Source organism: Diadema antillarum, unplaced genomic scaffold (genome assembly GCF_040938485.1).
Source record: "Diadema antillarum isolate AM-2024a unplaced genomic scaffold, OU_Dant_1.0 seq00000819_RagTag, whole genome shotgun sequence".
Classification (NCBI taxonomy): Eukaryota; Metazoa; Echinodermata; class Echinoidea; order Diadematoida; family Diadematidae; genus Diadema; species Diadema antillarum.
The window spans coordinates 883,677-1,141,990 of NW_027271696.1; the positions used below are offsets into that span (position 1 = coordinate 883,677).

General features: G+C 38.9%; 4 protein-coding genes across 4 annotated transcripts; 1 reads left to right on the forward strand and 3 right to left on the reverse strand.

Annotated features, from left to right (window-relative positions):
- Window positions 1–1,168: 1,168 nt before the first annotated feature.
- On the reverse strand, window positions 1,169–138,895 carry LOC139739779 (G protein-coupled receptor kinase 5-like). The gene is made up of 16 exons (XM_071650374.1): window positions 138,742–138,895; window positions 77,740–77,835; window positions 58,091–58,197; window positions 51,986–52,063; window positions 39,835–39,935; window positions 36,562–36,654; window positions 31,851–31,914; window positions 30,749–30,889; window positions 16,342–16,570; window positions 14,617–14,706; window positions 12,161–12,249; window positions 9,157–9,276; window positions 8,139–8,276; window positions 7,227–7,364; window positions 4,820–4,954; window positions 1,169–2,009 (listed from the first exon to the last, which is right to left on the reverse strand). The coding sequence occupies exons 1-16, from the start codon at window positions 138,791–138,793 to the stop codon at window positions 1,989–1,991; spliced, it is 1,692 nt and encodes a 563-aa protein (XP_071506475.1). The 5' UTR covers window positions 138,794–138,895; the 3' UTR covers window positions 1,169–1,988.
- An 11,654-nt stretch (window positions 138,896–150,549) lies between these two features.
- LOC139739792 (short/branched chain specific acyl-CoA dehydrogenase, mitochondrial-like) lies at window positions 150,550–178,029 on the reverse strand. Its single transcript, XM_071650385.1, has 9 exons — window positions 177,970–178,029; window positions 163,821–164,051; window positions 162,832–163,038; window positions 160,498–160,668; window positions 159,331–159,456; window positions 157,477–157,569; window positions 155,399–155,488; window positions 153,639–153,876; window positions 150,550–150,818 (listed from the first exon to the last, which is right to left on the reverse strand). The coding sequence occupies exons 1-9, from the start codon at window positions 178,000–178,002 to the stop codon at window positions 150,739–150,741; spliced, it is 1,269 nt and encodes a 422-aa protein (XP_071506486.1). The 5' UTR covers window positions 178,003–178,029; the 3' UTR covers window positions 150,550–150,738.
- A 1,465-nt stretch (window positions 178,030–179,494) lies between these two features.
- On the forward strand, window positions 179,495–188,233 carry LOC139739793 (large ribosomal subunit protein uL24-like). The gene is made up of 4 exons (XM_071650386.1): window positions 179,495–179,512; window positions 183,060–183,232; window positions 183,862–184,002; window positions 187,909–188,233. The coding sequence occupies exons 2-4, from the start codon at window positions 183,065–183,067 to the stop codon at window positions 188,041–188,043; spliced, it is 444 nt and encodes a 147-aa protein (XP_071506487.1). The 5' UTR covers window positions 179,495–179,512; window positions 183,060–183,064; the 3' UTR covers window positions 188,044–188,233.
- A 6,441-nt stretch (window positions 188,234–194,674) lies between these two features.
- LOC139739794 (pyridine nucleotide-disulfide oxidoreductase domain-containing protein 2-like) lies at window positions 194,675–214,273 on the reverse strand. Its single transcript, XM_071650388.1, has 15 exons — window positions 214,144–214,273; window positions 211,861–212,075; window positions 211,017–211,110; window positions 210,015–210,088; window positions 209,196–209,351; window positions 208,460–208,613; window positions 206,629–206,690; window positions 205,583–205,680; window positions 204,711–204,852; window positions 203,138–203,345; window positions 201,824–201,980; window positions 200,965–201,119; window positions 200,214–200,320; window positions 195,776–195,896; window positions 194,675–194,775 (listed from the first exon to the last, which is right to left on the reverse strand). Exons 2-15 carry the CDS (start codon window positions 212,041–212,043, stop codon window positions 194,711–194,713), a joined length of 1,776 nt encoding a protein of 591 aa, XP_071506489.1. The 5' UTR covers window positions 212,044–212,075; window positions 214,144–214,273; the 3' UTR covers window positions 194,675–194,710.
- Between the last annotated feature and the right edge of the window lie 44,041 nt (window positions 214,274–258,314).

Below are 258,314 nucleotides of genomic sequence, written 5' to 3' on the forward strand. Positions count from 1 at the left end.
ACGGGCCCCTAAAAATGTGACTGCCAAAGTTCTGCCAGGGCTGGATTTCCATCTCTTACTTTCCATCTCTCTCCCCCCATATTCTGTATCTCTCTTGACACGGGATTCTACTACCCAGTCTTGCTCCATCCAGCCTTATGCATGAACTTTTTAGTTGATATCTTGAATGTAAAGTGCACAGATTGTTCGATACTATAAAAACACATGAGCTTGAATACGGAAGAAGATTCAAACTATAACTTCTACGTGAAATTCTCTCTTAACGTTGCTCTGGAAAGTGTATCAGCATGTCGGTTCAAGGCCTTTCTTTACAAGCATACCGGTAGTTTGTCACATCAAGATTAGTGCTAAATATTCTCTTGTAATCTTCATGATAACTAAAAAACAGGGAATGAGCCCCTTTCACAGATAAATGTCTGCTGGTAATTCTCTGCGTTTCACGACTTAGAACATATGATAGAATGATGATGAGGAGGAATATTTCTCTATCACTGAACAATGGATACTGCACACATCTACTGGTTACAATTCTCCACTCTATTCAAATCAAGTCATTAGTCTGTGTATCATCATGTGTACTATTCTTCTTCTATCTCCAATATAAGCCTCTATCACTCTCCCTCTCCCTCTCCCCCCCCCCATTCAGTTTCTCATCCACCCCCCCCCCCCCCCAACCAATTTTTCTTTCCTCCAATATGAAGCATTCCTCTGTGGCACACTGAAATCAGGAAATGCAGGCACAAAACTCACATGAAACATGAGTGATGAGTGTTTAATAATTCACGAGACGGCCATCTGTTGTCGGTGTTTTGGGTTCGTGCCGCGCCTACGCCAAATATCCGGATCCCACCCACGTTTGCAGACGGCCAGGTGAGATTTTGCGCAGAGATTCTGCTTTTGTAACAGTTTTCTGCCTCATCACCTTTACACACACATGCAAAAAAAAAAAAAAAAAAAAAAAAAAAAAAAAAAAAAAAGCATTTTTGTGTCATCTCTGATGAGAGTATGCATACAAAATGAAGTGTTTGGTCCTGTGCAATGAAAAGGATTCAAAGAACGGCCAGCTACTGTAGTGAGCAACATGTAAATGTGAAGTGCATAATCTGTAAACATTCCTGAAAAATGACCACACAAGAACAAAGATGTGGGACTGATTGAACCCCCCCCCCCCCCCAAAAAAAAAAAAAAACGCTTCACAATGAATGCCTCAACTTCTGATTATATAACATACGCGATTTCTCCTGATTCCTCTCAGCAACAGTATATTAACAGGGGTGTTATAGCTGTCTATCCTCAAAATAGTATTTGATATCTACAGATGAAAAAAAAAAGACGAAGAATTTTGCACATATCTCATTCCGGTGCAACAGATTATTGTGGTGGATCAACTGCTGACAAGGCTAGGAAAAAAAAATTGTGCTCCTCATACTTTACTACCATACCAAAGCGTACGTGGAGAGCGGGTATATTGGGGTATATGTACTTATGTCATTTCATTCATATATATATATACACAAGCTTCGAAGGGGGAAAAAAGCGTCAAGAGAAAAATACCATCAGGAGAAACAGACGAACGGAATCTTTGACGACACAAAGACGATGCGTTGGATTACATCCCTGATAAATCTTCCACAATAGCAAACAGAGAGAGAGAGAGAGAGAGCGAGAGAAGAAAGAGAGAGAGAGAGAAAACGAAGGGAAATAAAAAGGATCTTAATATTCATCACATCTATTTCCTCTTTGTTTTTACACACACAGCTGATGCCCAACTGGTCCAAATATATATATGGCATCAGTAGCTGGTGGAGCGGGTAAGAGAGCCCACAGCAATGGATTTTAACGATCAACGTCTTCCATTCGTGTTTATGTTTGCAGCTGAAATTGCCCCCCCTTGCTCCCTCTTGCATCGCGTCGCGTCCGTCGTGACAGCATGTCGAGGTGAGCCGGTCCACGGGGGGTGAGATTTACGAGGGGTGCTTGGCAAGGTGTCATTGTCTGTCATCACTGCTCTGTAGAGAGACATAAAAGGGGGGCGGGAGATAGAAAAGGGGGGCGGGAGATAGAAGATGGGGGTGGAGGGGTGAGAGGGTCGGAAGAGAAAAACTGTTAGTTGTCAGAAGATGTCTCCCCCTTGACTAATTGCAGTCTCAAACTTGCTCACAGACGAAAATACATCGGCTAAATGACGAGTTTGATTGCAGAACGAGTTACTGTAAAACGAGGAATGTTCGCGTGCATTTTAATTTCGCAAATTTCGTAAGAGCCAAGATTCTCGAAATTAAAATGCACATGAAAGTTCTTGTCTACACTATACGCATTGAATGCTAGAGGCAACTCGCAAAAATTTTGTGCCGCGAAAAAGGCCGTCGGCTCCAATTCGCGAAACTTTCATGCCACGAAAATATTGTGTTTTACGGTAACGCCATTCTTGTTACTGTAAAACCGGAAATTTTTGCATGCACGAAACTTTTGCAAATTTTGAGAGTAGCCAAGATTCACGAATTGAAAAGTGAAATGTAGTAGACAGTTCTTGTCTACACAATGCGTTGCATGCCAGTGGCAATTCGTGAATGTTACTCGTGTTACAGCAATTTGAGATATTTGTGATTTGAAGCTGCTACAAACAGGAAAAAAGCAAAAAGAAAATACAGGATATTTTTCATTTTTCAACTTCAAGAATATTCCTTGTTATGTAACATGTGAGGTACCACTGGTCAAAGTTGTATTTTGCTCTATCAGATGATCGACTTATTTGAAAGTTTTTGGAAATGGCACTTCAAGTGTACATGGATATCAAATGGAAGGACAACTCCTTGGCCACAAGGAAAAATGAGAAGAAATTTTAAAAAGAATGAAACTCACATGGGGGAAAATTAGAGGCATTGCCAACCAATATTCATTCAACATCTATAAACATTGCATCTCAATAGATTGTATTGTGTTACATGATATATCTTCAGTTTTTGTTTCTTTCTTCTTTTTTTGAGGGGGAATGACTGGTATTACAATAAGCCCTATCAATCATAATTCTGAATTGCTTTAACTTCACAGGAAACCCCATTGGAAGACAAGGGTAACAATCCTAGAATGTTCTGTCATTCAAAATGAACAAGCTCGGCATCCTTGTCACAGTGGAGCCACACGAGACTTAAATTATTATGCTGGTAGTTTGGGCGATATCACCCTATCAACGACCGTAAGCTTATACTGTACAAGGTCTGGCCATGACCAACAAGGAAGATGCACAAAATGAAATGCAACTCGTATTGCCTCTCCAATTTCATAAAACAAAGAGAACAGATGTCTTGATACGGCTACAACTACACGAAATCATTATCCTGGCATAATCTTAAAGGAGCATCTCATTTTTTGGTAACGATGGAAATATGAATTTTAATAAGTTTTTGAGACAGGAAGCTTTCTTCAATTTATCAGTTATTCATTACAAAAACAAAGATGAAGAACAGAACACCAATAATAAATAAAGATATGTGTTCTATTTGGACTGGATGAACGTATTGTTATATCATGTATTTTCACGCAAAGGTCCTCTTTACACAAAGTTTATACTGCAGTGACAACTGGGGAAAGCCCGACTTGTACGTATTTTATGTCATGATCAAGGAAATAACAAGTTTGATATGGCAAAAGTCGGTACTAGCATGTACAATAAAATTCTACATTTCCATGCCTTGTAGATAGCGATGGTATTTTCAATGCACAGAAATAGTCAAATCTATCCTAGATGTACATCTTGTTTTTCATCATTTCTCAGTTGATAGCACAGATATAAATGGAATTCCTGTCAAACTAAGAATGAAGGTACACATTTGATACACTTCTAATGTGGGATAGACTCGCGCATACTTGTTGCTTGTTGCACAATTTTTTTTTTTGTCCTATATATGCCCAATGCCCAAACTGCAATTGTGCAAGTACATTATACAATGGCCTGATATGTATTGATGTTACAAACATTATAATTATGGGCTTTCACTCAATCAAAATCAAATTTGACTCTCGCAGACGATGAAGTTATCCACTCCTGAGGTTGTCTTGAATTTCACAATGCTTTATTTTTGTGGCCAATTTGAAAGTGGGTGGAGATGTTAAATTCAAAAGTTTCACTTCCGGGCAGTGTGCTTTTCATCTGTGTTAAGGTTTGAAGGATGACTGATTCAACCTTAGTTCTCGGATGATTAAATTGTGGGCGGGGCAATCAAAACCATGATGCTGCCCCTTCTCTACAGAAAGATCTGGTGAAGGTGCAGAGTTTCTATACCCACTCTCCCTGCATACATACAGTATGTCCCAAAAAGAAATTACAATCAGATTTCCACACTGATAAAATGATTGATTAATCTGAATGCTGCTTCAGGGAGTGAAATTATAGCTTCGTACCTACATCTTGCCCAAAACCCCATGCAATTTTGTTAAGTGGTCACAGAGAAATGTGGATCATTGTAAAGCATGTCATGGGTCCGTTTCTTCCAAGTTCAGCACTTGGATGCTCTTGGAACTGTAAACACAATGGACAGAACTTGGAGGGAAGGGATTCCCGACATGCTCTACAAAGATCCTCATTTCTCTTTGACCAATGAAGCAAATCGGATGGGGTTTTCTGAAAGATGTAGGTAATAAGTTACAGTTTCATACCTCGAAATTGCATTTGGATTGATTCATTATGTTTTAAAGTTATCTTTGCGGAAAATCCAATTGTAATTTTTTGGGGGGATATACGGTATATTTTACTTGACATGGGTGACAGATTGACTATAACATGAGGCCATTTCTGACATCCATCATTTAGATCGCTCACCTTAATCCTGAATATCCTCCTGAAGAAGCCTTGCTTCGGGGGAGGGGGCGGCAGTTCCGGTAGGAGGTCGGGCGTGGGGCTACCGTTGGGCCCGTACATCACGTTGAGCTCGGTAAATACACCCGTCTCTATCATCTGAAAGGACAAGGGGGAACCAAAACATCAGAAACAGGGGCAGAATGAACTACAACGACCTTCAAGGTCCCCTGACATCAATTTGGGGTCCTGTCTTCATGACTTCTGCTGAACTGAATAGGACTTCACATCACAAATTCAGGAATTGTTTTATTTCTAATATGCATCACATGTTTTTAGCCATTTATGTTTCATTTTTCTGCATCCACTAAGCTCCACCCCTAGAAAATCTTTCTAGCCTTCCGTGATGTCATCGACAGCGAAGTCGGCTGAAAATAAGCCTAATAATATCTAATGGAATGCACCTTATCATAACAAGATGCAGTATTTCACAACAACAAGACAGGTTTCATAAAACTATTCCACACCTCTTGCCGTGCTCTAAGTTTTCCTCAGAGCAATGACCATCTTAACTAAAAGGTTCAGAGATGTTATTCCAAGAGACTGGTCTCACTATTGAGAGTTTGTGCATTATTAAAGGTACATTGTAAGGTGCAAAACAGTAAGCATTGCAATGTTCATTTCACCTGACTGTACTGCTGATAACATCCCAAAAGGCAAGAGAGGTATCATTTTAGGAGTGGAGCTTCTTCAGAGCAGAAAAAAAAAAATAGACATAAAATGATTACAAATCAGTGATTCATATACTTTGATGTAAACTAATCTAGAATGTGTGATATGTAGACCTATTAAAAGATTAGTAACAGTCAACATGTAATGGATATTAGTGAAACTTATTTTGATTTAAACAAATCTAGAATGTGTGATTTGTAGACCTATTCGTATTATTAACACTCAACATGTAATGGATATTAGTGAACCATGATTCGGTAATATGAATTCCAGTTGAGCTGAACAGGCAGAGTTACACATAATGTTGCACACAAGCTCTCATATTACAGGAAAAAAGGATCCTGTGTCTCTTTTAGTGTTCAATATCCATTTCTCTTCTCTGTTTTTCCGCGAAGAGCGATGCATCCACACTTGAGTAGAAATAATCTGCATTGCTTTTCTGTGCTTTTCCATGGAAGGCTTTGCTTCATCCTCATGTAGCTTTCAGTGAAGGTGCCCTATTTAGGGTTTGTGGCTGAAAGTTGAGATGGTACTGACCTTTTGGTGTGTCATATTAAGAGAGAGTGTGGGGACACTGGGTATGATTGAAATGAAGTACATGGGACTGTGGGATCACAGATCACACGTTACCTAGATGTCTCTGTGATGGTTGCAATGCAGCCTACACAGGCAAACGATAGCTGTTGTCTGTGTAAAGCTCTTTAACTGTGAAGTGGTGCTCAAAGCATAGTGATAATTACATTTTACAGCGCATTATTAGCCAGGTCTTCTGGGGGATCGAACCTGCACCCGTAGTGAACCCACTTCTCTCCCAGGCAAAACTCCAGTGCAGACAGCCATTCTGCCACGCACACTTGCAAAATTCAAAATTCCTACCACTTAACCCCTCGCTCAGCTGGGCAGATTGTGACAGTTCTTTAACCCCTTGTGTGCCATTATTCTGAGACTGCAACATGTGTACACTTTTGGGGAAAACATTCCATTTCTCAAAGCCTTGTAATTTCTTTTTTTTTTTTGGTAGCAGCATTTAAGCTAGAAATGCAGTACAGCAAAGTTGTGGAGAAAATTGCCCGCTTTCCTGTCATGGAAGTGCTATAAAAGTAATGTGGCATGTTCCAATTTATCAGTTGGTTTGTGTGCTGTTGCCTGTTAGAGCAAAATATCCAAAGTCAGCAAAGCCATCGATTACATCGCGCCTGAGAACATGGCACACGCAGAGTTACACGGAATTGTATTCATGTAAATGTCATACGTATCACACTAACAATCAGTCACTTTCATACCGGAGGGAGGGTCTTCAATTTATTTATTTATTCAATCATTTATTTTTCCCACTCCATATCTGGATTATCATAAAAAATGCAAATCTCTTTTCTTGTTATGCGATTTCAGAAATGCTGTACTCCCAACTATGACAACTAAAGGAGGACAAAGAAAAAAAGGTAGTTTTGCACACACAAAAAATAGTTACAGCAGGACAGATATTGGCGATATCAACAGCGATGTAAACACAATCACATCAAGGGTGGAGAGCATTCAATGTCAATGGAATCGACATCATGAAGGAGACATAGGTAGTGATGGAAATACATGCAGCCAATAATTGGACATTGATGGCAGACTACATCAGAAATGGGGGGGGGGGGGGGGAAGCATCTCCTAGGTAATGTCACCGCGGTAACGAGTCTGCTCCCCGTACCTCATTCTGCCAGGGGATTGCCACGCTCCCAGAGTTGAATTTGGTGTAGAATTTGTCGTCGTTTTGGTCCAAGTTGACTCCCTTCACGGTGGAGAATTGCTCAATGTCCAGCACGTCTTTGGCGTACACAGCTCTCTTCTGCACGTGACAAAAACAAACAAACAAACAAACATCAGAGCACTATTACAAACAAACGATCAATCAAATACGACGTATCAATGTACATATCTGTCCACAAAAACTGAAGGTGATTAATAAATACCCCTGCCCAAAACTTCTGTACAAGTGCACTGCAAAGAAAAATAAAAAACTGAGGGAAATAGCTCAATCCACAATATTTTTTGTTTCATTATTAAAGTAAGTACTTTGGTCAGCAAAAATTTGCAACAGATCGACCAACCAACCACCTGAGCACATGCTGATTCCGATATACCTAATGCAAACTTCTTTTGGTGGGGATATAATAGTTAAAGCAGTGTGTGGATATGCAATACTTGCATGAGGTACACAGATATGCTGGTGTCTACACTACCAATCCATGCTTCTATTGTCAGAGCTGCACGTATCAAAACTCTGCTACCGAATTACTTTCGTTAAGCAAAAGCATTACCACCATTTTCATGGGAAATATACTCCCCATTCACTCTTTAATACCATTTCAGCAATGTTCATTGCTTTTATTGTTAGCATCAAATTTTATTGATTTACTCAATTTGTACTGGTAGAAGGGAAAGGGCACAAAAAGATCAAATTCTCCAGTGAGGACTCAAGGTCTTGTGGATATAGAAGATTATCAAGGCTGCTAAACTTTGCAGAGACTCCCTGCACTGTCATTTGTGAATGAGAAGGAGCTATAACAGTCCCTGATGCCACAGCAGAAAAACGAATCAAAGAAAAATACATTGTACGTACGTCGGGCTCGAAAGGCGGAGGCACCATCCCTGCTTCTAATCTACTGAAGCTGATGGACGTGAAGAAGGCGTGGTCTTTGACCGTCTGCGCCGAGCCGTTCTCGAAGCCCCACCGGAGGGAGACGTCCTTTTCGAGCAGCTGCGGGAAGACAACAGACATGAAATGTGCAGACAAAATCATACTCCAACAGGCCATTCCCCAAATTAGTGCATATTCTATTAATCACTGACAAGTAGGGAGTATATTTGAAGTTGCTCGAAAAGACACTGTTGCATTGCCAATGAATCACAAATGAGCCAAATTCAACAGGGCTGAAGTTGACAAATGACCATATTTATATTAAAGTCACCTATAATTTTCACTTTCTACATCTATATTTAGAAGATTCAAGCTACACATATCAATTACTGTTGGGTTGGGAAAGTTTTAGCCTAGTTTGGACTTCTCAAAACATTCTAAAATGATCGTATGCGACCATGCTCGATCTTGTGGCCTTCATTCCCTAGGTCACAACCTTTAGCCTGCTTTCAACAAATGTGCATTTCAGACTCTTTTCAATGTCAAGACATTCAGACTACTGTAAAAAGTGGATATTTTCGCACTTGGCCGGGTAAGATGAATTTCACACGTTTTTAATTCCATGGAATCAGGACATTAACTACTGGTTGCGTGAAATGCGCAAAAACTTTCCACACTGCGAAAATTTCCACTTTCACAGTACTCTCATAGACTAGTCTCAAGCTTTTTCTCAATGTCGTGACATTTCAGATGATTCTCAATCGCAAGACATTCACACTACTCTCAAAGACTATAAACCTGTTGAGGACGAGTCCCAAGTATACTCGGGCAGGTGTCTATGGGAAATGCGTGTTGCAGCAAAATCAGTCCGTCCTCAATAGGTTACAAACTTTTATTCAATGTCAAGACAATCAGATTATTCTCAATGTCAAGACCATTAGACTATTCTCATAGTTGTGACCTTCAGACTAATCTGATGACCCATGACCCGTAGACTGACCTTCCTGCAGATGTCCTTGGCATCCTCGCTGAACTTGTGGCTGTATTTCTCCTCGTCCTCCTTGACTCTCCGGTCCACTTCCTCTCGTTTGACCTTCTCCTTCCTTGCCCGGAAAGGCGCCTGCGAGCGAGCGGCAAAACAGCACAAGAAGCTCGTCGATCAGATAAACACATCATGAATACACTCAGTACGATCACCCAGTCATGACTCATAAGTACTTTTTAGACATACCTTACAACTGTCCTCACTTTTGAAGACAAAAAAAAAAAAAGACACAAAAACTAGTAACTGCTTCTGTAAAGATAATTGAGCACACCCTTCATTTATGGCATTTTTTTTTTTTTTTTTAACATTCATTTGCCTGATTTCAAAATCTTGTTCTACAGAACACTACAGCCAGCACTTTCCAAATGCTGAACAGTCACACGCAAATGGGGCTAGTAGAGACAAACAACGTTTATATGTGACCGTGCACCTCAAAACGAACATAAAGTCGCACACACTGATTTTGCGTGAGGACTGAAAATAAGTGAAATGGGTCAACCTAGCCGAATTTTACTTTTTCATATTTTCTGAAAGAGCGGGTCTTCTTTTACATTATGCTAAAATTTGGTATCATAAAACGGGCAGGAAAGTGTGTTTTTTTAGCAGTTTATCTCGAACATTTTTGGTAGAATAGTGTGGTTATGTGTGTCTTTAGAATCCCTTTTTCATTTCTAAAAAACCTTGTCCACACTCTTCACTTTCAACTCTAGTAACTTTTGAAACTATAGTGCTACTGCTTTGAAAGTTGACATTGATTATGGACAGAATGTGTTAATGAGGCATACTCAATTTCAGTTCAATCTGATAATCCCTTCATTGTTGTTACTCTGGTGGTTTACTTCCTGTTTTTGTCCCATTCATCGCACAGCCAGCACGGTTTAGTAAAGATTCAGTGCTTGAATAGACACTGTACTTCAGAGCCTCTTTTCTCAGTTCACACTTTTCCTGAGTTTGTGCTTTCTTTCCAATATTTAGATAGGTTAGGAGAGTCCATTTGATTTGAGTTATACATCATTCCATTAAAGCTTAAAGTCTGGACTTTCAGAATGTGGACTTAACTAAAAATTCATGTCTGGCGACTTTTTGTTTGTTTTGAGGTGCACTGTCACATATGTAAGATTTGGGTCTGATACGACTACTATGTAAATGGAGCAAACTCAACTCTGTATGACAGTGCGTCACACCACGCCGCCCCTCCAAACACTAAACATCCATCGTATTTTGAAAGTAAGCACTGAAGACATAGAAGTTAAACATCAAGATGAAAATCAGAGTTAAAAGCATTAACTGGACATAGAGGGGTTTTCCCTCAACTTTTTCTCACATTTTATGCCAAAGGGAGGAAAATAAAAAGTGTGCAATGATGCCACTCAATGGGATTGCTTCCTGCATTTTTTGACAACCCCCCAAGCTTTCAAGTGAGTGAGAAGTACATCAGTCAACTGTGATGTCTACTTCGATCTTCCGATATATGTGTCCTTGTAGAGATCATACTCGAGGCCTGCCAGCACAATGTATCAGTAGTTTCAATAATTTGCTTTAAAAAAACAAAACAAAAAAACAGCGAAACACTTCGCTGGTTCCCAGGACAGCTAGTAGGAGCAGGCGGATATTAGATTAATTGACTACGGGAGACCGCGGACATAATCAACGCGATCACTTTACTGACACTGAACACAGACAAAATATGACATTGGCCTTTCCCATTCAATACATTTTCTTGGGTTTTTTTTTTTCTTTCTCACTTTATCCATCTATCCATTCATCTATTCATCTTTGTTACATGTATCTATCTTTTTATCCACCTATCTATTCCTCTTATAAAACGTACTGTTTCTGTGGCTACATTATATTGCTTGAAAATTCCATCGCGGCGCCAATCTCATAAAAGCTCATCTGAATGCTCGCACAGGATTGGAATTTAATTACGCCTCATTCAAAGGGCGTGGCACCACTTCAGCTGGCATGTAGGCAGAGATCACCAAAGTTTGGCTCATGAATCAATTTGGGGCACAAGGACAATATTTCACCAACATCATCTAGTCATACCAGTGCGTTTTTCATGATGTCTAGAATGGTCAGGTGCTGTGGGTTTTTTTTTTTTTAAAGGATATGGACGAGCAAATTTCTAATATGACGACATACCATTTCAGCACACTGTGCACACTAAAAACTGACAAAACTTGAAAACACATTGTATAATACGCAACTACAGGAATCCTTATTCTACATTGTAGCTACACTCTTCCCTTTTCTAATATTACAAACTGTCTCATATCACTTGTTCAGTAGCGTCCTCCTGGAAACCTTGACTGCAAACATATTATATATGACATCTTCAAAATACTACTAGGCAATATATGAGAAACTGTGGTTTTTCAAATATTCACACATGGTTTCATTATCAGTGAACAACGCAGTGTGCTGTTTCCTGTCGGGTCTCAGTGATGAAGAAAATCATCATTCCAACTATATCTGTGATAACACGAAGGCCAACAAGAATGTGACCATAAGCAAGCATCCTGTGAACGATACCAGCAAAAGGTTTGTAATCACAGCGAATGAGACATATTTCCTTCTTTCACTGGATGAGAGAGTCCACCAAAATTGGTTGATTGGTTGATTGTTTGGTATGGTTTATTAAATAAAATGTTCTTGCAGCCAAATGGCTGAGTTGCAACATTTGCTCAAATAAAAATAATACCATACAAATTTGATTTAAAAAACAGAGTATTTACAAATTTCAAATTGTTTGTCAATGTTGAAAAATTATCAATTAATATCATCTACAATCATTACTATTAAGTCTTTTGAATTCACTACATCCAACACACTGTGACGCATTAACACAAACTTAATAAAAACTGCTCATATTTCATATGATCCCGACAAGCACTCATTTATTACCAGTGGTGGGTTGAAAGCTAAGGAAGGGGGGGGGGGGGGTGTCTGTGCTTACCCTGCCCTCAATCATCTCATAGATGAGGCATCCGAGCCCCCAGTAGTCCGGGCTGAAGGTGTACCTCTCATTCCGTACTACTTCTGGGGCTGTGGGGGACACACAGACACACACACACACACACACACACACACACACACACACAGACACACGGAGGGAAATGCAAAGGAGGAACATATTAAAAGGTCGTCAGATTAAAACAGAACAAAATCGAGTGAAAGTGCAAGATAGTCGGAGACAGAGTGAAACAAAGATTAGCAGGGGAGAGATCATCGCATCCATTATCAAAGCCAACGAAAACTTAGAGTGAAGTAAACGTCATAGGAGAGTATTGATTATGTACATAATAGAAATTATCATTATCAAATGCAAGTGCAATAGTGAGAATATATACCCCTCAAAATAAGTTCTGCGATTAAGGTTTGATATATCATATTTCTCTTATACTAACTTTAACTTTATTAAATATGACATCATGATAAAGCCTGATTAATTATCTTTGAAATGACATCTCACTTGTTATGACTGGGTGTTCCTGGAATGTGCAAAACAGCCGAGTATGGGGACGGATCAAAATTGAAAAGTAGCTGTTTATTATGTACTATTTTTGATGAAAAAAGGCCACTAGAATAAGCAATGCTGAAATGTGAGCACACTCAAAACTCCCATTTCCTAAACATTAGGTGATTGTGTGGTCAACCTTTTTGTTTACTTTTAATCTGCAGATACTACTGTAGTTAACTAATTCATGGATGAAGCCTGGAATCTAATGAGAATCTCACAATGCATTCTTTTCAAGCACATGCCTCCCCTGACAAGACAAAACAAATGGGGATTAACACTGTTTGCAATATCACGTGTGCTCCACTTTGCAGCATTTCCACTTTCCTAATACTCAATCGTACTGTGCATTCCAGGAATGCATAACGTACACAAGTGAGTTGTCACTGTAAAGATAATAGTAATCAGGTTTCTTATGATGTCACATGCAAATAAAATGACGCAGATTCAAAACGAGAGATATAATGTATCAAACTGGATTTTGCAGGACCTTTTTTGAGGGGTTTATATGAGGCCATGATATGCTCGTCACAGAGTATTAAACTTGATTTGAACTGTAGTGTTCATCAAATTCAAACCACTGTAATTATTTGCAAATAAGGGCCACCACTACCCTGTAGAGCATTAAAAAACAAAACATGAATTCAACCTTGATATCAAGTCAGCATGAAATTGTAATGTACGTCGCTACCAGCATAATGCCTTCTGACATAGGACTATCCTTGGGCCATGACAAGACTCTGTTGCTTTACATATCCTTAAAGAATTTATGGCATACACGCTCCACTCTGTCGAGGACGTACTTCCCAAACGATTCATTTTTTCCGTCTTTATACCTTCTTCGTCCTGTACAGGTACTACTGTATGCTATCATAAGATATTTGCTTCCCTGTACATGCTTCATAATATATATCTTACTTTCAGGACAAGGTAATAGAGGCAAGGATGTAGATTTTTTTTCCCTGAAAATTACAGAACAAAAATTACTTTGTCGTATTTGTTTCCCCAACCCTTCCTAATTAAAGGAGAACTCCAGTTGATCTTCATACTTTTATATTTGAACAATTATAAATTGGTCATACTGGGTACAGAGTTTTAGAATTTATAGTGATTGGGACATGGAATGAGAATGGTTTCAAAATTTATAACAAATCACAATGAACAAGGATGATGACATAGAAGCTTCACCATAAGAATGCATGAGTGTGGGGGCTCAAGGAAGCAGAACAAAAGAAGAAAGCATGCATAAATCCGTCACAGGTGACCTTGTTTAAGCAAGCAGTATTGTCATGGAATTGCACTGCTTCATTTCTGAAATATGTGAGCCTCCTACTCATGTATTCTCATGGTGAGCTCCCACTCAGGCATTCTTAAGGTGAAACTGCTACCTTGTTCAATGTCATTTGTTTTGTTGGGTGTTCATAAAATTGGTTTCTCTGCTCAAGGACCACAATAAATTCCACAAATCTATACAGGGAGCTGTCGATTTATGTACCACATGATGTGAAATTATGAAAATCACCTGGACTTTCCCTTTACCCAAGGAAAACACACCAAACCCAACCTGACATTTATCAAGTTTATTTGTTTTGTTTTGTTTTTTTCTTTTCTTTTGGGGTGGGGGTGAAATGTAGATCCAAATGGAGTACAAACTTTCAAAGGCAACATCACGCTAAAATTCCTGCTATCAATGCTCTGTGCTGCATTCTTTAGAGAATTTTAAATCAAAGCTATACTGCTGATGAAGCCTTTTCCCCAAGTTTCCTAAATGTCGCCCCCATCCTCCGTCATTCCTTCCCTTCCCACCCTTCATCACCTCTATCCCCCCCCCCCCCCCCCCCCCCCGACCACACCCCTCCCCTTGGTCCTGGTCCTGGTCCTGGCCCTCTACTCACCCATGTAACCAACGGTTCCCACTCGTCCACGGATCGTCTCACCCTCGGGGATCTCCACGGCTAGGCCCAGGTCTGAGATTCTGACGTGACCTTTAGATGTTTGTTGGTTTGTTTTTACAACAGAGATGGAAGCAATGGAGAGAAAAATATTACATTACATTTTCTGTCCCTTTCTAGAATAGAGGAGGCATGTTGAGAATAGAAAGATGACCCATTAAAGGAATTCGAATAAATTCTTGAGATGAATTCCAAGACAGAAAAAATAGTGCAAATAGTCCGAAGGGATGCCATTTACAGTGAAAGAGAGGACTTGAAATACATCTACTGGTACACGAAGCTACTTTGTACACAAAAGGGCCCGAACTTTCATACTATGAGGGCATGAATTCAGGCTTTTGCCTGAAAACTTCCATCCCTGATCAATAACGCTACTGAAGAATATTTCAGTGAAATCACACAGTTAAGTTACAAATCACATTATCATATTCTTAGCACTATCATTACTATTATTTAGTAACATGCTATCATAAACCTAGCATAGCTACTTTTGGTTATTTCTCCTATAATCAGCAATTGATCAATGGTACACTGCATTATCGTATTGAAACATACTCTTTGTAAAATTGAAGACTACTAATATGTCTTGGTGGAATGAGATGGAAAGAAAGTTGGTATCATATAATATTATACAACTTGTTATCTGGGCTCAGTGTGTATTGAAACATGATATCTTTGGCAGACATCTTCAGTCAGAACTTCATCTATCACATTAGGGTTTCTACTGAACTACACACACACACACAAAAAAAAAAAAAAAATAATGGTAATAATGATGATAAATGAATTTATGATATGTACAGTATATATCCTGTAGCATGCCCAAAACATTAACAGTGAAAACAGGGATAACAGCATATCATGATCAATTAGGCATGACCTTTCCGACACACACTTTCTGAAGATGTCTATAAAACAAATGAACCTTCTGTCTAAATGTATATAAACATGAAGTTAGTTTTGAAATACATTGTACATTGTTGTTGGGCATTTAGGGACTGACTGTGGAAGTATCTACACAGAAGAGGTTGAAGAAGACGGAGATTAAGTGTTATGGTTTTGAAGCAAGAGCTGCCTTGAACATGCCCGATAAGGACCTTTTTGTGGAGCAGTTTGTTGATGTTTTAATGCTCCCTATTGCACAGAACTGTAAAAACTCAACCGGGCAGGAGCACTATTTCATTTCCTTAACAATGTGTTGACAACACTGTGCAGGTGCAGAGTGCAAGCTCTATTTGATTGTACACAAAAAACATGGAGCCCCAACTCTCTCTCCAAGTTACCACAGTTTTGTTGATTTTCTCAGCAATGCTACATGTTGGGAAAAGAAATATCAAGCTATAAGCTCTAAAAATGCATTTCTATTGCAAAGTGACAATGTTTTAGTCATGATAAAAAAAGGAAAAATCAGACCTGATTGCTGCATATGTGCCCTGCCCGTGCCTACTGCACAGTAACTCCGCATTACCGGAAGTGCACACGAGAACACCGAAAATGTGACCACACTTAACCTCTATGAGTTGTAAATGGGTGCACAAGATCACCTCATTCAATTGTACGTAACAGGTCACTAGCAGTGTTATATGTTTAAATCTATATTCAATAGAGAGAATCGTTCACATTAAACATCTGTCAGCTGATGACAATGTGTACAAGACTTTTTTTTACCGTAGTCGTCGAGGAGGATGTTCTCCGGCTTCATGTCACGGTAGACGATCCGCAGTCGGTGGAGGTCCTCCAGGCCGCACAGGATCTCGGCACCGTAGAACCGCGCCCGCTCCTCCTCGAAGCCTGGGCTGCCCATGTTGTGGATGTGGAACTTGAGGTCGCCGCCGTTCATGATGGTCAGCACCAGACACAGGGCTTCCTTCATCTCAAAGGCATAGGCAAGACTAACCTGGAGGGATGGCGAGAGGGGTTATGGGGTGGGAGCATTAATAAAGAGATGATGAAGTGTCTTCTTAACCCTTAAAGGGATGGTATAGCTTTGGTTGAGATGGGGATTCTGGTTTTAACTTTTTTTGCGAGATGATTAGAAACCACTTAAATATGAAATATTACAGAGCATACAATTTTAAGAGGAATTCAAAGTTTATTTGATGAAAAAAGGTTTTGAAATGGCTGAGATATCCAAAAACAAAGAGGTTTTAATGGAAGGTGGGTCCCATCTTTAATAAGGACCACTTTGTTTTACTTTGTTTTTGATATCTCGGCTATTTCAAAACCGATTTTCATCAAATAAACTTTGAATTCCTCTAAAAATTGTACGCGCTTTGATATTCAAGTGGTTCCTAATCATCTACGCAAAAATTTAAAACTGGAATCTCCATCTCAACAAAAACTATACCATCCCTTAACACACTACACGTACCTTGATGCATCATGGGGTACAATGTTTAGAGATAACTGCATGCACTGAAATGAAACATTCATGTACAATGTACACTCAACATTGGCACACAACTGTTTTTGTGCATATATGGAACCGTGCATTTTACATTGTACGACAAGATCCAGATGAGCCCACTGTACACAAATGTCTGTCTCAATTTGGCCCCACATGATGAAATGAATTCATCAGGCTGGTGACCAGATGATTACCTAATCCTGTGTATACTCTGAAAACACGCTATATGGGGCACGAAAATATATGGATCTGCCAAGTGCCCATGATATCACAAGCAGCCATCTTATTTCAGTTTTTTTTTTTCCAACATAGAGCTCCATAACTTATGTGGCATGATATGGTGTTGGGGGGGGGGGGGATGGGTGGGAGGCTCACACATTGTTATAACCAAATGGGACTCTCTAGATCTGCAACAAACATAGAGCCACAACCCAACATATTCCTTGCCACAACGTAACATGTACAGAAGGTTGGTAAACTCTTCATGTACTTTTTTAAAAAAAAGACAAGATGAACGAACCAGCATACCCATGATACCTAGAAAAATTTTCTTTCCATTTCTCAATTCATACAAGGGAGGAGGCATTGTGCTCTATGCACTAACTCATTCCTTTTTCTTAAATGCTTCGTTTCCTTTGAGAGAACGGTGATATTTTGCTACAGACTACATGAGGGCTTGCTAATCCAAAACGGCAAAAAACACCTAAAAATTGGGATGTACGGTTACTACGAATCCCAGAAACACTGATCTCCTGATTCACTGATTCAGTTGTTGTTGTTTTTTCATTTTCCTTGTTTGCTATGGTAACCATCATCGTGACAACCAAAGCAATTCTACTTGTGTGTATCCTACTCAGTACGCTTAAACTACATTGTATGCATTGTCACCACTGATTAAAGTTTCCTGTTTCCACAGAACACTGCCATCTTTAGGAATTATTTGAAATAAACAAACACTTGCTGTGCTACATGCAATTGTTACAGTGCGATATTCTCTTTTCGATGCATCTATGTATCATTAGACAATAGAATCATTTGATTTTGATAATGCAGTTGAAAATGGAACAATCATTTCAAATTTAACAGAAAATTTACCATTATTATCATCATCATTATCATCATCATCATCACCATCACCACCACCACCATCATCATCATCACCATCACCATCACCATCATCATCACCATCACCACCACCACCACCATCATCATCATCATCATCACCATCACCATCATCATCATCATCATCATCATCATTATCATTATCATTACATTTATACTAGACAATATTCTCTATCTATTTCACTGAAAAGGATAATCACGGAAATTTGGCTAACTCTCAGATCAGGTCCTTGAATACATACAAATGCATACATGCAGAGCGTGCACATTTCAACGCGAGCATTACAACCACAACCCATACAGACAAAAACTGAAGAGAATAGCTGCTGGCTGCCATTATACAGTGATCACACGACAGACAGAAGGAGTGAGAAAAAAAATATGATAATGACATCTCAGAAGTGAATTTAATTTCTACACAAAGCTTCACAACGACAATGGAAAAGAGAAAGAGAGAGAGTGTGCCTCGCCGAGGAATTCTTATTCTTTTGTCTCAAGCTTGCGAGATTAAAGAGTGCGGTAGGCAAGCTCTCGGGCACGTACATGCGTGCAGGGGATGAGGGGAAGGGGGGAAAGAGGGGCACAATTAGAAGTCGTGGCTCCAAGAGAACAGTCAAAAAGGGAGAGAGAGGGGGTACGTGTAGATGAGAGTTTGTCACGCCTCCTTTGGAGCAGCAGGAGCCCTCGTTTTCGGCTGCATTTGTCGTAGCGGAGGGAGGGGGAGGGGGGGGGGAGCCTAGCTCAGAAATTGGCTCGTAATAGCTTCAAGCGACCGCTTATCAAGTCAACAGATCACAACACTTGTCGCCTTGGTTGTAATAGAATGCCTTCATAAAGAGACGGAGAGGGAGAGAGAGAGAGAGAGAATTAGATATTTTTATCACTCCGCTGACTGGTAGCTGCCTTGGGCGTTGAAGGGTTCTACCATAAAGGAGAGATTCAAGGTAAACTTTACTTTTCTTCGATCATCCGAAACAAGTCAAGCAGTTTTAGATCATAGATTTGAAAGTGCTTTTCTCATGCTAACTGGCATTGAGGAGGAGTGAGATCTGTGTCAAACTGAGAGACTTTGGGAATAGAAGGGAAGATATACCGGATGCCATGAATAGGGTCAGAAGAAATTTTAGATCAGTAAAATGAATACAATATCTCTCCCTCCCCCCCCCCCCTCCCCATCTCTTTCTTTAATAGGTATATTCTGTCTCTTTTTCTCTATGAAGGAGGCACTCCCATGGACAAAATGGAGTTATGAATATAAAGAGATTTGAACAATTTTTCAACATCACCCAACCTAATACACCTGGATCATCAAATTCCCCCCTTTCTGGGTCAGTGGGTCTCACAGCACACGCTGGTGTCACTCCAAGCACTCAAATCCCCCACCATTCCATCGCACCCATCATTTCTCTCTCAACCTTGACTTTTCCGCATCACGCAAAAAAGCATCGTGGATTGGACGCAATTCCGCATTCGGTCTTCTACTCTTCTTTCGAGCATCTCGTAACTTTCGGGTCAGACATGATCAGATGTTCTTCTCGAAACTGCACAATATGTTTTCGTCGCGGCCACTCAAGTAATGAGAATGTAGTCTCACAGTTTCTTAAGGGAGTGACTGCTGTTTCATGAATGAAATAATGCCTCCGGCACCACTTCGTGGCGGAGGCATAAAAACAAGGCACTTGTGCAGCGACCTTGAATTTTTTTTTTTCATTTCATCTTATTGGCTGCGGCATCCTCAGATACACATCGCCACTTGCCGCATCGGTCCAACCTTATCAGTATGGCAGAGAGAAAGGGCTGCTTTGCCCCGGTTCCATGACCCCCCTCAAGCCAGCACATTCATCTATTCTGTTTGGGGACCATCGAGTGCTTCTTCCACATGGCACTCTCACTCTCCACTCAGAACCCCATTTACCATAGTTATGTTCACACGACATTCGTAACCTTAGAGATTCGCTCGAAGTTTTAAACTGTGATGATTAGCATGCAGTTTTACATAGCCTGTGCAGACGCACTCAAAAGGTAGCAAACTTAAAGATTAGTCCATGATTAGAACCACAAGATTTCTTAAGGTTTATGCTCCATCCACGAGCTGCGGGGGGGTTCCCACTCATAGTTAAAGGCGCATAGTCCCGGTAGTGTAGATGGTGCTGTTGATGATACTGCCGATCACCGTTTGCATTGATACGAAGATTGCCGAAGTTGAGCTGTCATCAAGAGTAAAGTGCATAGGTGTTGCTAAGTAACATTGCCTTCGTTGTCTTCTCTGCGCATCAAGCAGTCTGAAGTAATGCCAGAGTGTGTGAATATGTGCTTCTTATTATGACATCACAAAAGAAGTTTGCTAAAGCTGTCATCCCCCTTAGCCGAATCATGAGCCGAACTGTGATCGGACCACTGACTACAGTGGATCGGACTTCCTCAGACTCGGGGAAATGGGTCACAGCGTAAGCGCTAAAGAGGAGTCGATAGCGTAGGTCTCTATAGGAAACTTGCCCCGTGCGCCCGCGTACGCATTTGACTAAACCACCGGGACCATGTGCCTTTAAGCAGGGCTCGACACTAACGGTGGCCCGGGGCCACCAAAAATGCAAGTTGGGCCACCAAAATTTCAGAAATGAAGAATTTGGTGGCCTTATCGGGCCACCAAAAAAGGTCGGATGTTTGCCTTTGGGCTACCAAAAAAAAAAGTTAGTGTGGAGCTCTGCTTTAAGCATCAACAAATTTGAAAGTAAGCATGACCTTTCTGTGAACTCCATTCTCTGTCAGCTTTTGAGTCAACCTCCAGTGCATGTTGTACGATAATGTATCAATACCAGTCAGTTTTTAGTTTATTACTATCACTGCATGTATCTATTCCTTCCAGTCCTGTTGTTTAACCATATAGTGGGGCTCTCCTCGAAAGTTTAATCACAAAGATAAGTTGCCGTGTGGATGCACGACATACTTTAAAACTACACACTAATCATCAAAGTTTCAAACTTCAAAGATTTCACAAACTGAGTGAGTATTGTCTAACTATAGTCAAATTATGCCAGAGATATATGTACCTCATGACAACACAGTTCAATAAATCTGACTTTTAGATCTATGTAGGACTACACCCACAGATCTTATGCTATTGTTTTGAGTAAACTTTACTGCTGAGCTTTGCGTCTTGAAGACTGGTATTTTCCTTGACAGCATCGTAACTGCAAGAATCACACTATTAGGAGAAGAAATGTATGTTTGTGTGATGCTTATGTGTTTGTCTCCCTGTCTTTCCAAGATGTAACAAGAATGACTTAAGAATCAACTGCATTTTTTTCTTTTCATCAGCTTACCAACATCAAGTCAGAGTAGTTTTTTTTTTTTGTAACATAAACCAAATCTAATCTCAATCTCTCATGTAATGGACTTAGACCTTAACTATCAGGTGAGATAGAAACATAATGATGGATACTGTATACATGTATATACCTCCTTTTCATGAGAAGTTCATATCATATCAAAACTTTAAAAAAAAAAATGGGCATTCTTTTCAGGAAGAACAAGATTTTGCACTGTAGAATTTCAACTGAAAAGACTGAAAAACAGTCTGCAACAACTCAGCCCACAGACTAATAACCTCTTTTTTGGAGGAAAAAAAAGGCAGGAACATTGAATCTGAAATCTATAAAAATGTTGTGAGAAAAAATTCCCCACAAAGATACCTCCACGATCAAGAGTCGTGGTAATTTGACCAATCTTACAACTTTGTATTGTAGAATTTCGACTGAAAAAACCAGAAAACCACCTGCAAAGAGACAGCAAAAGACTAACAAGCTCCTATTTGGGGGGGGGGGGGGGGGGGGAGGGGGAAGGAAACAGCCAGCAAACATTGAATCTGAAATTTATAAAAAACGTCGCAAGAGGAAATGCCCTACAAAGATACCTCCACGATCAAGAGTCGTGGTAATTTGACCAATCTTACAATTCTATATCGTAGAATTTCGACTGAAAAACCAGAAAACCACCTGCAAAGAGACAGCAAAAGACTAACAAGCTCCTATTTGGGGGGGGGGGGGGGGGAAGGAAACAACCAGCAAACATTGAATCTGAAATTTATAAAAAACGTCGCAAGAGGAAATGCCCTACAAAGATACCTCCACGATCAAGAGTCGTGGTAATTTGACCAATTTCCCTGCTATCCCTGCACCTGGTTGGGTAAGGAAATTATGAAGCTAAAATAGCCGAAGATTTAAATACTTGTCATCATACCAGGATTGACTATGAAAGAATGAAAAAAAAAAGACATTGCTAAATTTAGCACAAGACAGCTGACATTAAACCCGATGATTACCATCTGAGTTTAACCTCACAGAACAGCTTTCTGAACGTCGTTCTTCCACTGAATGGGCAGATACTGTATATATACAGGAAGACTATTACCATACAATTGGAGCTGTTTTGAGGAGAAAATTCAGTATGAGTTTGAAAAGGAAGTTCCCAGGAGCAACAAACATTTCATGTGGAAAGAGAGGGAAAACGAGACATGTAATGATCTCACATCATGACTATTATTTTGAAATTGATATGACACTTCATCTGAAATGCACTCCCTGCACTAGTCCTGTATGTCACAAAATGCGCAGTAACATTTCAGGAAGTATGTTTACGGGCCATTGCTTTTCCTCGTTGACCTATCATTCTCAGAAATGTATTTCTTTTTTTCCCTCTCTCTCTCTTTGTTAACAACCCTTTTCCCATATGTGGTCATGATAGCTCAATATATCTGCATATATGTATTTGTTCATACTTACGTAGTTTTCATGCATTTTACTACTTTGTTGCTTTTATTTATAGAGAATGGAAATAATGTGAATGAAATAAGAGTTGAAACAGCATCCTTAACATGTATGAATTCATAATGACACAATGCTGTCGCTTTAATTTGTGCCCCAGCAATTATGTTCTCAACAATATTCCCTTAGAGGTAGATTCTCCCGCAACCGTTATCATGGTAAGTTTGCTCACTCTAGCAGAGCAGGATATGGCACCGATATCCCCGTGTGATCTGTCGCCTACACTGCCAGATTCCTCGAAAATGTTTTTTTTTTTTCCTGTAATCAACACTCTTTCCTATCATTTTCAGGAGACAAAGTGTCATTCTATTGGGGAGGTCAGGATTAGGAAGTTCTAAAAACTGCCAAACTTGGAAAATTGACGGTCATCATCGATCAGGGCTTCTGTGGGCTGCAAACATTATGATGTTGATTACTAGGAATACCTTGGATGTCTGTAGCTTGTCTTCCTGCCACACAGTTTGTCTAGTTTTTCATGTCTGTCTGTCTGTCTGTCTGTCTGTCTGTCAGTGTCATTAACCCCCTCCACCCCATCCCTACCCTAAATTTCTTCCGGTGAGCAACAATTTCCTACAGCATAGTGAAAGCGTGTAAGGCCTGCTAGCCCCCTTTTGCCAACCACAGCAGTTGAGGATTTATTTTTCCTCCCCCTGTCGCGCGGTGGCACGGACACACAAGGTTCTTCCTTACCTGTTTTTGAGCAGCAAACCACTTGATCTGCTCTCCTCAACTTTACTCACTCCCCCCCCCCCCCTCCCATTTTTTTTTTCTCTCTCTCTCTCTCTTTTGATACCTACCTACTGGGGTAACTTGTACATATCATATGTGATCAAGTAACAACAAAAACTGCAGGACTTTGGCATGAGGATACAGTCATCTGGAATGACTACTGTGAACGTCAATATTTTGGCGGGATTAATTTTTCGAGCTGAGCAGCTCAAAAACATATTTGCGGGTTCTTGAATTTGCGCTGTGCAATTGTTAACCCATTAAAATGTGCAGAGAAAATTGTGAAGATATTTCCACGGGTTTTAGAATTCACGCTAGCCAGAAGTAGAGCAAATAAAGCGAAAATTAATGTACCTCAAAAATTTCTGCATTTGCGGTATACCCTCTAACCAGCGATATAAAATGACACAAGTGCAGCCTTTCATTTACTCATACATCACCTTCGTCTAATCTGCATACAAACATGCGACAGAAAGCGAGTATTTTAAAGAAAACACAAGAGACTTGAAAATATCACAGCTTTCTGTATTTTGCAGCCAATGTTGATAAAACTGTCTTTCACTGTTCTATCTTATACATCTGTAACTTTTCTCTTTTTATCTCCACTTTAACCCTTTGAGGACAAGCTGATCTTGCAATTTACTCACATTTTCCGTACATGCCTGCCCGAGTATACTCAGGAATAGTCTTCAACGGATTAACAAGATCAACTTGCGTCAAATTTGGCCTTTAACAGCCAGCAGTCACACGTAAAAAGCAAACAAACACCTCTTGAGATGCGATCTTTGCTCAACCATGATACCATCTTGAGACAGCAACTGGGTCTACAGCTTTCTCGGCACGTTACTGACTGATCATTAACAGGTATCTGATACTTGTCACCTAGTTGCTGTCTAAATGTCATCATATGATGCAGTCACATTTGCAGTGAAATACCACAGTATTTTGGGGCAGTAATTCATAATGCGAATGCAAATACACCACACGAAACACCACAGCATCATTTTAGGGTGGTATACTGCAATTCAAACTTCATACCAAATATGCACATGAGGTTCAAGTGTGAATCGTGTCCTGAAATACTGTACCAATGATCATGCAGCGGAGTATTTCTCAACCTAAAACACTGTCTTCTTCCCATAGGAGATACAATTTGTATTTTTTCACACAGGGTAGTTTTATGTAGCTGTACAGGTCTCGAAGAGGTGAACTTTTGGGCCAAAAAGTGGTATTTTGTGAGTGAGAACAGTACCAATTAAAAGCAAGTGAATCACTGTAGGATCTATTACTGTGGTATTTTGCCAATGGAAATGGTGCCAACAAATTACTGTGGTAATTAGTACAACAGTAATTCAAATGTGACAGTGCCTTTCAATTCCTCCTCTTTGATCTATCACAGTATTGCACTTGCAGAGCAATGCCTTGGCTTAGTGAACTACCCCCCCCCATCTTTTTTATTCATTTTTTTCCGAGTATCCTTCAGAAACTAGAAAAGCACCCGCGGAGTGCAGACCTCCGCCAAGCCAGCAACTCATTTCCATCCATACATATGCCTGCATCTGTATACGTCATCAGCTGCCAGCTGCGCGGCGCCTCATCTGAGCAGAGTACATGCTCTAGTGCATGTACAATCTGTATGTAAACCTCCAGTATGCGCAACTTGAACTCCCAAGTTCATTGACCTCGTATGCCAAAAGATTAAAAAATCCCACAAAAATCCATTAAAAAATTCCTGGATCACTACCAAAATTTAGCCATCTGTTCCTAGAATCATTGTCGACTTTTCCGTTAAGTTTCATCCAAATCCGTCCACGAGTTTTTGAGTTATTTTGCAAACAGACAAACCAATGCCAATAATCACTTAACCCCCTCCTTCCTTGGCAGAGGTAATACTGACACCTCATATGTGGAGCTAAGGAGTGGAAGGAATGGTATGTAATACTACATGTATTGACATCCACCATAATTAGACTAAACTGTAAAGGGATAAAAGAGTAATGATATAAAAACAATAGGCAGATGGCCACTGGATACAAGACTACTGATACAACATTTCTCTATCAGATGGTCAGCAGTGCCTGCAGAAAGCAAGTAGCCACTATAGAGAGGTTTGAATGTACAGATGTACCCCTATACTGTCACAACAGAACTAGAAAAAAAAGGATAGGATATAGACAGAGAGATATATTGATATATGAATTAATAGATAAATGGAGTAGGTGAGCGAATTAGTAATTGGCCGTGGGGGGGGGGGGGCATTTTAATGAATCATTTCGTCCAACAAATTTGTTGGACAAATTTGCTCTCAGTCAATCAGATGCAGGGATTTCAGTCAATCAGATGCAGGGATTTCAGTAGCTTATAAAAGTTTATCAGAAAAGTATGTGACAAAATGCTTCATGAAAATGCCCCCCCCCCCCCCCCCCCCCCCCCCGGAAATGAGAGACACATGTACACATACACACGCACGCACACATGCACAGAGAGGACATACACATGTATCACATACATTTATGAGTATGACAGCAGTATAATCTACCCTCGCTGCTACAGGTCTTTGAAAACACACATAATATCTGCATCCTTGGCGCTCCTTTCTCTCCCTTTTCCCCTCTTCCCTGCATCCCCCCTCCATCTCCCCCCCCCCCCCCCCTCTCTCTCTCTCTGTCTTTATCCAAGCCACTCTCCTAACAAGAGAGAACATTTGCAATGTGATGCACACGAAACTTGCCGAGCACAAGCAGTGAAATTTGTTTGTTGGGTTTGTTTCTTGTACTCGTCTGGCAAACACCACTTTTACGAGTACCGTAAATGTGTAGAAGTATTTCGGAAACTTCTTCCAAGATCTGAACCTGATACCCATAAGGTTAAGTGCCATAATGATCCGCCTGGGCCCCGCAGAGTGAAATATTTCCCATTATAGAGCCAAATATTTTCCACTTTAGTGCTACTTTATGGAGCAGCGTAGCTCTTAATGAATGCATTTATCCATTTAAAGTCGGCGTCTCACAAACAGGAGATTGCGCAAGAATACGAGGTACACGACTTGGATAATATCTGGCCTACACAATGATGGCTTTAATATAAATATAAATGTCATCCCGACATGAATTAGTTCATTCTATAACTTGGCTTGCGAGTGCTGTACCATACATTAGCGAGCTTACATTTGGTGATAGAGCAGTCATTTTCACACACACATTTGCCCAGGCCCTGCAGTAAGGTAATACGCGATACCTGACTTGAAGGAGTAAATTTGACCTGTGTGTGTGTGTAAGTTGTAAATGTGGATAAGGACAAAGGGACGGTGTTGATGGAAGAACAGCTACAACAAAGTAAAAACAACAACTACAACAAATAAACAAGGAAGGAGGGAGCTGGACTAGAAAAGCACAAGAAGGCGGGGACCTCACTTGATTTTAAAGCAGATCAATAACTGATGAATACTGCAGGAATTCTTCAAGTGCTTAGGTGTCAGTTTCATACATTTAGGTGGTTCATTGTCAATTTTTTATATGATGTATAAAGATCATACTCTCTCTCTGTCCTCTCCATCTCTCTCTCTCTCTCCATCTCTCTCTCTCTCTTTGTTCTCTGTCTCTATCAAACATACATACACACACACACATACACATCCAAGGTTACGTGACATTGGATCTATTCATAGGTAATACATTACTTGGTTCACATATGCCAAACAGGGCACTAATACATGTATACAGATGTTAATTTTTTACAGGTGTAATACAATACTTCACATACTGCAGGAGTTATATTTCCCCCAAGGGATTACACTTTCCCAAAGCATGCAATGCTGAGGTAAAATATTGTCTCAAGGAAAAAATGTAACTCTCAAGGAAGTGTCAAGTGCCATATTTGAACAACAGATAAGGCAATATTTGTTATATCATATGGTTTACATAAATACACATCATATCATTCTAGCCCGATCAGCACCCAGTCAAATTCTGGAATGATATAACATCACTGCAGGCAATACAACGATGTTGATTCTCAATGTATTAGTCACATGACTGCATTATGACCAATCACCGTCCAGTATTTATGTAGATCATTTAATATTACTCAATATTTTACAAGTGCAATATTTTTATATGTCTGCTCTTTAATCATATGACTATACCTCACTCTTACACTCTTTTCTCCCCCTCTTTCCCTATTCTCTCCTTCCTTTTCTTCTCTCTCTCCCTCCCTCCCTCCCTCCCTCACTTCCTATCCTGTCCCTCTCTTGCTCCATTGAGAATAACTTTATTTCACAGGACTACTGGCAGGCTATTCCATTTAGTGTAGGGTTAAGTGATGTCATATCACTGCCAGTTTAAGCAACAGTGGTTTTCCACATCAGTGACGCCTGTCCAAGTGTCTGTATTTGGTCTTCCTCTGAAATATTGTGACGGGGGGGGGGGGGGGGGGTGGGGGGATTGATTCTTGGCAAATATCTGTATTCCAGTAAGTGAAAGCCCCTGTATGTGGGTTGTTGTTTTGTTAAGAAGGGGTTCTACTTTTGGCAAAACAGCTAACAGGTTTATTAGGAAGGACACATCTATAATCAAAGTGCAGCGTTAACTAAGGGGAAAAAATACTTTGCAACTAGTGTGGCTATAAAACAAGAAAAAAAACCACAAAAACACAAAATAAAACTTCTCAGAAACACATACATTAATTTTGCCTGATATATCTGGGTAGCGTTTCCTTGTCTTTTCCTGCGAGATAATATCAGAGGAAACGTACACACTGGATAACCATGTGTGGTGTAACTGTCCTACGCACGTCATGAGGTTCAAGAATCTTCAGAAATTCCACGAAAAACTCATTCAAAGCTCCGTGCAACTGAACATACTACACATCCATCATTTGGTCCCATTAGTAAACCGCAGCCTCATACAGGCAGAGATTAATATGGACGAAAGGTTCATTGGTGCTGTCAAAAATGAGTTGTCTCCACTGTGCAACTTCAAACATCTATTTGATTTCCATCATGACAAACAGGGAGGAGGATAATATGTCTGTGTCTCAGAAAAAAACAACAACCCAAATATATCCTTTTTCCTAAATTCACATTACAATTTTAGTACTGTGCAAAGGATTTCACACAAACAACAGCTCCTGATGTTGTAAAAGCCCCTCCGCTTCTTGCTGAAATTGTAAGACGCAACTGGGAAGTAGCAACCTGTCATTGACGTCGCTCCGTCTCAAAATTGATGAAAGAGAGTCAGACAGCGTGGGCAGATCCTAGCTGCAAGTTCAGTGACCAATTTTCGCACTGATCGCATTTCTTCAAATCAGTTCTACCAGTTCTATTATCTTGTATAAAGCATCATGCGATACATTGTCGTGTAAATATCACCGTCCAACTGTGCAAATATCCACAAATGATATTGCCTTTCTTGTAACTGTTGGATATTGCTTCAGATTGCACTCACGCTGTGAAGGCAAAATACAGTATAAGTTCACTGGATCACGCAGATACAAGGTCACACAGGTAGGATAGACAAACTTATGGCTTTCACACACAAATACACAACCACACATACACAAACACACACATGCACACAAATTGCATTATTGCAAAGTTTGTGTAGGTGAGAATTAGAGGCGCTGGGAAATCAAAGGTAGCGGCCCTGGTACCTAACAAGCAATTCTTACTTAACCTATTTAGAATTCACAATAAGCATCCCGTAATAATTCACAAGAAATTTGATCAGCCTAAAGGGTCACAGCATCACATTAGAGTGTAACAAGCCAAAAAAATGCCCAACGAATTCGAAAATTTGACGATAAGCTTACAGCCACTGCTGATACTGGAATAGTTTGAGACATGCCTGACGTTCTTTGTGTTCATTAGCTATTGTAGGAATTTGTAGAGATATGCTGGAGCCGATTTTTCAAATTTGTTTGGCATTCGTTGGCTTGATACACTCTAATGTGATGGGGGCTACACTCCACCATAAAAACCTTATTTTCTCACAACCTTTTTTTTTTCCTTCAAATTTCGCAGGTCAATTGATACTCGCGAAAAGAACAACATCCCGAGACATCGCCCCTGGTATCATGAAATTGCGTCGTAGTAAATCATCTCTACGGAGGGGAAATCGGAGAATATGCTCGCTGTGAAACTAGAAATTTTCATGTGCATTTAAATTTTGCAAATTTCGTGAGAGCTAAGACTTGCGAAATTAGCATGCACGTGCAAGTTCTTGTCTACACTATTTGCATTAAATGCCAGTGGCAAATTTGCGAAAATATCATGCTACACAAGAGGCTGTCAGCTCCAAATTGTTAAAATTCTAGCTTATAGCGCTGAAAAGGGATAATGCTGTACATACAGGGCTCACCAAAAATTAGACTCACTAAATATATGGTGTATATAGTACACGGAGTATGTCCTGAAGTGCCAGAAATATTCCTCAAATAATCCCCAGTAGCCATGTTGAACACATGGTATTAAAGTACATCAATGTAGTGCTGGATTTCATAGTCTTTAGTTTGACCAGAAACGTAAGACGGGAATGAAAAACAGCACTTTGACAGTGAAAATTTGATGGTTTAAATGACTTGAAACTGAGATATCGTTGAGATGAAGCTGCTGCTTCAGGGCCCAGATTCATTAAAGATGAGCACAATTACTGCAAAGTTGCAATAACAGCCCTTACAGCATCCAACCACTCACAGAGTGTAAATATTCACAAGTGATCGGTTATCTTCATGGCCGTCGTCATGGTAACCGCAATTATTGCAGTTGACAGTAATTGCAAACCTCTTATCAAACAGGTTCCAGATGGTCAAAGTCCATGTGCTCAGGTAAGAGCATGATATCCATGCATGAAATTGCATGACTTTCCCATTTATGGACATCACACACAGTAATCCATGTGTGCAGAGTTCATGCATGTTTCTGCTACCAACATCAAATGCGAATGAGTGGGACTAAGGGGGAAAGGGTGGTTGAGTGTGAACGAGGAAAGGAACTTACTACAAATCTGCTGTTCACTTTCTGAAGGAGCATCTTCTCGTTCAGCGCCATCGTCTCTCCTTTCCTCTTCTTTATCCTCTTCTTCTCCAGCTTCTTGCAGGCGTACATCTTTCCCGTCGATCGCACTTGGCACGCACACACCTGAGGGAAGAGAAAAGCCTATTGGTCAGGCATGGGCCAGGCAAGCAATGTCCTTGAATATGTGTATTTTCTTTTTCTTCACAAACAGAAGAAAACTGACCAGAAATATAAATTATTAAGATGAAGATGATTATTAGATAATAACTAATTCTTTCTAATTATTAGATAACTAATTCTTTTTCTTCATTCTGGTTTGTAACCCTTCAGGGTTTAGTGATTCTGAGCCACATCCTCTCTGGCTGATTTCTTGAAATCGCAAGACTCCTATCGGATCTTTCATCATCTCTTACTATCTGCAAAGTCTTTCCCCCCTCAAACCCTCCTAATAAAGGTTGGGGCTGAACTTTTTTTAGGACCACTTTGGATTTGGATATCTCAGCCATTTCACAACCCAATTTTCATCAAATAAACTTTAAATTCCTCTAAGAATTGCATGCTCTTTCATATTTCATACGTGATTTCTCATAACCAAAAAAAAGGTAAAAACTGAAGCCCAGTTCCAACCAAAATTAAATCAGCCTTTTAGGAACTATTTTCCAGAAATTTTCACCATTCTTTTCATTCTATTTTACTCTATCAAATAAGCCAGAAACTGCTCTCTTTAAATTTTGTAAATGTTGATCCTAAAGTATGAAATCTCATGTTTTATTTTGTGGGTTTTTGTTGTTGTTGTTGTTGTTGTTATCATGTGCCATACGACAGATCCTTTGACTTGCAGTCTGTATAAAAATTTGCTATGTGAGTTTTTGTGTGCAGTGAATATGCACAACGAAGCGGTGATAACCCGGCATAGTTCACACTGATGGCAGGACAGTCTTTGATGCATTACGATATATTAATGGAATGCAGACCGGGGAAAGAATAGAATCTTGCGAGTTTAAATCTCGTGGTACTTGTAATTTGAGAGAGAGCGACTGGCTCCGCTACGCAACATTTCGTGACAAACAAAGTGAACACTTACCTCACCGAAACCCCCTTTGCCCAACACTCTGTATTGCCTGAATGTATTTTTGGTGACTGGTTGCCTGCAGAAAAGAAAAATGAGTTTTATGAAAAGAATTGAGAGTGATGTCAAAATTCCTATCTGTGTAAAAATACTTTTTTTTTCAAACTTGTGAAGGTATTCTCCTTGCTGGATCTTATTCTTTCATTCATATCAACTTGACAACACATTAGATTTTCATGGTTAAGTCAGCAAAGAATGTTACCCCCCAAAAAAGGGAAGTACTTCCAAAGTGAGTCTGAACAGAGACTACGCTGCAAATTATGAGAATAGAAAGTTGATGCAGTGGCAGCCAAGCGAGAGGGCCAAATGCATTATGCCGGATTGGTAGAGGGAGGCGCGAATCGGCAACCACTTCAGCACGCATCATTAGCTTGATGTCCCCCGAAACCAGTGCATGGCATTGGACTATCATTCTCCCCCCCCCCCCCACCCCTCCATAGCCCCAACACCCCATCAGCCTCCATCCCCAGTACAGCACTTTCTCCCGCCGCACACAACTCGTCTGACCACATTTTCCCCGGTTACTGCACGTCACTGCTCCCTTGAGATCTGTTCTCTGGTGTGAATGGTGGCACGCATGCACGCACAGGAGTAAAGGAAAGGACAGTCAAAGCAGCGGGTGGGGGGGGGGGGGGAGAAAAAAAAAATCATTTCAGTAGGATTGTAGAGAGGAAGACGCTGGTAAACATGGAAGCTACGAGGATTGGTTTTCACCCTCTGGTATCGGAGCCATCCCCAAGAGAATCTGGCACGAACTCTCACTTTCTCTCCACACCCCCCCTTTCCTCTCCCCCCCCCCCCCCAAGTCCACATTCCCTTTCCTGCCATGATGCTTATGCACAAATGTACTTTCGGGGCCATGCATCGTTTCTGCATCCATGAATGGTTTGTCAAAACGTATAAGGGCACCATCCCCTCCCACCTCCCCATTTCACCCCGGAAGGAATGACAAGGTGGTCCTCGTGGGATGGGGGAGCATCTCCATGACGATCACATCCTATTATGTGCATCACTTCAGGGGAGACAAAAAATTATCATCTCACTGTCCAACCATACCTAAGGCAGGAAATGTCAGTCAGCTGACGAACCACCTCCATGCATTTCCAATTATAACTCTCACATGTAGGAAAATACAACTACTTTCAGAAACAATTGAAAGTAGTTGGATGATTTTAGTGCCATTATCAAAGTCCCTCCCCAATTTTACGACCACTCTTCTATCACATCTCTAGTTTTATCAGGACAACTAACAACAACTTAAAAAATAATAAAATAGGCAGTCTTAGTTTTTTATACGAGGTACATGAGAGTTTGCACGAGAAGACACTACCCAATTAATTAAACAAAACTGATCAAATATTTATACAAGCTATATATCAAATGACATGTACCTATCTAATTTTACGATCAAGAACGTCTATCAATCACAGTGGTTCAGTCCGAACGGGATGTAAAAAAAAAAAAATTCAAATGTCTCCATGTAATTGACATAATAAATGAGTGTCCTGCTTATGAAGACACATTGGTTACGGGTGAAATGTTCATTCATGTTTTAATAGCCTGAATGGTACGTGCTGGGCATACAGATTAATCCTACTATTAACAACTGATCTGTTCTTGGGAAGTTCAGAGCTGATGGTGATAAAATATATCAAAGCAACAATAATCGAGGTAGGAGACAGGAAGATACATGTACCTGCAAAAAAAAAAAAAAAATCATAAATCATAGCCACCAGTATATGTGTGTAAATAGCCTACTAATTGATGTTTCTGCAGTCTCTTGACAACATCAAACTAATCATACTGGGTTGTTCTATATGACACTGGAAGTTACATAACAGAATAATAGTCGTCGAGAAAGTATGACACAGCAATTTTAAACAAGCCTCTTCTTTTTTTTTTCTTTTAAAAAATAAAACACTGCAAACAAACACATTGTAGAACAATACTGTGGAGATACTCGTGGAGGTCACCCGGACACGCCTGACACAATTTCCCTAGAATCAGAAGCGAAAATCGTGTCATTTGTATAATAGATGTCTACAACCTTGCGCAAGACACATTATGATATTTGCTGCAGTGTGCATACATAGATGATAATCAAGACTTTGACGTACTTCGTATGGAAACACAGCAAACATGGCTACAGATATCGCCACAGAGGAGGTAATTGTCGCCCCTCTAGTCTCTGATGACTGCTCTTAGCCCATGTTAACTATAATCAGCCCAAAGAAACAGAATAACTAAAATTATAATAATGATGATTATGATATAATCATAATAATCATAATCGCATTTATAATCACTACAATTTGCTGCCTTCTTGCAAGTCATATTGAAGCAAATGTCAACATTGTTTATCGAGAGCAGCATTATTACTTGTAACACTGCATTTTTGCATTTTGCAATATGACTGCTGATAAAGATATACATGGTGTATGGGAGGCAACCTACATGGCATCTGACATGGAAAGATTCTCCGTCAGAAGTGATTAATGACAAGACTTTGTCCTATTTCATATAAATAATCTTTTCCATCTTTCAAATATCTTATTATCTTTTATCTCACTTAGAACCTTCACAAGGCGGAATTCACACACACACACACAATCAAGAATAGCTACCACATGCCTTTTTTTGCTGTATTTTAGTCACAATATTCTTTGTACTTACAATGTAAGTATCTTACAGCACACTGAACGCAACCAATAAAAGAACTGCAATCATTTCCATGCTCTCCTTGTCTTTCAAAAAAAGAAATGTGTTTGTTTTGCCACTGGTTTCAGCACACATTTATAAATGCGAGACATCCTCCCTAGATGCTCAGGATTCCAGATGCGTAACAGTTTCATTTACATTAACCAAGTTGGTTGGTCAATCTTTTCTTTTTTCTTTTTTTTTTTCTTTTTAAACTTATATCATCTGCCTACTGACATCCCTAATTCTGGTTATGTACCATTTCTACAAAGATACGTACGAATGCAAGAAAACTAAGCTATGAAGACCCTCTGCCGAGATTTTCATATCCAGCATTTGCTAACAAAACCTGGTTACCATGGATGCCTGACCACACACACACACACACACACACACACACACACACACGGAACACACAAGCACACACACAGATACGAAAAACTCTGAAGCAGAATGAAGAAATACAATCTTCTTGCATATATTGGCATCTCTAATCCCTACGGCTATTCATCTCTCTCTCTCTCTACCTCTCTCTCTTTATTTTCTTTATCTCACTCCCTCACTGCTGATGCAGTCCCAATGGAGAATGAAGAGGAGAGGGGGAGAGAGGGAGAAAGCGATAGAGAGGAAGAGAGGGGTAAGGGGAAAAGAAGAAAAGTGGGGTAGGTTATCACTGTACCACTATCATCAAGGAATGCATACATCATCATAGAACCTGAGCGCGTTTGTCACATCTCCTTGTGAAGGACATTCATTCTCATACTGTGCCCGGGTTGTTGTTGTTTGGAGGGGGTGGGGTGGGGTTGGCATTCATTATGGCACAAATCATGTCTTCATCACAGGCTTTCTTCCTTCCCTCCCCACCCTCCCCCCCCCCCCTTGCTTTGACGGGAGGTGATGGCCCCCTTACAGTAGTGATCATCATCAATATGTGGCTCTTTACTCGGCGCAGTTAAAACGTAATCAGGCAGAACCTCACAAGATCAAACCTCTTGCCAGAGGATAGAGTGTTTGAGGAGGGGGGTGGGTGGGGGTGAGAACCATTCAAATGTTCTGAAGGCGTTGGCACACATCCATGGCTCTTTGCGTGGACCCGCATCAGGGCAATTACCCCCGAGGACATTGCCCCCCCCCCCCCCCCCCCACTGGCTAAATACTGGTTAGTGAGGTTAGTGATAAGGTTGGAGTAAAGATTAGGGTAAGGATTAGGTTTAGGGTTAGGCTTAGGGTGAGAGTTTGGGTTAGGATTAGGTTTAGGATGAGGATTAGGGCTAGGGTCAGGAGAAGGGTTTGGGGTAATTGCCCTGGACCTGCATAGACGATCTGTATGGTTCATTCATATTTTGTGAAGGAATTCCACTGTCACGATTTAAAGACAACCAAAGAAAAACGCAGTAATACATCACTGCTTTGAAAGCCAAATTATTGGATACTCATCCGTAGAAAAACCAGAAAACAAGCTCACCAGGGAGAGCCTGATATTTTGTATTCTTGTATTTTGCTCGTTTTGTTTGTATATCTGTTATCACTTGTATTGTCTTGCAAATGCTGAATAAATAATTATAATAAAATAATGATAAAAGAAAAAAAAAAGGCATGACAGCAGTGTACTCGGCACAGCAACAACACACTTGGCTGTTCCATTAAAAAAAAAAATGAGCTTGTTATTTGTGAAATACGAGAGAAGGTATCTTTCAGGTATAGGATTATCTACTCTTGATGTGAACTCACCTTTAGCACAATGAACAAAATCTGAAAATAAGTGCTCTTAATTTTTCCATGACTCGGAAGTGATGAAGTTCACGATTAATAGCATTTCAAGCACAAATGACATATATTTCCTCCTTTCTTTTCCTCTCGCTCTCTAGGTCTGAAAGAACTAAATTGTGCTGAAAACTGGATTAGCACAGCCTGCGACAAGATGGGTGTTTCCACGGCAACTACTTTCTGGAGGAGAGTGTCATCTTACCTTTCTAACCACTTCCACTGTAAGAATCTTGAAAAATATATGCTCTCCTGATATTCGGTGAAAGGTTTGCCCTTTAGGTATTCTCTTACAACTCTGCACGGGAAGAGAGAAGGAGAGAGAGAGAGATTGTGAGAAAATTTGAGACAAATTTACAAGAAACTGGAGAACAGCTCACAAACAAGAAATTAAAAACATTTATCAATTCTTTCTTGCATAGCATGGACGATATTGATTTGTATTAGCACACGTCGACACCTTCTTGATGTCAAATGATGCGTTAATGTGTTTGGCTGTCATTGCGGAGCTCCTGCGCAAATGTCAACGGCCATTACGCTTCGCACTTTTTGTCGCGGACGGGGGGGGAGAGAGAACGTTGCTACTTTGTTGGTCAAAGGGCAGTTGAAAGAGGAAACCTGAGAATTGCTGAGAAGGAATGATGTGAAGACAGTGTTTGTCTTTTCTATTTTTCTTCACACGAATATTTTGTTGCACTTTAAAAAAAAAAAAAAATCTGTAAATGACATCAGCTAGAGTATAAAAAGTGTGCCCAGTGCTAGACGAGTGTGTACCCTGTTTTAAGACATTGAATTCAGCTGCCTATCTAAGTATGCTAGAGGCTGCAGGTCCTATCAGTTCAATGTCCTATGTGGTCCTTCTGCTGGAAGGAGCTCTTTCCTGCATTTGAATCTACCAGATCTTGCCTCACACTACACTCATCCACCCCAATGTCCATGTCACAATGTGATCATTTTGAAACATTTCTCCTGATCATCAATTAATTTTCTCTCCCCCTTCTCACGTTGACCCGAAGTCTCAATATTTTTCGCACACTTTTGTCAGGAGACTACACTTAAAGAGCTGTTGTGTTACATTGCAATTTCCACAGAAGCCAGCTGATTTCGTGAAAGCAGAGTGGCTGTCTCTATGGCAGTTGCTATTACCGTACTACATTTCTTCTTCATCGCATCTTTGATGCAACAGGGATTCAGCTACGTGTATTTCTCATTTCTATTAACAGCCTGTCACAAGATAAGAAAGAACACATCTAACTGCAGCCCTTTGTTGTAGTTAGTGCTTCCAAGTTTTGATGCTGACAGTTACAATGCCAACTCATTTTAAAAAATCAAACAAAAAGCTACTAATAAGAGTAACCTGTCATCGCAAAACTGTAATTATCATCCCTTCTTCAATTCTGAGTGTCTCTTGAAATGAGGCACTTGAATATTTGTTTCAGTCATTGCTTTGTAAGCAAGGCTCTAATCATGTCACTTCAGCAGCCATTGTCAAAAAACAAAGGATTATTCGCCACAGGTTCTCAATACACAACTAATCTAGTGTTCGGGAAAGTGACAGCATTATTCCTGAAACTACTACTCCTTCTCGGTTCAAGCTTAATTTACAAATCACAAACCTATCCTTCACCATCAATGGGAAACACCATTTCACTATACAGAACTCAAAGAATAGTTTCTTGAATAACCAGCAACAGACAGGAGTATGATTAACCCGACCCATCTAAAAAACACAACTGGGTCCAGAAGAGAATTTTGGCATCAAAGCGTCATTGGTCGTAGCGCATCTAGATAAGACTGGTAATCATATGCCACTGACAACACACTATAAATTCAACTTGTAACGCATCTGAGGTCTGTCCTGCACAGACTAATTCATGCTCGTCGCTTTAATACACGGGCACGCTGTGTAACACTGCACGTTAATTTGCATGTCGGCGCTTGGATTTCAGTAACCAAGCGTCCATTACCACACTTACTGGTAGGAAAAGATCTTTTCTTCTTTCCTTCCTTCCCTTCTTTCTCCTTCTCCGATCTCTGTCCGTCATGTGACCCATGTCGCAACGTGAGCTCTCCACACAAAATGATATGCCCAGAGCTTATGCCACAAAACATGCCCTCATAGCGTATTGGGTTCTCCTCTGCCTTCATTTAACTTACTTCAGTTAAGTTCCGAAATTGAATATAAAGCATCTGGGCAAGACTACTGTAACCCAATCTTACAGCAAAAATAAGAAATACGACAGAAAGAAATTTTAAAAAGATAATGGGGTCCAAGGAACTATGTCTTTTATGCATGACATAGGCATAAAATATTGAAATTCATCAATTCAGCATGCCAACTTTAATATTAGGTGTTGTTTTTCTTTTTTTTTTTTTATTTTGGAGGAGGGAAGAGTCGTTCATAAACAGTACATGAAGATTTATGACAGGCCTGCTTGGTCCATTAGAAAAAAAAACAAACACTTTCCATCATCCATTAAAGTCTCGGGTTTCAGTCCCAAAATAGCCCAAACATTGTATGTTGTGTTTATCATAAGCTGCCTCACTTCCTGTCCCATCAATAATTGTGCACAGTACAACGCATGAGCAAATCAGTATGTACGCGTGCGCTGCCCATGAAAGTCTGCCTTGAAAGGCAGTGCCACCCCACGTTCCAACTGGTTTTGATGAATGGAGTAAAGTTGGACTGAGGGAAAGGAAGATCGGACCAAAAATTCAATCGCATGCTTTTCCGCTGACATTGCCTATCTACACAGTGTCTCCTAAAGCTGGATCCAGAGTTATATATCATAGAAACCTGGCATAAGTCAACACAGATGGGAATGGAGAAAGTCTGTCAATTTTATGGAAATGTCAACTCAACGTGAGTGAGAGTCAGCAACACAATAACAAAAGCAGACTCAAAAAAAAAAAAAAAAATCAGAACTTTTCAATTGTTGCCAATTTACATGATTTATTGACTTACAACCCCTGTACCACAGGGTTTACAGTACAGGCATATGTACATCTGTACACAACTCTGAAAATTGTGTGATGGTGATTTATCAACATTTAGTCAACAAACGCCGGTTGCAATATTTGTATCATTCGCCACTGATTGGTCGATCAGTCAGAAGGTCGACTGATTGATCGGTTGATTGATTGGTTGATTGATTGATTGATCAATGAAATGAGAGTAACTGTTCTCTTGCAAATGGCTCAGGAGTTTTGACGATATTCCTTTGAGCAAATGACAGTAAATGACTATTAAATTACAATCTCGCTCAGCTGTAGTCAGAATGAATGAAAGCTTTAGTCTCTATTGACTACTAGTGAAATTGCTTTTTTTTTTTTGACTAACTGACTAGCTGATCAAACTAATGCCCTGCCCCACAGACCCACGAACTGACTATATGACTAACACAGCTAACACTGGCTGTTACATGGTGAAGACTCGTTCTCTCATGCAAAAGATGAATGAAAGAAGCCCGATACTCACAGCCTAATTTCATCGAAGAGGTCCGTTCCGGGGGAGTCTTGTAATGCATCTTGACAATTCGTCACCGCCTCACCGTCGACCATTTGCAATCTTTGCAGCGACTGGGGAAGAAATCGGAAGAGAAAGAAATATATAAGAGACAGTTTCACTCGTATTGGTCATTTATTATTTTTACACAAGAATGCCTTGGTGTGACAGCATTCATTATGTAATCCTCAAAAGCAAAGCAGACATCAACTTCCATGTCTTATCTCAAATCTGAGATACAAAGTAGTGCACATTGACAAAAACAGTTGAGTATTTTTTATCTATATATTTATTTTTTTTTTTTTTTTTGGGGGGGGGGGGGTCTTTGTCCTGAATTCGTAAAGAATGCTATATAACTACATTGGAATCAGGCATGCAATGTATGTAAATCAATTAGTGGCCAGTGAATCATGTGATTTAATGACCCCCTCCCCCCCCCCCCCCCCCCCCAAAAAAAAAAAAAATGAAAACTCTTTAATTTCAATTCTTTCTTTGTCCATTAGGGTTGTCTAAGGCTTTCATTTTTTTTTTCATGAGTTCAATGTGTCATAGTATGTGTGTTATTTTTGCTCACTGGTACTTTGTCAAAGAAAGCATGAAGTCAGAATCTAAACAAACAAACAAACAAACAAACAAACAAACAAACAAACAAACAAATCTCATATATCAAGTGGTTGGCATGCACTTATTTGTATCCTTCATTGATATTGTTCCTGTAATAATACATAGCTGCATACATGTAGAGCATTTGGATTAGAGGCTAGAGTGGTGTTCATGATCCAGTGTGTACAGTTTGTATGCCAAAGTGTGTGGCATGAAATTGAACCTTTTTGGCCTGGTGAAGTGGGCATTTTTTTTTTTCTTCATCTTCTCCTTTTCTCTCTCTGTGCCCCTCCACCCCCCCCCCCCAAAAAAAAGGGGGAAAAATCAGATGTGATTGAGGAAATCTCTCTCCTAAGTTGAGTATGTATACCCTGGCTCACATTCCCTGGTTTGTCTTCATATACACTTCCTTCCCTGTAAAAAGACCTTGTGTAGCCTACGTTCAAGGCTTTGAGCCCCCCTCTACTCCTCCCCACCACACCACCTTCACGCCCTTCGTTCTTTTTTCTTTTCTTTTTCCTTTTTTTTTTTTTTGCATGTGCACGGGATTAGGCACGACCAAAGGGGAGGGAAAAAAATGACCCATGGCCAGCCTTGGAGTGAGACTAATCTGTGGTTTGGCATGTGCACAGGATTGGGCACCACCAAAATGGGAGGAAAAAAAAATGACCCATGACCAGCCTTGGAGTGAGACTAATCAGTGGGTGTCAGTGCCTTTTTTTTTCTCCCTGACAACATCTAACTACATTGTACATGGCATGTGCTGGCAGAACACTTGGCTAAACAGGAAACGTAGCATAAGGATTGTTTTCCTTGTACATCCATCCTGAATGTTTTATTTTTCTAATCCCTTTTTTTTTTTTTGCCAGGAAAAAAAAAAAAAAAGATAAATAAAAAAATGCCCTCTTCTACAATATAACGGCGTGGAAGTCTATGACGTGGAAGGATGGAGATACCATACATTGTATATAGCTACACTGTAAATATGACTATTCCAACGTAACCATTTTTCATAAGAATCAACCAATTCATACGAGGTGGCCACACTAGATTGCACTTTAGAATTATGTTATGCTGCACGAGAAATATAGTATAGTGCATGCTCTATCATGCACTAAACTGGATCATAGAATGAGAAATATACTAAATTTTTGCAAATTCCTTTTTGTCTCAGCAAGGCTGCAGGCTGAGGTTAAATAGAATTACATAAGGGAAAATTAATTATTTGGAGCTCTATGGTCCAGTACAGGTGCATTAATAGAAGATGCACTAATTGTTATACAGTGTAGTAAATAGACCCCTTGATCTGCATGCATTTTCTGTAGGTCTAGGCCCTACTAGATCTACTCCTGATTTCGTGCATGCACATGCACAGTAAAATGATAATCTTGTTTACGTGCAGCCGCACAGTGTTGAGCAGACTTGCGTATAAAACTGTGTACTGTCTGCATCCTGTGCTCTACGCATGTACACACCAAAAGAACCAAAGCAGGCTTTGCCCTATGCACAATGTATGACTCATACTGCGTATCGCTGCATATAGACACTCAAAGCGTAGGCGCGCTCTAAATGTTTCGGTATAGGGCACGCTCATGCACTTCACCAAAATTTTCACACAATCACGTGATGCAATCTGAGAAATCACAGCACACATTATACTTGACCTATTAACTACATTATAAAGGATCAACCCTAACTTTCTATTTTGGTGGCCCTCTTGGGCCACCGAAGGGGACCACTGAAATATATCTTTTCTTAATAAAAAATGGTGGCCTGACAGCTATTTCTGGTGGCCCCAGACCACCAGGCCACTGCTAATGTCGAGCCTCGATATAATACAATATATAAAATTGTCTGAAACCCTGAAGAAGACGTGTGACATGTTGAAAATTTGGTGCAACCATTAAAATTCGTTACACATCAATAATGCATTAAATTACTGATCTCTTCCCCGCACCAACAAACATGAGGTAACAACATTCTCCTGCTGTCCTCCAGAGGCTACCCAAAGTTCTGTGGTCTATTAAGACGGGGTACAAAAGTTTAACCAGTCATGTGGCAGAGATTGCTTTAGACAAAAATTGAAATGTGGAGAGAATGTGGTCATTCAAAGGGAAAAGGGACAGAGAGAGAGAGAGACAGAGACAGAGAGGGTGGGAAAAAGCAGGTAATGCTTGATATCAGTATACCTGTTGAATGATTCTACACAAAATTCTCGGTTAACAAGGAAATGCCTTCAACTAGATTGGGAAATTGATTTGTTCTCATTCGCAGGCCCACACGGAGAATCCATGCAAGTTCACACATCAATGTCTGCCATGAATCCCATCTTATAAAAGCCTAAAAAAAAACTACGTTTTTCAAAACAAAACAAAAAAGACAAAATGTATACATTCCCTTTAAGATAATTTACATGTGAATGGCCCACTTTTCTCATATTCATTTTAAGTAGCTGTTCATAGATATCTAAAATGGCAGGATATTGGTGTGATTGCTTAAAAGGTTATTGTAGAACTGCCTACATTTCATCCTGACTCATGTGTTTAACACTTACATAATTATATGTATTATTCCACAACGTTCATACGTTCTGAATTAAAGGATGGGTTTTATGTTTAACAATCTTTGCAGTGGCTTCACATAGATGCCCGGAACTCACTTTAGGTGTTTAAAGAAATAAGTGCAGTTTCTCCCTTTAAACTCAAGGCAGAACTTTTTTTTTCTCCTACTCTGCGGAGAGCTTGCTTTACATCTCGACTGCTGGCATTAGATTACCACGTGTTGGGCAACCAGCCTGCAATCAAATTGTGCCTCAAATAATCAATAACAGCGACTCGTATCAGGTTACCACTGATCACATCGTGCAGTCATTTGTCGGAGCACAAAGTATTTCCTCGTCGTCTTCGCGCATCGCCACTTGGGAGGCAGAAGGTAGTTAACTCCACAAAACTCGCTTCGGTGTGAACGACCCTCTGCTCCTAGCCCCGTGAAGAATTCTACCATTACTTCTACAGCACGATCTCCATGTCAGTGAACTTGGCACAGTCTCAACTCTTGGCTCATATAAACTGGTAATATTCTACATCTTCCACTTTAGGGGATCGCTATTTATGCACACAAAAACTGTTGATAGACCACTGCTTGAAACAACCCAACCTCACATTAAATTTGTGAAGATGCTTTCATGCATCAGGACAAGAGTTTAAAAAAAAAACATGAACAGATCTTCCATCTATCTACTGGTACTTCATATCTTTCCATCCAACTACTTCACATCTTTCCATCTATTTACATAATATCTTTTCATCTATCTACTTCATATCTTTCTATCTTTCTATCATATGTTTCCATCTCTCCTCCTCAGTTACTTCAGATAATTTCCAGCATCAAGCACCGCTGGAAGCTAAAAATACATGTAAGTCACATTTCCTTATAATTATTCGATCGTATGATTTTAATGTTATTTTCTGGGTTTCTTGATATTACAGTGTGAAAACGATTTTGTACATGCAAAACTTCACGCAGACTATCACAGATATACTGTATATCATGTGGCAAACCCAAAGTCTTTGGCATCAGCGTATTTCCTGACAGCCAACCCATGTGTGAGACATTGACCTTTATATAATGGTCATACCGTGCTGTCCATGAATAAATATGGATCTTACGGAAAAAATGCACACGAAGAAGAGGTATTTTTTTAACACAATCACTAAATTTTCTTGAACATTCTCCCCCCCCCCCTTTACTTGGAACTCACATGAGCAGATTTCCTCAGCACAGATGGGTAAAAAAGGAGTCCTCTATCTTTTTTGTTTGTTTGTTTCTGGTTGGGAGGGGGGTACCTGCACTGATACCTGTATCATCTGTCGCAATTTGAAATGTTATGATTGTCATATTTGTGTACATGAAATCATTCCAATCCTGTCAATGTATATTTCTTGTAAAATTGTGTATATGTACAACTGCATATCTGAGCAATTCAACTTTTGGTCACCATGCACATTTTAATGAGGACCTTTTCCATTCAAACTGATTTCACTTGGACTAAGAGGATGTAAGCTACAGTATATCAGACAATTTTAAGGGCAAAATTTCATTTCTACCTGCACAGAAGGGTGTGTATGGCATCCATGGAAATGTAATTGGAGAGTTACCATTTTATTCTGGGACATTAAATTTCAAATAGATAGAATTGAAAGAAGAGATACTGGAGTTTTCTGTTTGAAAAAAAAAAATAAAAAGAAGAAAGAAAAAAAAAATCTAGTCGTGTCTGCTCGACGGGATGTGATGACGGAAGAGGCTTTCCCTCTTAACCAAGGCCGCTGGTCGATGCCCTCACCACGACGTCCATGCCTTTCCCCTCTACCTTGGTATACACTGCCTACCTCGCCACTCCTCCGGCCTCTGCAGGGCCGACTCAAATCGGCCTGCATTCCTGCAATATTTGTTTTGATTCCTATTCAACCTGGCAAAGACAGCAGCTGGCGGTCCAATGGCATTTCCACATGCATCCATCTTCCCCTTTAACCCGTTAATCCCTCAAACTCGCTCCGCTTGGCGGCGACAGCAAAGTCGGACACTCCCCAGCCTCTTCACAAGCTATTATCACTGATCTGCATCAATTCTACCCCTCGCCCATCAAGCAACAACATATATTAAAATAAAAACTGTACTGAAATTAAAAAAGGCAATATAAGATGCACATAAAACATTTGGTTGCCATGAACCACGACTGGACTGTGCGGTAAAAATGTATTAAGGCTTTGAACTTCACGGCAAATGATACGAGACCATCAGCTGTCAACTTCACAAAGTATGAGCGGGACTATTACCTGAATCTGGTTGCTAGGTGATGGCCTACTTGGTATCACCTGCTGGCAATTTGTCTACCTGTACACACACACATCCAGCACTGATAGTGCTTTTACTACATCTACAACAAGAGATAAGAATGGGTTTACATGATGGAAGGGCAAACTTTACCCCTTTCATTCAAATATCTTATTCAGTTTCACCTAAAATGCTGATCACTGGATTCAAAGTTACCAAGGAGTATCACCTGGTCCTATCGCCGAAAGATGAACACATGGCAAGCTGGTGTGATGTTACAGGTATCTTCTTGAAGGGAAGTGTCGGGGCAATTTCTGTACATTCTCTTGCATTTTTGTCTTAAAGCAACCTGTGTTGACAAGCCTGCAGCTCAAGTTCACCTGCATACAGTGACTCCCTTGAAGACGAGGCTATATTGGCATTGATATCTCAATGCCAAATATCGAACAGTACATGAGTTCTTATTGTTGTTTTTTTCTACCTCCCTCCAACATCAAGCATTCCCCATATAATAAAGATCAGAACGAAGAAACATCTCAATCAGACCATGGTACCCGTGGGTCCCATAGCAACATGTAACTTAGGGCATAGGCCTACATGCTCAGGCGTGTAATGATACCTTCTTGATTTAGCGATCTAATATGTTGGAGGCTACTCTAAAAAGTCTAGTACATGACTACCACTTCACCTAGTAATCGATCTAGAAATGTAGAAGAAAGGACTGGTGTACACATGAGGGCCTCCTGATCCCCCCCCCCCCCCCCCCCCCACACACACACATACCCTCAAGCTAGCTCTCCCTAATATACATCAGTTGAAAATATTAAAGAGGATAATGTACATTCAATCATCCCTCTCACAGATTTTGGAGCAACTTTTAGTTATTTGTACATGAACAGATGGGAGACTGTCCCCCTAGTACGTATAGCAATACCGATTTGGCAAGAACCACTTCAGTGTCGACGATTGATGCATAAATGTGACCCTTCTGACATTCGCTTTCAGTCACGTGTGTCATAGGAAACTCCTGAAACCAACACACGTCATTCCTGTTCCGTGCATATTTATAATAAAGTACTTTCATACACACAAACACATTTTGAATCTTTACTCTAAATCCTTGCACGAGCACACTTCATCACTTCCAAGTGAATAATATTTATGAGACTGTCAACATTCAATTGTTTTCTTTTGTTTTGCTTTGCTTTGTTTTGTTTTTAGTCACATGTCTCGTTGGAAAGAGAGGATAGTCACCCCAAGTCAGAACCACAATGAAGGAAATAATACTGATAAGACGGTGATGGTGAGAAGCAGATAAAATTGCTAAATTACCATTTCCAAACAATGAAAAGTCTCTCGCAGAACTCTTCACACCACTGCGACATTTTTACGACAGTCCTTTATTATTCGGTACTCAGAAATTTGTCTTATATAGTCTCTGCATGATTTGAGGTGCAGCGATGCATTCACAGAAACGTCATTGCAAAAAAAAAAATATACAAAAAAAAATCGCAGTTTACGTCATTAGAAATGATCAATTTCAAGGAGAACCGGATGAGAAAAGTAAGCGGTCTAATCCCGCTGATGATGTTCTGCGCTCGGTGGTGAAGCTTTCGGGTAATTTGCAACACCCGGGAGCTCTATTTGCACCTTGCTCCCACCGGAGTGGTAAAGCAACATTACGTTGGGTAGAATACATCAGTAGGAAAGATGAATGGCTTCATAGTATGTGTTCAGTTGGCTGTCTGCATTACAGGTGGGAATTTTCGCCGCCAGAATCATTGCGAACCATTGGTTCAAAGGGGCGGATCATGATGGTATTAATAAGAGGGACATGACAACTCTGTATCGTACCATGAAGCACCATGCCAATGTCGACTACTGGCACAACTTTAATTCTTGGACAAAACACACCATCTTGTATTCCCTGCCCTTCTTATTCAAGCTTTCTATCACCCCAAAACATCACGAACGCAAATACCAACATGCAACAATGTATTAACCACATTCTATTTACTTATTTTCATTTTATTTTTCTTGGGAATATTATAGTTTGGTGCTGCGAATGACACAGTTACCATAAAGCTCGCGCCTGCAGGAAAAACAAACCAAAACATTCTATGTCTAATGGAAATCATCTCCATGGCATGTTTTGGTAGCAGAATTGCAAAAAAAAAAGTAATATTCTGAAGGATGTTTGGTGCACGATATTTTTAAATGTATGTAGAGTCTTAGAATGGCTTGTTGTTGTTGCTGGTTTTTTGGGATTACATTTTCTGATAAACTGCTGATCACTTTTATAGATGGTACACTCACTCTCAGCCACAATGAATGAAATAAGTACAACCTGTAGCACTTAACTGACATTGAACTGACTAAAATGAAACCCTCAGAAGTAAATGTAGATGTACAGTATTAACACATCGTTTATGCTTGTTGTGTTATTGCTATTGTTGTTGTTGTTTTTCCCCTCTCAATAATCTTGCCCAGAGTCCGGGATACAAAAAATATACCTGGGTATAGTTAATACACTTGCAATACAGTATTTATTCTGGATTTGCAACTGGCAGCGGAAGCTGGTACATGTGACATACTGACCTTTGCAATTTACTCACGTACCAGCATTTATGCTGTAAGATAATATCCAGAACTCTTTAACTACATGGCAAATTCTCTTCTTTTTTTTTGTTGGAAAGTTACACTATGTAAAATATATCCCTCCTTAAACGCAACAATGCATGTGAATGAGAAAATTTACTACTGAAGGACTTGTGGCACTTCCCCCCTCCCCTTTCTAGTGAAAGAATCTGAATACTTCCTGTACTGCGACAATATACCACCAGTTTCTACTTCAAAATCTTTGTCATAACTATGTTTATGCCTATATGAATGCTTCAGCTATGTGATGATGGATTTTATTGATGTATTCAAATTTTATGCACCCATTGCCATGAAGGCCATCCACTTCGAACCCCATGAGCTTAGCCAAGCTTAGCCGAGGTTTGCCTGAAGCCACTTTGACCGAGCAAGACATGATTGAAAGGGGGAGGGGGGAAGCCAACTACATTTGAGTCATGAAAATAGCATTCAAAGGAGAAAGTGGTAGAAGTGGGGAGCTCTTCAATGAGAATCAGAGCTAAGTTATCTGTAAGTTTGAATGAACAAGTGAACCCAACTACGGGCACAATAATGAACAGACCAGGACATATGATTGAGCAACAGAAATTAACTAGAAATGTCGCTATGGTGACTGGTATGCCTCCGCCATAATGCATGATTCTCCTAATAGGTCTAGATAGAACATGTGGACAATGTGTGATCACATTTTCACAAAATTGGCAAAATATTAAAATGACAAGTTTGTCACAAATGTGTTGAATGTTCACCTTCCTTGACCTAGCTTTAATTGGATGAATAGGAGAGCATATATTTGGGGATTTAAGGACTTTAACTTGACTTTGACCCATTCATACGTTTATGCATTGAGTAATTTTTCAAGGTATGGAGAAAAAGTGCAATTTCTGTATTGAATAGTAAATTGTTACCATCTTCATCTGGCCTTTGACCCTAAAATCCATAAGATAATCACTGTCAGGCAGAACATGCATAAATATGGAGTAAGTTTCAACTTGAAGATAACTTGAGCCACTTCCGAGATATGGAGGAAAAAGTTAGTTCAGCACTTTCACTTGATCTTTGACCTTTTGACCTTTGAGGCAAAGAAAAAGAAAGGAAAAAAAAGAACTTTCCAGAGAATCTCTATTAGGTTATACATGCATACACCAAGTGTAAACAAAAATAATTTTGCTGGCTTTGCATAAACATGAGGGAAATAGTAAAATTTTTAAGTGTTGCCCTTGACCTATGACCCCTGACCTTTGACCCCATGAACCCTAAATTGTCTAGATAATCACTGCCAGTCAGTACATGTATTTTTATACCTTGTTCCATGAAGATACCTTGAACAATTTCCAAGGTACGGAGAAAAAAGTGAAATTTTAATATATTTACTTGACCTTTTGACCTTTGACCTTTGACCTCATGACCCCAAACTTTCACCAGAGAATCTTAATTGGGTAATACATGTATACACTAAGTTTCAAGGAAATATCTTAGGGCATTGCACAGATAATGTGGAAATAGTGAAATTTTGTGTATTTGACCTTGACCTTTTGACCTTTGACCTTGAGCATGTGCACCCAAAAGTTGAGAGGCAAAACTTCACCCCCTAATACACATACATGCCAAGTTTCATTAGGATACCTCAAAATGTTTTTTAGTTATGCTGTCCACAAAATTCATTACGGACGGATGGAAGGACGGACGGAAGGACGGACGGAAGGACAACCCGAAAACATAATGCCTCCAGCACCACTTCGTGGCGGAGGCATAAAAATTAACCGAATCATAAAAATGTGAACGGAGTACAATTTGCACTTGCAAAACAATTATATCAATCTAGAGTGAAAGAGTCAAATGTTTTTGTTCTGACAAGAATCCTCTGTCCACCCATCAATCTATTCATCTGTCTATCCATCCATCTATTGATCTATCTACATGTATCATATACATTTTGTTATCTCTCTATCTATCTTTTTACTTATCTATCCACATACCCATATCTATCGATCTATCCATCCATCTATCTAACCATCTGTTTATCTATTCAGCCATCTATCCATCCATCTATTGATCTATCCATCTATCTATCTATCTATCTAACCATCTGTTTATCTATTCAGTTATCTATCCAACCATCTATCCATCTCTCTATCTATCAACAATGCAAAGTATGCACTTGAGCCATGTGCATTTTATACATCACTTGCTGGCAGATACGAAAGGTATAAATAGGAAAGCTTCTTTTAGCATAATTATGCTTTTGGGAAGATAACATGTCAAACCACAATTCAGACACACATATAATTCTGTGACACAGTGGAACCTTCCAATATTCCAGGCTGACACAGACCACTGATACCAACGGTGATTCTTTCTAGTAAAGGGCTTGATATACTGGTAGTTGAAAATGCCTTGGTTTTTTTTAATGAGAAATCACAGATTTCGCTTCAGCATCCGGGAATGCCTCCTTGCCCCGTTGCACCGAGATGTGCCAGCTACACACACTGCACTGTACCGCTAAGTTTACCACAGAGCGGCCGGACCCTGGGAATCGCGAGTGTCACGTTACACACTTTAAGAGAGGAACCGCAGCCTTTGAACAGGAACCGCAGTGGCAAGGCACTGATACCACAGATGTTTGGGGGGGGGGGGGGGGGGGAGGGAGAATGGCAGTGAGTTGCAAACATAAACATCTTACAAAAAAAACAATAGTTATTAGAAAAAAATAGCTAACCATGCCTGTCGAAAAGGGGGAAAATGGGCACAAACAAGCCGGTAATGAGAGGGGAGAGAAGGGTGGGAATGCAGCATCGATTCTCAAGTGAAATGCAAATTCAGCTGTGTTCCTTATAACTTAAACCAATTAAGTAAAATTACTCAAAGATAATGGTAAGAGTTTTATCAAAATCCGACATGAAATAATAAAGTTGGGCAAGATCAGTGCTTAGCATGTCTCCTGATAATTTGCAACTAAGTTTCACAAAAATGATTCTTGATTAAAATGGCATCAAAGAAGGTATCCATTGCATCAAATTTGTCAGTAAAGTTGTAATAACAGGACACAGAATTAATGACCAGTATGGGGGATAGGGCTGTATGTTGCTGAATTATCAACTTAAAGTATTACTTTTATCACTCTTTTTCAACTTGAGTGTTGGGAGGTAAAGACACTAATTAATGAAATGTCACAATATAGTTTGGGACCAATACGAGGGTTTCCTGTACAATATGCAATTTCCAAACTGTGCTCTTTGACATGTCATTCTCATAAAACTTCTTTCATTGTTTGTTTGATTTTAACCTCCTTTGTTTTTTTACAGTCAGCTAAACATGGAGTTGCCTTTGCACTTCCAATGCCAATTCTGTCAGTTCAGGAGCTTTTTCAGATATGCAAATGTGATTATTACTCATAAGCCAATAGAGATCTTGACAGATGCCCCACTCCTAGTCCAACAGAATGATTCAGTTTGTGACTTTGTCACGACCAGTGAATTTGCACGATTCACCCATCAAAAGTCAGCGTGAAATATTATTGGAATGTCTGCAAATGGAGCTGCGCTGATTGGTTGCGATATCTGCCATCGCACGTTGGTAGCAAAATTTGGTCATTCAAAGACTTAAGTCTAAGACTGTGGACTGGACTCCTAAAGCCCTCTCGCCGGGACTCGCCTCTCACTAGTGACTTAAAGATGCAGTAGTGTAAGGATTCATGAGTGGGCTGGTCGAATTGATCTTGATTCGCTGACCACTGGGGTACATGAAAAACCACAAATAGTGCCTTGAGTCAGCGAATATGTACATCGAAGCTTACGCTAATCGGTAACGGTGGACATCAGTTGAGATTCTTCAGCTGAGTGTGGACTTTAACATAGAGATTTGTGATAAAGCTGTACACAATATGTTACGGGGATGCTTAAATATATCCAAGCCTGGCCAGCCTTCCCCATTCCACGGTATCCCCAAGCTAACTCCCAACGCATGTGACAACCTTCTGCATACTCCTATTGTGATTACTGCATTGATGAGAGCCTGTAGCGGCCGGAGGCTACAAGTAGATTGGACTCACCTCATGTGATATATACTTGTGGTAGAGTTCATGACTAAGTCTGCTCCGCTCATCCTGAGACGCTACTTCGTATTTACTCTGGAAGAAAGCAGAAAAACAAAAATTTAAAGAGAACGACATCATCAAATCACGATTCACTTCAAACTGCGAAAGACGTTTACACAGCGGACATTTGAGGAGTTCAGTTTAAAGGCCCTACAATGCGATGCTCCATAATGTGTGTGGGTGACACGCACATTTAACGGTCATCCTGTCACACTATAAGCTTGTTTCACCCATCAAGACTTGGACATCACAGTAATGTGGTTAGGTCTTGTAATCTATTTTTATCATATTATTTTTCTTTATTACTATTCATTGTTAAAATGTTGAATTTGTTTATGTCTCATAAGGTAGAGTAAATTATCACCTGTCACTCAAATCCTTTGTTCTTCACATCATAATGTTAAATTTTAGTTGCAGAGTTTACAAAAGCCTCATACATGTACTTCCTAAATCTGACATTCTTTTGTCAACTGCGACACATTTTGGAATGTTAGTGATCCTATTTTCCTCTCAAACACTGGCATCTTATTTTCTTTCTTTTTTTGTGACTGCATAATAAATTTAACCAGATACATCTAATATCTCTCCAGAATAAGATACACAGGTCTGAAAAAAACCCCCAAAAAACTGTCAATTTAGGGACAATCTAAGGACAAGATGATTTATAAAATACACAGGTCTGAAAAAAAAACCTGTCAAATTAGGGACAATTTAAGGACAAGAAGATTTCTGCATGCAATTTTAACTTGATGAATTCAATCTTCATCAAAACAGGTGGGTTGACAGATGCTAGATGGAGAAAGTGGTATGACATATTGCAGGAAAATCACTGAAACAAAGAAATGAGAATTATAGGATCAAATCTGCGGTGAATTTATCAGGAACATTAATATCCACTCCTGGCAGACTACCATTAACACAAACATTTTGAATTGTGGAGCTGGAGGGATGACTGCATAGCACAATTTCAGATTGCATGAAATCACTGTAATTACTTCCTTACGAACCTTTAAGAAATTACACAAATTCATTGCGCAAACATGAATCAAAATTACAGATATTGATGCACATTCTCCTGCGCACATGAGCATGTACACTATGTAAACTCCGTGCTTTATTACCAGGATTTTGTATTTATCGTACATGTGGAATATTTTAGAGTACATATTTATAAAATATGAAATGAACAAATTTTTGGATACTACACAAGTTGTCCATTTGAATGTATACTATAATCTGTGCTGGCTGACAGTCAGTAGTACTAATTTCACGCAATAATATTCATCTTGCCAAGCTTATCATTAAAATTTGATAATCATACAAATTTCACATAATACAAAATAGAGTTAAGTTTCAATTTCATGATGAATATCATATCTACAAAATCAATAGCAGGGAAAAACGTCAAAAGATGACACATGTATTTGTTCTTTTAAAAAAAAAGCTACGATTCATGCTTTACTGAACATGGATATCATAGCTGACAGCTGGTTGCTTTTGCAAGAGGCTTAAGCCCCTTGGATCAAATAATACATAATGCAATCGCAAGAATTTTGTCAGAGCAAAAGTCGTATCCACCCACGCAGTCTGGCCAAATGAGACTACACATTTGACAGCCCTTCATATGTACCCCGCTTTTCACCAACGCAAACTGGAGCGTGAAATTCCTTGGTCTGAACTCACTCCCAGTCAGAGGGACTGGGGAACCCGTGCAACCAAAAAGAAAGAATAAAATAATGCATGGGAATATGAAATCATCTTTAATCACCGATGTCTCCACCGGCACGGCTGGATGAACTGGTAAATTCCCCGAAATGCCCTGGGGACAAACAAGCATCAACAACCCTCCTGCCTACGACATTATTTCACACCGTACTTCCTTACTTCATCGGGCCATATGTCTACTTCCCATTACCAGAAAACTTGAGCAGAAGAAAAAAAAAATCAATAATTAGAGGAAACATTGCAATCAATACTTGGTGGTGGCTGATATTGATATATATCTACATAGGATCAATAATTAAATGCCACATTTTCAATCAACATTAGATGGTGGCTGTCGATCCTCAATTTGGGCACAATTCAATTATCAAATCCAATGAAACATTTCAATCATTCTTTTTAATGGTAATTGCCACTGATGAATTCAAAATAGGTGTCTCATTTTCAAAGAGTCCAAATAATCCAACAGTGGCACGGCTGACGTTCATTTGCTCTGCCGACAGCCTCATGCAAGCAAACGACATTCAAGAGCGATGCCAGTATCTTCATGTTTCACTAGGATGTACTATCATTTCACACTACACTTTTTCAAACTGCTATTAAATCTATAATTTTCTAATACTTGAAATAATTCTTGTCAGCTACAATTCTTCCTGTGGCTACCAATGATGCATTATTTGAGTGTAATCAAGAGTGCTTATAATCCTTCATCCTCTTTTCTTTTCTTTTTTTCTTTTTTACAATCTTCTTTGCAAGATTGTTTACCACTATGAATGCCTGGATGCATGTGTAACGACAATGACGTTAGCTTGTAGAGAGTTAAAACGTCACTGAACAGGCATGGTATATATGTTTAGCATTTTGCATCAGTCATTGAACTTTCATTTTAAAAAATACATGCATTGTTTTGGGGTTTTTTCAGTCTTCATGTGAGTATATTCACATTTACGGAAATAATTCAAGTTCTGCAAATAATTACAATTAAAAACAAGATTTCGCTCATTAATGCTATTTGATCAAAGACAAATACACTACAACAAAAACAACTAAATAGAAAACCAAAGAGACAGATCATATTTCACATTATCATACCAATCTTATCAATTATGAGTTTACAGATTAAGACATTAACCTAAATGAAAAAAAAGGAAAAAGAAATGCCTTTTCTTTTGCAGTTTTATTCAAATGTTACGATTAAACCCACACAAATTGCCCACAGTGATTAATGTGCACATAAAATACAAATGTGACCGTCATACCATTTAATGCACCATATCCCCATCCCCCCCCCCCCCACCGTCATCAATTATGCTGTCAGTGAGTATTTGTTGTATTTCATCCAATTTTACTTATTACAATTATACAAAAGTAAATGAGCTTTTAAAAAAAAATTGAATGTACACATAACAGAAAACTACTTTAGTTGATTCATACACGCATGCATGCATGCATGCACACACACATGCAGGAGATGCATGTGCCGACACAAGCGAAAAATGCACACGAGGTGATTGTCTTAGCGAATTCTCAGTGAACTCTTTCTATGACTCTGTCTCCCATCTATGCTGGGTTTTTTTTTTTTTTTTTCTTTTACTAAAATTCAATGAGATAGAATTTGTCCACCTCTGTAACTCCTCAAACAGTGTATATGGCTTTTGCTCAAGGAATGATTACTTAAAGAACAAGTCCACCTTCATATATATAAGGATTTCAATGAGAGAATGCAGCAATATTAGTAGAACACATCAGTGAAAGTTTGAGGAAAATTGGACAATCCGTTCAAAAGTTACAAATATTTTAAGTATCTGCGCAGTCACTGCTGGATGAGAAGACTACTACAGTGTATGATGTCACATGCGTACAACTATATAAGGAAAATAAAAAGAGAATTTCACAAAACTTTACTTTTTGAATAAAGCGCACATTTCTTCAACTTGCTATTGACGTATGTTAAGGGTAATATTATTCCCCCTGCCTTCTGAAAGAGAGAAGTCGAGTGTTCTTTTGTTATGCGAGAAAAATGGAAATATGTTGAATTTTCTTTATTCTTTCTTTATATCGTTGTACTCATGTGACATCACAAGCTACAGTAGTCTTTTCATCCAGCCGTGACTGAGCAGAAACTTCAAAAATTCATAACTTTTTAACGGATTGTCTGATTTTGCTCAAGCTCTCACTGATGTGTTCTACTAGTACTAATATTGCTGCATTCACTCAACCCACATGTCTATGAAGGTGAACTTGTCCTTTAACATGATGTTAAAATCGAGCATCCGTATGTGACTGTGGTTCTCAAATGAAAATTATATCTGCTTTTATCTGCGTGCAGACCTGACGGGCCCCATTTGGAAGGCTGCGCTTTGAAGGATTGATGTGAACAAACAAAACGTAAAAAGCAGCAGAACAAAAGATGATGGATTAGGAATGATGACAGAGAAAGTGCCCTTTCAGACGGATAACATTTATCCTTTCACACATGAGTTTCGAAACATATTTAACACTGCTGTATCAAGCTGTAAGCCAGTTTGCAATTAGCTCCTATGCACACTTCCCAAATAATCTTTCTATTTCTCTCAGTAGCTGAAGCACTGCATTCACTTCTTGATTATTAATGCCTGTCTGTTGTAACGATACATGAAATTCATTTTTAAACAAACAATGAACATGCGTTCAATAGCAGAATGGCCTATGAATCAACTAATGGGGAAGCATCCATTTCATTGCTTTGCATTGAATGCATTAACAAACTTTCTTCTGTCATTGTTGCCAGATACTACTAACTAGGCTTTACTGAACCCTTTGTTCATGTCAGGTGGAAGGGCTTGCAGGCACCATTTATATAAGGATGACATGAACTAAGCATTACATCGGGGATGCTTATCTCAGTGAATTAAAAAACAAACATCTCTTGTTATCACATATGACCTTCTTCTGTTGTTATCACATATTACGGCCTTTTTCTGCTCATGTGCAAAGTGGAACAACGAACTCGCTTTACATTCTTGCCCATCTCAAAGCAAAACGAAGTCCTACTTCTTTAATCACGTTTCTCGTATCACTCATAACCAAACATGGTAGAAGAGATTTCAAATCTGCTTGTACTGCCATTGTCTAAACAGTTTCACTATTTTTTAAAAACATCTTTTGGGGGGAATGGGGTGCACTGGTGGTGGACCTCAGTTTGACCTCATATTCACCTATATCAATAAAGCTTACCCACGTAAAACAGGAAACGTGTTTACATAGTACATGCATGTAAGTACACACCCTTGTACATGCACATTTTAAAGGGATGGTACAGTATTGGTTTGAAGTGAGAATTGGGCTTATCTTTTTGTGAGATACCAAGAAACTACTTATGAAATAGTACAGAGCATACCATTCTATGAGGAATTCAAAGTTTATCTGATGAAAATCAGTTTTGGAATGGCTGAGACATCCAAAAACAAAGTAATACAAAGCCATCATAATAAGACATGGGTCCCACCTTTTATTCAGATCGCTTTGTTTTGGGCATCTCAGCCATTTCAGAACGAATTTTCATCAAATAAACTTTGAATTCCTCTTGGATTTACAGGTTCTTTCATATTTCATAAGAGGTTTCTCATTATCTCACCAAAACTGTCAGATTTCAACCAAAACTATACCATCCCTTAAGAGTTTTGTGTTTGTTTGACAGGACACAGAGTTTGGCACACACAGCTGTTAAATGGAATGCCGTTTGCGGATATGGATTCAGCAGGAGACCTATTTATAGTGTTTGGATGGCCCGTACTAAACTCTTTTGAATGTGATCACAATCACATTTTTAAAAATGTGATTAAAGGTGTGATACTTTATACGGCAAATATTTCGTGAGGTTTTTATTTTCGCGAATATGCGAGTCAGATGCTATTCGCGAAATTAAAGACTGTATGCAAAAATATTTGACTCTGATCCCGATGTGAATGTGACGTACACATGTACACTTCTCCGTTCAGTACAGGACTCCACTATCGCGAATGTAACCTTGCGAAATCGTTGAGAATTCCCGATTCCCGAAAATTTAGACTCGCGAAATATATGGCATATACAGTATTCTTTGCCATCTGAACGCAGACCACGCAAAACAAGATGATCAGAGAATATGACAATCTCCTCGTTACCACAGAGGAGAGAATGCATGAGACGGGAAAAATAAAACTTACGCATTCAACATTCTAGACAGACACAAAAATGCAAAGAAACACACAGACAAAAACAAACAGACAGACAGACAGACAGACAAGCAGGCAGGCAGACAGAGCTCATGCCGACTCCATCCAATTGTCTAACGCGAAGCCAACGACTGCGACTTACAACTTCGTCTAGGAAGGTGATGGCACGTTTGAGTTCTGGCCACGTGTCGCAGTAGAGTCGGAAAAGTTCCCTGCCGATGGGTTGTTCCTCACATATATTCTCAAATTCTGCAGAGAGAGAAGCAGAGTGAAAATTACAATTTAGTAAAAAGTATAGAGGACAGCATAACAGCACAATCATAACAATTTATATTATGGCATTATGTTTAGACTTGGCGGACTCTATGCAAACAGTCAGACATTTATCGAGGGAGTAACTGCACGTGATAACGGCCTTATCTCCAGAGCAGTGCCACACTGCTTAACATAACATCAATGAACTTCAGGGCAGCGCCACATCGCTGACAAAATACCAACGAACTTCAGGGCAGTGAACTGATCCCAGCACCCAAGTCAGTATTAACCCATCCCCGTCAGCTCCCACAAAAAACGTGGTTTTTATTATTTATGACCAAAAGAGGGCGTCCTAGGACCTCAGGCTTGGCCAGGAGCTGTAGAAAAATTTTAGCCAATCACAGAGATCCTTACTGGGACTCAGAAAAATAATTTATGCAAAGAAACATATTTTAGAATGTCTCTTATTGGCCAAAACACCTGCCAGGGGTTCGAGCCTGCTGAGAAACTAATCAATATTCATGTTTACAGCGCGCATGTATCTTTGTTGCCCCAGCAACTGCAGTGATTTCTTACGCGCGGTATCGTGATATCGATCTCCTCATAGAGTGCTTGACGATATCTCCTTGTGTGTGTACGTGTACTGCTATGCTGGGGCACGGGGGTGTATGTGTTGAATTCCATTTACGTTAGTGAGTGTGGGTAACTTCTCTAGGTTTCCCGTCCATTTCTCTCTCTCTTTTCTCTCTTTTGCTTTCGTATCATTCTATATCTTTCATTCTCGGAGTACAATCGTACTTCTGAGAGTGTTTTGTTCATTTTTTCTAAGTGATTATCTCGTTTGCAACAATTTAGAGGTGAGTTTTTGTCCTAGTGTTTGTTGAGTTTTTTGATTGAACACGATGTAGCTTATCTACGTATGTGCGAAAACATGTAGTTTGTGTGGCACCCACTCGTTACTTTTCCGTGTAAGCATTTTTGCCGTAGTGTCTTCATCGTTCGTCTTCCAAGCATCGTGTTTTCACCCTAGTTTTTCTCATCGTAGTTTTTTACCTCGATTTTTTTTTGGGTGCAAGATGTTCTGTGTATTTTTTTCTACGGTAATATGCCATCGTTGATGATCTTCGTGTATTCATTACTAGTTTTTCACCTCCGTTTCATTTTTGTGTACAACTAATGTCTAACGTGGCGTAGTTACAACTATGTTTAGAGGGACCCCGTTTAGAGCTAGTTAGCTAGGTCTGCGATGTCTGTATCGTTTGCTGATATGTCTTGTGAGCTGAGAGTGACTATGATGGGAGTGATATTCAGGGTTTTGCTGTGGTTGAGGTGATGGCAAGATGTAATTTATTTTGTGTAACCATGTATGACATTGATGATGGCGAGTAAAACTACGACACGAGTAGCCTAGCCTAGGCCAATGACGAGAGTGACACTGAAGAAACGGGGGCTGATGCTCGCTCGTCCAATCGTGCACGGGAGTGGTCTAGAGACCTGCATTACAGTTGTGTATTTATATTTTTTTCCCTTTTTCTTATTCACTCGGGTATTGTGCTACCAAAATTCGTGTCTCTGAAGAAACTCAACCAAAAGCTTGACAACAAGTTTGCATCAGGTCTATTCTGTAGTACTAGCACTAGGTTCTAGATCTAAATCATAATGGCGATGCTAGTTTAGTTTTCATTTAGAACTCGATGAAATCCATTTTCTTTGCTCATTTTTCAACTGATAAATTATTTAGAACTGTACTTAAATTCTGATGTACTGCATTCACCATTGTAATAAAAAAGAGCCTGCTGATCAGGTGTTTCATTGTATCCTTTTCATTTCCTCCCTATCCTTTTGGTTTCCTTCCTGTCACTTTCTTCTTTGACCCTGGATGGAAAAAAAAAATCCCATCTTGCCATGTAAAGACAGAATACATAACCATCATGAAATATCATGACATTGAAATAATACTAAGAAATATTCAAGTGACCAAAATACTTGTTTGTGAAAATAAATAACAAATGAAAGGTGATTTCTTTATGGAGCAGTTCTTTCAAATGTCAAACAGCTTCGATAATGAAGCAAGTGAAATCTGAAAACTATCCTGGCAACAAGTTGAAATTGATAGGGAATTCTGACAAAAAGTGTCACACCATTTGATGTTTGAATTTGTCTTTTTATTGGATGAGGTTATACAACTAAGTGCCGCCGATAAAATAACAATCCTCTCAATTTGAACAAGAGTACACTAGTACGACTCAGTAAACAGCTGATTATTTATGCATCGTATCCATGGGCAACTGCGGGGTAACTGCAAGAAGGCGCAGGAAATTAGACTTGAGTCAAGAACGACTATTTATTATTATTTTTTTATTCAAACTATTTTTTTTCTTGGACTGAAAAAAAAAACCCCCAAAATATTTCATATTACGCTTCTAAAATATAAAATGAATATATGAAGTCTTTTTATCGTGATTTTATGAAGAATTAGAATTATTGAAAAAAATATAGATACTAGACGGGCTGAAGAAGGAAGTCTAATTTCACCCCAAGAATTTGCAACACACCGCATCTCGGGTGCATTCCTAGCGTTCTTGCCGCACTCTCACGATCACCTAGCTAGGCCATGTGCACAAGCCAGTCACATGTTCACAGTACACACGTTGTTAGCCAGTTCACCGATCTCATTCCTGATCTCGTGCGTGTAGAAAATTCTCTCAAAACTAAGCCAGACATGATTTTGGAACATACATTACAATGTCAAGACCTTTTCAGTGGACTTTGAATTCGCTATTTGTCTGTTTTAGCTCTTGAATGTACGACTTCGAACGTCCGATTTGTTTTCTACTACACCACGTGGAGTTCGTATTTTTTCAGCCCCATGCTTCTCCACACACGTCACACTAGCACTGTGTACCTGTACACACACAAGCCATCGCGATCGAAGTTTGAGCGATAGCGATAACATGTGCGGAGCAGACATGCGGATTTCAGCACAGGGTAAATGAGTAGTTGAACGTATCACGATTGTAAAACAAATCTTTTTCTATGTCTCTGCAAATTTGAATTAGGCTATCTCAGCATAGATAGATTATGATACATTACAAAATAGATTAGCCATAGCAAGAACTTGCTTACATGAGAGTTATTAGATAACGTTGCAAAATAAAAACCCCGTCATTGAATGGAATGTTCCAGAGCTATCTCGGGGGGCTCGAGGACATTATGGACACGTCGATTCGCAAGTGGGTAAGATGTGATTACAGATGGCTTGAAATGAAGAGGATTTATCGATGAAATACACAGAAACAATATTTTTTCATAATTCCTGCACAATTTATTATTTCTTTTCATAAAATTCACATAAACTAGTGCTGTATTGAGTCAACTAAGTGCATATTAGCACGAGTGTACACGCATCATCCCTCCTGCCTAGTGGGAATGACACAGGCAGTTTTTTCGATGACGTATGAATGCTCTTCGCGTGTAGATCGCGCCGTAGGGAAGATCGCGCCCAAGTTCATGGCCAACTTACTAGGCAGGCACGATATTACAGATTACACAGAGGCCCGTACGTGGATGGGTTAAGAGTCTTACTCACCTTCACTCTCTACTAACTCCAATTTAAAGGACAAGATCACCTTCATAGACATGTGGGTTTAGTGAATGCAGCAGTATTAGTAGAACACATCAGTAAGAGTTTGAGGAAAATCGGACAATCCGTTAAAAAGTTTTGAATTTTTAAAATTTCTGCTTACTCAAGGCTGGATGAGACGACTACTTTAGCTTGTGATGTCACATGAGTACAACCATACAAAGAAAGATTAAAGAGAATTCAACATATTTTCACTTTTCTCGCACAACAAAAGAACACTTGACTTCTCTCTTTCAGAAGGCAGGGGGAATAATATTACCCTTAACATATGTCAGTAACAAGTCGAAGAAATGTGCACTCTTTTCAAAAAGTAAAGTTTTGTGAAATTCTCTTTTTATTTTCTTTATGTCGTTGTACGCATATGACATCATACACTGCAGTAGTCTTCTCATCCAGCAGTGACTGTGCAGATACTTAAAATATTTGTAACTTTTGAACGGATTGTCCGATCTGCCCCAAACTCTCACTGATGTGTTATACCAATATTGCTGCATTCACTCAACCCACATGTCTATGAAGGTGAACTTGTCCTTTAAGAGTATTGCACGTACTCTGCATGCATGCATACCTTGTCAGCAGGCCTACAGCATACAAAAATGCACCATTTTTCCATTATTTTTTTCTTTCAAATAAGGGGATCTTGTCTTGATGTGACATGGATTGTGACAATTACTGCCCGGCAGTTTAGTGGCAGAGCTACCGGCATTGTTGCCAGTTAGTAGTAATTCTAACAACTACTGCTGTAACTTGTCTGCAGCTATGGGAACTGGTGATTATTTGAAGGTACAGGCCAATTAGCTTACACAAATGACTTCAAATAAAGGTTTTCTCTATACATACGGACATGTAGTGTTTAAAGTTTACACGTAACAATATGGGACACTGAAAATACTAACAATGGCTACAGAATTGAACCTGTCAACAACAACCACCTGTATGTAATGACCATATATAATTTTGTGTATGTGTGTGTGTGTGTGTGTGCGCTTCCTTTGAGCAGTCAGTGTATAGACAGGATTGACTGTACTGTATAAAACCCTGTACCTCACCACTCAAGTCACTCAAAATAATTCCATGAGCTATCTACTCTGCTCAAATTTCTGACGTTGCTGTGTGATTATAAAGAGTGCTGCAGAATGTGTTTGGTAAATTCTTTTTCGCATTCACATTTCATCAAGGAAATTTAGGTGCCGGGCTTCATAGTGATGCATCCTTGGCCTAGTTTTTATGCTCCACAAAGTCTGGTCCACATAATGTATTAAATGTGATGTTTGTACCCCCCTCCACACAGACAGACAGACAGACACACAGACACACACACACACAGACACACACAGACACACACACACACACACACAGCCAACAGACTCTGAAAGTGGCATCACTTCACAGAGAATAGGGTGTGAAATCTCAAGAAGATATGAAACTTCTACCAGAACGAACATGGCTGATTTTAAATTGGCAACAGATCTAGAAATCTAACACCTTCCATTACAATATTCCGTGATGAAATGGTATCTTAACAATGCACATTTCATGACAAGAAAAAAGAAGATTGCTTACACATATAATATACCTCACATTATGTCTATGGATGTACAAAAGAGGCTTTGTATCGAAGTCACATTTTGTGCTGGAATCACTAAACTGCAAGATCACAGCATTATTCACATGTGCAGGCTACTGCTATCGCTTAATCAAAAGGTTTTACTTCTGTCCTGGGATTCAAACCAAATTTGATTGTCTGCAAAATTAGAGGCGAGTGCCGGGTGCCAGGGGAACGTCTGTCCCAAATTCATTCCTACAAATTATCTGACGCAGAGAGCGAGAAACTCTCCAACCACAACCTTGGTTTCATTAATTTGAGCAGTGTCCAAGTATGAGTGTATTGAATTCTACACATACTTGTAATTACATTGTACTTTATTGTTTGTTTGTTCTCAGATTTATACTTATCCTGACACATGTTCTCTTTAAAAACATTTGCTACACAGAAGAGAAGATTTCACGCTTCTGTCTAAACGGCTTCCTCGCAGAATAAACTCACAAGGGCCAAAATTCACAAAGACAGTTTAGATTGAATGAACATACAATGCATTATGCAATTTTCCCCTCTGCATAAATATGCATGTACTGCAATAGACATTCAATACTGCATACAGGCAAACATCTGTACATGCAAGGTATGCCGATCTTTTATGCGTACGCTTGTTTTTTGTCCATGGGTTAATTCAAACTACGGATCTGATTTATAACTCCTTTGTGAATTTGAGCTGAAAATTCTAGAAAACAAAATTATGCATTGATGCACACTTTTAATTACTGTCATGTGTTGTAAATCTGATATTTTGTTATATGATCCAACAATGCTCTCTCTCTCTCTCTCTCTGCATTTTCTGATGAGGATTTTTTGAACAAAATAGTGTAGGACTTTGGCACACACATTAAAAGTCATCTGAAGAACAGGGCAAGTTGGCCGAGTACCGAGTATCTGTAAACCAAAATCTGCCTTGGAATGTCATGCCAATGAATGTCATTGACCTGCTACGCTAGATCGGTCTTCATGTTGCCAATTTGGCGAGACATTTAGAGGAAGGAGATCCTGTATAACCATCTCAGGACCAGCATTCTCTAAATCCCATTGACATTGTGTGCAAATGTCTCGCTCCCTGTGGGCCTCAAAGAGTTAATAACATTGTGGATTAGTTAATTCCACTCGGTAGATCAAAGTGTACATCGAGGGGCTCAGAGTCCCCCCCCCCCCCATGAGTTGCACAAAGTTCTGCATGATGTGTGTTTTTTGTGTCCCCATTCCCAGCATGTCCCTGCACACGTGGCTGCGCAAGACGTTTTGCGCAAATGAGCACATGCGCCTGCCAGCCGTGACGGGGCAATTTTCTGCTGGCAAAAACTGTTGCCTTGAAACATGACACCCAAATTCATCAATCCCTTGAACCCTCTCTTTTTTTATTTATTCATTTTTTAAGTTTTGTGTCTTGAGAATGAATCTTTCTTACTTCCTTTGCCTCCATCCAAACTGTTTATCAACATGATTCATTCCCACCTATCAGCCTCAATATCTGTATGTATACATATGATCATGTGTAGCTATAAATTCACTCTAGTTGTTGTCTAGGCCATATTTGTTTTGTGACCGTACGCCACTCTGCAGATCTCGACTTGTGCGACAATTATTCATGGGTGGTTGCAATATATGCGATCTACAATCAAAGTCGAGGAACAAGAAATAAGTTTGTCTGCAAAAGTAGAAATTTTCGTGATGTAGAAATATTCACAGATTTCTTGCAACTAGAAACTAGCGTGAAAATAAAGCATGCCATACTGTTTGATGCTTTGATTTTGCGGAATTAAAAACACCTGAAATTCATCTTACTCAACCAAGCGTGAAAATTTCCACTTTTAGAGTATCTCTTTTTCCTATGAAAATTTGGCTACTTCCCACCTTGGGGAGGACACACACTGCGCTATTAGTTACAGGAGATGAGAAAGTATTTTGGTGAGGCCTGAATTTTGCAAATTTATGTTCGTCTACTCACATAATTCTGGACATGTTATTAAAACACTGCAAAAGATATGATGTACATACAATATTTACAAAGTTGTAATCTCTCTCTCTCTCTCTCACTGAATTACCCCTCTTTATCCATCACTTTATCCACTGTTACCGGTTTTTTTTTTTCTTTTCCTGTTTACGGGATAAATCAACTTGACCTGTCTCTGGTTGTCATGACAACCGTTCCTTCTGCATAAATTCACCTGCGGCTCCCCATCTATCTGCAGTTCTTCTTAGAAGGTTAATCACATTCAGGCTTCGCCACACATGACTGCACAAGAAACACCTTGACTCCGCCCCACCCCACCCCTTCTTTAAAGGGAGAATGAAACCCAAATATATGTTTGGATTGAGTGAATGCAGAAATATCAGTAGAACACATCAGCGAAAGTTTGACAGATATCAAACAATCAATTCATAGGTAATAAATTTTTTAATTCTGGTCATTCATCACTGGACAAGAAGATTACTACAGTTCAGGGCATCATTATGTACTACAACATACAGAAAATATAAACAAAGTTCAAAATTTTTTCTGATCATCACATCGGACAATTGGTTCAAAAGTAATGGATTTTTAAAGTTTCTGAACTGAAACTGGCAGATAAGAAGACTACAAAACTTTGTGATGTTACAGCAGGACAACAAAACCACAAAGAAAATTCCCAAAAATTTCACATTTTATGAAAAGTACACATTTGTTCCAATTGCTTATATACACGCTATGTTAAGGATGATATCATTTCTCTACCTCCTAAAAGAGGTAAGCTGTAAGTGCTCTTTTATGGTGCTAGAAAAATTAAGATATATTGATATTTCTTCATATTTTCTTTAAATTATTGTCCACCTGTGACATCACAAATTGTTGTAGTCTTCTTATCAAGTGATGGCTGTATCGAGGTTTGTCCAATTTCCAACAGATTGTCAAATTTTCCGCAAACTTACTGATGTGTTCCATTAATATTTCTACATTGACTCAATCCCCACTATATATTTGGGTTTCATTCCCCTTTAACTCATTCACCCCTTTCATTCTCATCCCCCCCCCCTCCTCCTCTATCTTTCTCCCTGTCTCTATTTCTTCTCTCTCTCGCTCTCTTCCTTCTGCTTCTCATCTTCTTCCTTCGAGCATTTTCGTCCAGCCATGGTTACCATGACATCACCACGGGGAAGAGTCGGGGAAGTAATTTTCATGTGCATGAACTACTTCTTTATCAAATTTTCACTTCTATGCCCGAGAATGACTTGCGTATTATCTATCTGTCTACACTCCCCTCATTCCTTCCACACGAATGCACAGATAGTCACGCCGTCGCACCAGCACCGAGACTGAATGGTTTCCTCCTCCCTATCCTCGATTTGTATGTCCACGCATTCGTCTGTATGAATCAAACAGGTTTGAACAACACCACACAAAAGAGCGAACAATGGCCTAACACTCCCTTATTGAACCAAACGGATGCTTACATTTGTAGCATCTGTCCAACAGACAGGCACTTTGCAAGAAATCAACTTCTATCTCTCCTTGCAAAATGGGATCTACAATATATGCCCTTTACAGTTTCAGCATCTCGCCTTAAATCCACTGAACTCTGAAATATCGTGAGCTGAGAAGTAGAAGGGTGCTATTGCATTCTAAGATTTTGAGCATGAATAAATAGGAAACAATCACTTTTACTGACATACAAAGTTAACTCAATCAAAAGTGGGTAGATTTATAAGTACTGTACAAAATATTGGATAGAATAGTGCTCTTATGGTTTTATTTCTAACATTTTAGTGTATATGAGAATAATTTGATATCTACACCATAATATAGAGGAGATTAAGCTCTACAACGTGATACCGACAACTCAATACCCCCTTAAAATTGTGACAAAATCCCTTCTGATTCTCATCCACCACAACATACTGATTTCTTGTAGAATGGAATTATATGGAGGCAGTTTTGAGGAGAAAGCAAGGAGAGCAGTGAATACAGAACTTATTGTGAATCAATTTTATACACTGCCCCTTGACCACGGCTGAAGGCAGGTCAAGTGCATGATGTTGCAAAAAAATGCTTAATGCATTGCCTAGATTTACGCAAAGTGCAAATGCTGTCCATAACTTTTTAAAGTTTTTCAGAACACCAGACACATGTAGGTGCTACTACTATGGGATCTGACATGCTTGTTCGTCTACTCATTTGTTTGTTTGTATCCAACGTATTTAATAGCTACACTGTACTACATGGTAATTACAATCTTTGAGAGTTACAAGTATCTGGTAATATTCTTTAATATTTAGTCTTTTGTATTGTACATATAATACAGCACAGAGACCTTTATGCTCAATTGTTACAACATGTACCAGTGTATTTTCTTTTAATATCCTTGTACCTCCTAATATGGCCCCACAGACCAATACATCGACAAAGTCACTGTGTAAATAGCATGTCTAAGTTGTCCAAAGCATCATCTTGCTTTTAACAAGTACCTGGACATCAAATATTGAAAAAATATATCATATATATATATATATATATATATATATATATACACATGTATATTCACAATCTGTCCACTTCAATTACACGATCTGATCAGTACTACTTTTGTGTTGATTAAGAAACATATTCCTACAAGTGTTGGCCCGAATTCTGCTTGTTTTCATTACGACCATTCATCAAGGTTCCGTTTATTCAGCAGCGAAGAGAGTCTTTTGGGGATCAGTACAAACATGTGAGTGTTAAGTGCTTTCCAAACAGGAAACGAATTGGGTGAACTTTGCTCCACACACAAGAGAGATTCTGTGGAAAACCAGATGGGGGAGACACATGAATGTAGCGACAATGTGTCCAAATGTTTCAGAACTGCCACTGATTTTGTACTTTACACTCAAATATGTACCTGTGGGTACAACATCGTGGTGAATAGGTTTTAATGCAATCAAAAGCTTCATATTCATACAGTTACAAGTCCATTTCCTTCCCCCTGTATGTACCTTCCGTGTTGCAATGTGATCACAACAGCTAAAGTAGGCCTTATCATTTTCAACGCTTCACGCATAATCGCACTTGGATGTGCTTGCTATTTACTGCCATTCAGTAAATTCCTCCATTATCACCCCCCCCCCCCCCCCCACACACACACAAACACACACACCTGCCCAGCACACTCGGCTACATAAAGGCAGATAAATCCACCCAACAAAAGTCTTGCACGAAGGCTATTGTGAAGCAAAAAGTTTAGGGGAATTATCACCCCTTTTCTCAATGAGTTTCAGGAAACCTACACAGGTGCTGATATCAAAGCAGATAAAGAGAAAAAGAGGGCAACAGACAAGAAGCTATGAATCTGTTAAAATTTAGTTGGTTTTTTTTTCAAAATCACACAACTGACAGACAAGGAAGTTTTACAAAGACAGCATTCCTCTTATTAAATCTTACAGGGGTTATCATCCCAAATATTGAACTGAATGGAATTGAATCAAATTGCATTTTTCGTCCAATGTGCAAATTCACTGTCATTGGTTGACATTTTCACGATATTACATGTGGAATGAATTAATACAGAATCAGTTGATAGAGACTATTAGAAGAACACAGAGTGAAGTTTGAGGAAAATTGATCATTCAGTTCTGAAGTTCTGAATTTTAATTAAAATTTTCATTAAATTCACAAGCTGTCATTAGATGAAAAGGAATGCTACAAAAGTTCATAACGTAATAGTGGTGGAACAACATAAAGAAATTTTTAAAGAGAATTCTATATATTGTAATCTTTTTTCTAGTATAACGTAAGCGCATTTAACTCACTTCCTGCATAAGGCAAGGAAAATATCATTACCCTCAACATATGTTGGTTACCAGTCAAGGGAATGTATACTTCATCTCAAGAGTGAAATTTTCAGGATATCTCTTCACATTTTCTATATACTGTATGTTTATCTTTCCACAAGTGTGACCTCACAAATGGTTGTAGCCTTCTTATCTAGTGATGATGGCATATTCATGTATTTAATTGGATTTTTTCTTTTAAATAAAAAAAGAATAATTGCCCAATTTTCTTCAAACCTCACTGATTTGTCTTCTGGTATTTCTGCATTCACTGAACCTAAACTACATTGTATGTTCAGGGTACATTCCCCTTCAAGTTTTTTGCATCTAGATACATCATTGCCTTCAACACAGATCCGACAGATTGTCTCAATCTTTTCAGTGGCGTGCCAGTATAGTCATCCAAAAATTATCAAGGAGAAACTGATTGCAAGGGCAGCTCTACATTACCCATTCACATCACTTACGGGGGCCCGGTCTAGACAATTACAGTGGGGAGTTTATCACTCCCTCATTATCGCGTGATCAATCAAAATGGTGAGAACAAACCAATACGTGATTGATCTATCAACCTGCAGTGTATTTGACATAACTATGCAAATGTCACATTACCTACACGTACAACTATCAGGTGGTAAATGATGAGGTACCAGAGACAGAATGTGATGTTAATCCTGACGACCCACAATACACACTAATTCAACTCATCAGGTGTACTGGAATTTCTTTGGTACTCATAAACAACAGAAATGACTTAATTACAATCATAACATTACATTTTCCTCATTGAAAAGCGCATACATTCGAATCCAACTGAGTATGTAATACAATCGTATATATGCCCATGATTTTTTATCATGGCTACCACTAAAACACTGAGTAATCTGTGCTTCTTTACGTCGATGAAGGACGACTTGGCAATGGGGTGCATTAAAAACAACTTTTGAATAACGCAAGAAATCATTATTTTGAGTAAGTGGACAAAATAGTTACACAGTGGCTTTATGAAGATTCACCACTAGTAACAACTGGGCTTTTACCCATTACATCAATAGATGTTCAATCGGGCAAAGTATATGTAGTATAGTTGGTTTGGGGGGGGGGGGGGGGGCATTACGCTACACCCAGTAACCAAGTGTATCAGGAAGACCTAATGTCGGGCAGTCAGATGGATGGATGAATGGATGGATGGATGGATGGATGAATGGATGAATGAATGGATGGATGTATGGACGGATGGATGAATGAATGAATGAATGGACGGATGGATGGATAGATAGATGGATGGATGGATGAATGAATGGATGGATGGATGGATGGATGGACGGATGGATGGATAGATGGATGGATGGATGGATGGATGGATGGATGGACGGGTGGATGGATGGATGGATGGACAGGCGAGAGTGTGGTACGGTCCTTGTCCTCATTAAAATGTTGCAGGAGGAAACTGCCTTGGATTCATTCACTGGTTGCCTAATGAGTGACCTACTTCATGCCTACACCAGGCTCCTGGGGAGAGAGCCAACGTTGACGGCTGCTAGTCTACGAAGAGAGACTCTCCTTCCCAATTACAGAGCGTGTGTAATCGGAAGGTCGCATGTGAAAGAATGTCTCCAATGTTAGAGATATTTGACTCTTAAAAAAAGAGAAATAAACAAACAAACAGAAAAGACATGGATCCAGGAACCTTGCACAATCCAGGTAAAAGGAAGAAATGTGGAATGCAATTCTGGATCTGAACTTGACCTCTGCCTACCAAATATAACAAAGTATATAAAAACATCAATACACAATTACTATTTTTTCAAGAGATGATGATAAGAATAGTAGTAGCAGTTGTAGTAGTAGTAATAGCAGTAGTAGTAGTAGTAGTAGTAGTAGTAATAGTAGTAGTAGTAGTAGTAGTAGTAGTAGTAGTAGTAGTAGTAGTAGTAATGATGATAATAATGATAATAATAATAATGATAATATTATGATTATGACACTAATAAAAATAAAAACATCAAGACTGAAAAAAAAACATATATTGAGAATACAAGATCATATAAGATCATATATCTAAATAAAAAAAGTTATTTCAAAAGCAATATTTTCTTTGATTTTTATAAAGAGAGAACATAAAACATACTCACAGGCAACACTGCATGTGAATACCACAAAATGTGCTTCCATTCCTATCTCATACTGTGTGTATCCATTTTATCCTCGGCATTTTTAAAATCTCTTTAAAATATCTCCCCTCCCCCCCCCCCCCTTACTGTACTACTATCAATACCATCAAGAGTGATATTGATAATCAAAACAGGGTCAAAGAGGTTCACGAATTGTTGCCAAATGCTGATAATGCCACGAATGCAAAACCATCCACACATTTTATTTGACATATATAGGCCCTGCTGCTATATCACATTCCCCATGACATCGGCCAACTGCTGTGCTTTGATAGACATAACACACTGATGGTGGTGATAACCAACAATAAATATTGTATTGTTAATCATCTCCCATGGAATGCCTGTCCGTCCCGCAGCAGGCATGGACATACACTACGTACAAAGTGATGCAGCAAATGTATCCTACATGTATCTCACTCTATGCTTTGGTTAGGTATATAAAGCCTCAGCGTAAACACTATTTCTATACCATGTATCAGGATTACAGCTCCATACTATTTTGTGTATTGTGTGTTCGTGAATTTGACTACATTTGCATACTGCCCTCTTCTCAGAACTAAAACTTTGTAATCAACAAGGAAAAGAAAATGATGACACTCTATTAAACTGGCTATGGCTCACCAGCCTCCTGACCGAAAAAGAATGTTTTATATATAATATTTCCGCTCTAGTACCATGCCAATTTACCAGGTATAGCAAACAAACCTGATTTTAAGAATCCACGATCCCTGCTAGAATTCATGCATTTTCCTTTCATACATCCTATGTCACTTAAAGATGGAGGGAGTTACAAGCAGGGTTAGCAAAAACTGCTCGAGACGACAGAATTTTGCACAAGTCTGTGAGTGCAGAATATTGGCGGAGAATTCGGGTTGGGGGACACCCCGCAGCAACTCGGTGTGACATCACAATGATGCTGTGGATGCGGGGAGGGGAGCAAAAAAATCAGAGCCACAGGCTAGCTCCGAGTCTGTTGCCGTGGGCAACCGCATCAGGTGTCATCACTTCTCACGTGGTGACTCCATGGACGCACACACACCTTGGCCACCCTCAGAGGCCCAATCCTCTATAGATTCATTCAGCTCACATCATCTTCTCTCTTCCCCCCCCCCCCCCCTTTCTCCTTCTTCTCCTCTCATTCTCTTCCCTCCATTCTATCTTTTCTTTCACCTTTCTTTTGCTTTCATTACATATCTCTCTCTTTCCTATTTTCTTTCAATTTCTCCCTTTTAGTTTCAATGTGAGTTTACATACATATTATACACATAATATTTCAAATTCATGAAATTCTTCCGTCGAGATGTTTTTATTGCAACTGACAAATTGCCCTACATCGACGTAAATAATTATAATACACAATATTGTAAAAGTTGCTTTCCCATACAGACATTTTCATGAAGAGGTCACAAACATTTTCGTGAGATTTAGTTTTTGTGATTCATTAAGATGGTCAATATCTCCTTCTTCACTGATCTCCCTCTATTTCTCATCTCCTAAGGTCTTATCAATCTGTATAGTGTATCTATGGCTGCTTTCTCATATTTGAAACATGTTCTAATACCCACTATCAAAGTGCATTTGCTAACGCCCTTCGGATCGTGTTTCTCAAGGTGTTGCATTTATTGATAACTTGTGTCGTGAGTCAATTGGGAGACCACGTCACTGCACAGCTCCATAGCGCAGTTTGATCCGAGAAGTGGAGATGTGTACTTGGCAGTGGTTGGCGCGGGCAGGTCAGAGCTATAAACACATTTCAAACCGACTTTCGTTCCATCAACTCTACAGAAACGCATTTCTGGCTCAAACACCTGCGTTTGCCATCGCACGTTTTTTCCGCTTTTCAGAAACGCATTTCCAACTCCATAATCAAAACAGCTTTGCATCTATCAACTGCCAAAACCTCCCTGCAAGTTGTCTGGAAACCTTAATTCTATTCAAGAAGTGAGTTGATAAACACACTCATTATCTCTCCCTGTCTCTCCATCTTCCTCTTTCAATGTCCATCGTCTCCTTCTAGGTCCCTTCTCCATCTGGTTACAGTTCGTTATTCCAAAGATTCGTTATTCCGAAGGTTCTTTAGTCCGAAGGTTCCTTATTCCGAAGGTTCGTTATTCCGAAGGTTCATTAATCCGAAAATGTGATAAGGTTTGTTATTCCGAAGGTTCATTAATCCGAAAACGAAATAAGGTTTGTTATTCCGAAGGTTCGTTAATCCGAATATGAAACAAAGCTCGTCATTCTGAAGGTTAGTTACGGAACCCATTTCATTTTCGGATCAATGAAGCTTCGGAATAACAAACCCAATTTCATTTTCGGATTAACGACCCTTCGGAATAACGAACCCTATTTCATTTTCGGATAAACGAGCCTTCGGAATAGCGAATCATATTTCATTTTCGGATTAACGAACCTTCGGAATAACAAACCTTCGGAATAACGCCAAAAATGTTCGGATTAACGAATCCTACGAACCCTTTTTCATTTTCGGATTAACGAACCTTCAGAATAAAGAACAGCACCCCTCCAACCCTCCAACCCCCCACCCCCCGCCTCATTCTTTCTCTCTTACCTCTTCTTGTGCCAACATTTCAAACCTAAATTCCTAATATTAACGATACAGTGCACTCTCGTTATAGCGAATACAGTTGTAACAAAATTCCGGTTACAATGAAGTGAAAATTAGGGCCGCAACGTTATCCACTCTAAGTATTTTTATTGTTTATTTGTTCGGTTATAACGAAATTTTGATATAACGAAAGAAAACTGCCGGTCCCGAGGACTTCTTCATAACGGGAGTCCACAGTACTCTCAAATTGTCCTGTCCTGACTCTGCATTCCCATTTCTATCTCAAATGACTTTGGGTGCATTTATCAATTCAACAAGATTATTGAAAGAAAAGTGTATATTTGTGTGTGTGTGTGTGTATGTGTGCGCGAATAAACACAAATACTGATCATATAGACATTCTATCTTTCTTTATTTGCCCTGCATGTCATGGGAATAGACACAATAGTGCTATCCTATATCAGAGATATGACACATGCAGAAGAATTAAACACACAAACTTTTCCTCGACTTCTCTTTTCCTCAAATCCCTATCTGTACCTCCACATCTCAATGTTTGCTTCTAGTGACCCTTTCTGTACATTCTGTCATATTGCATACGGTACATGTATTATGTAAATGACATGATCATTCCGCCGTCATCCCATACCGACTTTTCGAACGCCGATCCTCCCGCGACTGCCGCTTAAAAAAAGTTGCCATCCCGCCCTCTCCATCAGACCCCGTCCGAGCGCTGGGGCTCGCTACGGATGAATTGCATTCCGCCGGACTTGGAGATCAGCTCGCATCCATTACTACCTCCCGTCTCTGTGAGGAGATGAGGCTTGCCCAGTGAGCGCATCTCTCTCTCTCTTACTCGCCTCCTCTTTCTTTCTCTCTCTCTCTCACTTACAATCCATGCACTTAAAGTCAATGTGTGTATGTGTGTGCGCACATGGGGGGGGGGGTACATCTATATGCAGCTGTGTGCACCGTGTGTGTGTGTGTGTGTATGTGTGTGTATACACGCCATCCTACCGCTGTTTATCCACCACGTCTCGGGATGCACTCGGTGATTTACAACCAGGATGCACAGAGCAATAGTTTGGGTGCTTTTATCACACAGTGCCCGGCTGGCTACCTCGAGAGATGACTACAATCTCAAGACAGGGAGCGTGACAGGATGATTCACTTTAAGGCACGTATCTTCTGCCCAGAGTCATGCATTATTCATCCATTCATCCTCACCTTGTCGCGCACTCTAATTTTCTCATAATTTTCTTGTTCGTTTGTGTTTCCCCCCATCTCCCCCCCCCCCTCCCATCTCCCATCTTTTCTTTCTCCTCGGGGTGATTTACATTTCAGAAGTACTGTGAAATGCGTTCTGCCCCAACCCAATCTCTTTGGAGCCACCTGTGTGGTAGTATACTTCAGGTCATTTCAGCTGATGCTTCAGTATATTCTTGTGCGTGTCTTTGAAATGTAGCAGAATGCTTGTAAAATTTACAAATTAGACAAAATAAAAGTTCTAAACTTGTACCAATTTCATGGGGGAAAAAAACATAAAAATTTCCTTCAAATCAAAATCTGCTTGCTCACCTCTGAAGTATATAACTAACAAGTTTCCCTCCAAAAGTGTCAAAAAATGGATTGTTTCATTGTGTAATTATGATTGTGAAAACAAAAACAACATCTGATCATAAATCACTTTATTGGCCTTCCATTAGAAGTCTGCTACTTTTAATTCCTGGTATTGCACACACTATTCTAACATTATGTGGGGGGTATTGATGTGAACAGAGATGGACTTGACAGGAAACTGTTGAACTGAATTAATTCTTTATCACAAGACAGCATGGCAACTCATCTTACCAACAAATGAGACATTGGCCCTGTTTCATAAAGTTGTTCGTAAAGTTACGAACAACTTACGAGCGACTGGTGATCAGTTCTCGTGCTGAATTATTGAAATTCTGATAAGTATAGCACATCAGAACTGATCACCAGTCGCTAGTAAGTTGTTCGTAACTTTACGAACAGCTTTATGAAACAGGGCCAAGATAACTCCTATTCCTGACCAATGATATAGCATTTTGAGTGTCTTCCATCGACTTTTCCTTGTTCCAAATGTAATACACCAGATAAAATATACTTCCTACACACAGTGTTGTATTCCATTCAGTATCTGAAAAAAAAAAAAAAAAAAAAAAATACCGGTTGGGAAAACTGAGAATGTAAACTACATGTAAACATTGAATAACAGCAATAATGCCCTTTCAGCTCTCATTTTGAAGCTGAAATAAGAACTTCTGAAGAGCTTCAATCATAAGGTGTAAGGACGGCATGCATGCCTGTCGTCACGGCAACTGCATTTCATCATTCCTGAGGAGCCCCGCTCAATCTCTCTTCTTCTTTTTTTTTTTATGGCCACTTTGCCATGGAAACGCATACATCACTGGCAGTCTGCACAATTCATGCGTGAATATACAACGGCTTCTTGATTATCAAAGGCCGTTTGTGGAGAGAAGTGAAATTTCCCAACTTTGCCCCGGCATAATGTAGTAGGTCGGCGACAATTGCGCTCATCGAACATTACTAATCATTTCAGAGCACCCACCACCAGGGCTGTTATATTCAGACACCAGACTCATTGTCGTATCTACACACTTTGCGTTATAGAATGGCTCCTTGTTAAAAGTTGGCAAAACCTTTTTTTTTTTTGCTTTTGTGCTGAATTTGAACTTAACACAAAGCCAACACCATTTCAATTTCCTGTCACATTAAAGCTGATTTTGGCTCTCATTGACCTCTAGACATCAAAGTACTTAAATTTACAGGTGTTACCCATCCTTTCATATTTTGTTTGTCTGTCTAATAATAGTGGATTCTTACTAAATTGAATACTTTAAGATGCAAATTCATCACAAAAGTACAGATGACATAAAAAGTGTTGATCAGTATCTATTTAGTGGGCTATCCATTGGGGTACTTTAAGATGAAAATTTTCACAAACTTGATGATGACACCAACAGTGGTGATTAAATTCAAATTCTACGATATATTCTGAATGCCATGACTCATTTGCAGAATTTGATGACATTGTAATTTGCCATTAACCTAATGACTAATACTGATACTGAAAGAAACTTCAATCTCAATCTCTACTTCATTCAAATCAAGCAACATTCTTAAAGGGATGATACAGCTTTGTTTGAGATTAGACTTCAGGTTTCCAACTTTTTTTTGAAGATGATTTTTTTGTTGTTGAGATAGTGAGAAACCTGTTTATGAAATATGAAAGGGCATGTATTTCTACAAGGTTTTCAAAGTTTATTTGATGAAAAGCGGTTTTAAATTGGCTGAGATATCCCAAACAAAGTGATCCTAATAAAAGGTGGGGGACCCACCTTTTATTAGGATTGCTTTGTTTTCAGATATCTTAGCCACTTCAACACCAATCTTTATCAAATACATTTTGTAAAGCTTGAATTCCTCTTAGAATTGTATGTTCCTTAACATTTCATGCAGTGGTTTCCACATTTCTCGCAAAAAGTTAAAAGCTGAATCCTCACCTCAACCACTACTATACCATCCCTTTAAACATCACTAAGAAATGTAAACATACTCTCATACCTTTTCATTGCATAATGTTGCATGCACCTATGTTGTTGATTTTTCTTCCATCTGGGCCACGGGGGCTTTGATGGTGTCCCTCCCCCTTAAAAAAAAAAGACATTTTTAAAAACTAAAGAAAAGAGCGAGAGGCTCGAGTACAAACCTAGCTTTTCTGTCGGTCGTTGGCACTCTGTTATGTGGGGAAACTTGAGAATCTGACGCCACTTTTTACTTCGGCCCTTGCGTTTTCCACCGCCACCTGCAAGTAAAGAGAGAATGATAACACACAGACGGGAATGAGTCTCCAGCCTCCAAAGTGTTTTATCGACGAAAAACGCGGCCTCCGTGCTTTGCTAGCTCTGTTTGTGACTCCTGTCTCTTATCAAATTTCCCGTCACGGCTTTCTTGGCTGCTACTTTCTTCCACACTCGACAGCAACAACAACAACAATAAATCGAACCCAATAATTTTTCAGCTGTCTCTAATCTTCTTGTCGAGACATTTTCTCAAAACACACCGGCACGTTTGGATGAAAAACAAATTGTGAAAAATCACCTTGTTAAACATTTAAAGGTTGCAATACACTCATCCAACAAATGGCTTTGAAATTAAAATACATGTAAACAAGTAAAAAATCAAAAGTTTTGTTGGTTATTTGATTGGACCAGATGCTTATCTTGTGTACTGTTCCATTATTTGCTTTCAGACTTGTGCACCCCTGATCTTGGAAAAGAGTTTTGATTCTTTTGTAGTCACAAACTCATTGAAAACATTTCATCTATGACGTGAAAAATATGTGCACCAAGTTGGAGTATAACCATATCTATGTAAACACCAAAATCTAACTAACAACCTGGGTTATGTAATTCTAATAAATTTTGAAATACATTGACTGGCTTGGGAGATGAAAGTTAACTTCAATATGAGAGACATGCAATGTGAGAAAGGAACACAAAGTTAGAGAAACAAACATGCGGCAAATGAAGTCTGAGCAAGCACACACACCGATGTTCAATTATCGTCAGGCTTTTCGCACGCATTCTGCTTTTATGCTCGGGTTGGCCTTTGTGTAGAAGCATCTCACGTAATCATGTTTCGCTCCGCACATTGCACGCACTAAAAAATGGCGTTTGCCCATTTTGCGACAATACTCCGTCAAGGATGGATAGAGATGAGAAATTCCTGCATCCATGTGTTGCCATGGCGATGCAGACAAAGAGCCACACTGGGGAGAATGATGCACTTGCTAACCTCGCCTCAAGGCACTGCGGAGCACGCCGACTGAATCTATCATCCATCAGTCCACTTTGGCCCTTTTTTTCCCCGCTACAACGTAGCTCAGTTTCATCATTGTCATCATCATCATCATCTCAACCATCTGCATGTATGTTTCCTCTTATTCTCACGAGATATCGTTGGTCTCCTGACCACTTCTCACTGCTTTGGATGACATCCATTCACTCTCCCCTCCCCCTTCGTCTTTTTCATCTCATCTTGCTCGATTCTATTCCATAATTTGCCGCTCCCTCGTGTTCTTCAACTCGCTAAACATCAAGTATTTTCCCTATACTCCAGTTTCCCTGAACTCATTTGCATTTGATACAGAAATGTCCTGAGATACGGAGGTTTTCATATGAAACACAATTTTAACAGTCAAATGTGTTCTACAGTGATGATTATCTAAACAGTTAAATGTTGGTGAATAGATCTCATTCATGGTTCGCAACGGTAGGATGTAACATCTGTGCTTGGGAGTATCGCGTAACATCTCCAACCTTGGTACATACATTCATAGCACTTTTGCATATCCTCGATGCGTGTATGTGTATTGTTTGTCTCAGTTTGAAAAAGTATCATGTGAAACTGTCTCCTTGTATTATCCTGCATGAAGTATGGATCTAGTTCAGAGAATGCATGAAATGAACAACCAGAGTACTACGGTGCATGCAATGTAATGTTCCACTTTAATAACACCGTGTGCCAGTATGGTATAGAGATTAACTGTTGTCATCCAGCTTGCAAAATTATTGATGCTGTCATACACTCTCACTATTTTGTTTCTCTGCAGCAGAGGCCATCATGCTGGCAAAAACTTCGAGAACACTTTGAGAAGTCTGCTCGTCCGTTCACACTGGCAACCAAACTTCTCGAAATTTCAGTTCTTGACTAAGTTTTTCAAGATTAGGACACTGGTGTGCATGTGAAAGAAGAAGAGAGAGCAAGCCATCTGACAGCTTTGGAGGCACTGCACAAAGGAAGTGAACTGGTCACTTGAAAAACGTCACGAAGTTTCAGCTGCGTGTGCACACACCTCAGGAACATTGGCATGGGATTGGGAGATTTTCCTAGGTTTTAGTAGGAAGTCTTGCACCAAGAAGTTTTCAGACTGGCCATTTAAACTTCCAGAACTTAAACTTCAAGAAGTTTTGCCAGTGCAACTGCAGCTTATAGATACAGGTAAAAAAAATGTGAGGAAGTGGTATATATACCAAATATGTCTATAGTTGAAGATCATGTGTTATTCTGCAAAGAAGCAGAATAACACATGATCAGTCAACATCCTAACCAATCACACACACACACACACACACACACACACACACACACACACAAACAAACAACTGAAATAGCTCTGAATATCATAAGGGTCAATGGCACAAAGTCACGCTAGCATTTGTTCAGCAAATCTACTGTGGAAGTACCATTCCCTTGTTAGTATAAAACAGACCACAAAAATGATATTCTACATACATTGCATATTATATCCGTCTCTGATCACCACCTCACGCATCTCAGTTATAAAAAGAAAAAGAAAAAAATGATATTAATGAGGCCCAATGCCATCGGAGTTCATCTGTTTGTCTGTCTCATTCCACCAGAGACAGGTGTAAAGGGGGGGGGGGGGGGGCTGGCCAACCATGTGGTAGCATGCTTACCATGTCTGCGAGACTGGCTGCGGGTGAGTGAAAATATCCGAAACAGCAGAGACATCCATCCACTGAGAGACAATGTCATGCTAAACTCATATCATACACATCTTGTTTGCCTGCAAGGAGGATCATGATGATGGGTGGTGGGGGGGGGGGGGGGGGGGGGATGGTGGGCCTAGAACCTTGGAAGAAACAGGTTGACATACTCCGGAATAACAGTTCAGGTCATAGGCACTAGTCATTTGTTATCCCTTCATGTTTGCACACTTCAGAACATCTTCTTTCTTTTTACTTTTCCTTTCTTTTCTTGCTGTGTATGTGATTAAGATCATGTGACTAGTGATGTTGACAAGGATAATGATGATAATGTAGCTGGAGATTAAATCTTAATTTTGGTCTAATCCCAGTTGGGTTCGCTTCCCACTTTTGTCTCATGCAACCATCCAGACCAAGAGGTTTTAGGATCAGGATTGGAGTTTTACGTTAAAATCAAGCTCCCAGATAGATTAGCAGTAAGTCCAGCCTAGTATCAGGGCAAATGTTACGGTGAGTGCAGGCAATGAAATGGGTTCTTAACCATGAATGGACGAAAACTATACCCACGCGGTCACGTTGGTAAAAGTTTGAGAACTTAGTTTGAGAACTTTAAGATCACGAAGTCTTCTCGATCTTTGGTCGTCCGTCCACACTGGAGGCCAAACTTTTCAATTTTCAAGTTCTCAAAGTTTGGGTCACTAAGTGTGCGCCCGCAAAGAAAGAGGAAAGAGTATGCCGTCTAACAGCTGGCGATTGTGACGTAACAATGAACACCTGGTATATCACGATGGCAGTGCACTTTGTAGGCACCACCCGCAAACAGACGGTGGACTGGTCACATGACAAACTTTACGATGTTTCAGTTGCTGGCATTTACACTGCCATAAGATTGAGAAGATTGGTGGGGGTCTGGGAAATACCTCTAGTTTGAGAGGGAAGTTTGACAAGAAGTTTAGCGGGAAGTTTGTGGTTCCACTGGCAAGACTTCAAGATCTTTAAGATCGTGACCTTAAAACTTGATGATCTTTTGCCAGTGTGACCGCGGCTTATGTCAGCAGGATACGACAGGAAGCCTATAATGTCAGGTTGGCACAGCACAGGGAAAGATTAGCTCCATCTGCACGGATTAGCATGCAGATTAGACGGAGGGATTAGGCCATCACAGAGACATCAGGGTTGAGATGAGGCCACACCATGCCCAGCAGGTAACATTTCCCAAAACATTGTATTTGGACAATCAACATAACGGCAACACTGACACTAACACTGACACTAACACTGACACTGAAACAAGACACATGACACAGACTCCATGCAGGTGAGTTAGAAGCTCATGCGTGTGAGCACAGTGGTACAGTGGAGGAGGCACCGTATCAGGGGGTCCCGGGTGCAAATCTCTGCCTGGTTGCTCTCACATGCTTGGATGTGATTTTCTGTTCTATTTGTAACATCACCATAAACCCTTGGTTGAACATGTGTGTACCTCAAACATGGAAACAGCAGGACACTTCGAAAAAGTTGTTGTTACACCCAAGAGCCCATACACTAGGTGAGTTAGATTATATCATCATTATCAAGGGCACTGTATAAACTGTTATTTTCGCGTACAGATATTTTCGTGAATGAACGGGTCATGGACATTTTCACAAGATGTTGTTTTCACGATTTTGACACCGAGACTAAAAATAACAGCGTATACAGGATGAGTTACTGTTATTAAACCTGCTCTAACTGGTTTTATTGTCATCTCTACAGCTACTACAACAAATCATTACTTTGATTTCATCCTAACCAATATTATGATCGTTATCATTATCAACATCATCATCATCAATACCACTACTACTTCTACCACTATTACTTATCTTTATAATGATCATTACGATGATAAACATGTTTCTAAAGAGATCGAGTCAGCCTTCTATCGAAGTGACTACACAGTGGGCCTCCCACGCTTCAAAACAGTGATAAGTCTGGCAAAATGGTTTTCTGAATCACGCACACTATAACCTTGGACTGCCTTGGACTGCACCCCCCAGTGAACACGAGGTGTCGGCCGACCGGAGAAGGGCTCACTAGCTGCATGCAGATGGCAGCTCCGGAGTAGCATTAAAAAATGCAGGCACGCCAGCACATGTTGTCACAGTGTAAACACGACAGAAATAGCGCGCCTAATTTGGAAACTGGCCACCGCTATTTCAAGGAGGGATTTTCGGCTGAGAACGAGCTCTATTTGTGTCTTCCCAGTCACAAACAGCGGGGGCTATTTTCTGACTGGATTCATTACTCACATCAGAAACAAACACATGAAAACAGAAGACAACAGCAAAACAAAGTGATATTTTCACAGGCAGCTTTCTAGTCCGTGGGTATGGACTAAAAGGGTTGTCCACAGGCCATCCCCGGGTCTACCCACAAACTGAATGTTCACCAAGAGAGATATATCTCCAATCTACTCATATAAGTCAATATCTCCCTTCTCACTTTTCTCTCTTAGTGACCGTGAAATGTGAGCACCCAATATACGGCAGAGTGTTTACGGGCAAAAGCCCACTGTCACACACAAACAAACAGGTAGCACAGATGTGGGGGTGCTGATAGGGCATGCTAATGAGGCATGAACTCATTTTGTCCTTTTCATGCTGGATGCCAAGTTTTGTTGATCTGGCATCACTTCTGGTCCAACGATTCCACGTAAAAGAACAAATCTGGATTCCATATTTCAACCACTTCAATACAAAGCAGCTCCGACTAATACTAATTTCAAGACTGCAACAGTGATATCAGTTATGTTCACATGTAGTAGCCAAACATAAAAGTTTAGGTTGAAAACTTAACTGTCAATGATTAGCTACATTCGTGAATTTACGACGCCGATTCACACGCACACCTAAACTTTGAGTTCCAACTTACGAGCGAGCCCCACTCGATGATTACAACGGAAGTGCAGAGTCTTTGCTAGATGACCTTGTGCCCATACAAAATAGCGCAGCGAACGAGACGCAAGGTTCACGCTAACTCACAAGCTCATTGATTATTGTGTCCACACGAAACGAAACTACGACTGGGGACCCCCCGTGGCTCGTGGGGAGAGCGTAAACCCCAAGATGTCTCGTGGTTCTAATCATCAACTAAACTTTAACATTGCTATAAACTTTCGAGTGTGTCCACACGGTGCTAACCTACAAGCTAATCATCGAGAGTTAAGTTTTCGACCTAAACTTTCAGTTTGGCAACTGCGTGTAAACGAAACTATTGTCATGCTCCATGGACAGTGATATTGAATGTCCTCTAGTATGGATGGCCTTTATAAATTAACCACTGGGTGAGTACAGTGTATGTTGCTGGTTGACAGGCAAGGGGAAGAAGACTCAGAGGTGTGGGCAGCGTTGAAAGGAATGGCAGGTCCACGACAACTTTTCTGTACAACATTCTTCGTTGCACGTGGCTTTCACTGCACCAGATCGCGTCTGCCGGAGACATCTTTACAGTATCTCCTCCTCCTTTTCTTCTTTATTTCCCTCAGAAGGGGGCCTTGAATGTTGCTGCGTGCAAAATGTGGGAATGCCACAAAAAACAAGGAAGACATGCGACAGATGGGCCCGATGGATCGTTTTCTGAAATTTGATCCGTAGGGAGCATCTTCATTTCTGCAGAGTCATCCCCACAAACTGTCTATGTAACTACTATCTACTACTATCTCAAAGACACGATGGCCACTGATGGTGACAAAAGACTTAAAGGGGTTACTTACCTCATGTCCATACCCAAATGAAAAGGGCACTGTATAAGCCATATATTTCGCGAGTCTAAATTTTCGCGAATCGGGAATTCCTGACGATTTCGCGAGTGGTTAAATTTGCGATCGTGGAGTCCTGTACTGAATGGAGAAATGTACACACAAACGTCATATTCACATCAGGATCAGAGTCAATATTTTCGCGCGTCTTTAATTTCGCGAATAGCACCTAACTCGCGAAATTCGCGAAAATGAAAACCTCGCGAAATATTCGGTGTATACAGTAAATTAAATCGGAGCAGAGTTCTAAATGTCCCATCACCAATGTGCCCTTGTAGAGGGAGACAAAGTGAAGAAACTCGTATCTGAACCTTCACCCCTCTGAATAATATCTTTCTTTCTTTCAGGTTTCTCATTATCTCACAAAAAAATTTTACAAACCTGAAATTAGGTCTCAATCAAAACTATACAATCCCTAAGTGTTACATTATATATCCCGATAATTTGTTAGCATGAATTGATGTAAGATAATCTGTTGTTGTTATTGTAGTTGTTCATTAGTTTGTTTCATGGTCTGATATCTGCATCCAGCTGGCTGTGACAGCCAGCCCCACCAATAAACAACTCTACAAGCCACTCGATACAACCCTTATTTCATTGGCATGGTAATACAATACACACTGACTCAGATGTGAGGGTGAGAGAAAGCCGCATCTGCAGGGATCTACTCAAAATCTCTACATTCATGACAAAATAGAGGTGGGGAAGACCACACTTTCATATGGAGGATTTTAAAGAAGGCCCCTACCCCCTTTATTACATCCCTATCCAACGAACTTGCCACTCCCATCATTTTTTGATGCGTTCACATTGGTAACCCGATCCCGACAATTTAGATTGTATGGAAAGGTTATTTGATAGCACATTTTAAATTGGAAATTTGGAGGAATGTGATGACATATTTTGCTCCTTTTTTCGAGCAATAATGGAAACCAATCGGAGGTTAACAGCGGAGGAGTTCCTCCGACTCTGGATCAGTCGACTCCCGATCAACAGATCATATCTGCCTGAAAGTGGATACAGTCTGTACACAGCTGTCACCGAGACGCAAGCGGTGATTGACTGATCAATGGATCAAATCAATGGCCTACCTTCCAGACTGAAGCGTTAATATCTGTTCACCACAAGACAGACATGTTCATTCACTGATTCATCTCTAATAAAAGTGAGAAGAATTCACTTGATGTTTGAGCCGACTTTGAAACACAGGGCAAAATCAAAGCTATTTAAAGGACAGTAAAAGTTTCATGTAAACCAGCCACACACAAAAATAAGAAAGTTTCAGATTTTTTTTTTTTTCAAATTCACATTCCCAAAAATAATGCAGTCAGTCAATCTCACACAGATTTAAGGTGAAGGGATAATGTCATGAACTCACCAGTCTCTAGTTTGCTTGCAGACTTAATCATTTTGACATTTTTGTTTCTGTCATGAACTGGAGAAGTCATACCTTTTACTTTAACTTGTTCTGCAGAAGTAAAAGCTTTTTTTTACATATATATTACTTTTTTTAAGGGGGGTGGGCTTATATGTACAAGAGGGTTGGAAGTATCGTAAAGAAATGATATTATTGCCTCAATGCGCTTGCATGGATGTGATTATGACCAATATATATTTCCTCAGATTTTCTTTCTCTCACGATCACTCAGAGTTTTACTGTATAACGGCCATACTTAAAGGACAAGTTCACCTTCAAAAACATAAGGATTGAGAGAATGCAACAATATTGGTAGAACACATCAGTGAAAGTTTGAGGAAAATTGGACAATCGATGCAAAAGTTATGAATTTTTAAAATTTTTGTGTTGGAACCACTGGATGAGGAGACTACTACAGCTTGTGAGTCATATGCGTACAACAGTATAAAGAAAATGTAAAGAAAATTCAACATAATTTCACTTTTTTCGCATAATAATAGAGCACTTGACTTGCCTCTTTCTAAAGGCAGGGGGAATAATATTACCCATAACATTTGTCGGTAACGAGTCGGGGGAATGTGTACTTTTTTCAAAAGATGAAATTGTGTGAAATTCTCTTTATATTTTCTTTGTATTGTTGTACGCATGTGACATCTAAGTTATTCACACACTGCAGTAGTCTTCTCATCCAGCGGTTACTGCACAAAAACTTCAAAAATTCATAACTTTTGAACGGATTGTCCAATTTTCCTCAAACTTTCAATGATGTGTTCTACTAATTTTGCTACATTCTCTCAATCCTTATGTTTATGAAGGTGAACTTGTCCTTTAAGGTGATTCTCTTAACCCATTCCATATGGGAACCTTCTGGCCTTTGTATTAAGTCTATGGGGATTTCAGAATTCAGTATGGAACAGGTTAAGAGCTAGATTTTCTTTTCAAGTTATTCACTCTCATCTCCTGAACATCTCTTTCTGACGGGTAAAACATAACAACTTGAATCGACCATCGTAATCAGGACGTACAATGATATACTATTCAGTTCACAGTATATCAACAGTCATTATCAGTTCTCTGTAAACAAGTTTTAGCTTTTGTCTCTCATTACTCAATGACAGATCCACCCTGGTGAATTTTATATACGGTATACGGTAACGCTCCTCTACAAATAAACGATATGCTCCATAAAGATTTCATTCATGTCAAAGTTGTCAGTGATGAGCTGTAGGCAAAGTGCCAGGTCTTACAATTTCTTTGATAAATGCTCACGGTGTAAGATGACAGAATCACAAGCACATTGGTACAGTCATAACCTGCATGAATAGCAGACGGGGGATTCACTTTGACTCAACCGAAGTACATAATGACTCTGTCACAACGCTAAACGATCGGGGTAGCATTGCTGGTCAATGAGGCAAATTGAATGTGGCATTCAATTTTTCTACAAGACCACCAATATCTCGGATGTACCTCATTCATTCATCCGTCCACTTCACCAGTTATCCTCAATACCGTTTCACAATAAAGTACGACAATGTGTATCGCACTTCTTGCTTTTTCATTCTTCTCCAATATCTTTAATATTGTCGGTTTGAAGCCAGCGTGACAAGGTATCGGTACATCACAAAGGCATCTGAATGTGACACGCTCTTCTTGTCCTGCGAGCTGTTACACTTGATGGCCAGCTAGTGGGGAATAAGCCCCATGGTGTGTAGGATACAATACGAGGCATTTCTCACATTGCAGCGGGAGTGACACCTGCTGTGTGCTTTCATTGGTAAACCAACAGGGAAGCGTGGCAACACTTGACATCAACTAAATGTACCTCAGTTTCAAAATACTGCATGTTTTCATGTTTGTGTATCTCAAGACTCGAGACCGAGCATTTAATTGCATGGTCATTTAGAATGCCCCCCCCCCCCCTTTTTTTTCCTCTACAAAATTATGACAGAAAAAAGATGGAATAAAGAAATAATTGGACAGATTGAGAATAATCGCCGAAACTCATAAATATGAACACAAACTTTTTTATGTCAGCAAGGCCATTCCCCCCTGCCTAAATCCCGGGGATTCACTTTCGTGAAGTTCCTTTTTGAACTTGATGACGAGGTGGCACAAATTCGGTGATCGCAATCTCATGTATTAATGACAAAATCAGGAGGGATTATCTTGTGATCTATAAACTACTGTCTACCTCAGCGCTAGCACACGTAAGATGCACCTCACACATATGGCTGGGGTTCATACGGCATGGTATTAGGGGGAGGATATTATCAGCATCAATCAAAACCAAGAATTCAAATAGGGGACAAAAATATCCTCCTCCATAATCAATCTGTAATCTGTTTATTACACTTGGGAGACTAAAGACTATATAAGCTTAATTTCCCTGGTGGGCAGTGACTCTGGCTGGAGTGGATTTCTTCCCCCCCCCCCCCCCCCCCCCACCATCTCTGCCCACGATTGAGGTATACCAACCCTCCATCAAGAATGACATTAATGCTTGCAAATGAGGCAGTCAAAAGCCTATGGTGAATATCCATGGCTACTGGTCCATTACACTTTGGTTAAAGGACAAGTTCACCTTCATAAACATAAGGATTGAGAAAATGCAACAATATTAGTAGAACACATCAGTGAAAGTTTGAGGAAAATTGGACAATCGATGCAAAAGTTATGAATTTTTAAAATTTTTGTGTTGGAACCGCTGGATGAGGAGACTACGACAGCTTGTGAGTCATATGCGTACAACAGTATAAAGAAAATATAAAAGAAAATTCAACATATTTTCACTTTTTTCGCATAATAAAAGAGCACTTGACTTGCCTCTTTCTAAAGGCAGGGGGAATAATATTACCCATAACATTTATCGGTAACGAGTCAGGGGAATGTGTACTTTTTTCAAAAGATGGAATTTTGTGAAATTCTCTTAATATTTTCCTTATATTGTTGTACGCATGTGACATCTAAGTTATTCATTCACTGCAGTAGTCTTCTCATCCAGCGGGTACTGCAAAAAAACTTCAAAAATTCATAACTTTTGAACGGATTGTCTGATTTTCCTCAAACTTTCAAAGATGTGTTCTACTAATATTGCTACATTCTCTCAATCCTTATGTTTATGAAGGTGAACTTGTCCTTTAATTGTTGACGATCCCTTACCTAGAAAGTGCTTGGAGGGCACAGTCCACCCCACAAAGGCAACTCCTTAAAAAACAAGAGACCCGCGGGTCTAGCGCTCACCTGAGTATCGCAAGTTCACCTTTCACGCAGTCACTAATCTAAATTATTTACAGCTCCACCAAAATTTGACCAGGCATTCTCAAGTAGAAGATGAAAATGTACAATAAAGGCCCAATTTTTTTAAGATTCCTTAATTTGGGGGGATTGGGGCCCCCTGGGGCCCTCTGGGTGGGGCATGGTGCCCATTTTGATAAATTGAGATCCTGACCCCCTAGGGATGCTACGTGCCAAGTTTGACAAAAATCCATCATGAGGTTTTCAGGAAGAAGATGAAAATGTACAATTCAGGCCCCCATTTGGACCCTTCCAACCACCCCCCCCCCCCCCACCCAAGAGGGGCACCCCTGGATCTCCTATGAACAAACTTGAAACTACAGTCATTAATGTACTCACTCATAGTATTATCTCAGCTCTATAACTTCTGATTCTAGAGAAGATTTATAAAGATTCCTTCATTTGGGGGGTTTGGGACCCCTGGGGGCCCCCTGGGTGGGGCATGGTGCCCATTTTAACAAATTGAGATCCTAACCCCCTAGGGATGCTACCTGCCAAGTTTGGTGAAAATGGGTCATGGGGTTCTCAAGACGACGATAAAAATGTACAATTTAGGCCCCATTAGGACCCCTCCTCACCCCCTCCCCTGGGTCCCAAGGGGGGCACCCCTGATTCTGCCATGAACAAACTTGAAACTACAGTCATCAATGTACTAACTCATAGTATTAACTAAGCACTATCACTTCTGGTTCTAGAGAAGAAGATTTTTGCAGAATCCTTAATTTTGGGGGGCTTGGGCCCCCTGAGGGCCCCCTGGGTGGGGCATGGTGCCCATTTTAACAAATTGAGTTCCTAACCCCCTAGGGATGCTACCTGCCAAGTTTGGTGAAAATGGGTCATGGGGTTCTCAAGAAGAAGATGAAAATGTACAATTTAGGCCCCATTAGAACCCTTCTCCACCCCCCTCCCCTGGGTCCCAAGGGGGGCACCCCTGATTCTGCCATGAACAAACTTGAAACTACAGTCATCAATGTACTAACTCATAGTATTAACTTAGCTCTATCACTTCTGGTTCTAGAGAAGAAGATTTTTACAGATTCCTTAATTTTGGGGGGTTTGGGCCCCCCTGGGGGCCCCCTGGGCGGGGCATGGTGCCCATTTTAACAAATTGAGTTCCTAACCCCCTAGGGATGCTACCTGCCAAGTTTGATGAAAATCGGTCTTGGGGTTTTCAAGAAGAAGATGAAAATGTAAAAAGTTTACGCACGACGCACGACGGACGACGGACGACGGACGACGGACGACGGACGACGGACGACGGACGACGGACGACGCACGACGCACGACGCACGACGCACGACGGACGCCGGACGAAGGGCGATCGCAATAGCTCACTTGAGCCTTTGGCTCAGGTGAGCTAAAAAGGAGAAAACAAAAAAACACTTATTCAATGGCTGCAATACTTCTTAAGTTGTCCTTGCAGAATAGTAAAACTGAAATTAATGATCATACTATATTGCCGGAAACAACCAGATCAAATTTTGAGCAATTCCAGAACTTGCCATGTGACTGCCCTGTACTTTTTTGACTGTCAAACTCTGGTATTTCACTGTAAATGTGACTGCATCTATCAACGAAAAAAAAAAAAAAAAATCACCTACTTCGCAGAGGTTATTGTGAAATTGTTTTTGCACACATATGAAAACAAGACGACACGAGGCCCATTCACACCTACGGTGAAATACTGCAGTATTGTACCCGGCATTTCATAATGTGAAAGCAAATACACTGCAGAATACCACGGTATTTAGGAGGGGTAATTCAAACTTTGCGTGAAAGACACATGCAAGCTTTGAGCATGAATCACATTACAAAATACCACCCACCGCACTGCAATGAGGCATATTTCACATGCGACCTGACCGACATCCTATCTTCTCCCTGTAGGAGAAATTATGCATATATATGCAGCGCTTACCTCAGAGAGGTGTACTTTTGGGCCAGAAATACCAGAAATACGGCTATTTCAGGAATGAGAATAGCACCGACTGAAATACCGCGATATCTAGTACAGGCGTATTTTGCCAATGAGAACCGCAGCAATGCATTACCATGGCATCACATATAACAGTTTAATTCTGATGATTATGCAAATACTGCGTTGAAATAAAAAAATATATATATAAAGACTTCTTCAAAACAGAATTCCTGGACCCAGACTGTAATCAAGACCACCACCAGGAAAAATATGTATTGTTTCTTGGCACACTTCCCTCCTTCCAAGAATTTTTTTTTCCAAATCCATTTACAGATATTTGTATAACGTTACTGTTCAACAGATAGATAAACACACAAACAAACACCAGAAAAAAACAACCAACACTTCCTCCTCCCCATCAAACCACCCCCCCCCCCCATACACTAGTAAAAAGGAATTTTCAGAAAACAATTAAATTACCAATTTTCTGGAAGGATTGAAGAAAATCCTCTGACCACCGGATCAAATACTACACACTTGCTGTCAACATGTTTATGACTTTGTTTCATTTATGCATCATTTACTATTTGTTTGTGCTTTTTGCATCTTTATATAATTTCTACAACTTTGGTTTGTTTGTTTGTTTGTTTGTTTGTTTGTTTGTTTGTTTGTTTGTTTATTTGTTTGTTTGTTTGTTTGTTCTTTCATCATAGCTAGAATGCAAACGACTGCCAATGTACTTTTTCACCAGATCCTACGAAATAATTATAAACCCTCACTGGAGGCACTCAAAATTAAGCAGGAAATGTTTTCAAGAGTCTTTCTCTTATTTCCAAGAAAAACATTTTCTGATAAAGTGTCGTTCTGTTTATGTTCATGAATATCATGAACTTTGACTGATTGAAACAGATCGGGACTTCCAAAGAATAAATGGCCATTTTTACGAGCTGTGAGGAATATCACAAACAAGCGAACATTGCTGCTTGCATTGTTTCTTTAAGGGGTTACCCTCTTTCACAGGTTTGGGATGAATCATCTCAATGTAATGTTTCGAATATTTTGCACTCGAGTAGACTCCTCGTATTCTGAGGCACTCGAACAGTCTGACAGAAACTTGCGAGAGGTCAAGGACACTGCAACATGTGACCACATCAAGGTTACCTTCTCACAGAGGCCCCCCTGCTGCTGCACAGGTGGATACATGCTGAAACTACAAACTCAGTATCTCTTGTTACAAGAGATGTAGCCAAATTTCACATAGATTTGAATGAATAATGATAAACTCAACTCGCAAACAGACTAAGAAAAGCTGTTTCATTCAAATCAGATCCCCCAATCTAAAAAAAGAAAGAAGATATTTATGGAATTTGTGAGTTTCATAAACATTTTTATGAAGTAGAAAAAGCAGTCATCAGTCATTCTCAAATACACTGTATGTACAGTATATTACACAATGTGACTGTGTAATAATGGCTTTATAAACTCTAATACCATGTATGCCATATAATTAGCAAGTCTAATTTTTCATGAATCGGAAGTGTCCCACAATTTCGAGAGTGGCAAAATTTGCGATTGTGGAGTAATGTAATTAATGGAAAAAGGAGTGTGTGCATGTTACATTCATCATGTTGGGATCAGAGTTAAAGGACAAGTTCACCTTCATAAACATAATGATTGAGAAAATGCAGCAATATTAGTAGAACACATCAGTGAAAGTTTGAGGAAAATTGGACAATCGATGCAAAAGTTATGAATTTTTAGAATTTTTGTGTCGGAACTGCTGGACGAGGAGACTACTACAGCATGTGATGTCATATGAGTACAACAGTATAAAGAAAATATAAAGAAAATCTAACATATTTTCATTTTTTTCGCATAATAAAAGAGCATTTGACTTGCCTCTTTCTAAGGGGGAATAATATTACCCATGACATATGTCGGTAACGAGTCAAGGGAATGTGTACTTTTTTCAAAAGATGACATTTTGTGAAATTCTCTTTATATTTTCCTTATATTGTTGTACGCATGTGACATCTAAGTTATTCATACACTGGAGTAGTCTTCTCATCCAGCGGTTACTGCACAAAAACTTCAAAAATTCATAACTTTTGAACGGATTGTCCAATTTTCCTCAAACTTTCAATGATGTGTTCTACTAATATTATGTTTATGAAGGTGAACTTGTCCTTTAATATTCTCATGTGTTGTTAAACTTGCAAATAGCACCCGACTCGTGAACATATAAACATCATGCAGAAGATATGGCGTACACAGTAGACAATAGATCTACTTTGATCTACTTTGTCGATGAAAGAGGTTACATCGGGCAATTTGTGGCCGCTTGTAACGAACTTCATCGCTGCACACCTTAGCACATATCTTGTAATTTCATAATCTAGAGCAATACGAGGGAATCGTTTTGTTGCTGGTAAACTGCTTAAACTTCAAGTTCGTTTTGTTGCTGATAAACTGCTTAGACTTCATGTTCGTGCATCTTCGTCATCTGCTCAAAGATTCGAGTCTGAATACCCTTACTACCACCATACAACTTTACACTACTGCACTGAATCATCAGCACGTTCATTTCATAATACTACTCTTGTTCATAGTTCAAATCTGGCCAAGATCAGCAGGTACAATTCATAATACTACTGTTGTTGTTCATAGTTATAATCCGGTTAACAAATCCTATAAACACACAAATATACTACTGAGCATAGTTAAAACATATGCTCAAAGTAGTCTTCATGACCAGCAAGTATTCTATTTATTATGCCATCAATTTGAAACCCATTTAAAAAGCATTTTTATAGCGGTGTCCATCATGGTCAGAGAGTCAGCGCCCTACTAGCATCATATACTGTATATACACCGGATATTTCATGAAGCTTTTATTTCCCTGACATTTGCGAGTCACGTGCTATTCGCGAATTTAAAGACACACAAAAAAAAAATTAACTCTGATCCAGACATAAATGTCATGTGCACGCATACACTTCAATCTCCATACAGTACTGTATTCCACAATTTCGCGAATTTAAAGGGATAGTACAGTATTGGTTGAGATGAGAATTTGGGCTTTTAAATTTTTGCAAGATACCAGAAAACACTTATGATATAGCACAGAGCATACCATTTTAAGAGCATTTCAAAGTTTATTTGATGAAAATCGGGTTTGGAATAACTGAAACATCCAAAAACAAAGTAAAACAAAGCGATCGTTACAAAGTGTGGGTCCCACACTTTATTAGAATCACTCATTTTGGATATCTCAGCCACTTCAAACCCAATTTTTATTAAATAAACATTGAATTTCTCATAGAATTGCATGTTCTTTCATATTTCGTATGACATTTCTTATTATCTCACCTAAAAATGTTAGAAACCTGAAATTAGGTCTCAACCAGTACTGTACAGTCCTTTTAACCACTCGCAAAATCGACGGGAGGTCCGGATTCGCAAAAAATTAGACTAGTCGATATATGGTGTATGCAGTACTGTATAGGCAACAAGGAGCAGCGACTTAAAGGCAAGATCCTTTCTTTGGACACTACCATTTAAACATTTAAAATCTTTACTTTTTCGTTCTGATGATAACTGATAATTTCAAACATCATTTTAACAAATGAGGTCTATTTACTACAATCATCACCAGAATTGATTTTGGACAATTTGTTCATTTTGTTGAAATAGAGATAGGATCCTATCTGTATCTTAAATGATACGGCTGAATTTTGAGCCACGTTGGTCTTTCTGCATACTTGTGCAGGATTGTTCAAGCTTTGTGGTCTATGTCATATAGAGCGTATATCAACCATGAAATATAAGGATTAAACATTTCAAATGAAATCTAATCAAGCTCTTTTGACCACTTTACTACTACATCACAAAAGGAAAGATTTTTTTTTTTTTTTTTTTTTTTTGGGGGGGGGGGGGGGGGGGTCACTGAGTCATTAATTTCTTAGACTAAATTATTCAATCCCCACAAAATTTTTACTGCATTTGGTTTTTTGTTTTTTTCTATCACCAACTAGTTCCAATCCGGATTTTTTTTTTTTTTTGACCGAGGAGACAATGTCGTGTCTCAAATGACCCAGCATTAAAAGCAATTGCATGCTGCATGGGGCATCAATACCGTCATGTTTGTTTGCTGTTCTTCAATAGTTGCTGGTACATAGGTGTGGGGGGGGGGGGGGGTGAGTGAGCAGTAGCCTCTGCACGCTTTTACACAGAAATGTTGTGACCCCCTTCAAGACCGCCGCTACCGTAAACAGCGATCCCTATCAGTCGGTAAACACACGTACGCACGCGAAAGCCACGGTACAACCTCTATTCTATGTATAGTAACTTGTCATGGTAATAAACAGTAAGACGATCTACAGAAGCACATCACTGCTAATTGAGCAATATGAGGGCCCTGAACGTTGCATAAAACAAGAAAGGAATTAGAGCACAAAGCTCCATGTATAAGTTCATCTTGCTAGTATGGCGTTCCTTACGCAGCATACAAATGTATGCACAATTGTATGAGGCTGCAATTTCATAGCACTGCAAGACTTCTAATGGCCTGCATATATTTTTTTGTTTGTTTTTTTTTATTATTGATGAATGAAATGAAAGAGACTGGATGTCCCCACTTGCACTAAACAATTATGGAGTTATGATGACTGTAATGACTTGTGGAAGGTGACCTTCAAGGGAAAGCTGGTGGGGGGGATATTGGCTACTGTAAACGTGGAAATTTTCGCGGTACATTAATTTTCGCGGATTTCGCGCTACGTTCGGCTAGCGCGAATTAAAAGACGCGCGAATATATCTTCGCAATTTTCTATGCACATTTTGAACGGGCTGAATTGTGTGCGCTTCGTCGATGATACTGCTACGTAGTACAGACATGTTTACGCATATATAGCAGTATCATCGCACGCACCGCACGCACCGAGCCCATGGCCGAGTGGTGTGCTACATCCCCGCGACTACAGTACTGGTACTACAGTACATGTATCGAGTAAAATACATGTACATGTACTACGTAGTTGAGCGCTTGTACTCACACTCGCGCCGCTCGCTACGTCGCTTATCGAGGCTCTGGATGAAAACAGCGACTGTGTATTAACCTGCTGCGGAGTGCGAATTTAAGAACCCGCGAATATGTTTTCGAGCCGCGCAGCGCGAAAAATTAATCGTGGGAAAATATTGACGTTTACAGTATCTTGTCTTTACAAAAGGACACACACATGTGATGCTCATGATTCCTTTACAACCCTTTACAGAGCTGTGTATGCAAGGCAATGTGGAGGCTTATAAGAAGATGACATCATCTTACAAAAAATTTGCATCATATATGTATTTGTACAATACACCACTGTTTCATGGAAACATATTAATCTTTTTTTAAATGCAATACTTCTCTAATATTCAGTCAAACTTGAATAGCAATTTCGCTGTTTAGCAATTTCGCTGTTCCCCTGGTTTTACTTATCGTATTTCAGGGTCAACTTTGTTATGGAGTGCAATTTCACTCATTTCTAACACAGGAAGTAGACTGTAAAAGTTGATATCTTCGTGAAAGTAACTTCTCGCGCTTGGCCAGGTAAGATCAATTTCGCACGTTTTCAATTCTGTGGAATCACGACACAAATTAGTGGAACATATGACAAGTAAACGTGTTCGCATTCTTTTATTTTCACGCTGGTTTCTGGTTGCGCAAAATGCACAAAAAATTTCCACTTTTACAGTATTCAACTTTTAGTACCAGGGTTAAGGATCAAGCAATCAGTTGATAACATTTACATTTCTCCAGATGCAGGCCACTGAAAAATTAACTCAGAGCAGATATAGTGCTGCCAATGCAAAATGCAGGGCTTTGCAATTTCATTAGTGGTGGCCTGGAACCACTAAAATTTGATGTCGGGCCACCAAATTTCAAAAAAAAAAAATTATCTTTTGGTGGCCCGATCATTCAAGAAAGATTAGAAAGGGATTGTTAAATATATCTCCTTTTATTTCAGGCCAATGCAGTTCTTTTTCAGGCTATCAAAGTTTTGAATCTAATGATTTTAACGACCACCAGACCACCAAGGAAAGATGTCAGCATGGAGACCTGGATATGTTACCTTTTCATCCTTTTATCTCTGCTTCTTTCTTCATCTGCTGTTTGTCTTTTAGTTTTTATCTCTCTTTTTTCTCTCTCTCTCTCTCTCTCTCTCTCTGTGTATGTATAATATATTGACATATTATAGATTGGTTTCATTATAGACCATCGCTGATGCAGTCAGCATTATCGCAAATGGATCAAGTTATAAACTCGACTGCAACAGCGCCGAACGTTGTGCATGCACTTTGCAACTCATTTCCATGTCTCGCGTGGCCGGCGAGATATCTCACGACGGCGCGGCGATGATGAAATCAATACGTGCACTTGAATCGGGTGAACTTTCCATGTTCCACACATTTTCACAGCATCCATCTGACCTTCGCAGAATGCTAACTCCAACATCAACAAGATTGTGATGGGAACATGTCGAAAACACGCCTCTCCTGATTGAAGTGAAAGGAACCTAAAGCTGACAAGAGAGATGTGGTTTTTTTTTTTTTTAAAGAAAATCATTACTACCCCATTCAGCATTGATGACCCTCTCTAACAAAGAAGGATAATGATGATACACGAATGAGCATGCAGAATATATTAAGAAGTCCTCAAGGAAGCGCCCTGAAAGCTCTTGTTATCAGGTTTCATCATTTAGTCTTCGCTTCGTGAGAAACACTCATCAGCACTGCATTGAGCCGCACTGCTCATTTCAACTTCATGGCTCTATCACATTAGCGCCATTCATTTGTCTACCGGGTTGGGGGGGGGGGGGGAAGAAAAAAAAATCATAATGAATTCCCCAAGGTTTGTCCTTTGCTGTCCCATCCCAACAACCGAGTATATGATGAGTCTGAGCATCACCATGACATCAAGCTTGCCTGCACATTCATTTCCCAGGGAAGGGGAGGGCTGTGACAAAAGAACAAGTGATATAATCATGCATTCCAAATCACGCGTTTCATATTTCACAGCTCTCGTCGTAGGTGTTGCTACGAGACTCTCCATTACGAGAAATGCCAAGGCTGATTAGATTCTCGTGCATCTCTCCGCGACGTCGCTCCGTGCGAATGGGAAAAGCAAATCCAAAATGACGTACGTACAGGCACAAGCGGCACGGCATATCTTGCATCATCAAACAGTACACACGTTTATCCATCAGTATGACACCGACAATCCAAATGAACAAAGGTGTATCTAGCAGTTTACCTTGCTGGTGCCAAGGGGGGGGGGGGGGGGGCATTGCTGCCTAAAAATCAGACACAGGAGTTATGCCCTTCTGCCAGGTACAGAGCAAACTATCTGTTTATCACACTGGAAGAAACGCTAAACATCCATCCACAATTTTAACCATGGCAAAACAGAAATGCATATCATCCCAGGGTAATTGTAATAGCACATTTTGATAATTTTCAGAGAGTTGTAGACCTACAAGTTGATTGCACGAAGGGTTAAAGAGGTTACTGATAGCTCTATAACATGTCTCACTATTAACCCATATAATCTCCCCTTTGCCTGCTGATTGGAAATAGTACACATGTATCTTATGACCATTTGATGTCAACATTATTCATTGCACAATGATTAAGACCCTGCAGGCCAGGTTTACAGGAATATTGAGTCATCTCTTTCCCATCAACAATGTGTCTGTCTATTCTATTGTTATTTCATATTTGCTTTTTATATCGTCGTATCTGCCTGGCACAAGATAGTGGAATTTTCCTCATACGGATTGATCTTTAGAGGTCAGGTTGATCATGCGGACTAGACTTCATACAGTAGTCTCTCTTCTTTCCCAATTCACACACATCATGATATCATTTTGTTCCCAGCACTAATGTTTAAAGCATTTTGACTGATCCTACACCTGCAGGAACTGATGTCTAATACAATGGGTGCAAATATTACTATTAGTTCCAAGCAACATGATGCGAGAAGAAACTGAGCGATAAGCAAATGTTACACAAACAATTTTTAGGACTGTTAAATAATGCTGCATTTGTAGTCAAAATATAGCCTTCAGTCAAATTCTAAATGCACCATTACCATCCTCAAATACAAATTCAAGATGGCAGATGCAAAAATGGAAAGTTTTTGACTAGCCATGCAATATCACACAGTTGGGTATATATCTCGGTTATTGGACAATGCAATTTGATTACTGAAGTACTGCCACAAATCATACTACATCAAGCTACATACTGGCCAGATTATACAGTATAATATAGTGTGTCGTTCGCCAGCAATTAGTGGTATGTTATCAGTTTTGTAGGTATATAACTTTTTATGCATTATATGCTATTTAACAAACAAAACAAATACTGACTGCTTTACAAACAGCTGGGACATTGTTTACAATGATGACCGCACGGAGATATCTTATAAATAACCCTTCTGCGACCTGCGGGGTATTCGTCTGCTCCATCGCAACGGTACGAGATAATCCTTTGTGGCGTCGACTCTCACAGCTGTTGATGAAACCCATTTGCGTGATATCGCACTATCTCGCGTGGATGATTTGTGCCCTCTGGTGCCATGCCAGCAAAAAGGGAAAGGGATAGAAGGACTTGAAGTAGTCACGCATTATCATTCAATGCGTGACTACTTGGGCAGCGATTCTAACTGTGTCCCAAATTGATGTGGACACTCCACACACCACACCATATCACTGATGAGTCTGAAGACCTTTTCGGTCATCATCTGCTAAATAAATGTTGCTCGTCTGTCAAACCAACACTGCGCATACGCATGCTGTCGCTTTGAAAAGTTCATTGGGTGGGGTGGGGGGGAGCCATCACAGAAAGAAAAGATCCCCACATGTGACATTCATAAAATGCTTCAATATTTTTATGAATGATAACAAAAGCGCATTATTTCTTCATGCTCAGCCGATTTGAGTCATGAAAATATTTGCTGCGCTCTAGCAGTGTACACGGACCTACAAAATTTTTGTACAGTTGTACAGTTACAGGTGTGAGGTTCAGTATGAAATACCAACATTTTGCATCTCCAATACCGGTACTCACATGACACTGGCTACATCCTGTGTCTCTCTATCAAAAGTTTTAATCTAGCGTAAATTCTAAAAACAAAAACAAGATTATATTGATAGACAAAAGTGAGTTCATATTGATAAACCGATAAGGATAATGATGGTTTTGATAAATGTCGGTGATGCAGTTATTGCAAAAGTAGTGGTCCTTCAACACAGAGACACATGATGCTATTAAAAACAAATTCATGCATATCCCTCAACGTTTTATTCTAGGTGTGGCCATGATACATTCCCCGCGCAGTTGAGCAAAAATTGTGCGGCGGTGACAACGCATTGCGTCGTCGCGTGGATCACAGGTAGCTATCGGCAGTCCAATATCAGTAATTACACATAATCCAGTCAAGCGTACATCACTCAGACAAATTATCTTCCAAAGATTACGAGAGGTCCGCACAGAGAAAGCCTCAACCCTCGCTATTGTTCAGCCCATAATTCTACCCTCATCAGCCCCCTCACCTTATCTTTTAATACCGATTCAGTAATGATTAAAAGATAAATAAATGAATAAAAACAAAAACAAAAAGTCATGCACTTTCATCACTTTCGCCGCGATCCATACTGGCATACCAAAGGGCAAATTAGAAATATTTCCCATGCAGGTATTAATTTTGACATTATACATGTGATAGCTGTTATGATGCACTGTTGCTGTTAACAGACAGTATCCTCTGTAACAGCTGGCAAATACACGCATACATACATACATACATACACACACACAGGTATTAATTAGGTATTAACTTTGGCATTATACATGTGATAGCTGTTATAATGCACTGTTGCTGTTAACAGACAGTATCCTCTGTAATAGTTGGCAAATACACGCATATGTGTACATACATACATACATACACACACACAGGTATTAATTGGGTATTAATTTTGGCATTATACGTATGTGATAGCTGTTATGATGCACTGTTGCTGTTAACAGACAGTATCCTCTGTAACAATTGGCAAATACACGCATACATACATTGTACATACATACATACATACACACACAGGTATTAATTAGGTATTAATTTTGGCATAATACATGTGATAGCTGTTATGACGCACTGTTACTATTTACAGACAGTATATCTTCTCCAACAGTTGGCAAATACATGCATACATACAGGCATATACATACACGCATACATACACGCATACACACACACACACACACACACACACACACACACACACCATAAAGAGGGTGGAATTGCAACAACAACAAAAATAGGGTTGTACAGTTTGAACTTCAAGTCACATGTCACTCCCTATTCTGTTTGACTTTTATACAATGAGTTCAACTTGCAAAAATTACATCCACCAAATTATATCCACTGATGAGGGGATGGCACCATTACGCAACACTTCTCCTGCAGGTTTGGCTCTGGACACAAATCTTCATTCAATTTCATTTTTTGTTTGTTGAAGTAACTCGGCAGTCTTGACTTATGATATTCAAAGGGAGGGAGCTATAAAAGGCTGACCCGACACATGCAATTTGAAGTTGTTGTACATGTCCCTGCCAGCGAAAGGTTTGTAGGGCAGTTAAACATCACTGCATCATCAAATTTGCATACTGTATATGCTATATATTTCGCAGGGGTTTTATTTTCGCGAATTTCGCGAGTCGGGAGCTATTCGCGAATTTAACAACACGCGAAAATATTACCTTCCAAAATGAATCCCTTGCCTTGATGATACGAAAATTTTAGTACCAGTACTAGTAGTATACCATGTCATGGCTTACCGAACAGACCATATACTGTACTGGCTAAGCTTGTTTACGTACATATAGCACGTCCACGTCTACTTACGAATACTGTAGAGAGCCAATCCATTATCGCAAGGGGACCACTCATCAGAAATCTAGCGCGATGGACTTAACCACTTCAAAAATGTTGAATTCTAACTTACTATTCTAGTTAGCAGAGTTTGGTAAGTTTTTTTTCATGCAGTGTATAACTAGTATCATTCTTATTTGCTCGTAAGTTGAAAATTCACACTTTCTTTGCCACTTAATATTTTCTCTGGTCCCCCATTCGCGAATTTAACCACTCGCGAAAATGTGTGACAGCGGCAATTCGCGAAAATTTATGTGCGCGAAAATTATAGCGTATACAGTACACTGGAGACCCGTCCTGTTTGGGTAAGGCTTTTTTATGTTAATATCTATTTCAGCTATATAACTGGGGGGCTTCAGTATGCCTAACAATAGTTGATTTATGCACCTTTGGCATATCAACGCATCTGACTCATTGCATAACCCATTGAATCATCTTTTCTTCTTATTTTGGAAGTTTTGGACTTTTGGAGTTAAAGTGTTTTAAAACCAAATAGGTCTGTGTGTGGTTTGATACACCTGTTATCACATTTGTGAAAGCAACTAAGGTAAATAACATTCCTCACATTTCTGACCCTTTTTTTCAAAGAGCAATGAAACTGTAAGAACTGTAAATTGTTTTTTTTTTCCCTTACCATATTTATAAAACAATTAGAGGGCAACTTCAACAATGGAATGGAATTCCACTCCAAGGTATCTGGTAAAGTGCTGTTTTGTGTCATGCCAGTAGTGTGAAATAAAGAGAATGGAAAGTAAACGACAAAATCCAGATGATAAATTTGAGTGCTGAAAACAGAAAAAGTAAGTTTTATAATGTCACAAAAATTCCCCTTTACTCTATCAGACCTAAGGACTAATCACTGAAAAACTCTACTGGTTTGTAAAAGAAAAGGTTTACAGAGTAAAATCCATCACCCCCTCCCCCCCCCCCCCCCCCCCCACACACACACACACACACACACAAATAAACAAACACGAAACTCATATTATTCATGTCCTCACTACCAACCACATACAGTACAGTCATCAAAACATCCATACTACAGGTTGTCTCTCAAAACAAGTTATTCAGCCAACTCTTTGGTTAGGAAAGCTGTGATATATTTGATTAAAGAACAAGATGATCAATTCTGTGCATTCCATTTTTTTTTTCCCGTGGTAGTAAAGAGTTAAGTGTGATTTGCGAAATAAACAATGTTCAGAAAAGAAAAGCAAAATACCCCTTTGAAGGAAACCAAATCATACATGACAGACTGAAACTAACACAGTTTACCATCCCCATGTAAATACTGATATTGAGGTGACAGGGCTGCCAACACTGGAAACTAGTTGAGTGAGACTCCCATAGGCCAATGCTATAATTCAGGAGTCAAAATGAGTGAGATCAATAGAAATGCATGCAAATGAAATAAAGTTTTAGAGTGAGAAAGGACCAAAATGTGTGAGTCTCACGCTCAATGCGTGAGAGTTGGCAGCCCTGGGCCCTGTTTTATGAAGAGTTAAAATTGATTTTATAGTTGATTTCAACTGTAAGTCTATGGCAGCCTGTGTGGTAAGGAAATTTAAAATCGATTTTATCTTTTGATAAAACGGGGCCCTGAGGTGATAAGGACAGTGTGAAAAGAATGAGAAGTTATGTGCTATGTCTTGTAGAATCACTTATAGATTTAAAAAAAACTAACAAACAAACAAACAAACACAAACAGAAATGTAAGTGTTATGTCCATCAAAGTTAATCCATGATTACCACCAAAAAAAAAAAAAAATATATAGATATTTAACATATCTCATAAATGAAAGATAAAAATGAAGAAGTCACTGTGCCCAAACAGCAGCCAACTGGAACTATGCAAATCTGAACAGAAAAATTGGATGTTAGTTCTGCCTTTCCCCATGTGCAGCATCACAAGAATGGTATACAAGATGTTTAAACATATTATACAAATGTCATCCATGACCGCAAGGAGATTAGTGGGTTAGTCAAAGCTGAGTATGAATCTCGTGTTGACGAGAAAATAAAAAAGGAGAGAAAGAGGCAAATTCCAGGAAGGGAGGAACTGTTAGTTGATTGCTATGCCATCCAAATGCACCAATTTAATGATGACTCGCGACCTGAAGAAGCGAGGTGGCGTGCACGGGTATTATAATTGGCTGGAGGTGAAAAAGAAGGAGGGAAAACTTACTCTCTGCTCGTCGTTGGGGTTCGTAACGGAGGGGTTGGCGGGTTCCATGGAGGGAGGGAGAATTGGAAACACGTGTTGGGACAAAGAAGAGAATCAACATGATCAACACACATTCCTCATATCATCAATAAATCAGCAAATGTACAGTATATAAAGTCACTCTGCTGTTTGTACATGATAAAACTGGGCTTTCATTGTCCTTACCACTTTCAGAAGTACCTTGAAAACATTGAATTTGTCAAAGCACTGACAATTTACAGTATGTTCAAATTTACCCTCTGACGTGTTCGTGAAGACACGACGGTTGATATGTAATCCACCATTTTACAAGCAATTAAAAATCAATGCAATTACTGTATAACATCTTTTTTGCTGTAGGGTTTTTTTCCCCCCTCTTTTTTTAGTAACCTTGAAGGGTGATCAAGCAAGTGTAGTGCAAAAAAAAAATGATTTGGAAGTAACTTATAAGATACAAGTAATAAACTCTTTATATCCTAGCAATTTCATGACATCATCTTTAATGTTTTGTCAATACAGTAGTTTTTTCAACTACATTACATAGAAAATATGACATATTGCTGTGTATCATACATAATTGTTCATAATTACTATATTACACGCATATCATGAATTACACATTTTTTTTTTTCATTTTTATGTTTATAATATACATACACACTATACATTTCATGTATACTCATTTATACATAAATGTGTATTACATACCATACACTAACACACACTAACTACATTAAAGAATATCTTTCGTTACCAGTGTGATATGCTATGACCTTGTTATGTAATGTAAAACACCAGGCTAGCTGAACCACACGACAGTCAAGGGTCTGCCTTCAAAAATACCAGGTGCTACAAAACCACTTTTCCACCTGCTCTGGGGCAAAAATGAAACTCGCAGTCAACCCTTTAAAGGGGATGGCTAGTAACCGATCAGTGGGAATCAGTGGGAATGCTGAGGGATGATTGTTCCAATCCTTGTGGGATTCATTTAAGAGTACATTATATATCTACTGTTGTGTGAAAATTATTTGCTTCAGAATGGTCTCATATTCAAGTAATGTGCAGATTAATGCTTCCAGGTAAGCGTCCCTGGTCAATGACGGGGCATTAATCTATTAATATATAATGTACTCTTAAATGAATCCCACAAGGATTGGAACAATCATCCCTCAGCATTCCCACTGATTCCCACTGATCAGTTACTTATAGCCAACCCCTTTAAATGAACAGGCACTTGCCGGTAAATCTATGAATTTTAAGTATGGATCCCTTGCCCACACACATGCCCATTCGGGTACAAGTGGGTGAAATGTTCTGCATACATGTATGACCCAAGCCATGCGGGGGCGTCAAGGTGTGCTCGATGCACTCTGCACTTTCAACAAGGAGATCCCAGGTTCAACACCCACACTGGCACTTGTGTCACTGAGCAAGACACAATGTTGTATCCACAATGCTCATCCTGTTTTAGAAGAACTCGGGTGCATAGTGCAGGGAGGTGACTCACCTCCCTTGAAAGTGGATACCCGGAATATACAATTGTAGGTAAACTCAAAACTGTGGTTGGATTTAAATAAATAGCATTACAAAAAAAAAAAAAAAAAAAAAAAATGTGTGCTGAAAAATTGTAACATCAGTGGACTGTTTTCCCTGGGAAGTGGACTAACTGTACTCTATGTAATTGTTATAGATTCCGCTGATCATACGAGTGTTGTTGTTGTTTTTTTTATATAAAGTGCTTTTGCCACAACAAAGTGGTGGAAAGGTACTCTCTAAAAAACAACTAATCCATATCATTACAATATTGCCATTTACTTTGAGGCCAGCATTCGATCCAAGACATCATTACCTAGATGCAAGTTGCAACAAAAGCCAAACAACATTCTGATCCACTACTACTGTACACATGAGTGTCCATGAGAGTATATTCTCCCCCTGTTCACTGATAGTAAAATGAGGAAACACATAACAAGCGAAACAGAACAGAACTTGGGTTGGGGGTCGATCATTCTACCATCCACTATGAGCAGAATGTCACGTTCCCTTGATACGCTGGACTCCTCACAAACATGTGTGTGTACTAGTTACAATCCAAACATTTCCTGGCATAAACTGCAACACACAGTGGCGTAACATCCTCAGCCGAAGGATGCATCAACATGTAGTAGTACATGTACACTGTTCATGGCAAAGGAATCATTCGGCGCATGCATACGAGATAAACTGAATTGTGAATCCGCAAGAAAGATAAACATCAACTGCACCATTTCTTTTTTTATTGCACATTCTTGCCCTTTCCTAATGAGTGACTATAGACACAGAACTTCATAATCATGTGGGATTTTTTTTTTAAATATCATATCTGTAATAATATTGTTGTGTTCTTTCTTTCAATATGCAATCTAATTTTCTTGTATTTCTTTTCTTCTCCCTCCAACTTTTTCTCTGTACACCATAGCTGTAACTGAGAACATATATATGTTTGTGCCATGCTTCATTAGCTTCAGATTTATCTTGAGATATTTGCCAGTGCAGACCAAAATCATCTCAATTCAAATCCTGAAATGAAAGTGCCGTTCACACAGACAAAATAGAGAGATGTTAGTTGCCATCCAAATACCAAGATTTTTGCACCCGTTCTGATGGACAGAATACATTTACCAGTAGTCCAATGATGGCCAAATTTGCCATAATAATGACCCCTGACCTTCTGTTATGATGTGTGCTTTGACTGATATGGTATAGAAAGTCTCTAGAATAGAACTGTATTTGCTCCGGCATTCAGACCCTAGCCACAGTGCAAATTACAAAATCATGCTATTTCTCAAATAATTCTGAAACAATTGAAAGATTTCTTTGGATTTGGCTTGTGATGCTGATTGCAATATTTCGTGATATTTTCATGTCTACACTGGCATCACTCACTTTCCAGCTGCCAATGCCATGACACCCCCCCCCCCCCCCACCCCCCTCCACATCCAAAACTAAACAAGCAAAATCCATCAAAAAACAAAGAAGGGAAAGAAGAAGTTCATATGGTGACATCTGGTCCTTGATGTCTTGGTAATTTCATACAGAAAGACTGATCAACATGTCTGCAAACGTCTGGGCAGTTTCCTCTACAGCACACAGACCACTGTTCCTGTGCAGATCACTGGGACAGAGTGCATTTCCTGGAAGCCCCAATACTCATCTTTCCCACCGCGCTACGGCACAGACTTGACCTGCGCGTTGCGTTACAGAATCTCTTACAGCGATCGTGCAGCATCATACTGTACATACATACATAGTGTACGTAGTATGCATCCCCAGTAACATCCCTGAGAAGAAAAAAAAATGAATGATAACTCTAAAGTGTACAAATATGGGAAATCATATTTGGTATTGCAGGGCGTGGAGTATGCTTTTACAGGTCTGGGAATGAATAAGAGTGGACCATACAAGTACATTGACAGGATGGTGAACATCTCATTTCTATTATGAGCGATATGTTTCTGTCCAAAACATGGGAAGAGATCCTTGATAAAGAATACAGAAATCGGGGGGGGGGGGGAGGGGAGAGACTTCCCTTTATGATAGAAAGATGTCTGCAGCTATAAAGCTACATTGTATATCATCAAAGAAGATATGTGTCCAGACAAATTCTCCATCTCACAAAAAAATCAAGAGGCAGTTCACGCTAAACTCAAGGCATTCTTCTTTGATTCCATTTGCTCGCTCCTTCAAAACTATTCATGAGGTTCTAGGGCATTACTTCTTCTTTTTTTTCACAAGGGTCATCACAATCTAGGCAGCATATAAGGTACAACCTACAATGTATAATAGCTGGCTAAATGCTCGCTTGACCAGATGTTACGATGCAGATCTTCCATCTACGTCCCGCACACAGGCACTATTCTGCAATTCATTAGATGGAGCATCTCCACCGTTTCTACCCTCAAGGTCTTGTAAGAGACGACAAAAGTGGATCGTAGTCGCTGCGCTCAATCCAAAAACATGTATTGTAGCCACCACTGGTCGGGAAGTGGGGCGCATTGATAGATCAACAATGACCTTTTGACCAGCTATTCATCATCTGGGTGACACACAGGAAGAGAAAGACCACCAAACAACCTATAATTGCTCTACAACAGATGATTAGGATCACGAAATGAGGTCATCCCTTTCAAACTCTACAGTAAATGCCCCCCCCCCCCCCCCACTGCCACCACCAGCACTTACTATAAACACACATACTGTACACACACACACACACACACACACACACACATTCCAATATAAAACCAATGCATTCATATACACACACACAAACACATAAATACACACAATAAAACCCCCACAAACAGACAGGCGTACATACAGGAAACACACAAGATTACTGATAGAAATGTAATGGTACTTTAATACTATTATATATATGTAACTTTTCTCGGTGGCCCTCAAACTGTTATCTCTTTGTGTGTGCCATGGTGTACTGTAGAATATACCACATATTTCGCAGGGTTTTTATTTTTGCAAATTTTGCGAGTCGGGTGCTATTCACGAATTTAACTGGAAACTTCAATCCCACATGAATGTGATGTGACTGATTATATCAATTTCTGCGTCCATCGCTGTACTCCACGATCGCAAATTTACCCACTCACGAAATTGTCAGGAAGTCCTCATTCGCCAAAAAGTAGACTTGCTAATTTATATACACTGTATGACATACACGGTAAACCCCCTGCGTGTCACGTTAATTTGAGACCGCAAGGCATGAGCACTTTTGGAAAACATAATGGTTTTCAAAGCCATATTAAAGGACAAGTTCACCTTCATAAACATACGGATTGAGAGAATGTAGCAATATTAGTAGAACACATCATTGAAAGTTTGAGGAAAATCAGACAATCCGTTCAAAAGTTATGAATTTCTGAAGTTTTTGTGCAGTACCCGCTGGATGAGAAGACTACTGCAGTGTATGAATAACTTAGATGTCACATGCGTACAACAATATAAGGAAAATATAAAGAGAATTTCACAAAATTCCATCTTTTGAAAAAAGTACACATTCCCCTGACTCGCTACCGACAAATGTTATGTGTAATATTATTCCCCCTGCCTTTAGAAAGAGGCAAGTCAAGTGATCTTTTATTATGCGAAAAAAGTGAAAATATGTTGAATTTTCTTTTACATTTTCCTTATACTGTTGTACGCATATGACTCACAAGCTGTAGTAGTCTCCTCATCCAGCGGTTCCAACACAAAAATTTAAAAAATTCATAACTTCTGCATCAATTGTCCAATTTTCCTCAAACTTTCACTGATGTGTTCTACTAATATTGTTGCATTTTCTCAATCCTTAAGTTTATGAAGGTGAACTTGTCCTTTAACTTCTTTCTTTTTTTTAATAGAAGTGTTTATGCTAGACATGCAGTGAACAAAGTTGTTGAGAAAATTTCAAACTTTGCTGTGATGCAAATTTTATAACAAATCTATTAACTCTATTGCAAATGGCCAGTACATTATCATCAAGGTCTGGGAGGCATAACTTTGGCTGGCACAACCTCGACAGAATTTTTAACAAGAATTTACGGTACTTGAAAAACTCCTATGAAGCAATGCTATCCCCATTCAGTCACCGCAGACTGCAACAGTGCAAGTTATCTGCGTGGGGAATGGAATCGCAAATGAAGCTTTCACAGTACTGTGGCATTTGGCGATTTGAAGCCATGTGAGCCAAGAGCTCAAGAGCAGAAGAAAAGCACATTCTATTGATCAGTGAAAGGGCCTTATATTTTTTGACCAGCTTATTGTGTTTTATTGCTCACGACCAGGATAAAGTCATAGCCAACCATCACTCCCGATGAATGAATGAATCACTGAATAATTCAGTTCGTCATTTCGACCAATGAAATTGCCTGATTTGCCCATCAAGCATCGACCTTCCAATAAATTCAGGTAATAAACACCTGAATTAATCCATAGTCGACAATTTGCACCCCAACCCCCAAACGCCCCCCGGAATTCCTGGATCCGCCCCTGGTCGAGATGCAGAAGAAGAGGACCAAGATGCCTGTGACTTTGCACAGACTTTGAACAACCTTCTTGCTCTAAAACAAACGAAAACCATGCAAGGAAATTTCAAAGGAGATGCGCAGTATGTGATGTGTGTATCATGAAACATTTCTCATTACTGAAACTCTTTCACACAACACACACACATGTATGCACACACACAGAGGACATATCGCTGGAGCAAGCCGACTGGGCTACAGAAAGTAGCTTCCACATGGATGAGACACAGCACACAGCTAAAAAAGAAAAAAAACAAAACAAAACAAAACTAGAAAACGGGGATGTACTTTCTGTCTACTAGCAGCTCCCAAAACCAAGGGTTGAACAACCTGCTGTGAGCATTCTCTGAAGCCCCCTCCAGAATGTCACCAAATGGGAAGAGATTACGAATAATTTCTCTTCTGCCCGGGAAACAATTTCGCTTCATTTGCATCAGCAGACAAATTTAGGTCTGACTTCTTTTTTTCGCTCGCAGACGTTGTACATTGCAAATTCTTCAAATATGTCCCTCCAATATTACGGATAATAGGACCTACTTTCACTGCTTGACATAAATTGCCATTGATACGAAACCCTAACCCAGTTTCTCTGCTTGCAGCTGGTGACGTTACGGTTATGACTTGACTAAACCTGATGCCCTGCTAATGTTAATATAATCATTAGAGTAAGGGAGTGGAGAAGAGACAAAGAAATGGTTCTCACTGCCCACTTTCTGAACCCTGTCTTGTTCTCAATCTTGAAGACATAAACATGTTCTTCGCTTTACAGGTAACCACTACCAAGTCATCACATTTATGACCACATCAATTCAATTGTCTCATTGTTATGTCTACACATAGTAGTGATATAATGACCGAGCATACCAATAGTGCTACTAACAAACAACCTGCATGCTACATACAGTTGCACGTGTACAACCTTTATACTTCAGTGTCAATGCAATGTGCAGTATTGTGCCCAGCCTACAATTACGTTAAAAAAAAATGAAGAGATCAAAATATGAGCATGATCATAATGACATAAACAAATACAAAATCTAATCATATAGGTTGGTTAAAACCTTTAATTTTAGGTCGGATTTCAAGTTATCAGAATTTGGGCTATTTCTAATATTTGCAGGTCAGTACTTTACTTTGATTCCAGAGATATTCATTGAACGCAAAGGATCGATTTCCTCTAGATGTTGTACGGATCATACATGCTGTAGGAATTGAAGAGTAAGTATGTTTGTTCAGGTGTACATGTAGATCCATGGACACAATGAAATGCCAGATTACAGTTTACACCAGCATGGCAATTGACAAATGGCTTGTATGATATTGGGTGAGATAATGTACATGTATGCATGAGTGTGCTTTCAAATATTAATTCAATTTCTTGGGAAAGTGAGCTGAATTGCAATAATGCGGGGACATAAATCAATATTTAGTTGACATGTCTTTCTTCATTGGGACTTCCTAAGAATGAGCTGTTTACTTGAGACATCTGTAAATTAAATTAACAAAGTTATCCAAATGATACTGACATCCACTGAAGAGCTTTTCTACTCTATATGTTCCTAAACATACAGTTGGCCAATGCTGATAATGTTACAAATTTTATGATACTGAAGTTATACAGAACCAATCTTCAATGATATTCAGAAAACAGCAAAATGTTGATACTGCCTTTGAATGCTGAAGCACATACATACACGGATGTACAATGTACATGTGTGCATTACAATGTATATTCTTAGAAATCAATGTCCTTTCCTTGTAACAAACAAATAAAACAGGGTATGATGTACAATTGTATGTAAGGTATGAGGAACCAGCAATATATGTTGCAGGTACGAGGAATTCCAGCACGTCTTTTAGACATTCGCTGCTGGCACACACTTATCGCCTCAAAGTGTATACCAGTCAAGCATGAGATGAGGACATGTCCAAGAGGGCTTTGACACAATATATGACCATGGATGTTTCTGGGAAAACAAATTATTTCCTTGTTGCTGGTTTTTCTAAGTCTGAATACTCCCAATTGCACTCTCAAATCATGTTTGGTTGATAGGGGTGTACAATGTACATTGTACAAGTTCTGTTTAGAGTCTGTATGCTTGTAAATCTTAACAGTTTTAATACTCTATTCAAAGCACAACTGTTGAGGTGGAGCCTTGCTATTAAAACTTTCACCAAATAATGACATTGTGGCAGGTACATATTGTCAGTGTAATTTCAATCTTTAGAAAGGAGAACCCTCACTTCTACAGAGATTGAAGACAAGAGACTACTTTTTTTTAAATTTGTTTTATTGATTTTCTTGATTAAAAACAAAACAGATTACACAATAATTATGAACATATGGAACAACTAGTAGTTTGAATAGGTTTTATCATATCAAGACAGGGCTGTCCCTACTGTAGTCATTTGGTCAAACTCTTCAAAAAATGATTCCCCTCAAATAAATTCAGAACCCTTTCAGACTGGCAGCGGGCTTGACTCATTGCAAGCGTGCTTTTAGAGACATCTTTCAAGCTAAGCATGTAACATTTTGTCAAGCAAAAGTCTGATAGCAAATTTCTCCATGTTTTCCCCCCAACAGAATTTTTCCAATCGCATTCATCCAAATGCAGTCAAGAGATGTTTCCTCGTCAACACTTGGCTCACTTATGGATCCATGTTTAATGTCCAAATGGTTTGACCTCTCAAAAGAAAAGGCAGCAGCCTCTACCTTGGCCTTCTAGTCACTTACGTCATGGTGCATACAACGTACATATTGGTACATAATTACTCGTCATTGTGCATAGAGTTTTCGTGGGTGATTGAAAGGACACAGCGACACAGCTGCTCTATGGCTTGTTGCTTGCACAGTTAAATGTACAGTGTAGCAGTAAATGAGGACAGTCATTTCAATGTCGTATGATCCATAACTCTAATGTACCACAGGGAACCATGTTTCAGCAATGTGATTAATACAAGTCCTTCTGCATGTTAAGTGTGAAACTCCTCAGCATAATGTGTTAACTCTCTATAGAGAGGGGGATACAGAATCACCATATACAGGGGCGGATCCAGGAATTCTGTAAAAGGGGGGGGGGGGCGTGACTGATATTTCTGGTGCCACTTCCGGGTTTCATTTCATTGTTTTTCTTTTTATTTCTTTTGTTTTTTTACGAAAAATAAAGGGGGGCGTGCGCCGGTTGCGCCCCCCTCTGGATCCGCCACTGCCATAAATGCCGAAATTTTCAGGGTACATTAATTTTTGCGTATACTTCTGGCTAGCACGAATTCTAAAACCCGCAAAAATATCTTCACATGTTTCCTTGCACAGTTTGAATGGGTTGACAATTGCGCAGCGCGAATTCAAGAACCCGCAAGTATGTTTTTGAGCCGCTTTAGCGTGAAAAATTAATCACATGAAAATATTGACGTTTACAGTATTCTACAACTCCCCATTATGATTTCCACATCAAACACTCAATGTCCACAACACCCCTTGATTGAGATCTGTTTCTGTGTATTTTTCAATTCGTATATATAAAAACATGTTTTGTACTTGTGCATACAAGTGTATGCACCTCCTGAGGAAGATGGGATCTCTGATCGATAGCTGTAGATATTATTTTACGCCTATTGAGGATGGGCATTCGTTCATAATCATGATACCTGTTCAGAAATGTCAGGAAAATTTTCAGACAGATGAATGGGAACCTCTCGAATAGATTTTCTGCATACATTTATTTGCTCATAACAAGCCAGCGTGGGACTGCCTCCCACAATGTGAAGACAGGTGTACTATTGATTGAGGTAGTAGAAACCACTCAAAAAGAGGTCTATAATATAACTGTGTGGGTCTCGGGCTCTATTTATTCTTGCTCAATATGGTTCGTCGCTCACGATAATGATAATACGACAACAGCTGAAGGTGTAGGAGTGTGCAGAGAAACATACATTCACAATCCACTCACTTTCCCCTGACACACTCCAACCTTCGCTGAAGATATCAAAGTATGCGAGGGGGGGGGGGGGGAGGGGGGAGGGGGGGAATACTCTCAACACTATACAGTATCGTGGAGTCTGAAAGTTGGCACGTTTGCTCTGGGAAGCTAGATTTCACATCAGCGCGCCCCGGAGCAAACATCCCTTTATGAAAGCATCCTTCCTCGATGTGTTCCTATCACTTTCACCTGCTCTTGCTACATGTTGCCGGCGGTGTGGGAAGATACACTTAGTCTAACAAAGACAGCCACACAACCACTACCGTACCCAAAATCCCAATGCAGTACATGTAGGCCTACACAGAAACATTCCACACGTCGACGCTTCCACACTGAAATACACAATAGTACATACATATAAATGTATATCAAGCTCAGTGCGAACTTTGTAATTTGTGGATTTCTGCAGCTGAGCCTAGCATTCTTAATTTGGAGTAAGATTCCTTCACAATCATTAAAATTGTAGAATATTCCTGTTTTTGTTAATAATCTGCATTTGAAGTATTCTAGGCTGCCTCATGGCACACTGAAAAACAAGGCACAGAAATTTAAATGTGTTAAAGTCATTGTTTACCATTTGAAGATGAAACAAAAATCCAGCTTTAGTGCTTCAAAATAGTTCTAAAATGTGAGTTAGGGATAGAAACAACCTGCGTGGAAAAGTTAATCAGTATATTCAATGTTAAGTATTGTTAGATTATACAAAATGTAAACAATAGTTACACACTGTACTTGTATAATAAAATAGTTTCTAGACTAAACCATCTACAGTTATGGTTTAGTGAGAAAAATAGGGATATCTCCTTATATTTTAGGTTTTATTGCAAAAATTTTACATGGTAGGATGTTTTGTGATACAACTGACCTACACATATGCATCACATATGATTACTCAAACATTTTTTAAATCACTGCTCCCAATGGTAAACAGTACCTTTAAAATATTTGTTTCACTCTCTTAGAATTCAAACTCAAACAAAAAAAGGGGGTTCAATGTAACATGTACACAAAGAATTAATCTTTCCTAAATGTTTGTTTCATTCTCAATAGAACTTGCGGATATGCAGAGAAGTTTCTTGTGATGCATGAGACAGGAAACAAAAAATGACTTTCAATCAATGCAGAGTTCACACGACATATTACAAATGCAATATTCTGTTAAGTACGCTCTGGGATGGAGGAAATGAAAGTGAATGAATGGCAAAGATGTCTACAGTAAACCCACATGTAGGTCACAACATCAAGGCATGAATGAGTGCCATTATAAACGTTGACATGTCCAGACAAACTGTTGTACGCATGCCCAAGAACAAGCATACAGTGCACACACTGCACTTGTACATCATATAAAGTGAACTGTAAAGCTTTAAAACTAACTGGCTAAACAGTATAGTAGAATTTATTATGTGCGTGTAGTAGAAAAACAAGCCAAACGCTGTCACTTTTACTCTTTGCACTTCACCAATTCACTTTTCCATTGATGCTGCTGTTACAACAGCAATTTATAAATAACACAAACACACACCCGCACTAAAAGACCTGGACAAAAACTGCTACACATACATGTACACTGTACAATCCACATAGTTGTGTAAACAAATTCCCAGTAATCGTGAATACCACTTGCTGAAAACTCCTATACATGTCTGATAGATAATTATACTCACAAGAAGTTCTATTAAAATCCTACATTCTATGCCAGGAAGTTATACTTCCTATACAGGATTTACACAACAGAGAAGTAAATATTGTGACAACAACTGAAAGCAGAAAGTAAAGAATCAGTTACTGCAAAATAGTTGTTTATTTTGCAATGATTGTACTTCACAAATTTTACAAGTTGACTGATATTCACAAATTGAATAACTCACACTGCTTCTTGTTAATCAAATGTACTGTATTGATTGATACTTACATGTATTTCTCATTTGTGACCATGGTTCTCAGACATGATTCAAACACTCGCAAATCTTACAAGCCCTAGTTTGTAAAATATCATGCTATGGAAAGATATTGCGTAATCAATACAATAATGAAAACAAATGTTGAGTTCATATGACATTAATGTTAGAAAGTATAAAGAAACTAAATATCACAAAGGCATTTTAGAATAGCCATAGGACATGTGACAGAAACATTGATAGTACTCCTCATAATGGATGTTTTGAGCACACAAAAGAGCAGCTTTAATGGAAATTATGAACACCCCTTCATGACGATAATAACGAATATACAGTGCACCATGCACATTTACAACCTGGTTGCCTTGCATTTCTATAAACAGTGATGAAATACCATACTTCCCTATTGTGACACAGTATTCATCTACCATGGGGGGTAGGGGTAACTAATTTATCTGCATTGATTTTCCCCTCCAAAATATATGAGATACATTGTAGATAAAGTGAAGATACAGGTACAATACCATCTCATATCAATTTTTGCACACTTCCAAGCTACTGTTCCAAATCACGCATAGATCTCGGCCATCGCACGATGATGACGGTGACTCGAGGTGTGGGGGCGTCAATATCGGTGGCGCATCTGCCTGCCAGTGCACCGTTCTGTTCACCTTGAACACTTCACCCCAGCTTTCATATTTGAATGCATCTCAGATTTCGAATATGATTACCGAGTAGAAGACGGCGCATTCATTATCTAAATATCGCATGGGAGTCGTCATATTGCACTGATTGCACAAGTGTGTAATATGAATGTAAATTTTTGATTCACAAAGTTTGTTTGCTGCATTGTTTATGACACTATAGGCCTTTTATTCTGCATTCAAATGGATCCCTTTCCCCGTTACTAGAGCCATTGATGATATTACAAATTCAGAATCAACTACAATTAATCAGTGCCCCCCCCCCCAGCAAAAAAAAAAGAAAGAAAGATAAGAATGACATATACATAAATACAAAAAAAAAGTGAGCATCAATGGACATCATATAATCAACTATTGTATGCTCTACATGACAGCCTCCTAGTAACAGTGACCACTTTCATGTCACAAAACATATGGTCAGTTTTTAATGGAGAAAGTACTTGTATCTAAATATAGAGAGCAGTTAGTGGAGGTTAAGGTACAAATGAGAGTGGACTATAATATGGTACTTCACAATTTGCAGCCTAAATGTGGGAAGACAACCTCAACTGGAGAGCACTTTCTCTGGCAATTTGGACATTTGGGTTTTTCTTGTATGGAGATTCCTGCTTTCAGTTGAAGTCATGAGAAACAAGGGATGCTCCATCCAGTAGCCTCGTGATATTCCCACATGGCGCCAATTACGCATCTCATCTGCTATAAACTTTATGCACGCACATGTACAATGTATGCATGATGTTCTTCAATATCATGCACATTGAAATTTTGGATTTCATGAGGATGATATCGACTATTATATCCCTCACAAAATGCATCTCGTCCTCTGATTGGTCGAGAGCACTGTAAACAACAAAACATAATTCTACCATACAAGTGCGCGAAAAAGACTATACTCCCTAGGGAAATGGTAAAAACTATACCACGCTGGTGATTTTCGCGCCTTTTTTGCTTCGCGTCGCGACGCGAAATATTTCACGTGTAAATGAATGGGTATCGCAGCACCTTCGCTTCGCGAGAGATTTCATGTACAAATGAATGGGTATCGCGGCGCCTTAGATCACTGCACTTCGCGAGAACCACAAGGCACGCATACACTCAATGCGACACGGGTTACGTTAGAGAGACTCAGACTCAGACTCTTATAAAGCCCTCATTCTACGTTACAACAGAGTAGGCGATATCGTAGATCTATGATTAGACAACAATAAGCAAGCTAGGGTTCTTCGACGTACCGTAGGCCTTTGGGGAGTTCATGCTTCGCCGTTTGAAATTTGGTCTCGCAGTTCACTATTTAAACTCGAGCGACCCACCCAAAAGATGTTGACAAACGAAACTGCAGTAGATACTAGTAGTAGGCCTGCTCTAACGACGTTCACGTTAGCGCTAGTTAAGCCTAGTTAGTTCTACCTGTCTAAATAAGTAGGCCCTATTTCCCGTAATCTCATTCCTAATAATTATTTTTTAGAGTGTCTAACGAGTAAGTTAGAGTCTAACTTGTTCACTGTTTACGTTAGAACACCGTACGAATCACACGAATTTACAGTGGCACTCGATGCTTTAATTGCTAGCAGTTAGAATTTTTCCAGTGCCTAATCTAACCTAGCTTATACGCTGTTACTGAATGCTACCCAAATTAACAATGTATACTTGCATTTTAACAGGAAATGATAGTCCATATTCATGTACAGACATGACAGCTAGGTAGAAAGACGACAGAAAACACAATCAACTGCAGCTCACAGTCACATCGTTGATCAGCTCTCGAGAGCACGCACATCACCGCACTGGCAACCGAACGTACTTGTTGACAGATCGGATAGGCGTATTGCATGTATGAAGCGCGTAGTGAGTTTGCAGTTTGCGCATGTTTACCAGTACGTTGTACAGCAATGCACCGAGTACACTTCAGCGGCTGAGCGCGCCACTTTGTCTCTTCATAGTACGCGTACGCGCTGCCCTCCTGCTGAGCTGCTTTCCCGAGCGTGAATGACTAGTCAATCTTCTTGAAAAGTAAAGCAAGATGCCCTTAAAAAAGAGGTAAATTACAGAATACCAGCAGTCGAATACTCTTAAATTCATTGGGAGGGATATAAAACAAATATACCAGGCCAATTTTTCGAGGCACCGGTTGAAACTATGTGCCTTCGGTGACTTCAGTAGCACTATTTTCTTCGGGGCTGCGCCCCTCAGAAAATAGTGCTACTGAAGTCACCTCATGCGCATAGTTTCAACCAGAGCCTCTCAGGCCTGGTATATTTGTATAATGGGTCCTGTCCACTTCTCGGGCAGGTAGTCCAGTTCATGTGATGAACATGTGTGCATTTTTCCAGCCGACACACGCCTCGGACATGTGACGGGGTTCCATGGGGACTGACAACAACTCATCGTTTGTGGCAGTGTACTCATGACTGGCATACAGTGTATGGCACTTGCTGTGCCAAGAATATTTAATGAATGATTCTGTTACCATGGAAACTATTTCCCTTGCATAAATTCACAGATTATCCACTTATTGCAGGTATGTTTACACAGCTCTGTGTTTTGCTAGGTATCTCATGAGAAAGAGTGTCACAAGCAAGCTCAGAGGCATGAGGTCAGAAAAAATAAAAATAAATGGCTATTGTACTTTCCATCACTCAGTGAAGGAAATACAGATAATCTATTTACGGGACACGATAATCATTTCACTTTTATTACTTACTGTATCCACAAGAAGGCAGACATCACAAGGAGGACATGCCTAAAGTGAAATATATTTGTGCTTGACTGCTTTTTATATTACCAAGTCAACAAAATGGATGCATCTTTCTAGAAGCTACACCGTACTAAAAAAAAAAAAAAAAAGGAAAAAAAAAGGAAGAGACTGACATGAGAAAGGTAGATTACTGCCGACGGTGATATATTAATCAATCACTTGCATTGACAAGCAGATTGCCCTCACAAAGGAGTCTGATTTACAGTGATTTACACTGCCAACAAACGGCTCCTATCATTGCAATTTTCTCGGGCGAGAGATCATGCACAAATATCAATCAGCGTAGACATGGCGAAAGAATGGCAAAAAGACTTTTGACACCACATGATGGACTTAAACCATTCAGCAATGGACAGCTCCGGCTGACGGGTACAATAGGCAACGAAGAGCGCCGCCAATGTACAAAGTACCTTTAGCTTTGGACAGTTGCGAGTCTCTGACAATCACCGCAGAGCCGCTTGATTGGACACTGCACCGCGCCATAATCTGACCAAGCCTGCAAGGTGGATGACTGCAAAATCATACCTTATCAACAGTAGATGTGAATCGAGTACATAACTGCCCATGTGCAGCCGCAGATTTCATCGTGTGTTGCCTTGGCAACATGCCCCGACGTCCTGACAAAATTATGTTCCAGCGGCCTGATTTCTCATTAATTACTAACCAAGAATCATAAATAACGTACACTCAAACTCTTCTGTACCTATTCCAGATTATGCTACACTCATAAATAATGAGTTTTCCTTGTGAAAAAGATAAGTTGTCCATTTCTCCTGTGACATGAAAAAAAGGCCTCCCATTTTTTAGGAATATTGAAAGAAAATCCAAAACCTCCAAGAATGCATACTTTGGATTTCTCTGCATTTTGCCTCAGATCATTTAGGCAATCCATTCAACACTACGAAATGCCATTATTAATACATAATCTGTGCAGCTCAATGAAGCATTTGGTAACATACACATGAAATAACACATATGATCCGCAAATTTAAATACCAGGGGTACACTTCAGATAATACCTCAAGCATACTTGGATGTGAGGCGTGGAAGTGACTTCAATGGAAGAGCTGTGTAATACACACTGACCAGATCAAAACAGGCAAGTCATCCATTCAGACAGCAACTCAAAATTTGACAGCAGCTCAAACTTCACAATTAGGTTTCGCATACAGAGACTTTCTGATGTCAATTTTTTTTTTTTTGGTCTTTTTTTTCTCAAGCTACTGCACCATCACTGAATGATTAATGAGACAGAAGCCACTGAATATGCTTGATTTTATATGAGTCAAGGCCCGTGTGAGGCCGGGGGTGGATGGCAGCCGACCTTGGAATTGATAAAATGTCATCCCTGCGCACGATACAATGCCTAATACAAGTAGGCCTACAAGTGTACACTTACCTACACTACCTGGATGGTGTAATAACGTATATTGTATGTGCGGTGTCGGTAAGCTCGTCTCATACCGGACGAACCGGTGCTTCATTTGATTTGTGCGCATTAATGGTGGCAAATTGTCCTCGTGGCAGATAAAGATTTAATCTCCCAGCAGCAGCAGCAGCCGGATGGAGCCCAGCCCCCCTCTCATCCCCCCCCACCCCCCCCAAAAAAAAAGGGGGGGGGGGGAGTGCCTGGCTTCTTCATCAAACTGAGTGCACTTTCATCACTCATTCATGAATGAGAGTCTTGTTTGGCATTGGACACAAAGTGCGTGGCAATATCACAGTTAAAGCCCACATGCGGCTTTCGGTCGTGACACAGACTTTAGGATATTTAGCAAGCCTGTCTATACCTTATTCCGGAAGGTTGATTGTTCAAAATCCAGGGTCTGCTCCAGATTTTTCTTGTCGCCAAACACCTGCTACGCAGTATTATCTACTCAAACTACTAGCATTCAAATTATGTACTTGATGTACAACGTGTATTGCAAAAATCACAATCATCATTCGTTTGTAGCCATGACAACTTTTACAATGTACATGTACATAAATGTATGCAACGCTGCACACTGGCACTGGTCCGACAGTCCAGGACCAGTAAAAATCACTGTTGCACCAGTAACTTTTTCAGGAATGAACCAGTAAAAAAAAAAAAAAATGGAAAAATTGGGTACCTACTGGGCCAACAGACAGGTCGGACCAGTAGAAAAAATGGCTTAGTGTGCAGCCCTGATGTATGACACTAAAAATGTCATTTTCTGTGCATTTTTTCATTTGGCATTTGTTTTGATCTGATTTGTATTTCTTACATATAGGCCTACAGATATTAATGCCAAATAATGCCATATCAAAAAACAAAAAACAACAAATAATCTACCTCACAAAACAGGTACATGTACAATGTACATGCACTGATGATCTTTTGTTATTGACATAACCACAAATTTTAATCACAACGCTCAGACGCGCTGGATGTGCATCACAAATTAAACTTGTATTAGATTGCTACACGTACTGCAACTCCGCAGAGATACTGGGCATGAATGCAATGTGAGAATGCTTATTGTACAATGAACAATAACCAGCAAATCAAAATTCCATCACGGCCCGTGCAATTACACCTAATTGAATGAGATCTGTCCTTGCACGACCTACACGGTATCAAAAATTCATTTGAACAGCCAGGATACTTCCTGTCGGGATTTTTACAGCTCCGGAGAAAGCAAAACAGCACGCAACAAACCACAACATTCTACAGGACAATGTAGTTGAGAAAGCACTCAGTTGGGCAAAATCAAAATTACTCTGCAATGCAGCTTTTTCGACTATAATTTATAAACACACAAAGGATCTGATCAGATGCAGGATTACAATGTACATATTATACACTGTAGTGCTGTTCCAAGAGAGCATTCGCCAGAGTTCTAAAGTGTGATGTCATAGCCATTCATCACCATGGAAACTAGTTCTTAACAACCTCACCTGGCCTGAATATCTGTGAACACTATTGTTGCTATTAAACCATGCTCACACCTGGTTCCAACCCAAGCCATAAACAAAAGATTTAACATCATCACTTCAGTACTCTAATGTCAGCAGGACTAGAACACCTGTCCATTAAATATAAGGGATGGGTATGCATTTTCACATTATAAAACTTGTGCAACCTCCAGAGCAAATTGCTATGTGTTGCTTGGTATCCAACATAATTCTGTAGCAATACTTTTCACAACGAGACCCCTGGAAAGGAGAGTACAAAGGTGAACAACCCCATTTCCCCGCAATAACACAAAATGCTTCAAAATACACGTATAATACAAATTTAATGCACATCTTCACACAGAAAGCAAGAACTAGAATCGTTTTCAATTACACTATAAATATACCTCAATTGACAGATCAACAGTAAACACTGCAATAGCCAATCACTCCAAGCACGTTGTTTACACATTTCTGATCTGGCATCACACCCAAACGAAGAAATCATCATTCATTAGCATGCGATCTCTCCCAGGCAAAGGGGACGATCGGTGTACATTGTACTTTGCACAGCTCCTGGGAGTCCCGCTCCTCGAGAGGGGAATTCGCGGGGGCTAGGAGACCCTCGTGCATAACACATGCAAAATCACGCGCCTTGGGCCGACACTCATCTCCCCGCCAGCGCTGAATGACAACTTCTGCGGGTGGTCCTTGAGAGCTGCTCTATGCATCGGGCCCGGCGCACTTATCACCGACAGGACAAACATCAAAACACTAAATTTGCATGGGCAGAGAAGGGAGCAGCTATCCCCGCATGATCACGGCCGAGCCTTTCTTCTTGCTCCCCATAAAACACTTGGACCGTCTCTCCAATGCCTACTGATCAGACGGCGACCGCCTCGACCTACTCATAAAGCATTGACGTCTTGCTGAAAATTTGAGCCGCTGAGTAGGTGAAATCAGGCATAAAAAGCCGACTGGTGACCGTATTGACAAACCGTCAAGCCCTGATATTATCATTACAGTTTTCCCTCTAGCCACTCTCACTCTGTAGTCCCATGCAGCGGGAATCATGTTCCACACACTTCAAGTCTCAATATGCAAGGAGCATATGAAGACTTACACCATGTACTCTATATATACATAAGGCTTGGCATTTTGAGGCATGCTGTCTTTTTTTTTTCTCTCCCTCTGTCAAATCCAAACAAGTAAAACTGAAAATCAATGACTTTCCATGGATCTGTTCATCACCCAACTCTTGACACACAAAGGTCTCTTGACAGATAGATCAATTTCATAAAAAAAACTTTCAGTCTCTCTTAATTGTAAGTCTGCACACAATACATGAATGGGTCCTTTTCCTTCATGGTTCTCAGCGATGACAATTACTAGTGACCATGAAAAAGTTATATGTCAAAATTGCTTAAGTGCTTGATGACATCCCCCCCCCCTCCAAAATGTCATCAAATTTTGTTCAATTTTCATTAGCATCCCTGTAAATTAAAAGTGCAGAGGGAGGACTGTCAAGGCAATGCTTCCATTCAAGGACATGGCAAGGCCAAGAGATACAGTACCAGCAAGTGTACATGTGTTCGAGCATCTGGGACTATGAGGGATTTCAGACTACAAAATAATCTTGTATGTAATCACAGTTCTGGAATGCATTTTACATTATGTTTAGAGTAACTACATGTACATGATGTTCAGTTGCACTGATACGAAGTCTCCCCACCAATAAACCATATTCAGTAATGTTGTACAAGTGTATTACAATCTATACGTTTCTTTTCCTACAGCCTAGTATAACGAAGCATTTCATTCACCTGCACCCTCACACTAGGTTCAAAGGTCAAAGGTCAAAACATTCTAACTGCCAATGCACACCAAGGATCAAGCATAATTAGACTGGAATTCTAGTAGGTACGGCAAAATCAAATGGTGTGATACACACTGTACGATTTACTTCCAACTGACAACAGACCATGATTAGGCCACTCTCCTGAGCATGATTGGTCTAATGATGATGATTTTAGAAACAAGTTTGTGAGAAACATAAATCTATTTTGCTTTCCAACCAAATTAAAACTCAATCAGTGCAAAACATGTGAATGAAAAATGCATACAAACAATCTCTTCACACACACAAGTTGTACATTGTAAGTCTGAAACCCCTTTACTGTAGCTACATACAAGTTGGATAGAGAACATATAACATATAACACGAACACTCACTCTCACCTGCCTCTTGCTTAATTTCAAGGGATCGTACACTGTATAGTTTTGGTTGAGACCAAACTTTAGATTTCCAACATTTTTGGTGAGATAATGAGAAACCTCTTATCAAACAATTATGAAAGAGCATGTAATTCTAAGAGGAATTCAAAATTTATTTGACAAAAATTGGTTTTGAAATGGCTGAGATATCAAAAAAAAAAGAGTAATTCTAATAAAAGGTGGGACCCACCTTTTATTAGGATCGCTTTGTTTTACTTTGTTTTTGGATGTCTCGGCCATTCCAAAACCAACTTTCATCAAATAGAATTTAAATTCCTCTAGAATGGTATATGCTCAGTACTATTTCCTAAGTGGATTCTTGGTATCTCTCAAAAAGTTAAAAGCCAAATCCACATCTCTACCAATACCATACCATCCCTTTAAAGATTCACAAGACTAACAGACAAACACACCTAGTGAGCGTCATCACGGAAAATACAGCATGAAATCAAAAGCGCACAATTCGGGTACCAATAAAAGCTCACTCCCTGTGGAGCATGCTCCTCTAATAACACATGACAGAAAATGAAAGGGGAAAAAAAAATGAAACAATTCAACCCAGGGTTAAAACGCAACTGTCCAATAATGGATGTTCTGCTATTAATAAGGGACGTACATTCTGCACAGGCAGGAGATGGAGATTTAATGCTGAAAATTTCCCTGCGGACCACAACTCCACTGGGTATTAGATGCTCCTCCAGGTTTATCTTGCCATAAAACTTTCCATCAACTGAGAAATAGAGAGAAAAGAGAGAGAGAGAGAGAGACAGGCACTCGATCGCCTTTGTTGGTTTAGTTTTTCTCATTTCATATCAAACGCTTCTGTGTAGATGTTCTGTTGAGAAAATGAAGCCAAATTTTGCAAGCCAGGTATGTAGGGTCTAGTCAAATACTGTAAAAGTGGATATTTTGCGTGAGTAATTTTTCGCGCTCGGCCAGGGAGATGGATTTCGCATCTTTTTAATTCCGCAGAATCAGGACATGAACTACTGCAACTTTTGGCATGCAAAAATATTTGCATGCTTTTTTTTTTCCACGCTAGCATCTGGTTGCACGAAATGCGCGAAAATTTCCACTTTTACAGTATTTCAAGGAACAGAATGTCAGCGGTTTAATTATCTGTAGGAAATGCCCAGTCAACAGTACACTGTATGTGAGTGAGAATACTTAACAAAATTCACCTCACGACTACCAGTACATTGTGTACATAACAATGTATAACGCACGCAGGCACTTGCACAGCCGTCAGTATGGGTGCATCACAATTGATAGTTCGTATTTTTTTGCTCAATACTGTTTTGTAATTGATGCAATTATTGTTGATGTTGATAGTGCAGTTTAAAACAATGATCAAATTTCAAGCTTGTATGGCTGTCAGCACGTTTACACACACACACACACACACACACACACACACACACACACAAATCTCACTTGCCTTAAAGGCATAATCTACCATTTGCAGATGAAACAAAAACCCAGCATTAGTGCTTTAAAATAGTTCTAAAATGTGAGTTAGGGATAGAAACAACCAATGTAAAAATTTGAATACCTATATTCGATGTTAAGTATTGTTAAATACACAAAATGTGAACAATATCTATAATAAGGATGCTTCCAGACTAAACCGTATACAGTTATGGTTTATTAAGAAAAATACTGATATCTCCTTATATTTTAGGCTTTATTGTGAAAATTTCATATGGTAGGATGTTTTGTGATACAACGGATCTACAAAAATGCATTTAATGTTATATCTTGAACATTTTTAAAATCACTGCTCCCAAAGGTAAACTGGACCTTTAACAGAAAAGCTAAAATACATCTAGTTTAGCAATTTACTGTTTATACAGGAAAATTTTCTTCTATGTGATTTCATCAACAGTAAGTTTCAGTTGCCCAAGGTACGATATACATGTACGTAGGGTTTTAGTATCCTGCTGCTTTAATATTCTTGAAACAATGCATGCACCAACACTTTACTTGAAGAGACCCCAATTGCAGAATTAAACACACAAGCACGATAAAAAAGAGGGAAACAGGTGTTCAATGAAGCATGTAATAGGTTCACAAATATTGAACAAATCCTGCCCGACTCCTTTCATTCAGCATGGACAAGCCTTGCCGAGTTTCAATAGAATTGATAGGGCAACCATGCAGCCACAGCTATTCTGGAGGTCACTGTTTCCATACATTCCTGCACACCTCTACACTCTTCCTTTTCTCTCATGCATTTCATGCAGTTTCAAATCCTCATTCCACCTGCTGAACAATCGCTATGATTGCTTTTATATATCAAAAAATTCTATGACTGGTTTATATAAATTGCACATTATATACCGGGTATTCAGATTTTATTCATGCCTTTCTGACAAAGGCTCTTTTTGACAACCTGACAGGTTGCCAGAGGTTTGCCGCTGTGGCTCAACAACTATAAATGTACGTATGCAAGCTGGATTCCAAGTTATGTAAACCCCCCCCAAAAAAAAAAAAAATAAAAATAAAAATAAAAAAAATAAATAAAAAAATAAAAAATAAAAAATAAAATTGGCACGATTTGGAGCCGACGGCCTTTTTTGCGGTATGAAACTTTAGCAACTTGCAGACAATGATGGTTTACGCAGCATTGTCCTGGCATTCGATGCATTGTGTAGACAAAAACATTCATACCATGTGCATTTTACTTACATGTATAATGCAAAGTTGGGCTCCTTGCAAAATTTGCAAAAGTTTCATGAACATGAACATTTCTGGTTTATAAAGTATTGAAAAGTATTTTTGAGGTACAGGTTCATAGAATGAGCTCATAACTACTGTACAATGTACATCAGGAAAGATGAAACATCCATAAATTTGACTGTATACTATGTAGATGTTTAATAGCAAACCAGTCTATTCGGAGGGATGCAACAAGAGAACATCCTTTTAAAATTAAAGGGAAGCAGTCCTGAGATTTTCACTGTACTGATAATTAAGAAGAGTAAAAAATATAACCTTTCACCAATTTATACGCGTGGACATCAAAAATTGTCTCCCTACGCGATTTTAAAAAAATAATTCCTGCAAGCGATCGTGTAAGAGCCTGCCAAAAGGTGCAACGTCATTGATGCCCCACTCTCAAGTTGACAGCCGTGCCTCAGAAAACCAATTTAAGTGTTCAAAATGATCATATCTGATTTTTTCATAAAATGTGACAATATGTGGCTTTATTATTTCAAACAAAATATTTCAAGCTTACTTATATATACAATTAATATAAAAATAAATAGTAAACATGTATTTATGAATAACTAGGGATGACGAGCAGAACACCGCTGGAAAGAGTTGTGCATCTATGACGTACAGTGTATGACTCTCCACCAAGACTTACTCATTTGCAGAGTCACACTTTTTTAACCGAAATGTACGAGCTTATTTGGTGATTTGAAAGTTTGTTTTTGATGAAAGTAGTTCATTGGAGGTACCAACAACAACATATTTTTTTTAAATTTCGTGAGGACTGCGTCCCTTTAAAGGGGGTGCACATGCCCCCCCCCCCCAATTTTTCTTTTTTATTTCTTTTGTTATAACAAAAAATAAAGAGGGGGCGCGCGCCTGGTGCGCCCCCCGCTGGATCCGCCAATGTTGAATACCATTATCTCTTCCTCTAAAGTCATGGATACACTGTATCTTTCACAGTCAAATGCCAAGCTGCATAATGAACCATGGCATTCCATCACTTCCTTTTCATTCCGAACATCAAACATGTATCCCCCATTCTGTCTGTGGGCGCCACATTGGATCAATCTATCGGCAGCATTTCCCAGAGGCCAGTCATCTTCGAAAGTCTTGTGGTCCGCGACAAAAAGGAATCCCCATGAAAACGCCAATAGACGCTAATGTGCACACGACATACAGCAGTTTTGATTCAAATGAGATTACACTCAAATGCGGGCAGACACAATGGTTTTTAAGAATTGGTGGGTATCCCACCTCCATGGTATTATTCGCCTTTCTGTAACTAAATTCAGAAAGCCTACAATTCTGTGCTTTCAGTGTATAGATGCCTTGATCCCACATAATGAGTGTGCAATTTTCTTCAGAGCACGGCAGAAACTTTTGTTGTTGTTGAGGTTCAGTCCCCATGAATTACAGCTCAGTACCTTGTTACAAATGGACTCTATCACATTTATATAATGTACAAATGTACAATGTTCTTTGAATTTTTAACTCATTTGTCATTGTGCATCAATGCGTTGATCCATTTGTGGAACAATGGCTCAGCTAAAAATACATTCTATGGCATTGAATTTGCAATTTAAGAATGACTGAAGCTCCAGGGGTTGATTAAAGACATGTACAGGATAAATGCCTGGCGACAGCTATGAGTACATTATAAGCAGAAATCAATCACCTGTGAACAATCACAGTTGTTGCGATGGTTGCTGCAGTTTGAGTTCAACATAATGTGTATCATGACTGCAAAGTTTGTGGTACACAAACTGTACGAAGCCAAGGTGCCAACTGGTTCTGAAGAATTTTTCATATCATAATATACAAATGTATATTTACAATGCATATACTTACCATGTATCATAATAACAATTGAGAAATTGTAATGCACCACCTCAAACAAGTACTAGTACATTGTAAGGTGCTCATTGTAAAGTGCTCTTGGTGATGGGAAAGAAATTATATGTTTGTATCTATTTCAAAAAGACAGTTACAATGTAGACCAGGGCCATGCAGACAAAAGCAAGAAAATAACAACAAAATGTACAGATTTGTCTGTGCCCTGCATTGACGTATATTACAGGGTGTATATGTATGTATACAAGAACTTGTTGTATTAAAGAAGGATTGTTCTTTACAAGTACACTACACTACTAAGACACGGCCCACACTCTACAGTACAAACATATGTATTTGTTTAGAACACAGCAGGATTCAAAAGGCCTTTATCAAAACCTCTATGTGCTTTGTAGACAAATCTCTCCTATCATTGACGTGGCCATTCATAGTTCATTGCCAAGCTATTCAAGTCAGCTTTCAATCTGTTTACAAGGATCACTAAAATTGGTCTTTACACACACAAACACACACACTAAGCTGAAGGTAAACCACTGGACTCTCATGACTCATTCTACACTTCAGAGTTGTCACCTCAATAGAGCAAAGGAGAGTTCTTCTGGCAATTGCCCAATATTCATGCTTTTACTTTAATTTAGCAAGGAAGAAGAACAAAATAATGTATACCATATTTATCAATGTTACATTTACACAACTTGTTACAGACAAATTCAGGGAACGGCAAAGGATCAACAAGGATATAATGTAATTCCTTAAAGATGCTTTAAAATGTTAATTTGTGTGTCATACATGTACATGTATACTGCACAGTCAGTACTTATAAAATTGTAGCACCCACCCACCCCCCCCCCCCATGTCTGAATACACCCATACATTACAGTGTATACAAAAACAGTGTATTAAAAAAATCTACAGTGTATTACGATGGTAAACAATACCCAATAGTAAAATCTCACACCACATAAATGTACGAAGCATCAATGTGCACTGTATGATGTAGGCTCACTGTTCATTCTTTCAACGGCATTACCAGTATTTCTGGTGTAGAACATCATTTGAAGTACTAGTACACTGTACATCACTTTCCCAAATGACCTGTAACTACAGGTACAGTGTACACTGTGCGAGGCTATTTCAAGGAGGTTCTGTCTACAATGTAGTACTGGTTGAAGTACCGGTACATGTTGTATATTGGAAGAAGATTGTAATTGAAATGCACACAGACAATCTGTCATTTTACATACAAGACAGGCAGCTTTACACCCACATGTCTGCTTGCCCAAGGCAACTAAAACTCACTGTTGGGCAAGTAAAATGAATGGGCATTTGCACATTAAAAGTATGGGGGCCCTCTACCAAATTTCCTTTCCAGAAAGTAGCAGAAATAGTGGATATAATATACATTGTATATATATACATTTTTCTTTTAATGCCCTGCAAAAGATCATGCTTTGCTTACCTGTAGCCTTTCTTTCTCTGTCTCAAAAAAAACAAAATCAAAACAAAATCAACAACAACCTAAAATGATTGGACTTTTCTTCCAAGCTTACCAATGCGTGTATCAGACACTTCATGCAATGTTTGTCTATCAAACACTGCACACAAAAAGCCAATATGAGTATTTCCTCTTAGGGGGGAAAATGCACAATGAGGTGTGAACAAAAGCAGAACAATATCTCTCGCCCTCGCATTATATCCTAAAAACATCAAACCTCTGTTAACTCGGCGCATGTCGTAATCGACACCGACTCCGAACTCTGCCCACATTCTGTCAAGCTGCACAACGACGTGGTTATATTACAATGCTAATTGCGGTGAACTTCCTCACACGATTGGAAGTCGAGAAAATTATGATTTATGATAAGCCTTTCGCATCGCTCTCCTCGGTGGACAGCATCAAACTGGGGGCTAGCTATGTCCACCAAGCAGCTCGTGACACTTCCATTCACATACACACGTACTATACTGTACAACACACAGAAACTTCCTTCATTCACCAAATACTGTACCTTCTATGAAAAATAATATACATTCCCTACTCAAATCATTTTGACAGTGATATCATAATTATTTCCAACAAGCTACACTGTACTCCCGCAAAAGAAAAAGAATGAATAATCCTAGATAAAATCTTCTCCGAGTATGTTATGATTTCTTTCACTGATGCACATCCTCATAAAGATGCTTGGATCTATGTAACAAGAGTACTCGTACACTTGCCAAATACTTCCCTGATATGAGGATAACATTACAGTGTACATGGACCATACTCATGGCAGAGTCGGGAGGGGAAGAAAAATGCTTTGTGGCCTATACAATACTACACCATGTTCAGTTTTGAATGTAACACTTCCTATCTGCAAAATAATAATAATAATAATAATAATAATAATAATAATAATAATTGCATTTATATGTCGCTTCATACTGACGTTTCTAAGCGCACTTTGCTACTTATACAAATAGACTAGAAAACACAATAACATTAACAAAATCAGCGTTAACAGGAACAAAAGAAGAAGAAAGAAAAGAAAAGAAAAATACATGTGATACAATGGTACAATAATTGATAACTGTGTGCGCCTCCAGAAAAAAAAAAATTACAACCAATTAAACAGGTGAGTTTTAAGAAGAATTTTAAATTTTAAGAATTTTAAGAATTTTTGATACAAATAAATTTGTACTGTAGTGCTTCATAAACACTCATCCTTACCTGAACAATATGAAAAACCATGGAGAAAATAGTATTCAATATTCCATTGCCACATTGCATGTTTGGCATTTTAAATTAAAACAACCCATGCATTAAAATGACTCTACAAGAGTTCGTTCAATGTACAATGTCCAAGTGAGTGTACTCAATGCATTCTGCCAATGCTATCATAGACATTTTTAAGTCTAGGTGTAAACACATTTACTGTCTGTGTGTTGACTTGAGTTACCAGTATTATTGGTGATGGTACACAGGCAAGATTGTACACTGTACATTGTCAATTTTCCTAGAAACAAATTCCAAACTGAAGACCTCTTTCTACAATTACTTTATATTGCTTTTCCAAACTTTCTGACTGTACATCAATGGCTGGATGTCATGACAACATACCAGTTCTCTATGAAAGAAATTTAAACTAAAAAAAAAAAAGTGAACGAGTTCTAAGAAAAGTGAACAAAAATCCATGATGACGCAAATGGTGCTGTCATGGACCTGGGTTGACAAAAAATTCTGAACGCGCAACTTCCTCCTTACATTTTTTCCGATCAATGCTGTCGAGCTCTGGAGCAGGGCATTGTAAACGTCATGCAAGGCACAATGCATCAATTGAAACATAACACTCATACAATGCACAGTACATGTTACTGTACATCAAGCCCACAACTACATGTACAGTCTATGACGGAAATATTGTATGCGACTGCATAAAAAGTGAAATATCAAAAGTGAGTTTGTATTAAAGAAGGGATTCACTGCTTCTTCTTTTTTTTCCTCCTGTCTTTTTGAGTTCCATCAAACCTGACATGGGTGAAGTAATGACATCCAATGCTTTTTTTGGGGGGGTCTTGTCTCTCTTACTCCTTGCTATGGCCTCTAGGTCAAGTACAGTCTAGATGTCAATGTCCTCTGGAATAGAGATTTCAAGTAATCTTTCAATTTCAGAGATTTCTAAGTAATCTTTCAATTTCATTTGGAAAATATCTTCATTATACTGTTCACTGGATCTCATCGGGACAAAATCTTTGTACCATGACCAAATGAGATGCATGATCCATATGCATGCATTACCTATCATGATGTACGTAGTACTTACATCTGTGTACAAATACATGCTGTATATTGATATTTGATTAGCTGAGTGTTAAAACCTATCAAACATTCATTAAACTGCACATACCGGTATCTACTTTGTCACTGTTTTTCAAAGGTACAAACTGCAACAAATTCCAGCTTTACAGTTATCATGAATCTTTTATGACGAGACAGTACCCAGATACAAAGGATGAAGAGCATATATAGTGAATTAAAGTTCCACAAAAGAATTAGATGTCTTGAACTAAATCCGTCAAAATCAAAATACTGTCAGAGTGATATTGTACTTGCACGATACTCATTACATTTTGTGTGATGTATTGTACACATTATTGCAGACTGTGTTAGTTGCTGATATTTCTAGTGTACTTAGTAGGGCTTTTCATCCCATGTGATGAAATATTCACAAATAATACTTTTCATGAAATCACCATCAATGACTTAACCATAATTACATACTGTAAAACATGATATATTCGCGGCATGAATTTTTTGCGAATTGGAGCCGACGGCCTTTTTTGCGGCATGAAATTTTTGCGAACTGCCACTGGCATTCGTAGACAAGAAATTTCACATGCATATTAAATTCGTGAATCTTGGCACTTGCAAAAATCGCGAAATTAAAATGCACACGAACATTCCTCGTTTTACAGTAACTTACACGTATTCTAGCCAAATGGACACTTGTTATAGACAACACTCACCAGAGAATATGAATAAAAGAAACAAAATCATGATTCATAGCCTGTCCTACATAAACTCTATCAACTGGTTTTAAACTTTGTGGAGGGAAATCTTTATATCAAAATTTTCATGGTTTATTCATGGTTTATTCATGATCAGTCCAGCGAATCAAATAAGTATACAAAGGAGGGATTACATTGTACATCAAATGCTTGAGATATCACTGAGATCAAAGTTCACATAGTTTCTTATACATTACATGTAAATCAATACAAACATATCCTGTTCAACCAAGTCTACAGTATAATGAAGCAATAATACAATATAGTTTTGCCTCAGAGGTAGAATTCCAGCATTTGTTCCTGGCAGAAATCATTAGTCTATGGACACCATTCTTTAGAAACCTGCACTGCCCCTCAAAGAGCTTGACTGCATGCCAAAATTCATCAATTTGAAGACCATGCATCAAATTACTGAAGGCAACGATCCTTGCGCATTGTGTATGAATATCATATTGCATGTTCCTTTGTGAACAAAAGAAGAGCTTCTCGATAACAAACCTGATACAATACCAAAAGCAAAATGCAAGCAGGAAAGAGAGGTCAACTTCAGACACAGCTACAAGTAAAAGGGATAAGAGTATGTACAACGACTACAGACTATTTACACTAGATACAAGCATAATAGATAAAGCGGAGAAGCACTGATTATGATCAGGGCTTGTAGTCGTAGTCAATGGTGTCTGCAAACTCTATAAAGCATCACAGCACAATTCTCACATATGCACAGTCGGCTGTATTTTTGACTGGCTTGGCTTAGAATGCACACATGCGGTGCTTGAATGTTGGTATGCACGTTTTCGGTGTTCGGAAATACTTTGAAAGCAGAAATTTGTGCACGGCTGATTTTTTTTGCACACGGCCGGGTAAGATCACAACAATCAAGTGAGCATTTCAAACAGCCCACCATTACCATGGCAGTTTTAAGGGCTTTGTCATAAATACTCCAGCTTATACTTCTGTTTAACAAATTTGCATGCTTCCATGTATATTTCCCCATAAATTCCATGTCGTGCAAGAATGTGTAACAATCAATTTCATTTTTACAGCATCAGTCCAAGACATAAGGACTGAATTAATGAACACAATGCAATCAGATTAAGCTCTCCGGCAATTCACAGGCAAAAAAAAAGGCGAGAAGTGTGTTCTTCGTGGTACATGGTACAACAGCCCAGGTTGCAACGGCAATTCACCAAGGTCTGGCCATTCCATCTCCTCATCCCCATACCCTGGAGGACAGTTCAATATAACCATCCCATCTGGTAGAGTCATAAACCATAGATGGGTGCATCACCTCCCCTTTTTTACAAGATAATGGGTTCCACGCTCTCACTACAGGCATTACTGTATGTATCATGTTTCCATTCGCTTATCTTTTTTTTTTGGGGGGGGGGTTCCCTCAAATATGTGAATTTTCACAGCCATGCATGAGAAATGCCATTAGCTTATGTCACATTAGTGCCTGTATTTTGTTCCTCTCTGCACTGTCAATATTCAGCTTCTGAACTGGATATCAGCGAGATGAAATCGAAAGAGGAAATTTATGCAGTGTTGCATCCTTTCCAACTGCTGAAGAACTGCAATTCATGTTTTCCAGTCCCACATACTAGACTTCATAGATGCCTACCAACTTTATAAAAGATACCTATTCCTACAAAAAAGAAAAGAGAATAGATTCTTAATCAATGTCTCACAAAGCAATGCTCATTCTCAGAACTTCTTATCTGGCCCTGCAGCAGTTGCTCTTGTTGCGTGGTAAGCCCTTGTACAATTGTGCAGGTTGTTCGTTGCTACCATATCTGCAGGCGGCTTCTGCAGTAGCTCTTAGATTGTTCAAACAAAGTCTTATTCACTTTGTGTAGTCATGGTTATATGCACATTACAGAGTACATACTACTTGTGTGTAAATATACACATGACCATTTGAAATAAAACCCCATGCTTCATGCTCACCTGCATACACGTACCAGTACAGTACTGCAGACTTCACGCAGCATTTCTTAATTATTCAGGCCTAGATCTACAAATAACTAGCTCTGACTGTGAAATATGAATCCTCATTAAAATTGTGTTTTTTCATATAGTCCATATCAAGGCCTATGCTTTACATTTGGATTTGACTCTCTAATTCTATAATATTTTGGTGCCATCTCCCAGTATCTTTGGGTAAGTTTCCTTGTTTAACCCTTGAAGATGAGTCCCGAGTATACTCGGGCAGGTTTCTTTGGGATATATGCGTGTTGTAGCAAAATCAGCCCGTCCTCAACAGGTTAATGACATGCTTTACTTGAGCACAATGAATAGGACCTGGCTTAAAGTTATACAACCCAGATGATTCAAGCCACCTTGGTACAGTTGTATTGGTAGAGAAATGAAAAAAGTAAGAAAAATGTGTCATATCGATCTACATATGTGTATTAATCTATAGCAAGATTAAAGGATGTGCATTTTTTGTAACAAGAAAAACACACACACCAAAAAAGAAAAAAAAACTGTGACAAAAAATAGACGATCGATAGCGATAGATATGGCACACACCAGTGCAGAGGTCAGATTTTGATCTGGCACATCAGTGCAGGAAGTGGTCTAGTACTAGGGTGTCTGGTAGATTTTTGCAACTGGAGAAATACAAGTCATTTCACACTAAAACATACATATCCATAATGTCCATAGTTAACATAATACATGTGCAAAATTTCTCACCATAATCATGAATAATGGTGAAGTTATGAGCAAATAAAAACAGGGTATTTTTCATCCTCACGCTGTCAAAACCTTGGCGAAAAAGGGGGTCGCGAGCGTAATGAAATTCACTGTCAAGCGCACTCCAGTGGGCGGTGCTATTCACTGCGTTTATCACATTCAAAGCGTGCGTGTTTCTAAGGCTAAGCGCGCATCCCTGTCAGCTAGCACACACCTACCCAGCCAGCTGTGCGAGGCCCGCTTCGATCCCGCGGCACGCACTTGTACTTGCACTCGCACGCGATTTGTACACACGGCTGTACGGGTTTACGAGACCGATGACCCATCATACATGTATACAAACGTATCACAAACGTAGGTCTAACAGCGCGGCGGAGTAAAAGCGCACACAGTAGTAGTGCATGTGCGATATGTAGTACAGTGTACATGGAGACGCGCACACGTACCGGTACTCACATTACGTACCGGCGGTGCGCTATAGCAGCTGTGCGGAGGCTGAACATCGTATGCATGCAAGGGGAACCGACTCGACTGTATGGAGCTTCGCGTAAGTGCGCGCCGTAACCACGAGTCATGGCGTGTAACTACGTGTCTAGACTTGTAGGCCCCGCCTCGCTTAGTTCGCTGATGCTGTTACTATGCTGACAAGGGTATCTTAATCGCTATTTCGCGGGTTTATCCTGGGGAATAAGCGAAAAACCAATGCTATTTTTGGATTCAGCACCATTGAATCCTCCTACACCGGTATGGCCAGTTTCACAGTCGGACGGAACAGCCGAGTTATAGCGATGTTTATGCTTAAATCTGAATTTAGGTAGCAATACGTCTTGATATCTAAACTCGGCGTAGGACGAGAAGAATGAGACCACCACAAGCTTTCATATGATACCAAATTTATGGAGATTTGTTCCCGGGATAAATCCGCGAAAATGCCTGAAAGGTGATTTTAAGCCAAAATTGTGGGTCCACTTTTTGACCGAACGCGCGCCCTACGTTTGCCCATTGCCCAACACGCACTGAACGCATCTGGTAGTCGTAAGTTTATTTGAAAATGCTAGCGCTTTTGCATTCAAAATGTGACTTTCGTGATATCATTTAGTATCGAAGATAATATGATAGATTTCTCTTATTGTAAAAAATGTTTTGAAGTAGTTTTATGTTCTGTAGATGTATATAGACCTAGAAAATCTAGGTCAAAGATGACTTGTGAACTCGCGACTTTTGCGTGAATTTCGAAGGGGATGACAAAGCGCATCGCGCTACCGACGCCCTACTAGTACAGCTCAGCAGGTGAGAAGGAAAATGCTGTTTGCTCGCTCCCCTCCCCCCCCCCCCCCCCCGCCTTAAAAAAATAAAGAAAAAACAAAATGTCTTCATTTGGTCTGAGCCCGATGGCGATAGATCAGTGCAGAGTAGACCTCTTCTACAAGGTTGTATCCTCTCATTAGTGTGACTGTTACGCTCTTCCCACTAAATCAGAACTAAAGCTACATCTTGGTGTACATTCTGGACTGCCAACTTGATGTTTGCCGTCTGGGGATACAAAGTGTAGAAAATAGTTTTACTTTTACCAGATACTTCGGCTGTCTTTCAAGTCTCACCACTCGCTACACAAGCCGTGGATGGTACTGACTTCATAAACAAGGACGATAACATGTGAAATTTTTGAATGCCTGATCTGTCTATCGATGCAAATTATATTCATAAATATTTTGCATGATTGCCATGGATGGCATGGCTCCTCTTTTTGGCCTCACAAACATTAAACCCTTTGAGCCTGCCTTCATCCCACATTGACAATCTTGCGTTGTGTGTTCAGTTATCCATTGAGCCCAGTCTAGACAAAGCTTTGCGAAAGTGTCCACGTGGAACGAATTAGATAAAAACAGAGGATTTACATTCGCAAATAATCGTAATCGCTTCAATTCAGTTAACTTGACCGTGGCTGTGCAGCTGTGCAGGACAGATAGCACAGCAGACGCGTATGGATGGGTGAGCTTGTTGAAGATCAAGAACGTTGACTTCGTATACAGTACACTGCCTACACACATAACAAGACGGGGGCATACCTCGCTCAATGACCAACTAGTGAATGCATTCGCTCGGCACTTGCTAACTTCCGCAAGTTCATGATCAACTGCAGCATGCAAAAAACATAAGGCGAGGAAAATGTCTTACCGTCTCTGGCCTTCAAGTAAACGGTGTTGGCCACGATATTTTCCAACTCCATAGGTGGTGGTCGTGGCGGCCGTGGCCTGAAAACTCCAAAATTGTGCAGGGGTTGGGGGGAAAGGGTGTGGTGGTTCTCCGCGCACAGCTGTAGCAGCAGCGTATAAACTCCATTAGCAGCGAACACTGCTCGCTCGAGTTACCCGCGCCGGGTTTACGGTACACAGAAATCACGATCGCTGTCAGAAAACACGGAAAACGCATAGTCCGCATACGTACACTACATGTTGGTCGCGCGTAGTGATGATCGGAGGTGCTAATAAGATTATTTCGAGGCACATACGTGCAGATTTAGATTGTACACAATCCGCACAGGATGCCAAAATGCAAATGCTAATTCCGAGGTTGTAGACGCTGCGCAAATATCTAGCGTAAATAATATCAAACTTCATTCAATTCAATAGAATTGCCACATGAATCCAAATATTCCAGGGACAAGTCTGATTATCTCTCTAAAATACTAATTTATTCATAATTCATTGCAGAGGCAAATAACATATAGTAACTTTGTAAAGATTCAGAGAACTTCACAATACAACAGCATGCAGGTAACTTTTCTGCATCTTTCTAGAGTTTTATTCTAGAATATAAAGATACCACATGATTATTCTTAATAAATCTGAACGTTTTTATGTCAACTTTAAACTAAACACAAAATGTAGAAAATTCTAGAAAACAGCCCATTTCTTCTTTCATGCTTCCCCCATTAGTTTCTTATTTTCCCTTTAAATCTTTTTCAATTTGTCTGTCTCTCCTCCTCATCCTTAATATTCTTCTTTTTGTCTCTTTTCGTGTTATTTTCCTTCATGTGCGTTGATATTCTCTTGATTTTAAGCATCTTGGAGGTGACATACTTCTACTTTACCATGTGTAATATTGATGATAAAGATGATCGCGTGCACGTGTGCAGATATTCGACGATACACACAGCAAGAGAGTGAGAGAGAGTGAAAGAAAGATGATATAGAATGAAATGTTCAAAATAAGGTTTGCCTCACACAAAATTGTTTGTTTGTTTGTTTGTTTGTTCACATTTTACTTTGGGGAAATCTAAATGCAATGTATTCAACGTATGTCAGTGGTGATGATTATGAATTAATTTCTGTAGGACTATGTGGTTGAGCGCATTGATTGGTTATGAATGATTGCGGCTTACACGTCAAACTATAAATCAAAATGGGATGACATGTTATTGTTATGATGATGTTCATTATCATTATTTTACCCATCTCGTTTTTATTGTTCTTTACTCTTTATTATCATTATCATTATTGTCATCATCATCATTATTACAGTATCATTATTATTATTATTATTATTATCATTATTATTATTATTATTATCATTATTATTATTATTATTATTATTATTATTATTATTATTATTGTCTCGTCTATCACCACAAGATGTACAATGTATCTTGAAGTTCAACATCACATCATCTACCATCATGATGGAAACTCAGACTCGTAATGCCTTTTTTTGAGGATTTCTATTATCATTGATATTGTATTATCATTGTTATTATCATTGTTGTTGCTGTTGTTGTTATTGTCATTATTTATACCATGTATACTATTTTGTAGATTAAGGGATATCAAGATTTGATGCATAACACGGGTATATTTTGTTCGTAATAAAGATGAGAAATTGGAATCTGCCATGAGCAGCCAAGTCATCTATCCATTTGTTACAGCAGCCGAAGCCGGTATACATAGTGTATGACTTGTGTATCTCATGCTGGCTTTGCAGTGTCGACCTCACAGCATCAACCTACACAACTAAGACCAAGTCTTAAAGTATGCTCCAAAAGCCTTGTGCATGATGTTTCCAGTTCGTTGTCCCCAAGGTTCGGTATATTCCAAAGGTTCATTTTTCCGAAGATTTGTCAATCCGAAAATGAAATAAGGTTCATTCTTTCCAAGGTTCGTTATTCCGAAGGTCTGCTAGTCCGGAAACGAAATATGGTTCGTTAGTACGCACCTGGATGCATGATATAGAATTCATGTTAAAAAAGAAAGAAAGAAAAAAGAACAAGCGAAAATAAAAGGTCAGTCCCAAATGCGGGATTTTCACTTACATACATGTAGGTGAACATTAAAACATGCACTATAGCTTTCCGCAATGATTGGTCTTGTCGTTGGCTCAGTTATGTAAATCTATTAGCATTTCAATTACGCGAGATGTCAACTTGGTGATAGATTCAGCGTTATAGATAATTTGAGTAAAAATCCAACATATGCTCCATCTGATTCTGGGAAATTAAGTGTGATCAAACAGACAGGATAGTAGGAATTTCAGTGGAAGCAGACGAATAGAATAAGAAAGTTATGACATTTTAGAGTTTTTATTAATGTTTCCAAGAAACGGTATTTGCCATTATTTTGCAATTATTCGTAAATCATTCATGAGTTTATATTATAGGATATCATACAATAATATTCGCAAAGCGTGTACGTTGACCTCCCTGTACAACACATGTTCAAGTTTTAATGAAATTAAAAGGAATACGCCATAATTCTAAAGCTTCAAATCAATAATCATTAAAGTTCTATGAATCATCAAACATTCTTTAAAAGAGAGGGGATTGCCGTTGCTGAATGATTAATCAGAAACATCGTGTTGTTTTATTTTAATGTAAAACCAATAAGAGGGTTGATTAACGTACGAACAGTTACGAATAAATTTCGGAGAAAAAAAAAACCAAACATAATGTACTATGACCATTGTATGATTCAGTATAGGGGGAATTGGAACTAGTTGTTGGAAGTTGTTTCTATCAAAAATCAGTTTGCTATTCAGGTTTTCTGCTTGTGAAATGTTTGCAGTGATATCTATAATTTCTATCATAGAACTCTATTAAGAGTTCTATCGCAAAACGAATTAATTTATTAGATTCTTGTCAAGTTAAGATATTTGGGATTAAACCTATTAAAAGAACAATGAAAATGATTAGATAACGGATTTTTTTTTAATCATAACTTCAAGAATATTCTCTGTTATACTGAGGGTGAGGAATTGGAATGATCTTATTGTCCTCTATCTGATGATGGACGAACTTTGAGACATATTTAAAGGGAACAAAAGCCAAAATATAAATGCGGATTGAGTGAAAGAAAGCAGCAATATTAGTCGAACACATTTGTAAAAGTGTGAGGGAAATCGGACAATCGCTTCAAAGGTTATGAATCTTGAAAGTTTCGGTGTTGTCATCTCTGGATAAGGAGACTACACTTCATGACGATATTTTTGAACACCACTGTAAAGAAAATATATGGAGAATTCCACAAAAGTTGATTTTTCATGAAAAGTATATAATTGTTACTTCATCGACTTGTTACTGACATATCATGTTAAGGGTAACATTATTCCCCCTGCTTTCTGAAAGTCGTATAGTGCTCTTTCATTATGCTATATAAAAGTGAAAATGTTGAATTTTCTATATATTTGTACTAGTATATCATTGTCCATAATCAATGACGTCTTGAAGTGTAGTAGTCTCTTTATCAAGCGATGATTGCATCGAAACTAACTATCAAAATTAATAACCGTTACTGTTGAATTGATTGTCCGATTTTCCTTAAACTTTCACTGATGTGTTCTATCTAATATTGGTGTCCTATACTTGGGCTTTGATGTCCTTTCAATATGGCGCTTAAACCGTTTTGAGATTAACTCTTTAAAGGGGCATTCCAGACGATTTTCATAATTTCTCATCACGGAGTACATAAATCGACAACTCCATGTACAGATTTGTGGAATTTATTGTGGTTCTCGAGCAGAGAAACAACATTTTGAAAAACCTTAAACAAATTACACCTGAACAAGGATGATGACATAGGAGGCTCACATATTTCAGAAATGTAGCAGTGTAATTCCATAACAATACCGCTTGCTTGCGAGTTCACCTGTGTATAATCAATGCATGCCTTCTTCTTTTGTTCTGCTTCCTCGAGCCCCAACTCATGCATTCTTATTGTTGACTCTGCCATGTCATCATCCTTGTTCATTGCAATTTGTTCTAAATTTTGAAAATATTCTTATTCTTCGTCCCAATTATCATAACTTCTGAAACTCTGTCCTCAGTATAAGTAATTTATAGTTGTTCAAATGTAAAGATTAAAAAAAAAATCACCCGGAGGTCTCCTTTAATATTTCCTGTATGTGCAATCAAAGATGGTTTAGTGATGATTCCACCCGCTATGTACATATTTTGTAAATGCAAGGAATGATGGTAATTTTGTTGTATGAATGCCTAGATGTACAGGTATAACGTCACGTTTGACAACTTGTTATCTCAATGTAGTTGTCGTGATGTAGTTGTGATATACTGCCTACTTTGAATCTGTGATTCGTTATTGCTCATATTGTTGTTATAGCGGAGATGATATTCAAACACATTTCACATTATTATTAACAATGATATTTCATAACGCGTTTTTTTTTTGTCATTTTCTAATTCCATCGAGAAACGTGTTTTCATGTCCTCCACACACGTGATGTGTATATTTTTGAGGCATATACAGGTCTGTTATACGTCAGCAAACAAAATCGTGTTTATCGCAGAATAAGAGAACTAGAACTCCAACAGTTCGATATTCCCTCTAGCTATTTTGGGAAGCATGCATTCATATGTAATTATGGAATCAGGTCAATTATTTCTCCGTTCAACAACAACAACAACAACAACAACAACAAAAATAGTGCCTATACGTTTCAAATTCGAACCAATGATTTGCATTCCATTTTGTATTGATTTATTAAGATACATACAATGTACTTTTAATATTCACGTAGAGATGCTACACACTCACGTCAAAACTGGTATAGGAAATGAATTCCGGGTGAGATGACTGAAGCACTGTATTCTCTGGCGAAGGTCAACTTATGATCGAATTTCACGTTTACATAGCACTGTTTTTTTTGTCTATGAATGATGTTTTTTGGTTATCTTTTATACGTCTAAAATTACTCGAGCGCCTCAATCAACTGACTAGGAGTAACCTTGGAGAGATAACTGCAAAGACGACATGAAGATAATACACACACATTAATGAAAGCATGTTAAGATTTAATGAGAGGGAGAGAGAAATTATACATTCTTCAGAAATCAGACTGGCTGCTTATACGATAGGCTGATGTGTGCTGTGCCTTCACTATACATGATGCTTGAAGGCAACACCGAATTGAAGAGGAGAAAGTGTGAAGTGAAATGTCATAATGTAAATGACGGCAGAAAAAGGTAGGGCCTACGTAAGCAATAAAGAAGCACGTGAGAAACACACATGTTATATGTTTAGGCTTACTTGTATCGATCCGACCAAAATCAAAGTATTTAAAGAGGCAAGGTTGCCATAGCCTGCAGCAGTGACGAGTAGACCCTGTACCCTGTATTACCCTTTCAATTAAATTGATTTGAGGAATGGTATATCCATTACATTACATTGTTGTCGAAATTTTACAATGATGTATAAAAACAATGATGAACTTTTAATATGGTGAAGATATTGTAGTTCTTTTTTTTTTCTACTCAAACCAATGATATTGAGTTGTAAAATGATGGTATCAATAATCTAAATCCCACATATTGTGATTGTGATCATCATCACTGTTTCGGGAACACATAATTATTGAACCTCAGAATTCCATACCATTTCTTATTTTGTTCACTTTATATCCTCACTTTTGATTATACTTTCCTCCCAGACTCTTATCAGAGTTAACTTAGTTAAGTTCGCTTTCCTCCTCTTGTTAAAGGCATAATTTACCATTTGCAGAAGAAACAAAAACCCAGCATTAGTGCTTTAAAATAGTTCTAAAATGTGAGTTATGGATAGAAACAGCCACTGTAAAAATGTGAAAAATTTGAATTCGTATAATCGATCTTAAGTATTGTTGAATACACAAAATGTGAACAATAGTTATAATAAACATATTTTCAGACTAAACCGTCTACAGTTATGGTTTAATGAGAAAAATACTGATATCTCCTTATATTTTAGACTTTATTGCAAAAATTTTATATGGGAGGATGTTTTGTGATACAACAGACTTACACATATGCATCAGAAGTGATATCTTGAACATTTTTTAAATCACTGCTCCCAAAGGTAAACAGGACCTTTAAAGTAAAGTTGAGTAAAGTGTGGAGTTTCCCTTTAAACCCTTGCCTGACGACGTGCGGGTGGATTCAGGAGCTTGTTAGAAGGGAAACAATATAGCTGTAGCACAATACTAGTAGTGTAAAGAGAACTTGTTTGCAATCTACTGGTAGTATTCCTAGACAGACTTCACATCTTCATTCTCTTTTTCAACTTGTTTTCACAGAAAAAAAAAAGAATGATACTATTTCAAGAACACTGTCTGAGACTGATGGAGTGTCTGTGTGCATAAAGCATGTGTTTGAGTGTGTGTGTGTGTGTGTGTGTGTGTGTGTGTGTGTGTGTGTGTGTGTGCATGGGAGAGAGTGAAACAGTAGCATTAGCTGATGAGCAGAGCAGACTTGGTGGATTCTCAGCAGAGTTCTGTTACTTCCTCAGGTAGCTAAGAGTTTGAATGCAAAAAACAAAAAACAAACAAACAAACAACAAAAACAGCTAAGTGCAATTTCCAGAGTTTGAGCAAGGTCATCATCAAATACAGAAAATGTAACTCTTTTCAATGATTAATACAGTCATTTCAAAACAAGAAGTATTTTTTTATCTTGCTTTTTTTTAGCAGTTTCTATCCCAAGTATGTCAAGTAAATAAAAATGGATGGATCAGACTTTGCATTTAAACTCTTTATATAATATATATATATATATATATATATATATATATATATATATATATATATATGTATATATACATACATACACAATATGTATGACCGCACTCAGCAGCAACAGAGTTCTAAAGAAGGACTATATATGTATGTGTGTATATATGAAGGGTTTGTTTGCAAAAACCAATAAGTCCATTTCTGAAGATTTTGAAGTACGATCTATGTCATAAAGTACAAAATAATACCTTTTAAATGATATATTGGTCACTACATACAAAGGTATATTTTTGAAGTTATGGTCAAAAGAAGCAAAACATTTCTTAATATTGTCTTTATTTTTCTTGACCTTTAATCGCTAATATCTCCATTTGGCAAATATGGACTTATCCGTTTTTGCAAACAAACTCTTCATATATACTGAAAGAAATTGGACTGAGGCGGACGTATATATATATATATATATATATATATATATATATATATATATATAATATACATAATTGTTAACATTCTGAATGACCTGTAGAGATGGCATTTTGAGTAAATCAGCAGCCATATCAGACAGCGAGAATCTGACAGTTTCCACAAAAAATACAAATTTTGTTCTGGTCTAGATGTCTTTATGGGAGTGAAAACAAACACAAACTGAGTGCGTGTTTATACAGGAGCCTCTCGCATCGGCGCGCATGAGCCGGTATTTTACCTCCCGCATGAGCGCTTATTTCTCGTGTTTATACAGAAGTCAAAATACCGGCTCATGCGAGCCGATGCGAGCCAATGCGAGCGGACCTCAGCTGAACCGGACCTCTCGAATTTTGGGGTCAAGCATAGGTCACGTTCGCAGTACAGTTTATTGCATGATGGGAAAAAATGAAAAAAATCAAGATGACACCGGCAAAGTCATCAGGACCACCAAGCTTGAAGGTCATTCTTGTAACGTTCCTCTCGACAACCAACCAGCCAAATGATCAATTGAAATCCAGTTTTTCAGTAAGAAGGAGAAGACGTGGTTCGATCATGACAGATATTAAAATACACGCTTTCCGGTTACCTCACGAATTTCGGTCGTCTGTATAAACACACAGCAAAATACGCGAGGCTCCTCTCGCATCGGCCACCTCAAAAGGTGGCGAACGGAACCTCTCGCATGAGCCTGCATTTGGCGGCGTATGCCGGCATACGCCGTGTTTATACAGAGCAAAATTCAAGAGGTCCTCTCGCATGAGCCGGCATGAGCGCGTATTTTGCTTCTCTGTATAAACACGCTCTGAGTCGGATGAATTGTTTTAAAACGTTTTCCTACTATCAACTAATCACTGAAACAGTAATCAGAAGGAAGTATATCATCATCAAACAAACCGCCTCATCACCAGCTCATGAATCACCTTTTAATATTATTCATCCATCCATTCATCTGACAAGCATCCCCTCATGCATCGACTTTTAATCATCGATTCTACTGACTGCAAATCCTTTCATCTTTGCCACAATCCTCTCGTCAAGATTCCCTAAAATAGGATGCGACATACTGTAAAACCAGAAATTTTCATGTGAATGAGACGTGTAAGTGAATTTTGCCAGCCGCATTCATGAAAGTAAGGTGCACGCGAATTTTTTTGTCTTCACAATGCATTGATTGCCAGTACAATGCTGTACCAGTATGTGTACTAAAAGTGTGCATTCGTTTGTATGTTGTTGTTGTTGTTTTTTAAACTGTGCATGTTTAATATAGAAATGCACAGTTTTGTTGCGTGTTTAATATCAACCAGCATGCGTGTTCAACAAATCCCTATAGTACTAGTACATGTAATACATGTATACTCAATTTTCATGGTCTTTTTCAAATTCGTGAAAATTTCATGCTGTTTGTTTCAAATTTCACCACCAATGTTTCTGGTTTTACAGTAAATGCCTTCAAACTTTGCAAAGAAAAACAGAATAATCTGTGAGAAATTGCAAAATATGTATGCATCATATGTATATTGACGATTCAATCCACTTGTCAATGTTCACAATTCACAAATCCATCAGTGCTGCACATCAAGAAGAAATACATGGATAGAAGGAGCAGTTTCATATCCCACAAAAATACAGAATATTAATCTTATTTACATTAAAATGGCACCCACAATAAAGTAATCTTTCGAACGTCGCTTAGCATGCATCGGTACATCACAGCCAAATGTTCACAACACACAGTTGATGCCAGGAAGAGTACAGCGATACTGAGATAAAATATAATATATAATGCATCACTACAAAACTTTACTGTTCTCACAGAACACATACTGAACAAGTCTAGGCATCAAATTCCCTTTCATGGAGCACAAAACATGAATTAAAATGTCCAGCACACATCATCAGAGACATAAATACAAGTGTATAATATCAAATGTCTTCTCAAATTAGTCCAGCTTCTATGCAATTAAAGAATTAAAAAAAAGAATTATTGCTTACATTGAGAAATTGCTCTACATCCACTGGCTCATAGATGAATGAAACCTGGGGGGTGTTTCATAAAGCTGTTCTTAAAGTTATGAACGACCTACGAACGACTGGTGATCAGTTCTGATGTGCTATACTTATCAGAATTTCGATAATTCAGCACAAGAACTGATCACCAGTCGTTTTTAAGTCGTTCATGAATTTAAGAACAGCTTTATGAAAAAAAAAAAACCCTGGAAACTCAGGTGGAGAGAAAATTTGGTGTCCATGTGGATGTCATAGGGGAAATCTACTAATACTTATCAGGAAGTCCTGTGGTTCCAAGGGAATAAAGGGTACTGTACATTATCCACATGATTTCTCTGAATTACAAGAAACAGCTATTTGCCTTAAAAGCATGAACCCTCTTCTGGATTCTCACCAGTTTCATCTTATATTCATACTGCAAAAAAACAGAAATTTGTACACTTGGGACTAAATAAAACAGCTATTTGTGCCATATTAATTGTAACATCGAATTTCTTCATACTGAATTTCCCACTGCAGTGAGGTGTCCAATTGACAAGTTTGTGTAAAAAAGATTTCTGAATTGTGTTCCACACTATTTACCTAATACCCCACTTCAAACACTCATGCATTTGCATGATTGTCAGATAGTAATGTCATCAAGTGGTAAAATGCATAACACAGCTTACGGAAATAAGTTCAATTCAGTTCAATGAATACATGTCAAGGCTTAGTAGTGTCATTGTCTAAAGATATGATTGCCTTGTGACAAGTTAAAAGTGGAGCAAGTTGATCAGATATTCTGTTCACTGAACTGAACTAACACCAAAATGGCTTAAAAATAATTACTGAAAATGAACACAAGATTGTCAGCCTCTCATCTACATCATTCAGACATGTTTTTGAGTGCCCCTGCAAACCAAAGAATGAACAACAGGCATTGTATCCAGGACATAGGACATGTAGAATTTTGCCGTGTTTATCCACTACACTTTCTCCTGAAGAAGGTAATCGATCTGCCAGTCGTGACCACTGGGCAACGATAGCCCCCGACCCATCCCTGGATCTGTAATGTGACGCCGAGTTGCAGGTACGCCCTGTTCCCCCATCAATTGGGCCAAATTCGAAGAAGAACAAAACCCCACAAAACTCCTGGGATCAAGTCTGACAGGATGTTTAAAAATAGCCACTGTATAGAAGGAAAGGGAAAGGCAAAAGGGTGTGGTAGAGACTAGCATGTAGCTCTCAGAAGGAGAGTTGTATTGGTGATGGGTTGAAGACAATGATATGGTTCTACCATCTGGGTTCATCTTATTAGCATTCCATTGAAAAGTGAGCCCACTACCAGTAGCTTTTGCACATGGAAAATACTTTCAGTCACTTGAACATTCCTTTTATCAAGTTCTCCGAGAAAACTGAGCTGTATTCACATTCATGTACTGCACCACAGCACTGAAGTCTGCACTTTCATTGACACAGACTATGAAGGTATGAATAATAAAGATGTCCCACACTGAAGTTAACAGCAGTGACGTAGGGGCAATTTCTTTCTGTGGAAAGACCTGATGGCCAAGTCTACTAGAAACTTATTTGGAATATCTGGCAGAAACAGAAACAGAAACACACTTCCTGCACTACCCAGGTTCAACGTCCTAAAACCAATTACTTGTAATTAATTGCAAAAAGCTAGACATTTCAATACACAAGATTTATGAGGGGAATTCTTTTTTGTAGCAGAAGAAAAAAAACAAACACCAATGCAATCTTGAGCCCCTCCCAGAATGTTATGTCAGATAGACACATAGAGAGAGGATCTCCACTCCTTTGCACCAAACCATAAAACGAGGACACCCCCTACCAAGTTTGGGTAATTATATTCATGAACAAATAGAGATTTCTATGCAAGTGATGTCACAGAAAGAAGATTGCAATATCAAGTCTCTCACATTTGAGACAACTTGTCCGACATTCAGACAGACAGTCAATCTATGGGATTCCCATCTAATTTCACTGACATTTTCGTTGGTCATCAAGACAATGCTCTTCATGTTGCAAATTCACCTTCAGCCATCTTTTCAAAAATTCCAACATATAGTATCAATTCACATACGGTCACCAGACCACAACCTAATATCATAAAGCCTGAACCTACCAGCTTTACAAAGTGCAGGGTACACTCTAGATCTATATGCACCTAACAATATATTGTGAAAGCACATTATCCCTTGGCTACATAACATAATCAAAAGGAAAGGAAAAGAATCAGAGTGCCCATCACAGACATTCCTTTCACCCTGACCACTCCAAATAAACTTAATAGACATAGAAATACCCTTTTTTTTTTTTTAATAATTTTCAATTTCAGGACAAAATAAAACCTTAAGTCTTCTTTATTCCCACATTCATAATACCTATTGAGTACCAAAGTGATGATGTCACAGTACCAAAGTGATGATGTCACAGTCTTTTGTTATAGCTTGGGTTGGAACCAGATGCGAGTATGGTTTATAGCAACAATAGTGTTCACATACCGGGCCAGGTGAGGCCATTTAGAACCACTTTCCATGGCGATGAATGGCTACAACATTACACTATGGAACTCTACAAAGAGAGTTACTGCAAGACAGGGAAATTGAAGATTTAGGGCCATGAGGTCGATGTCTTGGTGGGCGTGGCGCCTGCGCACTTATGAAGACAAATGCTGGAGTCTTGGTTAGATGGGCTGGACCCTCATCGCTTCAAGTATTCCTCCCTGATCTTCTTCGCTATCGTCGACAGTTGGATGTTGTTGGTTCCCTCGTAAATTGAACCTGTGTGGCAAAATGACAGCAGAAAAGAGAGTTGCAACAGAGGGTAAGCGTAATATTTACTGAATATGGAAATAAAACCAAACTATCTCTCACATATCAATATCACATTTAAGTTTGATTCAGCTTTTCACTACAGGTTGGCACAACAGCACTGAAAGATTGAGATGATCCATTCATCAAAATGACCATCTTAACCCCTTGAGGACGAGTCCTGAGTACACTTGGGCAAGTGTCTATGGGAAATGCGTGTTGTAGCAAAATCAGCTCGTCCTCAATGGGTTAATGTCAATACCTTCTTTCAGAGTTAGTGGCATTATCACTGACCAAATATCAAAGTTGGTCTTCATTGTGGCTAAAGAAAATTGGAGTAGCTGGAGAACCCTTTTCCATTTGCAATTTGGATAGATTGAAAGCTACAGGTGATTAAATTAATTAGATTCACTGACAGGCCTATGGCTGCCCACTCAACAGGCATACATTATGCTGATTCAATTTATAAATAGAACTTGGGTACTGTATGTGCGCTTATCACAATGTGGAACTCCTCTCATACATTATTCATTTTCTCATCAAATTCTCATAACCAATCGAAAGGAATTCAAACAAAAAGGAAAACCTGTGGACGCTGCTGCTCAGCAGGGAAATTATGAGCCTGTATATCAATTCACATGATATCTATTTTTTCTTCTTCTTTCGTTAACTCTCTACAAGCCGAGTTACGATGAGAATTGAGTATCATTCTCTCAGTTCCATGACATGTGCTCCTGAGACAATCGCTCCCATGAAAATTCTGCACGCTAAGCCAAACATAGACTCAACCCACAAATATAACCGTAACCCTAATCCTAGTCCTAATCCTCACATCACACTAAACCTAATACCCCATCACAACCCCCACCCTTACATTAAAATCCTTGGAGAAAATAACACCGGAGCAATTGTCACAGGAGCAAATGTCGTGTTACCCACTCTCACACACCCTCAGGATCATAATGATGTATGTACAAGACTGGCAACCACAGGGTTAATGTCAAATACCATCCCACAACATAGCTCCTCTAGCTTCAAATCAAGGCCAGGGCGTGTCAGGGCATGAACGTGCATGTGCCAAACAGCTGCAAATGGTGCGTCTGTAGAGCACTTAATGAATTAGAGACATCACCTCTGGCATTTTACGCGGCAACCTTCTTAATTACATTTGTTCTAACGAGAGGAAATGAAGGCCTTTTCTTACCAGGGCCTAAATGGGAGTTTAATGCACTGGTGTTGCAGTGTGAAAAGAGGGGATGCATATTGGCACATGCTTGTGGTTTAAAAAAAAAAAAAAAAAGGCTCAAACGCCACAAATCCATGTGAAGATTAGTCTACGAACCACAGCCTCCAGTGTGAAAATGTAGCATGACTACGGTAGTGTACCTTAACATCCAATGGCTAAGATATAGCATTGGGTCTCTAATTGATTGGCAGGTATGTGCACACTGTGTCTTTGGACGAGTCTGAATGGTTTAGGTGAATAGCCTGGCTCTTCATAAGTGTTGCTTTTTCCAGCTTTTATTTCCGGAGTTTCAGTCTCATTAATCTAAATATTTATCGTTTTCACATTCAGGATACTCAAGCTTGTTTTCACAATGGAACATAATTTCTAAAGTTAATTTTCATCAGTTTAAAGAGATTACTTTAAATATTCATGCATGCTACATCAAAACATGGATAATATGATGATTTGACACTGCATTGTGTTCATACAGCTTTGACAGTAGACACAAAACTAACATTGTTTGGAATTGGTTAATATTTCATCGTTATAATTCTTCACAGTATTCCAAATTCCGCGGCTGCCCTTTCTCAAACAACTCTCAATCCTGACATTTACAGGTTTAAAAAGAAAAATAATTGACCCGCTTTCTGCAATTAAATTGGCTCATTCTACTACATCTCAAAAAAAAAAAATTGTTCTTAATTTGTACAAGCATTTGTATACTACACCACATTTGCATCATCATGTCGCAATCCTAAGACAGTATATTTTGCATGATAATTGTGCATAATAATGAAACAATCTAATAATTAGTTATTATGTGTTTGTGGCAGAACCACTCTTTCATGTAATGAATTTTGAATCCTTTCCACTTATAATAGTCTGTTCCAACTTTGCTTAAACTATACCAATGCACTGTCACAAAGAAGAAGAAACTAACAAAAGGCAAAAACAAAAACAAACACAAATTCAGCATCTGGATGAGTTGAGACATATGACAGGGGAAAACATACTGCACATGAACCCACTTGAGCAGTTAGCTAAAGAAATGGTTTACTGATAGACTCAAAACAATCATGAAACATCTTGATAAAATACTAAACTAGTAAAGCACTCGGAGAGTGCAGACCTCCGCCAAACTAGCAACTCATTTCCACAAAAACATTCATAGAATTTCCCAATATAGTAGCCTTTTGTTTACCTCGTGAGAGCACACGCTTTAGTGCGCGTATGTAAACCTCCAGTACGCCCAGGTAGAACTCCTAAGTTCATTGACCTTATGCGCTAAAAGATCAAAAAAATCCTTCAAAAATCTATAAAAATTCACGGATCACTACCAAAATTTAATCATCTGTTCTTTGTGTTATTCTCAACCTTTCCTGTACGTTTCATCCTAATCGGTTAACAACTTTTTGAGTTATTTTGCACTCACATAAACAAACAAACAAACTAACAAACTAACAAACAAACAAACAAAACAAACAAACGCTGATGAAAACATAACCTCCTCCATTGGTGGAGGTAATAAAGAAATAGATAAAAATCAGCGGAGGAATGCTTACCAATTTTGCAGTCTCGGTAGTACTTCTCCACAGGGTAATCCTTGGTGAAGCCCACACCTCCCATCCACTCCATGCACTTGGTGGTGGTCAGGGCGGCCGTCTCGGCGGCGAAGAGCTTACACATGGCCGCCTCCTTGATGAAGGGCAGCCCGGCCTCGCGCAGCCGGATGGCGTTGTAGATCATGGTGCGCGCTGCCTCGATCTGTGTGGCCACATGCGCTACCTGGTGCTGCATGCTCTGAGGAGGTTGAAGGAATTTTGGGGATGCATTCAAATTTCATGTAAACCCTGAGAACCAAAGACTTCCTTGACAACTAGAAAGCTTGTTTGACCTGGTCCAACCTTGCAACAACTAGTAAATGCATGTTGGTTCAGACTCAGGTTATAAAACCTAAGATCCACAGAAGCAACAAACAAGGAGGAACTGCTCATTACTCAGACCATCTGAAAGAAACGTCTATAGATTAAAATACATTTAACGTTTCCTTGTTCTCATAATGGAATACAGCATAATGATATTTTCTACATGTAAGCCCATTGATGGGGAATGAACACAATGGGATTTTACATCATGATATTTTCTAAAGGTATGGGGAATGGTATCATATTTTGGTAAAGAAAAGGGTAAAATATCTACTCCTACCCCATCCTCCTCTCCCCCCCCCCCAAAAAAAAAAAAAAGAAAAAAAAAAGAGAGGAAAAATAGAAAGAGAGAGAAACTGAATAATTATGTCTATTTCATAAAACCTGCAAAAATAACCCATCAATATAACCTAAACTTCAAAGTGTAATTTCACCCTGCTTTAAAGGAGAATTCTGGACCAGATAAAAGTTAGTTAAAAAAAAAAGTTAAAGTTTATTCACATAACTGTGAAAATTTGATCAGAATTGGATAAAAACGAGGGAAGTTACAAAATTGTGAAGTTTTGTAATTTTCACAAAACAGTTCTTGAACAGTCGATACAAATACTGAAATAAAGTGAACTGATAATGTCATCACCTCATAATTTTCCACTGATCAGGTACAAAAACTGGCAAAAATTCAATTCTTCTGCTGCAAATGTGTGAAATATAATGTTTTTCCTGGCTGAACAACTTATAAATAATGATCATTCAGGAATATTAGGATTTGAGTCTGTGGCATAATTGCATCTGAACAAAAGAAAAACTGAAGAAATGTAAGCATGCATGTCCCATTCGTGTCTGGAAATACTATTTTCTTGTGTGTTAAAATTAGCAAATAGCATTTGACTTGTGAAATTCATGAAAATAAACATCCAAGGAAATATATGGAATATACGGTATGCCGCTCCGATCCCCCCCCCCCCCCCCCCAAAAAAAAAAAGAATTACAATGGGACTCTCCGCAATCATTATTTTGGAAATAGTGAATCAATCCAAATACAATTTCAGGGTATGATACTGCAACTTATTACCCACATCTTGCAGAAAACCCCATCCAATTTGCTTCAGTGGTCAAAGAGTAAAAGATGTTTGTAGAGCATGTCAGGAATCCCTTCCCTCCACGTTTTGTCCATTGTGTTCACACACTGCACAGTACTTTGCTACAGGTAAGAGTACACTTCAGACAGACAGGGGATAGCGAGATAACGCAAACGCAGACATTAAAAAAAAGAATTGTCATACATCAGTCCTGTCAAATTTTCATTGCAGACCTTCGAAATAAAATGCACTACTCGGGTGACACACAGTTGTTGTTGTTTTTTTCTGCATTTACATGGATCTTTGTCTGAAATTTACCTGAAAGTCCCAAAGTTTCTGTCCAAACTGTTCCCTCTCCATCACGTATGGGACCGTAGCATCCATACAGCCCTGGGCCAGTCCAATCATCTGTCATACGAGTTAATGAGACAAAACAGATACCTTGCATTGAATTACCAAACATGGCAAATGGATGTACAGCAAGGAATAGAACACACACACATACAGACACATACAGACACATACTTGTACACAACACAAACACAGGCAAACACACACATGCACACGCACACACATTCACACAATACGTTCAATAAGTCTAATTAAGGGATAGGCATTCACACAACTTCAACATCAACTCCTATTGCATGTCTACAACAGTGGCAGGGTTCCAGTTAAAGGACAAGTTCACCTTCATAGACATGTGGATTGAGTGAATGCAGCAATATTAGTAGAACACATCAGTGATAGTTTGGTGAAAAATCGACAACCCGTTCAAAAGTTATGAATTTTTGAGGTTTCTGCTCAGTCACTGCTGGATGATAAGACTACTACAGCTTGTGATATCACATGTGTACAACTATATAAAGAAAGTATAAGGAAAATTCAAGATATTTTCACTTTTCTCGCATAATAAAAGAACACTTGACTTCCCTCTTTCAGAAGGCAATAAGAATAATATTACCCATAACATACGTCAGTGACGAGTTGAGGAAATGTGCACTTTTTTCAAAAAGTAACATTTTGTGAAATTCTCTTTATATTTTCCTTATAACGTTGTACGCATGTGACATCATACACTCTAGTAGTCTTCTCATCCAGCAGTGACTGTGCAGATACTTTAAAAATTCATAACCTTTGAACGGATTGTCCGATTTTCCTCAAACTTTCACTGATGTGTTCTACAAATATTGCTGCATTCACTCAATCCACATGTATATGAAGATGGACTTGTCCTTTAAGTTCACATTTGTACATTTTGTGGTTTAAAGGGTAACAATATGCCATTGAATGGAAAAAATACAGTCATGTGCAAATGAAATACTATACTGTTAATTCAAACCAAGTAAAAAACAAATTTGCTCTTAAAAATGGACAAAACCCATTGTGGAGTAAAGTCAGAACCCTTTAAAGAATTCTACAACAGCAGTGCACCTTAACATAAACTTCCTTTCTAGAAAGTCTCAATTGCTGATATTTACCATTTTCTTTGATCATTTTTCAACTAATAAATTAATGTTGATGTAACACCTTTATTTTGTAGTTGATGTTCGATGGCGTATTGGCGGTGTTACATTGGTAACGTTTCTCGACAGCACACAGAAGAGACCAAGAGACCAGTTCATATAAAATATGCAATCCTGGGCTCTTTATTGAATCACAGTAGTATATAACGCTTAACAGAGATATGATATATTAATAGGTACTCCCCATCAAACGGCCATATATCGCCCCTAAAGAGGGATGGCAAGGGAGACCAACGCTTGTGTCTTTACCCGAAGAGGGTGAAAGAGAGAACTCCTTTCCAAAAGCACATGGTCACTTTTATAGTATCCATCTATACTCGAAGGAGGGGCTTAATCTACAATATTCAAATATTCAAAATAGAGGGATTCAGATTATAATAAAACAAAGGTGTAGGTTAATAATGACCACCGTCAATCCATGGGTCACTGACACCAGTGACTCACATTTTACATGATGGGGATGATGGGGGAGAAACTTAGCACTGGTAGACAATGGGGAGACAAGTTATCCAGAAATGTTTATGGGAGAGGTTAGGCTCCTAGGGAGGTAGGGTGTGTGGACTGACCACAGGATGTGATGACCAGTCGGGTTGGACAAATTCTGAGAATACAATGAAGGAGTGTTCCCTCATGTCTGTAGTGGTTGGAGCTTGGGTTTGTAGCAACAACACTCCTACATTTGATATATTACATTGATATTTCGATACATTCTAGCTTGCATAAGCCCATCTTTGCAGACCCTTAGATGATGGGACCCCTGGGGAGTTCAGAAATTTTTCTGCTCTTCTGTTTAGATGAAGTGATATCATGGAAGACAGACTGAGGAGAGTTGGGATAAATATGACACGCCACGAAGTAATTCATACGTACCTGGGCTCCTATACCAATCCTTCCCTCGTTTAACAGCTCTATGGATATCTTGTAGCCTTTGCCGAATTCACCAAGAACATTGCTGGCTGGTACCTAGTATATAAACACAAAGAGAAACCGAACTGTTGGCCACTATCTTGTAAAGAGGATGAATCCTCATTTTGTTTGCGTTACTTTCACTCAAACACGCATGAACACACAGGAATACAACAGCCTACATATGCCCATGCATTTTGTAGACCCCCCCCCTCCACATTACAAAAAGCCCCCCCTCACAAAAACAACAACAACAACAACAACAACAACAACAACAACAACAACAACAACAACAACAACAACAACAACAATCCAACAAACACATGAAACACCAACTTGGTCAGATGAATCCTAAAGGTATACAAGTGCAACCATCCCGGGTCAAGGCCTATATAGTACAGAGGACACTATTAAATAGGATAACCACAAATTTATGACACTTGTGTTGATCTGTAGAGACCACACGCCAGCAGATGTGCTTATTGACGATAGAAGAAATGCATTCAAGGAAAAGGGGCAGTACAACCTCCAAAAGTTGTGCCATGTTTACCTCAAATGATGGGGAAAGGCACCTATCAGAATAACAGCAGTGGGGCACAGCATCATGCTGCATTGTGAAAGTCTGAAGAAGCTTTTGGTAGGAGGAAGGATAAATTAGAACTACTGTGTAATCAATCTGTGCAAGTGTCAGATCAGAGTCAACATCGACAGCAGCCTTTAACAGAGACTGGAACTGGAAATAATTAGTGGAACCAGTGGACACACTGGTTGACTACAGCTGCTGGTCTACGGTACAAACTAGTAGCAGAACATTAAGACCCTGTTTACAGTGCGAGGCTCGGCCGCGGCCAAGCCGCGCCCGAGCCCACCTTCATTTCAGTGTAAACGCACAAAAGGCCAAATGCGAGGCCAAAATTGGCCTCGCATTTGGCCACGCTCTGGAGGTGGTCTCGGCCGCAGCCGAGCCGCAGCCGAGCCCAGCCTTCTCTTGGTGTAAACGCAAACTGGGCCAAATGCGCGGCCAATTTTAGTCTGGCTTCCCAACCCTGTGCCCGTACTATTTCGCTATTCAGGATATTAACCCCTTCAACGTCGTGAACTAGTATTCGTTGCCACGGAATCCAGTTGGTAAAGGGTCTGAAAACCAGACTATACCAAACTGCGTTTGTTTACAAGCAGAGTGCCACAATGACAAAATATCGAAAGGTTTGAATTAAAAGCGCGGCCGAGCCCGGCAGTGTAAACGGACAAAATTGCCGGGCCCGGCCTCGCAATTGAGGCTGGGCTCGGCCGCGGCTCGGCCCAGCCCCGCACTGTAAATGGGGTCTAAGACTGTGAGGGACTAAGGACTGTACACACACTTGCATCATGCCATACCATGATGGAGGCATTGTGTATGTTTGTTTGCTTGGGTCAAGCAAAGGCAATGTTTATAAAAAATTCTTCCACTATGTTATAAGGTTATACTCAATAAATCCCCTTCCTACATACTCCATACATACATGTACCTACAAGCAATCTCCGCTCTTCTATTAGATGCTCACCTACTGTACCAGCCTCACCCATTGGTTCACATGGAGATTATTCTCTTGCACTGCAACACTATTTTGTGGAATAGGTTGCCAGAAAAACTTGGAGATGAGAAAGACCCCAAGCACTTTGCACATATTTTTTTAAGCTTAGGAAGTTTAGTAAAGTGCATAGAGAGTCTTCTAGATTGTTATATCATGCAAATTAAATATTATTATGATTATCAACTTCTCTTGCTGTGCTGTGGAAGACAAAATATCAGCCCCGAGCAGGGTAATGGAACCTCACCCTGACATCTTCGAAGTAGACGGGACAGGTTGGTGATGCTCTGATACCAAGCTTGTTCTCTGGTTTGCCGATCACCAGACCTTTGGTGTCCCGGTCAACCAGGAATGCTGTGATCCCTCGGTATCCCTGCGTGAGGTGAAGAAGGATATGTTTTGTCTTTAACCCATTCTGTGCCACAGACTTTGGACAAAATTTACAATGCTCTGGGGTTTTCTGTGACAATCAGCACCCAAAGTACATAAAGGGTTAAGATGTACATGGTTATCTTTATCATTGAATATCAATAGGAACAGCAACGTGGATTCTTCTTAATTGTACAAAAAGAAAACAACATCTGAAATTAACGTCATATGAACAATGGCCATAAAAATCTTTGTAATTATTCAGAAATATTCTAATTTGTAACAAAAGTCTGCTAGCATTTGAAACATTATTATTCTTTTTTTTTCTCTCTTTTTTTTTTTACTTTTGGAAAAGAAAGTAAATGAAAGGCTTCTCGATCACACATCTTTGCTTGAACAATTTTACTGGATTCAAAAGAAAACTGTTGGCTTCTATCTTATTTTCTGTCATATTTGCTATCTCTCAATGACTAAGATAATTTTCTTACAAAATAATTGAAGTGATTTCGTTTGCCTGCCATTGGAATCTATTCACATCAAAGCCTGATTTGGCAAGCAAATTTCCACTAATATGATATAATGATTCATCATAATACACTGTATGTCTAAATCCATAGCTTCAACTGCTCATAAGACTTTGCAAAACAGAAAGAGACACTTTGTGAATTGGTTTAGATTTCCTGAAAAAAATCCCCTCAAGTATCTCATTGTTAGTTTCACTCAATCACCACAGACTGAAATATATGATACAGCTTTAATGGTGGAAGATGTCCCCTAAAAGCTACAATCAATGTGATAACATATCAAACAAGAAGCTGCCAGTATGAAAAATCATTGCGTGACTGATGACCTATCATAACACTCACAAGGGGCCAGCTAAATATGGTTGAAGAGTCCTTGTGTATGATCAAACTGTCTCCATGACCAATAGGGACATTACCTTCACAAACTCTCTTGGTCATTAACAACCTTTTAGCATTCATGTCTTCCTTGTCTGAAGATCATTAAACCAAGAATCCTCCAAGAAATGTACATGTACACTCACTTGAGTAAAGTCAGCATTTGCAAATACTAGAAAGATCTTGGCAAAGGTAGCACTGGAGATCCAGCATTTCTGACCGCTGATGACATAGTCGTCTCCGTCTTTCCTCGCCCGGGTCTTCATGGCAAAAGCATTGCTTCCAGAGGATGGCTCGGAGAGACAGAAACTGCCAACCTGCGAGAGAGAGAAATTGAAAGTCACATGTAAACTAGAGCTTTCGTTGATAGGATTGGCAGACAGATGAGAAAACTGGAAATGATCCTTCCTTTCAAGCTGTGGAAATACCTTGAACAGCTTTCATATTTAATCAGCAAACTTTCTTCGGCAATGATTCTAATTTATTTTTCTATTCTATTATGATTATTTTTTTTTAGATTCAGGATGAAAACATTACGCCACCCGATATATGATTGCAAAATTCTGAATAATGTCAACAGCAACAATAACAACAACAATGACTGTAGAACAATTTGTTACACTGTATCTCATCCGTCAATACTCTTGTGTAAAGATTGTAGAACAAGATGTTCTTTTTCTACAACAGAATATTGGCTTTGTTGGTAGTGCCAATATATTCTCTTATTCTCATTCCTCTAGACTAGAGCATTTGATACCTTTGATTACAGCTGCTTAGTGTGAGTGGAAGTAAAGCTCAGGATAAACCACAACTTCAGTAGTCTTGGATACTGTGTTTATGAGTGTATAGCACAGGAGACAATCATTCAACTTAACTTTAGCATATGGTAACTGTATGTCACATATTTTGTGAGCATACTAGTCCACAAACTGGACCCTATGACTCTTTATTTGTGGGTGATTTAAAGAGCAAATGAAAAGCACAACTACAGCATGAGACATAAAGCATCATCCCTTCAGTTTAAGAGCATTCCCACCATGAAACATTTTACATAGCACTCTCATAATGTTTTACTTTGAGCAAATATCAGCAGACTTGTGAAATCTAAAAAAAAAAAATAATAACCACTACAAATATACAACATACATACATGAAATCCATCAAAGTCAAACACAGTGGGTGATTTCAAGTTCGGTGCTAGTGCTAGTGCTAGTGCTAGCTCCCAAATAACAGCGTTAAATCGAGCCCAACACCGACGGTCAGATTAACGAGGCGATACCGATCAAAATTATCAATCACCAGCACTAGGTGTTGGAATCACAGCACCGCGAGCTCCGCGGGAATTGCACGACGAAAAAAAATGATGGCGCGTGATTACAGTCAAATATTAAAAGATGTAGCCAAAACTGCTTAGTTCAAGACACATAGTAAGGAAGACGGATTAAAATGCCACAAAATACAACTATCTTAATTTTGCTCCAAGGCTTAGATTTATATAGTCATGTCTGGAGTGTTCGTGTTCTTTACATTTGCGACCACAGCATAAGCATAGACTTTGCACAAAAAACGTGCATCTATTATGGAAGTGAATACGGGTCTCGCACTGCAACGCTAACATCAGCACCGAACTTGAAATGACAAAAATGATAATCCCTAGGGGCTAGTGTTAGTCAATGGAGAAAAAGCACGTAAATCGCTGACACAAACGGCGGAGCTCGGTTCAGCAGAGGACATTCAACACCGAGCCCAGCACCAACTAACGGAAATACATCATAATTTTGAGGTCAACTCCCAACACTGACGTGATTTCAAGTTCGGTTTTATCGCCGGTGCTAGTGCCGAGATAGCACTAGCACTAGCACTAGCACCGAACTTGAAATCACCCATTGTGATATGTGTTGCTTGAAGGTTTGCATGGTGAAGTAAGCTGTGAGCTGGAAGTTGAGTTGCACTTGTTGAAGTTGCACTAGTTTCTCCTGTCTCCACTAGTGCAACATAAACTTTCAGCTCACTGCTATCCTCCCCCCCCCCCTTGTCTCTGTTTGCTTTCATTATACTCTCCATATGACACTTCCCTCCTCAACTCTCCTCTTTCTAGGCTCTTCTTCTGCCAAGCAACATTCCCTGCTGAGACTGCATACACATGGGCCCGAATTCACGAAGGTGGTCTATATTTAAACCATGGTTTATGTATATTTCTTCTGCGTAAATATGATTAACAGATTGTGTACGCTAACAGGCATCCAGTAATAATACGTACATTGATGCGCGCATGTATTGGTACGCCTATTTAACGCTTATTTTAGACCATGGTCTAAATTTGTACCATGGTCTAAGTTTAAACCACCTTCGTGAATTCGGGCCTTTGTGTTTACTGCAAACCTTTCTCCCTCAATGTGATATATGCTCTGTTTGTTTCTGTTACTATTTTTGCTTTTTCATACTTCCATCACTGCACATGAAACATTTGATTTACTTACACTGTCCGTGATGGCCATGGGTAGGTATTTCTCCTTCTGCTCCTTGGTACCATATTTCCTCAATGCGGTGATGATGAGGGTGTTATGGATGTCGCAGCACACGCTGATGCCGGCATCGACTTTGGAGATCTCCTCGATCACCATGTTGGCAACGGCGAACGTCGATCCTGGCCCGCCATACTCGGGTTCCACTTCAATTCCCATGAACTATGCAAGAGATGATTGCCATACACATACTTTGTTGTCTCTTTTCTGAATCTATACACTCCATCTATCAAGAGTACCTGATTCACGTACATATCACTTACATTACTATAATTTCAAGTGGGCAAAGGGTTTGTTTATTGTTCCATACAAAAAAATAATTCTTGTCATTGTTCAAGGAGTACCTGAGATGTCTATAATGTCAGCTGTAGTTCAAGTAGAATTTAGTCTGTTTGGGGATGAAACCCTACGTACTGTTTCACATGAAGGACTACCGGTACAGTACAGAACACATTGATATACAGTGTACCTTGGTGGTGCAGAGTGACATTGTAAAAACATATTTCCCAACACAAAACAGTGCGCCGTATACATGAGTTTTTACAGTATGTGGTCAAATTAGTGCACTTCTTTGGTGTATTTTAACACTTCACAGTGTTAGCAGAGCACACCTGCTCTGGGAGCTATTGTTTTCATATAGGGCCAAAACTCATGAAAGTAAAATGCACATAAAAGTTTGTGTATACACAACTATATATGTTTTGTAGTATGCATTTAGTTTTGTTGTGTTTTATATTGACCAGTAGTGCAGCAGTGAGAGTTCAACAAATCCCTGTACTACTCTTATATGTTTACTGTAGTATCCTCGTAATTTTTTAATGGTTGACAATTCATGTAAGTTTCATGCTGAAACAAAAGGCCATCTGCTTCCATTTACAAAATTGCACCATCACCATCTGCTTTAAATTTGCCGCAAATGTTTCTTGTTTTACAGTACCGCTTACCCCATTCTCAAACATCCCCTCCAAAACTTCGGGATGTGTCTCCCCCTTGGCGTCCATCTCGGCGACGAAGGGCGCGATCCTCTCCCGGGCAAACTTGGCCGCCGCCTCCTTCATCATGCTCTCCTCCTCGCTCAGGTGAGTGACGGGGAAGGAGAGGTCTGGGGAGGGGACCGTGGACTGGCATCGCAGGGCGGGGGATGCCAGCAGGGATCGTGTGACATTTCCAAGAGCCTGTTGAGTGGAGGATACCATGATACAGTGCAGGTCATCACAATTGACTTGGAAGGAAAATTAAATAGCATGCCCTCAGTAGTCACAAAGTTTCATTGCAATCACGTAACGTTAAACTACCATGTAATACCACCTCACATTCTTATTTCCCTGTTTTTGAATGTTTCTACATCATAAACTCATTGTGAAAGTTTTACATGTAGTTACTTTGCATTATATTTCTGGGTAACATCACCATAAAATATAACAACCTCAGAAGGCAAAAGACTGTTAATTCTGTAAGATGACTGTATAAGAATAAAGCACTTTGGCATCTATTTACAGATGTCTGCTATTGCATATATGGATGTGATAACTGTGTGAAATCAAACTGAATTCCTCAGAATTCAGACAGAACTTGCCTCCAGACTTTAGGCCAAGTAAAAAAAGAAAGTAGTTTCTCGTCCGGGTTTTTTGAGCAAGGCGATGAGGGAGGTCCTTACTATTTGATATCTTACTATTTTTTCAAGGATCGTCGAAATGAAAGTAATAGGGCCTATGTGTTTCTCGTCCGGTAATTCTGAGAAAGCTAACGAGAGAGGGCTTTACAATTTTCTATATTCAATTTATGAAATGAAATATCACTCTGGTAGCTGTGTTATGAGACCAGGTCCCAAGTGTACGTCTTGCCTGCACTCTGTGCATTTTCAAACAAATAGATATATGTGCCATACTTGAAATGAAACTTCATGCATGCAGAAATACATTTGCTTTTTCTTTCCACTACAGATGTCAGGGGAAAATGACCATCTTAATACTGGTATTTAGTGTTGTAATGGCTTTTCTGATACCAGTGTTCTTGCAATTCTGATGTATTGTGCTATCAATTGAAACAGGTATAAAACATGTCTTTCAACAAATGTACGACTGAAATAAATTCCATGATATTCAAAACACTGCTTTATTTATTGGTGTTTGTGACTTTTTGTGTCCACACAGCTGGTATGTATATCTGCAGTTCTTCACAGTACAATTGTAGCATATTCAACTGGAAACTGGCTTGTACAATTGCAGATGGATGTCAAAATGATACTGATATGGCATTCTAGCATTAAACGTTTAAAGATGTTTCTTCATGTTCTAAAAAGACATTTGATAATCACTCATTATTTGGATGATGAATGATTGTATAACAGTACACACTACAGATGATACCACTCACGGCTGTGTCCATGAATTTACATCGTGAAGAAAAGTATCCCGCAGAAATACGAGACAAACCAGAATCCGTGGAAAAGTTATTTATTTTGTAGATACACCCATTTAATAATTCTACATTTGCTGGAAAAGCGCATTCATTTTCTCTTCAAAATAGAATGTATCGCCGTGACAGACCAGGGGATGGGGACCCTTGACAGCTACAAAACACGCACACTTTGCCGATATACGGTGCGGCACGGCCACTGCACTGGCACCGTGTACCAGGGAGGTGTGGACCTCCCTGCTGGCACCGTACCTTCCGACACTGCACACACATGCACATAGTCACAATGACATGAAAATGTATACAAACTCGATACCGTACAATCCTCACAAGCATTTGTACAGTACAATTCATCCGCTTAAAATATCAGAAACGGGGAAAAATACGAACAACGCGCGAAATATGCGTGGAATATCAGCGATTGTTCGCAAAAATGTTGCCGCTATCGCGTTCACGACGTACCGAGTGCGCTGTACATCACAGCCCAGTAGGCCGGCCCGCCGCGCCGCCCATCCAACTACAGTGCAGTTCGACTGCTTTGTGGGTCATTCCTTCTTGCCGATCGGCCGAGCTCGCAGTGTTATGCATGCGTACGTTATTACATACGCACTACACACAGAAGCTACAGCTGTACTACAGTCTGCAGCTAAGTAGAGGACGCAAGGCGTAAAAATTAGAAATGAGACGTCACGATTGTTAGGTGAATTGTCGATCTTTTTTTTTTTTTTCCGGCGGCCGAAAAAATAGTAAATATCAAAAAGTGGATGCGGCAACTGAAAATCGATGCGGGCGGGGAGCGGGCTGGGACGAGAATTATGAATTTCTTGGTATTTTCAGCGCCATTTTGAAAATAGTAAAGAGTAAAAAAATCGATGCGGCGGCCAAAATCGATGCGCGCGAGGACGAGAAACTGGTTTCTTTTTTTACTTGGCCTTAGCAGTAATGACTAAATAATTTGTTGCACACTCTACAATAAAGAACTCAAAAGTTCTATACTCTGTTAAATAAAATGCACAAACAATAGGGTGACACAGGATTTGTTGAAGTGTTACCTATATACCAGCAATGCAGTTGAGTCTTGGGGCCATGCACAGTTATGAATTTAGCAAATATAAATGTGTACCTCAAATATACTGTACATGTGGGTTCTGTGACGGCAGAAATACAAATTTGTTGTACACATATAGTGAAGTTTGAGGAAAGCTTGACAACCCATTCAAGAGTGTAAAGTTTGATCAATTTAATTATCTCGCAAATTACGAGATACGCATAATTCACAGCGCCATCTACGGAGACTGAAATTCGTGATGTCGCAATGAACGACTCGCCCTGTTTGCAACGAGAAAATCCAGGATTATCTTGAGAATCCTGAATCCTGGTAAATCCAAAGCGATAAATATAGGCACGGAGGTCAGTAATTTACTCCTTTCTAAAGTATTTGTTGAAAATACGTTTCTAAAGATGTATAAATTTGGCTATCATTTGTGCAATGTTACCGTAGTCAGTGACAGAATGTGTACCGCAGAATGCGTGTGTGCTTCGCTTGACCGAAGTACCGAAGTACGCTTATGTACATTGTACATTACAGAAATTTAGGTTCAGTGTAAGAACACGATTATGCAACAAGCACTTGCAGTTTTGGTTGGTAAAACCTAGATAGTTGAAAGTTTCTTCTTCAATAGGAGAACACGTTTGTGTATGTATGAAAGTTGAATGTCAAATGAATCAGGCTCAAGGTCAAGCCAAAGTCACATACAGCTATTTGTTTAGATTGTACATGTCAAGGCTGCCAAGTAAAACAGCACTGAAAGTACTGTAACTAAACTTGAGAAGAATTATGAAGGCTGTAATGAAGTTTGGTCTTCAAAGGCAATTTATGGTGCTGTTACAGGTTTATTTTATTTTTATAACATTTTCAGCTGCCAATGCTGAAACATTTGGTGCTACCCTTACTTGGCAACTCTGATTCCTAAATCATGAATATTCATCTATGTAAAAAGAGACAAGTAATATTGACTTATTGGTATCTCGAGTGAAAGATGCGTGCCATGATTTAGTATAAAGGATTACCATATGAAGGTTAATAAGAAACTTGTTCAAACAAAGGACGTAAAGGATTGCGACAGTTTAAAGGGCTCATTCAAGTCATACTGATATGAGTTAAATCGGGACAAGAAATTCCCATTCATTCATCAATATCGGTGTCACTGATAATGATAGAGTTTTCTGAGAGAAAGTAAAGGTTTACTATGGAAACGATATAGATAGAGTTGAGGTTCGAGTCAGATAAATGCGAACAAGACACACAAGTAAAGAATCAGACACTGAGTGTTAATTTATAAGATGCATTTATTGGTACAAACAGCGCCTTATCTTTCTATGCATACACATGAAATGAGCCATTCATTTATGCCAGTATGTTAACACAGGTATTAATTAGATTGTATATGCCTTTGTTTATATCATTCTCTGTTACAGTTTTCACGGAGTGAAATGGATTGGAGTGAGTTGCGACGAAAGAAGACAAGATTAAATTACGACACTCCCGTAGAAACCCGAGTCCGAGTGATTTATCATTCTCGTACATTCTCGTATCGATCTCGTACAAGCAGGCACAGTGAAAACTCCTTCCTTTTCCTGTGGTGAGTGATCTTCAATCTCCAAGATGTCTTCACATAAAGAGGAGTCTGAAAGTCGAGTTCGTCGACCTACTGAAAAGGGAGAACAGTATCAGTTTGAGATGAAATTGAAAAGCTGGAGAAGTTCTCTGACGACATGGAGGCGTAGAGCGAACAAGCTTAGGTCAGTTATTGTCGGAGATGAAGTAGACATTAGTACTATGAAGCAACATAGAGATGTTCTTCAAGATGCAATGGACAGAGCCATCGAAGTCCAAGAGGAACTGGCAGCTGTTACCTTACCTCTTGCATCTAAGCCTGAGGATGATAGTGAGATAGAGCTCTTTAAGATTGAAGAAGAACATGCTTCTTTAATGAAGGAAGTCCATCATGTTCTTAAAGCTGCGAAAGGAGATGTTTTGAGCTCAAGATCAGTACTGGAATCTTCACTGTCTTCAAAGGGCAGACGTGAACAGTGTCAGAGATGGGTCAACAGTTCAGCGAACAAGGATGCTCATGAATCTACTTCTCATCATTCTCAAGCTGAGTTAAGTCATGCCGATTCTTGCCCTCAACATTCTGAACCTGCTCAGAGTACATCTCATCCTGAGACTGCTTGCAAATCACAGTGCTTTGAAGATGAAATACCTGCGAAGAATCAAGAGCCTGATCCAAATCCAAGGAAGGATGCATTTCATCTTCTTGCAGACAGTCTTCGGGACCAGCTTCACTTGAATCGACTCCCTTTGCCCGAACCACCTATCTTTACAGGCAATCCCCTTCACTACACAACATGGAAGAACAGTTATGACTTGTTGATTGAGCATTGCAATATTCCAGCTCATGAGAAATTCTTCTATCTCTTGAAGTTTCTGAAAGGAGAGCCGCGGGAACTAGTAGAAGGGTTTTCGATGATTGGTGGTGAAGGTGCTTACTTTGAAGCCAGGTCTGCTTTGGATGACAGGTATGGTGACCAGTTCATAGTATCTAATGCCTTTAGAGAGAAGCTGGAAAGATGGCCGAAGATAGGAGCCAAGGACTCTCAGGGTTTGCGAAGATTTGCAGACTACTTGCGTCAGTGCTGCACAGCCATGAAGTATGTAAACCACCTCCATCATCTTGATGACGAACGAGAGAACAGGAAGCTTCTAACCAAGTTGCCTGAATGGTTGATCAACAGATGGGCAAGATGTGTCGTGAGCTGGAGGAAGGATCAAGGTAGATTCCCGCCCTTTCACGTCTTTTCCAAGTTCATAGACGAAGAATCGACCATTGCCTGTGATCCTGCTGTCTCGCTTAGCAGTCTTAGAGACGACAAACTGAGACTTACGAAGGAGAAGTCATCTCCAAGTGCAAGTACCTTGTCAACAACAGCTTCATCTGGCAGTGGACACTACAGATCTAAGCGGAAGCAAGATTTCTGTGTGTTTTGCAATGAACAACATCGCCTTGATGAGTGCAATACCTTTGCTCAAAAGGACCTTACTGCAAAGAAGGAATTCATCGTCCAGAAGGGACTATGTTATGGCTGCCTAAAGAAAGGACACATCACTAAAGAATGCAGACGTAGAAGTACTTGTGCGGTCTGCAAGAAACGACATCCCACTCCTCTACATGGTGATGTGAGGAAACCAGCCAGCAGTAATGAAAGAGATAAGACTGAGCAAATAAGGAATGGTAGATCAACACAGAACAGTGAGGCACAAGAACATCAGTCCACAAGCTCTTGTGCAATGATAGACCAGTTAAGTTCTGCCAGTTCCATGATCGTACCAGTGTGGTTGTCTCATGTAAGTTCGACAGAGGAAAGGTTGATCTATGCCCTCTTAGATACCCAATCCGACACCACATTCATACTGGAGTCTACAAAGAACGACTTGGGATTGCGAGGAGTAGATGTGAATCTTCGTCTTTCTACAATGTCGAGCAGGGATGAACGGATCCCAAGTGAGCGTATAGATGGTCTCTTTGTAAGAGCACATGATGGTGAGAAGAGGATAAGTCTACCACCCACTTATACAAGAGACATCATGCCTGCGAACAGAGGACACATACCTACCTGTGAAATGGCCGAATCCATACCCCATCTTCATAAGCTTAGTCAGTATCTTCTTCCGATGCAAGATTGCGAAATTGGACTCTTGATTGGGTACGATTGTGCCACAGCTTTGATGCCTCGTGATGTCATTCCAAGCCCACATGATGATGGTCCATATGGCATCAAGACAGACTTAGGATGGAGCATAGTAGGTACTGTGCAACGTGACTATGAAAGGAGAAGTGAAGACCGTTTTGGCATCAGTCACCGTTTGATGGTCAGCGAAGTTCCTGTCAACCTAAGAACGGAAAGGAAAGGAGTCCTTTTCTCTGAGAGAGTGACTGTGAAGGAAGAAATTATCCCCTCAAGGGTAATTAAGGTCATGGAAGCAGACTTTCTCCCAGAGAGTCATGAAAAGCCATACTCACAAAACGACAAGAAGTTCTTGAAGGTTATGGGAGAAGGCATTCACGTCACAGAGACAGGTCAATATGAAATGCCATTACCATTCAAGATGGATGATCCGGAATTGCCCAACAATCAGCTCCAGGCTGAAAAGAGACTAGAGAGTCTGAGAAGGAGGTTTTCCAGAGACGTCGTATACCATGCTGAGTATACGAAGGTCATTGATTCTCTTATCGCCAATGACTATGCTGAGTTCATTCCAAATCCTTCACTCTACAAGAAGTCTAGATGGTACATCCCCCACCATGGTGTACAAGAACCGAATAAACTGAGGGTAGTATTTGACTGCAGTGCCCAGTATAAGGATGAGTCTCTCAACAAGCACCTGATGACAGGACCAGACATGACAAACACACTCATTGGGGTCCTGAGCAGATTTAGACTGGAGAAAGTGGCCTTCATGTGCGATGTTAAAGAAATGTTTCATCAATTTCGAGTGAACGAAGAACATCGAGACTATCTGAGATTTCTCTGGTGGCCCAATGGAGAGTATCAGCATCCTGTTCAGCACTGCAGAATGAAAGTTCACCTTTTTGGTGCCGCATCATCTCCGGGTTGTGCGAATTATGGACTCAAGAAGATTGCATCAGATAATGCAGATAAGTTTGGTCATGACGTTGCAAGATTCATCCATAATAACTTTTATGTAGATGATGGCCTACTTTCTGTTCCCACGTCAGCAGAAGCTATTGATATGATTGCACGAACTAAGAAGACGTGCAATGCAGGAAAGTTGCATCTACATAAGTTTGTCTCGAACTCGAGAGAAGTTATGCAGGCAGTACCTGTGACAGATCGAGCCAAAGCAGTGAAGGAACTGAATCTTCTACATGATGACCTGCCCATAGAGAGAGCCTTAGGTTTGCAGTGGTGTATTGAGTCAGACACCTTTGGATTCCGTGTCACATTTGCAGATAAGCCATGCACCAGAAGAGGTTTGCTCTCAACTGTTATGTCACTGTATGATCCACTAGGTCTCATCGCCCCAGTGACATTGAAGGGAAAACAGATCATACAGGATTTGTGCAGAGAAGGTGCATGTTGGGATGATCCACTGACAGACGAACTGCAAATGAGATGGGAAAGATGGCGTCAAGACATCATCAGTCTGGAGAACGTTTCTGTGCGTAGGTGCTTCAAACCAGAAGAATTTGAAGAAGTGAAATCTGCACAGTTTCACCACTTCTCAGACGCCAGTACAGGTGGCTATGGAAACTGCAGCTATCTCAGACTAGAGGATGTTAGGGGATCAGTACACTGCTCTCTGGTGATTGGGAAGGCTCGAGTCACGCCACTCAAACGTGTAACCATCCCCAGATTGGAACTGACTGCTGCAGTAGTATCCTCTACCATAAGTTCATTTCTCGAGGAGGAATTGGGTACTCTCCAAGCTGAACATCTATTCTGGACTGATAGCAATGTAGTACTGGGCTACATCAGTAATGACGAGAAAAGATTTCATGTGTTCGTCGCAAATAGGATCAGACAGATAAGAAATCACTCGAGTCCTGATCAGTGGAATTATGTTAATTCGAAGGACAATCCAGCTGATATTGCGTCTAGAGGTGCTACAGTTGAGCAGCTAATGGCATCGGACTGGTTTGATGGCCCAAAGTTCTTATCAGATGCCAAACTACCTGAACCGGAATCAGTGTACCATGAGATATCTGAGGATGATCCAGAGGTAAAGAGGTCTCACGTAGCCACAACACAGACCAAGCCTTCTTCATTTGATCTGGAACGCTTCAATCGTTTTTCTTCATGGCATCAACTGAAGAGAGCTGTAGCTAATTGTGAACGCTATAAGACTCAACTGAGAAGGCGCTGTGAGGAGAAATCTTCAACTACCACAGAGAGAGTAATTCCACCCCGACCACTCACTGTAGAGGACCTCCAAAAGGCACAAACTGAAATCATCAAACATGTACAGGAACAATGGTTTGATGAAGAAATACAAATTCTAAGGAATTTGTCATCGGATAGGGATCCATGCAGAGATGAAAGGGACCACAGACGGAGAGTTAAGAGGTCTAGTCGTCTACACAAGTTAGATCCCTTTATAGATGAAAATGGCCTTCTCAGAGTTGGAGGACGATTATGTCGTGCTGAGGGATCATTTGAGGTCAAACATCCCGTCATCCTACCCCAGAAGGGTCATGTGACTGATCTGATCATACGCCACTGCCATCAGCAAACGGCTCATCAGGGACGAGGTATTACCGTGAATCAACTCAGACTCAATGGTTTCTGGGTCATCGGTTGCAGCACAGTGGTGTCCAGGTTGATCAGAAAATGTGTGATATGCAACAAATTAAGAGGTGTAACTCAGTCACAAAAGATGTCAGATCTACCTAAAGACAGAGTAGAACCAGCCCCGCCCTTCACTTATAGTGGTATGGACTGCTTTGGACCATGGGTCATACGAGAGGGCAGAAAGGAACTTAAACGGTATGGCCTGTTATTTACATGCATGGCATCCAGGGCTGTGCATATCGAGACATTGAATTCCTTATCTACAGACGCCTTCATTAACGCCTTACGACGTTTCCTGTCAACAAGAGGGCCAGTACGTCAACTCAGGTCTGATAGAGGTACCAATTTCATTGGTGCAGAAGCAGAATTCAAACGATGGGCTCAGACGAACCACGAGAAGGTGAAGGACTTTCTGATGAGAGAGGGATGTGACTTTATCAACTTCAACTTCAACGTGCCTTCCGCCAGTCATATGGGAGGCAGTTGGGAGCGGCAGATCCGCTCAATACGACAAGCTCTGGATGGGTTGATGCATCAAGCTGGCCATCAGCTTGATGATGAGAGTCTACGGACGTTCATGTGTGAAGCTGCCGCCATAGTGAATGGGAGACCATTGACAGTCGATAACCTGTATGATCCTGGGTATCCTGAACCGATTACGCCAAATCATCTGTTGACAATGAAAACAAGGGTTCTTCTACCCCCGCCTGGACATTTCGTTCGAGAGGACTTGTATTCCAGAAAGCGCTGGAGAAGGGTTCAGCACCTGTTAAACGAGTTCTGGTGTCGCTGGAAGAAAGAGTTCTTGCAGAATCTACAGTCGCGACAGAAATGGGTGCATCCTAAACGCGAAGCCCAGGTTGGTGACATCGTGATAGTTAAAGATGAGAACACTCCGCGAAATCGGTGGTTACTCGGTAGAATCACCGAAACATTCCCTTCTGAAGATGGACTTGTGCGTAAGGTAAAGTTGGTCATCGCGGACGCTAAATTGAATAGAACTGGAAAGCGCACACAAGCTATGCAGACTCTAGAGAGACCAATACATAAACTAGTAACTTTATTGGCTCAGGAAGACCAGGAAGAATTCCCTACCAAGGAGCCATAGATGTAGTTAAGACAGTTGAAAGCAATGAAATGTTATTTATTGCTTATTTAGGGTCTGAATTTATATACTATTGCAATATGTCACAAGAAACTAAGTATGCTGAATTTGAGACTTTCAAAATATCAACCACTTTGTGTTGATTGTCAAGTAAGACTAAATATCGTTTGATGTCAAAATTTAATTTCTTTGGACTAACTAAATATTGATCAAATTTCTACATCTGAAGTCTGCCTGAAAGACTATCGAAAACTTAATGGTTCGTTTTGTTTTTATAATTGTAAATGTAAAACTGGTCTGAAAGTACAGACTAATTGATCATTTAATCTGAAAAGGGGTAAGCAAGGTCTGAAGCTCAGACTAAGAGATTGCTTGAGATAGTGACTAGTTTCAAGACTACAGATTTGATCTATGTGTATAAATTGCATTTGAAATACGAGTATACAGTGGAAAATCAGTGTAAAGAGATCTGAGATACCACAGTGTTATTCTGGTCCTACCTCTCTATGTAATGATTTGATACATGTATAAGATATTCTTGCTATAACAGGGTAATTCGGTCCACCTAAGGACCTCGTTATATCGAGCTTCCATTGCATTTAGTATTTCTAGCAAATGAGTCACATTCACATTTGCATACTATGTACATTTGCACAAAAAGTATACCAGGTCACCGTTATAGAGGATATCAAATGATGATTCAACTGCCTTTGTAAAAAGGCGATTGGGACGGTTGTTCGACTCATGAAATGTCGATTTATGCAGAGTTAACTGTATTTGTATGCTGCATCACATAATTGATATCATGTGACAACTCAGTTTAAGATGTAAAATTTGTTTGGTATAGTGCATGATACATGTATGCCAGGTCATACTCTTAATTTATTAATCTTCATGAAAGAGTAAATTAGTTACCTAATTTAAAGGAGCCATGTAAAGTTTGATCAATTTAATTATCTCGCAAATTACGAGATACGCATAATTCACAGCGCCATCTACGGAGACTGAAATTCGTGATGTCGCAATGAACGACTCGCCCTGTTTGCAACGAGAAAATCCAGGATTATCTTGAGAATCCTGAATCCTGGTAAATCCAAAGCGATAAATATAGGCACGGAGGTCAGTAATTTACTCCTTTCTAAAGTATTTGTTGAAAATATGTTTCTAAAGATGTATAAATTTGGCTATCATTTGTGCAATGTTACCGTAGTCAGTGACAGAATGTGTACCGCAGAATGCGTGTGTGCTTCGCTTGACCGAAGTACCGAAGTACGCTTATGTACATTGTACATTACAGAAATTTAGGTTCAGTGTAAGAACACGATTATGCAACAAGCACTTGCAGTTTTGGTTGGTAAAACCTAGATAGTTGAAAGTTTCTTCTTCAATAGGAGAACACGTTTGTGTATGTATGAAAGTTGAATGTCAAATGAATCAGGCTCAAGGTCAAGCCAAAGTCACATACAGCTATTTGTTTAGATTGTACATGTCAAGGCTGCCAAGTAAAACAGCACTGAAAGTACTGTAACTAAACTTGAGAAGAATTATGAAGGCTGTAATGAAGTTTGGTCTTCAAAGGCAATTTATGGTGCTGTTATAGGTTTATTTTATTTTTATAACATTTTCAGCTGCCAATGCTGAAACATTTGGTGCTACCCTTACTTGGCAACTCTGATTCCTAAATCATGAATATTCATCTATGTAAAAAGAGACAAGTAATATTGACTTATTGGTATCTCGAGTGAAAGATGCGGCCATGATTTAGTATAAAGGATTACCATATGAAGGTTAATAAGAAACTTGTTCAAACAAAGGACGTAAAGGATTGCGACAGTTTAAAGGGCTCATTCAAGTCATACTGATATGAGTTAAATCGGGACAAGAAATTCCCATTCATTCATCAATATCGGTGTCACTGATAATGATAGAGTTTTCTGAGAGAAAGTAAAGGTTTACTATGGAAACGATATAGATAGAGTTGAGGTTCGAGTCAGATAAATGCGAACAAGACACACAAGTAAAGAATCAGACACTGAGTGTTAATTTATAAGATGCATTTATTGGTACAAACAGCGCCTTATCTTTCTATGCATACACATGAAATGAGCCATTCATTTATGCCAGTATGTTAACACAGGTATTAATTAGATTGTATATGCCTTTGTTTATATCATTCTCTGTTACAGTTTTCACGGAGTGAAATGGATTGGAGTGAGTTGCGACGAAAGAAGACAAGATTAAATTACGACACTCCCGTAGAAACCCGAGTCCGAGTGATTTATCATTCTCGTACATTCTCGTATCGATCTCGTACAAGCAGGCACAAAGAGTTCTGAATTATAAAAGCTTTTTGTTACATCTATGTGCTGTCATCGCGTTGATGGAGAAAAAGACGACAACAATCAAGAGATACCAAGGTCAGAGGTCAGAGGTCAGAGGTCAGAGGTTTTGCAGTGAGGGGTTTGGAAATTGGGTTTTCCGCCTCTGAGAGTAAGGAGTTTTCGCATTTTTCAGCTGTAAATCGTGTGATCTTGTGCATACTAAATATAATACAACTTGTACATGTAGACCAATATTGGCTTGTTCTCATTTAAAAAAGCAAAAATACCACCAACAACTACAAAAACAAAACAGATTGTCCCAAAATGTGACATCTTTGGTGGTTGGAAATCCAAGTGTGTGTGTGTGTGTGTGTTTAATGGGGGAGGGCCGAGGGGGTGGTTTTTGAGGCATGACGAGAAAAAGCTTGTCGGGTGTTTCAAGTGTGAGAGAGGTGACCCGAGGCATCACTGTCACACAATAGGATAGGATTTAACAATTTTAGATGTCACACATGTAGGCTACATCAGGGGAAATCACATAAAGAAAACATACGCTATGGCAAAATTGTGCAAGAGGCACCACTGCAGGTGTCAGGTAGTGCATGCATCCACGCATGAGCAAGCAAGGTTAGAGTAGTGTAGAGTTGTACTTTTATTGCAAAATTAGTGGAGGGACATTGAATTCTAAGGTAGTCTTTCCGACAACATATTAAAGGAAGAAAGAAAAAAAAAGAAGAACGAGGACAAAAAATGCTATGGTAACCTCATGCAGCAGAAATCGGGCCTGCCGCGCACTGTATCAATCATGCGTAAACACTGCATGTTTGGTGGGGCCTGTTCATGAGTAGATTGATCTACTGTAAAAGTGGAAATTTTCGCGGTGTTGAAATTTTCACGCATTTCGCGCAACCAGAAACTAGCGCGAAAATAAAAGCACGCGAATATTTTTGCTTGCAATACGTTCCTGTGCGTGATGTCTTGATTCCGCGGAATTAGAAACACGTGAAACTCTTCTGACCCGGGATAATGCGAAAAATTAGTTGCACGAAAATATCCACTTTTACAGTATTCAATACATATTAACTTTAGTACTGTGCAAGAAAGTCCCACGGCACTGGCCTAGGTGTGGCTGTGCTTTAATTATGGACCATTCTTGTAGTTGTACCAGGTATGTAATTTAGTTGTAAATGCCATACTTGAAAAGAGAATTCTACAAAACTGCATTTTCTAACGAACATATTCTGATTGTGATTGGTTACTGACATATAACAATTTAAAGGGCACTGAAGAAGGGTAATTGGGTTACCCCCCCCCCCCCCCCCCCCCCCCCCACCCCCGGCCTTCTAAAACTGTAGTAAAAGAGGCAGGTCAAGTGATCTTTCCACTCCAGTACCTAACCCCGTCGCGGGGCGCTGTAAACACAGTACGTATTTGTCCGTATGGGGTCGCTGCTGCGGTTATCCAGTACCCAGTCCATCAATCAGTCCATCTATAATCTAGACTAACTAGTCTAGGTCTTGGTTATGTCTAAATTTAATAGTATACGATTATAAACCATCCAAAACATAGCTGCAAATCCTCGTCTCGTGATCAACGTTTGTTACGTGAGACACAGTCACACGTTACGTAACTCAACCGGTCCCTGCGAAGGCAAAGCAAGCATTCACTGATCACAGCAGCCACACCACGTATACACACACATGTGCAGAATCTACTGAGAAACACCGCGTACTGAAAAGTGCAGTATTTACACTCAAGGTTCCTTATATACAAACAGATCGCGCTAATAACTTAAAATCTATATCAAAAACGTAGCAGCATGACCTGTTTGTTGGTAAATAACAATTCACAGCAAAACATCAAAAAACAACTTACTAAACTCTTGCGGAGAGCTCGATTTAGGGCCATGATCACGTAGCTTGTTCTGTGTGGAGATTATCTGGACCGGATAAATATACAGAAAGTGTGTACATCACACCATCGGTTAACCGGTTTTAGTCTACTTCATAGCCATTTTGTCATTTCGCTTTCAAGAAACGTCGGTACAACATGCTAGTACATAAAAGTTTTATTGCATATTCAAGATAGCACAATATAATTTCATCAGGGTCTTTATCAATGTGTGAAATTCCCGGTAGGCCTAAATCTAGTTCTTCAATCATTCAGTATAACATTACATTTTTTATATTCCTTCATTTCCATGTCCTTTGTGAATAAGTGAAATCTTTATGAAAAGAGAAATTGAAGAACAACAGGCCTAAAGTTGAATAAATATCAGATCCACTGATCCAATTTGAGACAAGATGGGAAATTATGCCATTCTAGATAGTGTAAAAGCCTCATATGAGTAAAATAAGACATTGATTTTACACAATGAATGCTTGTCAAATTATCTATCTGTCTTACTCTTTCTACTTTGAAAAACAGCTTTAAAAAGTGATTTGATTCTTGAACATATTTAGATAAAATTTAGTAGCACAAAGTGGGTGTAAACATCCATCATATGGAGATTGGTTGGTAAAGCTACAACATAATTATATTGTGCTTAGGGTGTTCGATAGGCGTACATTGGTGAGCAAAGCTGCAGTTTTATAGGCCTATATCAAATCTTTAAACCTTTTGTGATGTAAATGATAGCTAGGGCCTATTGATAATTTAGAATCAGTCTCTGTGTGTTTTCTCATCATAACAAACTATTATCTCAATAAGTGATTGTGCTATTGTTATTTCCCATTTGCTAATAATGTTTGTATATTGCTGGTACTGTAAAAGTGGATATTTTCGCATGACTAATTTTTTCACGCTCGGCTGCACGGTAAGAAGAGTTGCCTGTTTTAAATTCTGCGGAATCAAGACATCAACTGTTGGAATATATGACAAGCAAAAATATTTGTGAGCTTTTATTTTTGTGCGAGTTTCTGGTTGTGTGAAATGAGAGAAAATTTCCACTTTTACAGTATATGCTCAAATTGTTTTATACAATGTATCCCTGTGTTGTTGTTTTTTCTGGTATCTATGATAGCTAGTACTTTCAATTTGGCAAATAAATGAATAATCAAGTAAATGAATAAATAGATAAAGAAATAAAAGGTGAAATAGATAGATGAATTACTATAGTAGATTAATGATTACTTCATTCACCCATTCATTCACTAACGTTGATGTTATAACACCTCCCTGATGTTAAACGTCCAAAAAGTCTCGGGTCCGTTAGTCAATATAATATACCAACTTTGATCGAGACTAGTTGCGTGACGTCACTAGCATTACTGTGCGAGCCCACAGATCGCACACAGTTGTGTGTGATGAGTTCTGAGTGCGAGCCTGCAACGCACGGCCTACACACGTAAACACACACGTACTCAGAGTGTACGTTTTTACGGTCTCTTTTTACGGTGGCCGAAATTTGGGAAAGAAGGTGTGTGTGCGTTATACATCAAATCCTCTTAAATCTTCACAAATAATGACCATCAACGCTCAATGATTATCCCTACATACATATACATTTTATATCTAACAAAATGGCTGCAAGAAGATGGAACTTATGAAATGATTTATATGTATTTCGGATATGAAGGTGGACACTGACTAAATAAAGCTCTGTGTAGTTCTGTAGTCCCGTGTACATACATCGCTGTTATTAGTAGTACTCAATCAGAATGCATTTGTGGAACAGTGATGTAAATTTTATCGTCCGCAGTATGAAAGCAGTCTTGGTAATTATGTACCGGTAACAAGTGTCTAGGTGACATTGGCTGTGTTTATCAACTCCTTTTCTCGGCAGAAACAGGCTATCCAAACAGCTTTCAAGGAATTTTTACGAGTTGATAAACGCAAAGCTGTTTTGAAAGCCCTTTACTTAGGTAGGGTGTCTGGTAGATTTTTGCAACTGGAGAAATACAAGTCATTTCACACTAAAACATACATATCCATAATGTCCGTAGTTAACATAATACATGTGCAAAATTTCTCACCATAATCATGAATAATGGTGAAGTTATGAGCAAATAAAAACAGGGTATTTTTCATCCTCACGCTGTCAAAACCTTGGCGAAAAAGTGGGTCGCGAGCGTAATGAAATTCACTGTCAAGCGCACTCCAGTGGGCGGTGCTATTCACTGCGTTTATCACATTCAAAGCGCGCGTGTTTCTAAGGCTAAGCGCGCATCCTTGTCAGCTAGCACACACCTACCCAGCCAGGGTGCTGTGCGAGGCCCGCTTCGATCCCGCGGCACGCACTTGTACTTGCACTCGCACGCGATTTGTACACACGGGTTTACGAGACCGATGACCCATCATACATACAAACGTATCACAAACGTAGGTCTAACAGCGCGGCGGAGTAAAAGCGCACACAGTAGTGGTGCATGTGCGATATGTAGTACAGTGTACATGGAGACGCGCACATGTACCGGTACTCACATTACGTACCGGCGGTGCGCTATAGCAGCTGTGCGGAGGCTGAACACCGTACCTATGCATGCAAAACCGACTCGACTGTATGGAGCTTCGCGTAAGTGCGCGCCGTAACCACGAGTCATGGCGTGTAACTACGTGTCTAGACTTGTAGGCCCCGCCTCGCTTAGTTCGCTGATGCTGTTACTATGCTGACAAGGGTATCTTAATCGCTATTTCGCGGGTTTATCCTGGGGAATAAGCGAAAAACCAATGCTATTTTTGGATTCAGCACCATTGAATCCTCCTACACCGGTATGGCCAGTTTCACAGTCGGACGGAACAGCCGAGTTATAGCGATGTTTAGGCTTAAATCTGAATTTAGGTAGCAATACGTCTTGATATCTAAACTCGGCGTAGGACGAGAAGAATGAGACCACCACAAGCTTTCATATGATACCAAATTTATGGAGATTTGTTCCCGGGATAAACCCGCGAAAATGCCTGAAAGGTGGTTTTAAGCCAAATTTGTGGGTCCACTTTTTGACCGAACGCGCGCCCTACGTTCGCCCATTGCCCAACACGCACTGAACACATCTGGTAGTCGTAAGTTTGTTTGAAAACGCTAGCGCTTTTGCATTCAAAATGTGACTTTCGTGATATCATTTAGTATCGAAGATAATATGATAGATTTCTCTTATTGTAAAAAATGTTTTGAAGTAGTTTTATGTTCTGTAGATGCATATAGACCTAGAAAATGTAGGTCAAAGATGACTTGTGAACTCGCGACTTTTGCGTGAATTTCGAAGGGGATGACAAAGCGCATCGCGCTACCGACGCCCTACTTTAGGAAAGCCTTGTACGAAAGGGTGCGTTTATCAACTCTCCTTTCTCGGCAGAAACCGGTTATCCAAACAGCTTTCAAGGAATTTTCACGAGTTGATAAACGCAAAGCTATTTTGAAAGCCCTTAAGGAAAGCCTTTTCGAAAGCCCGAAATTTGTGACGATCCAAACAGGTTTCCTAAACAGGTTATCAGAAACCTGTTTGTAAAAGCCTTTCGAAGTTGATAAACGCAAAGCTGTTTTGAAAGCCCTTTAGGTCGCCCTACTGCGGTTACGCAACCATGCGTTTCCAGTTCTTTCTGAAAAGACGCGCGCCACGTAAAGTGCACACGAGTACGCGGTGTATATCAGTTCGGGAAACCCACTCACAAGGGGGGCTCCTCCTTATAAGTAACCCGCCCGTCCCCCTTATAAGTAACCCCGTCCCCCTTATAAGTAACCCCCGGGGCACCCCTTATAAGGAGTCTCCACGCTTTTTTGCAATGCAACGCGAAAATGAAAGGACTGCGGCAATTCGCTTGATTATGTCCATAAAGCTTCACAAGTTTCCTAGTTACTCACGAAATTTGAGCAAAATCGGTTTGAGGCATCATATCTAAAATCACGGATTTAAATGCGATGTCAAACGACCCATGCGAATGCTGAAATACGCAACTGAGTCTGCCACTCAGTCGCCACGTCTGCACTCAAGCATTGCCGTGCCGCCGCGCCTGGCGACACTCACGCCAGTAATCGCTCGCATTTCAGCATTCGCATGGGTCGTTTGACATCGCATTTAAATCCGTGATTTTAGATATGATGCCTCAAACCGATTTTGCTCAAATTTCGTGAGTAACTAGGAAACTTGTGAAGCTTTATGGACATAATCAAGCGAATTGCCGCAGTCCTTTCATTTTCGCGTTGCATTGCAAAAAAGCGTGGAGACTCCTTATAAGGGGTGCCCCGGGGGTTACTTATAAGGGGGACGGGGTTACTTATAAGGGGGACGGGTTACTTATAAGGAGGGACCCCCCTTGTGAGTGGGTTTCCCGAACTGATATTGTCTACATACAGCTGTGTGTAATGCACGCATATGCTTGGAACAAGGAGGTGTTTCTCTCACCAACAAATAGGAACAAGGTTTGAGAAATAGAGTAACAACAGTCTCATTCCCTTTTTGATCCCATGTCTCATGCCGCCACTCAGAAATATTTGAAGTATGTGCTAAACTGGAGCTGCCTCACAGATAGGAAGACAATTGACTGACTCATGTGGCATTGTATCATGCCTCGTCACTCTCAAAGGAAGATATGTCTTTATGATGGTAATTGCTTTTCGCCGTCCCGTCTTAGAAAACAAGCGGCACATTAATAGTACAGGCAGTCAGGGCTTTGGAAAGGGCTCTCGAAAGGGCTATGGAAAGGGCTATCAAAAGTTGATAAACGCAGCCGACGAAAGCAAGCGGCACATTAATAGTACAGGGAGTAGACGGGGCTTTCGAAAGGGCTATGGAAAGGGCTTTCGAAAGGGCTATCGAAAGGGCTTTCGAAAGTCATTTAAACTGGGGAAAGTTCATAAACGCAGCCATTGACTATGAAGCTACTTGTCCAGAGGATTATGGGCGTCTTGCATTAATTAAGAACAACTCTCTTGACAAACATCCAACTACTGTAAATGAATAACAGTTAGAATTTTTGTGTTTTCATTTGTTCAGTTGATGTAACAGCTGTTGTTTTCATTTCTGCAGACACCATGAAGCTTAACCCACTCGTGTCATCTTCCCGGAGGAAGAACCGCAAGCGTCACTTCAATGCCCCCTCGCACATCCGCAGGAAGCTGATGAGCGCACCCCTCTCCAAGGAGCTGAGGTCCAAGTACAACGTGCGGAGCATCCCGATCCGCAAGGATGACGAAGTCTCGGTGAGTGTGCGGTTTTGGTCGGTTACAACTTTCAAGAAAAATGGCACACGATTTAGAGGAGAAAATAGCCTTCATACAAATCTTCACCATATTCTCTTTCCGTAATTGAAGAAAGGTGAATATCCAGATTGTATCCTTCACATCAAAGTATTGTAGAGCAGTAATAACCTACTGCTTACGACTCTCAAGGTGGACAGTACTTGCCGTTATGGTCCCAAAACGTGTACAAGCTGGTGAGAGAGTTTTTAGGGGTGAGAAAATCACCTCATTTAGTTTGTATGTGGCCATTCGACCAACACCAATGTTTTGTTGGAACATTTGAAAATTATGTTTCCATAAAAATTCCTATTTCTGTGCAGTTTTTATTAAATTTCCATCATGTTTTGTGTAAAAGTTAAATGAAGGCAAATAATGAAATAAATTTCATGATGTGGATTTTCACTGTAAAAGTTCAGAGAGTCACATACTACCAGTAACCACCCTCAGGGCTCATGGGATGGTACAGGGTATTGGTCGAGGGTGTGACATTGCACCCAGTGGTCCTTGGAGAATTTGACTCTGCTCTGTGTATAAAAAGGCTCTGTGGAGTGAGACAGTGGACTATCCTTGTGTGTAAATATTCCCTGCAGGTTTCCCGCGGACATTACAAGGGTCAGCAGGTCGGCAAAGTCGTTCAAGTGTACAGGAAGAAGTTTGTCATCTACATCGAGAGGATCCAGCGTGAGAAGGCCAACGGTGCCCAGGTCTACGTTGGTATCCACCCCAGCAAGGTGAGGGTTGAAACCAGCTCCAAACTATTGGTCTTTGATTACCGGTGGACAAAGGGAAGGCAAAAACAAAACAAACTAAGAACAAACAAATGCTCTTTAAACTGAAGGAACATAACAGAGTAGTCCACACCGACTGGCTGAAGAGCTACTGTTTTCTGTATCTGTGAGGCCAGTTCTCAAGATGTCAACAGTTACTATGTATGTGTTGTTTCAAATAGCAATTTACAGTGTATAGGGGGTTTACCTAGACTTATGGCAATTACAGTGTATAGAGGGTTTATCTAGATAGATGTGTATTTATGGGAAACATTTTCTTAGATCTTAGTATGCCTGAAAGAATTTGTTGAAATTGTAGCTAACAGATTAGTATCTGTGACTCGTGAGTGTAGTTTTAATCCCTGCCCCGCAGAATGTATTTTTAGCTCACCTGAGCCAAAGGCTCAAGTGAGCTATTGCGATCGCCCTTCGTCCGGCGTCCGTCGTGCGTCGTGCGTCGTGCGTCGTCCGTCGTGCGTAAACTTTTTACATTTTCATCTTCTTCTTGAAAACCCCAAGACCGATTTTCATCAAACTTGGCAGGTAGCATCCCTAGGGGGTTAGGAACTCATTTGTTAAAATGGGCACCATGACCCATCCAGGGGGCCCCCAGGGGGCCCAAACCCCCAAAAATTAAGGAATCTGTAAAAATCTTCTTCTCTAGAACCAGAAGTGATAGAGCTAAGTTAATACTATGAGTTAGTACATTGATGACTGTAGTTTCAAGTTTGTTCATGGCAGAATCAGGGGTGGTCCCCTTGGGACCCAGGGGAGGGGGGTGGGGAGGGGTTCTAATGGGGCCTAAATTATACATTTTCATCTTCTTCTTGAGAACCCCATGACCCATTTTCACCAAACTTGGCAGGTAGCATCCCTAGGGGGTTAGGAACTCAATTTGTTAGAATGGGCACCGTGCCCCACCCAGGGGGCCCCTAGGGGGCCCAAACCCCCCAAAATTAAGGAATCTGTAAAAATCTTCTTCTCTAGAACCAGAAGTGATAGAGCTAAGTTAATACTATGAGTTAGTACATTGATGACTGTAGTTTCAAGTTTGTTCATGGCAGAATCAGGGGTGGTCCCCTTGGGACCCAGGGGAGGGGGGTGGGGAGGGGTTCTACTGGGGCCTAAATTATACATTTTCATCTTCTTCTTGAGAACCCCATGACCCATTTTCACCAAACTTGGCAGGTAGCATCCCTAGGGGGTCAGGATCTCAATTTATCAAATGGGCACCATGCCCCACCCAGAGGGCCCCAGGGGCCCCAATCCTCCCAAATGAAGGAATCTTAAAAAATTTGGGCCCTTATTGTACATTTTCATCTTCTACTTGAGAATGCCTAGTCAAATTTTGGTCGAGCTGTGAATAATTTACATGAGTGACTGCGTGAAAGGTGAACTTGCGATACTCGGGTGAGCGCTAGACCCGCGGGTCTCTTGTGTTTACATGGATCAGCTTTGAAGTCTTGTTCTTTCACTATTAAAGGCACATGGTCCCGGTGGTTTAGTCAAATGCGTACGCGGGCGCACGGTGCAAGTTTCTTATAGAGACCTACGCTATTGACTCCTCTTGAGCACTTACGCTGTGACCCATTTCCCCGGGTCCGAAGAAGTCCGATCCACTGTAGTCAGTGGTCCGATCACAGTTCGGCTTATGATTCGGCTGAGGGGGATGACAGCTGTAGCAAACTTCTTTTGAGATGTCCTAATAAGAAGCACATATGCACGCAACTGATGGTGGATCAACAAATCCCATCTTCATGTATCTGAAAGATTAGATAATTCAGGGGATTCCAAATTTGTAGACAGACTTAACTGCTTAAAGGGTGTGTCGAAGTGAGGATTTAGCTTTTAACGTTTTGCGAGATATTCAGGAACCACTCTATGAGATGTCAAAGAGCATGCAATTCTAAAGGGTATCGGAAGTTTATTGGTTAAAAAGCGGTTTTGAGATGGCTGAGATATCCAAAAACAAGGTGAAACAAAGAGATCCTACTAAAAGGCGTGGCCTGTAGTCTTTTATTATTTTCATTTTTTTTTTTTTTATATCTAAGCCATTTGAAAACCAATTTTCATCAAATAAACGTTGAATCCTTCTTAAAATTGCATGCTCTTTCATTTTTATAAGAGGTTTCTCATTATTTCACTTAGGAATGTTCCAAACATGAATCCTCACCTCAACCAGTACTGTACAGTCCCTTTAAGGGCCGTCAAGAAGTGTATTTTTTGTTTTTGTTGTATTATTTTTTTTCATTGAAACAAGTGCTTAACCCTAACTTACCTGGGCTATTTAGCGAGCTTGAATTCCGGGGGGGGGGGGGGGGGGGGGGGGGTTGGGGGGGGGGGCATTATGCCCCCCCTTCAGATCTCGGCCATTGATCGCGCAAAATTTTGCATGAACATAAAGCCGGATGTAATCTACAAGACTGTTCAGTTAAATTTTCAAAAAATTTGCATTTTCTATTTTAAATTATTATTCAAATATATACAAAAAACCTCATTTTCGTCTGTAATTGGCTAATAAAAGCTTATGGATTGCTGCTTTTTCGTGTAAATATTCCTAGTGACATTCCGAACATTTGTGCGTAAAAATAAAATCAGTATCAAAATTAATTTCTTATGTTTTTTATTGTTTTATCAATTTTTTATGTATTTCTTTGTTTTTCTGAACTTTTGTTTTTGTTTTTTTCAGCAGAATTTGTCATACACATTTTTTGAAGCATAATTATACTAAAATAAATTGATTTCAGCCATTAAAATTAAAAATATGAATCTTTATATGAATTCATTGAAAAAACACAATTTGTATTGACTTTGTACACAAAATCACGTTTTAGAGCAATTTTGGGGTTGACGAAAATTTTTTGAAGGGGCGTGGCTTCAGAACTGTATGCCCGGGCGCGACAAATTTGGTCTCAAAAGTTGCGCGAGACTTGAAAGTAAAAAGTCAGCGAGCGGCGCGGTCAAAAAATTTTGCGCGCCGGAATGGTCGCGGAATTCGTCGGGGGGGGGGGCCATTATGGCCCCCCCCCCAGGTAAGTTAGGGTTAAGGTGAGGTTAGGTCATTTCCTAAGTGATGACACCATCTACTTCATCTGCTCACATTACTGCATTTGATGTAAAATTCATGGCACTGTGACAAGTCACTTGTTCTTGGTCAACATATTCCCAATTTTCTCAATCAAATTCATTTGGCTTATATCACTCATCAGTACTTGCAATTCTATAAAAGATGTTAATATCATTACTGTTTTCAGCTGCTTCTGTTTTGTTAAGAGTGTATCATGAAACATGGGGACTCATGGCTAGAACTTGTTATAACAACAGAATCATTTTAGTACCTCTAATGCTGAAAGCTATCCAGTTTGCTGTGATCTTCCAAATTGAGTTCTGCATATTTGTGACGGATGAAAGAAAAAATTCGACACATGCACAAGGCTTCCAACATTAAGTTATGATCTGCATATTGTTTTTAGAAGTCCCATACAGCTTTTTACTTGTACCATTGGTGTGTGGCCCATTCTGGCATATAGGTCGACTTTATATACTGTATAAGCTGTTATTTTCGCGTACAGATATTTTCGCGAATTAGAAGGTCACAGACAGTTTCGCGACATGTTGTTTTCGCGAAGTGACATCAGCGATATCTTGCATGCATTGTTACTCTAGTGTACGGTGACATTTTTGCGTGTTGTTAAATTCGCGATCCAACTGAGATTCATGAAATTCGTGAAAATTATTGTGAAAATAACCACTTATACAATATTATGATCCCCCCCCCCCCTGCCAACAAGGAGATAGAAGTAAGGTGTCTGGATAGTGTATGAATTAATTTTAGAGTTGACTACCTCTGTCTTCTATCTGCACTGACAGGTCGTGATTACCAAGCTTAAGATGGACAAAAACCGCAAGGAAATCCTGGAGCGCAAGGCCAAGACCCGCGAGCTGGCCTCGGACAAGGCCAAGGGCAAGCACACAGAGGAATCAGTTGCCATGGCTACAGAATAGACACTATCGACCGATCCATTGTACCGAGACTCTCAATTCCATTGCTATGGACCTCCCCAAAAGATACTCACCATGTCACAGTTCAGGTTGAAGAGCTTGCAAATTTCCCTCGATCAAGGACTGGCGACCAGGGGTTAAAAGTTCACTCAAGCCAATAAATATCTGGTCATCAACATCACACCCTCAACAATGCTCATTTTCTTTGTGATTATTTTGAGTTTTGTATCAATATCTTGTGGTGACATGACATTTGCCCCTGCACCAGTTGCTCCGGTCTTATTTTCTTTAGGGACTTAGGGGTAGAGTTAGGGTTGTGATTGGATTTTAGTCGTAGTTTAATGTGAGGATGAGGATTAGGCTTATGTTTGTGGGTATAATTTATGTTTTTTCTTAGCATGCAAATATTTCATGGGAGCAATTGTTGCTGGAGCAAATGTCACGGAACCATATCTTTTAGATTGGAGTGATTGAAAGTCACATGTGGATGGCATGTCAGGTTTGCATGTTTTGAAGGAGCTCTGATCTGTGATCTGTTATGTGTTTTGATCAATGTGGCAAAGCCTTCTGCTGTGTGTGAGAACTGGGTCAGTCAGAGCACCAGTCAGTAATTAAACCAGATTAAGCATGATTACACGATTGTGAAAATTTTTAATGTTTCCCCATGCACAGAGAAATTTCCCACAGAGACTCGTACAGCTAGAAAGGCGCATCAAAGTCTGCCAAAGGTGAAAATGGAAAATCACGTACAATTCAAAGAAATTGTATAGTTTTGGTTTTGACCTAACTTTAGGTTTCTAGCTTTTTTCTTCTTTCCTTTTTTTGTGAGATATTGAAAAACCTCTTGAAATATGAAGGAGCATGTTATTCTAAGAGAGATCCAATGCTTATCTGATGAAAATTGGTTTTGAAGTGGCCGAGATATCCAAAACAGAGTGATCCTAATAAAAGGTGGGACCCACCTTTTATTGTCCCCGCCGAACGAGTTCGAGCAGGGGACTATGAAACGGGCTCCGTACGTGTGTGTGTCCGTGTGTCCGTCTGTCTGTCCGTCCGTCTGTCTGTCTGTGCGTCCGTGTGTGATCAAAATGTTCAATTTGCTACTTCTCTGTCATTTACGAGCCAATTTTGATTCTGTTTGCTTTATATGATAGCACTACATGGGAGCTTTGAAACTTCTACACAGAATTTCAGTTGTGACCTTTGACCTTGACCTTTGACCTATATTGTACATTTTGCTTCAAAATGCTACTCCTTCGCCATTTCTAACCCGATTTCGATTCCGTTTGCTTTATGTGATGGCACTAGGTGAGGGCTTCAAAACTTCTACACAGAATTTTGACCTTTGACTTCTTTGACCTTTGACCTTGATTTTTGACCTTTATTGTACATTGGCTACAAAATGCTACTCCTTCGCCATTTCTAACCCGATTTCGATTCCGTTTGCTTTATGTGATGGCACTAGGTGAGGGCTTCAAAACTTCTACACAGAATTTTGACCTTTGACTTCTTTGACCTTTGACCTTGATTTTTGACCTGCATTGTACATTTTGCTACAAAATGCTACTCCTTTGCCATTTCTAACCCAATTTCATTTCCGTTTGCTTTATGTGATGGCACTACAGTCTGTAGGTGAGGGCTTCAAAACTTCTACACAGAATTTTGACCCTTGACTTCTTTGACCTTTGACCTTGATTTTTGACCTATATTGTACACTGTACATTGGCTACAAAATGCTCCTCCTTTGCCATTTCTAACCCGACTTCGATTCCGTTTTCTTTATGTGATGGCACTAGGTGAGGGCTTAAAAACTTCTACACAGAATTTTGACCTTTGACTTCTTTGACCTTTGACCTTGATTTTTGATCTATATTGTACATTGGCTACAAAATGCTACTCCTTTGCCATTTCTAACCCGATTTCGATTCCGTTTGCTTTTTGTGATGGCACTAGGTGAGGGCTTCAAAACTTCTACACAGAATTTTTACCTTTGACTTCTTTGACCTTTGACCTTGATTTTTTACCGATATTGTACATTTTGCTACTAAATGCTACTTCCGGCGGGGACATATTTTACGCACCGCGTAATTTCTACTTTTCCTTGTTACAATTGCTCTGTTTTACTTTTTTATTTTTTTATGTCTCAGGCATTCCAAAACCAATTTTCATCAAGTAAACTTGGAATTCCTCTTGAAATGGTATGCACTGTACTATTTCATAAGCGGTTTCTTGGTATCTCGCAAAAAGTAATGTAAAGTACTGTAAAAGTGGTTATTTTTGCATGAGTAACTTTTTGCGCTGGGCCGGATGAGATGAATTTCAGTTTCTTAATTCTATGGAATCAAGACATTTAATAGTGGTGCATATGGTAAGCAAAAATAATCCTGTGCTTTTATCGTGCTAGTTGATGGTCGTGCGAAATGTGCAAAAATTTCCACTTTAACTGTCAAAAGTGTTGAACAAAACTACCCCTCATACTTCTAACAGTCCAACACATACAAAGCACCAAATCGGTTAAGGACAGAATCACACAAAACTTTTATTTTCAAGCTCATATATATTTTGATAGCACACATTGGTTATACAGTAGTATGCAACAAGGAAAAGTAGAAATTACGCGGTGCGTAATATATGTCCCCGCCGGAAGTAGCATTTAGTAGCAAAATGTACAATATAGGTAAAAAATCAAGGTCAAAGGTCAAAGAAGTCAAAGGTCAAAATTCTGTGTAGAAGTTTTGAAGCCCTCACCTAGTGCCATCACATAAAGCAAACGGAATCAAAATCGGGTTAGAAATGGCGAAGGAGTAGCATTTTGAAGCAAGATGTACAATATAGGTCAAAGTTCAAGGTCAAAGGTCACAACTGAAATTCTGTATAGAAGTTTCAAAGCTCCTATGTAGTGCTATCATATAAAGCAAACAGAATCAAAATCGGGTCAGAAATGGCGAAGGAGTAGCATTTTGAACATTTTGATCACACATGGACGCACAGACGGACAGACGGACACACAGACACACACACGTACGGAGCCCGTTTCATAGTCCCCTGCTCGAACTCGTTCGGCAGGGACAAAAAATACTGCGTATGTGACATTTTCAAGAAAATTTCACCAGCTCATGTATTGTGTTGGGCAGAAAATTCTTTATTACATGAACACAACTGATTTTACTGGCCAAATTCATATTTTAAAACCAAGTCGTATCATTAATTTCTGAAGCAAAATTCCCACAGGAGACAAGTAAATGCACAGCATGACACAAAATCACATGCAAGCTTGCACATAGGGCAGACACACACATACACGCAATATTAGCACACCTGGCAGAAAAAAAGAAAATATACTGATTCACTTTACTTTTGGCTGGAATGTTAGTACATGTACAGCTTTGCAACAAATGCTAATGCATAACATTCAAATAATCACACAGTGTGCACAGACAAATGGACTGAAAGTAATGCCACCACATTCACCACAATGCCAACTTCATATTGCATAATATCAATAATGATGTTTATAAAAAAAATAAAGAGTATTGCATAGGTTTGTCATATGAAGAGTATAAAAATACACGGTTGATGCTGCCGTAGAAATTCACTCTGTGTAAAAATTGCATTTCATAATACACACTGTAAATACTCTACCAAGGCATTACTTAGTTTGTGTCTTGACCATTACAAAAACATCAAAACTGTGACTCAGAAACTTCAGAAACACATACAGTTGAACCTCTCGTATCCGGACAAGTCGGGACCGGGGCTCATCCGGATAAGGGATTTGGCCGGATACGGTAGACTCAATGCTTTATACATGTGCATATACATACACATGTACTGATGTAGCCCATTGTAGTACCACATGTAGTAATGTGTAGGCTACCTTTTCATTGTTACATGAGAGAGGACTCAAGCGCATAATCTGTCCATGTTCTTGCGATGATTTGGGGATGTTTGGGGATGTTAGAATGTCTGAAGGTAAGCAATTTGGAAGGAAATTTGATGTAATGTATGTTAATCATGTTGGAAGTAATATGTAATTCATGTGTGTTTGTGTAGGAGTTCTCAAGGAGTTGGGAATCCCCCTTTCCTCCTGTAATTATTATTTTAAAAAAAAAAAAAAAAATCACGGCGAGAATGCGTCCGTATAATAGAGAGATCCAGATAAAGGGAGGCCGGATAAGAGAGGTTCAACTGTAATGTGATCCAATACTGAACAAAGGCATTTCAGATTGCAGCACACAGTTGATTAAGATTCTTCTTTATCTGCCAGAAGTACATTATAACCCATGATTCACATCTCGACAAAATTCATTGATCTTGACAATTGGCTGAGAATTGAATCTATCTGCCCATGAAGGAAATGTATTTTCCACTTCTCTGCTATTCATTACACCAAATTGCATTATCATTAGACTGACAGCAAAGCTAAGTTTGGTGACCTGTGATCTTATCATTTCAGACAACTCATGGTTTATGAATTTGTTTACTCAACGTTATACCATTCAACATTTCTAGCTGAAGATATGGCTAGAAACTGACATTTTAACCAAAGTTAAACATTTAGATCATATCATACACAGTGTGTTCATATCTTTTGTTCTTTGAAATATCCACGTAGTTCATTTCCATGAGTAGGTAAAACCTATTTGGTCTAACAGAATGATACAGGAATACATGATGTTCCTCCATACATATGACAATACATTTTTTTTGTACCAGATGAATTATCACTCATTGCATTTCTTTCACACTTAACAGCATTCATTTTTTTTTTTAATGGCAGTGACTCCCTATAAAAGTTGAAAGAAAACTTTCATGAACCCTGAGCCGAAATGCCAATACTGTGTTGCTTAGAGGAATGAAAATCATAATTACACAATGGTATTCAGTAAACTCCATTAACTGAACAAGTGTGCCCATGGTTTCCAATGGAAAATTAATGTCTGGCACAATTCTAGAATGGCAGGTGTGAGCTATTCATACATGTGAATGCAATCTGGCAGACAAAACAATTGTCAGGTGTGTTCAAATATACAGAACCCATACTGGTATTTCACACATTATGTAAATTGCACACCATGAGTTTACTCCAGTAGCATGGATCTTCAAGCACACACATAGCTATGCAACAACTGGAACAATTCACATTTCTCCCAATACATTTTATCACCATTGTCTTCATCCTGAGTACACAAATATCAAGTAAAAACATTCTTGTAGGTTGTCCAAACTTCAACAAATCTGGCTGACTGGAATGATTCACATTTGTCCATTACTATAACTCATAATCATTGTCTTTATATCCTGTGTAAAAAAGAAAAAAAGAAAAGAAAAGAACTGTACATTTTCTAAGTTGTCCACATTTCAGCAAACCTAGCAGTCTGCAATGATTGTCAATAATATACTTAATCATCATTGCCTTTATCCTGAGTGAAAAAAAAAGAATGAGATGACTGAAAAATGTTCGAAGTTGTCCAAACTTCGGCAAATCTGGCTGGCTGCAATGATTAACATTTGTCTATAAACTTTGTCATCATTGCTTTCATCTTGACTAAAAATAAATGGACTAAAAATTGTCTCCTTAGTTGTCCAAATTGCAGCCAATCTGGCTGGCCAACATGATTTCTGTACATTTGTTCAATATCTTCCATCACGATCACTTTCATACTGAGTAGAAAACTACCCGAGAATGTTCTCCTACACTGTCCAAATTTCGGCTTATCTCACTGGCTTCAATGACTAATACCTGTCCATTCATCTTATCATCATTGCCTTCATCCTGAGTAAAAGTCTTTTGAAAATATTTCTTTAGTCCATATAATCACTGCCATTCTGGCTGAATCAATCATTGCACATTGCAAAAGAGTTATTAGTTATATTACTGCTTACCGGTGTGACATTAAACAATAATTTACAGAGTGAGTACTACAGTGCACTCCCGTTACAACGAACACGGATATAACCAAATTTCGTTATAACGAAGTAAAACTTCTGGTCCCAAAATTATCGCTATTAAAGTCTATGGTACAAAATTTGCTTATAACGAACACGGTTATAGCGAAATTTTCGTTATAACGAAGTCTTTTTTTTCTAAGCACCACTGACAAAGAAAAACAAAAAAGAAATGTGCTCCGTTTTAACGAAATGCGGATCGCTTTCGAAAATACGTAGCGGAACAAGGCATATGCAGCGTCTTTGCATAGGCGAACGCGTCACATCACTGTGTGTTCGCTTGGTGTGTCACGCACAGTTTCCGAGGGGAACTTGCGTTATTGTAATACAATCATCAACAATCTGATATTGATTAACTATTTGTTTTATTGTTCACAAAGCTTTACAGTGTATGACGAGTATTCAACAAACAGAATATCATATATGCGTGGCTTCCTTGTTTTCGTTATATATTGTATTTGTTCGGTTATAACAAAATTTTGTTATAACAAAAGAAAACTGCCGGTCCCGAGCATTTCGTTATAATGGGAGTGCACTGTATTTGCTTTGCTTTGCTTTGCTTTGCTTTGCTTTGCTTTGCTTTGCTTTGCTTTGCAAATATATCATTACACACTACTTGCATACTGTCATCTTCATTTGATACTGGTAAGTATGTCTTTGCAATTTCATCAATTTTTACGACTCTCTCACATTCGACCGATGGGTACGAGGTGCTGCAGGCTCAAACTCTGTCTGCCCTGACGACCATCGCTGCGTTTTTCCCTGGAGCTCCCATCACTCCACCACCTGACCAGGGGCAACCAATGAAATGGCAAGTTACATTCAGTCATGTGATCCATCTTTATTACTGCTCCCTCTGATGAAATCAACATCTTCTTATCTTTTCTCCAAAGAAATTTGTTCGGAAAGGATACTTATATCTTAAAAAGCTTTTGGCACCATAGCACTTTTTTTTTTCTTTTTCATTGAGGAGAATGATATTTCATAATCTGAGTGAACAAAATCAAATGCTTGATCTCGCACAACAGGTTTGTGAAATGACAGAACTGCTGTCATGTGGGATGTACTATTTTGTATGTACTAATCTATCGCACAATACCACACTAGAATTGATGTCTTGGCTTCATACACTGTGTCTGGCATGAAGTAATTTGAAATTGATAAAACATTTGGTCTATGGCCCAATGGGCAACAAATAGTTATGTAATTTAAGGGACAATTCTGGACCAGTTAAAGATGAGTCTTGAAAGAAGGGATGCAATCTTACAGGTATAACCAAACAAATTTTACCAAAATTGAATGCAAATTAGGGAAGTAAAAAGATTGTGACGTTTTACGAACATTCATACAACAGTTCTTGAACAGTCAGCATGAATATGGCAATGGTAAGTTGATGATGCCATTTCCTCACAACTTGCCATCTCGTTATGAAATTTAAGATATAAAATTTCCAATTTTCTTTTTATATGCAATTGTACGCTAGTCTTCAATCCTAATATACCACACTGATCATTTTTCAGTTATTCAGTGAGGAATAACATTATGCTTTACACTGTAACCCGTCGAGGATGGACTGATTTTGCTACAACATGCATTTCCCATAGACACCTGCCAGAGTATACTGGGGACTCATCCTCAACGGGGTTAATAGCATGAAAATTGAATTTTCATCAGTTTTGGTACATCACAAATGGAAAACTGTTAAGGTGACCAACTTTTAACTGGTCAAGAATTCCCCTTTCAGTTTGGATGCTCTTTGCGATTGAAATTTGAGGGTCTTTCTTACCAGGATGTGACCCACTGCCGCAGAGGTAGAGCCCCCTGACTGGGGTGCGGTAGCTCCCACAAGAGGGGAAGGGGCGAGAGAAGTAGAGCTGATCCAGTGACATGGCTCCATGGAAGATATTCTGTCAGAATACATCAGACACACACAAACACACCAGAGAGAAAACAACAATGAATTGACACTTTTCAACATTGATAAAACTGATATCATTATTTGGCTATATATATGATCAGCCATTCTCGCTGAGAGGCTATTTGTTATAACAATGTTAACGAGATATGAAAACTCGTCACACTGAGGACGAGTTAGGTGATACGCTTGGGGTCATCAGATGTCGGTCATCTGTGATCGACAAAGAAAATAATGTGATATAGGCACCTTGAAGTTATATTGAACCTGCATGCGAAACCGTTCCTCTAACCACTCGGGCACGGGACATCCACGAAAATGCTAAGACAAAACCCCCCCCCCCAAAAAAAAAAAAAAAAAACAATGTATAGATATAACAGGGGAAGAGTCAATGACCACTCAACAAACGTGGCCGCGTGAACATTGTATTGCATTGCTAGATGGAAATGCGGCGTTGTAACGATTGATGTCGCTAGGCCATTTCTGGCAACTCGTGAAAAATACGTCCCGCAGACATACAACCTATAATCGGCTGGTTTTGATACCTTGCCTTTAATCACAATTTTCAGTGTGATGACGTCATCAAAGTACAAAACAATGACATGGACTTGAAAGACAATTGTTCAAAGTACAACACCTTTGTCGTCGTCATTACATACTATGATCGGTTTGAAAAACCCAGCCTGCAGAATTTTGCAGCAGTCTAAGCAATGTGGTCTCCAACACAAAACAGAGTGATTGTGTGTGTTTGTGTGTGGCTGTGTATAGGTGCGTTTGTATACGAACGTGATTTCTACATGGACGAATGTGTAATACACCATTGAAGAAAAAAAGTAAAATAGATAAGTATTTTGTTTCGTGCTCTTATGGGGATCGAACCCGCACGTGTGCAACCTTACGTCTCTGAGACGTCGCCTTTAACCTCTCAGTCATACGTCTCGACAAGAAAATATGAGGAACGTAAGCTTATATGTGAAAGATGACTCAGGAATCGTTTCGTCCACCTTCCATTCTCATTTTCAGTTTTATGCTGCAAAATTCTCAACCTGGTGAGAAGATCAACAAAAATAATAACATGTATGATTACTGCAGCTTATTGTCTCAGCTACAACATACTTAAGTTTCAGAGGAAATGAAGCAAAATCAAGTGAGGTAAAGGTGCTCGAGCGTTATCGAGTCAATGCATGGTGAAAAAACAAAAATCCCCTCCCATAGACATAACGTATAATCTTCGCTGATTTCGGTATCTTGCCTTTAATCACAACTTCTAGCATGATGACGTCATCAAATTAGAAAACATCGATATGGACTTGTAAGACAGTTGTTCAATGTATAACATATTCTTCTTATAACATATTCATCGGACGTTGTCAGTTTGCTACTGACATGACAATTAACCACTTAATTATGAGGCAGCTATTACTACCTGTATGAAATTATTATAGGCATGGTTATCAAATTCCCCTAAAATTTCCTTATAATTGCCTTATTTTTACACACAGTTAAGCTATCCCTTTAAACTCGTCACAGTTTAATTAGAATCATTAACACCACATAGATTAGTACCATATTCAGTTCCATAGCTGATCACGTTTGCTAATTAATTAAGATTAATTGTCTAGAATGTGTCATATGGCCAACCTGTATACACACGTATACACACACACAATGCTAAATGTATGTATCAAATCTCTGTAACACAACTTTGAACTAACTGTAGGAATTATCGCTGCACTTATCATCCATACTTTTTATCACTATCTGAAACTCCACAAAAACCACTAAATGACAAATAATCATCAATACAGAAGACTGACTTAAAGGAAAAATGCAAATACCTTTTTTTACAATGTATAGCTTGTTACATGTATAAATCAGCACAAAGTAACCACGACTACATTGTGTTACTGAATTGATATGAACAAATTTCATTTTGTTACAACATACTATATCAGTTTGAAAAGCCCAGCCTGCAAAATTTTGCAGCAGTCGAAGTAATGCAGTCTCCAATGCAAAACAAAGGGATAGTGTGTGAGTGTGTGCGTATAGGTGTGTTTACATGCAAATGTGATTTCTACATGGACGAAGGTGTAGTACTCCATTGAAGAAAAAAAGTTTAAAAAAAATAATTATTTTCTTTCGTGCTCTTGTGAGGTTCGAACCCGTACGTGTGCAACCTCACGTTTCTGAGACGACGCCTCTAACCACTCGGCCATACGTCTCGACGAGAAAATTAGAGGAACGTAAACTTATGTACGTAAAAGATGAATCAGGAATCGTTTCGTCCGCATTCCATTCTCATTTTCAGTTTTAAATTGCAAAATTGTCAACCTGATGAGGAGATTTCAAAGAATAAAATGCATGATTACTGCAGCTTATTGTCACAGCTACAACATACTTAAGTTTCAGAGGAAATGAAGCGAAATCAGCTGAGATAAAGGTGCTTAAACGTTGTCAAGTCAATGTATGGTTTTTTAAAAAATCACCTCCCATAGACATAACACGTAAACTTGTCCGATTTTGCGTCTTTACCTTTAATCACAATTTAAAGTATGATGACGTCATCAAATTTCAAAACCATGACATGGACTTGAAAGGTAAATGTTCAAAGTACAACATATCTGAATTTGGGATAATATTGAGCTTAAAGGGGAAGGCTAGTAACTGATCAGTGGGAATCAGTGGAAATGCTGGGAGATGATTGTTCCAATCCTTATGGGATTCATTCAAGAGTTCATTGTATATCTATTGTTGTGTGAAAATGATTTGCTTCAGAATGGTCTCATATTCGAGTAATGTGCAGTTTAATGCTTCCAGGTTAGCGTCCCTGGTCAGTGATGGAGCATTAATCTGCACATTACTTGAATATGAGACCGTTCTGAAGCAAATCATTTTCACACAACAATAGATATACAATGAACTCTTGAATGAATCCCATAAGGATTGGAACAATCATCTCCCAGCATTTCCACTGATTCCCACTGATCAGTTACTAGCCTTCCCCTTTAAACAGCAGAGATACGAGCAAATGAATGTCAGAAACAGTACCTCAAAAAAATTAATTCCACTTTTTTGATTTCAGATGCTGATATGATGACGTCATAATGTATTTAGGGAAATTTTGATACTTGAAACGTTATTTTCAATTCATATATGCTTTTGTAATATGCAATAAAAACATAGGGTCACCTGACGTTTTAAAGAGCTATGGCGAAATAAACAAAGACATGTTTTTCGCTATATTTCCACATAGACGCGCACACGAAATTTCAACTTTGACGCCAGCGCATTCCTTTGTTATAGGTCAAAATTGATCAGAAATTAATGGATATTGTTACTTAATGTATCAGGAATCCAAATCTGTTAAAAAATGTGCATTTTCATGTTGCTTATGCGCACTACGCGCGAAAATGTGCGGACGGACGCGAACGCGCGGAACGCTTTAAATAAAATTGTCTGAAACTTCGAGATTTCCCATTGGAAAGTTGTTTTGAGCCTTTTAAAAGTTTGACGCGCGCGTACGCACACGTAATGATGTCCTAGGTAATTAGCATTAAAAAGTACTTAAGATAGAGCGAGACCTGAACTTTATGTCCGCCGAAAATGATACAGAAATGACCTTTGGTTATGAAGTTATGATCGATCATGTAACATGGTCCGAAAATCACAAAATGGCGCCTAGATGACGTCATAGATATGTTACTGTCATGAAAACCTTATTGTGGCTAGATATTGTCATGAGACATGTTCCCTGAAAATGTCATGTTATTCCGTAATGTCATTCTTGAGATATTGACGACAAAAAATTGTCCAGAAAGAAAGAAGAATAAAAAGAAATAAAGAGAGATTTTGACAATCACAATAGGTGATATGCTGATAGCGTATCACCTAATAATTGTCTTCAAGTAGTGATTAGGTTGAAATTGAATTTCAAGCCAATTCAATAAGGTGAAATTTAGAGCCAGCACTGTACACGTCCAGGTTTCTTCAACTGACAAGCAAAAGAAGAAGAAGAAGAAGAAGAAGAAGAAGTAGAAGAAAAAAAGAAATGGCCTTTCCGCTCCTATCAGTGTGGTACAACTTGCAATCAGCAAAAGCTTACCACATTCTATTTCTTCTGGTGCAGCAAAAGCTTACCACATTCTATTTCTTCTGGTGCCACTTTCGGGGTAAAAACAAAAAGTGGGGTGCAGTTACCTTTGTATTCCTATGTATTGTGCAAAAAAAGTGTGTGTGTGTGTGTGTGTGTGGGGGGGGGGGGGGGGGCTTGGGCCTGGTTCTACCATCCCTTCTGTAGGAGAACTCTTACCCCTCCTGTCAGGCCAAAGATTCTCTCAAGGTCTGGGGGAGGCAGGATGTCTCGTCCAACGACACTGTCCTTAAATCCTGGTGCATAGGCCTCAATGGAGTCAAAGACTGCACATGGAAAGAAGTCATAAGAGTTGCTATTCTTCCTTCTCCTGTTTTCACAGCAGTAATCACTGAAGTTCATGGAAATGTCAATTTAGTTTGACATACTTGAGTTGCTTGACTTACAAACATGTGCTGCCAAAGACCTTTATGGCCAAATGAAATGGTACAATAGTGCAACAAATGTGCATTTTGTTGTATGCATGTAACGAAACTAATGCATATGACACTAAGCCAAATTATACCACACCATACCAAGCCATCCATATACCAGTAATACCACACTAACCCGTGTCATTCTATACCAACGCATGTCCTACCTATCATATGATATCTACGGACAGAGTAACATACAGTCTCCAACCTATCAACACGACTATTTAGAAACACTTTGTTGAAACTTCAGAATACAACATTTTGAAGTGCAGTATTCTTCTTTGATCACCCCCTCTCCCCCCCCCCCCCCCCCCCCAAAAAAAAAGAAAAGAAAAAAGGAATGTCGCATCTGTAACATGGACTGATGATGGTCAAGATATAACAATTCTTTCCTCCAAATTTAGAATAGTGGAGAGGTCTAGGGCTGGGTCACATGACCCAGACTTTATGCATCGGCAGCCAGTGGGGTCTAATTGTCAAATGGACCAGCTCACCTCTGTCGCAGTACACGTCTTTCATGGCATCATCCCACTGCCTGCCACCGCTGAGCTCGTAAGGAGTGTACTGGGTGAAGAGGGAGATGACGTGACACCCTGGGGGCGCCACGGTGGGGTCCAGTGACGACGGGATGCACATCTCGATCATGGGCCTAGGAGGAAAAAAGGAAAAAAAGATCACTTTCATACTACAAAGCAGTGATGTGACATTCTAGCAACTTATCCATGAGAAGGGTTTACTGAAGTTAAAGAGCCATAAATTCCTTGAGAAACATACTTGCAAATTTGACATTTGAGGTTTGTCCAGTGCTTTAGAAGGTTCCATGACATTTGTTCCTGTGACAACTGTACCATGACATATCTGCACGCTAAGCCAAACATGATTTCTACCCACATACATAACCCTAACCCTCATTCTAATCCTCACATCAAACTACATCCTAAACCCAACACAACCCAAACCCTAACCCCTAAGTCCTCGGATAAAAGAAGACCAGAGCAATTGTCGCAGGAGCAAATGCAGTGTTGTTGCTTTAGAATACTATTTTAAAAGTGATGTTCCACCACACAACCCACAATGAAATGGTTATGCAAAGTAATCACCTAGATCCTCTTCTCTAGACATACAAACAGATGATGAATATCTCTCTTTGTAAAACTACTTTCCTTGGAGAAATAGAACGAGGCATGAATATGTTACCTTGGATGAAACAGAAACAATTAAACAAAACATACAAACAGTAGAGGTGTTTAAAGGAAAAGTTTAGAAACAGGTACACCACAAAACTTGTACGAAATTGTGAGAAGCTCATATCAAAGGGATTGTTCTAAATGTGATAGAAGTGTGTTGACAAACTTGGTAGGCAGTTCTCCTTTAAGTGCATCATCGTAGGCGTCGTTCAAGAGACTCGTCTTTTCACAGTTGAGATGGATGGTGCCTGTGTGGTTGGGGCCAGGAGTGTCGTCACTCTTGTTGGGCAAGGCAGCGAAATTAGGAAGTCTGTCGACGGCAACTGAAAGTCATTGGGGCAACCAAATAAAGCAGACAAAAATAATATATCAGTAAACATTTGTGGAAGGTATAAAAGGGCAAACTCCACTAAAACTCCAAACATAAGAATTCGTAAAAAAAAAAAAAACAACTCTAGCATTAATGAATAGGAGAGGAAGGTGTGTTGTACAGTGTTGCAGTAAAACAGTGGACTTGAAATCACAAGGTCACAGGTTCAATGCCCTGGTGATACAGCACCTTGGTTTATTTCTCAGCACAATATTGATTTTACAACAGCATTTTCTAACTAGGAGCTGATGGAGACCCCGTGGGATGTCATTTGTATAGTGGCAGCCATTGGGTAATCTTCCCTAGGGAGGATCAGAAGTGGTGCCTATGAGGTGGAAAAAAAAAAAGAAAAGTTGCCCAGGGACTGGGAGCAATCATTAAAAAGCCCCTGAATTGGTACTTACAGTCCTGGAAAAACAATGACCAACTTATATATAATGGACATGATACTCATGTTGATGATGACGATGATGACGATGATGATGACGATAATGATGATGATGACGATGATGATGATGATGATGATGATGATACTACTACTACTACAAATAATAAAAATAAAAACACCAACAAAATAATAATGACAATACACTAATGATAACAACAATGGTAACAATGTTAATGACATTAATAATGATATCAAAACTACTATCAATTTGGTCATTATCATGTTTAACATCATTAGTATTATTGTGAGGAAGAGGAGACAAAATATTTTCTCTCCTTAAACTGTATGTAAAAGATACAACAGAAAGTTTACAGCAGACTACTAACTACATCATGCCATAAAAAATTAAACACAAGTGACATTACGAAGGCATAATTGATTTTACCTACCCAAGAAATAAGGATAGAGAAAGATTGGAAGATAGATAGATAGACAGATAGATAGATAGATAGATAGATAGATAGATAAACAGACAGACAGATAGATAGATAGATAGATAGATAGAGAAGGAGAAAGAGAGAGAGAAAGAGAGAGAGAGGACAGATTAAGAGACACTGAAAGATTAAAACATACATAAAAAAGAAAGAAATGAAACAAATGAAGATTAATAGACAATGTTAATGAGCTATATGCTGGGAAGGAGACAAAGAAATTAGTGTTACCATTAATCTTAGTCACAGGAGACTTGAAGTCAAAGGATGACACCTGCTGGACGAATTCTGCCGGTAGGAGACCGGAGGGAAGAAGGTCCAGAAAGGTGATTTTGGGCGTGGCATTGGAGAGGACCACTTTGCTCCTGATCTCAGTACCATCCTCCAACACCACTCCACAGGCTGCGTTGTCACCAGACACCAGGACGGAGCTGACCGGCTGCCATGGCAACACGGAAATGCAAGAAGCAGAATGCACCATTAGTGTTCAGTAAACATGGTTTGTGGGCAATTTGCAACCACATACATTCCACATTAATTCTGATAAAAAAGATTAAAAATCAATCCAGCTGAATGGCAAGGTTTTCTTTAAATATTGGGCATAGCAGCAGATGATTTCCTTTTCGCATACTGTAAAACATGACATATTCGCGGCATGAATTTTTCGCGAATTGGAGCCGACAGCCTTTTTCGTGGCATGAAATTTTCGCGAAGTGCCACTGGCGTTCAATGCATATAGTGTAAACAAGGACTTTTGCGTGCAATTTAATTTCGCGAATCTTGGCGCTCGCGAAATTAAAGTGCATGCGAAAATTCCTTGTTTTACAGTATTTTCAACGTACAGTGATAATGGTGTAACCATATGTGCAAGTTAAAGTTTTGAGGTCATTGCCTCATATATGTCATGCTGGTATTTCCCTAAGAAAGTCATGAAAATCCTATTTTTGGTTAATGGCTCACTAACTATAACCCCATTTTACATAAATCTTATTGCTGCTCCATCATTAATCCCTAAATTCATGTCACTTACTGTAAAACATGATATATTCGCGGCATGAAATTTTCGCGAATTGGAGCTGACAGCCCTTTTCGTGGCATGAAATTTTCGCGAATTGCCACTGGTGTTCAATGCATGTAGTGTAGACAAAAACTTTCGCGTGCATTTTAATTTCGCGAATTTTGGCGCTCGCGAAATTCGCGAAATTAAAATGCACACGAAAATTTCTCATTTTACAGTATACAGAGTACACCTCACATCATCACAGTATATTCTAATCTACTTAATCTCCTCTCCTTTTTCATGTAACTTGTCTGGAAAATAACATTACTCAACTAGAATATAATGATGCTAAATTACTGCGCAATACAGGACCACTTCCACAAATATCTGACTGACTTCTTTAACAGCAAAGATACTTTCAAACTATATAGTCTCGATAATCACAAGGATTACTCGATACAAAGAGATTTGACACTTGTCACGAACTGAGTGACATAGGATAGGGAAAACTTTACAAAACCTCCCGAAATTACATTTTGCATTAGAGCAAGATCCACTATACTGTATACGCCATATATTTCGCGAGTCTAAATTTTCGCGAATCGGGACTTCCCGACAATTTTGCAAGTGGTTAAATTCGCGATCATGGAGTCCGGTACTGAATGGAGAAATGTATACGCGTACGTCACATTCATATCGGCATTAGAGTCAATATTTTCGCGTGTCTTTAATTTCGCGAATAGCAGCTGACTCGCGAAATTCGCAAAAATAAAAACCTCGTGAAATATTTGGAGTATAGAGTACCTTGTCAGTCAGAATAGTTGCTCCATGGGATTTGGCGGAGTTGGCAATGCTGGCAGACACAGCGCCCATGCCCCCCTCGGCATAGGCCCACGCTCCCTTGACTCCATCCACCTCTCCCATCACATGGTGCAGGAGGACGTAGCTGCAGAAAATGATGAGGCAGCGATAAACACTTTGTATGTTAGCACTACTCTTGCATGATAATTGTGATAATACATGTACTGATTATGATGATAATAATAGACTAGAAAAGTGCTCCGAAGATCTCCGCCAAGCAGCTCATTTCCATTAACACTGTGACTTCCACCCTACATTATCATCCTATATTCATATCATCTGCGTTATTAGATTCCTTGACTATTAAATAATAGCCCCTTAAAGGTATTAGCCCACATTTGTAAACCTTCAGCAATTGGTCTCATAGTTAGCATGGAGTTTGGGTATGATTGCAGTAACACCTGTGCAAAATTTCGTTCCAATTAGTCCATTACTTTCATAAAAATAAATGAAAATGCACCGTATGCATGCGTATAACGCTCGCTAGCTCCGGTCCACGTACGTACTACATGCATGCGATACATGTGTAAGTTACATGTACGTAGCTAGCCCGCGCTCGTAATTCGATTTTGGGTCGGGTTGACCCGGTTTGAAAATTGATTTTAAAACGATGATTTTCTCTCTTTTATCGAATGGTATAGACAAAGAGCAACAGGTGAGGTATGTTACTGTTATAACTTGTACTTGAAGTCATATTGGACCTGTTTTATGCAGTTTTGATTTTCGTGGGTTTGCAAATGTGGGCTAATACCTTTGAAGGGGCAAAAGAACACAGCAAACAGATAGAGAGATTTTTTAGATGAGCAGCGACTTACCCACTGCCTGGGGTGTCTGGTGTCAAGAAGGCTCCAATCACAGAGTCTGTAGCTAAGGTGGCCTTCAAGGGTTCAGATTCAAACCAGCGATCCAGTATCTGACAATACAAATAATGGACGCAGGTATTTGCTTAATTTTGTTTTATCATGCTTTTTGTCAGGGCTTGATATTAGCAATGGCCCAATTGCTAAGGGCCACTAAATATTGGTGTTGGGCCACTACATTCATCTTGGGCAACTAAGATTCAAAATGGATTGTTACTGTTGCTTTTATTTTTGGCAACTACACATCTTTTTTGGGCCACCAAAGTTTCAGATTTAAAGATCTAAGTGGCCCAAGTGGGCCAACAGACAAATAAGTTAGTGTTGAGCCCTGTCTTATTATTTCTTATTATTATTATTCTTAGTCTTATTTGCTTTGTTTAAATTTCCTTAAAGTGGGTATTCCCTGCTTCATATTGTTAATTTTAGACTGCAGACATGCTAGAGGTACAGAGGAAAAATGTGGTTGTAATGTTTGGGATGGACATCATCTTCAGTATAATGACATAAGATGGGTTGAGCGACATGCTCCACATTAATTAGTACTCAAACAATGTCATGTGGCTAGACAAAGAAAGAGAGAGATTAAAAAACAAACAAACAAGAGGAAGGTTCTCATTTGGAGGTCAACAGACATCACATGCATTGTTTCTGTTTTAAATGGCTTCCGCAGAATAGAGTGAGAAAATAGCCGTCTATAATTAGTGTCTTAGTGTCTGTGCATGTGAGGTACTTTGGGCAGTATGTCATTCAACAAATTTAAGGTGGCAACCCATACATCAAGTCCGGTATGGGTTATCGTAGAAGTTAGTGAAACACATCTAACTCGCTCAGGATCTCTTACAAGTCACTGGCCCACAAAGATTCTAATAAGTATGCCTAACTCCTTGGCTTTGTGCGGGGTTTACAAAATGCCGACAACTATTTCTTAGGGTCACTGACTTGAACTCTGACCCTGAAAGTAATCAATCATTTTGTCAATTAACAATAAAGTAGGATCTTACCTTGTTCATAGGTGCAGTCAGTAACTCGTAAAATGCAGGAATGTCTCTTCCAAGAATCTTGCCTGCAATTCCAAATTTCAAAATTTGACGATCATTAAGTAGATGATGCAACAGCCATCTTACAAGCATCGTTTCAAATGTGTGAAAATTCACATTTGGGAGTGAATGAAAGATAAAATAATGCTAAAGCAGGGTTGCCAACAGTCACATATGAAAGTTGTGGGAGTCCAAAAAGCAATCAGGGAGATACTTGCGTGGTATACAATGCATCTCAATAAGGGGGGAAAAATTCCTCAACCAGGAAAGCTTTTAAATTTTCGTCAAGGCATAAAAATATGTTTCATCATTCAGGAACACTTGGCAATTCTGATATGAAACTATGCCTGCATTGGCTCTGCGAAGGTCAAACAAAACTTGATGTGATCAAGAAAAGATATGCTTGAACTTTTGTTTGTTTTTTTATATAAAAGGGGATCAATTAATGCTAAATAATGAAAACATTGTTTAAAGGACAAGTTCACCTTCATAAACATAAGGATTGAGATAATGTAGCAATATTAGTAGAACACATCATTGAAAGTTTGAGGAAAATCGGACAATCCGTTCAAAAGTTATGAATTTTTGAAGTTTTTGTGCACTAACCGCTGGATGAGAAGACTACTGCAGTGTATGAATAACTTAGATGTCACATGCGTACAACAATACAAGGAAAATAAAAGAGAATTTCACAAAATTTCATCTTTTGAAAAAAAGTACACATTCCCTTGACTCGTTACCGACATATGTTATGGGTAATATTATTCCCCCTGCCTTTAGAAAGAGGCAAGTCAAGTGGTCTTTTATTATGCGAAAAAAGTGAAAATATGTTGAATTTTCTTTACATTTTCTTTATACTGTTGTACGCATATGACTCACAAGCTGTAGTAGTCTCCTCATCCAGCGGTTCCAACACAAAAATTTTAAAAATTCATAACTTTTGCATCGATTGTCCAATTTTCCTCAAACTTTCACTGATGTGTTCTACTTATATTGCTGCATTTTCTCAACCCTTATGTTTATGAAGGTGAACCTGTCCTTTAAATCAAGTACACATGCAGTTGAGGGTTGATATAATGTCACGTTGAATGTTGATACAGCACTTGCCAGATCTGACAAAAGTTATATGAAATGAAAATGTCACATCATAGTTTGAGAATATGTGATCACATTGAAAGTAGCAGCCCTAACCCGATTTTCAACTTCAATTTTAACAATGCAAACACATGTTCATCTCTACCAATCTCTACTAATTACCCCCTGGACAATTACCCCAGACCCTGACCCTAACCCTAATCCTAATCCTGAACCTAATCATAACCGTAACCCAAACTCTAACCCTAAACCTAACCCTAATCCTAATCTTTACTCTAACCTTATTACTAACCAGTATTTAGCCAAGGGGTAATTGTCCTCGGGGTACTGTAAAAGTGGAAATTTTCGCGGTGTTAAAATTTTCGCGCATTTCGCGCAACCAGAAACAAGCGCGAAAATAAAAGCACGCGAATGTATTTGCTTGCCATATGTGCCTGTGCGTGATGTCTTGATTCCGCGGAATTAAAAACACGCGAAACTCTTCCGACCAGGCCAAGCGCGAAAAATTAGTCACGCGAAAATATCCACTTTTACAGTAATTGCCCTTATATGATAAAAAATCACTACTTCATTTAAAGTGAATTTTAGGACATTAGTGCTGGTAGGGAAAAAAAAAAAACTTTCAAAGAATGACAGGTGTTGTGATGTACTTTTTGTATGCATTAGTGAACACTGATTGTAGCAAGTTTTAAACCTCAACCTGATTTGGCGATGGACTTGACAGTGTCCAGCATCTGCATCTTTTGTTTCACGGAGGCTCTGCTGCTGGGGTTGAGATCAATGGGAGGGTTGTCAAGGAGAGGGGTGATGGCCGATGCAATCCCATTCAGGTAGTCGTCAAATTTGAAGTAAGCCTGCAACACAGATAGAGGGAGCCCTTCAAGATGATGTACCTCTTCTACAAAGTAGTGAAGCGATATGTGTCCTTATGGATTTGTCACACCCATAATCAACTGCGAGAAAATACAATCTTTGAAAAGGCATGGTGGAAGGGGGAAAAAATGTGCTTTCAAATTGGGCCAAACGTGAACAACTTGACTTCCGACACTGAATACAATAACACATCTTCTTTTATCCTAATGTTATGTAGCTATTCATAAAATATTTATACCTTACTTACCCGGTTATACAGAGCGTGACATATTTAAAGACTCAACTGTAATTATACGAAGTATTTATGGAACTTTGATGGTTGTTTACACATCAGTAATGTATTGCAGCAGTAGTCTCATAAGAGAGTCAATGCCATCTGACTCCTCCCCCCCCCCCCCCCCCCCCCCCCCCCCCCCTCCGGAAAAAAAAAATATGAAGCACAAATTTGTCTATTGTAATCTGTACTTCTTCCAATTAACATGTTTAATGATACAGGGGATCATTCCGAGCATTTAGAAATCTCCTGCAGTGACCAAATGATTGTCCTCTCAAGAAAGCCGTACCTCCGCATCCTTTTGAGAGAACTGGGCAATCTGCTGCTTGGTAAACTCCTCATCTCGGCTCATGAGGAGGGATCGGGGTCTACCGCTGGGCCCTGGCTCCTCCAGGAGTGGGGTGAAGGCATGCTCTGGCCTCAGGTACACCTTCAGACCATGCTTCTGCAGAGATAGATGAGAACCATTTTTATATCTAAGACGAAGATAAGCACACATGCATTCACACTGTGTGATTGTGTTGCTCTTGTGTATCAATTATTCACGCCTTACCCTACTCAAGTACCATCTCCACTCTCCTGTTTACATAACACAGAACCCATACTGCATTCTTGAAAACCCTTACTCCCATCCCAAAGATCGTTTGACTCGGACATCCTCCCTGCCTGCTTGTCGTATAAACATGAGTATATCACACCCTCCAAGTCTAAACATATATTTCGTAAATATATACCGTGGTACATGAAGACACACAAAATATATAATTGAATGCTTACATACACCCATACATATACATACACATATAAATTTTACATTGAATTTTCATCATTATTTTTTTCAATCTTTTACATAATCAATGGAAAATTGTGATGTGATGACCTCATCAGCTCACTCAGTTGCATAAACATGTCAACTACTAAAAAACAATGTTTGCAAAAAAGTTGGCAAATCTTTCAAATTTCATAACTTCCTTACTTTTAATGCAATTTTGTTCAAATTTTCCCAGTTGCACTTTTAAAGCTTACTTTCTCGTTTCCAGACTAACTTTTGAATGGTATGGAATTCCCCTCTAATAGGCAAACATATATCGTGAAAACATTCTCTTACCTTAAGCTCCAAATCTTTGACTATGGTAGGCCTCAGGAGACTCAGCAAGTAGGAGCACCTGGAAAACTTGAATCCTATACAAGATAAACACATGGAGCTCTTTTCAATACAACTTGTAACTCTGGGGGAAAAGTTCTGCATTTAATCATCATCAGCAACAGCATCAGCAGAGTCATTTAAACCTTCGAAAAAATTGAAATACATTGCATATATGACGTCATGCAATAATCATAAACGAAAATAAAACATAGATCACATCACTATCTATAAAACATAGATAGTGATTATGCATTACCGTAATAATGCTTCATATACTGCAATGCAACATATTTTGACGGTATATTTTGTGAATTGGAATGTGTAAGACAATTTCGTGAGTGGTTAGATTAGGAGTCAAAATGGAATGATTTCTCAAGAGATATGTTAGCAATTTTCACCTTAGATACGATAGACAATAATGAACTGAAGTAAAGGAAGGCAATATTTCCCAATTGCTAATTTCATGAATATCAGTTGACTTGCAAAATTTGTGAAATATACTGTGCATACAGTACTCTTATCACCTACACCATACCCTTCTTCAAAAAAAGAGAGACAAAACCACAACAGGTAACTGCAGTAACAGCATGCTTCTGTCTGTCTGTCTGTCTGTTTCTTTGCATTTGGGAAAATACAGACTGACAGCTAATACAATGTTACACACTGTCGCCATATACAAACTAATGAATTTTAGATCACTCAATGCAGCTACAAAATCATTTTTCAGTAACTGATATTATCAGAGGCAGATCCAGGATTTCCGTAAAGGGGAGGTGCCTTTACAAATTTAAACATTTTTTCTCTTTTTATTTCTTTTGTTTTAACAAAAAATAAAGAGGGGGCACGCGACCGGTGCGCCCCCCTCTGGATCCGCCACTGTTTATAGTGTTCGTGGAGATGAATCAAGACCTCGTAGCCATGGAAATGACATTATGAACGAATAGCCAACAGAAGGCAACAAACCTGGCACAATTTCTTCGGTGACAGCCGCTCCACCGATGACATGGCGTCTTTCCAGCACAAGGGTGTCTAGCCCAGCTTTCTGCAGGTATGCTGCCTGCACGGAAGGAGAAAAAAAATCTAATTATTAGCATCAGCTCTGACTCAGTAACCGCTTTCATTTCTTGGATCAGTTTCACAATAAGATCACAAATAAAATCCTCTTAATTACCCATGGTGAAAACTTGATGAAATGTATATCAGTGCTGCAATGACAGAAGAATTCATTGCCCCAGTCAAAAAACTATAATTATATGAGCAATGCAGTAATTAGGCCATTGCCTCCCACATATTATGATTCCCTGTGGAGTTTCTACACGGCATACATGGTTCTCTTAAGTAACAGAATAATTGTGATTCCCTTCCATATAATCAACTTCAAACCTCAACAGCTCAATTTCAAAGTTGACATTTAAATGTAAAAACAGAAATTTTTGCAATCTATGAACTATATCTCCCAGGTAAGATGAGTTTTGCATAGTATGTTTTCATTTTACCATCTTTTGATTCCTTTTCAGAATACTACCACTGATTTACACGAACAACAAACAAATACTGGTATTCACACCCTTTCACCTTTGTGCTGGTATCACATACCGGTACCTCAAAATGCATGAAAATTCCCCCACTACAAAATGTTTCACATTTATGATACGAGGGCCTCACTCATATGAGGATCGAGTACTTGAAAAGAGACAACAATTAAATTATAAGAAAAAAAAAGAAGTTCAACTTCAAAGGAATTAGGTGTGCTGGGTCCATTACACCAATATTCGTACAATGCGAAGAATGGTGTACGTGTACTCACCGCAACAAGACCATTGTGTCCCGCCCCGATGACGATGGCGTCGTACTCTTTCGTGAGGGGGTCACCCCCTCTTTGGCAGCGTACAGAGGAGGAACCAAAGTGCTGTGAAACTTGGGTCAGAGGTCGCATGAGAGAGTTACGCCCCTTCATTAAAGGATCCCATAGCTTTGTGGTGAGCATCATGCCTGCAAGCTGGAATTCGTCAGACCTTCCTCCTGTTTTTGCAATGATGGCCAGGCAAACAAGAGATAAAGGCAATCATAGCAGCAGGATTGATGGTTTAATAATATCAATTATATTACTGTATATTGCTGCAGTTTTTGGCAGCAGAGATTATACCAAGTCTCATGCCTATTCAGAAGCACAACAAAGGCTTGACCGAAAGATCGGTCTGTATCTGTCCGTCGGGGAATGTTCCGCAGAGACTGCGTCTGGCTTCACGGATCCCCTCCGTACACGGAGGACGGCGTTAATGGCAAAATACAAAAGAGTCCTCCGGACAGACGGATCTTTCTGTCTAAACAAAGGCACGAGTCTCAAGCTCACAAAGCAACCCATCTCACACTCATCTGCCAAGCAGTCATGCTGTAGGTCTCATGCCTTCAAGGAGGGGGAACAAAACAAAACAAAACAAAACATGCCATATGTAGATCAATAATAAACTTCGCATAGGAAGCCTGCTGATGCTAGTTAAAACTAAGTAGGGTTAAGTGTTTCATTATTCTCTTTTTGTTAGCTAGTAAAGGATACCCAACTGCTACATGGCTGTAAATATCTCACAAATTACCTCTCGAGTCTAAATTCATTTTTGAGATGTCTCTTTAAAATTGTGCCATATGCATACCTACAAAGTTTTGTCAGTCATATCTTCTAGACTTGATCACTATTTACCCTTGACCATAGTTTGGGCAAAAATGCTCAAGAGAAAATTTAGTTAGGACAATCTCGATCAATATCAATATGTAACATTGCATTACATGGATGAGAATTAATCTAGAGCTATGTAGAATTGAAGTAAAATCTTATTAAATTTACAAGTAAATTTAGGCATCTTGATAATAATAATAATAATGAGGTCTTATTTACCCAGGGTAGCCTCTTCAGTGTTGCCACTGCTCTACCAGAGGGCCCTGCTATTATTATATATTACCCTAGCGTTGCCAGGTACCCATTTATACACCTGGGTCGAGAGGGACATTGTGGGTAAAAACATCTTGTCCAAGGATGTAAGCACTGGGCGGGATTCGAACTCACGGTCCTCCGTTCGGGAGTCGGGAGTCTTATCCACTATGCCACAGTGCCCCCACTTGATAGGTCTATGGTACCGAATTGAACAATTGATTTCTATGCAACTGATTGACAAATTGCCCTACATCGACGTAAATAAGCACTGAATTGATCAGTGTTTAGTAGTAGCCATGATAAAAAATCATGGGCGTACATACTCGAGCAGGATTTGAACCTACGACCTCCTGATCACCAGACAGGCGCCATCTCCACTAGACCACCGAGCTTTCGCCCGACAGCAAGTGTTGGTTCTAATCCTTATAGCATGCAGCGGGTACTGCTTTGTTATTCAAATTCATGAATTTCTTCCGTCGAGATGTTTTCATTGCAACTGATTGACAAATTGCCCTACATCGACGTAAAATTTACGTCGATGTAGGGCAATTTGTCAATCAGTTGCAATGAAAACATCTCGACGGAAGAAATTCATGAATTTGAATAACAAAGCAGTACCCGCTGCATGCTATAAGGATTAGAACCAACACTTGCTTTCGGGCGAAAGCTCGGTGGTCTAGTGGAGATGGCGCCTGTCCGGTGATCAGGAGGTCGTAGGTTCAAATCCTGCTCGAGTATGTACGCCCATGATTTTTTATCATGGCTACTACTAAACACTGATCAGTTCAGTGCTTATTTATGTCGATGTAGGGCAATTTGTCAATCAGTTGCAATTGATTTCTAATTTTAAAAAAAAAGGCCTAATATCCCTGCTGTGGAAGTATCCCTATTTCAGCCAGGTACTGTATACATATTACATTGGACTGTCCTGTGATGTAAACTTAATTAGTACACTAGAGTCTATAGGCTAAAACTAAAGCGCTATCACAGGTTGAAAGGGAATGACACTGTCACTGAGCTTGTTCTGTTGTGACTCCTTTCTTGAACCTCCTTGACCTTGCTACGACATAGATCTATATGATGAGGATGAGCAGATTATGATGATTTATGATAACGAAAAAGAGACAGAGTCAGACATGAGAAAAATCTATATGGACATACCTCAGACGGTTCTGCGAAGTGTTTGGTTTGGGTTTTTAGACGTACCGCTAGAGCTCTCCACGTACCATCCCTGTGCAAGGGTGGCTGTCAAATCGCCGCCGCCCGCCCTCGGGGACCTCCAAACAGGGCCAATAAATCGGAAGCTCCGGTGATCCGCTTAACTCCTTATCTCCGTTCACATCAGTGTAAACAATGCCCAGGGAAGGGTGGGAAGGGGGTCGGTCTTCCTTGTATGGAGCGCCAGTAATAATTAACTGAAAATATGTATGATGGAAAATTTACAGAATCCTTAGCATTTGAAGATAATAAACCAGCAAGTGTACAGCAAGTGCAATGTGTACTACATACATCAGTTTTACTGGAATTTGGAAACATATCATGTAAGGCTGACAATATGTTGTTTACTTTACTTTACTTTGAACTTTGAACTTATTGAGAATAACACCTTTTGGCCCCGTGGGGGCATATGAATTAAGGCTTAAACGTACCAGTACATAACATAAACATAACATAATACTATAACGATATAGAACATATTTACAAATAGTATACAAAAAAATATACATGGATATACAGTTGTCAGCCGTCACTCAATCTGTGAATCAAGGTTTACTTGGCAGTAAGCAAAATTAATTACTTAATTACTTAAAGGGAAGGTTCAGCAGTGGGGTAGAGGGAGGTCTAAAAAAATGATTTATGATATCAAACAAAGACATTACTAATCAATTTTTAATACTCTGTATTAAATTTTGGTTGTTTTCAACAATTACTTGAATGGAATTGATTCTGATACAACATAAATAACCAAAATATAAATATAGATATAAATATTGGTATAAATATAAATATAGATATAAATATAAATATAAATATTGGTGTACATTAAATATGGCGGGATCTAAGACTCTATATATAGTTGCGTACTACAGGCCTCATGAAACTGACGAAGAGAGTCTTGCAGAGCTTCAACGATCCCTTTGTAAATTGAATCGCGATCATATGGTAGTCATAAAGTGGTGATTTCAACCTACCTGGATGGGATTGGGAAACAAGACAGGTGAAAGCATGTCATCACCCAGCGCTTCATCATGCTTTTGGTTCTATGCTTGATGACCATGGGTTAACGCAGGTAGTTACGGAAACAACCAGGAAAGAAAACGTCCTTGATCTATTCCTAGTAAATAATCCAACGTTAATCACTGATGTCTCAGTTGTACCAGGCATTTCAGATCATGATTGCCCAATTCTCACGATTGCTGGTTGTCCAACTCGCCAGAAGCTAGTAAGAAGGAAAATAACATCTACAGCAAAGCGGATTGGGAGAAATTTGCTGATTTCATGCAAGGTGTAGGCAAGGAAATTGAAGATAAGCTTGACTTTTGCTCAGTGAATGAGGCTTCGGTTATGTTCAAGAATGGAATAGAGAAGGGAATGACAGAGTTTGTTCCACATAAGATGACTTCCAAAAAGAATGACATACCTTGGATTTCAAACAAGATTAAAAGGTTGATCAAAAGGAGAGATAGGTTGAACAAAACAGTCGGAACATGAAATTGAGAAACCACGGGGGAGTCCCTTTTCAATTGGAGGAAGAGTTGAAAGCAGTTAAGAAATCACTGCAACAGGAGCTAAGGAGGGCTTATTGGAATTATGTGGAATCTCTTTTTTCTATCGATGAAGACACCACAGAATTTGAGAGTATGAAGAGATTTTGGGGCTTCATCAAACACAACAGAACTGATAATACAGGAATAAGAGAACTGAAAAGTGATGGTATTACGATCACTGATCCAATTGCAAAAGCTGAAGCATTGAACCAACAGTTCAAAAGTGTTTTCACCAAGGAAACTCCCATACCGAATGACTTACTACCGGAAACCTCAGACTTTGAAGAAATGGAGGATATTTTGTTTACATCAAAGGGTGTAGAGAAGTTGCTTTGTGGTTTGAAGACATGTAAGGCCCCTGGACCGGATGGTATAACTCCACGAGTCTTGAAGCAGCTGGCAAAAATTCTGGCTCCAATTCTTTGCAATATATTCCGGTTGTCATATGAATTAAGTGAAATACCAAATGATTGGCGTGAAGCAAGTGTTGTACCAGTCTACAAGAAAGGTAATCGATCTACTCCTGTAAACTACCGCCCCATTTCGCTGACATGTATTTGCTGTAAACTAATGGAGCACGTTTTAGCCAGCAAAATTATGAAGCACGGGGACGAAAATAACATCATTTTTCCCCTGCAATATGGCTTCCGTAAGAACATGTCATGACTGTGAACAACAATTACTTGGTTTCACAAGCGATTTACATAGGAACTTGGATGCAGGACGTCAAACGGATGTTATAGTCATGGATTTTTCAAAAGCTTTTGACAAGGTTGGGCATGAGCGGCTTTTACGTAAACTGGACTACTACGGTATCAGGGGGAAAAATCTGAAATGGATTCAAAGTTTTCTCAATGGAAGAAGTCAGAGGGTCGTTTTGGATGGTATTAAATCTTCTTCAGTAGCGGTAGGATCTGGAGTGCCTCAGGGGTCGGTTCTTGGCCGGCCTTGCCTCTTTCTACTTTACATCAATGACTTGCCTGATGGTCTCGCGTCAAAGGTTCGCCTTTTTGCCGATGATGCAATTTCTTACATGACCATCGACAATCAACATCATACGCAAAATCTTCAAGAGGACCTAAACAAAATTGGTGACTGGGCGAAAAAATGGATGATGGATTTGAACATGGACACAGATAAGTGTAAGGTTTTGACAATATCCAGGAAAAGAAGTAAGGTGCAACACGTGTATCATCTAAATAACGCCCCTCTTGAATCTGTTGAATCCGTGAAGTACTTGGGTGTAACCATCACTTCTGATTTGAAGTGGACCCAACACATCAACAATACTGTCAATAAAGCCAATAACGTGCTTGCATTTCTAAAACGCAATCTTCGCATAAAATCTTCTGATGTTAAAGCCACAGCTTACAAAACGTTGGTTCGACCAATTGTTGAGTATACTTCCACAGTTTGGGACCCATCTACCAAGAACCTAATCCACCAAGTGGAAATGGTCCAGAGAAGAGCTGCGCGATTCACTTTAAATCGCTACCATAACACCTCGAGTGTCACCAAAATGCTACAAGAACTTAATTGGACCACTCTGAAGCAGCGCAGAGAAAATGACAGGCTAATTATGATGTGCAAAATACACAGTAATCTCACTCCTCTTTCAGCACAGGACTATATCATCAAACAGGCTACTCAGTTAACGAGAGCTTCGCAACCACACTCCTATCAGGTACCATATTCGAGAACTGAATCGCATCGCCATTCGATCTAATTCCCAAGAACTGTAAGGAACTGGAATTCTCTGTCGTCAGAAATTGTTTCAGCGCCATCTGTGGGATCATTTCGAAACCGTCTAACGGTTGATCACAGTGGCTAGTATTTTCGTCAAATTTTCTATGTGCTTGTAAATATCTGTAAATAAATTGTATTATAATGTAAATAGCACCAGTCTGCAAGAATCTTCAGTCTATTGAAGGAGGCAGACTTAATCAGAAGAAGAAGAAGAATGTGAAGGCCGCTGCATTTTGTTCAAATCCAAAAAATAACTGTTAAATACATATTATTATAAAGGCAGTATCTTTCCAGGATGCCTGACATGCAGGTATGGTGTCTCAGACATGAGTAAGAGGCCACATAAAAACACTGCTGCATTTTCAAATGTCTGGGTGTTTTATGAATATATTTGAGGTAAATGGGTCGGCAACTGTCGAGGCTCATACGGCGTCTCGTAACCACTCCTGCTGGACACTTGCAGTGCAGTAGATGGGAGGATCTCAAAGAAATTTTCAGGATACATTGTAATACCAACTCAACAACAATGTTACCAACACACTTACTGATCGGTACGCTCCCGCAACCATAAAAGCGGTAAGGATCCGCCGGAAGCAGACAGTAATAAAATAGAATAGGCCGATATAAGCCTACTCTGTTAACCAAGTATAGGTTTTCCCATTCATTTTAAATTTCTTTCATTCAATTTCACAAATTTTCACTTCAATTTCGTCGCGGGATGTCGGGAATAGGCCAAACTTACTTTCAAATTCGTCTTTTGTCGTTCATTTTCAAATAGGGGTCCTAAAGTCCATTCAATTTAGTCATTTGGCATACATTTTCGTCATTTACAGTTCAAATTCAATAGCACTCAAAACAGCAGGATCGATTTCGTCTTTTGTCAATCATTTTCGTTAGATTTTTATTCATATTCGTCTCATATCTCTATTCGATGTGATTTCCCAGTCATTCATGTATTTTTTTTTCTGTAACCGTTCACATTTTACAAGTGTCCCCCCCCCCCACACACACACACACAGAACCGCAGATACAGACACACACACAAGCGATCCGAGTACGCACTGATACAAACAGACGTACCGTCTCGCATACGAAAACACTGACAAACGATTTCTAGGCAAACATGATTAAAGACAAAATTTTAGGGGTAGAATTATTGTAGCCTAATGTCAAAGAATGGATAACATAATCATGTTTGCTGCTTTCCAGGGTACAAAATTTAAAGCTTGCTTCATGCATTATGATGCGAAAACCTGAAAATTACGAGTCAAAATAAAGAATCGACAACATCTGGCATATTTGAATGAAACATTAATGAAATTGTGTGAACAAAAACGAATTTGATCTTCACATTCTGCGATCCGTCAGCTGGAGGGATGAATTTGAATGACAATTGACGATTTTGAATGCTACGTCTTCGAAAATGTTTGACGAAAAACGAAAACCTGTAGCCTCTTTCAAGCTCCCATGATTGTTGGCTTTGTTTCCAGGCCCTCCATCCCTAGAAACTTGGGAACAATACATTGTAATAGCTCCCTGCGTTTTAACTGACTTCTCTGAAGGTTAGCAAGGTGGGGCCCCATTCAAATTGCCTCGTATCACACTTGATTACAAGTAATCAGCGCGCCCACCATTCATCTGTGAACGCCGGCTGCGCGGACAGCTTTGGCAACTTTTCCTTTGACATGATCAACCAATCAGAGCACGCATCTTCTATTGGCTGTGGAAAGAACCTGGAAGATCAAAGGGGCGCAGTTCTGTGACACCTATTGTCACTCTTTCTTCTTATTTATCTCCTTGCAAGTCTTTCACTTGTCTTTGTGTCGGTTTAAAATTTTACTCTTCAGATACAGAAGATGATGACAAGTAAACATGAGATGTAACTGTCGCATGAATTAATTTCTTTGGTTGGAGCATATTTCATTATACACCACAAAATGGCAAAACATCTGTAGTTTGAATATGCCCAAGCAAAGATACCCAAAAGAGTTGATAGAATTTAGAAAGTTTTTGTCATTGTCACATTTGGACTGCGAATGCATGACTCCAAATAAATAGAACACTGTATAACAAAAGAGGTTGAAATCCCTTTCAGGAAATATAACAGTTCTTTTAGGAAAAACAAAACAAACTGGCATTTTGGTTAGAGACATTTCGCTTATACCGAAACATATCAACAGAAATAAGTTCACTCCTTCATTGTTACAAGGATTAAAAGCAGTGACTCTAAAATATGAGCAAGAAAACACTCGGACAAAGTAAACAAAGAAAAGATAGATTATTGCTACAGCAACAGGGTTTCCATTGGATGGGAAATGAAGATTTAGAGCTTAGTCCATCCGCACGTCATTTTCTGTAAGAAAACAACAACTGTATTTTGCGTAGTGCATATAATAGGTTCTTATGGTGGTATCTATAGATGGTGCATATACGAAGCGAATCATCTATATGAATTCACTGCGTAAGCTGTAAGTTGCATTGCTTTATACATTACGATTGGTATTGATAATAGTTATCATTATTACTATGATATCATCATCATTATCCTTATCATTATCATTATAATTATCACAATCATAATTATTGTTATTATGTTATTACTACTACTTCTACTACTGCTAGTGGTGTATAGTAGTTGCAGTAGTAGTAGTAGTAGTAGTAGCAGTAGTAGTAGTAGTAGTAATAGTAATATTGATAGTAGTAACAGAGGTATCATTGTCATGTTTTCACTTCATTTTACAAGTAGGCAAAGAATAAGATTATCTCTTAGTTTGACTCCATTATTCATGTCTGTAATTTGAATTGTTAACCAGGGGCAAGAAATCATTAGGTAAATCTCTCACTTTAAAAAAAAAAAGCACGTCCATTTCACAGCTTAAAACGATTTACAGCGACAAACAAACAATAATGCAAATGTCAAATACGTGTTGAGAATGATCAGACCTCTGTCCATGCATGGAGCTACTAACACTTTATAGCTCCATGGTCCGTGTACATTCCCTGGGAGTGGTAATAATGAGAATGATTGTAGGTTGGTGGTTTTTGCTGTACCTTGCACCTCCTGCCTTGTTACGTCACCGACAGGAAGGAAATATAACGGTCCAACACCTGTTTGTTGTATCAGTCGGCACTTGGGTAGACCATCTATGCTGGCAGGTAACAGGTACCAGTCTGTTTTATTTAAAGGCATAATTTACCATTTGCAGATGAAACCAAAAGCCAGCATTAGTGCTTTAAAAACGTTCTAAAATGTGAGTTACGGATAGAAAAAACCACTGCAAAAATCTGCATCGGTAAAATTGATGTTAAGATATTGTTAAATATATAAAATGTGAACGATAGTTATAATGAAAATGCTTCCAGACTAAACCGTCTACAGTTAAGGTTTATTGAGGAAAAAGTACTGGTATATCCTTATATTTGAGGTTTTATTGCAAACATTTTATATGGTGGGATGTTTTGTGATACAACAGACCTAAACATAATAGCTTTATGCATCAAATATGATATCTTGAAATTTTTTTAGATCACTACTCCCAAAGGTAAACAGGACATTTAAAGTGTTGAAGAGTAACTATGATCATACAAAGGAAATGAAGAGAAAATGAAAAAGGAATAGAAAGGAAAAAATGGACAGCAGTCAGACGTAAAACAAAGAAACCAACAAACAAGCAAGCAAACAAAGCATCTAGAGATTCATCAATCAATCGTTGAATGGTAATTTTTTTTTAAATCTTCTTACACGTCCCCAACACATACAACTACACTCAAAGATGAACATAAAATTTTATATTATCTTCTTCTTTACGTGTGACATAATATATATTTTATAATGATTTTGTGGTCGTCAGAAAGGTACGACAAAAATAAACAGGCAAATCAAATTTAAAAAGATGACTGCTATATACTTATAAAAAAAACCCAGGCAAACACAACAAAGATTTGAGAAATTGAAAGTATGGTAAAAGACTTTGATTTATCAAACAGATTAACTTTATGTATTTTGAGCTGTTTCTGTGGTAGCCCAAAACAAAGAAATACATTAAAATACCACAATCATTCAAAGTTGTGTGATACTGATGACTAGGATGTACTAAGATCTAGTACCACAAGAACAGAATAAGAAAACAAATTGTAGTTAAGCAGAGTTTGAGTGGGGGAGGGGGAGGGGGAGGGGGAGGGAGGGATTGATTTTACAGAATAGATCAACATAAACCAGCAGAGCTTGTATAAGATGAATACTTCCCATTGACTTGTGTGCATTACATGCATACTCTGTAGGGCTCACACGGGTAAATATTTCCCGGTAGAGACGTGTGTTAAAATTCAAAATTCAAGCAATTCTGAAAAAAAGCTGGGAGAAATGAGGTGTTTCATCTTCACCAACCTGGATAAATGAGATATACTCTTTTGATCCATCAAATTTCCAATGCGGGTTCTTCAGCTCAAACTCTGTCCAAGGGTCCGCAAAGCCAGACTACGAGTTCTTTTCACTCAAAAAATCATTTTCTATTTTCTGTACATGCACGCAGTGAAGTATAGTCCCTTCAAATTCCATGAGAAAAGCTTTCATGTTCCAACCAAAATGCAGTTTGTAGAGGAATTCATACTCAATATCTGCAGCGATTCATTTTTTTTTTTTTTGCCAAACTGCATTTCTGATTTTTTATTAATTCTTTTTCTTCATTCATATCATTGGTACGATTTTGTGAAGCGGTCAGGGACATTTCATTTTATTTACAGGTGTGAGCCCTGTACCACCTTCGTGAATTCGGGCCATTGTGTTATTTTATTTTGCTTTGTTACGTCATGTTCTTCACCCCGGATTCGCTGAACAATGTATCAGTCTCTGGCTCACACGGTCGGATATAGTGTGGAATAAAACAGGAAAGAAAACTCATGAGGAGTAAGACCGGGGGATTTGGTACTACCAGGTATACCGACTGGGACGATTTTCAGCCCAAAAAGTATAAAAGTTGACCAAATCGCCTGCATTCCTCAGATTTCTCGGGTTCGTGCTTCCACGACAGAAAACTCCAAAACAACGACTAAAAAAAAAACTTGGCAAGAGACGGATTTCATCACCATGGGTTTGAAATCAACTTTGCTCGTCCTCTTTCTCGCTGCACTTACTGTCGCAGGTAAGAATAGCGTCTTTGTCAATTTTCACATCGAGTCCTATTTTTTTTTTCATAATCATGTCTTCTCTATTGTCTATTCAAAGATTATGATTAGGAAGCTTAGATGATATTTCAATATTTAAAGAGGATCTAAGAAAGATTACGTAACACTAAAATTCAAAATTGATAATCAGAATGGTGTATATTTGATTCTCTGTTCGATAAATCACATCTGCGATTAAGAACTGCCTAGCAAAAAGAAAAAAAAAGCTCTATTTCAATGTTAAGTATGATGTAAATTTATATGGCAACGAAGTTCACCACTATAAACCGTCTCTCTTCACAGTGGATATCAAAGTTGATTTGAAAAAGTTGTGTCTTTGTTTCTGCAGGTGCAACACTTCTTTTTCAACACTTTTTCTTTTGCGATATGTGTCCTGATACCATTAGTGATACTCAGACAATGATGCTATCAATATCATAACAATCACAGACATGGGTTTTCTTCATGATAAACACCTGTCTTTCAATGCTCCTTTCATAGTGTGTGCACAGAGCGGTCGTCGAGGTCCAGACAATAAACGAGGGCGGGGTCGACTATCTAATCGTCCTGGGGATCGCCGAGGACCCGGTGACCGCCAAACTGTGGCTAATCTAGAGCAGCGTGGAGGCGGACGACGAGATGGTGGTCGTAGGAATGAGGGACGTTCTCGACCAGGAGAACAGTTCTCAGACGGCCAAGGGAGACAAGGCGTAGAGGGAGGTGAAGGAGATGAGTTTGGAGGACAAGGGGGCTTTAGACGGAGAGGTGGTAAACCGTTCTTTGGTCAGGGAGGAAGACGAGAGGGAGGTCGACAAGGAGGAACCGAAGGGGATATGTCACCGATGCCTTTTGGTGGTGGTAGGAGATCTAATAGAGCCAATGAAACTGATGGTGACGAAAGTTTTCCTGGTCGTCACCACGGAAGGCATCACTCGCCCCACCATCGCAATCACCATCATCAACATCACAATGGAAGGCGTAATGAGAGCGAGGAATCTGAAGAAGGAGATAACAACGGCACCAGTATCTCCCCTTTCAGATTCGGTCGCTATGGAAATCGCCGTCATCATCATGCAAAGTGTAATGAGAGCGAAGACTATGATGAGGAAGGAGATAGCAATGACACTCTAATCGAGAATGCACCATTTGGTAGACCATCTCGTCGTCGCCATCATCCCTGCAAACGTAATCGTACCGAAGAGGAAAACGGCATTTCAGATCGAGGTGACCGACGTGATCAATCTGGATGGGACGGCGGGCGACGTGGCGAAGGAGGAAATGGTCATCCCTTCCAACGTCCAGGCAAGGGTGGTCGCCATGGTAACCGCGATGATCGTCCATTTGGTCGTCGAGGTGGCAGGAAACCCGAAGGGGATGAGGACATGCCCACCACCATCGAGCCAACAACACAGACCGGAGAGCGTGAAATTGATGAAATCGGAACTGATCTACCCGAAATCAATGAAGGGTTCATGCCATGATAAAACTGTATAGCTGTTCTTGTTCTTGCTGATATTTTTTCCTTAATGTAATTCTTCCCATCGTTTTCCAACAAAAGCTTGTCAAAAAAAAAAAAAAAAACCAACATGCTTATTTGGTTCTCGCATTAATTCAACTTTTTTTTTCCCCCACCGTGGTTAGCGGCTTGCAAATTCACGTACACTCACAAATAGAAAGCAAAGACAGAAATGAAATAATGTTTCCTTTCACCTTGAGTACAGAGATTTTCAAAATATGTCGGTGGCTGATGAATACATATTTGTAAAATGTTTAATAAATGTCATCATGCATAAATAATCACTTAGAGTGTAAATGCGAATCATTTTCTAAGACGTTTTAACATATCCCTGACATTAAGAGAGGAATAAAAAGCGAGCAAGATGGTGGTGAAAATACAAACGTGTGATCGACAACTTGCATACAATCTTGTGTGTGGGAGGGACAGATGAACCGACTCCAGGACATGTTACGGTCAAATTATCAAGAGAAAGAGATGCGAAAAATGGAGGGAGGCTTTGGAGAGTTAGATATAGATAGAAAGATCTAAACTGATGAAGACTAAGCGTGTGTGTGTGTGTGTGTGTGTGTGTGTGTGCATGTTTGGTTTTTAAAGGAAAAGTCTCGAAGATGCATATATGTACTTTTGTAAGGAAGCGTGAGTTTACTAAGACTAGGTTATTTCCAAAATTACTTTCAAATATTGTACGTTGCAATGAAGACATGGCTAAAATGTGCTTGTTTCAAACAGTCAAAATATGACAAATGACAAGGGATAACTTAACATGTACGCTCGCAAGATAATACACCCAAACATACACCACATACATATACAATTCGGTTTGTTTGTGTGTGTATGTGTGTGTTGTTGTTGTTGTTTTTTTTTTTGGGGGGGTAGTCTGTACTCAAATTCCGTTTAATAATATGAAATTCGTATTCACAAAGAAACAACTACATTGTATGCACAAACAAGGAAGAAATGATAGCAGCTAGTTTTCGCTTACAATGCTGCATGATCACATCGATTCTTGTATGCAAAGAAAAAATTATGTAAAGACTTGGAACCAGTCGCATGTATGCATAAATCTCTTACAATGAATGCTTCACCATGACCAATTTGACTACACAGAAGGCATACAAAGAATGCATGCAAACAACTCATTGCAAAAAGGGGTGTAATTTAGTAACACTCTACAATTCTATCAACCACACAAACACACACGTGTTTATAAACTGTTATTATAATGTATTCATACAATGAAACAGAGGAATGAAGATATAATATGTGTGTGTGTGTGTGTGTGTGTTGTGTGTGTGTGTGTTCGTGTGCGTGTGAATTTACCCCTGATTTTGCGCATGAAGAATTTATCCAGTTGCTTCGAAACTTGCTCAGTACAATTAAAGTATGTTTTAAAGATCAGAAGTGCTGATATAACAATGACAAAATAGTGACGTCTTCTGCGGCAACCACCCCCCCTCCCAATTCTTATAGGTTAATGATTTTCCGATCACAATATATGTATACATAGTTGTACATACGATATACGTATCTGTACATAAACCCTTTAGATGACATATATTTATGTTCTCTTCTGGTTAAGGAAGACTGGAACTGCTTGCAAAGGTGTTTTTGTTGTTTTTGTTGTTGTTGTTGTTGTTGTTGTTGTTGTTCTGTTATCACTTCAAACATATAAAATTTCTTACTGAATAATCTATTGATAAGCGCCGATTTTTCAGTCACTAAGACCAAATGGCGTCCACTAGGGCGCGGACAAGACCCGGACAAGACCCGGAATGCAAATTTGGTATTCCGCACTCCTTCGGCAACCTGTACGCACGTTCCTGAACGTGTCCGCTCACTGTCCTAAACATGTCCGGGCGTTTCCGCGCCTTCGGGAGAGAGAAAAATTTCCGCGTCCAAATTTTGATCGAGACCAAAATTTGGACGCGGAAATGAACTTCCTGACACCTTCGGCGACTTGTCCTGACGATGTCCTGAGGATGTCCCGCTTGTACGGAACCCTTCCGCTCCTTCCGCACACGCTCCGGAAAGAATCCCGCGGTGTGGGGAAGCTTCGCGATTGAAAGCGGAAGACACCAGGAATGTTTTAGTACAGCGCGGAGCCGATGCGGATCTATATATGCACGTGTCCGGAACCGATGCGGAAATTTTGTGATCCAGACACGAAAGTGTCGACATTTTCCGCGAGCGTCATGCCAATGAAACGCAAAAAGAGCAAAAAGGGAGGCGAGGCCCCCATGCAAATATCCCCATCACAGGCACACCTTTCGTCTAGTGATGAAGAACAGGGAAATCTTAAGGAGTTCCCGGTCCCAGAAGGCAAAGAAGAAGGTAGTAGAGACTGTGTCAATAGCAACCAGAAAGAAGTGAAATCAGTCCTCCTAACCTCCTAGTAAGTCTATGTTGATTTGATCTTTTTAGCAATTTATTTTTCATCTCAGTGACTTTCATGGTTCCCATTACTTACTATGGTACATTTACTTTTATGTTGTTTTCTTATTTTATTTGCAAACAAACTAGGTTGTCCCATGTGACAGCCCAGCTGAAAAATCACAAAAGTAGGTGGAAATACACTCAGAAAAAAAAAAAGCATAGAATTTTTGGCTAAATGTTAATGCATTACATAAACATGAACAAGTTGTTATTCATACGTAAATGCTCTCTAATGATACAATATATTGGAACAAAAGACAAATTCATCACAATAAAAAGCATGAATTCAATTGCAAAAATATACCTGTGGTCTCATTAATGTAATATCTTTGAAGCCCAAAATAACAATGAAAGCTAAAGATAATGGACGAAAATGAAGAATCTTCTGTCAAATCAAAATTCAAGTGAAATGAGAGAAAAAGCAATAAATTATGAACTCAAAAAATTGTTTAATATTTTTCTTTCTTTTTGTTTTTGCTGAGTGTATATATTTAAGTACACTCTAAGCATCACAAATCATCTCAGAAATATTCTTTACCTGAATGATTTTCGTAGTTGTTATTACCTAATAACTTTATCTTCTCTTTTTGTTTTACTTGCAAATAAACTCGATTGTCCAATTTTACAGCCCAGCTGAACCCCCCCCCCCCAAAAAAAAAGTAAATTAAAGTAGGTTAAGAATGTTTCCCCATTTTTACAATTCATTGACAATAGGCTAGTAAGCTCTCAGCATGAAAAAAAAAAACTTTTCGGACTTGAATCATTGCAAAATGTTCAAAAGTGATCAAAATAAGAGAGAGTTAGAGATGCACAAGGGTAAAAATGAGAGAAAGAAAAACAAATCTAATGATTAGGATCATTTTGGCATGCTCTGCAGAAGTATAAGACAAAACATGTACTTCACGATGGATAAAGCACAGGTCTAAAAAAGGGAATAAAGAATATATGTATATATATATATATACATCATATATATATATAATAGGGGATTATGTGCATATACATTTATATTTATATGTATATATATATGTATATATATATATATATATATATATATATATATATGTGTGTGTGTGTGTGTGTGTGTATATATATATAAATATATATGGTTCAAAAAGTTTGCCAATATCATCCATGTGACTGTAGGCAGAGAAAAGATTGTTCTCCCAGATGAGACAAATAAAAAAAAGGAGTCGTCAGCCGACATGCAGACAGTCCTATTCGACTTTTTGGTGGTCACATTTGTAAAATGATATTGACCAATCATATCAATATATTATCAGCAGTTACTGCGGAAGCACAACAAGGAGCATCAATGACGGCTAGCAGTCAAATGAGGAAAAGTCAGCGCCAAATCTATACCTTTCCATTTTCCTGGTATTGTCCGCAGTTTGTCCGCATGCCTAACTTATGCTGTCCGGAAGGCATCCTGATTGTCCGCGTTCATTCCTGGCGTAATCCTAGATGTTTCCGCGCTGCCCGGCTACGATTAGCATAATATTCCGCGGTATTTCGCGCTCTTCCGGAGTGATTCCTAGGAATGTCCGCAGTCAGTCCGCGGACAGTCCGCGGACAGTCCTAGGAATGTCACAGGCAAAGCCGATTCACACATTTATTCCGCGTCTGACGCGGACAGGATGCCGAAATGACAGAATTTGCTTCCGCAACCCTTCCTGGGCTTGTCCGCGCCCAAGTGGACGTCCGCCCTTAATAAGCTGTCATAGTGATCACTGTTATGTGCTTATTTATGCGCATTATAGGCCTACTACTGATAGTGTTGGAGCTATAGGCCTATATTTCAACTTTTTTTTTCAAATAATATCTATTCACTTCCAATCAAATGATACAAGAAAAATCAATTCACTTTGGTATTACTGTACAAACATAGAAGGATAATTCTTTTAAAGATAAATGAAATAATCATACAATTATGATAATACATTTTCACGTTTCAATGTAAAAAATGAAATTGCAATAGTATGTACAGCACTATACCGAAGGAAAAAAATGGAAGTATAAATCAAAATCCATCTCCCTACTGAGCTAACCTAGCTGCCCTTCCTAACTATTAACATACATAATCATCCATCATCATCCATCACACGCACACACACACACACACACACACACACACACACACACACATTTTCGATAACCACAGCGCTTTTTCTTTGAAATGATTGAAATCGCATATACGGTCGACTTGGCTTCTTTTGATGTGTGTGTGTGTGTGTATGTGTGAGAGAGAGAGAGAGAGAGAGAGAGAGTGTGTGTGTGTGTGTGTGTGTGTTTATCACATCAAAGACTCTTAATAAACTCAACGCCATCTTTTTTCTTCGCATTGAGTCACATTGAATAGTGTAACCGTTCTCCCACTCTCCCTGTAATCTGTAACTCTCTCAACAACTCCTTTGGTAATGGACCTTGTTTCTCATTGTTTTAATACAGAGAATTTTCGCTGTTGTTCTCCATTCAAAATGATAGTTCACCTGGTAATTCGCAAAATCACCGGGAGAAATTTTCTTCAGAGTGTCAGGGATTTTGTCATCAAAGCAATTGAATTTCATTGTTATCGGGGCGGAGTAATTTCAGAGGCGAGTTGGCGGCAAAGAATTTGCCCCAAAAAGCTTTGAAAGAGGTTATGCGGTTCTGCCGGCCCTGAGTGGGAGGTTTGTATAGCACACATCTGCTTGAGATCGCTTGATGCGTGCGGTACGATTTAGTTGACGCCACGTTTTCTTGTGTATTGTAACTCAGAACCAGGATTTACGACAGCGGCAGGTAAGGACGTTTTGAATTCCTTCTTTTGCTCTTCTGTTCTTCATATTCTGTTCAATTCAGAAATTATGGATTCTTAAGCAGACTTAATGCACCGTTCAGTGATTATCTATTTCTTGCAACGAAATACCATTGAAAATGTGTACAATATCCACATAAATGCATTGGTTTGTGCTTTGTATGTACACTCTGGCCTTCTACCCCAGGTCAATTACTTTGCACTTGTAAAAATGTGGTTTATATGTAAAACAAAAAGAAACATAAGCTAAGCAAATTACGTTTTCGCTGTGATTGTTTTTGTCAAAGGTTTACTTGCTCCACAGAATGCGTATTATAGGTATTGTTTTTTAACATGTATTCAACATTTAACGCTGGACATCTAAACTTTAAAAATGACGATATCTAATAAGCTGTGAGTAAAAATGGTTTAGATGTTGCATTGATAAATTGATGAATTTCATTGATAAAATTACAATGTTGTATATCCATTCCATATCAGATTTCAACAGAGAGGGAGAGAGAGAGAGAGAGAGAGAGAGAGCTTTAATTAATTCTATCTATAAAAAAAGTTACCATGTTAATAGCATCCAAGTTTATAGAACAATATTGCACATAAGCCTTATAGCAGTGACATGCTCCCAATCTGAAGTCAAATCTGCAAACTGAATTTATCAAATAGATGCCCAAGATTCTTTACCATTCTATTTTGAAAAAACAACAACCAAATTACCATGACAAGGCATCTAACACTGACAAAAAAAATCAAGTACATGTCCACCTTATTGGAGTCACTTTTGCTGCATTTTAAGTCACATATACAAACTTTAACAAGCAAACAACAACAACAACTAAAGAACCTGGTTAATTTACAAGGTTCGTAGTATTTTTTAAGGTTACCATGACATCACATTGTTTGACATAGATGGAAGACGTATATGTCGAATCTGCATGATACATTGTAATAGTTTATCGTATAGTTAACTTGTCACAATGTGATAACTATCAAGTCATTTCAAACGCTCCAAGATTGCATGAGTGAGTTAGTTCAAGCTACAATATGATTCATGGTTTTCTTTGAACAAAGTTTTCCTTGTTACCATGGTAATGTATAGATTGGCGTCCATGAATGATGACGCAGGAACACCTACTAATTATATTTGGTCACAATATGCCAAATTTCTAGCGAACTACTCAAAATCTATATGCCAAATTTCTAGCGAACTACTCAAAATCTAGTTAGATAGTTAAATCCACAATATTATTGCATGATTTTCATTTTCTAAATGACGGATGTCATATTAACTGTACTCTTTGATTGTAAGTGGTTTCATTTCACCATACTCAAACGGGTGGATGGAAGATGGGCAGGATTTATATTTCGATGAAATGAGTTAAGTGTTGTATTTTGACGATGCGTGAAAACCCGCCTATTGTGTGTGGTGGGTTGGAAAGAGGGCACTATTGGCACTTACGCTGAAAATGGATGTTGTCTTTTCGTGGAAAGTATGTGTATCTCGTGTGAGATTGTAAGATGTAAGTATAGATACAGTTGTACATTCTAAGATAATACATTCCAAACTATACTTTGTGGATGTATATCACAAGTATTTATATTTCATATTAGAATCAACACTCAGGGCTTCTCTAAAAGTGATATGAATGCACAGTAATGACTGAAAAAAACGTCCAAAAAAATCCCATGAATATTCCTATATACAAAGGCACGTTGCAGCTATTATTACATTTTTTTTTTCTACAGAAAAAACAACACCCTTCATACGAGACACAATAATTCAATACAGTACAAGATATCAATAAACCGTTGGAGACGGTTGGAGAAGGCATTAAGATCTCACGAATAATCGATAAATCCATGGTTCATGCCGATCGACATGATCATTGTCAATCTCATATCTATCACACACACACACACACACACACACACACACACACACACACAACATATATATATATATATATATATATATATATATATATACATAATCATATCTCATATGATAATATTTATTTTAAAAAACCACGTCACCCGCTCCTGGCATTCCGCTTACTGAAAGCAATTTTCTTGATTGCTAATTACCTGTATATAATGTCGCAAACTGGTCTAATTCCCCCTCTTTCATCCGGAAGAGGAGTGTGATGCGATGTTAGTATTCCTCTCTCCCTTGTAATATCCATATTCCCGGAGTATACTGCAATTTCCGAGATGGAAGTTATGAAACGACTAATTCCTGTCGAAATCGTGATATGCGTCCTCGCATTTCAAAGAGGTGGGTTTTATTTTTTTACCTTTATCATAAGTTTGTTAACAAAAGTGAGATTTATGCAATTTATATAAGGTTACTAGGCTTGTGTGTGTGTGTGTGTGTGTGTGTGTGTATTTCATTAGTCATACTAACATCAATATTTCTAATATGATGTGATTATCTAGCTTATCCACTATTAATTGAACCCCACGTGTTACCGGGACTTCATATTCAACGGAATGTTTTATTTGCATTTCTATTGTTTGCTTGTTTATTATAATCAATTTTTTTGTTTGTATCAAATTTTTGTTTACCAAGCATCAATACAATTCGTTAATTCTCCAGGCATACTTATGTTATTCATATATGTATATAATATGCATATATATGTATATATTATATATATATATATATATATATATATATATATATAAATCAAGATTGTCACGTCTCTTATGTATTTTAAATTGAGGTTTGTTTCTATACTATATGCTGTAGTTATCAAGTCGCAAATGCCAAACATTCTGTGTGCTGAAGACTGCAAGACTCCGTTTACCATTAAAAGATATTATTCTAATAATACATATAGAAAAGTGTAGTTATCTCCAAAACTCAGTGATGTTAAACCTCTTTACATGTGGCTGCACAACTCATGTCCAATTTACATAGATTGCTGCGCAGAAACCAGAGAAGATGCATGTCGGGATGTACTATTTGGAGCTGAACATCATTGTCCGGATATTTTCTCCGTGAAAATGGGGGATTTTGTGCGGTCCACACCTAAATACTTCTCACGTGATCATCCTCAATATGACGTCATAATACCCGAGACAGCAAGGGGAAAGACCAACATATACTGTGCTCATCCTGGTAACGTATAACTTGTCTTCTGTATTCACACTATGAATAAAGAATAATCACATGCATGTTTTTCTTTCTTTTTTTAATCAGATATTTTGAGTTTTAACCCCTGTTTTGAGGGTGCTGAACACGAATGTGGTTGGTGTCAAATTTAAAAACGTTGTCTTAGGCCTTTGCCATTGTAACAAATCATTTTGGTTGTTAGGTGGAAAACATTCTTTCTTTCATTCAAAAATTCGGGAAAACAGCACTAAAACCAACAGTCATTCAAGGCTATACGATGCTCGAATGTGCCCTTGAATAAAGTTCACGCTAGAATTACCAGAAAGCAGCATATAATTTGCAACTGACTGACAAATTGCTCTACATCGACGTGAAGAAGCACTGAATTGATTAGTGTTTTTATAGTAGTAACCATGATCTAAAAATAAAATCATGGGCGTATGTACTCGAGCTGGATTCGAACCTACGACCTCCTGATATCCGGACAGGCGTCATCTCCACTAGACCACCGACCTTCCGCCCGACAGCAAGTGTTGGTTCTAATCCTTACAGTATGCGGGTACTGCGTAGTTATTCAATTTCAAGAAATTCTTCCGTCGAGGTGTTTTCATTGCAACTGATTGACAAATTGCCCTACATCGACGTAAATAACCACTGAATTTTTTATCATGGCTACTACGTTAAAAAAAAAACACTGATCAATTCAGTGCTTATTAAAAAGTGTACAAATAAAAAGAGAGAAACAAACAAATCAAAATATATTTCGTAACAACGCTGTCATTGATTACGAAATGAAAATAGGAACAATCATAATAAACTTTAATCATATGTAGTAAACAAGTACGGGGCCTTGACCGTCATCGCGAGCAGCCGCTGACTCGACGATTGATGGATTGGAACCTAATATTCATTTACATTGTTTACCATTGAATCTGATATCCTGTACACACAAAAAAGAAAGAAAAAAAAAACACGCCAGCGGAATTTCGTTGGAAGAGTGCATCGCACGATGCATTTCCATCAAATTCGTTAAAAGCGTCCGGCGCCTTCGTTAACTTCATTAAAAGCGTTCACGCATGGCATCGTTCCCATTGAGATCATTAACAATTCCCGACGCTTTACAAAATGTAAATTGGACTGTCGATGTAATACGCTAAAAGGGTAAAAAAAAATGAGGTGAGATGCAAAAATGTATGAGCTGGGTATTCTTACGACTTTTCTATCCGTTGGGGGAAAATCCGTCAAAGTTCGTTGAGGCATGAATATGGTGAAATGCGTGGAAATGCATGGAAATGCTTCATAACAGAGCGACGGAAGTTTTTGTTCTCAAAATTCCGTTCTGACATTAACCTTCTGGCGATTGTTTTTTTTTTTCACCATAAATGGGGGAATCTTAATAAGCGTCATTTGCTTCTATCCTCATCTTATTCTTTTTTTTTTATTTACACGGTCATTTTCATTTTCTCTTAATTTTTTTTTTAAGTGAATGTGAAATTATGCTGGGCAGTTTCATTTTTTTTCTACCTATTCGTCGTGTTCATAATGTAAGTTACGTGATATATACTAGCCTTGCGTGCATTCACTCAATCGACATATTGTTATATACATAATTTGTTTGGATAATTATTATTCCACTTTTGAATAACTTTGGGCCAAAAATATGCGATTGCCTCGGGGCTATTATGTTTCAGATGCAATGTAGGATGGCAAGCTAGGTCTGAGGTGCAGATACCGCCATTGGGGAAGAAGCACCGCGCGATGTGTAGCTTGCCAACTAACCAGGTTATAGAGGTATAGGCTGTTTTGAAGTGGTATTTATGAAGATTATCTTTGTTTTACATCGTGTGATCAGGAAATAAGCCAGTTCGGGGTTCCAGTTTGAGCATGAGCAGAAAAAGGTCGTTTGTACCGAGAGACAGGTTGGTTTTTAATTTCACTGAGATAAGCATCTGTAATGCTATGATTATTCATGGAATCCTTATAATGGTGCCTGCTAGTACAGCCATCTGACAGCAAGCCTGGTATTTGCAATGTTAACAGAAAAAGTTTGTTAATGTATTTAAAACATCACAATGAAATAGATGCTTCCCAAAGTGTTGATTGACGAACCATTCTGATCACCTGATCTACACAGATTCATCGTTTGTTCGAATACTATAGTTCCATAAATTACTGTATGGGCAAGCTGATGTATCATGTCGCTTGGAATCGAGTGAAGTACCTAACCAACTGAGAAAGGTCATTTGTACCCATGTGCACATGAGTTATCTCCGAACCAGCTTATTGCATTGCACCATGGACAGAGAAGTGAATTAGATATACGAATGCGACAATGCAAGAGAACCATCCCCTAGTGAATCTGTGACAATTTGTCTAAATGATTGATTATTAAACGAACAGATTGTGAGCCGAATCCCTGTTTGAATGGAGGGACATGCTCGGAAACTCTGGAGAAATACATCTGCAGGTGCCCAATGTCCTTTGGCGGAAAGCAATGTGAAGTGGGTATGTTAACGTTGATAATGTTGCTTGGTATAGGGTGTATAAAACTTCATGTAATTATGAGGTTGGTAGAATCATTGCATATAAATTTGGGGAGTATTCATGTGCATTTTGTCCATATGATATATTCTTATCATACATATATATATATCATCTTGACGATGAACTTACTTTAAAAAAAGAGAAAGTGGCATTTATTATTTTTTTATTCAACTCTTGATACATGCACTTGAACTCATTACATTAACCACGATGTCCATGAATGCACTTTCGTGGCAGTTGTGCTGGCTAGTATAATTATATTCATGTAGTAGGATACTAAAGAAAAATAAGTCCTGTAATGAGACCATAATTGTTATTTCTGCAACAAATAATGGATTTTTTTTGTAATGTTTTGGTATGTATTTCCAAATGTGTCAGCATTCATCGTTCTTTCATGTCTTTAGAGGTGTTTCCCATGTACGTATGTTTTAACAATTTTTATCCCGTGTGTAATCTAGATCTCGTCTGCCCTGGCGATGCGTCGTCTCCTAACTCCTGCTATCTCTACCGCCAGGAACCCCAGCTATGGGAGGTTGCGCGGGATGGATGCGTTGAACTGGGAGGGTATCTGGTCGCCATAGAAACGCCAAGTGAACTAACTAGCGTTCGAGAGGACGTCCTCACTTCGCACTACGGAATTAGGAATTACGTAGGGGTGTGGATAGGCCTGAATGACAGATCTCGTGAAGGGGTTTACACTTGGGAAGGAGTCGGTGGCTACTTACCTATCTCAAGCAGGATGTGGGTGCCAGGGCAGCCTTACGCACCCCCTGGATCTAATCAAGACTGTATATACTTCAATGGATATGGGCTGCATGATGGAGAATGTCCATATCCAAAGAAATACATGTGCGAATTTGAGTTTTGATTCCACAATGACATAATCAACAAAATATGGAAATTCTCTTTCAGCTATCTCTGCATTGAATTCATAATACAAATCCCTCTCCGTCATTATATCCATCTAGTTTCTTCCTTTTTCCTTGTGTGTCTTTCTCCTTCTTCTTCTTCTTCTTGTTTGCTTTTCTTCTTCCGAAATGTTGAACATCATCGCACATAAATCCCTCCCTGCGCGACAATGTCAGTTTTAGGGCCTTGAACACTGAGGCAGTCAAATCCCAGGCAACATATATTCTGACAACAAGGCGAACATTTTTCGAAAAGATGATATTTTACTCATAATAACCCTCTCCACGTTATCTATATAATTATTGTACACATGTATATTGTATATTGTAGTTATCATGCCTAGCGGTTTTTTATGTAAGTGCCAAAGATCCTCATCGACAGCAGCACAGCCCAGGAGAGGTGATGGTATCCCTGACCCAAACCCTGACTGACTGATAACAAACAGTAGTAGTATAATGATGAATTTGAACAATTAAAAAAGAGAGAACATATATATATATATATATATATATATATATATATATATATATATATATATATATATATGTCGTAGTCCGGCTTTCACGTGGGACGATAAAACCACTACACTTTCACTCGCATGTAGGATATAACTGAATAAGCTGAATTTATTACAATTTGATAACAAACTTTGGATCAAAACCTGTAACACAAAGACCTAAGACTGTGTTGACGACTGTCAAACATATGAACTGGTAAACGCTGTGGTAAAGTCTGTTTCGAAGGCTGCAATGGACCGCTTGAACACTATGGTAAACACGTTGACCTCTAAAAGAGACCACGTCCACTAAAGGAGATGATCCTCTAAAAGAGATGTTCCTTTACACAAGAGACGACATCCATTTAAAGACGACGTCCATTTAAAGACTGCGTCCTTTAAAAGTTGACATCCAAAGTTCTCGTCCACTAAAAGACGAATATAAGATAACGATCACTAAAAGAGACCACGTCCACTAAAGGAGATGATCCTCTAAAAGAGACCTTGTTCACTTGTAAAAGAGATGACCTCTAAAGAAGAGAAGAGACCTTGTCCTTACAATAGACCCCTGTGAGATTTAAAGAAATCAGAAACAGGGCAAAGAAACAGCATGACAATATGTTAAGAGTATTGACTTCTTTGTTCATACAGTGTACAATTTCAATAAGACAATATGGAACTTATTCTTTCTTCTCTGTGAGATATTCAATGCATCAACATTGTACAAAATTTCACAATAACATGCTTTAACATTCTGTCATATTCATTTTGTGAAACACAAAAGCATAAACTGTATTCTGTCAAGAAAGTACATTGTAATTTCCATATACATATGAACCATCGAGCCATCCTGACTCACCCAACTGTCTCCTCATCGTACTGGTTCTCCAACCAGCTGAGTAACCAAGTCCTTCATCTACAAAAAGATAACAATTTACATTTAAGCCTATATGTAAAATCTATACAATATTACAAAACACATATTTCTCGTGTTTACATTTTTTACATTAATTTCTCATCTAAATCTATACAGAATATATTGAGAAATTATTCACATATCACATACCTGGTATAGATATTCTTTGACAATCGTATCTAGCAATGTGCAAGTTGTATAACCATTATGCATATTGTGTAGTGCTATATCTAACATACTTAGTAGCAACAATTCACTGTGTTACTAATATAAACATTGCAAAAGGTCTTTCCCCTTTTTGTCAACATAAACATTGCCTTAAATTCTTTCCCACACTGTCACTGCACTTTTCATTCATAGCTTCACATACTATCTATGATTATGAATTTAGTGTATAGTGTATTGCAAGCTTCATACACACATGCTGCAAGAATGCCTAGATCTAAAAATGATACATTTCAAATTGATACATTTATGCCAATGCACTCTGACTGCTGTGCAGTGAACCAACATTCCTGTGTGTGCGTGTGTATACACTAGGCACATTTTACGCTTACACACACAACGGAGCTGAACCTACTGTAAACAACAAAAACAAATTGCTACATGCCTAGGTACCTTTCTCTTGGTATGTGGCTACTACACACAGGATGTGTCTGTGCTTAATTTCTTATACAAGTCACACATGTAGTGGAAGTAATAAAAGAAATATCTACAAAACTTACTCAGCTCTCCTGAGCTCCTGGGAGGTTCCACCTCTCAGTACTTGGCTACTACTGAAGCTCTCTCAGTGTTCCATATTGCTCCACAGAGTGAACAGTTCATCTTGTACAATTAAACTTCTTTGCATTGTACTCTTAAACTCCACTGTTTCATATAAACTCTGTAATATAAATCAACTATTATATACAGATGAATCATTGTTTACAAAACAATAATTCTACAAACTTATGAACAAACAACCAAAGAACTTAGTTTTTGTGATGTATGAACATTTATGTTCACACTTGAATGACTACCCTGGGAGTCATGCATATTCATGAGGATGATGAATATTCATGCATTTCATATCAACACACAAATTCAGTAGTCAGCTGATATAAGTGTAGAAATGAAGAGCACACTATGCTTCCACTAACATGAATATAACTCACAATTATATCTTCCCCAGGATATAACCAACATTTTTCCTTAATGGGAGAAACAAAATTGTCATTCTATTACTTGAACTCCTGGATGGCAAAATCGATCAACCATTCATAAAATAGTCTTGTTAAGATTTGTGAAAATCATTCACATTACCACATATATATATATATATATATATATATATATATATATAAAGATAAAGTAACAAAGCTGCAACAAAGTTCATGCTGTATTCACCAACGGTTTATTTCTTCAAACAAATTTTCGAGCGTCTCGCCGCCCTTTCTCAAGAAAGGGCGGCGAGACGCTCGAAAATTTGTGTGAAGAAATAAGAGAAAGGGCTTTCTCAAGAAAGGGCTTTCTCAAGAAAGGTCGGCGAGACGCTCGAAAATTTGTGTGAAGAAATAAACCGTTGGTGAATACAGCATGAACTTTGTTGCAGCTTTGTTACTTATCTTTTTATCTTGCCAACACGTGGACTACCTTATCAACATATATATATATATATATATATATATATATATATGATAAAAACCTAAAATGGCGTAGATCTAGAAACAAGACACCAAACAGGTTAGTCATCTCATTCTAAACCCTTTGATGCCTTGTTTCTAAAACATGCGCTTTCCTCGCCAGGAAAGCAGTATATATATATATATATATATATATATATATATACGCATATATATATATATATATATATAAACAGTATGTATATAATTCATGCAGTAAATTATACTGCAAGAAGATCTGTGTTGAATTAAACACCAAGGGTGTTCAATCTAACACAAACCAGTGTCAATTTACAGGACAACACCGACGGGTGTAGAAATGATGTTGTGCTGGTGTTAAAAAAGTATTCACCAGGCACTTCGTGGTGTTAATCTGACACTGTACTTCTGGTGATATTTTTGACATTGCGCTGGCGTTAATTCAACAATGATACTATATCTACATGGCGTTTATTTGGGAGACACGACATTTGCTCCTGCGACAAGTGCTCTTATTGTCAAGAGCTTATGGTTAGGATTAGAGATATGGTAGGGTTTTTATTGGTTTAGTGTGAAGTGACACCCGTGTGTGTTAATGTAACACACGGGCACGGGAAATTTAACACCGGATTGGTGTTTTGTATTTCATATCCGACCTTTTTGTGGTACAAGGAAGAGCCTCGAATACGCCATTTGTAGTTCCACCAAGAAGATTTTTATTCAAAAAAAAAATTCGGCCCGCCTCGTGCCTTCGTCAGTGTAGTGTATACTATATACGAACAATGATAAGTCTTTGCAAAGAAACGTGCTGGATGATCTTTTTAAAATCTTATATAGTTGTCCGATCGGGCCACCAAAATATAGTCATTTTTATCAATTCTGGTGGCCCGACAGCAAGTCGTCGGTGTTTTCACGAACCGACGCTATTTCGATTTTGGTCAAAATTTTCAAAATCGAGATATTGGTACCAAATGAAAGTGCTTTCAAAACTCTACCAAATCCCCAAATTTTAGATCACAAAATTAATTAGTCTTAATTTTAGCAAAGAAAGAAAAAAACGACGGTACTCGAAATATCGAGAAATTGAGAAAAAGGGGTTTCACGAACCGACGCAGTAAGATATACGCCGGTTCGTGAAACCCGAATTGCTAGGGTGAAGAGCAATGCGGGTTTTACGAACCGTCGCAGTTGCATTATTTTGAGCTTTGTTCAACTTACTGGCCTAGAATTAGGTTTTGGCCCTAATCCAGATCTCAGAGTGAGAACCAAACCTTCTGAAAGATGAATGACGACCTAAGCCAGCCCACTGTCCACGAGTGAAGTGAATGGTAAGCTATAATCCTATTAAAATCATGCTCAAAATAACAGTTTCAGTTGGACTACCATAACCATTAATTGCGGTAGAGTGTAGTCCCATGTATTCAATCGCGTGATGCTTATGAAGCCTAGTCTGTAAACGCCATCCAATTTCAAATTAGATCCCAAATCATATTATTTATAGTTTCTTTTCAACTTATGTCGTTACTTCTGAGACTACTGAGTACTGTAGTCGTAACGTCTGCGTGCAAGACATGCAAGATGTCAAAGTCTCGAAGACACTCATGGCTATGCCTTGACTTGAGTTGAAAATGAAATCATGAGATTGACTAAGTAGGCCTACTAAACTAAACAAAAAGTAAAAAGTCTAAAAGTAAAACTCAAAGGAAGAGTAAAGAATAAAGTTAGACATGTTAGACTTTAACTTTCAAGTTTAACTATTAAGTCTAAGTTAAGACTTTACTTGTAATACCAGTTACTAAAACTAAGATCAGCTGAAGTCTAAGACCAAGTCAAATTAACACAGAGTCTATAGTCTAACTCTAGATCTACATCTAGACTAGTGGTAATAGTAGGTAGAGTCCACCCATTTTTTCCCCCAATTTTTACTGGTCCATTCCTGAAAAAGTTACTGGTCAGTGTCCAACAGTGATTTTTCCTGGTCAGGGACCGTCGAACCAGTGCCAGTGTGCAGCGTTGGTGTAGATGTCATCTATGACAGTATGTGGTCTAGTGATACTACCTAAACACTACGAGTAGTTTACAGGTTAGGTGGCTTTCCTGTACAGTGCAGTGTTAGTATACTTGTGAATTCAGCCCTAGTACCGTACTGTGTGTAGATATGTGACATTATGTCTAACGTTAGTTCGAGTGGAGTACCTTTGAAGCACAGCGGTGGATGGGGCTTTTTTTCCCTAAAACTTGTGAATGCGGCCCAACCAAATGGCGTTTACATATTTACGCGTGATTGATAGTGATACAGTAGCGCTGTCGATTTCCACAGCAGCCATACCTGGTACATAATCTTTTGTCCTTTCTTCTTTCCTTTTTTCCCTTTGTTCTTTCACCCTTTTTATTCTTGGAATCGAAGGACTTCTAAGAAATGTCCCTCGACTGATTTAACCAGGACTCTTGAGTCCTGGTAAACCTAACCTAACCGAGCAACCGTTAACGTTTGTTAGGCCTAACATAACAGTAACACTGACTTAGCCCTGTATTGACTTTGTCTTTGGCCGACTTACTGAGATGGCGAGTCTAACTCTTTAACGTTAGTCTAAACGTAGTCGTTAGATCTGTCAGTGTCAGTGTCACCGGTTATTGTATAATGGTGCCATCTCTAACGTACGTTAACAAGTTGATGTTAGTTATCTATGTCAACTTACTGATTCAGTAATAGTGGTACTGTCATCCTGTTGGATATCGCCGCAATATCATCCGTGACGTGTTAATTTCGTGTCACAAAGACAAAAGTTGCCAAGATCTAATAGTATTAGATGTGGGCAAGTCCAAGATAAGGTCCCCTCAGAAGACAAAATTTCATCTTTGCTCAATGTTGACATGTTTGGTATCATTTTGAAGCTTATGAGTTGAAGTTTTGATTTCCGTGGAGGAAAAAGTGATATTATGTAAATTTATGCAAATTTCAAGGGCTTCATTTGCATAAATGTGAAACACAGCGTTACGTATGGGACATTTATAAAAATTCATATTAATTCAAAGGAAAGCAAATGATATTTAATTAATATGTGGACATAAGAAGTTCATCACATAGTTTAACTTTGTATGAAAATTTAGGGATTATGCAAATGATTATGCAAATTAGCTCGTGTCCTATCATGAGATGTCCCATACGTAACAAAATGAGGTCATTTTTTAAGGTTTTTTCTGAAATTGCTAAGGTTATTTTAATGGGTCCGATCCAAAAATAGTGTTCACTTGGACTAAATTTTCATATTGACACTTGTATTTCATGTTATATATCATATTAAAGCTGAGAATCTGCAGTTTTCAGAAAAGTACATGTCTAATATATTTGATGTCAGACTTTTCCGTAAATTACCGGTAAAACAGGAAAAGCGCCCTCTTTGCGCGACGGGACGGACATTACTTTTTCAAGTAATTTGCACAAAAATTACAAAAGTAGGGGAAACATCGATTCTTTTCATAGAGTACCCTTCCTAGGAGCAATTCATATCTGGTATTCATTTTTCTCATTATAGTTAAATTTTGGGTCAAAATCTTCATTTTTTCTTGAAAAAACATGTTTTTCAGTACTTTGACACCAAATTATTATTTTTTCTGTATGATAGACTTGAGTTTGGTCACTCATATTCCACAATGTATCAATGAATTAGTGGGGCTCTATATCCATGACACTAAATCAAATAATTCTCTATTCATAACAAAATTATCGTTGTCCAACATAATGTCCGTCCCGTCGCGCGACGGGACGGACTTTACTAAATGGTAGGTGCGACGGGACGGACTGCACATGTAAACAATGGTAGGTGCGACGGGACGGACTGCACATGTTAGCAATGGTAGGTGTGATGGGACGAAATTGTTATACCACAATGGGCTAGAAAAAGAGTGTCCCTAACTTGAACAGAATAAAAAGACTTATCTTAGTAAAATCTTAGTACTCTACACTAAAATGTTATAAAAACTGTGTTAACCACAGGTTTGAACACATTTTGATGCAGATTAGTCAGTGTTGAAAATTTCCCATTTGTTTTGTACATTGTGCATATCATTTTGTTTTGCATATCATTTATTGCGCTATGGGATGGAATTCAACACCTTTCGAGGAAATTACTTAAAAACTATAATACATTAGATCTGTATGATAGCATTTTCATTGAAGGAATGTAGGGAATATTAGTAGAAAACAATGTCACATTGCATGGCAAGTCTGGCTCATCAACGTTGATACAATTCTTTTTTGAATTTTGTTCAAAAAGCAGTATGTTTTTTTAATTCCGTCCCGTCACGGCAGTAAAATTTTTGATTCCAGCCTTTGCATTGGTGATCAGGTCTTGATGGAAAGATTCAATCTTTGAGCAAAAGAAATGTCATTGCAACATTTTCATTCATGAGATGTAATTTTCCTCGAGAAAGAAAATCAAGGATTACTGTACCAAAAGTATAAGAATTCTTGTAAAATGAGAGTTTTTCGCCTTATGATAATAATTGTTGGTCAAATTTTTCAGCATTCATTAGTAGTTTGAATCTTGGTGTGCTTAATCTATATCAAGATGTAATAAAACTGTGTTTTCCAAAGTTTAAATACATTTTGATAAAAATTAGCCGATTCTCTAGAATTTCCCATTCGTTTTGTACATAGTTCACTTTTGTCCGTCCCGTCGCGCGACGGGACGGACTTCAACAGCTTTTGAGAAAATTACCTAAAAAATAAAATCTATTAGATCTAGATGTTTCTCTATTTGTGCCAGTGATGTTTGGAACATTGTCAAACAAACACCACATGACATGGTGTGTATTGCTCATTAACTTTGAATTAATTCTCCTTTGAATCTTCTTCACAAAAACCAGTGATTTTTTCAGTCCGTCCCGTCGCGCTAATAATATATGTTGTTACCATGGAAACAAAACAGATGCCGATCTTGTCCATAGTGCAGTGTGATGTCTTCATGTAAGCTTAACACATTTGTAGTAATAAATGGCTGCTACCACTTAACCTTTTTTTGTTTTAAATAAAAAACCCATTCAAATTCCGTCCCGTCGCGCACTCTTGATTTTTGGATCAGACCCACATGCCCTTTTGGAAAGTTCTAATTTATTGTTTAGAGAAATCAAATACCAGAGAAAAAAGAAAAAAAAAGTAAAAGAAATATTTTTTATTAGGCATTAAAATAATGTTACGTATGGGAAAAATGCGTTACGTATGGGACATCCTCATACATATTGCATGTGAATGCATGTAGCAAGCTGGGAAGGTCTCTCAGTACACAAATGGTCTATCATCCTGAAGAAAGCATCCCAACATTATAGCTACTTTTTGAGTTATAGACACTTGAAACAATACATGAACTTGACTGAACAATTTTCAGACAGGGGGAGGGGAAGATGGCAAAATACACAATGAAAAATCAACATTAAAGGGATGGTATAGTTTTTTGTAGAAATGGGGATTCAGTTTTCAACATTTAAAGAGATGATTGGAAACCAATTACTGAATTACTTAAGAGCATAAAATCCTAAGACTAGAGGAATTCAAAGTTTATGTGATGGAGATCCAATTTGAAATGGTTGTGATATACATATAGAAAAAAATAAAAAGTAAAATGATTTTTTTTTTATTGCAAGTGATACACAAATTGTCCTTATTCAGTTTTCAGTAGTAGCCACAACAAAATTCATGGGTATACAATACATACTGAGGTGTGACTCGAATCAATGACCTGACTGCTAAACAGCCATCATATATCTCCTCGATCACTGGGGTTCCACGCAGCAGGTATTGCTTATTTATTAAACTTAATATTTCTTGTGTCAAGTTGTTTTTCATTGAAACTAAATGGCAAACTGCCCTTCATCAATGGAAGTAAACACTTTATTAAACTATTCAATTTTTTCAGTAGTAACTATCCTGATAAAAATAGGGCATACATACTCAGGTTGGTCATAAAAAATATAGAATATGATTGAATGTGATTATGATGGTAAATATCTGGGGAATATTGTTCCCTTGTCAATCTGGATCAGTATTTGAGTAATTTCAACTGATTCCACCTCAATAATTATGCAAAAGTTTGTTTACGGGTATTTTGCAAAATTATTTTGCAAAATACCCATAAACATGGTTCTCCACACACTATACGAATAGGGGACAAAGGGCATGCATACCCAGGTTGGTCATAAAAATATAAAAATATGATTGAATATGATTATGATGGTGAATATTTGGGGAATATTGTTTCCTTGACAATCTGGATCGGTATTTCAGTAGTTTCAACTGATTTTACTTCAATGATTTTGCAAAATACCCATAAACATGGTTCTTCACACACTAAATGAATGGGGGACAAACTGTCCCATACCTGACTGTCCCATACGTAACACGTCATGTCTGTCTTTAATTAGAACCTGTCATTAGAGCTTTTTGCCTAATGACATGAAACTTACCTGTGATAATCTTGAGTGTTGTGACTTTCATCACAGTGAGTTACAAGTTGTAGAATGATATACTTTCAGAGAGTTTTGAGGTTGAAAAAAATGTTCAAAAAAACAAAATTTTTCTGGTCCCATACGTAACGGCACATATTTTCTCTTCTAGAATATAATTGTCAAGGTCATTTTTCTCAATTTTTTACATGATTATACTTCTTCTAGATATCAATCACCATGATGAAGTTCAATATGATCAAAGGCCATTAACACTATTTTTCAGGTCATAAAAGTCTCTGAATGTCCCATACGTAACGTGCACGTTATCTTGGACTTGCCCTTGTCTAGATCTAGATGTAGTCTAGATCTATAATATAAATTCTGTGTGCCACTGGTAACTTAAAAGTGAAAGGTCTAGACTTCACTTAGTCTATAATTAGACCAGACATTCATGAGGCAAAGGCCTATTTAGTAGATCTATTCTTATTCTATTTTAACGTCAATTCCTACTAACTCGCCACGTGTTATTCCTAAGGCCAAGGACTTCCGGGTTAGTGATATTTTTTTTTTCATAAGTGGGCAATTCCGCGGTAACGGAATTACAAATCAGAGAATTTTGGCTCATATTCTTTCACCCTGTATACAGGATTGATTACTTTGCCTTCTCTTGATACATTTAAAAGATGCAGAGGTACTCACACTTTCACCCCAAATACAAATTTGTTAAATGTTCTCACTTGGTTGGTTACAAAGGAGGTCTATGTGCGATGGTAACGGAATTACCAGAGAATTTAGTCACAACTTCAACTCTGACTTTGGGAGTTGTTTCTCTGAAATCTATAACACATACACTGTAGGTTGTTGTCTGATTTCATCTTTGATTGTGTCGACTTCAATTCAGTTGTATTGTTTTTCAAATATTTCATCACATTTTCCAAGCAGCACGCTTTTCCCTGTAAAGTCAGCGGTAACGGAATTACACAAATGGTAACGGAATTACGCCTTCTGAAATACACTGGAAAAAATACACATTCTTGGTACTCATGTATTCTGAAATGTCTTGATAAAGATTGTTTAAGCCTTTAGCTATAATATAACCACTAAAGAAGTACTCTCTAGCCTTTGACCTTGAACTGCTACAAGTGTATAGGTGCCAAATGAGTTTTTATTGTCAAAAAACATAAAATGTTCATGCTAACTACTGTGATTTGAAGTCGTAACTATGTCAATCAAGATCTCGTAACTTCTAAGTACCACATCCATCAAAATTTGTCTACTTTCAAGTTAAGAATTTCACACTCTGCAGGTAAATGACATCTAAGACACATGGTAACGGAATTACGCTAGAATAGCCCTACATAAGTACAATTCTATAAATCCAGTCAACAATACTCAAATTTTCTCGTATATCTTTTGTTGATATCATGCAAGACAGATTTCTCTGTTTTCTTTTTCCTAAATATGCCAATAATTGATAATATGTGTGAATTACTTACATGTATTGTACATAAATATTATGTGCACCTGCATAAGAAAGTAATGAAAAACTGTCCGGATTGACACTGAATTTAAATCTAAATCATAAAGTGCCAATTTATACAGTGCAAGAGCACAGTGTGCAGCCCCATTATTGAACACAATGTTTAATATTAAGTATGAACACTAAAGATGTTTGAAACTTTTAATTTGTTAAGTGGAAAGATGCAGTCGTGGTTCAATGACAAATATAACAAATTACAATTCAATCATAAATAGAAAAGAAAATTTTCTTATATGATTATGGTACTGCACCAGTGCTTAATCATTATTACATGTATCTATATGTTGTGGCATATATTAATCACTAAAAACTTGTGACATTTTACTAATAGCTGAAGTTGCCCCCTGGTATATAATGTAGTGCATAATTTGGTAATTCCCTTTAGTCCTACTTAAGCCCACCAAAATAAAATGAACTAAACTAAAAGGAAATAGAAAACAGCAAAATAACTTTAACAAACTACAACTTTTTGAACCATTAGAGTGAGTCCACCGAATTCTGTTAATTCATAGAAAGGTAAGAGGGCCTCTTTTATCCATCTGCAGCTCACTGTGTTAGAGTTAGATTAATCAACCTGTGAATAATGTTAGTATTTACTTCTGACCACACAAAATTTCCAAATGACGTCTTCAGAAACACAATCATGACTTGGCCTATAATTTTCCTACAAGTTTCCTGTCTTTGTCTTTCTTCTTTGACTTTGTCTATTTTCTCATCCTGAGTGTTGCCATATATTTACTCACAAGAAGTGTGCATCTTCTCTTTTGCGGTAAGTTGTATTTTGACTGCCTGAAAGCAAATTATAAAATACACTGTAATGACACTTGTATGAAAGGAAACTGGATTGTACAGCAAATGGTAACATGAAGAGTAAAGGTAGAAGCAGAAGCCCATTGACTTTAATATTTAAAATCTTCTTAGGATGGGAAAGTATAGGCCTAAATGTGACATTTTAGAGCTGTATCACAATTACTGACTGGGGAAATGTTCATCACAAATGATGTTTTTGTCTTTATTCCTTTTAAAAAGAAAGGATTAAAGAAAAATTTCAAAGGGTAGCAGATGCTCTGTATCAAATGGGCATGAAAATCAAAATAATGTCTCTATGGAGGAAAGATCTAAGAAACAAATGAAAGAAGGTCATAGTCATACACTTACCATTAAAGATAAAGGACTTGAGGATGAAAACATGACATGTTCAATAAAAGGTCAGACTATCGACTTGGTGATAATAGAGCCTTTAGCATACAGAAAGATCAAAGGTGTCACATTCAGTGGGCATCCCGTGTCAAGTAATGACTTCTATCACATTGTGTATGATCCTTCTCTGAAATTCTTGATCTTTCCTCACAAAAATTATCCTGTTCATTTCTCTCTCTCAGTAGCAGTGCTCTCTTTTCCTATTAAATAAATTTTATGTCCTTCCTCTTCTTTGTAACTTTGTTCAATTTATACTGCATCACACCCATTCAATAGTCCCTCATCACTATACTTAGATTTTGTATGAAACCATGAGACTTTTTAGCAAGAAAATATACAAATTGATATCTCAAAATTCAGTATGATTTTTAACATTTGAGAAGGAGTATCTGTAGCAAACCTTATAAAGTTATCAGTTAGCACAGTCTCCATGTACACATGTAGTTCTTGTACATATGAGAGAAGGTGAAGGAAGGAAGGAGACTTTCAGCACAAGAAGTCTTGTCAAGTGTGTACCCTGATGTCAGGACTCACTGTCAGAGGCATCCAGCTACACTATGCTGAGTCATGTCAGTGTATCATACCATACATATATTTCAACTTTCACTCCTTTACTGCCAATCACCAACACTGTTAAGCTCAATAATAATGCCCTGAAGCTATTTCATGAACAGTTCACATACATATTGGCACGAAAGTAGGATATGTCATTCTCTTCCATATTAGATGTGCGTGTAATTCCGTTACCATGTAATTCCGTTACCACAATTACAAAAGAACTGAAGGAGATATTTCACAAAATGTTTTGTGACTTTTCAGGGAGTCACATGTAGAGAAAAAAATTACAAGTGGAGAAAAAATCAGTGATTAGTTTGTTCAGGAGAAAACTTTTTTTCAATTTTATGGTAACGGAATTACGTCAATTTGTCAGTAGATTTTGAACATTTCTCCAAAAAATATCATAATGAGAGTGACTGAATGCTTCATGAAATGTGATTTTAGAAGCATAGGAAGAAAGATGTGGAAGTATGGATAAAGCAGAGAGATATTTAAGTTGTTTCATTTTAAATTTTCATTTAATATTGTAAGATTTTAGATAAATACAATAAATAGTCTTCCAACTTTAAAAGTGTGTACAACAAAAACGAGGAAAGTTATTGGTAAAGGGTTTTTTTGTTTCCGTAAATACAACAATCCGTCTGTACGGGAAACTGAAATATCAGAGCATTTACTTAACTTTGAATTTTGCTGTTTTTGCCCTTCCCATACGGAATTGCCCAAATACCAAACAGCAGACGTGTTTCATTTGCATTCTTGCACAGACTTCATGAAAATATGTGCAGTATCGAAGAAATATTATGCACATGACAATGCCAGTGTTTTATAGGTGAATGGTTAATACCTTTAAAAGCTGAATGATAATGTAGAGTCTAGGTCTAATTAAGATGTTACAGTCTCTGATAAGAAACAGGTTTGATTGTCATAGACTGTTTCCCAAATGCAGGTACATGTAGTTATATTCAGCTATTTCAATGCAATGCCGTGTTTACAAATACATGTAGATTTATATTCATGTGAATGATAATTCAATTTCTACATGAGACTTACTAAGTGCTAAACATAATATCTTGCATCAGTAAAATGTGTAAATGACGAGACAATTTGAATATGCATCAAATACGAACAGCAGCATTTTTTGACATTCTTTGATCCTGCATAGGCCTACCATTTTGTTTTATGTTTAATATAAATAGAGCAAAATAATTTCAACTTCAGTTTTGTTGGCTGATTTTTTTTTTTCTTCTCAAAATTAAAGTTGTATCTTGTACCATGATGTTTGATTTTAATCAAAAGTTCTTAATTTCTTTCTTTTCTTTCAGATGACTGGTGCCATGTAGTAGCGAAGAACTGGACTGTCTCAGAAAAGAAAAGGAAAAGTACAGGGTCGTGTACATCACCAACGGATGTGAATACAATGGTAATGTAGAGTCTAGGTCTAATTAAGATGTTAAAGTCTCTGATAATAAACAAGTTTGATTGTCGTAGACTGTTTCCCAAATGCAGTTAGTAATATTCAGCTTTTTCAAAGCAATGCCTTGTTTACAAGGACATGTAGATTTATTCATGTGAATAATAATTTAAATTCTACATGAGACTTACTAAGTGCTAGACATAAGATCTTGCATCATTAAAATATGTAAAAGGCGAGACAATTTGAATATGCATCAAAGACGAACAGCAGTATTTTTTTGACATTCTTTGATCCTGTATGCCGTTTTGTTTTATGTTTAATATAGATAGAGCAAAATAATTTCAACTACAGTTTAGTTGGCTGATTTCTTTTTCTCAAAATGACAGTTGTATCTTGTATCATGATGTTTGATTTTAATCGAAAGTTCTTAATTTCTGTCTTTTCTTTCAGATGACTGATGCCATGCAGTAGCGAAGAGCTGGACCGTTTCAGAGAAGAAGAAAAAAGTACAGCATCGTGCTGATCATCAAGGAATGTGAATACAATGGCTTAGGAAAGAAGACAATCTACAGATAGGATAGAAGGGAGAAATTGGGATGAAGGGCGACAACATAAGGACGGTATATCTATAGTGAAATGTGATTGTAAAGTGGAAACATGAAAGGAGATCCTAAGATTGAAGGTGAAAACAATGCATTCCATTCTGTGATGTCGTAATTACAATTTTGCTACACTTTAATAACACTACAGAGAGACATTTATATCAAGGAAAGCTTCATGTGGATATGGAATGTTAGATTTTTTTAAGTGTTCATTGGTATGTATTTCATGATAATAAATCTTGAAGGTTTTGTGTGGTAATCATAACCTTGTGATAAATCTTGATAGATTTCTAAGTGCACATTGGCAATATTTAGATGATGCTGTAATCAGATTAAGTTCTATTCTCCTTTTTTCTTTTATTTATTATTTTGTTGTCTTCAACCCACTTTGAATGTGTCACGTATGATTCTTATAAACATGGGAACATGCACTCCATGTAACTGATAGGACTTATAACAAATTGACATAATTATTCAACCATCACTAGACAGTTCTGTTATAAGATGTTCTTTATTTAACTAAAATTGTAAATTATGATACGTGTATGTTCCCATGCAAACTCACAACAAAATACAGAAATATGATTTCTTTTAATAATAATTCATTATGTCTCTAAATTTACAATTAAAGAAAGTGATTGCAATAAGGATGTCAAACATTGTATATTAAAATAATAGATTATTCATTTGTCTCCATCCGTAGTAACGCACGCAACTGCAGTGTGCAGTTTGTAGGCTGCTGTGAAAAAAAAAAAATCACAGGCAGCCCAAGCAGGATTCGAACCCACGACCTCTGGATTACTAGACCAGCGTCATAACCACTAGACCACCGAAGTGCCCTGGCGCTACCTTTACACATGAATAATTAAGTATAGAAGGGCTTAGGGGCGCTTCGGAGTTTACTGCTCTTATTAAATATGTACATGTCATTTGCAACTCAACTAAAGATGATTAAACACACTGAAATTCTTACTTTAAATGATATTCATAATCTGTTTTTTTTTTCTTTAATAGCTTGGGATGTACACTTTATACACTGTATCGGTCTACATTTTGCCTACAATATGGAATTCTTTACTTCGAGACGTTTGTTTTTAACAAACAAAAACTTAAGAGTCCTTTAAAGGTGCTGTAAAACAGTGGTGATTGTTTGTTTGTTTGTTTTTTGGTGGGGGGGGGGGGAGGGGAGTCAAATTAGCCTTGGCCCCTCTCCGCCATCTTTTTTTTTCCTTTAGCTGCATTTTTTTTAGTCATCACATGAAAATTCGTCTGCATCCACCCCGTAGTTTTGCTGATGACCTTTCTTTTTAATTATTTTAGCCACACACAATTTTGGCCGAATTTCCCCCACCCCTCTGGTGAATTTGCTAGTACATGTACTAAAACACATTCTCAGAATGTGTTTATACATGTAGTACTGGTGGATCAAGGATTCACAGGGAGGGGGGGTCGGCCAAAATTTCTCTTTTCTCATATGTAACAAACCTACGGGGCGAAAGGCTGATATTATGGGCTTTCTACACACATTTTTAGATGCTAATTATTGGTTAACATGAGCACGATCATTTATGTTGTGATTAATTTGTTTCCTTATATATGTATGACTTCTATTAGAGACTTAATTGGCTTGGCACTCCTTACATCGACCTATTTTAGACACCCATTTCCTTCTCTCTCTCGTGCTTTTTCTCTACTGTCCTGTGAATAGTGTAACTACATGTACATGCAGTACCTCTTCTCTTTTGTATGATATACATCAAGTTTTTATCTAAGCATATGGGTGTTGCAGCACTCTCAAGCTTCATGCATACGCAGCAACATCTTTGTGTGTTCATATACATAGTTATGCTTGATATATTGATTTGAGAATGTTATTCTTTCTCTTATATATGTTCCGTCCGCACTCTATAGATGTAAATGTACGATGTAAGATTTGGTGTGCATGTTCGAACTGTGTTCCTCTTTTTGTGAACACACAAGAACTGACATAATAATGAACTTGAATTACACATATTCTTGAATCTTGATTCCATCTCCATTTGCCATTAGATATGTATTGATTTATGGAGCTCTTCCACAATTGTTATCCTTCCCATTGTCATTACTCATCTCTGAATAATTCAAATTTGATATTTTATTGAGGACCTATGTTTCTTCGATTACATAATGTACCTCTTCAATATATTGCTGCAAAAGGCATAATTAAACATGACCATTATTAAATATTTGAAATGAAGCTTGAAATTCTGATAGTGTTGATATTTATGTATTTTTAGGAGTTTATCAGTTTCGAAGAGTGCATGCAGGATGAGTTTTATGTTTTTATATGATCAGGTGCAGCTATCATAGAATCTGTTGAGCAGGAAAGAGAAAGATGGAAAATGAGGAATTATGAGTGAATTCGCATGCGAGCCAAATGACAATAATGACACTGATAAAAATTGTGACAAAGTAAATGTCACAAATATGTGGAATAATAAGAAATAAAGAAATTAATAGATTATTTCAGAGAAAGAAATAACAGAGTGCATGCATGAGTATGAAAGATGAGTAAATACAAGTAATTATTACTGACTGGCACGTCTTTTTCCCAAGATTTAGCGGTATCCTTCATCTTAGAACAAACATTCATAATTATTATGAAAGAAGTGAACTGAATTTGAATTAAAAATAATGTGAAAAAATAAAAAAGTAAGTTAAAAAAGTTTTAAAAAACAGTAAAAAGTAAAAAAATATGAAACACAGTATACCGAGTACATGTATTACCAAATGATAGATGTCCACGTGCAAAAGTGTTAAAAAATATATCCACAAAAAGGGGGGGGGGGCAAAGAAATCTTTGGAACGATCAACCACAGCTATAATAACAATACATGCGTGTACTAAATGAAGATGAAAACAATAACACTCTTTTTAGAACAATTAAGAGAAACTGGCTTGTATTATCATCTTAATTATCACTAAATGTATTGCAATCATCACAACAATCATTACATGACAATTAATTTCAATTAATAAGGTTATTGTTGATAAGCAGGTATAGCCCCAATAGTATTTGTATGTAAACACATACGAAAATGAAATAGCGACGGTTCGTAAATACACGCGTATTGCACGTTACCTATTGTACAGGCCCTACAGCGCGGGTCTCACGAACCGGCGTAATACAACTTACGTCGGTTCGTGAGACCCGCGCTTTAGTACATAGCCTATGGTGCGCGCAAGAAACGATGGATTTACGAACCGACGCAGTGAGTTTGAAGACAGAAATCTCGTAGATTTTTTGAATTCACACTAAAATTACACTATGGATATGAAGAACAACTTCCACTCTCATCACCCTGTCAAAATTTTCACACACAAGACAGGAAAAGTCATTGATAACGTTGTCTAAAACTTGTGAGATCTTTAAACGCGATTTTCTCAGAACTGCATTTTCGCTCAAAAACGAAATAGCGTCGGTTCGTGAAAACGCCGACGAAGTTCTAGTGGACCCGGGCCACCCAGCCACCCGACCATTGCTAATGTCGAGCCCTACATGACCATTTGTCGCCTTTTATTGATTTCGGATTGACAAACCTTCTTTTATCTAACTCTGATTAATACTCTACAGGTTTTTGTCCTGTTGTTGTTAATGTTATTATTATCATTATTATTGTTTTTGTTTTGTTTTGATATTATCACTTGTAATCATCGTCGTCATCTGCAATTATTATAACCATTAATTTTCAGTGTTATTGCAGCAGCAGCAATCCGATTATCAAATTAAATGTGATTAAAATAAAATACTGTTATTGTCATCGTTGTTATCATTATGATTATCATCATCAGGTAAGATAATCGAGACCAAAATGGTTTGATGAAGTCATTTGATAAGAATGTTCATGGTAGAACTCAGCAGGTGTTTATAGGATTAATTACAAACAATTAAGGAAAACGAAAGTTTGCAGATGTGGTAAAAGCAGATGAGAGCGAAAGGAGTATCAAGGGAAGAGGTTACACGGAATAGAGCAAACAGTTGAGGGAAAGTGGCGTGTTTTAGCAACCACTGACATTATACATGGTGACTGTCGAGAGGAATAGAGGCTCTTGTGCATTAAAGGGGGTACAGTTCGGTTGAGATGTGGCTTGAGGTTTCCAACGTTTTTCGATGATGATGAGTTAATGACAAACCTCTTTATGAAATGTTTATGAAAGAGCATAAGAGGAATTCTAAGAGGAATTTAAAGTTTATTTGATGAAAATTGGTTTTGAAATGGCTGAGTTATACAAAAAAAAAAAACACCGATCCTTATCAAAGGTGTAGTCCACCTTTTATTAGGATCAATTTGTTTTAATTTGTGTTTTTTTTTTCAGCCATTTCGAAACTGATTTTAGTCAAATAAACATTGAATTCATTTAGAATTGTAAATGGTTGCTAAGTATCTCGCAAAAAGTTATAAGCTGAATTCTCGCCTCATCCAATACTGTAAACCATCCCTTTAATTCTGTTGTGTTGCTATTGTTTGATTATTGTATAATTGTTTTGCTACTCATTTCATATTAAACGACAAAGCTTTTGTATTTCTTTTGAGGATGAACTACCAGTGTATAATCATATAAATTAATTGATGAACTGATATCTGGTACTGGGGTCAAAATGTCTGTGATGTCACCATTATTGTCATTATCATTTCTATCCCTGCAACACTAGTCCCCGGTATGTGAAGGAGGGTATACATTATCTTTGATTGATTGACATTACAATTATTATATATAATTCGTATTATCTCCCTATTCAGGACCTATGCAGTTTACACATGATGGAATGACAATATGCGTGAATAGTCATAACTATTCAAACCTTGACTGGGGCATATCGTAGATTTAACCTATCAGCCTACACCTATGCACTAAACATTGCACACACACACACACACACACGCACACACACACACACCGCGTCATTATGACTGACAGGGAATTCTCAGGTGCAGGTTCAGGTTCAATGACATTTTATAATTATGTATAGATAGCATGCGATCAATAAAGGCTGGGGGCACATCTTCAAGTACAAAAACTTGTGACGAGTGTGCCCTTAAGATAGGGATTGTATAGTATTGTATAGTATAGTATTGAGGATTCAGCGTTAAACTTTTTGGGAGACAATTAGAAACTACTCCATGAAGTGGTAAAGAGCATACAATTCTAGGATGATTTTAAAGTTCGTTTGATAAAAAAAAAAATCAGTTTTAAAATGGCTGAGATATCCTTAAACAAGGTAAAAGAAACCGATAAAACATGGGTCCGAACTCGTATTAGGTTTGCTTTGTTTTGAATACTCTCTAAAAAAAGATCGAGTGAAAATATTCACTCTTAAAGGAGTGAATTCAAAAAAGAGTGAATTTAGAGTGAAATTGGAGTGAATTTCGAGTGAAAATGTTCATTTTCACTCATTTTGGAGTGACCTCAAGGATCACTCGAAGATTTTGGAGTGATCCCTGACGTCACTCTAAAACGAGTGAAAATGAACATTTTCACTCACAATTCACTCCAATTTCACTCTAAATTCACTCTTTTTTTAATTCACTCCTTTAAGAGTGAATATTTTCACTCGATTTTTTTTTGAGAGTATATCGGCCATTTCAAAACCAAATTTCATCAAATAAACTTTGAATTCCTTTTAGAATTTTGTGCTCTTTCATATTTTGAGAGGTTCCTCATTATCTTTAAAAAAAAATCATCAAAAAACCGTTGGAAATCTGAAGCCTCATGTCAACCGAAACTATACCAGCCCTTCAACATAAATGAGTACGACATGTACCATAATAGGGCCTATGCAGTATCGTAGTAAATAGAAATACAAAACTGAGGTAAAGACAAGAACAAAGACAGAGACATAGACATAGGCACACAAACAGAAACAAAGACAAGGACATACATACGGACATTGACATTGACAGGAACATCGTCGACTGTATAACGATATTCAACATAGCGTTGGTCTTGTACATTACAATAATGCCATGGGTATTGTACAGATAATCGGTGGCTTCAGACAAGGATGTTATGGTTGTTGCTCATTATTCACGAAGCAGGGAAAAGCCCTGTAAAAGAGGGAAAAAAGTAATCATTCAATACATCATAATACGTGACGGTTACACATCTCGTTAATTTCCTCTTCCTGAATTTAATTCGTTAAAATAGATTTAAGTCAACCAATTCCCTTTTGCATTCAGTTTATGGTGATATGATAAGTTCCTCAGCTCCCGATACAATCTATTCATTAACATTCTTACCTCTGCGTACCATCCTCAATTCACAGAGAATAATGAATTACCTGTATATCTCGAGAACATTGTCACGCTGAAATGACAAATCCTCCAATTTGCTTCTCTGTATTAGCTCCTCCCTCCTGGCGTTATCCTCTGAAAACACTTCTCAAGGAAAGTTGTAAAAAAATTAACATTTAGAAATGATTCCTGTTAATCTGTTTACTGTAAACGCCAAAACTTACGATTGAGTGTCATAAAACGAGGATATAATTGAAGCAACAACTACAAAATTACAAATTCAGACTGTAATCATTAGACATAACCAAAGGTAATTGCATCTCATACATGTATACGTGTGATTATATCCAATTAAATAATCAGTTACTGCTTATAACATATACCTTTTTATTAATCGCATATTACTACAGTATTACTTACTATCATTGTGCTGATAAACAACTTTCCCTTTCAGATCGTCTTCACCGAAATTAAAAACAAACTACAATTATATACTATATATCATATTATACTTACGCACATACAACATATTCTTATAATATTGTTACAAAAAAAAAAAACTGTCAAGTTATTGCTCATCTGGGCTCAACATTCGTCTTTTACTGATTCTGTATACGCCAGTCTCGTGGGAAACTGAAACCTGTGGGCAGGCCCAGGCTGGATAAATCCAATGTCAATCAAAAGTCAATATTGCAGTACTACACGCTTTCTTCTGCTTGTCATTCAACGGATACAGATTTCCAATCCTCTCGTCCGAAATAAACAAGATGTAAGCTTAGCTATGTGGATTTTCATTTGCTTAGTAATATAAAAGAAAATTACAAATTAATTGAATGTGATGTACAATAATCATCTCTAACTGCCTAATTGCCACTAACGATTCCTTAATACAGTACTCATATTCAACTCAATTCAAATCTTCACATTTGTGTATTAATTCACTCTTATCCTTGCTTCTGATCATAATATTCCTATTATTTGAAGGCAACAAATAATATCTGATTAATCTAACCAAAAACCCCAAAACTCACTGAATACATCTCAAATAGCCAATACCATATATATATATATATATATATATATATATATATATGTACATATATATATATATATTATATATTATATATATATATATGTATATATTATATATATATATATATATATATATATATATATATATATATATGTATGTATAAGAACAAACTATAAACTGCTGGAAAATACGAAATCTTTCATTAATTGGCAGAGTTTGTGTAATCAAA

Bases quoted from the DNA above. Each gene is read 5' to 3' on its own strand.
- LOC139739794 (XM_071650388.1), bottom strand. From the start codon at position 212,043: ATGATGCTCACCACAAAGCTATGGGATCCTTTAATGAAGGGGCGTAAC. The intron at 211,111-211,860 runs GTGAGTACACGT...CCTTCCGTGCAG, and splicing joins GACACAATGGTCTTGTTGCG to GCAGCATACCTGCAGAAAGC. The intron at 209,352-210,014 runs GTAAGAGAATGT...CTATCTCTGCAG, and splicing joins TCAAAGATTTGGAGCTTAAG to AAGCATGGTCTGAAGGTGTA.
- LOC139739779 (XM_071650374.1), bottom strand. From the start codon at position 138,793: ATGGAGTTGGAAAATATCGTGGCCAACACCGTTTACTTGAAGGCCAGA. The intron at 31,915-36,561 runs GTAAGATGACAC...TCTTTTCTGCAG, and splicing joins CAGTGGAAGTGGTTAGAAAG to GCAACCAGTCACCAAAAATA. The intron at 30,890-31,850 runs GTAAGTGTTCAC...CTCTTCCCTCAG, and splicing joins GCAAAGGGGGTTTCGGTGAG to GTGTGTGCGTGCCAAGTGCG.
- LOC139739793 (XM_071650386.1), top strand. From the start codon at position 183,065: ATGAAGCTTAACCCACTCGTGTCATCTTCCCGGAGGAAGAACCGCAAG. The intron at 183,233-183,861 runs GTGAGTGTGCGG...TATTCCCTGCAG, and splicing joins GCAAGGATGACGAAGTCTCG to GTTTCCCGCGGACATTACAA. The intron at 184,003-187,908 runs GTGAGGGTTGAA...CTGCACTGACAG, and splicing joins TTGGTATCCACCCCAGCAAG to GTCGTGATTACCAAGCTTAA.
- LOC139739792 (XM_071650385.1), bottom strand. From the start codon at position 178,002: ATGGCCCTAAATCGAGCTCTCCGCAAGAGTTTA. The intron at 160,669-162,831 runs GTAAGTAAATCA...TCTCTCTCGCAG, and splicing joins CCATGGCCATCACGGACAGT to GTTGGCAGTTTCTGTCTCTC. The intron at 159,457-160,497 runs GTGAGTGTACAT...CACCTCACGCAG, and splicing joins CAAATGCTGACTTTACTCAA to GGATACCGAGGGATCACAGC.